The sequence below is a fragment of the Bos grunniens genome, chromosome 20, assembly GCF_055505025.1.
Source record: "Bos grunniens cultivar Pamir isolate PY7600 chromosome 20, Bosgru_T2T1.0, whole genome shotgun sequence".
In the NCBI taxonomy this organism is placed as follows: Eukaryota; Metazoa; Chordata; class Mammalia; order Artiodactyla; family Bovidae; genus Bos; species Bos grunniens.
The window spans coordinates 46,323,169-46,611,526 of NC_141184.1; the positions used below are offsets into that span (position 1 = coordinate 46,323,169).

At 39.1% G+C, this 288,358-nt stretch overlaps 1 protein-coding gene and 2 long non-coding RNA genes across 28 annotated transcripts; 1 reads left to right on the forward strand and 2 right to left on the reverse strand.

The window, feature by feature from the left end:
• Positions 1–2,250: 2,250 nt before the first annotated feature.
• On the reverse strand, positions 2,251–3,526 carry LOC147350341 (uncharacterized). The gene is made up of 3 exons (XR_015149255.1): positions 3,266–3,526; positions 3,053–3,180; positions 2,251–2,600 (listed from the first exon to the last, which is right to left on the reverse strand). It is a non-coding gene; the product is annotated as an uncharacterized LOC147350341 (long non-coding RNA).
• Positions 3,527–25,480: 21,954 nt separating this feature from the next.
• Positions 25,481–141,321, forward strand: NDUFS4 (NADH:ubiquinone oxidoreductase subunit S4). Of its 7 annotated transcripts, none has more exons than XM_086361682.1 (5): positions 25,481–25,602; positions 86,570–86,648; positions 118,128–118,300; positions 120,998–121,071; positions 141,099–141,321. In XM_086361682.1, the coding sequence occupies exons 1-5, from the start codon at positions 25,505–25,507 to the stop codon at positions 141,200–141,202; spliced, it is 528 nt and encodes a 175-aa protein (XP_086217808.1). In that variant the 5' UTR covers positions 25,481–25,504; the 3' UTR covers positions 141,203–141,321. The 7 variants fall into 7 exon arrangements, with proteins under 7 accessions (XP_086217808.1, XP_086217810.1, XP_086217811.1 ...); XM_086361684.1 differs by having other exon boundaries at positions 121,664–141,199; XM_086361686.1 differs by lacking the exon at positions 25,481–25,602 and adding an exon at positions 57,514–57,558.
• Positions 118,768–232,586, reverse strand: LOC147350343 (uncharacterized). Of its 20 annotated transcripts, none has more exons than XR_015148741.1 (7): positions 232,198–232,580; positions 202,455–202,540; positions 145,694–145,779; positions 133,904–134,062; positions 123,057–123,153; positions 120,233–120,384; positions 118,768–119,166 (listed from the first exon to the last, which is right to left on the reverse strand). It is a non-coding gene; the product is annotated as an uncharacterized LOC147350343 (long non-coding RNA). The 20 variants fall into 20 exon arrangements; XR_015148740.1 differs by having other exon boundaries at positions 118,768–119,169; XR_015148734.1 differs by lacking the exon at positions 145,694–145,779.
• Positions 232,587–288,358: the final 55,772 nt, after the last annotated feature.

A 288,358-nucleotide genomic window follows, 5' to 3' on the forward strand; every position in this document is an offset into this window, starting at 1 on the left:
GTTTAAATGTATTTATCCTAGAGTAAAAATGATGCTCCATGAAAAAACTGGTCAGGTTTTTTTTGCAGTTTTAGTGACTGGTGGGCTGAGGGGGTGGGATAACTCACCCCAGTAGAGAAGAAAGTCAGTCTAGAAAGTGTGCAGTTGCTAAAATCAGTATCACTGACCGACCAGCTGCCCTTGTGAAATAAGGCCTCCACTTTGCCCAGGTTGTCTCAGCGCCTGATGGAAATCACAGAACAGGAAAGAAAACACATGACGAGAATGTCATAGAATATATCGGCTTCTACCGTTACTTCAAAAATTGTGTTCATTTTACCAGTTGGCTTTAACATTCAAGTCCTAAAAACAAAAACAGTATTTAAAAAAGTAAAATATGAACTAGTAATAAAGTAAGACGTATTTACTGAGTACTCATTTTAGCACATCAAAAAATCAGGTAAGGCTGAAATAAAGTTTTTATTTCAAAAGACTTCATATATGTAATAATCTTTCTGATATTCTGACAATATTATACCTTTACTGCAAATGCTTCGTAAAATTTAAAATATTTACAAATGATTATTAGAAAATGAATAAGCCCCAGCTATTCATAAATCACTCACGATGTCAATTTTAATTTTAAATTAAAGTGTTTCTTTTTTTCCCTCCTCTTTCAGGACAACAAAACAAAATTTATAATACATATTTATCCTCTGGATAATAATGTTATCCTTTAAAGCATGATATTTTTCTCCTTTAAGAAAACTGTTCTGACAATCCTTGAACTTAAGAAAAACTTTTAGTAAGCACTTAATAGTTCCAAATTTATTTATCACTCTGCTTTTTACAAAGAAAAATATAATTATCCAGTGTAAGAGAGAAGCATGGAGTAATAAAGATACCAACTGATGAAATTAAAACCATGTGGAAACTTGGCAAGAAGGTCAGGACAACCAAATTACAATTTAACAATTAATCTGGGTAACTGAGAGATCAAGAAAAATAAATTCTGTTGTTGTAAACCAGTTACTGTTCAAAACTCTAAAATAATATCTTTTTTTTGCAAGAGAATGTTGCTGACAAAGTCTGGGAAGGTTTTCAGCGTTAAATGAAACCTTAAAAGGCTTCTTTTTCTTTTGCAATTATTCATTTCTTGGGTTCAGTGAAATGTGTTAGATCACAAAGAATGATCTTATTTTATTTTCCTTTTCCCCTCAAAACATTTAGTGTTATAAAATAAAAAATTATAGGAAAAAAACTAACCTACTTCTAACCAAAGTGGCATTTTTAAAAGAACAAGTAGTTTTTTTACATTACAAAGTAACACAGTGTAGTAAATTACTGTATCTGAATATCTTATTTTTGTATTACATTTAAATTATTGGAGCCAGGAAAAGTAAAAGCCGATGCTTGATTCAAAGAGATATTTATCACATTCTCTAAACTGATGGGAAGAATACACAGAAACAATAGGGATTACAACTCTCTTTGATGAAGTCTCCCTGATTTGAACCTGTTTTTACCTCTTTCATAGAACAAGAGATAATCTCTCTGAAATAAATATTTCCCCGATTTAAACAAAAGATAATTGGGCAAAATAAGGTACTAAACACATAGTTAATGTGGGAAATAATAAATAAATATAAACAGATAAAACACTAAGATTATATCTCTCTTTTTTTCCCAAAGAAAAAAGGTAATGAGCAGACAACCACTTGTAGTTTCAGAGCTGAAGTCTTCCTTTGACAGCCCACGGATCAATTAAATCCTCTTCAAATTAGTTTTGATGTGTTAATGTGTGAGTTCCCCATCCCCAAGTTTCCATGGACCATTACTAGGGTTTTACGCTGGCTTTCCACTGAATCGTTTCTAGTGTTTTGTTGCATGTTAATGCGAGGTCATTTAAAGCTATGTCATTTAAAGCTATGTAAATACAGAAAAAAACAACTCTAAAGCAGAGCATTCCCTACTTTGCTTATTTTCTCACACCGCCTTCTGTCTTCTGCTAGCTAAGAAAAGATAGAAAATATTTGAGTCTTGCTTAATTGTTCTCTTTGATGGCTGGATGTGTAATCTCTAGCAATACTTAGATTATCAAAATATAGCAGGTGGTCATATCCTGATTTCCATAACCTGTTCAAAAACACCTAGATTCTCAAAATTGTTAATCTGTCATAGATCCTTAACTCTAATACGGAGTGACTAACAGGTAGAGAAAGAATATTTTAAATTTATGACTGGGTAATTCCTTTCCCATATGATGGAATCCAAAACAATGCCTCAGTTTTATCTGACAGGGAATTACTGTCCCGTTTGCCTCCCCAGTGCTTCCTGTTGGGGGTGAGTGGTCTATTCTTGAGCATGACAAAGTCTGATTTCTGAATGGCTGGTAGTGTCAAAGGGCCATTAGTATGCTAAGCCTTTTAGTGGCATGGGATAGCTCCATCCTGCTTTCCTCAATTGTTGCAATTGGGCCACGTGACAAGCTGATGATTTCAAGGCAAGCTTTGGAATCTTGCTGTCTTCCAGAAATTAATATTCCTTCTGGTAATATCATCTATTGACGCTTCTTGCCTAATTCTTTAGTGCCTGCATGGACGTTCAGTCCTGGTGAAACTCTAGAGCAATGAGAAAAAAATAAAAAAAGACTCAGCAAACAAAATTGGTAAATTCCCTTATGATTAGATTTTAAGAGTTTTCCTAACAGTGTTTGGAAAAACTGTTGACAGTTTTTATCATCTCTATTTTAAAAAATTCTACAAATACTGGTGACATATGTTGAAAACAATTTTTCAAAACCAAATTTAATACAAAAATGTTTATAGGTCTTTTTATTTTGTTTAGTCAACTCAATTGCTCAGCACTGATACATTTTTTGCATTTCTTGAGAATATTCTTTTCATGCTTACTAACTGCTAGCACCCATAGCAGTAGAATAAACATAAAATAATCATTTGAAAATTAAAGGAAGTGGACCAGATGATATCTGTTTCCATACTGACTAGTTACTTATTATGTCTAATTCTGCAGTTAGCCAGCAGACCAATAAGAAAGTTTATTGAAATATTACCTTTAACTTCAAAGAAGATTTGAAAGATAGAACACTAGATTCGTCTTTCAGTTGTTCCAAAGGAAGAGCTGAGCAGAGGAGACCGGATAACAAAATTGATCAGTTTCTTGGCCTTGCAAGAATGAAATCTATATAATGCATTTTATTTGGTTAGAGGATTTTTCCAAGAATATCAGCCACATACATATTCAAATACAAAGAGAAAATACCTACCAAACTGCAATGCACAATGTGTTTTAGCTAATCCACAAATCTGCCTTTATTCCTAAAGGGTAAAAAACTGAAAATTATGAATATCTTGTCACTCTGAGACCCGGGATAGCAGAGACTGGCTGGCTTTTCAAAACAACTTATTTCTGGGAACTCCCCTGGTGGTCCAGTGATTAAGAATCCACCTTCCAATGAAGAGGTCGTGAGTTTGATCCTTGGTCGGGGAACTAAAGATCCCACATCCTGAGAGGCAACTGAACCCATGTGCCACAAATAATAAACAGCCAAAAATAAACAAGTAAAAGCAAACAAAACACCTTTTTTTTTTCTCTCTCTAGGGCACATAGATAGGCCACACATTCCTGCCTTCCTTGCAGTTAGCTGTAATTATTTGACTGTGTTTCAGCTGTAGGGTGTATTTACTTAACAGGTTGTGCTTTACCACCAGACCTGGCCCATAAAAGTCTCCCATGTGTACTCTTTCATGCCTTTTCTCCCTCTGCCAGCCTGACTCAGAGCATGCCGACTTTGAAAACTTATGATAAAGAGGGCAGACCCACAAGAATTCCAGAAACGCTACTTACAGTGCTGCTTTACTTACAGTTTTACTTACAGTAAAACTCCCACCAATCAAGAACACTTTCATTGGACTTTTGACTGAGAAATAAACTTTTATTATTTTTTAAGCCATTGCACATTCCATACTGGAAGTGGAGTGCAGCTGAAAATGACAACTCCACACTTGTGACATTGGTTTAGTGGTTGGGCATCAAGCAGTGAGGAAAGTGATATTGAAAGCTGGAAAGACAGAGACCCATGACGCCTAGAAGCAAAACAAACACCTACAATGTGTTTGGAGACAAACAAGCATATTGTGTGTCTCCAATGATAGCTTATTTTTTCTTTTTTAGGAGCTAGGGGAAGGATGAAGAGCAGTGCTGAGGCCAGGGAGTAGAAAACTCAGGGGAAACCTACCATTCCAATGATAGCTTAAAATGTTACTCAATCCGAGTTCCTACAACTCCCCACATGCACGGTAGGTCAGTAAATTGAGAGAACTGTTGGAATAGTGACTTTTCAGAAAGAGAGCAAATGGAGAAGATGGTGGACTTGTGCCCCAAAGAAACATCTTGTCTGAGTTAGAATTCAGGCTTAGTCAGGCTTCTTACTGTTTGTTTAATATTTGTTTGGCTGAGCTAGGTCTTAGTTGAGGCACACAGGCTCTTCAAATTTTGCTGCAGCACGTGGGATCTTCAGTTGCAGCATTCGAGATCTTCAGTTGCAGCATGCGAACTCTGAGTTGCAGCTTGTGGGATCTAGCTCCCTGACCTGGGATTGACCCTGGGCCCCCTACATTGGAAGTGCCGAGCCCTGGACCACCAGGGAAGTCCTCAGCCTGATTTATACTAAAAAGGGAAGAAGTGAATTCAAACATTTTCTAGTTCTGGGCCTGGTCAGCCTCTGGAGGGGATGTGGTAACTTCTTCCTGCCTGTAGTCATTCTCAGGTGGGGCTGGGCAGGATGTTTCCTGTGAATTAAACAAAGGCGGGTGGGTGTGTGCTACGTCGCTTCAGTCCTGTCCGACTCTTTGTGACCCTGTGGACTGTAGCCCGCCAGGCTCCTCTGTCCATGGGATTCTCCAGGCAAGAATACTGGAGTGGGTTGCCATGTCTTTCTCCAGGGGATCTTCTTGACCCAGGGATCTCCTATGTCTCCTGCCTTAGCAGGCAGATTCTTTACTATTAGCACTACCTGGGAAATCCTAAACAAAGGTATTTTAGCTTAATGCTCATGACGTGGGAGGCAGGGTTCCCAGACATAGGTTATTAGGTATAATTCAAGCTTATACGCAACATCCCTTTAGTGATTAACTTGTAATAGGATATAAAACGTTCTTCCCTATTACAAGAGAAAGACTAGTATAACCTCAAATCTGTAGTACTAGCGGAAGTGACTGGAAAAAGTAAGCATAAGTGCTTCCAGCAAGCTATCACAAGGAAACTGATGAACTCAGAAAAAAAGAATATCACAGTTTCCAAACAGAGATGAAAGGGAATGAAGAGAGTCCAGATATTTAGTTCCTCAAAGGACTGGAAAATTCAACTATTTCTAAACCCATTGAAAGAGGAAAAAAAAAGACTGAAAAAAAGGGCTATATGGTAACTATATGTTTTTGTTTGCCTGGGATATTCATGGTTCACGCCTCTTATTTCTGCTTAAGTATTAACTGTATTAATATGACTCATTCTGGTAAACATCAGATTATAGATGTAGTTTCCTAACCTAGACTTTGAAGGTAGCTGTCTAGATGAATGAGTTCTAAGTCACTTCAATCATATCAACTCTTTGCAACCCAATAGACTTGTAGCCCACCAGGTTCCTCTGTCCATGGGATTTTCCAGGTAAGAATACTGAAGTGGGTTGCTGTGTCCTCCTTCAGGGGATCTTCCCAACCCAGGGATCAAACCTGTGTCTCTTATGTCTCCTGCACTGGCAGGCAGATTCTTTACCTCTAGCAGCATTTGGAAAGCTGGCTAGTTAAGGGGGGTGTGGGGGGAAGTCATTGCATTATGTAGTTATCTATTGCTGTGAAACAATCCCAAATTTAGTAGATTAAAACACAACCATTTATCTACTCATGGTTGTGCAACTGTGAAATAGCTCAGAGGGATGAATGTCTTAACTCAGCACCACAAGAAATCAATTTGCATCACTGAGTAGCTGCATTCAACTGCATGGTATCTTTTCTCATCCACTTATTGAAGACAAAGTTCTTCAGGAACCTTGAGAAGGGTGGAGCCTGGGTCCCTAACCTGATGGAGAGCAATTGATTTTACTGTTATGTGATAAATAAACTTTTATTTTGACGAGGCACTTAGAATTTACAGTTTATTTGTTAAAGGAGTCAGCATTATTTTAACTAACACAAGGAAATTAAAGGTACCAGAGATAAATGTTATCTGATTCACAAATTGCTAGAGTCAGTCTTATTTATGATTAATAAACCCAGTTGTGTTCATTGTCAAATAATATTTTTAAGATTTTATTTTCTTTTATTGGTTCAGGAGAAAAATACAGTTTCTATTTCCTAGGTAAAAGTTGAAATAGCTACCTGCTCACACACTTTCCTTAGGATTTGTCTCTTCTGAAGGGAGGTCATAGTCTGAAGGGATGGTCATAGTCAGCCATATCTAGTCCATGTAGTAGGATGACCCAATCTAGCTGACTGGCAGGGGTAGAGATCTGACCCAATATGGACCAATATGATTCTTCTCTCATAGGAAGTTAAAACTAGCAAAACTACTAAGTAGGAACTGACCATAACTGAATTATTTTAATGGTGGGATTCTAGTGTGAACTCCATAAGCTTCTGTTGATTTATAAGTAAAATCAAACTGTGATGCTGGAGAATACTCTTGACAGTACCTTGGACTGTAAGATTAAACCAGACAATCTTAAAGGTAATCAACCCTGAATATGCTTTGGAAGGGCTGAAGCTCCAATACTTTGGCCACCCGATGCAAAGAGCCAACTCCTTGGAAAAGCCCCTGATGCTGAGTAATGCTGGGAAACACTGAAGGCAGGAGAAGGGGACGACAGAGGATGAAATGGTTGGATAGCATCACCAATTCAATGCACATGAGCTTGAGCAAACTCTGGGAGATAGTGAAGGACAGGGAAGCCTGGTGTGTTGCAGTTCATGGGATCATAAAGAGTCCGACACAACTTAGCCAATGAACAACAACAACTACAAAAGGTATGATGCAATGTCTAAGATTTGTTTTAAAATACTCCAGAAAAATGTCTTCCCTGGTGGTCCAGTCGTTAGGAATCCACCTTGTAATGCAGGGGAAAAGGGTTTGATCCCTGATCAGGGAACTAGGTCAGGGAACATCCACCTTCGGGGGCAACAGAGCTCACTTGTTGCAACTACTGAACACACACGCCGCAACTAGAGAGTCTGTGCAACGCAACGGAAGGTCCTACATGGTGAACTAAGAAGCGGGCCGACGCAGCCAAATGAGGAAGTAAAAAAAAAATAGAATACTCCAGAAAAAAATATTGAGTAGTACATGTATGTTTGCAGGTTTTAAATTTTTTTAATATGAGAAAAGTATAATAAATTCCCACTGAAGCCAGCTTCAACAATTATCAGCATTTTGCCACTCTTGGTTCTATGTGCACACACACACACACACACTTTTTAAAAGCACTATATCTCCTGAATAGTTAAAAACTTAGATTCTGGTATGGTAAAGACTCTGCATGCAATGCAGGAGACTGCCTGCAATGCCAGAGACCAGGGTTCGATCCCTGGGTCAGGAAGATCCCCTGGAGACGGAAATGGCAACCCACTTCAGATTCTCCATGCTGGAGAATCCCATGGACAGAGGAGCCTGGCAGGTTGTAGTCCACGGGGTTGCAAGAGTCAGACACAACTTAGTGACTAAAATACTGGGCTTCATATCTTGTTTTTGTCACTTTCTAGCAGTATCCATGTTTTGCAAGTTACTTTGTCCTCTGTAAATTGCAACATTCTCACGTGCAACACAGCAAAAACATTAGTACATTCTAGGGATGATTAACGGAGAAGACAATGGCACCCCGCTCCAGTACTCTTTGCCTGGAAAATCCCATGGATGGAGGAGCCTGGTAGGATGCAGTCCATGGGGTCGCTAAGAGTTGGACACAACTGAGCGACTTCTGTTTCACTTTTCACTTGCATGCATTGGAGAAGGAAATGGCAACCCACTCCAGTGTTCTTGCCTGGAGAATCCCAGGGACAGGGGAGCCTGGTGGGCTGCCGTCTATGGGGTCGTACAGAGTCGGACACAACTGAAGCGACTTAGCAGCAGCAGCAGCAGGGATGATTAAATGAAACTATAAAACATATTATCCAGCACATAGTAGGTATGTAAGATTTACTTTTTAATTTTTAATAGTGTCATAGTAGGGGCTTCTTCTGTGCTCAGTGATAATGAATCTACCTGCTAATGCAGGAGACACAGGAGACGTGGGTTTGATCCCTGATTTGGGAAGATCCCCTGGAGGAGGAAATGGCAAGGCACTTCAGTATTCTTGCCTGGAGAACTGCATGGACAGAGGAGACTGGCAGGCTGTAGTTCATGGGGTCACAAAGAGTTGGACACAACTGAACGACTGAATACGAATCCAGGCATTTGTACAAGTGGTGGTATAAAGAAAGCTTGATGGATACCCTTTGCAGGGTAGGGGAGGGGTGGCATAAAATGAAGAAAAAGAAACTGAAGTTGGATCCTGAAGGTGTATTAGACTTTTCTGAAAGAATAAAAGAGTGTAAAGGGAGTCCAAGATAGAAAAGTTACAGTTTGTTTGAATACATGCAAAGATGTTGTAAATGTTTGTTATTTTCTGGCCCAGCATGTAAGTCTCCTTTGTGTGTTTGTGAAATTATCACTTTCTGAATATTGATGAGTTGTGCAGACTGCCTCCCATCAAGAAATCTGAGAATATCTCCCATTCCCAGCCCTCCTTTGCAGCTAGGATATAAGTATGTGACTCAGACTCAGGCATTCAGACACATTTGCCCTGGATTCCAGATAGGAAGTCATTAATACCAAGGGCCCAGGGTAGTGGAGAAAGCATTATGGAGACAGGTGGCAGGCAGTAGTAACGGCAGTGACATCCAATTTTCACAAATAGCAGTAGCCATGGTTCCAGCAGTGGGATCTAGTCTCCACTGATACACAAAACTGCTGTGCATCTGTTTTTAACATGGCCATAATAGGGTCCTCGGTGGGCTAGTTTCTGTGGCATGTTTTGCTTTGGTCCCGCTTTCTGCCTAGCTTCCTGTGCTATTGCCCCCTTTTTAATTGAGCTCAGTTCTCCAGACCTCCTGTAATTCTATTTGCTACTCAATACATTTTCAACACAGCTTCCCTCGTGGCTCAGACGGTAAAGAATCCGCCTGCAATGCAGGAGATCTGAGTTTGATCACTGGGCCGGGAAGATCCCCTGGAGAACAGAATGGCTACTTACTCCTGTATTCTTGCCTGGAGAATCCCATGGACAGAGGAGTCCGGCAGGCTACAGTCCACGAGGTTGCAAAGAATCCAACATGACTGATGGACTAAGCACACACACTCTTCAACAATTTTGCTTTTCAGAAGTCACAATAGGTTTCTGATCCTTCCAACTAGTAATCCTGATAGATAAGAACACAGAGCAGGGTAAGAGGGACTGTATGGTAGATGTGGCATTTTGGATTTTGCAATTTTAGGTAGGGTGGTAGGCTGAATTTTTGCCAGTTTCTCTTAGATTCTTTCCTTAACTTCCCTGCTCTGCCATTTCATAAAGAACAACCTCTCCCAGGTTCTCTTGACTTCGAACTTTCAGGTGGGTTCAATTAATGGGAGGTACTGGCAGAGTGGAAGGCAAGTTGGGTATTTGTTGGCTTCCCCTCTCCCCTTGTGGGGTGATGTCTGACACTTTTCCCATCATCCTATTCCAGTTCCTATTGGATTATCTCTCCCTCCCTGATCCCAGCTCTGGCTCAGCCTCCTTTGCTAGGACTTCAGAGCCCATGGATCACCCCAGCTTTGGAATTCTATTCACACCACTTACTCCCTGTGGTGCTTAGCCCTAAGGGTGACAGCAACTCCTGCTGATTCTGATATCTGAGTTGCCTCTTAATCCTCCTTGTTTGGCTCCTCAGCAACTCCATCACCTGTGTAAACAATTCCCTGAATTAAATTTCCTCTGTAGGAAACAGTGGTTTCTGTTTTCCTGGCAGGACATTGACTGATATGTGTGTCGAGGAAAGCCTCCTTGAAAGGTGACATTTGATCAAAGACTTAAGAGAGGAGGGAGTTACCCCTGTTGATATGTGTGCGGAAGTGTATTCCAGGCAGCAGGAACAGCGCAAAGACCCTATGGTGAGAAAATGCCTGGTATGTTGAAGAAAACAGCAGAGTGAAAGAAAGAATAATAGCAGGTGAGATAGGAGAGGTCATGGAGCCTGATCATCTGATGGAAGGTTTTGATCAAGGGAGTATCATGAATTGTCTTATATTTTAAAAGGACCATTGTGGCAACTGTGTTGAGATTATATGATAGGGGACAAAGGCAAAAGAAGGAAGTCATGTTCAAAGACTCTAGCAGCATTCTAGGCAAGAGATGATGGTAGCTTGGACCTATGAGCTAGCAATAGAGGTAGTAAGAAGTGGTTCTATTATAGCTATAATTTGAAGGCAGAACCAAAGGAATTTACTGGGGTGGGAAAGAGTGGACTGAAGGAGGATTGTAGTGATGCTGTCGATGTCTAACTAGGGATACACAAAATGACCTTCAGGCATGGCAGTGAGAAGCCATGGGCATGTGCTTCTCTAATAGCTACAGTTTTTTCCCTTATGTTCTTCTGGACCTCTTCCAGGGCCAATGGTTGAAAATCATTAATGCAGTTTCTGGGAACTGTTTTTAGGTCTTTAACTGATTGTTCCTGAACCTCATGTAGAGGGACTTTGTGGTCACTTCTTAGTATAGAATCATTTTTCAGAAATATTCCAAGATGTTTCAGAACTAGTGTCCCAAAGAGAGAGAAGGGATTTAAGGATAACTCAAAAGTTTTTAGCTTGAACAACTGAAGGGTAAGGTTGCCATTGGTTAAAATGGGGAAGGCTGTAATTAAACAGACTTGGGGGAGATCAAGAATTCAGTTTTGGACATTTTTAAGTTGGTGATATCTATTAAATACCCAAATGAGAAAAATCAAGTACTAAGTGGAAATATAAATCTTTAATTCATGATAAAAGACTAAGCTGGAGATAAAGTTTTGGGAGCTATTGGTAAATAGATGATATTTAAAAGCTATATGTCTGAATGAGGTTGTCGAGGGAGAAAAAGGAAGGCCAAGGATTGAGTCCCAGAACACTCCAGCATTAACAAGTTTGGGAGAGAAGGAGGAATCAGGAAGTGGAGTTTGAGAAGGAGTATTTACATGAAATGGTAGGTGTTCAGTATGGTGTCCTGGAAACCAAGTGAAGCAACTATATTGAGGACTTAGCAATCAATTTTGTCAAATGACATAAAGTCTTAGAATTGATCACTGGCTTTAGCAACATAGAGGATATTCAGTTCAGTTCAGTCACTCAGTCGTGTCTGACTCTTTGCAACCCCATGGACTGCCTCATGCCAGGCTTCCCTGTCCATCACCAACTCCCGGAGCTTACTCAAACTTATGTCCATTGAGTTGGTGATGCCATCCAACCATGTCATTCTCTGTCATTCCCTTCTCCTCCTGCCTTCAATCTTTCCCAGCATCAGGGTCTTTTCAAATGAATCTGTTCTTCGAATCAAGTGGCCAAAGGATTGGAGTTTCAGCTTCAGCATCAGTCCTTCCAATGAATATTCAGGACTGATTTCTTTTAGGATTGACTGGTTGGATCTCCTTGCTGTCCAAGAGGATATTGATGATCTTGAAAGAACAGTTTAAGTGGAATCAAAGCATGACTGGGGTGGGTTGAAGTGAGAATAAAATTGTAGACTATGTATGGAGACAACTATTTAGAAAATTGTTATTGCAAAGAGATATGGCAGTAGTTCGGAGAAGGCAATGGCACCCCACTCCAGTACTCTTGCCTGGAAAATCCCATGGATGGAGGAGCCTGGTAGGATGCAGTCCATGGGGTCACTAAGAGTCGGATACGACTGAGCGACTTCACTTTCACGCATTGGAGAAGGAAATGGCAACCCACTCCAGTATTCTTGCGTGGAGAATCCCAGGGACAGGGGAGCCTGGTGGGCTGCCATCTATGGGGTCACACAGAGTCAGACATGACTGAAGTGACTTAGCAGCAGCATGTCAGTAGTTGGTGGGATAAATTGAGTCAAGAAAAGTGTTTTGTTTTTTTTTAATTAATTAATTTTGGCTGTGCTGGGTCTTCGTTGCTGTCTGGGCTTTTCTCTAGTTGCAGTAAGTGGGGCCTACTCTGTAGTTTCAGTGAGTAGGCTTCTCATTGCAGTGGCTTCTTCTGTTGAGGAACACGATCTAGGGCATGCGGGCTTCAGTAGTTGGGGCGCCCGGGTTCCAGAGCGCAGGCTCAATGGTTGTGGTGCACAGACTTAGCTGCTTTGTGGCATGTGGGATCTTCCCCATCCAGGGATGGAGCCCGTGTCTCCCGCATTGGCAGGAGGATTCTTTACCGTTGAGTCACCATGGAACCATCCAGTGTTGTTTTTCAAAATGGGAAAAAAGGCAGCATGTTTGTGAACTGAGGAGAATGTTCCAGGAAATAGTGAAAGATTTATGGTGCAGATGAGACAGAATTAACGGGGCAATGTTCTCAGGAAGGTGGTTCAGGATGGGATGGGATTTAGTGCACAAGTTGAGGGATCAGGTTTAGATAGGAGTGGGAATAGTTCATCCATGATAACCAAGGGAAGGCGGAGTATGTAGGTGCAGCTTCTGGTCAGTGAAACGCTGATGGGTGTCTGGAAAAGAGTTCTTCTTTTTATTTTTTCCCCAAAACTTGTAAATTTTATTTTATTTATTTTTTATTAATCATCACATTTATCCATCCAAGATGGACAAAAAACAAATTATTTCAACAGGTGTTTGAAAAAAGTTTAGAAATAATTCAATAACAAGGATGATTACATAATTAGTATATGAAAATCCCTATGTTTCTAATATCATTGGGAAGGGCTCTTTAAGCAGGATATAAACACAGATGATAAAAGAAAAACATAATAAACTTGATGACACAAAATATTTTAAAAAATTTTCTGCACTGAAAAAGAATTTAAACCAGCTCAAAAGACAATTTAAAACTGTTACAAAATGTTTGTGACATACAAAAACTCGTTATCTTATTTTCAATAAATGTTGTATAAAAAAAGGTAATATATTGCTTTCATGCAAATTAGAAAGAGAATGTCCTTCCTCAAGATATTTTAAACTATCACACTATTCTAATTTTTGTTAGGACAAGACACTTCACTGCCATCGGAAAGAAAATATCATAACAAATATTGAAATTAACAATTTATTTTTAATTAAAAAAATTTTATTGGCATATAGTTGACTTGCAATGTGTTAGTTTCAGGTGTATAGTAAAGTGAATCAGTTGTACATATATATCTCTTTTTTTCTTTTAAGATTGTTTTCCCATATAGGTCATTACAGAGTACTGAGTAGAGTTCCCTGTGCTATACAGCAGGATTGTTACCTATTTTATCTCATTAGAATTGTTACCTATTTTATCCAGATCTCACAGTTTATCCCCCTTGCCCTTTACCCACTTTTAACTATAAATTTGTTTTCTACATCCATGACTACTTCTTTTTGTAAATAAGTTCATTGGAACTCTTCTTTTTTAGATTCTATATATAAGCAATATCATGTATTTGTCTTTCTGTGTCTGACTCACTTCATTCAGTATGACAATCTCTAGGTACATCTGTGTTACTGCAAATGGCAGTATTTTGTTCTTTTTTATTGAGTAATACTCCATTGTATATATGTGGGCTTCTGTGGTGGCTCAGTGGTAAAGAATCCACCTGCCAATGCAGGACATGTGGGTTTGATCCCTGGGTTGGGAAGATCCCTTTGAGAAGGACATGGCAACCCACACCAGTGTTATTGTCTGGAAAATCCCATGGATAGTGGAGCCTAGCAGGCTACAGTCCATGGGGTTGCAAGAGTCAGACACAACTTAGTGACTAAACAACAATATTCAATTATATATATATATATATATATATATATATATATAACATCTTTTTAAATCTATTCCTCTGTTGATGGACATTTAGCTTACTTCCGTGTCTTGACTATTGAAAACAGTGCTGCAATGAACATTGGGGTGCATATATTTTTTTTAATTATTCTTTCCTCTGGGTATAAGCCCAGTAGTGGGATTTCTGGGTCATATGGTAATTCTATTTTTAGTTTTTTAAGAAACCTCCATTCAAATGGGTATCTTTCCTTTTCTCCTTTGCCTTTAGCTTCTCTTCTTTTCTCAGCTATTTGTAAGGCCTCCTCAGACAACTATTTTGAATCTTGGGGCATTTCTTTTTCTTGGGGATGGTCTTGATCCCTGTCTCCTGTACAATGTCATGAACCTCCGTCCATAGTTCTTCAGGCACTCTATCAAATCTAATCCCTTGAATCTATTTATTATCTCCACTGTATAATCATAAGGGATTTGATTTAGGTCATACCTGAATGGTCCATTGGTTTTCCCTACTTTCTTCAATTTCAGTCTGAATTTGGCAATAAGGAGTTCAAGATCTGAGCCACAGTCAGCTGCCAGTCTTGTTTTTGCTGACTGTACAGAGCTTTTTCATCTTTGGCTGCAAAGAATATAATCAGTCTGATTTCAGTATTGACCATCTGGTGATGTCTATGTGTAGAGTCTTCTCTTGTGTTGTTGGAAGAGGGTATTTGCTATGACCAGTGCCTAGAGAAGTTTGCATTCTCTTGGCAAAACTCTGTTAGCCTTTGACCTGCTTCGTTTTGTACTTCAAGGCCAAATTTGCATCTTAATCCAGTTATGTATTGAATTCCTACTTTTGCATTCTAGTCCCCTATAATGAAAAGGATATCTTTTTTGGGTGTTAGTTCTAGAAGGTCTTGTAGGTCTTCATAGACTGTTCAACTTCAGCTTCTTCAGCATTACTGGTGGGGGCATAGACTTGTATTACTATAATATTGAATGGTTTGCCTTGGAAACAAACAGAGATCATCCTATGGATGCGAGAGTTGGACTATAAAGAAAACTGAGAGCCAAAGAATTGATGCTTTTGAACTGTGGTGTTGGAGAAGACTCTTGAGAGTCCCTTGGACTGCAAGGAGATCCAACCAGTCCATCCTAAAGGAAATCAGTCCTGAATATTCATTGGAAGGACTGATGCTGAAGCTGCAACTATAACACTTTGGGCACTGATGCAAAGTAGTGACTCATTTGAAAAAACCCTGATCCTGGGAAAGATTGAAGGCAGGAGGAGAAGGGCATGACAGAGGATGAGATGGTTGGATGGCATCACTGACTCAATGGATGTGAGTTTGAGTAAACTCCAGGAATTGGTAATGGACAGGGAAGCCTGGCGTGAGGCAGTCCGTGGAGCCGCAAAGAGTCAGACACAACTGAACGACTGAACTGGACTGAAAGAAACCTCCATTCTGTTCTCCATAGTGGCTATACCAATTTACCTTCTCACCAATAGTGTAGGAGGATTTGAGAAAAATTCTTCTGATTAATGAAATTTCTCAATGAAGTAGAAGAGTTACCGCAAGGAGTAAGGATAGGAGAAGAGGAAACAGAAGTTTGAGGAGAAAGAAGAATGAGTAAAAAGGTAAATGGGTTAAGAATATATGAATATAGAACATAGGAAAGTTGGGCTTCCTAGATGGCACTAGTGGTAAAGAACCTGCCTGCCAATGCTGGAGACGCAACAGACACGGGTCCATTCCCTGGACCACGAAAATCCCCTAGAAGAGAGTAAGGCAACCCACTCCAGTATTCTTGCCTGGAGAATCCCATGGACAGAGGAGCCTGGCAGGCTACAGTCCATGGGATCGCAAAGAGTCGGACATGACTGAAGCAACTAAGCATGCACACAATATGTTTGGCAAGTAGCATTAAGGGCCAATTTGAGGGTTGTGGTAAAGTGAGACAAGTCAGTATAATTTGGTGCTTTTCCCCTGTTGTGTTTTGCTGCATAGGTGAAGATGCAGGATAGAAAGACAGGTGAATTTAACCTAGGTGGCAATTTCACCAAATACAAGAAAGAGAGAAGGACAAGGGAATCACAAGTGTAAGCAAGAAAATGATCATAATAACCAGCCATGGAATTTAATCTGGATCAGTGGGGAGTGACGGAGCACACACACACACACACACACACACACACACACACAGAGGCATCATCAAGAAAGTGAAGAACAGGGAAACTGTGGTACGATCAATACAGTGCTTATGGAATCAAAAGATGGTTGGAGTATCCAGTCTCCTTCACCTCATTATTTGCTCATCACAGAGCTCACGTTTCATGGTCTGAGCCTTCACATTTGCATCTTCATAGCAGGATGATAAAAGAAATAAAGAAAAAGCAGGGGGCAGGGCAAAGAGGTGCAATTACTGTCTATGTTTACAGGAGGTTTCCCAGAAAGTGTCACATGATACTTTTTTCTTATATTTCTTTGGTCAGAACTTGTTACATGGTTATTCCTAGCAATAAAATATTTATTCCAGAGACCAGTAAATAATGACTTCTATTCCTTACGATAAAGGGGAGGACATAGGTTAGGTAATTACTATGTTTCTTTGCTTCTAAAATGTGAATTTCCCCCACATTTTACCTCTTTGAAGGCAGGATATATAATAGAGTTGGTATTGTGTCATGGTTTAATTGCTGCATTTTTTATACTTATTAGTACAGAAAAACAATACATTTTACAGTTGATGACATCTTATATTGGAGGAAAGATGACAGCATTTTGCCAAGCCAGAGAGAGTGAATGTGAGGGACAGATTTGCTCTAGGTAATAGAAAGGGAAAAAATATAATTAATTTGTTTTTTCACTTGTCAAGTTTGAGAATGACCCATAAACATGAAAATTTAGAACTAGAACTCCAGGTTGTGATGGGACATGTGATCAAATTTATGTGGGAAAATTCTTTGAGCTTTTAGGAATTTTGATTGTTTGCACACTTTGATTTCCAAAAATAATTTCAAGTGGTATTTCTTCACTATCGGTAAAAATTATTTCGTTTGTTGCCAAAGCCTCAGCAACCCTGCCAGATGTCATAATAATTTTATAAGATGATAAGGTATTAATTCAAGGTTTTCAATTAAATTAACTGTGAAAAATAAGATGTGATTTAAAATATTAGTTTGTAGCCAATAAGTGATGGTGGAATTTTTTCATGTCTATAGCGATTGCATGTGAAACGTCTGATAGAAATGTCTGGTTTTAATTTATTTTCTTCTGGATGCTTTATTGAAGACCCATGTGCAAAGGGAAAAAATTAAAACCAGACAACTTCAAATCCACTGTAAATTTCACATGGCATTAGAAAAACTAAACTAAATGTTTCTTTTGGCCACCATGCTTGAAATGCAAGCAAGAAGCAGAAAAAAAAATTCATATTTTAATACTCGTATCTGAAATAAAATAGTATTTGGACCTAAACATTTATTAAACCTAGTGGTAGAAACTATAGTTTGGGTGAAATTGTTAAAAAAAATAAATGTACACAGCAAATTATTTGCATTCCATTTTCAGGCTTATATCCTATATTTGAAATGTGAGAAATAAGGAAATGAAAGGGGTTATTAAATTTTTTAAAAAATGCAGGCCTAGTAAAAGGTAGATTTATGGTTTCAGGTCTTTTGCCGGTAACATTGACCCCTATCCCCAGTATCCCACCAAGGTCTTCATGAAATGGTACTTGATCAAAGATGAAATATTAGAAACCAATAAGATCTGTAGACCTGAGGCAAAAATCACCTTAAAAACAATGTGTATCAACTTTTTATGAGCAAAAGTAGCAAAAAGAAAAGGCTCTTTCTCCTTATTTTTGATATTTTTAAAGTTCTAATAGCTTCATTCATTCATTCACTCATGGATTCTACACTTTCTTTGGGTCTTGCTATGTGTCAGATACAGGCAAAATGATCTGCAAAAACGGATATGATCTCTGTCCTTGGAGAACTTACTTTACATTCTGGAGAAAGAGATGACTACATTGCATTATTGAAACTGCAACATAGGAGGTGCTCTGAAAGGAAAGATATGCTAGATGGGTCTATAAAAAGAGGAATTGACATGGTCAGGGAGGTCAGAGAAGTAATTCTTGCATGTGAAACCTCTGATAAAAAGAATATCAGTAAAAACATTTCCTGATAGCTCAGTTGGTAAAGAATGCGCCTGCAATGCAGGAGACCCCGGTTTGATTCCTGGATTGGGAAGATCTGTTGGAGAAGAGATAGGCTGGCCACTTCAGTATTCTTGGGCTTCCCTGGTGGCTCAGCTGGTAAAGAATCTGCCTGCAGTGCAGGAGACCTGGGTTAGATCCCTGGGTTGGGAAGATCCTCCGGAGAAGGGAAAGGTTACCCACTCTGGTATTCTGGTCTGGAGAATTCCATGGACTGTGTAGTCCATGGGGTCTCAAAGAGTCAGACATTACTTAGCGACTTTCACTTTTAACAATCTTTTCAGCTACAGGGTATCTAACAAATGGAGGCTTCAACACTTAAGCCACTTATAATAAGTCTAGAGGTGTTTTGATCAGGGTTGATTCAGAAGCTCAACAATGCCATTAAAGCCCTAGGCTCTTACCCTCTCTCTGCTCTTCCAACCTTTCTTGTTGGCTAGGTTCTTATATTTGTCTCTCTTGCTGAGAAGATGTGACAGCTCAAGGCATTATTTCTTCACACAACTGTATAGGAAGCCAGAAAAAGAGACATTCTTACTTGTGTCTCTTTTTTCCAGAAACCTGTTTTCTCAGAAGGAACGTCAGATCTCTTGGCCTTGCCCATGTCCATATGCTAGCTGCAAGCTGATGGAAAAGCAAGAATACAACAGTTTTTAAATCCTCTATAGTAGGATTCAGGCTCTGTCATCAAGGAAGGGAGGAGGTGGGAAATACTAATAAGATACCTACATTTTCTACCACAGGGAGGGACTCTTATGCTGTGATCTGAAAGGCAAGGAGGGTGACTAGAGAAGAGGCAAAGAAGAGCACTGCAGTAGGTGACCGTTTGTGAAGGGTTCAGTGTAGGGCAGTCAGTAGGTAGACAGCAAAGAAGGTGGAAACAGACCGCATGGAGCCTGTCAGATCAGCTGAAGGGATTTTTGTCTTTATCCTGAGGACACTGGTAAGCCAGTGGAGGGATTTATACAGGTGACATGATCACGTGTTCCATTTATATCCAAAGTGGATATAAATGGGAGGCCAGAATAAGGGTGGTAATTGAATAGAGGCCACTGCAGATTTCCAGGTACAGGGAGAGTAGAATTATATAGTTCACTAATTGTTGTAACTAAGTAAAATATCTTCATTTGGTTAATTGCAGAAATAGAATAATTATTCCTGGCAACATTCCTGGTTAGAAAAAGTTTACATTCATAAGTAGAAAAAGATTGATCTTAACTACTGGACAGTTTTCTCCCTTCTTTTATAATTCACATTTATTATAGAAAGTTCATAAAGTGCTAAAACTTACAAAAATGCTAAGGGGGAAAATAAAGCAGGGAAGATGAATAGAAAGTGTTGTGGTGGGGTCAAAAGTTTAGACAGGGTAATCAGAAAGGACCTCATTGAAAATGTGATTTGTGAGAGAGAGAGACAGAAAGGTGAGAGATTATTCCAGACACAAGGAATAGCATTCTAGCCACAGAGAACAGCTAGCACAAAGGTCCTGATCAGATAAAGTTAGATAGTGAGTAATTGTTGGTAGTAAAATAAGTATTTTAGGTTGCTATTTTATTTAGCCATCATGAGTGGCTCAGGAGGAGTATTCTGGGAACCTTGCAATAAATGCAAGCAAAAGTTAAAGTCAACTCATATTTTAATACTCCTACTGAGATAATAGAATGGTATTTGGACCTAGACGTTCTATTAAGCTTAGTGGTAGAATCTATAGTTTAGGTGAAATTGCTGGGGGAAAAAAAAAGCACACAGCAAGTTATTTGTGTTTCATTCTTAGGCTTATATTGTGTATGTGAAGTCAGAAAGGAACTCATGTATGGGTGGGTGAGGAAATCCAGCTAAAGGTCAGGAGAACCAGAGATTCCACAGGAGTGTATTATTGGCAATGCTGGTTTGGGGTCATGAGCTGTGGGTATGGAGAAAAGGAAACCTTTGTGCACTGTTTGTGGGAGTGTAAATTAGAAAGCCATGATGGAAAACAGTATGCAGGTTCCTCAAGAAACTGAAAATGGAGCTACCTTATGATTCAGGCTTCCCAGGTGGCTCAGTGATAAAGCGTCCACCTGCCAACACAGAAGACACAGGTCAAGGCAAAAAAAAAAAAAAAACCAGAGAGTGAAGGTTTTGCTGGGGATTGCAAATTCATAGAAGGAAGGTACCACAGTAAGTGGTAGGTGGAAAGGTTGGGTTTAGGCTAATAGGACTAGAAACATGGCTATAGTAAGTTGCTCTTATGAATATTTTGACAGATCATATGTTACTCCTTAAAAAAGAAAACAAACATAAACATTTAATCTAAAATCAAAGTCTTAAAATTCTCCTGAAATAGAGAACCCAGAAATAGCCACACACAAGTACGGCTAACTGTTTTTTTGACAAAGGTACAAAACCAATTCAATGAGAGAAGGACAATCTTTTCAATGCATAGTGCTAAAACAATTGATATCCACAGGTAAGAAACCGAACTTCGACCTATACCTCACACCTTATTAACTTAAAACTTAACTCAAAAACTAACTCAGAGTGGATCATAGAATTAAATGTAAAAGGTGAGGCAAAAAAACCTTTACAAGAAAACAGAAAATCTTTAGGACCTAGGGTTGGTAAACAGTATTTGGACAAGATACCAAAAGCAACAGGATGGGGGTTCAAGAAATTAGAAATAGAACTACCACATGATCCAGCAAATCAACTTCTGGGTATGTATCCAAAGAAAATGAAAACACTGATTTGAAAAGATATATGCTCCACTGTGTTTATTACAGCAAGATTTAAAATAGACAAGACATGAAAGCAACCTAAGTATCCATCAATAGATGAATGAATAAAGAAGGTGTGGTCTATACATAAAATGGGATATTACTCAGCCACGAGTAATAATGAAGGCCATTTGCAACAACATAGATGGATCTGGAGGGTATTATGCTAAATGAAATAAGTCAAATGTAGAAAAACAGATACTGTACGATTTCACTTACATGTGGAATGTAAAACATAAAACAAATGGGCAAACAAAACCAAACAGAAACAGACTCATAGATACAGGGAACAAACTGGTGGTTGCCAGATGGGAGTGGGGTAGGGAGACGGACAAAATAGGTGAAAGGGATTAAGAGGCAGAAACTTCTAGCTATAAAATAAATAAGTCACGAGGATATAACGTACACATAGGGAATACAGTCAATAATGTCATAACAACTTTGTATGGTGACAGATGGCAAATGGTCTTACTGCCATAATCATTTAATAAAGTACAAAAATACTGAATTACTCTTAGACACTTGAAACTACTACAATATTGCATGTTAATTATAACGCAATAAAAATAAGTAAAACATGGAAGCAAAAGAAAGCATAATCCATAAATTTAAAAATGACTAAACTGGGCTTCATCAAAATTAAAAATATTTACTGAGCAACACATCCTGTTAAGAGGATGAAAGGACAAGCTACAGATAGGAGAAAATATTTGTGAACCACATATCTGATAAAAGACTCATATCTGGACTACATAAAACCTCTCAAATGTAAATAGCAAAAAACTAATAATGCAATTAGAAAATGGACAAAATATGAGACATTGAACTGAATGGAATACTCATAATGGCAAATAAGCACATGAAAAGATATTCCACATCATTAGTCATCATGGGAATATAAATTAAGATCTTGACGAACTATCATTACACATCTATTATTTATGTTAGCTGAACTGAAATTAAAAATACCAAATATTGGTGGGGACACAGAGAATCTGGATCTCATACAGTGTTGGTGGGAATGAAAAATGGTACAGGTTTTCTGGAAAATAGTTTAGCAGTTTTATTAAAGAAACTAAATAAAATTGCACATTTGAGCATTTATTCCAGAGAAATGAAAATTTATGTCCACACAAAAACCTGTACATGATTGTTCATTGCAGTTTTATCTGTAATCAGATCAGATCAGTCGCTCAGTCGTGTCTGACTCTTTGAGACCCCATGAATAGCAGCACACCAGGCCTCCCTGTCCATCACCAACTCCCGGAGTTCACTCAGACTCACGTCCATCAAGTCAGTGATGCCATCCAGCCATCTCTAGTCCTAACCAAACCAAATATTCTGCAACAGGTGAATGGTTAATCAAACTGTGGTAATCCAGATATATATATATCCTATTCATTTTGTTTTTCTGGAGAATCTAGACTAATGCACCACAGAATACTAATACCACCCAGCAATAAAAAGTGAAGAACTATTGTTAAATGCAATACCATGAATGGATCTCAGAGGCACTATGAAGAGTGAAAGAAGCCAATGTCAAAAAGTTATATATACTACGAGTCTATTTACACAACATTCTTGAAATATGAAATTATACAAGTGGAAACAGTAGTAGTGGCCAGGGGTTGGGAGGTGGGTATATAAAGGAGTAACACCAGGGGAAATCTTTGTGGTGATGAACAGTTCTGTATCTTGATTCTGCTAGGGGTTTCATGAATTGACACGTGATAGAATGACAAAGGAATGCATAAACACTTCATATCAATGTCAGTTTCCTGGCTTCCATCAGTTCAGTTCAGTTCAGTCGCTCACTCGTGTCCGACTCTTTGCGACCCCATAAATCGCAGCACGCCAGGCCTCCCTGTCCATCACCAACTCCTGGAGTTCACTCAGACTCACGTCCATCGAGTCAGTGATGCCATCCAGCCATCTCATCCTCTGTCGTCCCCTTCTCCTCCTGCCCCCAATCCCTCCCAGCATCAGGGTCTTTCCCAATGAGTCAACTCTTCGCATGAGGTGGCCAAAGTACTGGAGTTTCAGCTTTAGCATCATTCCTTCCAAAGAAATCCCAGGGCTGATCTCCTTCAGAATGGACTGGCTGGATCTCCTTTCAGTCCAAGGGACTCTCAAGAGTCTTATCCAACACCACAGTTCAAAAGCATCAATTCTTTGGCGCTCAGCCTTCTTCACAGTCCAACTCTCACATCCATACATGACTACAGGAAAAACCATAGCCTTGACTAGACGGACCTTTGTTGGCAAAGTAATGTCTCTGCTTTTGAATATGCTATCTAGGTTGGTCATAATTTACCTTCCAAGGAGTAAGCGTCTTTTAATTTCATGGCTGCAATCACCATCTGCAGTGATTTTGGAGCCCAGAAAAATAAAGTCTGCCACTGTTTCCACTGTTTCCCCATCTATTTCCCATGAAGTGATGGGACCGGATGCCACGATCTTCGTTTTCTGAATGTTGAGCTTTAAACCAACTTTTTCACTCTCCACTTTCACTTTCATCAAGAGGCTTTTTAGTTCCTCTTCACTTTCTGCCATAAGGGTGGTGTCATCTGCATATCTGAAGTTATTGATATTTCTCCTGGCAATCTTGATTCCAGCTTGTGTTTCTTCCAGTCCAGCGTTTCTCATGATGTACTCTGCATAGAAGTTAAATAAACAGGGTGACAATATACAGCCTTGACGTACTCCTTTTCCTATTTGGAACCAGTCTGTTGTTTCATGTCCAGTTCTAACTGTTGCTTCCTGATCTGCATACAAATTTCTCAAGAGGCAGATCAGGTGGTCTGCTATTCCCATCTCTTTCAGAATTTTCCACAGTTTATTGTGATCCACACAGTCAAAGGCTTTGGCATAGTCAATAAAGCAGAAATAGATGTTTTTCTGGAACTCTTTTGCTTTTTCCATGATCCAGCAGATGTTGGCAATTTGATCTCTGGTTCCTCTGCCTTTTCTAAAACCAGCTTGAACATCAGGAAGTTCACGGTTCACGTATTGCTGAAGCCTGGCTTGGAGAATTTTGAGCATAACTTTACTAGCGTGTGAGATGCGTGCAATTGTGCGGTAGTTTGAGCATTCTTTGGCATTGCGTTTCTTTGGGATTGGAATGAAAACTGACCTTTTCCAGTCCTGTGGCCACTGCTGAGTTTTCCAAATTTGCTGGCATATTGAGTGCAGCACTTTCACAGCATCATCTTTCAGGATTTGAAATACTGGCTTCCATACTGTACAACAATTATATAAGACGTAATCAACGGGAGAAACTGAGTTAAGTTTGTACAAGAGCTCTCGGTACTGTTTTTGCAACCTCCTGTGAAATCTATTTCAAAAATAAAAATTTAAAAGAAAATTCTCTGTGAGATATCTCTTCCTTCATCTTTCTGTGCATTTCCTCTTTCCCTGGACAAGGCTTTCTCTCTGGTACTAGGTGCTGTGGTGCTCAATCTTTTCTTTGAATTAATTTATTTTTAATTGAAGGATAACTGCTTTACAGCATTGTGTTGGTTTCTGCCTAACAGCAACATGAATCAGCCATAGGCATTCCTATGTCCCCTTCCCTCTTAAACACCCATCCCATTGCACTCCCCACTCAATCTCTTTCTTAACCCCTTTCCCTTATGTATTTCGTTTTCTTTTATTTGGCCTTAATGCAGAACCAAGGCATTCCCCATCCACCTGTTAATACTATTCTTTTAATAAAAAGTGTTTTCACCTGCTTAATTTTAAAAGCAGGGGCATTCTAACTTAAAAAAAGTTCTCTAAAATAGCACACCCCACCAACGAACCTACTTTTTATTTTATAATCCACAGTTAATCATTGTCCTTATGGTTAGTAGTCCACAATACAAACATATTACTAACAATTGCCTCAGAAGATAGTTTTTGTTTTGTATGTCTAATATCCATGGATTACGTTCAGGATTTACTGGGAAAAGACTGATATAAAATAGTATGTTTCATAAGTTTTTCATATGAATACACACGTCAAAAAAAAAAAAAAATCTTTTGCCAGGCCATGTGTCTAGATTTTTCATTTGGAAAATATGATCATTATAAGAATCAACTACAGAACATCAAACTGAATACAGCCCTTTCCTGAGGGCTTGCAAACTGAATCTGGCAACATTTTGGAAAAGCACTACTTTAGGTTCTCAATCACCAACAAGCCCTCTAGCTCTTCTAGTGGGCTCAGCCCCTTATATTGAGTCCTTTGAAAAAATTATGAGTTGCAGGTGTTGAAATTTTCAAGCATTTTCTTTCCGTCTCTTCATTAACCGGTATGTAAACCAGTCCTAACAGACAAGGATTATACTTTATGAGGCTTATATTTACACTTAATGCACTTCTTGCATTTTTCTTCCGTCCATTTTCCTTCTTATCTCTTGCAACCAAACGTTGCACCTCTTTTTAAAACTCCATTATTTAACAAAACACCTAACAATAATGAAATTAACCAAACCCTCCCTACTCTTTTGCGTTGCGGTTCCATGGGCTTGAAAACGAAGGAAGCTTGTCCCTTGCGGTGATCCGTCCTAGTGTCTGCCTGTAGCAAGATGGCGGCGGTCTCAATGTCAGTGGCGCTGAGGCAAGCGTTGTGGGGGAGAAGGGTAGCGACTGTAGCTGCCGTTTCCGTTTCCAAGGTTTCGACCAGGTAACAGGATTATGAGGCTTCTTCTTTAAGCTTCTCGGGTCTCTCCACCTTTGCGGAGGTCTCTCCTAGCTGGATCCCGGAGAAGGCCTCGGGAAAACGTCCTTTGCTGACCCTTTCCTCGGGAGAGGGCGGGTGGATTTGGGGCGATCTAGGGGAGCTTGGCCAGGCGAGTCGGGGCGTGCATGCGGGGAGAGGAGAGGAAGACCCCTGGTTTCTTGGAACCATGCATTGCTGCTATGGGAGAAGAAGGTCTGGGGTATGGGGTTGTCTCCGAAGCTATGAACCGAGCTTGAGCCCCCAGAGAGGAGGCGGAGTCTCATTTTTCTTCCCTTCTTTCTGAAACCGTCCATTTTTCACCTGTTTGCCCATCACTCCAGTTTTTACTGGAGGGTTGAATGTCTCTTTCCCTTACACGACTTTAAGTGGTATTGATTAGGTTTCTGAACTGAAACATTTTATTTGTCAGGCTGCTTGGGAGGAAAACTTGGTTGGAATTCAATGTTAGTAAAATTACTGCTCCTAGTAATACTGGAAAGTAATTTTTAAAAGGCTGGTGGTAATGCTGAGATTTTTCCCATGTAGAATTTTATTAAAGCCTCACTGTAATTCAGAGATTGTTGTTGTTCATTGTTTTTCATTGAAGCATTTTTGTGATGGTGTTTTCTTTTTTGACTGCATTACTTAATCCTCCATTTCCCTATTTTTCTGCATTTTCCTGGTTTTAGTATAACAACAGCTCACGCGCCCACACACATACTATCTAGCATTTCTATTTGCGAATAATTTATTATTTTGTTAAATTGTTGTTTTCACAGCTTGTTAGTACAAATATAAACTAGAGCTTTTGTTGATTGTCTTCTGCAGGAGTGCATAGAACAGCGATGCAAAGACTGGATGGACAGAACTGAAGGGGGTGTGAGGGATGGGAGTGTTAAAAATTGAAGAGAGAGTCTATTGAAATTAGTTTAGTGTTGTATTAAACATAAAGGGAATACAGAGAGTTGGAAAGAGTTAATTAGAAAGGATTTTGGGAGATAAGTTTTATTTAGGTTTTAAATAGTGGATGATGGATGGGAAAGATGCCCTAGGTAGGGTCAGTGGCTTATTAAAAGTCTTGAGGGCAATATATACATAATACTGTTATTGTTGTTGTTTAGTTGCCAAGTCGTGTCCGACTCTTGCGATCCCATGGACTGTAGCCCCCCAGCTCCTCTGTCCATGAAATTCTTCAGGCAAGAATACTGGAGTGGGTTGTCCTTTCCTTCTCTGGGGATCTTCCTGACCCAGAGATGGAACCCGCATCTCTTGTGTTTCTGCATTGGCAGGCGAATTCTTTACCTCTGAGCCATCAGAGAAGCTCATATACATAATATAGTGTCATTGAAAAGTATAAGTTTGTAATTAACTGTTCTACTTATGGGGAACTTGAATAATGTAAAGTATTTCTCTAAGATACTCCACTGGTTAACCTAGGTCTAGAATAGAGGTGACCCAGGTTAGCTATTCTCCTAGATACTATGGAGATTAATTTTGCATTTCCAAGTAATTCACAGTAGCCCTTGAACTGAGAGCAAATTTGAAGGGTCCATGGCCAATCAAAACGTGGCTGTAGGGAATTCCCTGGTGGTCTAGGGGTTAGAAGGACTTCCCTGTAGCTCAAATGGTAAAGAATCTGCCTGCAGTGCAGGAGACCAGGGTTTGATCCCTGGGTCAGGAAGATCCCCTGGCGAAGGGAACGGCAATCCACTCCAGTATTCTTGCCTGGAGAATCCCATAGACAGAGAAGCCTAGTGGGCTACTGTCCATGGGGGCAGAAAGAGTTGGATATGACTGGGCAGCTAACACACACTAGTGCTTAGATAAGCCAGTATGAAGCCCTTCCAGCTTCAATCCCAGGTGGGGAACTAGGATCCCACAAACTTCCGGGGCGTGGCCAAAAATAAACAAAACATGGCTGTGCTGTATGTCTAAGTCACAGCCATTTTGTTAGCAATTTATAGTAGTTGAAGTTAAGATACTAGATTTTGGAAACTCTGGTAATTAGTCTTATCCACATTTAAAGAGTTTCTGCTTGCAAATGTGTTAGAAGAGATTTGAAAATAAAACTTTAAACCATGTAAAGATGAACTGTTTCAGATATTGAGTGAAGTTGCTCAGTCGTGTCCAACTCTTTGTGACCCCATGGACTGTAGTCTACCAGGCTCCTCCATCCATGGGATTCTCCAGGCAAGAGTACTGGAGTGGGTTGCCATTTCCTTCTCCAGTTTCAGATATTAAAATTCTTAAAAGTCAAAGCAAATTTTAAACCCAAGTCAAATGATACACTTGTTTGCTTTCTTTACTATATATTTTTTTCTTTTTTTCCCTAAAGAGCTTATGTTGTTAATTTCATCTTGAGGGAAATGTATGGCACTTCTCTCTTACATAGTATTTGCTTTTTATCCTTAAAATCTCTTTACATTATGACTTGTGAGTAATGAGGATCTGGAAAGGTGGAGTGTGGAAAGAGAGCCATTAATGGGGAGATATACATCTTAAATTCATTGTATTTTATTACTTTATTTGCAAATGATGTGACATTTCAGATCACTTAAGTAAAATGAGAGGGGAGAATCAGTAAGGCCCTTGGTAAGGAAGGGAGTAGTGATCAAATACTAAAAAAAAAAAAAGAACTGTTAGCAGAAGGAAAGAAGCAGTTAACTGGTACATTAACTTATTAATGTATGAATTTAACTGCAGTATATCTGTAAAAAACCAAAGAGACTAAAAACCAGACAGCATGCACACACAAGACAGAAAAAACTAAATGGTGTCGTTGATTTCAGCTGGTCCAGTTACTGAGCACCTGCTCTAGAGTGAGTGTGTTTCCAGGTGCTTCTCATTTCCCTGGACTGAAGGAGAAGGGAGAAAACCCTGGATATATGGCTTACACTTTTCCTTACTTTCCCTGACATTCCTAAGGGATTGTCCAGAGTAAGTTTAACTATTTAGATATTAGTCTTCTCCAAGGGATCTTCCCAGCCCAGGGATTGAGCCCAGGTCTCTCGCATTGTGGGCAGATTCTTTACCAGCTGAGCCACCAGGGAAGCCCAAGATTACTGGAGTGGGTAGCCTATCCCTTCTCCAGTGGATCATCCCGACCCAGGAATCAAACCGGGGTCTCCTGCATTGCAGGCGGATTCTTTACCAGCTGAGCTATTAGGGAAGCCCAGAGAAAAATGGCATTTTATTTCAAAATAGCAGTATTTAGGACTCAGGACATTTGATACAGTGGTTTTGTTTTCTTTAACCTGTTCATGTATACTTATCTCACCTAGCCCTGTTCTATCACTTCTTTCGATTGGACTGTCTTGTGTTTATCTCAAATATAGCTCCTTAGGTTCTTCAGAGGGTGTGCTGTTAGTACTGGTGGGAGCTAAGTGTATGGGACCTTTTTGTGAGGCCTGTTTTGTATTGTATTCTCTTGCTCTATCTTATTTTTCAGACTTAGATAAGCCAGTATGAAATTATGAGTTTGCAGGAACCTTCAATGAGTAAGAGGTACTAAGTTTGATAAGAGTTCTCTGTATATTACACCTTGCTGAGAAACTGTCTCAGCCTAAATTTGAGAAACACTTGTTTTTCAGTTGCTGTCATATCTGACTCTTTGGAACCCCATGGACTGCAGAAGGCCAGGCTTCCTTGTCCTTCACTATCTCCTGGAGTTTGCACAAACTGATGTGCATTGAGTCGGTGATGCCATCCAACTGTCTTATCCTCTGCTGCCCCTTCTCCTCCTGCTTTCAGTCTTTCCCAGCATCTGGGTCTTTTCCAATGAGTCGCTTCTTCGAATCAGTTAGCCAAAGTATTGGAGCTTCAGTTATTAGGACATTTAAAGTCCGCAGATTGGCTTCTGCTGGATAAACAAATTCCTCTCTGAAGGGGAGCTACTTTTTGCTGTCTGGAATGTATCAAGACCAAGTTTTGTGAGCTTGCAGTGTTTATAATGTGCTTTCTAATAGGTTTCATTGTTTTGCTTATTTTCCTCATTAAAAATATCCATAATTAGTTGGTCTGTTTTCATCAGTAGCATACATATTTGTTGAATTCCTCTTAGGAGATTTAAAAACTAGTTAAATATTTTAACACTCTGAGCTCCTGCTTTAGAGTGAGTCTAGAGCACTCTCAGTTCAGTTCATTCGCTCAGTCATGTCCAACTCTTTGCGACCCCATGGACAACAGCACTCCAGGCTTCCCCATCCATCATCAGCTCCCAGAGCTTACTCAAACTTATGTCCATCGAGTTGGTGATGCCATCCAACCATCTCCTCTGTCATCCCCTTCTCCTCCTGCCTTCAATCTTTCCCAGCATCAGGGTCTTTTCCAGTGAATTAGTTCTTCACATCAGGTGGCCAAAGTATTGGAGTTTCAGCTTCAGCATCAGTCCTTCCAATGAACATTCAGGACTGATCTCCTTTAGGAGGGACTGGTTGGATCACCTTGCAGTCCAAGGGACTCTCAAGAGTCTTCTCCAACACCACAGTTCAAAAGATTCAATTCTTTGGTGCTCAGCTTTCTTTATAGTCCAACTCTCACATCCATACATGACCACTGGAAAAACCATAGCCTTGACTAGATGGACCTTTGTTGGCAAAGTAATGTCTCTGCTTTTTAATATGCTGTCTAGGTTAGTCATAACTTTCCTTCCAAGGAGTAAGCATCTTTTAATTTCATGGCTGCAGTCACCATCTGCAGTGATTTTGGAGTCTCCAAAAATGAAGTCTGCCACTTTTTCCACTGTTGCCCAGTCTATTTGCCATGAAGTGATGGGACTGGATGCCATCATCTTAGTTTTCTGAATGTTGAGTTTTAAGCCAGCTTTTTCACTCTCCTCTTTCACTTTCTTCAAGAGGCTCTTTAGTTCTGCCATAAGGGTGGTGTCGTCTGTGTATCTGAGGTTATTGATATTTCTCCCTGCAACCTTGATCCCAGTTTGTACTTCATCCAGCCTGGCATTTCGCATGATGTAGTCTGCATGTAAATTGAATAAGCAGGGTACCGATATACAGCCTTGATGTTCTCCTTTCCTAATTTGGATCCAGTTCATTGTTCCATGTCCAGTTTTAACTGTTGCTTCTTGACCTGCATACAGATTTCTCAGGAGGCAGGTAAGGTGGTCTGGTATTCCCATCTTTTTAGAATTTTCCACAGTTTGTTGTGATCCACACAAAGACTTTGGTGTAGTCAGTAAAGCAGAAGTATATGTTTTTCTGGAACTCTTTTGCTCTTTCGATGATCCAACAGATGTTGGCAATTTGATCTCTGGTTCTTCTGCCTTTTCTAAATCCAGCTGGAACATCTGGAAGTTCTTGGTTCATGTACTGTTGAAGCCTAGCTTGGAGAATTTTGAGCATTACTTTGCTAGCCTCTGAGATGAGTGCAATTGTGCAGAGACTAATTCTAATTAGTCTAATATTAGAATAATGTTTTGGCACATAGTAAATTTTACCTAAATATATGCTGATTTTATTATTGGTTTAAATAGGCTGAATATTTTATTTTTTTTAATCTTGTTGATGGATATCGTGGTAGATGATATTATTATTTATAACATTTACATTCCCTGTGACAGGATTATGCATCACTGCCCCATTTGCCAAATGATTTGTTTTGACCAATGAAATCTTAACCAGAAATGGCTGCTGCTGCTGCTGCTGCTAAGTCGCTTTAGTCGTGTCTGACTCTGTGCGACTCCATAGACGGCAGCCCACCAAGCTCCCGTCTCTGGGATTCTCCAGGCAAGAACACTGGAGTGGGTTGCCGTTTCCTTCTCCAATGCATGAAAGTAAAAAGTGAAAGTGAAGTTGCCCAGTCCTGTCCGACTCTTAGCGACCCCATGGACTACAACCTACCAGGCTCCTCGGCCCATGGGATTTTCCAGGCAAGAACACTAGAGTGGGTTGCCGTTTCCTTCTCCAATGCATGAAAGTGAAAAGTGAGGTGGATGAAACTGGAGCCTATTATACAGAGTGAAGTAAGCCAGAAGGAAAAACACCATACAGTATACTAACGCATATATATGGAATTTAGAAAGATGGTAACAATAACCCTGTGAACGAGACAGCAAAAGAGACAGTGATGTGTGGAACAGTCTTATGGACTCCGTGGGAGAGGGAGAGGGTGGGAAGATTTGGGAGAATGGCATTGAAATATGTAAAATATCATGTATGAAACGAGATGCCAGTCCAGGTTCGATGCACGATACTGGATGCTTGGGGCTGGTGCACTGGGACGACCCAGAGGGATGGTAGGGGAAGGAGGAGGGAGGAGGGTTCAGGATGGGGAACACATGTATACCTGTGGTGGATTCATTTTGATATTTGGCAAAACTAATACAATTATGTAAAGTTTAAAAATTAAATAAAAATTAAAAATAATAAAAAAAAAAGAAAAGAAAAGTGAAAGTGAAGTTGCTCGGTCGTGTCCGACTCTTAGCGACCCCACGGACTGCAGCCTACCAGGCTCCTCCGCGCATGGGATTTTCCAGGAAAGAGTACTGGAGTGGGGTGCCATTGCCTTCTCCAGAAATGGCTAGGTCACGTCAGACACTAGCTCCAGGAACTTTCCCATGTTTTGCCATGTTGTTTTTTCCTCTGCTGTCCCAGGTGAGCTTTTTTCTTTCAGCCTAGATCCTGGAACAAAGATAACATGGGGAAAAGCAGAGCTGATTATTATAGGTTATATAAAATATAAAGAGACTAAGAAATAAAATTTGTTATAAGCCACAAAGATGTTTGGATTGTCGACTACCTCAGAATAACAGCCTATACTGACCCTTACACATACACATGAAAATAAGCAGGTTTTGGTATATGCACTGATATATCAGTAATTAGGTCACAGGCTTTTGGAGGGATGAAAAGATTTTTAATTCATTTTTCTATACTTCATAGCACCTAGTGTAATGGGTCTTACAGTAACAACGCTTATCACATAGATGAGTAAATACATATTCAGAGATGGTAAGGAAAAATAGGAAGCCATAGGTAGTATTTCTGTTAATAGCCTCATCAGTGAAAACCAGGTAGGCAATAACCTACTAAATGTGGATATAAAATATCTACAACTCACATTCTTTTCTAATCATTTGCTTTGGTCTGAGTTGAGGATATTCACCTAAAACCCTGTTAACTTCTGGACTGAAGTTGTCTCATGAATAGATCTTTTTTGTATTCATACATTTCTTTGAGAAGTGTCCTGATTCCTCTTTTGTTTTCAAATTTAAAAAAGATACGGAAATGAAATTATTTGAGAAAGTGTACTCACGGAACATCTGAACTCTTTAGGAATAATAGTAACTAAAGGTAATTATTAGACTTGCTATCTGCAAGCTACTTGAAGTTTTTAAAAGTTAATAATAGTACATGGGACTTAGTGAAGACAAATGAGCCAACTTGGTTCCTGTATAATACATGTTAGAAGAGGTCTCTGTTTGGGGATAGGGTGAATACAGGATAAGACCATTTCAAATGAAATATATATCCTTTGGTGAACATTGAGAATCATTTTTGTGAAGTTTATTTTGAGTACAAATTAATAATAGCAGCTAACATTTCTCACTTACTGTGTATTAGCCACTGGGCCAAGGACTTTACCTTCGTTATCTCATTTCTCAAAGTAATCCTACGAACTTAGGTGTTTTTATTCTTATTTTTCAGATGAGGAAACATTTTTAAGTTTACGTTATTAGGAAATAGTCTGACTTAGCTAAAGGAATATGTGACTTTTGCAGGAAGAAATATTATGTCTGATAATAGTAACCTACAACTCGTGTGTTCTCTTTTTTTTTTTCCTTTTAGCAAGGTATATTTTTTATTTGAAAGACTATCTGATGCTCTTTACTTTCACTCCACTATTCCTTTTATACAATGAGAGTCTCCAGTGAGGAATTGGGGGTTTTTTTTGTGTGTGTGTGTATGGTAAGGGTCTTTCCCCTAAAGTTTGTCATTATTTCTGATAAGAGACTGTAGGTAACTTCATGATTATATTGTCTTTCCCTCTTAAACAAGATACATGTTATGTATATTGAACAAGCTATACTGAAGATATTTTTCTTCCTTACTCTCGTGATCATTGGGAAAAAGTTATTGTATTCTGTTGCCTTTAAAAACTATCAAGTGTCTGCTATGCTTTCTGAGTTCTTGTGTCTGCTTTTTAATAGTGTTTTTGTGTCCTTCCTTGACTTTTCTGCTCCCCTTTAGCATTTCCATTACTGCTTTTCATTTATAATGGATTTGAATACCAAGCAAATAAACCTACTAGAATTTTGTATAAGGAGAGGGAGAGGGTGGGGAGATTTGGGAGAATAGCATTGAAACATGTATAATATCATGTATGAAACGAGTCGCCAGTTCAGGTTCGATGCACGGTACTGGATGCTTGGGGCTGGTGCACTGGGACGACCCAGAGGGAGGGTAGGGGAAGGAGGAGGGAGGAGGGTTCAGGATGAGGAACATGGGTATACCTGTGGTGGATTCATTTCGATATTTGGCAAAACTAATACAATATTGTAAAGTTTAAAAATAAAATTAAAAAAATAAAATAAAATAGAATTAAAGTTTTGTTGGTGGCTGAAATTTACTTTATTGTGATTACAGCCTTGAACTTTTTAAAAGTTGACAGATAATACATATAATTGTTGTTTAGTCACTATGTTGTATCTGACTCTTTTGTGACCCTATGGACTGCAGCCCATCAGGCTCCTCTGTCCTACATGAGCTCTTTATTGTAACTTTTTTTTCAGTTTGCAGTATCCAGACACCCTGATGGAATCTTTGCAGAGATCATATTCTTCATAACAATTTTCATCCGAATCTTTGGATATTTTAGCAAACTATTTGAAGTCGTTTGTCCTTTAAGTAATGGCATGAGAACAATTCAGAATTTGTTTCAAATTCTGTTACTGAGCATTTTAATAGATTAAATATTAAATTATATTAAATATAAAAGTTACATTAAATATTTAATTAAAATTAAATTGTATTAAATATTAAATAGTATTTCATAGATTAAAATACTAAGGTTCTTTAGAACTAGTTGCTCAAATGTGACTTTTTTTTTGACTTTACTGTCTAGACTTAAATTTTTTCCTTTATGGGACCGTGCTCAAGTTCAGTTTTTAAACTCTTGCTGTACATCAAAATCACCTGTTGTGTGCATAAATAATTTAGATGTCTTGGTCCCAGTATATATTGGCTCACTAAGTTTAGGTTGAGATCTACCTCTGTAGTGATTCTGAAGGGAAGGGAAGGCTGAAAACTGCTGTTTTTGTTTAATAGTTTCCATGCTGTATCTTGAAGGATGTCAAAATACATTTTACCTTAGGTGGAGATTTTAAAAAACCAGCAAAAATGCTTCTATTTTTGTATATTTTCCTAATCTGAGTTTTATGTTTTTTACCCATGTATTTTATAGAGGCTTTTTCTAGGAGATACTTTCCTTTGAGGCAAAGCAGGCATTTTGATAATTTTGGAGAAAGCAGGCCATGTTACTCACTCTCCAGAGACTCTTGTTCTTCCTTTTGGAAGGGCTCAGGTTTAATATAGCACAGCTGTTGAACTCTGCCCTTCAGAGTTTTAAGAAGAAAGTGTTTTATCCTTTAAAATGGAAATGACTTTTTTAGGGAGGTGGTCTTTGGCTGGATATAGTTCTCTAAGAAAGCTTTTCTAGAGTTCTTTTGTTTCAGTGATTTCTTAGAATTGTTTCAGATGTTTGAGAGCACTATCTCTGAGAGTAAAGATCTGGCTGCTTTTGTAATGTGTTTTGCTGTATCCTTAACAAAGCTAGATGAAGGATTTAATTCTTTGTGTTTTCTAGGACTCAAAAATATGTTCTTTTCTTTATTCAGCCACTCCATACATAAGTAAATGGTCCTTGAATAGGTTTACTAGACAAAAGATCCTGTTCTAGATGACTGTTCAGCAAGCCATATGCTTCTCCTAAAAATGTCAGTCTGTCCTGATGAGCTTTAAAGTGAATACAGATGTTTTGGCTCTTTTGAGGACTACCACCCTTTGTGTGGAAAGAGTACTTTTTCAAGAAATTTCTTCAATATAGAAGTTTGCATGAAATTTATATTTGTAACTTTTGTCTTTTATGTCTAATGAAATTAGCTTTAATTAGTCATTAATAATTTAAATTTAATGTCCTTAGTACAAATGAAATTTAAAGAAATAAAATAGGTCTTAATAAGGCTTTTGTTAAGGTTTTGTATTTATTTGGTCTTTTTAAAATTGGAAACTTAGAGTGCTATTAAATATTTTTGTGCAATGAAAGGTGATATTTTGACACAAAGGGATACCTTTTTGATTTTCAGTGTCTTCTACTTTGGTAGGTTAACTGTAGAAGTTATAGTTCATAGATTCATAGAATGTTTGAGGTGAAAGAAAACTCTCGGATCATCCTGTCTGATCCTTTGTTTAATGCAGGAATCCCCAGAACTTTCTGCTTCTTGATTATCTAGCACTTGAGGAATATACGGTGAACTTCTAGCCTTAGAAAGCCCTCTGTACTTTATTTAAATTTACTGGTAAATGAAGTTTCTCTTTAATACTATATGGAAAAATTGTAACCCTTATACATATGTCAGCCCTTCAGTTAATTGAAGACATTTGTCATCAGTCATTCTCCCTCTGAGTTCTTGCTCCAGGCTTAGCATGTCTAGTTTGTTTACCCCTAATTAATGACCAAATTTCCTAATGCTTTACTACTTCTTGGTACTCCTTAGGATGTATTACATTTTTCCAGTATCTATCTTTGAACTATATACTGTATTTTTAACTAAATGAGGTGATCAAATGTGGTAGTTTAGCAAATTGAAATCATAAAAGAGTTGACTCTTGACTGGATTTAACATTTAAAATTTTTTTAAATTATTAAGAAAAATTCACTATCTTCCTTTGGTGAACAGTTTTTAGAATTTTAACACATGTATAGATTTGTGTGATTACCTCAGTCATCAGGGTACAGAATAACAAAATACCCCAAAAAACTCCTTCTCTTCCCCTGTAATCTCTGGCAACAAATAATCTTTTCTTCATCTCCTTAGTTTTGTGATTTTGAGACTGTAATATTAATGGAACCATATGGTATACAATCTTGTGAAAATTGGTTTCTTTCATTCACCATAATGCCTTCGAGAGTCTTCTAAGTTGTGTGTATCAATAACCCATTCTTCTTATTGCTAAATAATATTCCGTTGTTTGAATGTACCACAGTTTATCCATTTACCCCCGGAAGGTCTTTTGAATTATTTCTGGTTTTTGGCAGTTGTAAATAGAGCCACTTTTAAACATTTGTATACAAGATTGTGTGTAAACATTTCATTTCTGTAGCATATATATCTAGGAGGGAGATTCCTGGGCCATAGGTAATACACTTTTTGGGGGGCTGTTCTGGGTTCATTGCTGTGCATAGGCTTTTTTCTCACTGCAGTGAGTGGGGATTTCTAAGTTTGGTGTGTGAGCTTCTCATTGAGATGGCCTCTCTCATTGCAGAGCATGGGCTCTAGACTGCAAGGGGGCTTCAGTGGCTGCGGTGCACGGGCTCCGTAGTTGCAGTTCCTGGGCCTTAGAGCACAGGCTCCATAGTTGTGGCAGATGGGCTTAGTTACTCCTCGGCATGTGGGATCTTCCCAGACCAGGGATTGAACCGGCGTCTCCTGCATTGACAGGTGGATTCTCTACCACTGAGCCACTAGGGAAGGCTCAGGTAATATACTTTAACTTTATAAGATACTGCAAAACCATTTTCCAGAGTAGTTGTACCATTTTGCTTTTCCAGCAGCAGTGTATAAAATTTAGGTGCTTTGTATCCTTATTAACATTGGTATTGTCAATATTTTTAAATTCAACCATTTTAATTGGTGTATAATAATTCGTTGTCTTTTTTTTAAACAACTTTATTGAGACATAATTACCATATAATTCACTCATAGAAAATATATGATTTGATGGTTTCTAGCCATCTCTGGGGTCGCACAGAGTTGGACACGACTGAAGCGACTTAGCAGCAGCAGCAGCAGTATATTTACTTGGAGAAGGAAATAGCAACTCAGTCCAGTGTTCTTGCCTGGAGAATCCCAGGGACGGCGGAGCCTGGTGGGCTGCCGTCTACGGGGTCGCACAGAGTCGGACACGACTGAAGCGACTTAGCAGCAGCAGTATATTTACGGGCTTCCCATAGCTCAGTTGGTAAAGAATCTGCCTGCAGTGCAGGAGACCTGGGTTCGAGTCCTGGGTTGGGAAGATCCCCTGGAGAAGGAAATAGCAACCCACTCCAATATTCTTGCCAGGAGAACCCCGTGGACAAAGGAGCCTAGCAGGCTACAGTCCATGTGGACAAAGGAGCCTAGCAGGCTATAGTCCATGGATTTGCAAGAGTCAGATACAACTTAGCGGAGTTGTAAACTGCTACTGTTCACTGTCAGTTTTAGAACATCACTCCAAGAAGAAATCCTGTGCTCATTAGCCTTCACTATATGTTTTTCCCTTTCCCTAGCTCTAGCCAGCCACAGATCTGCTTTCTGTCTTTTGAGTTTGCCTACTCTGGGCATTTCATACCAAGAGAATTATATGTTACCTTTTGTGACTGGCTTCTTTTAATGTTTTTCAGGTTTATCTGAATTGTAGCATGTATCAGTACTTTATTCATTTTTATTGATCGATGATATTCTGTTGAATGGATATATCACACTGTTTATCCACAAGTTGATAAGACATTGGGAGTGTCTACCTTTTGGTTAGTATGAATAATGTTCTATGAACATTGACTTCCCAGGTGGCCCAGTGGTGAAGAATCTGCCTACCAATGCCAGAGACACCAGAGGCATGGGTTCAATCTTTGGATCAGAAAGATTCCCCTAGAGGAGGAAGTGGCAACAACCTCCAGCATTCTTACTGGGAAAATTACATGGATAGAGAAGCCTGGCGGGCTACAGTTCTTGGGGTTGCAAAGGCACACAGCAGTACTGTGAACATTTGTGTACAGGTTTTTGTGTGGCACAGGTTTTCATTCTTTTGGGTGTATCCAGATTAGTTGAATTGCTGGATAATATGATAACTTTGTGTTTAGCCCTCTGAGTAATTGCCAGACTCTTTCCAAACTGGCTGCACCGCTTTACATCCCCACCAGCAGTGAATGAGGGTCTTCACAACCTTGCCAACACTTATTACTGTTTTTGTTATAACTGTCCCAGTGAGTATGAAGTGGTATCCAATGGTTTTGATTTGCATTTCCATTATGGATAACTTGTTGTGGTTTTAATATGTATTTCCCGATAGCTGATAATATTGAGGCCAAGTGTCTGTTATATCTTTTGCCCATTTTTAAGTTGAGGTGTCTATTTTCTTATTGTTGAATTTTGGAGTTCTTAAAGTACTCTGGCTATAAGTCCGTTGTTGGACATGTGGTTTGCGAATATTTTCTGCTCATCTGTAGCTTTTCTTTTCATTCTTTTAACAGTATCTTTTCGAGAGTAAAAGTTCTTAATACTGATAGTCCAGTTCACCAGCCTTTTTCTCTTATTTATTGTACTTTTGTTGTCGTATTTAAGAACTCTTGGCCTAACCCTAGGGCATGAATATTTTTTACTCTGTTTTCTTACTGAGGCTTTGAAATATTTTTATTCAGATCTATGATCATATTGAGTGAATTTTTATATAAAATGTGAGATTTAAGTTGAGGTTAATTTTTTTGCATACAGATGTACCTTTGTTCCAACACCGTTTATTGTAAAGGCTATTCTTTTATAATTGAATTGTTTTTGGACCTTTGTCAGTGTTCAGTAATATTTGTCAGGGTTTATTCCATTGATCTAAATCCCTTTGCCATTACCACACAGACTTTGATTACTGTAGTTTTATGGTTAATGTATTGTAATTGAGGAGTTGTGATTCTTCCGGTTTCATTCTTCTTTTTCAATAACTTTTTAGCTATTTGAGTTCCTTTGCTTGTCCATCTAAAATTTAGAATCATTTTATCCATATTTCTGAAAATTCCAGCTGGGATTTTGATTGGTATTGCTTTAAATCTATAGATTAATTTGAGGAGAGTTGGACCATAAAGAAGGCTGAGCGCCAAATAATTGATATTTTTGAATTGTAGTGCTGGAGAAGACTCTTGAGAGTCCCTCAAGATCCCTCCAGCAAGGAGATCAAATCAGTCAATCCTAAAGGAAATCAGTCCTGAATATTCATTGGAAGGACTGATGTGGAAGTTGAAGCTCCAATTCTTTGGCCACCTGATGTGAAGACCTGATCTTGGGACAGATTGAAGGCAAAAGGAGAAGTGGGTGGCAGAGGATGAAATTGTTAGCATCATTGAGTCAATGGACATGAGTTTGAGCAAACTTTGGGAGATAGTGGAGGACAGGGAAGCCTGGTGTGCTACAGTCCATGGGGTTGCAAAGCATCAGACATGACTTAGCAACTGTACAACAACAACAAAATCAGAGCATAGTTGTCATTTCTAAAAATAAAATATTTATTTGGCTGCACTGGGTGTTGGTTGCATGCAAACTCTTAGTTGTGGTATCGGAGTCTTAAACACTGGGCTACCAGGGAAGTCCTGAGTTGTCATTTTTATTATGTTGACCCCTCCAATCCATATACATGGATGTGTCTTCATGTATTTATTGATTTCTTTCATTGGTATTTCATAGTTTTGAATGTGCAGATCCTATATGTTTTGTTCTATTTATGCCTACATATCTCAGTTTGGGGGAGCTATGGTAAATAGCCTTGTTTTTAAGATTTCAGTTTCTAATTGAATGTTGCCATGTATAGAAATAGGATTGTTTTTTTGTGTGTTTGACTTTGCAGGCAACCTTGCTAAGTTCATTCGTTAGTTCTCTATGTATTTTGTAGATTCCTTGGGATTTTTTAAAGTAGGTAATCATGCATTCTGTGAATAGGGACTGTTTATTTCTTCTGTCCAATCTCTGTACCTCATTGAGGTTGTCATTCTATTAATAAGAAGGTAGGACCAACACCTCAGTGAATGAAAAAAAAGATTTCCTTGCTTCTAGTTTTTGGCTCTTTTAGGTTTCCATGTATACCACTTGGTTCGTGAGAAAACAAATAGAAAAAAAAATGGATGATTTACACACTCACACATTTCTGTTACTTCTCTTTCTAGCTTCTTGGGATAGGATGCTTCTCTTGAAGTGCTCATTTCTAAGTTTGCAGTTCCATTAAGTTTAGGCAAGGGATCAATCAGTTCAGTTCATTCCCTCAGTCATGTCTGACTCTTTGTGACCCCATGGACTGCAGCACACAGGCTTCCCTGTCCATCACCAACTTCCAGAGCTTGCTCAAATTCGTGTCCATTGAATTGGTGATGCCATCCAACCATCTCATCCTCTGTTGTCCCCTTCTCCTGCCTTCAGTCTCTGCCAGCATCAGGGTCTTTTCCAATGAGTTCTTTGCATCAGGTGGCCAAATTATTGGAGCTTCAGCTTTCATATCAGTCCTTCCAATGAATATTCAGGACTGATTTCCTTTAGGATTGATTGGTTTGATCTTCTTGCAGTCCAAGGGATTCTCAAGAGAATCTTTATACTAGCTCTTCTTTTAGACTGTTCTCAGTGACAAGTGACAGTAGCCTAGAAACTCAAACAAGTAGCACAGTCAGGAAAAGGCAATTGACTTATATCATCAAGCAATGGAAGGGGCGGGGTAGCTAACTGGTCCCAGGGATCAGAGCTAGAAAGCCACCAGACTCTCTAATTTGTGTCATTTGTCAACTACTATGTCAGGTTGGTTTTTTTCAGTGTGGCAGATATAGCTGATGAAAGTGTTTTCAGGCTTATATCTCATAGTTTTATCATTAGAAAGGGACTAAAAATCCCTTTCTTTGGTACCAAATCTTGGGAATATTTGACAGAGTCAGATTAAACAGACTACAGTCATTGTTTGTAATTTTATTATTCCTGTTGTACCATACAACAGGATACATGTTAGTTATCCTACAGGTATCATGCATGTAGATTATAGGAACTCTGGAAGTCAGTTGTAATGAAAGCTGGGCCTCTTGAAGAAAAATTAAAAACCAGTAATATTTTATAGTATCCTTCAGTTCAGTTCAGTTCAGTTGCTCAGTCGTGTCCAGAGAACAAATAATGTCTGTATATATTGTGTAGACTGACCTCTTACCTTTTTCTTAAAGAACTCTGGCACTTTGCTTGTTAAAGTTTGTTCACTCATTCAGTAAATATTTGTAATTCTTTTCTAGTCTCCAAGATTGCATTTCTGCACTTTGCTAGAATGTGTACCCTTAGAACATCTGCTTTGAGGATGAACATAGTAGGATAGAAGTGTTCAAGCAGAGGCTGGATGATCATTTTTTAGGGCCTTATGGGTGAGCTTTGTCGTAGATTGGCATTTCCCAAAGAAGAGTATGAAACAAAAATATGGATATAGATGGTTTATTTGAAAACTGACCTAGGAACTAGAAGTGAGGAGCTCTGGAGTGAGACTGGGAAGGAGGAAAAAAGGGTGATAAATGAGATTGCTTGCAGTGAGCAGTAAGAGGTTTAATTTCAATGGAATCACCTAAGAATCATACAGAATGCCTTTCAGTATTATCCATTTTAAAGCTGGAAGGCTCGGACATTTACCCACTGGTTCTTGTTCGCTTTTGGTTGAAGGTGTTAGCTTTTTTTGTGCTTTTGAGTTATTATAGTGCTCCTTAAGACCCTGAGGCATAATGGGTTCACTTCAGTTGGAATACTGGATGATGACGTGAGTCTGAGCTGCTGGGGCTGAAATGAAAAATAGGTCAAGGGAATGTAATGTGAGCACCAAAGGTATTGGTTACTTTGAGGGTGCTAATAATAATAATTTTAATAGCTATAATTTATTGAACACTTAGCTGCTGCTGCTGCTGTTGCTAAGTCACTTCAGTCGTGTCCGACTCTGTGCGACCCCATAGAGGCAGCCCACCAGGCTCCCCCATCCCTGGGATTCTCCAGGCAAGAACACTGGTGTGGGTTTCCTTCTCTATTAGAACACTTAGACACTGTGGTAATTGCTTTATGTTATTTCATGGAAGTGAATGATCTCATTTTAGATGATCTAGTGATGATTATTTTATAGTTTAATCTATTCTTGGGCTTCCCTGGTAGCTCAGAAGATAAAGAATCTGCCTGCAGAGCTGGAGACCTGGGTTTGATCCCTGGATCGGGAACATCCCCTTGAGGAGGGCATGGCAACCCACTCCAGTATCCTTGCCTGGAGAATCCCCATGGACAGAGGAGCCTGGTGGGCTACAGTCCATAGGGTCGCAAAGAGTTGGACATGACTGAGTGACTAAGCACAGCACAATCTATTCCTAGGGTTGTGAATAACTCATATTTTTTAGAATTTGCTTTATTCACCAGTATTTTGAAGGACATAACAGAGGATCAGGAAACTGAAGTCTTACAACTCAGTTAACTGTAAATAATAATGGAAGTTCTCCAGAGGAGAGGACAGTGCCATGTTTAAGGAATTCACGATGGCACAATACTCCTGTATTATGTACCAGTTGACCAGTGCCTGTATAACACCCCAGCAGACAAAGATCAACCTATAGAATTTTCTTTGAATTTGAGAATGTAACACATCCAGCTAGTGACCAGTAACCTGGGTGAATGAGCATAGATTTTCCCTTCACTGATACTGCCTAAATGATTTAATGATAGTTTTGAGGACTTTTTCTGCTGCTGCCTTTTAGGCTCATGCTCCCGTTCCGCTGTTGTCTGTGACTGATCACTATGGTGACAGCTTGTTGTGCAGCTTATTAACATGTCCTAGCAGACCATAGTAGTGCACAGTTAGCTCTGGGATGCATACAGTGCATCAGGGGTTCTTTCACAAATTCCTCTTCCTTTTCCTTTAGTTGAGACTTAAAACATTGGTATTCTGCTGCTACTGAAGTTACTGGTTTAAGTATTCATGCCTCTTAATTACTGCTTGTAAATGGCCCCTTTTAGGACTCGAGTTTTTATTTTGGTCCCAAATTTAATCTTTTGGCTTTAAGTTCAAACTGTTGATGTGGCCAACTCTCTTAATAGTCTCTTTGCTAAGTGTCCTTGACTCTAGTTTTGGGAAAAACTGCTTTCTAGAGATTTTCTGTTAACTGCTGATAGTAGCCATGCTGCCAGGCCATATTTTTAGCTTTTTCGTTCTTGAACTACTCCATTGGAGCCATCACATCAGTTAATACAGTATTTAGAAGCACATGTTTTAGCGTCAACTCTACCTACATTTGAATTCCAGCTCTGACTATGCTTGGCTCTGTCTTTGTGCTTGTTTTCTGTTGTGTAAATTGGACGTAATACCCTCTGTTTCATAAAGTATATATGAAGTATTTAGGGCAGTGCCTGGCATATGCTGCTGCTGCTGCTGCTAAGTCACTTCAGTTGTGTCCGACTCTGCGACCCCATAGACGGCAGCCAACCAGGCTCCCCCATCGCTGGGATTCTCCAGGCAAGAACACTGGAGTGGGTTGCTATTTCCTTCTCCAATGCATGAAAGTGAAAAGTGAAAGTGAAGTCTCTCAGTCGTGTCTGACTCTTAGCGACCCCATGGACTGCAGCCTACCAGGCTCCTCCGCCCATGGGATTTTCCAGGCAAGAGAACTGGAGTGGGGTGCCATTACCTTCTCCACTAAATTGTAACAACAGAATCATTATTATCATTATTCTTGTAGCTTCTTTTAGTGTTTGTTCCTTTCTTCTCCTTTTCATCCCCTCCTTTTGTAAATCTTACCTAGATTCTGGTTCCTCTTCTTGGATTATTGGAGCATCTTGGATTTTGTGTTTATTTAGTTTTTTATTCACGAGTATCTAAAAGATGTATCTGCACCTGGCTTTTTCCAGATTGTGACCTCCCATGCACCCCTCAGCTCAGTGTAATCTATTTTTGGTATCCATCATTCCACTGAAATAGCTTTCATCAAGGTCGATAGTAAACCTGCTGCTAAATGAGGAGACCTTTCTCCGTCCTTATCTTACACGGCCTTTACAATCCAAAAGGATGGCTTTCTCATTCTTGAAAGAGTCTTCCTTTCACTTCTATTTTGGCTTTTCTCACTTTGAATGCCCATCATCTTTTGCCCTTTCCTTGAACTGGCAGTGTTTCTCAGAGTTTGATTTATAGTTCTTTACTCTTTTAAAAGTGTTTTATATTATATAATACTTTATATACACATGAATATATACATGTATATATATGTTTAGGAAGCACAGTCGCAAAATGAATTGATGTGAACTCACCATTCAACTTAAAAATTACCAATACCTTGTTTCTTTGCATACTCTGATAGGCTGAATAATACCCATTCACTCTAAAATGTCCATGTGTTAATCCCCAGAACATATGAATATTACCTTGAATGCAAAAGTGACTTTATAGGTATGATTAAATTGAGGCTTTTGAAATGGGAACGTATCCTTTTGGGCCTGATGTAATAAAAATGATTCTTATAAGAAGGACACAGGAAGAGTCAGAGGAGAAGGAAATGCCACCACAGAAGCAGAGACTAGAGTGATGTGACCACATGGTAAGGCAGACTATAAAAGCTGGGAAAGATAAGGAAGGGATTTTCCCTTGGTGCCTCCAGAAGGAACCAGCCTTGTGACACATTGATTATTATTAGCCTGTGAGACTCATTTTGGATTTCTGACCTCCAGAACTGTAAGAGTAAATTTATGTTGTTTTACTCCACCAACTTTGTGGTAGTTTGTTATGGCAGCAATAGGCAACTAGTATACTCTTCTTCTATCTCATTATCTGCTGTGACTTCAGTTACCATCTGTTTACACGAAAGCTTAAATGTGTATAGTTCATTTGTATCATATACACTTTTTACTCAAGGAATTCAGCCTATGTACATGGCAAATAAGAGTAGAAAATGTTTTAGTAACATTTAAAAATTCAAGTTGGATCTTTGATGTTTTACCTTAGTGATTATTTACTTTTCAACCAAAGAAACAGTAATTTGTACTACTGCTAGAGGACTGGCTTATTAAGATATATAACTGCATCTTTTTCTTGAATTTTAGACCCTTAGAACTACCCATTTGATTTTCCACAGGCATCTTAATCACAGTATGTCTGAAACAATTTGATAATGATCATCTCTTTCATTGCTCCTCTCATTTTTCCCTTAGTTATTGTTATCAGTACCCAGCCAGTTATCTGAGCCAGAAACCTAGGTATCATTCTTGTCTTCTCCCTCTTAGGCCTCCTATCAGTGTCATTCAGTTCTAGTATTCATTTTCCTAACTCTCATTCAATTTCCATACTCACTGCAACTGTAGTTACTTTCATCCTACCTCCTAACTGGTCTTCTTGTCTTTGGTCCTAATTTGTTCTCTGTGTTGCCTGTAGGATAAAGTCCAAACTTCTCAACATGTCAGAAAGCCTTTCATAGTCCCTGCCTGCATCTTCTTTTCATTCTTTGACGTTCATCCTCTTCTCAGTTCCATTCTGGCCCAGTCTCCAGCCATATGCAAACTGTATTTTGGCTGTGGTGAACTACTTGCTATCCCTGACTGCTGGCGTTTGTATGCTCTCGCTCCTATGTGATCAAGATTCTGTCTGCTTAGACGGTTTCGTCTGCTTTCCCCTCTGACCTTCCTGTCTCTTACTCCACCTCAACACTCTTTGCATATTTAAGTACTATTTATCCTTCAGGTGGCACATTACCATCACTTTCTCTAAGGAGCATTATTTGAATTCACAAGCTTAGGTTAAATACCAGTTCTATGTGGTCTTAGAGTGCCTTATTCTTATGTCTTACCTTTTCTGGTACTAGTTATACTTCATTGTAATTGCCTATTTCTTTGTCTATGTTTCCCATTAGTCATAAGTTCTTTCAGAGATGGAACTGTTTTCCTCACCTTTTGCCTTTCATAGCATAACACAGTACTTAACTACAGTAACATCTGTGAGCTCATATGATTATACAATAGTATGGAAAATTTAAAATATTTCATAGCAGCATCTCCTTAAGCAAGATAGCATTTGAGATTTTTGTTTTCCTTATGAAATAAATATTTGGGTTTTAAATGTGTCATGGACAATGATGTTATAGATTACTGGAAAATGACTTTTTTCCTTGTTAGGTTGTGTCCTGCTTCTTCCTTATATTGAATAATAGTATTGCATGTTGCAGACTTTATATTTTTTTAAAATTCTTTTTAAAAAATTGTAGTTGATTTACAGTGTTTCAGATGTACAGCAGAGTGAATCAGTGTTATATATATATTTTTTTTTCAGATTTTTTTTCATTGTTGTTTATCTATTTTATATATAGTAGTGCATATCTATTGATCCCAAATTCCTAATTTATTCCTCCTTCCTTTTCCCCTTTGGTGACCATAAGTTTATTTTCTGTGTTTATTTCTATTTTGTAAATAAGTTCATTTGTGTCATTTTTTTTTTTTTAGATTCTACATATAAGTGATGTCATGTGATATTTGTCTTTCTTTGTCTGATTTACTTAACGTGATAATATCTAGGTCCATCCATGTTGTATTATTTCTTTCTTGTTATGACAGTAATATTCCATAATATATATTCTGTAATAAATTAATAGTAATATTTCATATTTTTTATCCAGTCATCTGTTTGTGGACATTTAGATTGATTCCATTTTTTGCTGTTGTAAACAATGCTGCTGTGAACGTGAGAGTGCACATATCCTTTTGAATTAGAGTTTTCTTCAGATACATGCCCAGAAATGGGATTGCTGGATTGTATGGTAACTCTGTTTTCAGCTTTTTAAGGAACCTCCATACTGTTCTCCAGTTTAGGAAGTTTCTCTTTTCTCCACACCCTCTCCCGTGTTTATTATTTGTAGACTTTTTTTTTTTTTTTGCCATTTTATTTTTTTAATTGAAGGATAATTGCAGTATAGAATTTTGTGGTTTTCTGTCATACATCAACAAGAATCAGCCATAGGTACACCCATGTCCCATCCCTCCCAAAACTCCCTCCCATCTCCCTCCCCATCCCACCCTTCTAGATTGTCACAAGGCCCCTGTTTGAGCTCCTTCAGTCATATAGCAAATTCCCATTGGCTGTCTATTTTCCATAGGGTATTGTAAATTTCCATGTTACTCTCACCATACATCTCACCCTCTTCCTCCTTCCCTCCTTTTGTGTCCATAGGTCTGTTCTCTATGTTTCTCATTGATACCCTGAAAATAAATTCATCTTTTTAGTCCATATATATGCATCAGTGTACAATATTTATATTTTTTTCTGACTTACTTCACTCTGTATAATAAGCTCTAGGTTCGTCCACCTCATTAGAACTGACTCAAATGCATTCCTCTCATGACTGAGTAGTATTCCATTGTATATGTGTAACAGCTTCTTGCTGTTACGTATGTTCTTGCTATTGTAAATAGTGCTGCAGTGAACATTGGGGTACATGTGTCTTTCAGTTTTTGTTTCCTCAGGGTATATGCCAAGTAGTGGGATTGCTGGGTCATATGGTGGCTTTATTCCTAGTTTTTAAGGAATCTCCTTACCATCTTCCATAGTGTTGTATCAGTTTACATTCCCACCAGCAGTGCATGAGGGTTCCCTTTTCTCCACACCCTCCCCAGCATTTATTGTTTGTAGATTTTTTAATGATGGCCATTCTGACTGGTGTGAAGTGATATCTCATTGTAGTTTTGGTTTGCATTTCTCTAATAATTAGCAGTGTTGAACATCTTTTTATGTGCCTGGTGGCCATCTCTATGTCTTCTTTGGAAAAATATTTAGGTCTTCTGTCCATTTTGTGGATTGCTTTTTGTTTGTTTTTTATATTAAGCTGTATGAGCTATTTGTATATTTTGGAATTAGTCCCTTGTTGATGCATTGTTTGCAGATATTTTCTCACATTCTATAGGTTGTCTTTTCATTTTGTTTATGGTTTCCTTTGCAGTGCAAAAGCATTTAATTAGGTTTCATTTGTTTATTTTTGCTTTTGTTTCCATTACTCTAGGAGACCAATCCAAAAAAATATTGCTGTGGTTTATGTCAAAGAGTGTTCTGCCTATGTTTTCCCCTGTGAGTTTTATAATCTCCAGTCTTACATGTAGGTCTTTAACCCATTTTGAATTTTGTTTTTGTACTTACTGTTAGAGAATGCTCTTATTCTTTTACAAATAGCTGTCTGGTTTTCCCAGCACCACTTATTGAAGAGACTCTTTCCTTCATTGTGTATTCTTGCCTCCTCTGTTGTGGATTAATTGACCATGTGTGCATGGGTATATCTCTGGGCTTTCTATCTTATTCCATTAATCTATGTTTCTGTTTTTGTGCTGGTACCATACTGTTTTGATTACTGTAGGTTTGCATTGATAATATAGTCTGATGTCAGGGAGTGTGATTCCATTCTTCTTTCTCAAGATTGTTTTGGCTATTTGGGGTCTTTTGTATTTCCATACATATGTCATTGGTAATTTGATAGGAGTTGCACTGAATCTGTAGATTGTCTTGGGTAGCATGGTCATTTTAATGATACTGAGTCTTCCAGTCCAAGAATGCAGATGTATCTTTCCATCTGTCTGTCATTTTCAATTTCTTTCATCAGCGTCTTAAAGTTTTTGGAATACAAATCATTTGTCTCCTTAGGAAGGCTTATTGCTAGGTATTTTATTCTTTTTGATGCTATCGTAAATGAGATTGTTTCCTTAATTTCTCTTCTGATATTTTATTGTTAGTGTATAGAAATGCAACAGACTTATGTATTTTAATTTTGTGTTTAGCAACTTTTCACTGATGGGCTCTAGTAGTTTTCTGGTGGCATCTTTAGGATTTTCTCTGTATAGTATTTTTAGTCATTTGCAAACAGTGACAGTTTTACTTCTTCCTTTCCAATTAAGATTCCTTTTGTTTTTCTTCTGTGATTGCTGCTAGGATCCAAAACTGTGTTGAATAAAAGTGGCAAGATTAGGTATCCTTGTCTTGTTTCTGATTTTAGAGGAAATGCTTTCCGCTTTTCATCATTGGATGTGATGTTGGCTGCAGACTTGTCCTGTGTGCCCTTTATCATACTGAGGTATCTTCCCCTCTGTGCCCATATTTCTGGAGAGTGTTTATCATAGTAGATGTTGAATTTTATCAGAAACTTTTCCTGCATCTGTTGAGATGATCATAGGTTTTTTATTCTTCAGTTTGTTAATGTGGTGTATCACAACTGATTGATTTGCAGATATTGAAAAATCCTTGTATCTATGGGATGATTCCCACTTGATCAGGGTATATGAGCCTTTTAATGTATTGTTGAATTCAGTTTGCTAGTGTTTTGCTGATGATTTTATCATTGGTGATACTGACCTGTAATTTTCTTTTGTGTGTGTGCGGTATCCATGTTGTAAGCTTTATCTTATGGCAGTATTTACTAAAATGAATAGGTATAATTCTGTCAGCCAGCTTTTTTTCATGAATTGATTCTTCACTATGACTCCAAAGTTTTCCATCAAAGACAGAATGGATAAGATGGAAATGTATTGCAAATTTAAATAACTGCCATTTTTTCTATAATAAATAGCTCTGTAGCTATTATACTATAGATTTTGTAATTACAGAGTGCTCAATACACAGAATAAATCCTGATTTGAGACTGAGAATTACTTTCTGCTGTTACAGTCTGCATTAAGCAAACCATATGATTTTACTTAGTTCTTTTCACTCAGTTTTGTTTATTTTAGAAGTAAAAGCAAGTAACAGTGGAATTTTATTAGTTTTTAAAGGATTTTGGAGTATTGTAGATATTGTTAAATGTTACCATTTCATTCAATTTACTGGGAGGAAGTTGGGAGGAGGTAAAATGAAAAGCATTGGAGGAAAAATAAGCATTTTTTGGAAAATAAAGAATTCATGATCTTTCAACCACAATTTAAATTCCTGGCTTTGTGGGATTATACCTAATTTAAAAATAAATTATGAACTTATTTGTCAAGATTGTACGACACACAATAGCACTAGATGTGTGAATAAATTAAAGTAACATGCTAAACCTTTTGTAGTTCCTTTCCCAATCCTATAGCATTGGATGCTCAGTAAAAGCAAATGTATCTAGACAGCATGGGCAACATTGTTAAGTTTTTCCTGACAGTCCTGCCATATCCCACTATATCTTCTATTCCACAATGTATGGTTTTTCCTTCTATATCAAGAAAAGCACCTTGATATAGCTTTATTATAGAAATTACCACTAGCATTCAGAACAGTGACATTGAAATTACTGTTTATATGTTTGCTTTCCTACCAATAAAACCTTTAAAGCCAGTTACTGGATCTAGTATTGTGCATGAGACATAGTAGATGTTTTGGTATATGTTTGAATTGAGAATAAGAGTTAGAATTTTGGTACACTTTCTTAAGTATATACGGTCAATAGAGTTCAACTGAACACAGATACACTATTTTGTAGTTGACAAGTATTAACTCTCAGGTGATGGTTAAACTTCTCTTCAAAGTATTTTATTGTCTGGATATTGGTCAGCGCAACCAAAAATATTTAAAACCTCTTTGGGAATTCCCTGGCAGTCCAGTGGTTAGGACTCTGCACTTTCATTGCTAGGGGCCCAGGTTCAATCCAAGGTCAGGGAACTAAGATCCTGCAAGCCTTGGGCCATAGCAGTGTGACTATAGTCTATGACTATAGTTGATACTGTATTGCATATTTGAAAGCTAAGAGAGTAAAACTTAAAAAGTTACTATAAGAAAAAGAATTTGTAACTATGCTGATGGCATTGACTTATTTCTGCTGATCATTTTGTAGTATATGCAAATAGTGAATCATGTACATCTGAGACTAATACACGGTTCACTTCAATTAAAAAAATTTTAGGTGAATGTTTTTAAGAGATGTTATTGTTGTTCAATTGCTAAAATATGTGGAAGTGAAATCTATGTCAGCATTAACACCAAAGACTACAGTGACAGATGGAAGAAGCACTGTTTCAACAATCTTTTGTAAAATGATATATATATTATTACTTGCTGTTTTTCAGTTGCTAAGTCACGTCTGACTCTTTCCAACCCCGTGGACTACATGCATCACACTAGGCGCCCCTGTTCTTCACTATCTTCCACAGTTTGCTCAAATTCATGTTCACTGAGTTGGTGATGTTATCCTACGATCTCATCCTCTGGTGCTCCCTTCTCCTTTTGCCTTCGGTCTTTCCTAGCATCAGGGTCTTTTCCTTTGAATTGACTCTTTGCATCAGGTGGCCAAAGTATCGGAACCTCCTCTTCAGTCCTTCCGATGAATATTCAGGGTTGGTTTCCTTTAGGATTGACTGGTTTAATCTCCTTGCTGTCCAGGGGGTTCTCAAGAGTCTTCTCCAACACCACAGTTCAAAAGCATCAATTCCTCAGTGCTCAGCCTTCATTATGGTTCAACCCTCATATCCATACATAACTCCTGGAAAAACCATAGCTTTGACTAGACAGACCTCTGTTGGCAGAGTGATGTCTCTGTCTTTTAATATGCTGTCTAGGTTTGTCATAGCTTTCCTTCCAAAGAGCAAGTGTCTTTTTAATTTCATGGCTGCAGTCACCATCTGCAGTGATTTTGGAGCCCAAGAAAATAAAATATGTCATTGTTTCCACTTTTTCCTCATCTGTTTGCCATGAAGTGATGGGACCGAATGGCATGGTATTCGTTTTTGAATGTTGTTTTAAGCCAGCTTTTTCACCATCCTGTTTCACTCTCATCAAGAGGCTCTTTAGTTCCTCTTCACTTTCTGCAATTAGAGTGATACTATCTACCTATCTGAGGTTGTTGATATTTCTCCCTGGAATCTTGATTCCAGCTTGTGCTTCATCCAGCCCAGCATTTCATATGATGTACTCTGCATAGAAATTAAATAAGCAGGGTGACAACAAACAGCCTTGTCATACTCCTTTCCCAGTTTTGAACCAACCAGTTGTTCCATTTAAGGTTTAACTGTTGCTTCTTGACCTGCACACAAGTTTCTCAGGAGGCAGGAAAGATGATATGGTATTCCCATCCCTTGGCTTCCCTGGTGGCTCAGATAGTAGAGAATTTGCCTGCAATATGGGAGACCTGGGTTAGATTCCTGGGTTGGGAAGATCCCCTGGAGGAGGGCATGGCAACCCACTCCAGTATTCTTGCCTGGAGAATCCCCATGGACAGAGGAGCCTGGCGGGCTATAGTCTATGGGGTCACAAAAAGTCAGGGACGACCGAGTGACTAAGCGCAAAAATTTTCCATAGTTTGTTGTGATCCATAAAATCAAAGGCTTTAGCATAGTCAGTGAAGCAGAAATAGATGTTTTTCTGAAATTCCCTTGCTTTCTCTATTTAAAAGATAGACTGTTATTATGAAAAGTCAGTGGAAAAGTTCATGTCTCATTTTCTTACTATTATAGTTTTTTATTGAAATCAAATTGAAATCGAAATTTGAAAATACTTATTTAAAAGTCATAGACTTACGTATTTAGTTAAGTAATTTACTTAGGGAAGTCATTAAGAGTTCTAATTATTCAGGTCTAGTCAACAATTTTACTGGATTTGGATAAATTAAAAATCTTTTCTTTTTTTTAATTGAAGTATAATTGACTTAAAATATTTCAGATGTATAGCATGACACAATATTTTTATACATTACAAAATGGTTAGTACAGTAAATCTAATTATCTGTCACCATACAGAGTTATTACCGCATTACTGACTATACTCCCTAAACTGAACCTTATGTCCCTATGACTTGTTTATTTTATAACTGATCATTTGTACCTCTTAAATCTCCCTTACCTAATTAACTCATCCTCCCTATCCTTTCCCCTTTGGGAACCACTCTTTTGTTTTCTTTGTCTATTAATCTCTTTCTGTTACATTTGTTCATTTGTTTTGTTTTTTAGATTCTACATACAAGTAAAATCATACAGTATTTGTCTTTCTCTGCCTTAGCATCAGTTCAGTCGCTCAGTTGTGTCCGACTCTTTGCGACCCCATGAATCGCAGCATGCCAGGCCTCCCTGTCCATCACCAAATCCCGGAGTTCACTCAAACTCATTTCCGTCGAGTCAGTGATACCATCCAGCCAACTCATCCTCTGTCGTCCCCTTCTCCTCCTGCCCCCAATCCCTCCCAGCGTCAGAGTCATTTCCAATGAGTCAACTCTTGGCATGAGGTGGCCAAAGTACTGGAGTTTCAGCTTTAGCATCATTCCTTCCAAAGAAATCCCAGGACTGATCTCCTTCAGAATGGACTGGTTGGATCTCCTTGCAGTCCAAGGGACTCTCAGGAGTCTTCTCCAGCACCACAGTTCAAAAGCATCAATTCTTTGGCACTCAGCTTTCTTTATAGTCCAACTCTCACACGCGTACATGACCACTGGAAAAACCAGAGCCTTGAGTAGGCGGACCTTTGTTGGCAAAGTAATGTCTCTGTTTTTCAATATTCATTTGTATTGTCACAATGGCCAGATTTGATTCTTATTTATGGTTGAGTAATATTCCATATACCACATCTTTTACACACACACACCACATCTTTTTTTATTCACTCATCTATGAATGGATACTTAGTTTGGTTATATATTTCAGCTGTTGTAAATACTGCTGTGGTGAACATAGGAGTTTGTATATCCTTTTTGAATTAGTGGTTCTGTTTTCTTCAGAAAATTATCCAGAAGTGGAATTCCTGGATCATATGGTAGTTCTATTTTTTAAATTTGTGGGGGAACCTCCATACTGTTCTCCATAGTGACTAGCAGTTTACATTCCTCCTAACAGTGCACAAGCATTCCCTTTTCTCAACATCCTCCTGAACACTTGTTATTTATCTTTTTGATAATAGCTCATATATGCAGATGACATCACCCTTACGGCAGAAAGTGAAGAGGAACTAAAAAGCCTCTTGATGAAAGGGAAAGTGGAGAGTGAAAAAGTTGGCTTAAAGCTCAACATTCAGAAAATGAAGATCATGGCATCCAGTCCCATCACTTCATGGGAAATAGATGGGGAAACAGTGGAAACAGCATCAGACTTTATTTTTTTGTGCTCCAAAATCACTGCAGATGGTGACTGCAGCCATGAAATTCAAAGATGCTTACTCCTTGGAAGGAAAGTTATGACCAACCTAGATAGCATATTCAAAAGCAGAGACATTACTTTGCCAACAAAGGTTCGTCTAGTCAAGGCTATGGTTTTTCCTGTGGTCATGTATGGATGTGAGAGTTGGACTGTGAAGAAAGCTGAGAGCCGAAGAACTGATGCTTTCGAACTGTGGTGTTGGAGAAGACTTTTGGGAGTCCCTTGGACTGCAAGGAGATCCAACCAGTCCATTCTGAAGGAGATCAGCCCTGGGATTTCTTTGGAAGGAATGATGCCAAAGCTGAAACTCCAGTACTTTGGTCACCTCATGCCAAGAGTTGACTCATTGGAAAAGACTCTGATGCTGGGAGGGATTGGGGGCAGGAGGAGAAGGGGACGACAGAGGATGAGATGGCTGGATGGCATCACTGACTCGATGGACATGAGTCTGAGTGAACTCCAGGAGTTGGCAATGGACAGGGAGGCCTGGCGTGCTGCGATTCATGGGGTCGCAAAGAGTCGGACATGACTGAGCGACTGATCTGATCTGATTCTTAAATTTGTGAGGTGATTTCTCACTGTGGTTTTGATTTGCATTTCCCTGATGATTAGTGATATTGGAGCACGTTTCCATGTGTCATTTGACCATCTGTGTATCTTTAGAAAAACGCCTATTTAGGCCCTGAGTCCACTTTTTAATTGGGTTGTTTGTTTGATGTTGAGTTGTGTGAGTTCTTTGTATATAGTTGGATATTAACCCCTAATCAGATATGTTGTAGCAAATATCTTCTCCCATTCAGTAGGCTGCCTCCTCAGTTTGTTGACAGTATCCTTTTCTGTGCAGAAGCTTTTTGGTTTGATTTAATTCCATTTGTTTATTTTTGCTTTTGTTTTCCTTGCCTGAGGGGAGATACCCCCCCAAATATTGCTAAGACCAGTGTTAAACAACATACTGCTTACGTTTTCTTTGAGGATTTTTATGGTGTCTGGTTTTACATTTAAGCCTTTAATTTATTTTGAGTTTATTTTTGTATATGGTGTGAGAAAGTAGTCCAGTTTGATTATTTTGCATGTGGCTGTCCAGTTTTCCCAACATCATTTATTGAAGAGGCTGTCTTTCCTCCATTGTATATTCTTGCCTCTTTTTTTGTAGAATCCAATCTAATCCTTGTGCTCAGTGATGTCTGACTCTTTGCAGCCCCATGGACTGTAGGCTGCCAGGCTCCACTGTCCATGGGATTTTCCGGGCAATACTGGAGTGGGTTGCCATTTCCTACTCCAGGAGATTTTTCTAATCCATGGATCAAACCCGTGTCTCCCGTGTAGGCAGGCAGATGCTTTACTAATGTGCTTCCTGGCCATAAAAATGTCAGTTTCTTTCTGGGCCCTCTATTCTGTTCCATTGATCTGTTTTTATGCCAGTACCATACTGTTTTGATTACTATAGCTCTGTAACATGGTTGGTTAAAATCTAACTTTGTTCTTCTTTTTCAAGATTGTTTTGGACTTCTGAGGTATTTTATGTTTCCATATGAATTTTAGAATTATTTGTTCTAGTTCTGTGAAAAATGTCATTAGTATTTTGATAGAAATTGCATTGAATCTGTATTGTTTTTTAAATATCTCTTTCTGATTGCTTTTAGGGTGTAGAAACAGCAGATTACTATATATTAATTTTGTATCCTGCAATTTTATTCATTCATTTATTAGTTCTATTCAGTTCAGTTCAGTCGCTCAGTCGTGTCCGACTCTTTGCAACCCAATGAATCACAGCATGCCAGGCCTCCCTGTCCATCACCATCTCCCGGTGTTCACTCAAGCTCACGTCCATTGAGTCGGTGATGCCATCCAGCCATCTCATCCTCTGTCGTCCCCTTTTCCTCCTGCCCCCAATCCCTCCCAGCATCAGAGTCTTATCCAGTGAGTCAACTCTTCGCATGAGGTGGCCAAAGTACTCGAGTTTCAGCTTCAGCATCATTCCTTCCAAAGAAATCCCAGGGCTGATCTCCTTCAGAATGGACTGGTTGGATCTCCTTGCAGTCCAAGGGACTCTCAAGAGTCTTCTTCAACACCACAGTTCAAAAACATCAATTCTTTGGCGCTCAGCTTTCTTCACAGTCCAACTCTCGCACCCATACATGACCACTGGAAAAACCATAGCCTTAACTAGACAGACCTTTGTTGGCAAAGTAATGTCTCTGCTTTTCAATATGCTATATAGGTTGGTCATAACTTTTCTTCCATGGAGCAAGCGTCTTTTAATTTCATGGCTGCAGTCACCATCTGCAGTGATTTTGGAGCCCAGAAAAATAAAGCCTGACACTGTTTCCACTGTTTCCCCATGAAGTGATGGGACCAGATGCCATGATCTTCGTCTTCTGAATGTTGAGCTTTAAGCCAACTTTTTCACTCTCCTCTTTGGTATTATCTTTAGGATTGTCTATTTACAGTATCATGTCATTTTCAAAAAGTATCAGTTCTTCACTTCCTTTCTGATTTGGATTCATTTTATTCTTTTTGTTGCCCGATTGGTATAGCTAGGACTTCCAGAACTCTGTTGAATTATAGTGGCAAGAGTTGGCATCTTTTTCATGTTTCTGATTTTAGAGGAAGTGCTTTCAGGTTTTCACTGTTGAGTATGTTATGGGCAGAAGGTTTGTCATATATGGCTTTTATTATGTTGAGGAATGTTCCCTCTACACTGAATTTGTTGAGAATTCTTATCATAAACGGATGTTGATTTTGTCAAATGCTTTTTTCCTCCAGTTTTTCTTCTTCAGTTTGTTAATACGGTATATCGTGCTGATTGACTTTCAGATGCTGAACCATTCTTACATCCCTGGGATAAGTCCCACTTGATTATGGTATGTGATACTTCTAATGTATCATTGAATTCTGTTTGCTGATATTTTGCTGAGGATTTGGGCCAGTAGTTTTCCTTTTTTGTGATGTTTCTGTTGGTTTTGATAGTAGGGTGATTTTGCTTAATGAATGAGTTTGGCTGTATTCCCTTTTCAATTTTTAAAATAGTTTTAGAAGTTCGGGTGTTAACTTTAAACGTCTGGTAGGATTCACTTGTGAAGCTGTCTGGTCATGCACTTTTTTGAGAATGTGTTTACTGATTCAGTTCCATTATTGTTGTTTGGTTTGTCCATATTTCTCATTCAGTCTTGGAAGACTTGTATGTTTGCAGGAATTTATTCATTTCTTCCAAGTTATTCATTTATTGGAGTGCAGTTGTTCATAGTAATCTTTTATGATCCTTTTTAAATTTTTGTGTCAGTTGTAGCTTCTCTTTCATTTGATTTTCTTTATTTGTGCCTAGTCTTTTTTTTTGTTTTTTTTTTTGATGAGTCTAGCTATCCGTTCAGTTCAGTTGCTCAGTCGTGTCTGACGCTTTATGACCCCATGAATCGCAGCATGCCAGGCTTCCCTGTCCATCACCATCTCCCGGAGTTATAGGTTTATCAAATTTACTTACTTTTCAAAGAAGCAGATCTTAGTTTCAGTGATCTTTTCTATTTGTTTTTTAAAGTCTTTATTTCCTTTATTCTTGCCCTAATTTTTATTATTTCTTTCCTTCTACTAACTTTGGATTTTGTTTGGTTTGTTTTTTCTAGTTCATTTATGTGTAAAGTTAGATTGTTCATTTGAAGTTTTTTTTTTTTTTGTGATAGGTTTGTGTTGCTGTAAATTTCCCTCTTAGTATTGCTTTTGCTGCATTCCATAGACTTTGGATCATTGTGTTTCATTTTTCATATCTTTCTTGATTTCCTCTTTGATTCTTTCATGAACCTTTTGTTTAGTGACATGATTATTTGTCATCCATGTATTTCTGTGTTTTTGCAGGGTTTTTTTGCTGTAGTTGATTTCTAATCTCATAGCATTGTGGTCAGAAGTGATGCTTAATATGATTTATGTCTTCTTAAATTTATTGAGGTGGCAAGAATACAGAGGTCCAACAAAGGTCCGTCTAGTCAAATACAGATGTGAGAGTTGGACTATAAAGAAAGTTGAGCACCAAAGAATTGATGCTTTTGAACTGTGGTGTTAGAGAAGACTCTTGAGAGTCCTGTGGACTACAAGGAGAACCAACCGGTCAGTCCTAAAGGAAATTAGTCCCAAACAGTCATTGGAAGGACTGATGCTGAAGCTGAAACTCCAGTATGTTGGCTATCTGATGCAAAGAACTGACTCATTGGAAAAGACCCTGATGCTGGGAATGATTGAAGGCAGGAGGAGAGGGGAACGACAGATGAGATGGTTGGATGGCATCACCAACTCAATGGACATGAGTTTGAGCAAGCTTTGTGAGTTAGTGATGGACAGGGAAGCCTGGTGTGCTCCAGTCCATGGGGTCCCAAAGAGTTGGACATGACTGAACGCCTGAATAGAACTGAACTGAAATTTATTGAGACTTGTTTTGTGGCCTAGTATGTGAAAATTCCATGTGTACTTGAAAAGAATGTGTATAAGACCAGTGTTTCTTTATTGATTTTTCTATCTGGATTTTCTCTCCACTGATGTAAGTGAGGTGTTAAAGTCACCTACTACTATTGCATTACTGTCAGTTTCTTTATGTTTGTTAACATTTTCTTTATATATTTGTGTGTACCCGTCTTAGATGTATATATCTATTTACAATTGTTTTATCTTCTTGCTGCATTGATTCCTTGATCATTATACACAAATGTCCTTTTTTGTCTCTTGTAATGGTTTTTCTTTTAAAGTCTGTTTTGTCTGATGCAAGTATTGCTACCCTAGCTCTCTTTTCATTTTTGTTCACATGGAAAGGTGGATACCTTTCCATCCTTTAACACTTATTATGAATCGGTTTGTTGGTGCTGAAACCTTTAGCTTTTCTTCGTCTGTAAAACTGTGTCTCTTTCATAACAGAATGATAGCCTTGCTGTGTAGAGTATTCTTGGTTGTAGATTTTTTTTCTTTCATCAGTTTGAATGTATCATGCTGTTCTTTCTAGCCTATAAAGTTTCTGCTGAAAAGTTAGCTCATAGTCTTATGGGAATTCTATTGTACCTACCTGCTTTTCTCTTGCTGCTTTTAAGATTCCTTACTTTTAGTTTTTGCTATTCAACTATAAGGTGTTTTGGTGTGCATTTTGGGGGGTTTATCTTGTTTTGGACTTTTTGTGCTTCCTGGACCTGCACGTCTGTTTCCTTTTCCAGCTTAGGGAATGTTTCTTTTATTTCTTCAAATAAATTCTCAGCCTATTACTCTCTCTTCTTGCTCTGGGACCCCTATAATGTGAGGATGCTTGATATTGTCCCTGAGGTCTCAAACTATCTCTTTTTTAAAATTCTTATTTCCTGGTCAGCCTGGGTTAATTTTAATTCTCTTTCAGTTTCATGCTGTGTTCTTCTGTATCATCTGTTGATTCCTTCTAGTGACTTTTAATTTCAGGTACTGTATTCTTCAGCTCTGTTTGGTTCTTTATATTATCTCTTTATTAAGCTTCTCACTATTTTCTTTCATTCTTTTCATACATTTGTTGAACAGCTTTATGATCAATATCTTGAACTTGAGGTAGATTGCTGATCTCTACTTCATTTAGTTCTTCTGGGGTTTTGTTATTTGAAATGCATTCATCTTCCTCCTCATTTTGTCTAAAAATTTCTGTGTTTATTTCTATGTGATAGATAGGTTGAGTACATTTCCTGAGCTTTGAGAACTAAGACTATAGGACACATCCGATGGGGCCCAGCAGCACACCCTGCTCTGGTCATGAGACATGAACTCTAGGGCTGCCTTCTGTGTGGGTGGCTTGAGCCCTTCTGTTGTGGTAGGACCAACTACCATGCATGCACTGGTAGGTGGGGTTTGCCTCCAGCCTATTTGGCTGCCAGGTCCTGGCTTTTGTGGTGGCTATTGGCCTGCTGATGGGCTGGGCTGGGCTGTGCTGGATTACAGTATAGTTGGCTGTATGACTGACTGGGGGCTTCCAGAGCTGATGCTAGCAGCTCCCAGGACTAAATGGCTAGAGGGACAACTCCAAAATTTTACCTGAAGACATCAGTGTCCTCATGGTAGAATGAGCTTCTCAAAATGACTGCTGCCAGCCTCTCTGTTCTCCAGGGGGCAAATCTCAGTTGCTTCCTGCCTCTCTAGAAGGATCTCCAAAATTAGTAAACATGTCTGACCCATGCTTCTTTCAAATTATTGCCTCTATGCTTTGATTTGAAGTGTGTGGGATTTTCTTTGTGCCACTTAAAAAAAAAAATGGAATCTGTTTCCTAGAGCTCTCTGTCTCTCCTTTATGGAAGCCCTTGCGGCCTTCACAGCCTGCTGTTCTGGGAGCTCCAATTCCTGGTATAAAACCTCTGGGCTGGGGAGCGCCACATGAGACTTCGGCCCCTTGCTCCTTGGGGGAACCTCTGCAGTTGTGACTGTCCTCCGATTTGTAGGTTGCCTATCTGTGAGTGTAGGTCTTGACTATTCAGCATTTCTACCCTTCTTACCCATCTCATTGTGTTTTTAGCTGTGGAAAATCTTTTCTGCTAGTCTTCAACCATCAATAGATGGTTGCTGTGACCATGGGAGGAAGTGGTTCAACATCATCCTACTTTGCCATCTTGACCACACCAAAATTTATACTAGGTCTCTTGCATAAATATTTTAGTGAATGCTGAATTTTTCTTAAATGGTATGGAGACCTGTAAAACTATTAATTGAGTACTAAACAAAGCTTTTGGCTGTGTGGATCACAATAAGCTGTGGAAAATCCTGAAAGAAATGGGAATACCAGACCACCTGACCTGCCTCTTGAGAAACCTATATGCAGGCCAGGAAGCAACAGTTAGAACTGGACATGGACAACAGACTGGTTCCAAATAGGAAAAGGAGTATGTCAAGGCTGTATATTGTCGCCCTGTTTATTTAACTTATATGCAGAGTACATCATGAAGAATGCTGGGCTGGAAGAAGCACAAGCTGGAATCAAGATTGCCAGGAGAAATATCAATAACCTCAGATATGCAGATGACACTACCCTTATGGCAGAAAGTGAAGAGGAACTAAAAAGCCTGTTGATGAAAGTGAAAGTGGAGAGTGAAAAAGTTGGCTTAAAGCTCAACATTCAGAAAACGAAGATCATGGCATCTGGTCCCATCACTTCATGGGAAATAGATGGGGAAACAGTGGAAACAGTGGCAGACTTTATTTTTCTGGGCTCCAAAATCACTGCAGATGGCGATTGCAGCCATGAAATTAAAAGACGCTTACTCCTTAGAAGGAAAGTTATGACCAACCTAGATAGCATATTCAAAAGCAGAGATGTCACTTTGCCAACAAAGGTCCATCTAGTCAAGGCTATGGTTTTTCCAGTGGTCATGTATCGATGTGAGAGTTGAACTGTGAAGAAAACTGAGCACCGAAGAGTTGATGCTTTTGAACTGTGGTGTTGAAGGAGACTCTTGAGAGTCCCTTGGACTGCAAGGAGATCCAACCAGTCCATTTGGAAAGAGATCAGCCCTCGGTGTTCATTGGAAGGACTGATGCTGAAGCTGAAACTCCAATACTTAGGCTACTTCATGCAAAGAGTTGACTCATTGGAAAAGACCCTGATGCTGGGAGGGATTGGGGGCAGGAGGAGAAGGGGACAACAGAGGATGAGATGGCTGGATGGCATCACCGACTCGATGGATGTGAGTTTGGGTGAACTCCGGGAGTTGGTGATGGACAGGGAGGCCTGGCATGCTGCGATTCATGGGGTTACAAAGAGTCAGACATGACTGAGCGACTGAACTGAACTGAAACCAGCTATTTATTTTCATTAAGCTAACCACTATGAAGTTTAGTGTCTCTTTGTGTGTGTATCTTTTATGTGACCTTTTGTATTCTTGTGCATATATATTCTGTTGTGTTATGTTTATGAAGTGTTAAAGTCTAGATTATATAATATTTTTAAAAATTCTATTTGAATTTTTTAAACAAGTTAGGTCGATTAAAATTACAAACATGCATTATTTTAAAAATGTATGTGTGTTTCAAACTATTATGACTTTGTAAAAAGATATTTTCAGGTTTTCTTTTATTAACAACTCACCTTTTGTTATTAATACAATATTTTATTACTAAATTTTTCCTTGGTTTGTGCCTGATGTAAAAAAATGATTGCTCTGAAACAGGTCATGGGAAGCATGTAGCAGTTTAGGGCAATGTACTGTTGTTAATTGTAAACCTGAACTTTTTCAGTAGTTGAGTCTATATCTTAGAATTAGCCTGGATTTCAGGGTTGAGCTAATAAAAGCTTAAAACTTCTAACAGGAATTTAATTTTTAATTTAAAAACTTTAGTTCAAAATCAATAGTATTGATTGTGAATAGTTTTTCTTGGAATATATCAGTAACTACTGTGTTTATATCATTTATATCTTATTGAATCTTTTTAGTATCTCTGTGAGGTTATACCTTGGTTGACTTAAGGTAGATGATAACAAAGTCTTATAATAGGAATGGTCTGCAGTCCAGTCAGGTTAGGTAGTAGGATCATCCATCAAGAGGTAATCCACAGGCCTTATCATGAGAATCTTGGTTACTAAAGATAAGCAATAGCAAAAGTCTGATGGCAAGACTGGTCAGGGGCAGTAGTGGGGGATCCTAGACCCAGATGGAGCTCTAGATCTTGAGTGGTATTCTAAAATTCTAGACTACCAAGCTTGCTAAATTGCTATTCTTATTCAGTGGTATACATGCAATTTTTCTAGAGAGTCATATATTTCAAGTACCACTCATTTCATCAAGGAAAAATAAATTCAGTCTTGATTTATGCCCACCAAAAATTCCTGTTATGAATTTTGGTAATCATTTTTGAAATTCATGTCTGTAAGAAGATACTTCTGGAGAGTGTAACTAACCAAGCTTAGGGTGTAGATTATGAGCAAAATGCACACACACATATATTTTTATTACCTAAGCTGTTTGAAAGTAAATTATAAATATCATGGCACTCCGTCTCTAAATACGTCCGTTTTTAAAAGTAAACTCTTAGCAGTGGTAAGCTGGTAATAGTAAACTACGAGTGAGTGACAGGTTTTAAGTAAAGGACTGAAATGATAGGATGTAATTGACTATTGGGGAGATGCATTTAAGGAAGAAAAGACTAGTTATTTAAAATGTTACTTAATTCTGACGGTCATCCTGTGAGGTATCATTATCCTTATTTTCGCAGATGAGAAAATTGAAGTGCAGAGTTGTGAAGTAATTTGTTCAAGATTGTATTGCTCTTAAGTGGCTGAAGTCACTACATGACCATTTTCCAAATTGTTTCATGAAGTTAAAAAATTGAAGCAAATGTGAATGTTAGTGATTCTTTCCTTCTCATTGTATCGGTAATTATTCTTAATCATGTAATCATCAACCTTTAAGAAATAGTATTTCCAAGAATGCCAGATTTCCTGATGGACATATGCTTCATCTTTGAAAAATTGAAGAGTAAGCAATACCTACGAACTAGCTTTCTCTCTTTTTTTTTAATTTATTTATTTGGCTGTGCCAGGTTAGTTGCAGCATGCCAGATCTTTACTTGGGGCATGTGGGATCTAGTTTCTTGACCAGAGAGTGAATGTGGGCCCCCTGCACTGGGAGCATGAAGTCAGCCACTGGACTACCAGGGAAGTCCCCAACTAGCTTTTTTTGTTGTCAGATTACTAGATAATGAATGCTGTGTTGTTTAGCTGTTATATCTTATAATTTCAGCATATTTTCTCTGATTGAATTTATTTTATTTTAAATATGTTCTCTATCAAATAGAGTCCTGATGGTTTTATGGCAGTTAAAAGTTTTACAGTAAACGATTCTTAAATTGAAGCAAATAAGCAACAGGCTGCAGTAGTTAAAAGTGAAGATGAATGAAGATTAAATACATTGTTCTTCAGTTGCTCAGTTGTGTCCAGCTCTTTGCGACCCCATGGACTGCAGCACCCCAGGCTTCCCTGTCCTTCACCATCTCCCAAAGTTTGCTTAAACTCATGTCCATTGAGTCGATGATGCCATCCAACCATCTCATCCTCTGTCATCCCCTTTTTCTCCTGCCTTCAATCTTTCCCAGTATCAGGGTCTTTTCTAGTGAGTTAGTTCTTCACATCAGGTGGCCAAAGTGTTGGAGCTTCAGCATCAGTCCTTCCAATGAGTATTCAGGGTTTATTTCCTTTAGGATTGACTGGTTGGATCCCCTTGCAGTCCAAGGGACTCTCAAGAGTCTTGTCCAAAACCACAGTTCAGAACCATCACTACTTCGGTGCTCAGCATTCTTTATGGTCCAACTCTCACATCCCTACATGATTACTGGGAAAATTGTAGCCTTGACTAGACGGGCCTTTGTCAGCAAAGTAATGTCTCTGCTTTTTAATACATGGTCTAGGTTTGTCATAGTTTTTCTTCCAAGGAAGCAAGCATCTTTTAATTTCATGGCTGCAGTCACCATCTGCAGTGATTTTGGAGCCCAAGAAAATAGTCTGTCAGTTCCCATTGTTTCCCCATCTATTTGTCATGAAGTGATGGAACCGGATGCCATGATCTTTGTTTTTTGCATGTTGAGCTTTAAGCCATCTTTTTCACTCTCTTCTTTCACCCTCATCAAGAGGCTTTTTAGTTTCCTCTTCACTTTCTGCCATAAGGGTGGTATTATTTGCATATCTGAGGTTATTGATATATCTCCCAGCAATCTTGATTCCAGCTAGAGCTTTATCCAGCCTGGCATTTCTCATGATGTACTCTGCTATAAGTTAAATAAGTAGGGTGACAGTATACAGCCTTGACTCACTCCTTTTCCAATTTTGAATCAGTCTGTTTTTCCATGTCTGGTTCGAACTGTTGCTTCTTGACCTGCATTCAGGTTTCTCAGGAGGCAGGTAGGTGGTCTGGTATTCCCATCTCTAAGAATTTTTGATAGTTTCTTGTGATCCACACAGTTAAGGACTGGATGCCATGATCTTCGTTTTTTAAATGTTGAGTTTTAAGTCAGCTTTTTAATTCTCCTCTTTAACCTTCATCAAGAGACTCTTTAGTTCCTCTTCGCTTTCTGCCATTAGGGTGGTGTCATCTGCATACCTGAGGTTATTGATAAAATACATAGCCTTTTTTAAAATAAGGTGAACTGTTCATGATTAAACAGGATTAAAGCTGGTATGAAGCAAATCATATAATGATTTTTTTTTAACCCCTTCTGAGCTTTGGAGGCACAAGAAGATAAATCATGCTTCCCTGAAAGACCAAAAATGTAGTTTTTAAAGTGACATTTTGATTCAGTTGAACATAGTAAACTCTCCTTCTATAACACTTCTAACCTCAAACAGGCAATGTAAAAAGACACCCTATAACTTAAGTTCTCATATGGCATTCCTTAGGAAATTCCTTGACTAGAGAATTTCTTATCAAGCTGTCAATATCCTAAACCCCAACATTTCTGTGGCTGATAATGATAAAGATTGGTTTCTTATTCATGGTGCATGTCCCTAGTGGGACAGCTGGGAATTCTCTTCCTCCATTTGTCCTCACTTGGAGACCCAGACTCACCGTCATTCTGACAGAAAAGAGATAGGTAATAACACACCAATTTTTAAAGCTTCTGCTGGATACTGTCCCTTTCAGTCTCATGGCTAAAGTAAGTCACATGCCCACACCAAGTTCAGAGACGGCTGTGAAGTGTACTCTCACCATGTGTTTGGATGGAGGACTGGAATGTTGGTGCACTGCTGTGATAGCTAACACAGTCTTTAGAGGAACATTGAGAATTATGCATGGTTGATTCTTAGAATCCATTTTTTTTCCCCCCTCAAAGGATACTAAGTACCTTTGAAGTAATATTACTGTGATTAAGGATCTTGATTCTAAAAGAGAAGCTAGGTAAATAACTGAAAATATTCAGTAGTTTACTTACTTTGGTGGAGGAGTCAGGGAATTCATCTGGGCTTGCTTTTCCTTGTATTTTGTCCATTAAATTTTCATAAATATATTTTAGAACATTTGCTATTATTTGCTTATTTGTAACATAAATCTATTAATGAAATAATTCTAAACTACCAACTATTTTAATGGAAAACATGTTGAATAGTGCTGCCAGTGCAATGGTCTGAAAAATCACAAAGACGTAATTTGTATTCTATAGACACAAGCTAGAAGTTTTCAAAAACTTTAATTTTGGAAAATACATTATGTGAGGCAGTATCAATATTGACACTGAAGTTCAGCAGCTTCAATTTGGTCTTCTAAGCATTTGTGAAGACATGAGTAATTGTTATGTACAGAGTACTTTGGCATACATACACGGAGAGGCTTTCTTTCTCTGCTGCTGCTGCTGCTAAGTCGCTTCAGTCGTGTCCAACTGTGCGACCCCATAGACAGGCTCCCCGTCCCTGGGATTCTCCAGGCAAGAACACTGGAGTGGGTTGCCATTTCCTTCTCCAATGCATGAAAGTGAAAAATGAAAGTGAAGTCGCTCAGTTGTGTCCAACTCTTAGCGACCCCAGGGACTGCAGCCCACCAGGCTCCTCTGTCCATGAAATTTCTAGGCAAGAGTACTAGAGTGGGGTGCCATTGCCTTCTTTCTCTAGGCAAAGTTATAAATCTTTGGTGTTGACACACTTTTTGTGTTTCTCTTTATTGGTAGCATAAACCAGGGTTCACCAATTTCTTCACAAGGCATATATAGTTTTTTGATTATTAAAATACACAAAATTTACCATTTGAACCATTTTACAGTGTAGTTTGGTGGCATTACCTGGAGGAGGGCGTTACCAATACTGGAACCCATTCCAGTATTCTCATCTGGAAAATTCCATGGACAGAGGAGCCTGGTGGGCTACAGTCCATGGGGTCACAAAGTCAGACATGACTGAAGCACCTTAGCAGCAGCAGTGACATTAAGTACATTTATATTGTTGTGAAACCATCACCATCATAAAGTTCTAGAACTTTTTTTCATCTTACAAAACTGAAACTTTGTACCCATTGAATAATAACTCTCCATTATTCCTCCCACTAGGCCCTGGCACTCACCATTCTATTTTCTGTCTGTGCATTTGACTACTCGGATAATTTGTATCAATGGAACCATGCACCATTTGTCCTTCTCTGACTTATTTCACTTAGCATTTCTTCAGGTTTCATAATCCTGTTGTAGCGTATATCAGAACTTTCTTGCTTTTCAAGGCTGAATAGAAATTTTTTGTACATACATACCACATTACTTTTAATCCACCTATCCACCAGTGGACAGCTGATTTTTTTTTTACCCTTGTTGGCTACTGTCCATAATGCTTCTATTAACATTTGGTGAACAAATACCAAGTTGTGTACCTGCTTTCAGTTATTTTGGATAAATATCCAAAGTAGAATTGTTGGATGATCTGGGAATTCTGTTTTGAATTTATTGAGGAATTATCATACTGTTTTCCATAACACCTGCACCATTTTACATTCTAACCGGTGGTTCCAGTTTCTCTGTATCCTTGCATACCCTTGCTCCTTCCCTTCCTCTGCTTTGTCATCCTAATGAGTATGATGTAGTATCTTTTGATTTTAATTTACATTTCCCTAATAATTAGTGACGTTGAACATCTTTTCATGTGCTTATTGGCCATTCGTATACCTCCTTTGGAGAAATGTCTATTTAAATCTTCTGTTCATTTTTGGATTGAGTTGGTGGTGGTTTTGTTGAGTTTAAGTAGTTTTCTTTATGTTCTGCATAAAGGTTGTCATATAAGTGATTTGTAAACGTTTTCTCCAGCCCAGTTCTTTTTTTTCCCCCACTAAATTAAATTCCATTGTGTGGCTCCACCACAGTTTACCAATTTACCTATTTAAGGACATTTGGACATTTCCAATTTTTGGCAATTATGAATAAAGCTGTGATAAAAATTATTGTGCAGATTTTGTGTGGACACGTAGTTTCAGTTCATTTAGGTAAACCCTAGTAGCACAGTTGCTGACTGTATGTTGAGACTTTGTTTAGCTTTGTACAGATCTGCCAAACTATCTTCTAAAGTGATTATACCATTTTGCATTTCTAGCACTGTGAATGAGACTTCTTGCTCCACATGCTCATGGACTGTAACCCACCAGGCTCCTCTGTCCATGGAATTCTCTAAGCAATAATACAGGAATGGGTAGCCATTCCCTTCTTCCCAACCCAGAAATTGAACCTGGGTCTCCTGCCTTGCAGGCAGATTCTTTACCATTTGAGCCACCAGGGAAGCCCATTCCAATTCATGTATGTAGTAGCATCTCACTGTTACCTTAATTTTCAATTCCCAAATGAAATATGATTTTGAAACACCTTTCATATATCTTCTTTGGTGAGGTGTCTGTTCAGATCTTTTGTACACTTTAAAAAAAAAACTTTTTTTGGTTGCACTAGTCTTCGTTTCTGCAGGAACTTTCTCGTTGCAGCACGGGGGCTACTGCCTAATTGTATGTGGCTTTCTCATGGTGGCGGCTGCTCTTGTTGGGGAGCACGGGCTCTCAGGCACCAACCCAAAGTCACCTAGACTTCTATGTTATGTTCTAGAAGTTTGGTAGTTTTGTTTCTTACATTCAGAGCTATGATCTGTTTTTGAATTAATTTTTGTAAAAGGTGTAAGGTTAGTATGTAGATTCATTCTTTTGCAGGAGCTGTGTTCTAGTTCCTCATGTTAAGTAGATTTTCTTTTTTCCCTTGGATTGCCTTTGCTTCTTTCCCAAAGATCAGTTGACTCTATTTGAGTAGTATATTTCTTGGCTGTCAATTGTGTGTCACTGATCTATTTGTCTGTTCTTTTGTCAGTGCTACATTGTCTTAATTACTGATGTGTACCGCCACTGTTCTTGCCTGGAGAATCCCAGGGACGGGGGAGCCTGGTGGGCTGCCGTCTATGGGGTCGCACAGAGTCAGACACGACTGAAGCGACTTGGCGGCGGCAGCAGTGAGTCTGAAGTCAGTGTTAGTTCTCTGATTTTGTTATTCTTTCATCAGATCAGATCAGTCGCTCAGTCGTGTCCGACTCTTTGTGACCCCATGAATCGCAGCACACCAGGCCTCCCTGTCCATCACCAACTCCCGGAGTTCACTGAGACTCACATCCATCGAGTCAGTGATGCCATCCAGCCATCTCATCCTCTGTCGTCCCCTTCTCCTCCTGCCCCCAATCCCTCCCAGCATCAGAGTCTTTTCCAATGAGTCAACTCTTTGCATGAGGTGGCCAAAGTACTGGAGTTTCAGCTTCAGCATTATTCCTTCCAAAGAAATCCCAGGGCTGATCTCGTTGCAGTCCAAGGGACTCTCGAGAGTCTTCTCCAACACCACAGTTCAAAAGCATCAATTCTTCGGTGCTCAGCTTTCTTCACAGTCCAACTCTCACATCCATACGTGACCACAGGAAAAACCATAGCCTTGACTAGATGAACCTTTGTTGGCAAGTAATGTCTCTGCTTTTGAATGTGCTATCTAGGTTGCTTATAACTTTCCTTCCAAGGAGTGTCTTTGAATTTCATGGGTGCAGTCACCATCTGTAGTGATTTTGGAGCACAGAAAAATAAAGTCTGACACTGTTTCCACTGTTTCCCCATCTATTTCCCATGAAGTGATGGGACCGGATGCCACGATCTTTGTTTTCTGAATGTTGAGCTTTAAGCCAACTTTTTCACTCTCCACTTTCCCTTTCATCAAGAGGCTTTTTAGTTCCTCTTCACTTTCTGCCATAAGGGTGGTGTCATCTGCATATCTGAGGTTATTGATATTTCTCCCGGCAATCTTGATTCCAGCTTGTGCTTCTTCCAGTCCAGCGTTTCTCATGATGTACTCTGCATATAAGTTAAATAAATAGGGTGGCAATATACAGCCTTGACGAACTCCTTTTCCTATTTGGAACCAGTCTGTTGTTCTATGTCCAGTTCTAACTGTTGCCTCCTGACCTGCATACAAATTTCTCAAGAGGCAGATCAGGTGGTCTGCTATTCCCATCTCTTTCAGAATTTTCCACAGTTGATTGTGATCCACACAGTCAAAGGCTTTGGCATAGTCCATAAAGCAGAAATAGATCTTTTTCTGGAACTCTCTTGCTTTTTCTATGATCCAGCAGATGTTGGCAATTTGATCTCTGGTTCCTCTGCCTTTTCTAAAACCAGCTTGAAGATCAGGAAGTTCACGGTTCACATATTGCTGAAGCCTGGCTTGGAGAATTTTGAGCATTACTTTACTAGCGTGTGAGATGAGTGCAATTGTGCGGTAGTTTGAGCATTCTTTGGCATTGCGTTTCTTTGGGATTGGAATGAAAACTGACCTTTTCCAGTCCTGTGGCCACTGCTGAGTTTTCCAAATTTGTTGGCATATTGAGTGCAGCACTTTCACAGCATCATCTTTCAGGATTTGGAATAGCTCCACTGGAATTCCATCACCTCCACTAGCTTTGTCCATAGTGATGCTTTCTAAGGCCCACTTGACTTCATATTCCAGGATGTCTGGCTCTAGGTCAGTTATCACACCATCGTGATTATCTGGGTCGTGAAGATCTTTTTTGTACGGTTCTTCTGTGTATTCTTGCCATCTCTTCTTAATATCTTCTACTTCTCTTAGGTCCATGCCATTTCTGTCCTTTATCGAGCCCATCTTTGCATGAAATGTTCCTTTGGTATCTCTGATTTTCTTGAAGAGATCCCTAGTCTTTCCCATTCTGTTGTTTTCCTCTATTTCTTTGCATTGATTGCTGAAGAAGGCTTTCTTATCCCTTCTTGCTATTCTTTGGAACTCTGCATTCAGATGTTTATATCTTTCCTTTTCTCCTTTGCTTTTCGCTTCTCTTCTTTTCACAGCTATTTGTAAGGCCTTCCCAGACAGCCATTTTGCTTTTTTGCATTTCTTTTCTATGGGAATGGTCTTGATCCCTGTCTCCTGTACAGGGTCATGAACCTCATTCCATAGTTCATCAGGCACTCTGTCTAGGCCCTTAAATCTATTTCTCACTTCCACTGTATAATCATAAGGGATTTGATTTAGGTCATACCTGAATGGTCTAGTGGTTTTCCCTACTTTCTTCAATTTAAGTCTGAATTTGGCAATTTTGGATCTTTTGTCCTTCTATTTGAATTTGAAATCAGTTTGCTGATATCCACAAAATAACTTTTTGGAATCTTGATTTGGATGTGATGGTCTATAGAGTAACTTGGGGAGGGCTGGCACCTTAACAATATTAAGTCAGGACGAGCATGGGTGAACATGGAATAGCCCCTTCATTTTATTAGATGTTTGTGATTTCCTTCATCAGAGTTTTCTAGTATTCTTCATATAGATGCTTTCTTAGACTTACTCCTAAATATTATTTATTTTTTTGGTGATAATGTAAATGATACTGTATGTTTTGCTGGTTATATGGTGGGTATATCAGTTTACATTCCCACCAACAGTGTTCCCTTTTCTCCACACCCTCTCCAGAACTCATTGCTTGTAGATTTTTTTGATGATGGTCATTCTTATTGGTGTAAGTTATTTCTCTAATAATTACTGATGTTGAGCATCTTTTCATGTGTTTGTTGTCCATATTCATGTATTCTTTAGAGAAATGTCTATTTAGGTCTTCTGCCTATTTAGGTCCTGTGCCATTTGTTGATTGGATTGTTTTTTTGATATTGAGGTACATGAGCTTTTGTATATTTTGGAGATTAATCCTTACGCTAGTTGCTTCATTTGCAAATACTTTTCTTTCACATTCTCAGGGTTGTCTTTTCACCTGGTTTATGGTTTCCTTTAGTGTTCAAGAGCTTTTGAGTGTAAATAGGTTTCATTGGTTTAATTTTGGTTTTATTTTCATTACTCTAGGAGGTGAGATTTATGTCAAAGAGTGTTCTGCCTGTTTTCATCTGAGAGTTTTATAATGTCTAGCCTTACATTTAGGTCTTTAATGCATTTTGAGGTTTTGGGCTTTTTTTTTTTTTTGTATGTGGCATTAGGGGGTGTTGTAGTTTCATCCTTAAAGAGATTTTCTAGCACCACATATTGGAAAAAAATGTCTGCGCTCTATATTCTTGCCTCCTTTGTCATAGATTAGTTCATAGGTGCATGGGTGTATCACTGGGCTTTCTATTCTGCTTCATTGATATGTATTTCCTTTTTTGTTCCAGTACCGTAGTGCTTTGATGATTGTAGGTTTTTAGTATAGTCTGAAGTCAGGGAGCCTGATTCTTCCGTTTTTCTTTTTTAAGATTGCTTTGGATGTTTGAGCCACCAAGGAATCCCCTTTTAACATATTGTTGGATTCAGTTTGCTGGTATTTTGTTGATGACTTTCTGCATCTAGGTTCATTGGTGATACTGTCCTGTAATTTTCTTTTTTTGTGATACTTTTGTTTGGTTTTGGTATCAGAGTAATGGTGGCTTCATAGAATGAGCTTAGGAGTATTCCTCCCTCTAATTTTTGGGATGAGTTTGAAAAGTTTAGCTCTTACTTAAATGTTGGATAGAATTCACCTGTGAAGCCATCTGGTCTTGGACTTTTGTTTTTTGGAAGACTTATTAACACCAGAGTTTCAGTTTGATTACTGGTCATTGCTCTGTTCATATTTTGTATTTCTCCATGGTTCAGTCTTAGAAGGTTATACTTTTTAAAGAATTTGTCTATTTTTGCCAGATTGTCCATTTCATTGGCATATAGTTGTTTGTGATAGTCTGTTATGATCCTTTGTATTTCTGCATTGTCCATCATAACTTCTCCTTTTCCATTTCTAATTTTATTGGTTTGAATACTCTACCTTTTTTCCTTGATGGAAGCTAAATGTTTATCTGGTGGCTCAGATGGTAAAGAATCCTCCTGAAATGTATGAGACCTGGGTTCGATCCCTGGGTTCCAGATATTCCCCTGAAGATGGGAGCAGCTACCCATTCCAGTATTCTGGACTGGAGAATTCCATGGACAGAGAAACTCGGTGTGCTTGAGTCCATGGGTCACAGAGTTGGACATGACTGAGCAACTTTCATTTCACTTTGTTTATCTGGTTTATCTTCTCAAACAACCTGTTTTTAGTTTCACTGATCTTTGCTATTGTTTTCTTCATTTCTATTTCATGTATTTCTTGTCTAATCTATATGATTTCTTTTCCTTTAACTAACTTTGGTTTTATTTGTTCTTCTTTCTCTAGTTGCTTTAGGTGAAAAGTTAGGTTGTTTATTTGAGATTTTTCTTGTTTCTCGAGGAGGAATTGTATTGCTATAAATTTCCCTCTGAGATTTGCTTTTGCTGTGTCTCATAGGTTTTGGGTTGTTGTGTTTTCATTGTCATTTGTTTCTAAGTATTTTTAAAATTTCTTCTTTGATTTCTTCACTGTGATGTCTTTGTTATGTAGTAACGTATTGTTTAGCCTCCATGTTTGTGTTTTTTACAGTTTTTTTTTTCCCCTGTAATTAATTTCTAACCTCATAGCATTGTGGTCGCAAAAGATGCTTGATGAGATTGCAGTTTTCTATGTGATCTATCATGTGATAGATCTAAAATGTGATCTATCATAGAGAATGTTCCATGTGCACTTGAGAAAAAGTATATTTTGCTTTTCTTGGATGGAATGTCCTATAAATGTAAAGTCTGTTTAGTTTAATGTGTCGTTTAAGGGCTGTGTTTCCTTAGCAATTTTCTGTCTGGGTAATCTGTCTATTGGTACAAGTACACGAGTAGTGTTAGAGTGCCCTACTATTATTGTGTCACTGCTGACTCTCCCGTTCATGGCTGTTAGCATTTGCCTTATACACTGAAGTGCTGTGTTGGGCACATAAATATTTACGATTAATATCTTCTTGAAATGATCCTTAGATCATTATGTAGTGTCTTTCATTGTCTCTTGAAATAGTCTTTATTTTAAAGTCTATTTTGTCTGATATGAGTATTTCTACTCCAGCTTTCTTTTGATTTCTGTTTGCATAGAACATATTTTTCATCCCCTCACTTTCAGTATATATGTCTTCTTAGATCTGAAGTGGGTCTTCTCTAGAGAGCAACTATACAAGCGTTAGTTTTGTATCCATTCAGCCAGTCAGTGTTGTTTGGTTGGATCACTTAATGCATTTCCATCTAAGGTAATTATTGATAATGTGTGTTACCATTACCATTTTCTTAATTTTGTTTTGAGTTTCTTTTTGTATGTTTTTTTCTTTTGTGTGTCTGTCTTCTCGTGTTTCTCACCTAGAGAAGTTCTTGTAGCATTTGTTGTAAAGCTGGTTTGGTAGTGCTGAATTCTCTTAGCTTTTGCTTGTCTGTAAAACTTTTGATTTCTCAGTTGAATTTGATTGAGATCCTTGCTGGGTAGAGTTATCTTGGTTGTTGGTTTTTCCCTATCATCACTTTAAATATATCCTGCCACTGCCTCTGGCCTGCAGAGTTTCTGCTGAAAAATCAGCTAATATATTTATGGGAATTCCCTTGTATGTTATTCGTTGCTTTTCTCTTTCTGCTTTTAATATTTTTTCTTTGAATTTAATTTTTTTGCTTGGACAAATATGTGTTGTGCTGTGTTTCTCCTTGGGTTTATCCTGTATGGGACTCTCTGTCCTTCTTGGACTTGGGTGAGCTATTTCCTTTCCTATACTCTTGTTATTCAGTCACTTGTCTGACTCTTTCCAGCTTTATGAACTACAGCATGCCAGGCCTCCTTTCCTTCACCACCTCCCTGAGTTTGCTCAGACTCATGTCCGTTGAGTAAGTGATGCCATCCAACCATCTCATCCTCTGTCGTCCCCTCTCCTCCTGCCCTCAATCTTTCCCAGCATCAGGGTCTTTTCCAGTGAGTCAGCTCTTCATATCTGGTGGCCTAAGTATTGGAGCTTCAGCTCCAGTGAATGTTCAGGACTGATTTCCTTTAAGATTGACAGGTTGGATCTCCTTGCAGCCCAAGGGACTCTCAAGAGTCTTCTCCAGCACCACAGTTTGAAAACATCAGTTCTTCGGCACTCAGCCTTCTTTACTGTCCAACTGTCACTTTCGTACATGACTGCTGGTAACATGTTAGGGAAGTTTTCAACTAGAATGTCTTCAAATATTCTCTCAAACCCTTTCTTTTTTCATGGGACCTGTATAGTTTGACTGTTGTTACATTTCAGTCAGTTCAGTTCAGTTGCTCAGTCGTGTCCAACTCTTTGTGACCCCATGGACTGCAGAATGCCAGGCTTTCCTGTCCGTCACCAACTCCTGAAGCTTGCTTAAACTCATGTCCATCGAGTCAGTGATGCCGTCCAACCATCTTATTCTCTGTCGTCCCCTTCTCCTCCTACCTTCAGTCTTTCCCAGCATCAGAGTCTTTTCCAATGAGTCAACTCTTCGCATGAGATGGCCAAAGTACTGGAGTTTCAGCTTTAGCATCATTCCTTCCAAAGAACACCCAGGACTGATTTCCTTTAGGATGGACTGGTTGGATCTCCTTACAGTCCAAGGGACTCTCAAGAGCCTTCTCTAAAACCAGTTCAAAAGCATCAATTCTTTGACACTCAGCTTTCTTTATAGTCCAACTTTCACATCCATACATGACTACTGGAAGCACCATAGCTTTGACTAGATGGACCTTTGTTGCAAAGTAATGTCTCTGCTTTTTAATATGCTGTCTAGGTTTGTCAGAGCTTTTCTTCCAAGCAGCAAGCATCTTTTAATTTCATGGCTGCAGTCACTGTCTGCAGTGATTTAGGAGCCCAAGAAAATGAAGTCTGTCACTGTTTCCATTGGTATATTTAATGTTGTCCTAAAAGTTTCTGAGACTATCCTCATTTCTTTTTGTTCTTTATTCTGCTCCACAGCAGTTATTTTCACCATTTTATCTTCTAACTCACTTATCTGTTCTTCTTCCTCAGTTATTCTGTTGTTGATTCCATCTAGTGTGTTTTCCACTTCAGTTGTGTTTATCACTGATTGTTTTTTAGTTCTGCTAGGTCTTTGTTAAACATTTCTTGTATCTTCTCAGTCTGTGCCTCCATTCTGAGTCTTTGAGTCATCTTTACTGTCATTACTGTGAATTATTTTCAAGTAGATTGCCTATTTTATCTTCGTTTATTTGGTCTTGTGGGTTTTTACCTTGCTCCTTCATCTGCAGCATATTTCTCTTTTGTATCATTTTGTTTAACTTACTTTGTTTATGATCTCCTTTCTATCAACTGCAGGCTCCTTTCCACTTGCTTCTGTTGTTTGCCCCTTCGTTGGTGAGGCTGGCCCAGGGGATTGTGTAGGCTTCCTGGTGGGAGGGACAGTAGTCTACACACTGGTGGGTGATGCTGAGTGTTCACCCTCTTGTGGGAAGGACTGCATCAGGTGGTATGGCTTGAGGTGTCTGTGAGCTTAGTATGCCTATAGGCATCCTCTCTTGATGAGAGGGGCTGTGTTACTGTCTTGCTGGTTGTTTGGTATGAGGTGTCCAGCACTTGGGCCTGCAGGCAGTTGGGTGTACCCAGGTCTTAGTGTTGAGATGGTTACCTGCCCTGGGGATATAAGAGGAGAAGCCTTCTGCAGGGACTGTTTCAAGGTGTTTCATGTCCACAAGTTCGGAGCTACGATTGGGAGGAACAGCCAATCATTCAGGTGAGAAGTTTCTTCAGATGTGATCTGGGGGCTTTGGTCTAGTCCACACCATAGCAGGTCTTTGAGGGCTTGAATGGAGAATCTGACAGAAATGTGTGCTTTGTGACAGAAGCTGTTGTTTAAGTTCATGTTGCTGTGGGAATAGCCTGTGGCCCAAACCCAGAATATAGGACAGAGCCCCAGTGGAAATGCCTGAGGTTTCTATTCATTGCTCTCTTCTATAGTTTTTTATAGTGGAAACTTAGGTGGTTAAATTTTTCTTTTTTTCTAATATATACATTCAGTGTTATAAATTTCTAAACACTGCATTTGGTGTATCCCACAAAATTTTGAAAGGTATTTTCATTTTGTTCAAAATATTTTAAAATTTCTCTTGAGAATTCCTCTTTTGACCCATAAGTTATTTAGAAATATGTTGTTTAGTCTCCAAATACAATTATCTCTTGAGTATCATGGAGGTTAGGGGTGCTTCTCTGTGAATTTGAAAATTCATGTATAATTTTGACTCCCTCCAAACTTGATATCTTACAAATAGCATACTATTGGCCAAAAGCCTTACTGATAACATGAATAGTTGATTAAGTTATTTTGTATGTTGTATATATGATATACTATATTCTTACAATAAAGTAAGCTAGAGAAAAGTAAATGTTGAGGAAATCATAAGGAAGAGAAAATGCATTTATAGTACATGTATGTACTTTAAAAAAAAATCTATGTGTAAGTGGACCTGTACAGGTCAAATGCGTGTTGTTAGAGGGTCAGCTGTAATTAGGGATTTTCTAGTTTTCTGTTACTGATTTCTAGTTTAATTCCATTGTTGACTGAGCATATACATGGTGTGTTTTTTATTTTTTTTAAATTTGTTAATGTGTATTATGGCCAAGAAGATGGTCTGTCTTTGTGACTGTTTTATGTATATTCCATGTATATATATTAATGTATATTCTGTTGTTGGATGAAGCATTCCATAAATGTCCATTAAATTCAGTTGATTGAATGGGCTTTTCAGTTCAACTGTATCCTTACTGATATTCTGCCTAGTGTCTGTGTCAAATTACTATTAAAAGAGTATTGAAGTCTCCAGCTATTCTAATGGATTTCTTTGTTTCTCCTCGCAGTTCTTTTAGTTTTTTCCTCACATATTTTGACATGCTCTAAAGGTGGCATATACACCTTTAGAACTGTTAATGTTTTCTTGAAGAATTGACTCCTTTATGATGATGTAATGCCCTTCTTTATTTGTGATAATGTTCTTTTTGCTGAAATTTGCTTGGAGATTAATATAGCTACAGAAGTAAGATTTGATTTCTGTAAGCATGGTGTGCATTTCTCCATCTCTTTTCTTTTTTGTTGTTGTTCATCTCTCTTAACCTCTGTGTCTGTATTTAAAATGGGGTTCTTTCAGGAAACATCACTGGGTCCCGGCTTTTTGTTTTCATTGCTTGACACATTTTCTCTTCCCGTTGGTGTAGTCTATTCTCATTTAACACATTGACTGGGGCATTATTGCAGAAACTAATGCCTGTGGCTGGTGATTTATTATGTAAGTGAATACTGAAACATCTCTGGTTAGTAATGTTGGGGTAACAAAAGACGTATTAATATGTCTCTGGTCAATAAGTTGTTAAGGTGATTAGCAACATAGTTGGCATTAACGTCTACTGTGTTCATACCCTGTGCTTTATTCCTCCAATTTAGGGGGTAATTTTTTTCTTGATTCCTGAGTCCTTTATATATTCTAGGTATTAGCCTTTTATCTACTCTGTGTACCGTACTTATTATCTCTGATTTTTCCTTTAATTTAGTCTGCAGTACCTTCTATTGTTCAGAAGTTATTTTGCTTTGTAGATATTCTACAGTTCATGGATAGCCTTTTTAAAAATTAATTATTTATTTTTGTCTGTGCTGGGTCTTTGCTGCGCATGGGCTTCCTTTAGTTGGGCAGACGAGGTCTGCTCTTCATTGTAGTGCACGTCTCATTGCAGTGGCTTCTCTTATTGTGGAACACAGGCTCTAGGTGTGTGGCCTCAGCAGTTACAGTTCACAGGCTCTAGGGCACAGGCTTAGTAAATTGTGTACAAGCTTAGTTGCTCTGTGGCATGTGGGATCTTCCTGGACCAGGGATCGAATCCATGTCTTTTGCATTGGCAGGTGGATTCTTAACCACTGGACCACCAAGAAAGTCCAGTGGATATTGTATTTTGATTTTTAAAATTCTTACATTTTATCCCAGTAATTTATACAAACAATACAGTGTGTGTATATATTACTCTATCTGGAATTCCTTGGTATATGATGTAACTATTTTATAAGAGGATTTAAATATTTTTCTTCCATGGAGGGATAGCTAGTTGTCTCAGTATCATCTACTGAATATTCTAGCTTTTCACCACAGATTTGAAATAGCACTTTTATTATATAATAAATTTACAGATCTAAGTAATTTGTTTCTGTACTTTGAGCTGTTTATTTGATCTATATGTGTGTGCCTGTGCTAACACCATGATATTTTAATTGCTGTAGCATATTAATTGGTAAGGCAAATCCTGCCTTACACAGGCATACCTTATTTTATTGTGCTTCACAGATACAGTAATTGAAGGTTTGTGGAAACCCTGCATTGATCAAGTCTGTCAGCACCATTTCCCAACAGCATTTGGTCACTTGTGTCTGTCACATTTTGGGAACTCTCACTTTATTTCAAACTCTTTCATTATTATCACCACCTTTTTTTAAAACAGTGATCACTGATCCTTGATTTACTATTTCAGAAAGATTGTGACTTGTTGAAGTCTCAGTTGATGCTTTGCATTTTTTAGCAATAAAGTATTTTTAAATTAAATAACAGTTTTTTTAAAAAAGATACAATGCTATTGCACACTTAATAGATTATAGTATAGTATAAATATAACTATTATATTCTTCAGCAAACCAAAACATTCGTGACTTTCTTTATTGCTATATTTCCTTTATTGCAGTAGTTTGAAAGTGAACCTGCAACATCTCTGAAATATGCCTCTGATTGTTTTTCAAAATTTTCTTGGCTGTTTTTGTGAATTACTTTCCCTCATGAGAATCATCTAACTTTATAAAAATTCTGTTAGAGGTTTCATAATCATTATGTTTAATTTGTAGATTAATAACTGACATCTTTATGGTAAACTAGCTTCCGTTATTTACAAGACGTGCCAAAAGTACAGCAACTCAATTCCTTTCTTTAAGGCATTCCAAACCAGTAAAGTTATTGCTTAATAACCAGTATAGCTCAATGATTTGGCCTTCATAAATATGAACTTTTCATATATTTGTTGTGTTTTGTAATATTATTACTGTCATCACCACAACATCTATATTTCTTATTCCCTTTGTTAAACTCATACATATTTATTTTGATATCCTGTTGGTATAAACTTAAGCATATTTCTTTCTCCTTTATGATTTCCATTATGCCCTTCAGGTTCTTTGTTACTACCCTCCAAAATTACCCTTGCCCACATTCTCCTCCTTATACTCTTCAGTTCCATTCCAAAGTTTGGTATGTGAGCATAATTAGTCTTATCCCTCTTACACAGATCTTTCCTTAGTCCGTTGGATGACTCTCAAAGAATTAGTTTAAGGTTTTAGCTTGGGTTGTACCCCCTGGCACAACAGCTGTTAGTTCCTGCTACAAGTTCTACCTGGCTCAGAAAAGCATAAGATATCTACTAGCAGGGTATTATAATTTTTACTTGATCAGTTGAACATTTTAAGATAATATTAATTGCTTAGGTGAAGATTAGACATTATTGGAATAAATTTAAACTAGAATTAAATACTTTATTTGTGCATATATTATAAATTATATTCTCTGTTGTTTCCACTGAATTTAACCAAGTCTTTTGTAGATCTTTGTCTTTCCTTTTACTCTGCATATTTTCCCAGAATATTAAATGATCTCTTGACCGCTGGTGTTTATTTTTCCAGTTAATAATTAGGTCTTTCTTGCTTCTGTCAGGTGAGTGCAGTATGATGAAGACAGTTTAAATTTTCTCCATAAGCTTGCTTAGGTGCTCAGTCATGTCTGACTCTGTGACCCTTTGTTGCCCACCAGGCTCCTCTGTCCTTGGGATTTTTCAGGCAAAAAGATTGCCTTTTAAAACAAACTAGAACTATGATCTGTTCCACTTAATAGAATAACACAGACTCATCATTAGGGAAAAAAAACAGAGCAACCAGTCTTCATGTTACAGATATACAAAAATGAAATTGAGATGCAGAGGGGTTAAATGATTTGTTCATAGACACAACAATAAGTAGGAAAATCAGAGTTAGAAATAATATCTTTTAATATCCATTTCCAGGATACCTCATTTTCTTTCAGGAAATTTATACAAAAAACTAGAATTGATTGTATACTCTAATAATTGATAACATCACAGCTGTCACAGTTTATCCTTTGAGCTCAGAATTTAGATTGACACTTAAGAAACTTGGAAATGTAAACAGGTCAGTTAACAAAAGGCTTCCCTGGTGGCTGAGAGGATAAAGCATCTGCCTGCAATGCAAGAGACCCGGGTTCTATCCCTGGGTCGGGAAGATCCCCTGGGAGAAGGAAATGGCAACCCACTCCAGTATTCTTGCCTGGAGAATCTCATGGACAGAGGAGCCTGGCGGGCTACAGTCCACAGGGTCGCAAAGAGTCGGACATGACTGAGCAACTTCACACACGCACAGTTAACAAAAGAAATGGGTAGATAACAAGGCAAGTTCATGGAGCAAATTAAATTTCTAAGTTTCTCAAAAATAAGTACAATACCAAAATAAAATTCCCATTTATTTACTAATCATTGCATATTAGTTATTTCTACATGTATACTTAGCTTCCTAGTGTTATGATACATGGTCAACTAAAATATGATTATTAATATTTGACAGTTTTTGCTTTTTGATTTTGCTAATAATGCTACTATGAATATTTATGTACAAGTATCTATTTGAGTCTTTGTTTTCAGTTATTTTGTGAATGTACCCATAAGTGGAATTGCTGGACCATATATTAATTCCGAGTTTAATTTTTTTAGAACCTGCCATGCTGTTTTCCACAGCAACTGCATTTTACATTCTTACTAGTAGTGCACAAGGGTTCTTATTTCTCCATATTCTACCAATACTTATTATTTTTTTTGTAACTATCCTCATGAGTATGAGGGCTTCCCTGGTGACTCTAGGTTCGATCCTTGGGTTGGGAAGATCCTCTGGAGAAGGGAATGGCAACCCACTCTGGTATTCTTGCCTTGTGAATTCAGTGGACATTGAAACCTGGCAGGCTACAGTCCATGGGGTTGCAAAGAATCACTTGCCACTGAGTGACTAATACTTTCACTAATGGTTATAATCTGATAGAGTGCCTGAAGAAACCATGGATGGAGGTTCATAATATTTTACAGGAAGTGGTGATCAAAACCATCTCCAAGAAAAAGAAATGCAAAAAGACAAAATGGTTGTCTGAGGAGGCCTTACAAATAGCTGAGAAAAGAGAAGCAAAATGCAAAGGAGAAGAGGAATGTATACCCATTTGAAGGCAGAGTTCCAAAGAATATCAAGTAGAGATAAGAAAGCCTTCTTAAGTGAACACTGCAAAGAAATAGAGAAAGCAATAGAATGGGAAAGACTAGAGATCTCTTCAAGAAAATTAGAGATACCAAGGAACCATTTCATGCAAAGATAGGCACAATAAAGGACAGAAACTGTATAGACCTAACAGAAGCAGAAGATATTAAGAAGAGGTGGCAAGAACACACAGAAGAACTATACAAAAAAGATTTTAATGACTTTGGATAACTATGATGGTGTGATCACTCACCTAGAGCCAGACACCCTGGAGTGTGAAGTCAAGGGGGCCTTAGAAAGCATCACTATGAACAAAGCTAGTGGAGGTGATGGAATTCCAGCTGAGCTATTTCAAATCCTGAAAGTTGATGCTGTGAAAGTGCTGTACTCAATATGCCAGCAAATTTGGAAAACTCAGCAGTGGCCACAGGACTGGAAAAGGTCAGTTTTCATTCCAATCCCAAAGAAAGGCAATGCCAAAGAATATTCAAACTAGTGCACAATTGTACTCACACCCTAGCTAGCAAAGTAATGCTCAAAATTCTCCAAGCTAGGCTTCAACAGTACATGAACCATGAACTTCCAGATGTTCAAGCTGGTTTTAGAAAAGGCAGAGGAACCAGAGATCAAATTTCCAACATCTGTTGGATCATAAAAAAGGCAAGAAAGTTCCAGAAAAACATCTACTTCTGCTTCATTGACTATGCTAAAGCCGTTGATTGTGTGGATCACAACAAACTGTGGAAAATTCTTAGATAGAATACCAGACCACCTTACCTGCCTCCTGAGAAACCTGTTATGCAGATCAAGAAGCAACAGTTAGAACTGGACATGAAACAGCAAACTGGTTCAAAATTGGGAAATTGAAGTGGCTCAGTTGTTTCCAACTCTTTGCAACCCCATGGACTGTATCCTGCCAGGCCCCTCCATCCTTGGGATTTTCCAGGCAAGAATACTGGAGTGGGTTGCCATTTACTTCTCCAGAGAATCTTCCTAACCCGGGGATTGAACCTGGGTCTCCCACGCTGCAGGCAGATTCTTTGCTGTCTGAGCCACCAGGGAAGCCCTATACATCAAAGCTGTATATTGTCACCCTGCTTATTTAATTTGTATGCAGAGTACATCATGTGAAATGCTGAGCTGGATGAAGCACAATCTGGGATCCAGATTGCCAGGAGAAATATCAATAACCTCAGATATGCAGATAACACCACCCTGATGGCAGAAAGTGAAGAGGAACTAAGGAGCTTCTTGATGAAGGTGAAAGAGGAGAGTGGAAAAAGCTAGCTTAGAACTCAACATTCAAAAAACAAAGATTTTGGCATTCAGTCCTACCACTTCATGGCAAATAGATGGGAAACAATGGAAATAGTGACAGACTTTGTTTTCTTGGGCTTCAGAATCACTGCACACGATGACTATAGCCATGAAATTAAAAGATGCTTGCCCCTTGAAAGAAAAACTATGACAAAACCTAGATAGTGTATTAAAAAGCAGAGACATCACTTTGCCAAGAAAAGTCTGTCTAGTCAAAGCTATAGTTTTTCCAGTAGTCATGTAAAGGTGTGAGAGTTGGATCATAAGGAAGGCTTGAGTGTTAAAAGAATTGATGCTTTCAAACTGTGGTGTTGGAGAAAACTCTTGAGAGGCCCTTGGACTGCAAGGAGATCAAACCAGTCAGTCCTAAAGAAAATCCACCCTGAATATTCATTGGAAGGACTGATGCTAAAGCTGAAGCCCCAATATTTTGGCCACCTGGCACAAAGTTTCAACTCACTGGAAAAGGCACTGATGCTGGGAATGATTGAAAGCAAGAGGAGAAGGGGTCAATAGAAGATGAGTTGGTTGGATGGCATCACCAATTCAATGGACATGAATTTGAGCAAATCCGGGAGATAGTGAAGGACAGGGAAGCCTTGCATGCTGCAGTCCATAGGGTCGCAGAGTCAGACACGACTTAGCGACTAAACAACAAATCCTTAAAGTATATATACTTTAGAAGTTTTTAAAAATTTATTTTGTGTTTTGACTAATTTACAATAAGATTTTATCATACAATTTAAAATTCTTTAAATCAGTCAAATCTACTGCACAGTTTAAAATTGCACAGCTCATGGATTATAGTTTTAATCTATCTAATTTGCACTACTTTGGTCTAATACTTCTGTTCATTAGAGGAACTATGTACTTTCATTTCCTTGTAATATAGCTACGTTTTCTAATACTTCTAATATTTCAGGTTTTCCTGAGTACCCTTTTCATTGCCTCTTTTTTTTTTTTCTTGCAGTATATGGATTTGGTTAAAAGTATTCAAAATGTAGTTATTGATCTTAGTGATTGCCAGAGTAAATAGATTTCAAAGGTGGTTAATTATACTTTGTTAGTATATTCTTTTTTGTGGATATATTTCTGAGCAGGGTATTTACAGTGGTAATGAATGGTATTAATTTGGGAAAATAATGAACCCTTTTTAGAAAATATGTTCATGAAATAAAACCCTCTGTATTATGAGTCATCTTTATGTTGTTAGTAAGTAGATTTTTTTTATAAAACCATGTAGCTATTGAAAATTAAACATTGGTGTGAAATTTTGCATCAATTATTGGTGGTTAGGTTATATCTTAAAACAGTTGGATATGACTTAGTGGCTGAACAGCAACATCAAAATTATGATGATGATTATATTGCATTAAGTTAAAGAATTGAATTTGAATACTGTATATTCAGCTGGTTTGAGTCAATTGTATATATTAACTTACTTTCAAAAAAGAAATCTACATAGGATGGCTTAATATTTTGCAAAATTTAAAAAAGTAAATTGCACATTGATGGCTATTACATTCACTGGTATAAACTACAATGTGTACATGAGATTTAAAAATCTGTGAGTGCTAGTAGTGTTAGTCGTTCAGTCATGTTCAACTCTGTGATCGCATGGACTGTAGCCCGCCAGGCTCCTCTGTCCATAGAATTTTCCAGGCAAGAATACTAGAGCAGGCTGCTATTTCCTCCTCCAGAGGATCTTCCCAACCCATGGATGGAACACACATTTCTTACATCTTCTGCATTGGTAGACAGGTTCTTTACCACTAGCGCCAGGCTTCTTTGGGTTGAGGGTGCAACCATACTAATGTAAAAGAGTTAGATTCTGTCCTGATTTTATTGCTGACTTAATGTTTCTATTTTAACTATTCAGACTTTCTTCAATTCTGTGAATGGGATCCAGGATTAAAACAATAATATTAAATGATCATACAAATCATTCCTATTTAAACTACTTTTGATTTGAAATTAGAGCAAAGAAACTTATTAATCCTGTGTTAATTGCACAGCCTTTTCTTTATTCCACTAAGAATTTGATTGAGATATTTGTTTCTTTCTGATGGCATCCTTTAGGAATTGGCCTTCCAGAAGGGTTGATATAGCTCTGCATTTTTCCTCTTCATAATGACAAACTAGCCAGTGTACATTTATAGAGAGCAGAACAGTTCTTGTTACTGGGGGCCTTCTATGACTGAGAGCCTATAGACTGCCGTGAAGTACAGCCTTTTGTGAACTGTCTAGTGAGACTCTGCCAGAATCTCAGCAGACAGAACTAATTGTGGAGAAAAAGGATTTTTTGTGCCCTCTTTCTTTCTGTTCTTTTTGTTTTATAAGACTGATAGTGTTAAAGTAGCTGGTTTATGTAAGATTTGTCTGCCTCTCTTTTCTCATTGCACGGATCATTTTTTAACTTAAAGTCTCACACTGCAGGTCGTTGAGCACTTCCACATGGAGGCTGGCACAGGACCAAACTCGAGACACGCAACTCATAACAGTTGATGAAAAATTGGTAAGAATTTTCTACTATACACTGCTAGGATTCTGCCTTCAGGGTTATTTTTGTACAACAGATTTTTCAGTATGGTGGTCAGGGTTCTTCTAGGATAGTGATTTCTTGACTGCATATAAATTTTAAGAAGAAATAATCATTACAAAAAGATAATTTGTGTTAAGCATTTTACACAAATATTAAGTCATACACAAACATATAATTAAAATTACAGAAGGCTTCCATTTTTGTGATGTTTATAAGTAGACACCAGAATTTTTTTTGGTTTTGTAATGAATATATTATTTGTGATTTTCTCACTTAAATTGTAAGACACACTAGTACCATCTAAAATTAAGTATATTGGGTTTTTCTGGAACCAATGATTGGTACTGTTGCTGTGCATATATATGTGTGTATACACACATACACATCCTATTTCTGCCTTATGTATGAGTGATTACAACTATCAGCAAATGAATAATGTTCTTCTGTTGATCAGTAGCAGATTGAATTTTGGTACTCACATAAAATTTTTCTGTATGTGGTGTTACTTTAGAGGCAACTTGTTATGTTTATATCGTACAACAGTATACATTTTGTAAAAAGGTTCTAAAACTTCTAGTAAAAACATGCAATCGTATAGATATACTTTTCATTCTATATTCGGTTAGATCAGATATATGGGTATGTTTCTTAGCTACTCTCCTTCTGATTGTACATTCTTTTGCCACTCCATTGAACCTGTAAACATAATTTAAATAATAGGTCACATTTAAGTTTCTATTTGCACCTTAAAGATATAAACAGATAAAAAATAGAGAAGTAAATGGACAATTTGGAAGTCTGCTTATGCTTAAGACTGGTTGGTTTTGTCTTTAAATTCTGTCTTAGATCTGTGTACTGACCTTGCCATCATCCTAGTTAAAGCTGGATTGCTGTGGTGTTTCTTAATTGATCTCCATAGATACTTTAATCTTCTTCTAATTCATTTTCCACAGGATGACCAGAATAGTCTTTTTAAAATGCTGGTTGTATCATCCTCTTGTCTAAAATCCCTTGGTGTTTCTTACTGACCTGAGAGTAAACACTAAAATCTTATCATGGCCTTTGAAGTCTTTCGTGATTTAACTCCTACATTTCTAAGTTTATCTTGTATCTCTGTCTTTTATATAACTGTGCTTCAGCCTCACCAAGCCTGGCCCTTGCTGTTCTTTACTGCTTTAGGGCATTTAGATTTCAGTTAATTATGCCTAGCTGCTTTTTACCAATTCACTAGCTCTTCATTCAAGTACCATCTACCTATTCATCAAATGTTAATCAAATATCACTTGCTGGGAACTCTCTGATGGTCCAGTAGTAAAGACTTCAAGCTTCCACTGCAGGGGAGCCCAGGGTTCCATCCATAGTTTGGAGAACTAAGATCTTGCACACTGTGAGGCGTAGCAAAAAAACAAACAAAAACTCCCTAAATATCATTTGCTTAGTCAAGTATAAAAGCAACGAGGCAGATATGCGTGTGAGAGGAAGAGGATTTACACATGCCACGTGTTCATAAATTAATGAGGATACTATTATTTTACTTTTTCCAATGACTATCTCTTTTAAGCCTCAAGAGGTTACTCTCTCATTCCAGTATTATGAGGTTTACTGTCTACAGTAAAGTTTCAAATTTTAGAGTTTGTCAGTAGCATTTCTTACTAGTTCACAAAATGAGTACGTCCGACAACAATCTATTGCTCTAAAAAGGTGCTGTGAATCATACCAGAGGTATACAAACTACTCTGAGTTTTGTGTTTTTAATGATATTCCCTAAAGTCAGTTGTATACTTTTTAATGAGTTTTGTTCTTCTTTTTAGATTTTCCCCAGCTTTGTTACGTTTTTCTTAAAGTATAGTGGTCAATATATCAGTATGATATTCCAGTTGAAATCAGTTGAAGTCTAATGTATAATTATTCATAGTTCTTGAATTGATGCTTAATATGGAAAACTAAAACCCACAGGTAATTTTCAAACCAAAGTTTTACCCATTCATTTAGCTTTATATTAAAATGGAAGTATTAAGTGATCAAATAGGTAATGTAATGCCAATAGGGGTTTTATGTCTTCTTGTTCCTACACACTGTTGAGTGGCAGACATGATAAGTAGCAAAATGATAAGACCAGGGGCTGAAGAGTACATCCAGAAATACTGAGCAATTGAAGTTGATTATGTTTGCATTTTGAACAAAAATGATTCTAAAAATATATATCATTAATGATAAAAATATTTCAAAATGTGAAGTAAATCCTCATGAGTATCTTAAAAGATGTAGAAACAGCATTTTAATGTCACTGTTACATAAGGTAAACCCATTTATTAACTTAATATACCATTTTTATTACTCAACACTAGACTACTATTGTATTTGTATCTGAAATTAGATAGAAACTAGAATCTTAATTGGAAGGTAAGGGAAATAGCCATTATTATGATTTCTATTGAATATTGTTACATAATGTATTTTTTAAATTAATATAGGTGATGCTGTCTAAAGCCCAGTGATTAAGCATACAAACTAAACTTAGTTGGGGATCAATTTCAGTGGTTATTCTAGTTTTAGAAAATGGATCTTAGGAATTTAAAACCAAAGGATAACTTCAGATGTTACCTAGTTTTGTTACTGCATCAGGTTTTTTTTCATCTAAAAAATCATTTAACCTCTTATTCAAGAGAAATTGTATGTGAGAATTCAATTAATAATAAACGATGAAAGCTGAATTGTTGGAGGGTGAGGATTAAGTGCATGAGGGAAGAAGACCTGTAAGTCTTTCCTTAAGACATCCCCCTCTGGGGACTTCATAGAGGGAGCGTTGGAAAGGTAATTTGGACAGAACAGCTGATTCTTATTTCTTTTGATGCTGCTCTTTATGTTACTGATCAGTCATAATTATTAGAAGGCTTTTTCTTATTGAGAAAAATAGTCTTTAAATTAAGATAGAATAATTGTATATTAAAATGCAGGGGGGAAAAAAAAAAACATTCATTAACTCAAAGCCCTAGATGTAAACTCATAGTCCAAAATGTAAAACCAGAAATTGTTAAACTTTTAGAACAAAATGTAGGAGAAAATCTTGATAAGTTTGGATTGGATAAATATTTTTTAGCTATGACACTGAAGCATAATTCATTTTCTAAAAAAAAATTATAGTTAGACTTCCTCACAAATAAAATTTTCAAAGAAATTTGAAAGACATTGTTAAAAGAATGGAAATACAAGCCATAGTTTGGGAGAAAATATTTACAAAACACGTTTCTGATAAAGGAATTGTATCCAGAAAATAAAAACCACTTTAAATAATAAGATATTAACTCAAAAACAAGCAGGCAGTACCCAGAAGATATTCAGATGGAATATAAACACATGAAAAGATGCTTAACATCATGAGTGATTATGGAATTGCATATTAAAACTAGAGTGAGATACCACTAGACACGTATTTGAATGGCTTAAAAAAACTGACCATACCAGGGCTTCCCTGGTGGTACAGTGGGTAAGAATCCGCTTGCCAGTGCCAGGGACATGGGTTTGGTCCCTGGTTTGGGAAGATTGCACGTGTTCTGGAGCAACTAAGCTGGTGCACCACTACTGAGCCTGCTGTTCTAGGGCCCGTACGCTGCAACTCCTGAAGCCCATGTGCCTAGAAGCTGTGCTTTGTAACTAGAGAAAGCCCATGCATTGCAAGAAGACCTGGCACAACCAAAAATAAAATAAATAAGTTACTAAAAAAAAAAAAAAAACTAACCATACCAAATGCTAGTGAGGATACAGAGCTACTAGAACTCTTACAGGAGGAATCCAGAATGGTACAACTATTAGCTGTTTTGGAAAATAGTGTGGCAGTTTCTTATGAAGTTAAACATGTTTTTACCTTATAATCTGTAGTCTCACTTCTAAATATTTACCCAAGTGAAATGAAATCTATGTTTATACAAAATCCTGCATGTAAATGTTTTTAATAGCTTTATTAATAATTCTAAAAACTGGAAACAACCTGTCAGTCAATTTATACGCACTGATTAGGAACCACCGTGGATGAACCTCAAGTGCTTTATGCTGATAAACCAGACCCAAAGACTTTGTACATCCTGTGTGATTTCATTTATTTGACATTTGACATTTTAGAATAGGCAAAACTCTCAGGACAGAAAAACTGATCAGTGGTTTTCAGGGTTGGATGTAGGAGGAGCAGTTAACTATAAAGGGCATTAGAAAATTTTAGGGGGTGATCCAACTGTTCTGTAGTTTGACTCTGGTGTTCATTTTTTGGGGTCAGAACCAAGGTTGGATTTTAACTGTTCATAAAATATCAATTTTTTTAACAGAAAAGATTATTTCCAAATTTGATGCTAAGATACTTTAAAAAAAAAATAATTTTATTTTTTTGGCTGTGCTGTGTCTTTGCTGCTGCACAGGCTTCTCTCTCGTTGCAGCAAGCGGGGTCTACTCTAGTTCCCTAGGGCACCTGGGCTTCAGTAATGTTGACGTTCCTTGTTCCTGTGCTCTAGAGCGCAGCTTCAGTAGTTGAGGCCCACAGGCTTAGTTGCTCTGGGGCATGTGGGGTCCTCTGGGACCAGGCATCAAACTAGTGTCTCCTGCATTGGTAGGCGGTTTTTACCGCTGAGCCACTGAGGAAGCCCCAAGCTACTTCTTTATAAATAATATCCAGTGGTTCAAGAGCTGGCCTAATAGTATACGGGGCTTGCCATTTTCTACATGATCGCCTTCTGTATATTTGAAAACAGTTCTTTGGTCCTAAATCAATGGTTCTCAAAGAATACTGGGCTGGGGCTGAGGGAGCACGACTTTTATAGAAGGCCTACAAAGTCGAACTATTTTCATAATTATATGGAGACTTAATTTGCCCTTTCACTGTGTTGACATTGACACTTGTTATAAAAGCAACTGTGGCAAAACTGTTAGCACCGTAGCCTAAATCAAGGCAATGGCCCTGTGTATCCTGTCTTTGTACCCTTCACTTCCTTGCATTTGAGGCTTTAAAAAAAAGGAAAAAAGCTAGTTTCACTTAATGTCTTTGATAAAGCAGTGAAAATTATTAATTTTTTAAAAAATCTCAATTGTGCATATACTTTTTTAAATGTTCTATGTAGCAGAACAGAAGTATGCATAAAACTCTTCTGCATACAGAAGGACAGCTGTCTCAAGGAAAAGCACTTGTATGACTGAGTTGCTGTTGCAAACTGAATCTAGTCCTTTTTTCATGGAAGAACTTTTACTTGAAAAAACAGCACGCAAATTATGATTGTTATTCAGTTTTTGGTACATGGTAGCCAAGCCATTTTTTCAAAAATAAATTTGTCATTTCCAGGAAATGTTTTCTGTGATAAACTTTAAGCTTTCAAGTGAAAATGAAAATTTTTGTAGAACTTTGTCGCTGATCTGAATGAGCTTGACAGCTTCCCCGTACTTAAAGACTATTCTAATGGGATTGGTAGTGATATTAATGAATTGACTTTTAAAATATTATGTAATGAAATATTTTAACATTTGGAAGATCTTCATACTTGTGTGAACCACTGTTTTCCGTATGACTTAACATATGTTATAAAATCATGAATGGATATCGAAGTGCAGGAGCAAACAATAGATTTAATGTGAGAATGAGAATATTAAGTTATTGCTCTCTTTTCTAATTACATATCTGTGTAATCAATTCTCTTCACATATTGCAAGCAAAACAACTTGGCCAGTTTGAATGTAAGAACAGAAGTTAGAATTCAGCTGTCTTCTATTAAACTAGACATTAGAGATTTTCAAAAGTGCTACTCTTCTCAATTTTTTAGTTTTTGAAAATGTATTTTTATAATATTATTTATGTTAGTATATAATCATTTTATTATTATTTTAAGCTAAGTCTATATCTAAGTTTTTCTCCAGTTTAATTTCTTACATGATAAAATACCTATAGGTATATGAGATTTTGTAAAATCTCATAGGGGTCCCAAGAGAGTGTAAAGGAATCCTAAGACCAAAATCTTAAGAGAATTATTCTCCTAAGTCTTCTCTTTTCTGGTTTATATATCCCCAGGGCTTTGATTCATTTTATGAGTTTCAGTTAATTCATCATCTTAATTACCTTCTAGTTTGACTGAATTTGTTTTAAAACATTATTGCCAGGATTTCTCATGATGCTCCAGATGTATGGTGCAGGATAAGGTGGGGATTATTACCTCTGTTCCTTCTAATCTTAGCTGTCTAGTAAGGCAACTTAAAATTAGGTCCTCATACTTCTTCCTTATGTGGATTTCATGGAGAGGTAGAACCTCAGACCCTTTTTTATTTGTACTGTCCTGTTTCATTTCTTTCATCTTAGGTATATGCCGCTTATTATTTAAAACTGTTACTAGATTAGCTCAAAGGGCATGTCACCAAGTAAATTTCTTTTTTTTACTGTTACTTCTGACAGGCTGAATTTAATATGTGTAACAATTTAAAAAATTGAAGGAATTTTTATAGTGTTTTGTGGACATCAATACCATACAAAGAAAAATTGTTTTATTCCAGGCATCAGTCGTATATTGATAACTTGTATCCTATCCTTTTCTTTTTTAAGGTATAGAATGTACAGGGGTAAAGTCCACTTGGTGTTTTCTAGTGTAATGAATTCTTTTCTGTCATTTTAGAACTATACACAATGTTGACATTGTTAGAAAACAGATCTCCAGAGAATAAAGTTGTAGTCATTCCTGGATTACTGCTAATAATGAATTTTATATTCTGCACATGGCAAATTTTTAATCATTCTTAAAATCTTCTCTGTTGTGTATAAACTGCTATCGTTTTCATTTACTCTTGCAACTAATAAAATGTTAAATATTAAAAGAGTAGATGACAGTGTCTTAAAATAATCTTGTTGATATATGTAGAAGCACAGTGTTTAAAAAGAAAAAGCTTTTTGGGGTTGTACCATTATTATTTCCAAATATGTCCTACAGATAATCAGGAAACCTTACAAATGGTTGTTTGCTAGGCCCTTGTGCTTCTGTTGCAGGAGTTGCTGTACCATGGAGGTTGGGTGAAGAATGTCTTTGTCTTTGTGCTTTATTAAGAGAGTAACTTTTTTTCTTCATGCCACCCCACCCCAATCTCCTTTCAGTACATTTGATGAATACCCAAGTCCAGTGAACACATTGTCTTTTTATATTCACGTATTATACAAAAGAGAGAAGTTAAATTTTCAGTACTCTTTGAAGATTTTGAGTAAAGGCTCCCCACAAAACAAAGTGTAAAAATTAGACCTGCATAGGTGTATTTTTTATTTGCTTTTTAAGCATTTGTATTAAGTATTTTTAAAATACTGATTCCTTGTTTGTCACAATTACCTATTTAAGTATCAACTGCTATAGTTAATATTTTACACAAAAGATTAAAAAAATACCATGTTAAAATACAAGAATTATTTCAGTTTATTCATAAAAATAATGTGAAACAAGTCTCAGTGGTTTGACATTAGTATATTACTTCCATAAGATTATTATATGCCATTTTTCATTCTTCATTTATTTATTTAATATATACTTACTGAGCACTTAAGTGTGCCAGGCACTAGCCTTCAGTGTTTCTATTGATACTTTCAGTGGTTTTAGGTACTTACTTTGTCTAAAAACTATTAAGTACCACCTGTTTTATAAAGGTGTTATGCTTAGTAATACATGCATTCTCAACATTACATGTATGCGAGAAAGGAAACTTTCTCTTCTGCAATCTGTGAATCTCAAATCTGTGGCTTGGGTTGTGAAGGATAGCTTTAATTTCTAAGCTTTTTTTTTTTTTTTTGAAAAATTACTTGATAGTATATAGTATTAATCTAAAATCCTAATATTTTGGACATTTTAAGTAGTCTGTATTAATATCTTGATTTAAAAGTTAGGTGTGTGTGTAAAATAGAGTCAGTAATTTGAATGTTGCCTATTTGTGTTTTACTTGCAAATAGCAATAACACAGTAATTAAAGCTTTGTGACTTGATACTTACAATAAATAATTGCTATTTGATTAAGCACATGTTATTAACACATTCAGCCAATAGGGTGATAATACTGCTGTTTTAGAATGTCTGCAAGCAACAAGTTAATAGAAATTTATTGTCACTTATTATTAATAGGTTTTAAATTTCTTCCTTGCTTGAATTTGCTCTAACAACTTTATAAAATGAATGATTTTTGCAAGTCTTCAAAATAAAATCATATTTGCAACACCTGTATTTTATGCTATTTTTGCCTCCCACAATACTAAAAGTTTAGAGATGAAAACTTTTTGTTAAGTCTGCAAACTTGAATTAAAAATTGGTCATTAAGAGGTGACCTGCACAAAAAGATAAACCTAAGTTAAAGGCTTACATTTGCTTTGACTGCTTGCTTTTTTTGTTTTTTTTTTTTTAAGGGGTCAGTTTTCTTTTGGTGAGATTACTTTCTTTTGGTGTATGGCAGCGCTATCTCTGCTAGATTATTAGAAGGAGTAGTGTCTGCAATTGGGGTTATACAGCCTTCTAGCATCTCAAGTGTCTGTTTTGTCTGGACTTTGCTCATGCAGCATTCTTGTGCAAAAATTTCAAGGCTTTAGTCTGGAGCACTGGGTCAAAGGATATGTCTCTTTGAAGGGTAGACAGGAGTTTTTTATGTTTTATTCACTAAGTAGTATTTCATTTTACATCAAAGAATAGCAGCCTTTGAGAACCTTTCATGGTGGCAGTTTAGCATGAAAGTTTTTTTCTTAAAGAATCACTAAATATGGAATAATGTTTTTTACTTTGCAGTTGCTTATTTATATTCTTACATTTAGATGAGACTATTAAAAAGAGAGAAGTGTTGACTAAATGTAAATGTTAGGTTGCAATATAGTTTTAGGTTTTAAAAACAGCAATAGTTTTTTTTTTTTTTTTTAATAATTATTGCTCCCTGTTGGTTTTACATTGCCCATAAACTACTGAAAAAAATTGGTGAGTAGCTGTTAAGATTGTATAAAATTGTAGCAATACGATTGCTTAAAATTGTAAAGAAGTAATGACGGATAATTTTGGTAGTGTAAATTTTATACTGAAATGGCCATTCTTTAATTGGCCTTTTTTCAAGTACTTGGTGGGGGCAGGGTACAGGAGGCAGTGTGTTGATTTTGGAAAACAAAAAATCCAAGTAATGAAAAATGTTAAGACTTAGTATAGCTAGAAATAAATGTTCTTCTTTCTATACTTTTGTTATAGGTTAATCAGTAAATGTATTATGTACCAGTAGCATTAATCACAAAGTTAGTGATTGCTTATGTTTAGAAGATCATTCAATTGCATATAATATTCCTATTACATGATGTAATATATCTCAGCATATGAACTAATATTAACATAGCTTATTTTATGTTTATGGCAAAAACATGCCCTTAAGCTACTGATTTCTATTAAATTAATAGCATTAATTGATCATTTAAATAGAAATATTTCTCCTATTAATGACATGTCATTAGTTTTAACACAACTTCATTTAACTCTTACATATAACACTGATTTAAACAAGTTAAATCAATTATCATATAGTTATTTTAAATAAAATTGATAAATATTGAGCAGCGTGTTCTAAAATATACTCCCAATTAAAATAAATTATTTCACATACATTCGAACTATATAAAAACTTGTACTAAATACAGAGACAACGAATGTTATAATAGTTTTAATATGCAGACAAGAACCATTTAAACTTAAAATAGAGAATGATCTTTATTAAAATTGTTTAAGGAACAAAAGGTCTTTCCTCTACAGTATTCAGCCATCTCTATTTGTGATTCTTCAGCAATTAAAGCAGATTTATTTTCCTCTTTGTTCCTACTTGCAATACTTGAACAATGCTAGAGAATTGAACTGACTGGAATGTTTTATCTTTCAAAAGCTTTAAAGTTCTATGTACCAATTAGCAAAATACAGTAAAGGTTTAAACTGTTAATAGCCACAACATCTTTAATGCATAGATCTATAGTATGTTAGCGCTGTATAACAGTTCTCCATTGTATGTCTCTTTTAAGGAGAGTAACTGTGTCAGTTCTTTTCTTGCTTTACTACCTGCTGTGTATGGAAATTGTGTATAGTACTTGACACTTGCTTTCAAGAATTTAAAATTCTTGCATGTTATTATGTAGGCACTTTGGCTCTCAATAAAGTAGAATTGATAATATTTTATTTGTTTGGATTTTATATCAGGTTTTTTGGTCATATTTTAGAGATTATTTTGGTCATATTTTAGAGATTTATCTGTAAAAACGCATTATCTTTTTAATGAAATCAAAGTACATAAGCTGTATATTATCTCCTTGGAAATTGGTTGTCTAACTTTATTTAACTGAATATAATTATAAACTAATCATAAAGATTTATATCAGTATGTAGACATATAATGCTTCATTTTATACTGTATTTGAATGTAGGTGGGATTTTATTGTTATTTCTTTGGTAGTAGAAAGAGGATAATTTTGCTTTTAGAGTTAGATGGTTCTTTTGATTGGCCAGCTTGTCAGATAATTTCAAAAATTAATTCCAGATACCCACATTAAACTTGTTAAAAGCCTCATGTCCATCATCTGATAGTAAGTTCTTAATGAAGGTAGGGGTGAGAGGAAGTGAAGAAAACAGTAACATCTTTTGGTTACTATATATAGAAAGAAAATTTTCAGTTTTTCTTTATATCATGTATTTCTGGGACTAGAGTTGGAATAAAGGAAAGAAAAATGCAGACCTCAGAATTTGAGACTAGCAATCATCGAATCTGTTTCTGGGTTCAAGGTTTCTGATCTGATTTGACTTAGTCTGTACTCTGATGTTATTCTTCAGGATGCCACTTGCAAGCTTACAAGTATCACTTACGTTATACAAGATAAGGAGGCTTAAAACATAGGGCAGTGATATGGAAGCTTTGCTGCTTGCAGTGTACTATGTGTTCATAAAACTCTTTCTCTTTATAAGGCATACTTTTCAAGATATGTGTGAATAGGCATTTTGTTCAATTCCTGTTTCATATTAAATGTTTTATTTGTTTCAGCTTTGAATTTATTGCATATTATTTGGTGAAGGTCTTTTTTTTTTTAATTGTAATGCTTCCAATAAAATAGATATTAAAAATGATCTTGGCTTTCTTTAAGCAATATATAGGACACAAATAAACTGAAATGTTGGGCTGAGAATGCTAATTTAAATTCAAGAGCTGAGAATTCAATTAGGGTACTGATTTGCATCTGTTATTTACAGTGACTACTGAATATGTATTGTTAGTTAAAATTTATCAATTAAAAGACATTTAAGCATAGTTCACTAGTTAGAAATTTACATCCAAAAAATTAAAATAAAGTTCCTGTTTTAGTAATAAGCTTTATAATATATTAAACATTCACATGGTGACTGGAGCAGAATGTGCCTAGACTGAGGACTAAAGCTCCTTTCTGGCTAGGAGTTTTTGACTACAACAGTCTCTAACTACAACAGTCTGTAACTGTTGTAAAGATTCTGCAAGGAATTTTTATTAAGCTCATATTTTATTTATAATATAAAAATTATACTTTTCCATTTGTTTATTCAGTTATTTGAGCACCACTATGTACCATATTCTTGGCCCTGGAGATATACTAGTAAATAAAGAACAGCATTGTTGCCCTTGAACTTATATTTTCATGTGTAATCATATGGCAACTTTATTTCTAAATGATTAAGATACTTTCATAGATTAATGAATGTTAGAGAAAAAAATCAAGCAAGGTGATAGGCTAGAGAATAGCTGGGGGTTTAGGTAAAATAGGTGTTATTAATAGAGCAATCAAAGAAAGACACTTTGAGAAGATATGAAATATGAACTAAGGTTTGAATGATGAAGGAGCCAGCTGCGTGAGAAGCCAAGGTAACAGCATACCAGGTAGAGGAAAAAGGTAATGCCGTAAAGTGTGAACTAGCTGGTGACAGTAGTCACAGAAGAAAAGAAAAGCTATGACATGGTAAGAGGGAGAGTGATATAAAGCACAGTCAGACAGATAGGAAGGAGGTGGGTTAGGTAAGACCTTAGGTCCATGGTAACAAGTTTAAATTTTATCCTAATTTTAATGGGAAACCATTATAGGGTTTTAAGTAGGAAAGTGATTTGATCTGATCTACTTCTCAAAAAAGCTTGAGAATTACTTAGCTACTTATGGTTAAAGGTCATCCAAAGAAGTTCAAAGGAAGTGATCTGTTTCTTGGCATTTTTGTTAACTCATATTGCCTTTTTTTGACATTCCATGAAATTTTAATAGTTTTCATCAAGTTTTCTACAAGTGATTGAATTTTTAACAACTATTTTTTTTTAAGGACCACATTTTTTTTTTATCTTTGTATTTTAGATTTTACATATGGTATAACAATTCACTGATTCTTCTATTAAAGAATCTTCTAAATTTGAAATTGCTTTTTTAATAAAGATCTTATTGGGACCTGGAATAATAAATTCATCTTCCCTGAATTTTCTACTCTCTGTGGTACTGATCCTGCTCCACCCCCAAATCAACACCCCAACCCACCCCCCCCCCCCCAAAAAAAAAACACCAGAGGAAAATAGTGGAGATTTGTCCTCAGGGCAAAAGAAGGTAAGACTCTCTGAGGTGCTGTCCACCAGGTAGGTGCTGACAAAGCCCTGGATCCCAAATATGTTTGTATTGCCCACTGTTTGTATGTCTTTTCCCCCTCTGTCTTTGTGACTCTTCCTCTTTTGCTGACTGTGTAGCTGATAGTCATCTCTCTTTATCTTTCTGGCTACTTGTGTTTTCTCTTATCTCCTTTCAGTTTCCCTTTTCAAATGGCTAGCTATTTCTTTCTTGTCCTCTGCTCTTTCCGCCCCATCTCTGTCTGGTTTTGACTCTCTGGCCAATTCTTTGGCTAACGTTGTTCATTTCTTTTTTTCATTCTTCTGTGTCTCTTCTACCCTCTTTGTTGTTCTACCCGTCTTCACACTTTTGTTCCTTTTGCCCTTTTTCTTCAATCTTTGCTTCTTTTTTCCTCTTTTTTTCAAAACGATAGGAGAGCTGCATCAGATCCATAGAGGAGAGACAAAGATGACACAACCCTTTAATTACTTTTTCCCTCTCATTGTCTCATTTCTCCCTTTGGGAATATATGGGACTTGAAGACATTTACAAACTGTAAGAAGAACTATTGTAACTTGTACATGGTATTACTTGAAATTTTCAACCTAATGAGACACTTGTGATAGTAGAAAGACCATGAGCGTATTTATAGATATAGCATTAGGTCTTTAAATCCTTTCTTTTAGTTGTGTGACCTTGAGCATGTTATTTAACCTCTGTGAGTATCCTCTTAAAATGAAAACACTTTTTAGAGATGTTTTGAAACTTAATTTAGAATACCCACATTAAACAATAGGAGATAAATAATCTTATTTATTTCATCATTCAAGAAAAATCCTCTTTCCCTGCCCCATTGCACTTTTTTCCTATTTAGAGTTGTTAATCTGAAAAGAAAATCAAATGGATATTATAACCCTAGAATCTGAGTTAATTGAGACTGCCATTCTTAGTCAATTTGCTACTCAGATGTTGAGTTCCTTGGGGATCTTGGAGCAAAATATTGACCCTCACTTATATTTGTGAAGTGTATTCATTTGTGTATGTCAGTGTATGTCAAATTAGTATTCAGTGATTGTGTCATGTAACTTGCCTTTTCTTACAGCCTGTGGCACTTTACTAAATAATCTGTGATATTACTGCCTTTCTTTACATAGTTTCTGCCAATCAGTTGTGTAGATGTATTGCTATATAATTGTCATTCTCATGATAAATTTCTTTAGTCATTTATAACCTGTTTTTCATGGTGTGAATTTTAAACTGTATTACTCTGAAGAAGTTTTTGAAGGGCTTATTCCTGTTATTAAACTTAATATTTGGTCATTAAACTGTATATAACTTAAAACATTTTTGTTTTACTTATTTAGTAGTAAAACATATACATTGTTAGAAATATTAACTTGGAAATATTAAATCACCTTTAATGTCATAATCTTGGTGAATTTACTTCTTTTTTGTATGAATATTTAAAAATAGCAATATCTAACATACTTATATGCAACACAAATTATACTCTGTAGTTTGATGTCCTGTTTTGTTTTGTTTTTTTTTTCTTTATTTGCATGTTTTTTTACTTTATTTGCAGTAAAAATATTTGAAGAAGGCAATGGCACCCCACTCCAGTACTCTTGCCTGGAAAATCCCATGGACGGAGGAGCCTGGTGGGCTACAGTCCATGGGGTCGCTAAGAGTCGGACACAACTGAGCGACTTCACTTTCACTTTTCACTTTCATGCATTGGAGAAGGAAATGGCAACCCACTCCAGTGTTCTTGCCTGGAGAATCCCAGGGACGGGGGAGCCTGGTGGACTGCCGTCTCAGGGGTCACACAGAGTTGGACACAACTGAAGCGACTTAGCAGCAGCAGCAGCAAACATGATTAATAACCTTCTTGAGAGGTTTTTCTTTCTTTTACTTTTTTACTTTAACTATATAATTTTAGAGATATGGCTCTTCGTGGCCTGTATTTTTTTCTAGTATACATTATCCAGTTCTAAAGATGCCTTTCAGACTCTAACACATACGGTGTTACATGTTCTATCTAATGGGTAAATACTGTACATCTAAAAATTAGAAAACAATAAAAACACAGAGTAGTTAAATGATGTGGCATTGAGTTAGAAAGTACTTCAAAACTTAGTATATCCTGAGAATCAGCATTATGAACTTAGCTGTCATTGAACTATCAAGTTGTGTGTGTGTATGTTGATATAGTTACATCATAAATAAATGTAAAATATTAGGCCACTGCATAGCAATTAGTACTACTATTGCTATTACTATTCTTTTATAATGCATTGGAACAGAGTTTGTTATATAAAAAATGTATCTGAGTGATATTCTCCATATCTTATGTGTCAGTTTGTATTCTTTACTACAAAGCCTTTCCAGAACAATGCAAGGTGATCATCCACTAATATATCTATAGTACTTATCTTCACCATTTATTGGTGAACTACATTATTTTTAATTTCTAATTTAATTTTATTGTAATCAACAACATAGTATTTATGATTTCAGTTTTGAAATTTTCTTAGACTTTTTTATGGCTCAGAATATGGTATATTTTGATTAGTGTTTCATGTACTTTTGGAAAAAATGTGCATTTTTTTCTTTTGGGGTTTGGTGATCTATAAATTTCAATTAAGTTTTTGGTGGGTTAATAGCGTTGTTCAGATTTTCTTTATCCTTACTGCTATTTTTGTCTGTCTTCTGTCAGTTACTGAGAGAGAAGTGTTAACATCTCAGAAAACAATTTGTTTCTTCTGTCGGATCACTTTTTGCTTCAGTTATTTTGAAGCTCTACTTTTAGATGCATAGACATTGATTGAAGAGTGTTACGTGTTCATGATGAATTGATGTTTTTATCCTTATGAAACGTCTCTCTTTATCCTGGTGCTAATCCTTGTTCTGAAATCTACTTTGGTGATATTAATATAGCTTTCATTTTCTTATTCTTAGTTTTACGTGGTGCATCTTATTCTACCTTTTACTTTTAACCTATTTGTGAGCTTACATTTAAAGTTTGTACCTTGCACATATATTTTGCTCTTGCTTTATTTTATGTAGTTTGACAGTCTCTGCCTTTTAATTTCCATTTGATTTGTTTTCTCCTCCTTACCTTTCTCATTTTCATTTTGGATTGAGTACATTTTTGGAAACCAGTTTTTCTTCTCTATTAATGTCTTAGCTCTACCTCCTTTTTTTAATGGTTGCTTTATGGATTACAACATGCATTCTTAACTTTTTACAGTCTACTGTGAACTGTTAGGTTGATGCAAATATAATTGTGGTTCAGGCAATAAATTTTAAATCATTATAACAAGGGTCAAACACATCTTTATTAATCAAAGTAGGAACTATTACAATCCACACATTTTTGCCAACAAGAAATAAGTTTGTTTTTTCCTGTAGCGTAAAAATCCAAGCTTCAGGATTCAGTGAACTCTTGGAAAGCTTTTTCTGCCTCCTGCTGGTTGGAGAAGCATTTACCTTGCAAAAAGTTGTCGAGATGCTTGAAGAAGTGGTAGTTGGTTGGCGAGCGGTCAGGTGAATATGGTAGATGAGGCGTAACTTTGTAGCCCAATTTGTTCAACTTTTGAAGCTTTGGTTGTGTGACATTGTCAGGTGTTGTCATGGAGAAGAATTGGGTCCTTTCTGTTGAGCATTCTTGGCTGCAGGCATTGCAGTTTTTGGTGCATCTCATCAGTTTGCCAAGAATACTTCTCAGATGTATTGGTTTCACTGGGATTCAGAAAGCTGTAGAGGATCAGACAGGCAACAGACCACCAAACAGTGACCGTGACCTTTTTTTCATGCAAGTTTGGCTTTGGGAACTCCTTTGGAACTTCTTGATCTACCCACTGGGCTGGTTTCACCAGTTGTTTTCTAAAATCCACTTTTTTGTTGCACATCACAATCCATTGTTGTTGCTTAGAATAAGAGATGACACTTCATAATGTTAATTCTTTTTTGTTTGCGATCAGCTCACGAGGTCGGAGAAGGTAATGGTAACCCACTCCAGTACTCTTGCCTGGAAAATCCAATGGATGGAGGAGCCTGGTGGGCTGCAGTCCATGGGGTCGCTAGGAGTCGAACATGACTGAGCGACTTCACTTTCACTTTTCACTTTGATGCATTGGAGAAGGAAATGGCAACCCAGTCCAGTGTTCTTGCCTGGAGAATCCCAGGGACGGGGGAGTCTGGTAGGCTGCTGTCTCAGGGGTCACACAGAGTCGGACACTACTAAAGCGACTTAGCAGCAGCAGCAGCAGCAGCAGCACAAGATACCCACTTATTGAGTTTTTTCACCTTTTCACTTTGCTTCAAATGCCAAATGACTGTAGAATGGTCAACATTCAGTTCTTCAGCAACTTCTTGTGTAGTTGTAAGAGGATCAGCTTTAGTGATCCTCTCAGTTGGTCTTTGTCAACTTCTGAGGGCCAGCCATTATCATCTTCAAGGCTCTTTTCTCCTTTGCAAAACTTTTTGAACCACCACTGCACACTGTACTTTCATTAGAAGTTCCTGGGCCAAATGCAGTGTTGATGCTTTGGGCTCTCTCTGCTGCTTTGCAACCCATTTTGAACTCAAATAAGAAAATCATTCGAATTTGCTTTTTGTCTAACATCATTCCCCTAGTCTAAAATAAATATAAAATAAGTAGCAAGTGACGAGTCCTTAACAAAAACATAACATAAAGTGAGAAATGTGCATTAAAATGATGTAGAACATGACCACATTTATTCAAGACTATATTCCAGTATCAGATGGCAAAGTTCAACAGTGCAAAACTGCAGTTACTTTGCACCAACCAAGTGGTTGTCTGAGGAGGAGAAAAGGAAAGATATACCCAGATGAATGCAGCCTTCCAGAGAATAGCAGGGAGAGATAAGAAGGCCTTCTTCAAATGAGCAATGCAAAGAAGTAGAGGAAAACAATAAAATTGGAAAGACTAGAGATCTTTTCAAGAAAATTGGAGATTTCAAGGCAACATTTTCATGTAGGGATGTGCATGATAAAGAACAGAAATGGTAAGGACCTAACAGAGGCAGAAGAGATTAAGAAGTAGCAAAAATACATAAAAGAACTATACAAAAAAGGTCTTAATGACCCAGATAACCATGAAGGTGTGGTCACTCATCTAGAGTCAGAGATCCTGGAGTGTGAAGTCCAGTGGGTCTTGGGGAAAAATTACTACAAAGATAGCAGAGGTGATGGAATTCCAACTGAGCTATTTCAAATCCTAAAAGATGATGCTGTGAAAGTGCTACACTCAATACGCAAGTAAATTTGGAAAACTCAGCAGTGGCCACAGGGCTGGAAAAGGTTGGTTTTCATTCTAATCTCAAAGAAGGGCAGTGCCAAAGAATGTTCAAACTACCATACAATTGCACTCATTTCACATGGTAGTAAGGTAGTGCTCAAAATCCTTCAAGCTAGGCTTCTACAGTACATGAACTGAGAAATTCCAGATGTACAAGCTGAATTTAGAAAAGGCAGAGAACCAGAGATCAAATTTCCAACATCTGTTGGATCATAGTAAAAACAAGAGAATTCCAGAAAAACATGTACTTCTGCTTCATTGACTATGCTAAAGCCTTTGACTTTGTGGATCACAACAATCTGTGGAAAATTCTTAAAGGGATGAGAATACCAGACCCTCTTACCTGCTTCCTGAGAAGCCTGTATGCAGGTTAAGAAGCAACACTTAAAACCAGATATGAAACAATGGACTGGTTCCAGATTGGGGAAGGAGTACGTCAAGGCTATATATTGTCACCTTGCTTATTTAAGCAGAAAAAATTTTATATTTACTCAGAAATTTACCATTTCTGATGTTCTTTCCATCTGGTATCTTTCCTTCAGCCTGTAGAACTTCATTTAACATTGTATATTGTACAGATCTTTGGGGGCAAAATCTCAGCTTTTGTTTATTTGGAAGTGCCTTTATTTTGCCTCTGCTTTTGAAAGAGTTTTTTTTTGTTTTGTTTTTTGCTCAGGCTGCCATAACAAATAGCATAGACTGAATGGCTTAAACAACAGAAATTTATTTTCCCATAGTTCTAGAGGCTAGAAGTCCAAGATTCTGGTGCCTCTATGGTTAGTTTCTGATTAGGACTGTCTCTGGCTTGTAGGTGGCTGCATCTCACATGGCATGGAAAGAAAGCAAGCACCCTGCCGTCTCTTTTTACAAAGGCACTAATCCCATCATAAGGACCCCACATCATAACCCATCTAACCCTAATTACCTCCCAAAGGCCTTGTCTCCAAATATCTCATATTTGGGCTTAAGGGTTCAATCTATGAATTTAAGAGGGCAGGGGGACTCTGAATGTTATGGGTATTCAGTCCATAACCACCTCTTCATTGGATATAGAATTCTAGATTGAAAGTTTTTAGCACTTTAAAGATGTCATCCCACTTTCTTTTTTAAAAAAATTGTCAATATGCATAACAAAATCTACAATTTTAACCACTTTTAAGTGTATAATTCAGTGGCACTAAGCATTTTCACAGTATTGTGCAACCATTACCACTATCCATTTTTGGAACATTTTTGTGATCCTAGAGAGAAACTCTGAACCCTTTAAACGATAACTCCCCATTATCTCCTTTTAGTCTCTAGTAACCTTTTTTATGCCTTCTGGCTATATTAATTTGCCAAATAATATATGATATAAGCAGAAACCATATAATATTTGTCCTTTTGTGACTGGCTTATTTCATTTAGCATGATGTTTTCAAGGTTCATCCATGTTATATAGCATGTGTCAGAATTTCATTCCTTTTTGAGCTTATGTTGTATATATGTGCCGTATTGTTTATCCATTCATCTGTTGATGGACATTTGGATAGTTTCCACCTTTGCCTGTTGTAAATAATGCTGCTATGTGCATGGATGTGCAAATATCTGTTGTACAGTCCCTGCTTTAAGTGGAATTGTTTGGATTATACGCTAACTCTATGTTCAACAGTTTGAAGAACGACCAGACTGTGGCTGTACCATTTTCATGTTCCCACCAGCAACACACAAGGGTTCCAGTTTCTCTACATCCTTCCTCATCAGCACTTACTTTCCATGGTTTTAGATAATAGCCACCCTAATGGGTGTCAAAAGGTATCTCATTGTGGTTTTGATCTGCATTTTCTTAATGACTAGTGATATTGAGCATTTTTTCATGTGCTGGTTGGTCATTTGCATATCTTTGGAGAAAAGTCTATTCAAGTACTTTGTACATTTTTTAATATGGTTTGTTTTTTGTTGAGTTGTAGGAGTTCTTTATATATTCTGGGCTTCCCTGGTGGCTCAGCTGGTAGGGAAATCTACCTGCAATGTGGGAGACATTGTGAGTTCAGTCCCTGGGTTGGGAAGATCCCCTGGAGAAGGGACAGGCTACCCAGTCCAGTATTCTTGCCTGGAGGATTCCATGAATGGGGTTGCCTCCAGCGCTACAGACCATAGTGTCTCAAAGAGACAGACACAACTGAGCGACTTTCACTTCACTTTATGTATTCTGAATATTTATCTGTTATCACATATATGTCCTTTGGTGCACAAAACTTAGGAGATTTATAGTTTTAAGTATTTACATTTAGGTTTTTGATCCATTTTGAGCTAACTTTTGTGTATGATATTAGGTAAAGAATTCAGTTTTATTCTTTGGCATGTGGGTATGCATATACGTTTTCCCAGCACCATTTGTTGGTGCTTTCCCCATTGAAATGGTCTTGGCATTTTTTATCAGGCCTTTTTTATCATGATAAGTCTAGTTACTGTTTGTTGAAAAAAGTGATAAGTGAAAAAAATGTTAGTTGCTCAATTGTGTCTGACTCTTTGCAATCCCATGGACTGTAGCCCGCCAGGGTCCCATGTCCATGGAATTCTCCAGGAAAGAATACCAGAGTGAGTAACCATTCCCTTCTGCCGGGGATCGTCCCAACCCAGGGATTGAACCCAGGTCTCCTGCATTGCAGACAGATTCTTTACCATCTGAAGCCCTTAAAGTTATAACAATATTATTGATTATATTTCATATGGTGTATTAATACATTACATTCCCATGACCTATTTATTTTATATGTGGAAGTTTGTACCTCTTAATCCTCTTCATCTATTTTGTCCACCTTCCAACCACTCCTCCCACTGATAACTACCAGTTTATTTCCTGTATCTATAAGTCTGTTTTGTTTTTTAGATTCTACATGTAAGTGAAATCATAGGTTTGTCTTTTCTGACTTACTTCACTTTGCACTATACCCCCTAGGTCTGTTGTAAATGGCAAGATTTCTTTTTAGGGCCAAGTAATATTCCATTGTATTTATATGTACATCTTGTTTATCCATTCATCCATCAGTCGGTGCTTAGGTTGTTTTTATATCCTGGCTATTATAAATAATGCTGCAGTGAACATAGAGGTGCATATATCTTTTAAATTGGAATTTAAATCTTTGCATATTGTTCATTGTTAGTGTATAGAAACACAACTGGTATTTGTTGTGTGTTGAGGTGGTCCAGTGGTAAAGAATCTGTCTGCCAATGCAGGAGGCATGGGGGACGTAGGTTCTATCCATGGGTCAGCCCACTCCAGTATTCTTGCCAGGGAAACCCAATGGACAGCGGAGCATCCAATGGGGTCACAAAGAGTCAGATACGACTTAGTGATAGAGCATACATGATTTTTTTTTTTAACCCTGCCACTTTGTTGAACTTGTTCATTAGCTCTAATAGGTTTTGTGATTGTGTGTAGTATCCTATAAATCTGTGAGCAGAGATAATTTTACCACTTCCTTTTCAATTTGGATGCCTTAAATTTCTTTTTCTTGAGAACTCTGCCTCACAAATGTTATTAGCCCTGTGTTCTAATCACTATACTGTTTCTGCTCCTCAGGGCTGTGGTGGTCTGCTTGGGCTCTGTCATGGTCTGCAGTGTGCCTCCAGATAAAACTGGGACAACTGTAAGACTTCATCATGAATTTTCCTTCTTTCAGGGATAACAGTATGATGCTTCCTGTTATCCAGTTGTCTAATATCTGAAAAAAATTGCTTTCCCAATTTTATAGTTTTACAAGGCCACAATGGTAGTCTGATATGTGTTACTCTATCATGGATCCAAATAAAAATCCATATACTGCATCGTGACAACCTTTTACAATAATGGTTTTAATGAATCTTTAATTTTTTAAACCAGCCTTTTAACAATTTGCTCCATTATTGATGCTCTCAGTTATTTCTGTAAAACATCCTTACCAATGTACTGCATATTATGTCTTAATTTAAATACACTACCAGACTTCAGCTCTCAGTAATGAGTCATGTTTACCAAGACTCAGCTGTGCTCGTTTCCATACCTTTCTATGCCAGTTTACTTGCCATTGTAATTACATAATTTGATTGGATACTACAATCTGAATGCTGCTATATGGGGGACACAGAGTTCTTTATATGATTGTTCTTTTGAATACTTTGAACATATAATAAAGGTGAATTTCTGACATGATTTTTGTCAAATTAGGTGGTAGTGAGACAAAAGGAAATCTAGACTGATTTTGGACTTAATGTTTCACAAATCTCTTTGTATTCTTTGCATTTTTAAAAAACAAAACTGTAGATTGTAGATATGCATTTTCTTGGTAGTTCATGACAGAAGCAACACTTGGAATTCTAACCACCGGACCTACACTCAAAGGAAGGGTACTGGCCCTATATCCGAAGATTATTGAAAGAATGTTCATGTGTACCTTTTAAGTTATAATACAGTATTTAAAGTGTGGCTGTGTATGCATGAATGTGTGTACTCACTTAATGATCTATTTTCACCAATATTTTCAGTTAACAACTATCTGTTCCTAAGTCAGAAAAGAGACTTCTATCCATAGCTTTACTTTTATTTTTATGCTAAATTAATGAGGGATTGTCTTATACTTTTTTGTCTCCTTGAAGATTGACTTTCACACATTTGTCTTTTGAAGGTTGTTTTACTAAACTAGAAACATTCAGCTTTAGATTATTTTCAGTTCCTTTCCAGACATAACTAATTTCATTTATTGTTTAAACCACCACTTGTTTCTCAGTTGTTTATTCACCTTCTCTCCCTTTGCCCTGATGTTTGTTTATTCAACAGTTATTTCATATTTAGTTCTCTGCTGCTGTGGCTTTTGTTCTAGTAATTCTTAATTTACGTTGTGTGTACGTCAGCTTTTTAATTTATTACCAGGGTATGAGGAGGACTGTTTGATTATGAAATAACAGAGTGGCTCTTTTAAAAATGTAATATGTTATAGAAGTTCCAAGTGTTTTGTGGCCATTTTCCCTTTTATTTCAGCTTCTGAAAAAACTATTATGTGACCTACTGTAGCTACATGAATTAGTAATTTAAAAATCAAAAACATTCTGGATCATTGGATTAAAAAGTAAACAAGGAGGGGTTTAGGTATTAAGTTGATCATTATTAATATGCTGTATCTTACAAATATAAAACAATTAATAACTTTCAGATGCTTCATTGAAGCATACTGGTTTTCACTGAGGCAGTATTGACCAATTTATTTTGTAAGCATTTTTTTTTTTTTGTAAGTAACTTTCACTTCTTTCAAAGTTAATAGAAAATGATTGTTTCCAGTGTTTCCTTGTAAAAATGAAGTCTTCCAGTGGATTTTCCTGATTGGGAGAGAAAGTTTATTTCTATATTATTTAAAACAATTACAGCTTTCCAGGGGAGTTCCCTTGCTCCCTAGTGATAAGGATTCCAGCTGGGCTTTCACTGCTGTGGCCCAGGTTCAATCCCTGGTGAGGGAACTGAGAATTGCTCAAGCTGCAAAGTGTGGCCAAAAAAAAAAGTTACAGCATTCTGTCTTAAAATGTCTGTTTAGTAAACTTGATTTGGCTATGTCATATGTCAGATCATATACTATGATATAACTGTACAGTAAGAATCTGAACATAAATCCTTATACCATTACAAAAAAATTATGCATTGTAGTATGTTCCAGAGTTACATTTTGAATAGTCAATTAGATTTTAGGTAAGTGTTACCTTTTCCCACCTGTTTCTACTGGTAGCAGCTCCTATAAAATAATATCATTTGAGTCAATTTTGAGGAAATTTTGTTAATTTTTAAAAATATTCTTACAAGTCAAAAATCAAATTCATCTTCTCCTGTACAGGTTTGTAAGGAAGAATATACAGTAAGTAAATTCAGTCCAATTAATACATACTATTTCTCTGTGCCTTTCAAGCATAAATAGAAACTGACCCATATTGTGAGTGGTAATATAAAATTTTACCACTCTTTAAAAAGCAATTTGATAACATGTCTGAAACCATGGACATTTATCATAACCTTTGACCTAGTTAATATAACCCTCAGTTAAGTTCAGTAGCTCAATCGTGTCTGACTCTTTGCAACCCCATGAATTGCAGCATGTCACGCCTCCCTGTCCATCACCAACTTCCGGAGTTCACTCAAACTCACGTTCATCGAGTCGGTGATGCCGTCCAGTCATCTCATCCTCTGTCATCCCCTTCTACTCCTGCCCCCAGTCCCTCCCAGCATCAGAGTCTTTTCCAATGAGTCAACTCTTTGCATGAGGTGGCCAAAGTACTGGAGTTTCAGCTTTAGCATCATTCCCTCCAAAGAAATCCCAGGGCTGATCTCCTTCAGAATGGACTGGTTGGATCTCCTTGCAGTCCAAGGGACTCTCAAGAGTCTTCTCCAACACCACAGTTCCAAAGCATCAATTCTTCGGCACTCAGCTTTCTTCACAGTCCAACTCTCACATCCATACATGACTACTGGAAAAACCATAGCCTTGACTAGATGGACCTTTGTTGACAAAGTAATGTCTCTGCTTTTGAATATGCTATCTAGGTTGGTCATAACTTTCCTTCCAAGGAGTAAGTGTCTTTTAATTTCATGGCTGCAGTCACCATCTGCAGTAATTTTGGAGCCCAGAAAAATAAAGTCTGACACTGTTTCCACTGTTTCCCCATCTATTTCCCATGAAGTGATGGGACCAGATGCCATGATCTTCGTTTTCTGAATGTTCAGCTTTAAGCCAACTTTTTCACTCTCCTCTTTCACTTTCATCAAGAGGCTTTTTATTAGTTCCTCTTCACTTTCTGTCATAAGGGTGACTAACCTTAAAGAATTAGGATACTGAGATTTTCATTGCAGTAAACTATACTGTAAAAGAAAACAAAAATTTGATTTTTCAGTAATAAGGGATTGGCTAAGAAATTGTGGCATATCAACTTCATAGATTATTAATGAGGCCATTAAAACAAGAAATATCAAAACAGGGTAACTACATGGAAAAAAAAGTAAGTGATGTGATACTTGAAAATAGTGCAGAATAACTATTACCACTGTGTAAAGTAGATACGTATGTAGATCATTATTGTGTCATATACATAAGAAAAGCAGTTGCTAAGATTTTAAACATATGGATATATTTTTATTTTTCTATTTTTTGGTTGTACCAGGTCTTCATTGCTGCCCATGGGCTTTCGTTAGTTGCAGAGGGCAGGGGCTACTCTAGTTGTAGCTTGCAGGCTTCTTATTGCAGTGGCTTCTCTTGTTGATGAGCATAGGCTCTAGGGTGCACGGACTTCAGTAGCTGCAGAACATGGGCTCAGTAGTTGTGGCTTGCAGGTCTTAGAGCACAAGCTCAGTAGTTGTGGCCCACAGGCTCAGTTGCTCCTCAACATGTGGAGTGTTCCCAGACCAGGGATCAAACCCATGTCCCTTGCATCAGCAGGCTGATTCTTATCTCACTATACCACTAGGGAAGTCCAAATATATGAATATATTTTTAAATTTTTTCTGTAATTTTTTTATAATGTTTTAACAGTAACTTCTTAAAATCATAACTATCCTGAAAGAATCATCTTCTGTCTCCTTCTTCAGTTAGAAAAGGTAACTGAAGAAGGAGATAGATACTTCTGCCTTTAAAACCAAATGCAGTCTCTCTTTTATTTGACCCCATGGCATTTATCACATTTTACTTTGTATCCTGACTTAATCCTTCCAAACATTACTATGAGGTATGTTTTGTAGTACCTGGATGGGGGGCTCTTACCACACAGCTTACAGGATCTTACTTTCCTGACTAGGAATTGAACCTGTGCTCTCGGCAGTGAAAGCATGGAGTCCTAACCACTGAAATGCCAGGGAATTCTCTGTAGTACATTTTTTGAAGGAGGAAGCTGAAGGAATTTAAGTAACTTGTCAATATTGCACAGGTAGCAAATGGTGGGGCTTGGGTTCCTTGAGATTTATCTGAGTCTTAATTAATACTGTATTTTACAGTAATGATTATTTAGTTATCCCCCCTCCTTCTTATGGGTGCATAGATTATAGACTTTTTAAGTTCAGGAATAAAGTCTTATTTTTATTTTGACACATACAAAAATGGAATATCCAGCCTTTAAGAAGAAAACTAGGCTTTTCTCTAGACTTGAAGCAACTTAATTGACTTTAATTACAAAATCTTTTGTTGTATTTTATTTACTAACTCATATTATCCTATCCCAAGAAGATGGGAATTTTTTTGCATCTCACCAACAACCTCCCATTACTTGTTCACTCTGTCTTTTTAAAAGAGTCAGATGGTAATTTTCATGAGAATAGAGATCATGTCTTTACCTTTGAGCATTGTGTCTAGGTTCTAATACACAGTAGGCACTAAAAATACATGGGACCTTTTTTTATTGCCCAGGCACTTTACATACATTATTTAGTCCTCATTTTGCCTTGTTTAATTGATCCTTACACATAATATTTTAGGAGAAATCTATTAATTTGCCCAACAAAGGCGGGATTCTAACCCAGTTTTGACTCAGCCCTTACCTTTCAGCCATTGCTGTACCCTAACGTGCTCAGAAGGATCTAGGAGTAATGAAAATAGTTTGAGAATGAGACATAAATGTCCCTAATTCTTAAGATTTTTAAAAAAATCATTATATGATTAGGTGTATCATTTGCTTGATCTATTGTTAGTATTGTAACAACATTCCATTTAAAACTGAAATTTTGGTTTCCTGATGTGTGCCAAGTCTCTTCAGTCATGTTTGACTCTGCGACCCCATGAACTGTAGCCCGGCAGGCTCCTCTGTCCATAGGATTCTGCAGGCAAGAATACTGGAGTGGATTGCCACTTCCTTCTCCAGGGCATCTTCCCGACTCAGGGATTGAACCTGTGTTTCTTATGGCTTCTGCATTGGCAGGCAAGTTCTTTATCACTAGCGCCACCACCCAGGTTTGGTTTCATGATAGCTTTGCTTGATATGCAAGATAAAATGGATGATATGTTTCAACACTTGTTTCGTTACCTTGTTAGACTCCTACATCAATGTCTTGCTTTAACAAACAAAAATTGGTTCTACTGGCACACTTCTCGTTTATAGTTTTGATTGTATCTTGATTTTTAGAAGTGTTTCAAGTTCTTCCATGATAAGTACATATGGTTATGCTATCTGCCAAATCTATTATTTTTCAAACTAGTATTTATTTAGTATAGTGTCCTTCATTATTTATTAGACCACTTAATGAGTTTCTTATATTAAGTATCTGTAGAGTACTTCAAAGGAAGTTTTTATTATAGATCCAGGATTGTTTTCAACATCTTTCATTGTTGAAGTAGAATATAAACAGAATCATCAAATTTAGATGAATTTTAGTCCTAAAACAAACACATAATTGGTAACTAATAGCCTGCAGTAGAACAAGTTTCTGTAAGCAGTATTTGTACTTAATGTTCCAGTATGTACCCTATTAAAACTTTTCAACATTGATCCACAAATAACATACAGTGTAGTGAACTTATTACCAAAAAGCCTGTTAAGAATTTTGACTCTCCTGGGTATACTGGGAGATCTATCAGAAATTCATCCAAAGTGGTGAAAGCCTTTTTCATTAATTTCTCTTTATGACAGGTGTAAAGTATTAAGGTTAAGTGGGTGGGGCAACCGGAAGTAATTACTAAGGCCAGTGGCATTTTTGTGGTTTAATAAAGGCAGAAGCTAATTATTCAGTTTTTATTTAAGTGAAATGGTGCCAAAAAGGAGGTTCCTGCAGAGCAGCTGCACTCCTTCAGTGTTACCCTAATTTACCAAAGACACAACTGTCACAAACAAAACTTTTAAACTTGATATATAGCCACAAAAGTAAGGAGGCTTTTGTTTGGAGTGCATGCAGAAGAACTCCTTTATACAAATCAACCGGCAGATGACAGACAATGATGAAAATTTGATTCTTTGAAGTCATAATAGTCATTGAAACGTGTGAAATTCTGGTATTGAAAAGAGAGCGGCCAGCAAGACTCTAAATCCTGGGTGGTTGCAAGAGGCTTGCTGGGAGGTTTTTCTGCATTTTGACACCAACTTCCCATTGCTTGTTCCCTGCTTCCTTTGTTTAAAAAAAAGTTGAATTCACACAAGATAAATGGGGACAGTTGATAACCGAATCATACAGTTTTATATGGAAACTAATATTTTATAATGGAAATTGGTATTTGAAAGAGTAAAATTCATTTACATATACTGGCATATACTTTCTTAATGATTTTTTAAATTCCTCTTCAATTTAAACTAGACTTGTGAAATAGAAAGTCAGTATATCAGCTCTTATAAATTTAAAATTGTGAAAAAGATCATACTAAAAGAGTAGAACTTTGAAATTATGATATGCTTGTAGCAAAGTAGTAAATTTTTAAATCTATGAATCATGATTAGGTAACTAGTTACTATTTCTTAAATAGCATATTGTATACAAGTTCATATTTATGAAACTTTATGAAGATATTTAGTTTAATAATGTAAACAAAGGTGTCATGCTTGATCCAATTGTTAAAAATTAAAAAGTTTTAAAATTCAGTAAGTGCATATATTATGTATAGGGTTACTTGTTTCATTAGAATTTATAAATACTAACTGGTGAGTCTTGAGATTCTTCAGGTGCCAATTTGCAGCCTTCTCCTATTTTATGTGTTTTAACTTTTTTGTAGACATAGAAAATCTATGAATTATTATTTATAAATAACCTATTTTACCAATGAAATGAGAAATCTGTGAAAGGCAACATTGACATCTTTTATGTTTTTTAAAAATAATCACATATGATCCATACTGCAGTAGAAAAGTGGAAATCTAAAAACAGTATCATTAAAGTAGAAATCTAAAGAGTATCATTAGTTCAGTATAGTTTCAGTAGTCTGCAGATGATTGATTTATTTTCAAAAGTTGAGTCACAGATAGGTCAGTGAGAACTTTGAGGAAAAGCAAAGCATTGAAGACACGTAAAAAGTTCATAGTGCCTCATAGTTCTTTTCAAGTATTACATTGTTTTAATGGAATCTTGGAATGGGAGCTTTAGCCCATTGAAATGTCGCTTAAAGGACATGTTCTTCTGTCACTTGCTGAAGCTGTGTGGATGAAATGATAACAATAGAGTGTTGTGATGCGTTTTAAAAGTGTGAGAAATCAGTTTGTCTAGACTGAGTGTGTGCCTACAAGGACTAGGAATTTTAGAGCTTCTGTGCCCTTTAGGTGTCAAGTATGTGAGAGATGCCAAGCCTTTTTATTCTGTCTTTGGCAGCAGTTCAACTCTCCAGTACCTTACATGTCTTCTGCCGGCAAAGGGCTTCTATGTCAGAACAACTTGGACTTCAAATTCAGAAACTCATTTGTTTGAATGCCAGTTTTATTTGGAGAAGATACCAAATAATTGCCATAATTTGAGAAGGCATGGGAGCACTTGCAGCTAGGAGCTTAGCAACTTCTGTAGCCACTGGTTTTAAAGTGGTTTTCCATCCTTAAAAAATCATGCTGTGCCTTTCTGCTTTGATAGTACAAATCAAGAAATATTCTTTCCATTTTACTAAAGCTTTATTGGTTTTTAAATTACTTTGGCATATGCATACAATATAGACATTTATTAAGAAAAAGTAAGTCTGTTTCCTGAACTGGTATTGAAAAAGTGAGTCTGTTTCCTAAACTGGTATTAAGAGATTAATATGCTGTCTTTTCTGTAAGTCTTAATTAAAAGAATAGCCAACTTATAGCTTCAGCTTTTATGAGCTCAGCTTAGAATGGAGGTCTTGCTATGGAATCTGACAAGGATGCCTTATCCCATAATTCTGTAATATACTTACTGTTCGTTTATACTTTGCTTCAGCTATAACTAGATTTTTTTTAATGTGAAAATATATAATATTAAATACTAAGTTAATGTGAAAGATTACCAACACTGTAGTGAATTCAAAGGGGGAAATAAACATTAAGGACTTTCCAGGAGCTGAGTTTCTTTCAAGCTGTTGAGTAGAGGAATATTCTTTAGAAAGTTATTGAATGTAATAATAACCTGAAATTACTTTTCTTTGAGGATGAACATGACAATCTGTAATAACTTGACATATTGATGCCTTTAAAAATTATGTATCAGTTGTACTCGTTTAGCTTTTATTTTATCCTATAAACTTTAAAAACGTAGGCATATACTAGATGTACATTTTTGTGTAAATACTTATATGGATCATTTTTATAGTTTCTCCAAATAGACAAACTATGACAAAGTAACCACACCTAATTATTGGTATAGGTGAGAAGGTATAGTTGTCAGCTAAAATAACTTTAAGGAATTGTTTCTTTAATCTGTGGGTAGAAAGATCAGTTGAGTCAGATATACATTTAGTTTTTTCCCAGTATATATTGCAACTAAGAACTCCTAGTATTTCTTTGGTCTAAAACATTGATTAGAGTGAAAGATCAGTTGAGTCAGATATACATTTAGTTTTTTCCCAGTATATATTGCAACTAAGAACTCCTAGTATTTCTTTGGTCTAAAACATTGATTAGAGGGGAACTACAAATAAACATGAAATTAAAATTAACAAAATGTGTGAAGTTTTCTAGTTTTTCCAATTTTGATATAATCATTTACATGTTTAACCTGTTGTTTTTAACCAGTTTTTTTTAAAGTTTACCTTAATAAGGAACCATAATTTTAAAATGCTTTATGAGCATAATATAGTTGACCGTAATATGATTTTACATTGCTAGAATGAAGTATTTTACCATTACTAAATGGAGACTTAAACTCTAAATTACTTTGTTATTTTGTGTCCTGATTGCTACTACAGTTTGAAATATATTTAATCAGGGAGTCAAAATTGTATTTATTCATCAGTTGGCCTTTTGTTATTGGATAGAAATGTAGAAAAAGAGAGTCAAGTTATCATTGTTTTCCTCTAACATTTCTGCAAAAATTGTGCAGATTTTTTTATCTTTGCAGAATAAGTTTGACATCTATTTGATATCCTTTTCTCTTCAGTAGGTTTCATTAAAGAGAGATAAATCAAAATGGTAATTAAAGTTGTTAATTGATTTTAATTGTTTACAAAAAGGGTCAGGCCTTTCTCTGAAGAGAATGCCTTGTAAGCAGCATAACACAGAAACCACTGGTAATAGATATTTTTTTCTATTTAAAATTTAGTCACTTTTTATATTTGTTTACTTTTAATATCCCTTTACATTCTTTCTCTGCTAATTATACCAGCTCATGAAATCAGAGTCTACTCAGTACAGGCTTTTCTGCCAGCAGACGCTACAAAAATTACCAGTACCTTGTTGTACAAAATGGGCCTAAATTTTTTTATGAGCCCTTTCCCACTGTACCCTAACATTCCCCCAATATATCTTTTCCAAATATCAAAATAGTAGTTTACATGGTAAAATAACAAAGAAGTGAAATAAAGCTTAAAAATTATACATAAGTATGTATTGTAAGATACAGAAAGCAACAAAAATACATTAGGGTGTAAGTGGGCTGTTAGCAACACATTTGCTTGTTTTTCTGTAGGATATTACTACTATAACTGGTGTTCCAGAAGAGCATATCAAAACTAGAAAAGCCAGGATCTTTGTTCCTGCTCGCAATAACATGCAGTCTGGTGTAAACAACACAAAGAAATGGAAGATGGAGTTTGATACCAGAGAGAGATGGGAAAATCCTTTGATGGGTTGGGCGTCAACGTGAGTATTTTGGTTTAATGTGAATACTATTTTTGGCTCTTTTTCTGTGTAGATTTTCCTTTTAAATGCACTGATTTTCAGGCTCTTTTGTATACAGGATGCCTTATGACAATACTTTTTGAGACAGTTTTGCATAGATATCACCATGTTTAATGGTATAGACATATACATTCCACATAGATAACATATATATAAGTATTTATGTAAGTGTGGCCCAGCAAAATATATTGTAAGAACAATTTTTTTCAGAGTACTATTTATTGGATAAAAATGGCTGACATTGTGAGCACTCTTAACATGGTCCCTAAGCTGTAGATATTAGTTTAAAATGTACTGTGAATAGTGTTAGTAGGAGAAGGAAATGGCAACCCACTCCAGTTTTCTTGCCTGGAGAATCCCAGGGATGGGGGAGCCTGGTGGGCTGCCATCTATGGGGTCGCACAGAGTCGGACACGACTGAAACGACATTTATTTTTAAAGTAAAGTTTCTTTATAGTTTTTGTTTATTAGAAGAGATTATATGAGTTTAGAAATTTTGATAATTCATTGTTAGTGTATAGAAATGCAATAGATTTTTGTATATTAATCTTGTATCCTGTTACTTTACCAGATTCAGCTCTTACAGTTTTCTGGTGGTATCTTGAGGATTTTCTATAGACGGTATCATGTCATCTGCAAACAGTGACAGCTTTTCCTTTTCAATTTGAATTCCTTTTATTCCTTCTTCCAGACTGATTGCTGTAACTAGGAATTTCAGTACTATGTTGAATACAAGTGATGAGTGCTGGTGTCAGCCTCCTGGTATGTTGCCTGGATCCTGATAAGGCAGGCTGTGGGGCTGCAGTGGTCCTGGGATTGATGACTACCTGCTGGTGGAAGGGTCTGGTCATGGAGCATACTGAGGCTAATTCCTCCCACCCCTCCCAACTGTTGCATGAAGCCAAGTCTCATGGCCTCTTGCTTCAGGGCCCAGGGGTTCTAGAGCTGGTGTCTAACCACTGGTGGGTAGGGCCAAGGGGTTCTGGGCCTAGTGATGGTTCATTGCTCGGCAGAGGTAAATTGTGGGACCTCTGCCTCCAGAACCCCAGTAGTCCTTGAGCTGGTGTGTTGGCCCACTGACTGTGATGTCTGCAGTGTCTCAGAGCTGGTTTTGTCCAGCTGGTTGGCAGGGCCAGGGCCCACAGGGTCTTGGCTAGTGTTGCCAGGTGAGTTGGGTTCTCTGTGGCAGGCTAAGGGTCTGTTGGGGTCTTTGGCTGCAGGGCCCTCTGGTGGACAAGGCTGTTGTTTCCTGGGGCAGCCCATGGGCTCAGGAGTTCTTAAGGCAGCCTGCCATCTGGTGGGTAGAGCTGTGTTCCCATCCTGCTAATGGCTTAGCCTGAGATGTCTCAGGAATGGTGCTTACAACCTGGTTCAGTGGTTAGAAGCTATTGAGAAGATTCCAAAATGGCACCTCATGGTGGAATGAGCTCCCCCAAATGGCTCTTGCCAGTTTTCCACATCCCTGGGCTTCAGTTGTCTCCTGCCTTTCCTGGAGACTCTCAAAGATTAGGAGGTGGGTCTGACCCACGCTTCCTTCAAATTACTGCTTCTGCCCTGGGTCCTGAAGTATATGAGATTTCTTCTGAGCCTTTTACGAGATAGTCTCTGTTTCCCACAGCCCTCTGGGTCTCCTGAAACTAAGCCCCATTGGCCTTTAAAGCCAAATGTTCTAGGGGCTTGTCTTCCCAGTTCAGGATCCCCAGGCTTGGGAGCTCCATCTGGGGCTTGGACATATTGCTCCTTGGGGAGAACCTCTGCAGTTGTTGAAGAAGGAAATGGCAACCCACTCCACCTGCAGAATCCCATGGACAGGGGAGCCTGGTGGGCTACAGTCCCTGGGGTCTCAAGGAGTCAGACACGACTGAGCGACTGACTTTCTGCAGTTGTACTTACCTCCTGTTTGTGGGTTGCCCAACTCGGTATGGGTCTCTGCCTCCTGTCTCATTGTGGTTCCTTCTTTATACCTTTGATTACAGAAGATCTTTTCTGCTAGATTCTAGGTTTTCTCAGTTGTTGCTGTGTAAACAGTTGTAGTTTTGATGTGTCTGTGAGAAGAGGTGAGCTCAGGGTCTTCACAATTTTGGCCAAGCTCCTTCTAATTACGATGAATTTATAAGGTACATTTAAAGAATAAAACAAACCTAAGAGGATTCTCATTCATTTTCTTTTTTTTTTAAAGCTTAATAAATGATTTTTATTAGAGACTAAAGATTGCTGAATGTCTTTGTCATTTTAAAGTTTTTAATTTGACTTGTTAGAAAATTGCCCTAATTTAACACTGCCGTTGCTGCTAAGTCACTTCAGTCGTGTCCGACTCTGTGCAACCCCAGAGATGGCAGCCCACCAGGCTCCGCCATCCCTGGGATTCTCCAGGCAAGAACACTGGAGTGGGTTGCCATTTCCTTCTCCAATGCGTGAAAGTGGAGTCACTCAGCCATGTCCGACTCTTAGCGACCCCACGGACTGCAGCCCACCAGGCTCCTCCGTCCATGGGATTTTCCAGGCAAGAGTACTGGAGTGGGTTGCCATTGCCTTCTCTGTAATTTAACACAGAAAAACATATTCAGATAGTTAACAGTTTTAAAGAAATTATTCAAAATAAGTAATTTTCAGTTAAAGGTTAATGTTAAATCCTGGGAAAAAAATTGTTTCTTACAGGGCTGATCCCTTATCCAACCTGGTTCTGACTTTTAGTACTAAAGAAGATGCAGTTGCCTTTGCAGAAAAAAATGGTAGGTGTGATTTGCTTTTAACAAGTAAGATATGATTTTATGTTCTTAACAAATCAGTGTATCTAGTCCAATGGTTTTAGGTTATTTTTCTTTTTACACCATGAGAACATACCCCTCCAAAAAATAAAAAGTCTGAAAAATAAATGCACATGTAACATGTGAAAGTCAAACTGCTCTAAATTTGAAGTCGAGGCTTGGAATAAAACTACTTGTCTAACTCCTATCTTATTTATGAATGCCTCTGCAAAATCACTAACATTAAGTTTAAAACATTAAACATCTCATAAGGTAACCTATTCCAGTTTTGACATCTGTTTATTATTTTCTTACTTTGAAACAAAATCTCATGTCTGTTACTCTACCTAATAGCTTTTCAATTATTACAAATTGGTTATCATGTTTCCTCCAAAATGTCATGTGAACATAAATGTCTATGTTTACCACTTCTATTGATATGTTGGTTCTGTAATTACATTAATACAACCTAAGAGTATATTAGTAGCTACCTAAAACTCAACCTATGTTAGTTTTTCTTTGAACAGAAACACAGAATAGAATGTCTTTTTTTCCCCTCATTTTTCTGTTGTTGCAGGGTAGTGAAAGGCTTTGGAGGCAGATCATGATGAATTCTAATCCTTATTATGCCACTCAAAGCTACATGATTTTGGATTAATTTCATCATGGACTTAATGTTTCTTCATTGTTCAAATAATGGTGCTTATCTAAAGGTGTAGTTAGGCAAGTACTTGAAACACAATGGGCTTCCCAGGTGGCACAGTGGTGAAGAGTCCGCCTGCCAGCGCAAGAGGTGTGAGAGACTTAGGTTCAATCCCTGGGTTGGGAAATGGCAACCCACTGCAGTATTCTTGCTTGGGAAATTCCATGGACAGAGGAGCCCAGCGGACTACAGTCCATGGGGTTGTAAAGAGTCAGACACGACTGAACACGCTCGCACACACACACAGCTGGCCATTTGGAAACTATTGGTCCTTTCCCTTACCTCCTTCCATCTGTTATTTCTTGTTTCTCTCAGGTTTAAATGCAATACTGTGCATTTGTACCTGATGCATTCTATTGTTCTAGTTGATCAAATTGAATTTGAATCTAATTCAGCTGTCTATTTGAATGAGATCATGTCCATTTAAGTATGTTATTACTATAAGGCAATATAAGTGTAAAAGATTATTAGTGTTTTTTCAGTATATTTGACATAAATGTAAAAGTGCTATAAAGATTATTATCTGAAATATTTGCTTTTCATTCTAAGTTCACATTATATTATACCTTAAGAATCTGAAGCCAGACTGTCAGATTTGAGTCCATGTCAGATCCCTATTTGTCTGGGTTTGTACAAGGAGAAATTGCAAATACAGTGGGAATTGTTGTGAGGATTGAATAAGTTTATAAAAGTAAAGTAGTTAAGAAATAGCTAAGTATATAATAGTATTTCAGTTTATCTTATTAGTAGACTTTAAAAATAAAAAAATAAATAAAAATTAAAAAAATTTTAAAAAGTACTCTATATTACCAAATTTCCAAATTAAACATATTTGTTCTCAAAGTGGTCAGAGTCTTTAAAATATTATTTTGATGTAACATTTACATTGCTCTTTTTAAAATTAAACTGTAATGTAGCTCATCAACAACAGTTCTGTTAATGTTTTTCATCTTTGTAGCCTACCATATTTCATGTCTGACACCTCAAATAGTCTATCATGTGCATTTAATGACAGGAAGTCTAATTAAACTCTTAAGCCTGACTACTTCCTGAGTGGGCACAAGGACTGTATGACTGTAGTTGCCATGTGAATTGCAGATATATGAACTAACCACTGCTACAAGTGCCTTTCTGATCTGATTTCTACTCCCCGCACCAGAATGAAAATTGAGGAGCATTACCAAAGTCAACAGACAGTATACGTTGAAAAAGCTTAGAGAATGTTACGGTATAAAACTGTAAGCTAAGTGTGGATCTGGGGACTTACCTGGTGATCGAATAGTTAGGATTTGGCGCTTTCACTGCCATGGCCCGGATTCCTTCTCTGGTTGGGGAACTGAGATCTCAGAACCATCTGGCGCAGCCTAGATAAAACAACAAAAAAAGAAAAACAGTGAATCAGGAATTCTTACCTCTAAGTGCTTGCGTGCTGTCGCTTTAGTCGTGACCCTGTGGACTGTACTGTCAGGCTCCTCTGTCTGTGGGCTTCTCCAGGCAAGAAAACTGGAATGGGTTACCATGCTGCCCTCCAGGGGATCTTCCCAACCCAAGAATTGAACTCCCATCTCTCTCATCTCCTGCATTGGCAAGTGGGTTCTTTACCACTAGCATCAACTGGGAAGCCCAAAGGACTTATAAAAGTATGGACAAGGTATAGGAAAACCACAGGACATAGTGGGGCAGTGAGATGGTGTTACCAAACTTATGGAGCAAGACCTAGAGAGAGCTGCATGGGAAGGATAGTGTGTTAGGATGAAGTATGATTTACAGGGAGAGAACAAACTGACCAGAAAACCTAGGTTATCTATTGTGCCCAGGCTTCTTGGTTCATGGGATTCTCTAGGCAAGCATACTGGAGTGAGTTGCCCTTTCCTACTCCAGGGGATCCTCCCGACCCAGGGACCGAACTTGTCTCCTGCATTGGCACGTGAATTTTTTTTACTGTGGTGCCACCTGAGAAGCCCTGACAACCTTTAAGGTAGTAGGTATTCTGTTGATCTTATTCACTGCTTTGTTTCTGGTTGTTGTTCAGCCGCTAAGTTGTGTCCAACTCTTTTTGTTTCCAGTGCCTGACACAAAACCTATATAGTGGACTCTGGCTACCTGGTCAAATTATTGCCCTTCTAAAATATTTTCCCTACTCAGGAATTTGAAGGCACTTTCATCTCCTAGGGAAGAGGTTATTTCTCATTCTTCACTTATTTAACATTTAGTATTATATATCTTGGCTCCTTGGTGGCCCAGTGGTTAAGAATTCACCTTCCAATGCAGGAGACACAAGTTCAATCCCTGTATAGTCAGTGATAACTTTGCAGCTCTAACAGTAAAAGTAAATAGTTGTAATAGAGCCAATATGGCCCCCATAGTCTAAAAATATTTTGTATTTGGCCATTTACAGTAAATATTTATTGACCTCTCGTCTAAACAATTATGTACTCCGTCAATACTGAGACCCTTTCTCCTCTGACGTTTTTGTTAATCTGAAATACTCTTTATTCAAACACTTCAAAAGGCCTATGCTTAATATATTCCTCAGCTGATAATTCAAGCTCTTCACAATATAAGCACTAACTTATCACTCAAATAGTAACCTGTCACTCAAACAGTAACCTAACTTTATCTTACTGTGCCTCAGCATTTCTTCTTGCCCTTATCTCTGCTGTAGTTTCTTCCTTCTGCAATCTCTTCCTCGTTCTGTTCCCTTTCTCCTCTTTTTCCCTGCCTACAAACTCCAACCTATTCTTCAGAATACATTTTAAATGTTACCTCCTTCCTGATCGCTTTTCTTATTTCCCTTTCCAACCTCCAAATAGATGTGCTCTCTCTTCCTTTTAGCTTCCACATTGATTTATTCCTTTTTTATAACTCTTCTACTGTGGTATTTTATTTTTTTTGTTGCATTCAGTCATACATATGTTGAGCACCCTGTCATATGCCAGCACTCCTGGCTTAGGTTCATGGGGATCATTCTTTGAGTATAGAATAAATAGTCCTCTTACTCAAACTATAATACTTTATTTGCTGAATTATAAGCACCTCCCTGGTGGCTCTGGGTGGTGGCTCAGACGATAAAGAATCTGCCTGTGATGCAGGAGACCCAGCTTTGATGCCTGGGTAGGTAAGATGATCTGGAGAAGGGAATGGCTACCCACTCCAGTTTTTGTGCCTGGAGAACACCATCGATAGAGAAGGTTGGCAGGCTACAGCCCATGGGGTTGCAAAGAGTACCAAATGATTGAGTGACTAACACTTTGACTTTTTTCACTTTCACCTGGGAAACCACCCAGTCATCTTAATCTTTTTATATGCTCAATAAAAATTGGTAAATTCGAACAGTACATTTAGTGATGCTGTAAATTACTCTCCAGGTCATGTTTTAAACTTTTCCTTAAATCATTTTAAATTTATTTGGCTACTTGTTCTTTCTTTTAGAAGAACTGTTAACTCCTATAAGACCAGTGTCTATCACATAGCTCCCAGCTGATAGGGCCCAAGTTTCTAGGTTCCAAGTCCAGTGTTTTTTCCCATGATACTACTATGCTGATGTAGATGTTACATCCATCATCTCGATCTGCATGGTCCAGTATGGTAGGCACATGTGGCTGTGTAGCACTTGAAAGGTATTTAGTTAGAATTGGGGTGTGCTGTTAAGTGTAAAATATACACTGGGTTTCTGAGACTTAGTATTAAAAAAAAAGCATAAAATATCTCTAATAAATTTTATATTGATTACATATTAAAATGATAATATTTAAGATGTGTATTAGGCTAGGAATCTGAATGATTAAAGGCTTATTTTTTCGTTTTAGACATTTTTTAAAATGTTGGTCCTAAGTAATTTAAAATTATCTGGTTCACATTATGTTTGTTGGGTAGCACTAATCTAGAATACTTCAAGCTATATAGGACATACATTACATACATCTTCTAGATATATCATTTCTATATATTCTGTAATGAATATAAGAAATAGGAAAACCTTACCCAACTTTGAAAAGTTACATTACTTAAGAAATGCAGAGAGTTCCTGGATAGTCCAGTGGTTAGGACTCTGCACGTTCACTGCCAGGGGCCCCAAGTCAGTTCCTGGTTGGGGAACAGAGATCCCACAAGCTGCGTTGCATGGCAAAAAAAAATAATTTTTTTAAAAAAGAAATGTACTTCTGTTCTTCAAACACTTACCTAGGATCAAGGATAAGTGTAAATTTTTATATTACATACAGTAGTGAAATAAAATAGCTAAAAAATCGATGTGTGTGCTTAGTCGCTCAGTTGTGTCCAACTCTTTGTGACCCCATGAACTGTAGCCCACCAGGCTTATCTGCCCATGGGGATTCTCCAGGCAAGTATGTTGGAGTGGATTGCCATGCCCTTCTCCAGGGGATCTTTCCATCTCAGGGATCATTGCAGGCAGATTCTTTACCATCTGAACCACCAGGGAAGGGCAAAAGATCTACATTATATCACAAAATCCCTGTTAACACTTATTTTCAATTTCTTAAATAAGGCATTATGTAAATCAGTATATTTACATAAGAATGCCCTCATGTCTGAGATTAAACGTTTTCTTCTTCCTGCTATTGATGATTTTGCCTCTGGTTTCCCTTCTCACCATATCTCACTTCCTGTGGAAGCCTGGTTCTGTCACCTGCTGAGTGGGATAGAAGAAAGACTGAATGCTCTTCCTTGGCTTCTTTTTCCCCTGTTCACCTCTCACTTCTCCCTCCATTAGCATACAGTAAGTTATAAATACCCTTGTGTCTTTTTATCACCAGAGCCCCATCTTAAAGATCTCCCTTTGAACTCAGCATATATTCCAGAAGAACTCTTCAAAGATGCTATGTCTTTTTATAAAGAAAGTTTATCTGTGGTTTTTCTCAAATGTTGATGAACCTTACTTTTTTCTTTGTGTACAGAAAAAGCCACCTTTCTCACTCAAGTGGCTTTTGTCTTTTCTTGTAGTAGGCTAGGATCCCTACATTTACATGCTAATGAAACCAGAAATGGTTTTATCCCCTTTCCCTTTTGATCTGGTTTGAAACTTTGTGACTTCCCTTTCCTTTGTCATTTTACCCCTTGTGTTTTTCTCATTGCTGTTAGCTGTAACAACTTACTAAAATTCTCCAATAGAGGAGGGTTTTCTTCAGGAGTAAACAGGATGACAGAGAATAAGCAGTGAAACTGCTATCGTGATGTATTGGAGAGGAAAACCCACCTCTAAAGTTACAGAAGGTGGAAGCACTGATTCAGGAAAATATAGAGTTAATTTGGGAGTTGCAAACCAGAACTTAGAATTATCTCAGAAGTGGACACCATCAGCAAGGTCTGGATTTCCACCTATCTTTAACCTTCTCATGAGGGTCTCAACCTTACATCCATCTATCTATTAAAAAACAACTTTCAGAAACTAAAATGAACAAAGACAAATTTCAAAACAAAAGTATGTCATCACTCAATATATATAAAATTCTTCATAAAGGATTTATTTTACTCTGTAGGGGAGCAGAATTTTCCACCACAAAATGTTTCTTTGGCATATTAATTAAGCTGATTTTTTTTTTCCCCCTAAGAAACTGCAGACTTGGGGAAAACTCTCAAAACAAAGTAGGAGTTCCCCTTTTGTAAGAAGTATTTATATACATAAGGGAAATTTCCATTTGTAAGGGTATCTCTGGGAGTACCTAAAAGAGGAGGATGACTTTAGAAACTCTTATCAATTGAGAAGGAAGTGACTTAAATCTGCCTAATAATTTCACCCTTGTTTACTGTTCTTTTTCCTGGTAATCTCACAGAATTGACTCCCTATCCTCAGTGTTCTCTTTTGTTTTTAGCTAAGGATAGTATTGGATAGTATTTCAGAAGAGGGCTTTGGCAATTTTGGTGAATTACTTAGTTCTCCTGGGTCTCTTCCATGTATTTGGAGAAGGCAAAAATAAAAATCAGCCTCTTGGTGAAAGTGAAAGAGGAAAATGAAAAAGTTGGCTTAAAACTCAACCTTCAAAAAATGAAGATCATGGCATCCAGTCCCATCACTTCATGGCATATAGATGGGGAAACAATGGAAACACTGACTTTATTTTCTTGGGCTCCAAAATCACTGCAGATGGTGACTGCAGCCAAGCTACAACCAAGCTAGACAGCATGTTAAAAAGCAGAGACATTACTTTGCCAACAAGGGTCTGTCTAGTCAAAGCTATGGTTTTTCCAGTAGACTTGTGTGGATGTGAGAGTTGGACCATAAAGAAATCTGAACACCAAAGAATTGATGCTTTTGAACTGTGGTGTTGGAGAAAACTCTTGAGAGTTGCTTGGACTGCAGGGAGATCCAACCAGTCCATCCTAAAGGAAATCAATCCTGAGTATTCTTTGGAAGGAGTGATGCTGAAGCTGAAACTCCAATACTTTGGCCACCTGATGCGAAGAACTGACTCATTTGAAAAGACCCTGATGCTGGGAAAGATTGAAGGCAGGAGGAGAAGCAGACGACAGAGGATGAGATGGTTGGATGACATTACCGACTCAATGGACATGAGTTTGAGCAAGCTGTGGGAGTTGGTGATGGACAGGGAAGCCTGGCGTGCTGCAGTCCATGGGGTTGCAAAGAGTCAGAGACAACTGAACAACTGAACTGAACTTCCATGTATAACATTAGATAAATTTCAAAAGTGAAATATGATTGGGAGTTCATAACAAGAATAATGCAACTTAAAGACATTCCAACAAGTGTTACAAAATATCTGTACTCAATTTGTTAATAAGCCTATTTTCAAAGAAGATAGCAAATGTTCACCTAATTTATAAAAATAAACATACTCTTTACAGAGGAAAAAAATTTTTACAGTAATTCTGAGACATAATATACCATGAATATACCATATTGTTAAGAAGATACCAAAAAAAAAAAAATCAAGTTAAAAGATTCAGTTATTCTAGGGTAGGTCCTGTATGTCTATATATTAATAAACCTCCATAAATATGAATTTCTAGTTGACATGTACTAGCCTAGAAGATACAAGAAGTAAACTAAAGAATATACAAAGTAAAGAACTAAAGATGCAACCAAATTAATATTGTTTTAAAATAACTGAAATTCTGAAATATAACCTATACTTTTTCTGATATCAGGCACCAGAGCTCAGATAAATGAAACCTATCATAAACAGTGAAGGTATTGACAAATCTCTAAGCTTAGTATATAGCTTGTAATTTGAGAAATATCATTAACATTTATCCAAACAGAATTAACCTCATGGTTAAGCATCTATTCCGAATTGACAGCTCTTCCCATGCAGCTCATCAGGTGTAACACATCAAATAAATCTATTTCTAGCACTTATTTTTACAAAGTTGAAAGAATACATCTTTGAGATTTCCCAGAGGGCCTGTGGAATATCACAAAGTTTTAGTTTTAGGTGCACAGATACTCTGTTTTATTTTACATTTAAGATTTGATTTGGAGGAGGCAAAAATCAAAATTTTTCAAAAGATTTGAACATTTAGGAAAGAATAGGATCAGATAAACAGTATTTGACTGCTCAGCTTGGTGATACAATTTACAAACAAAGAACTTAGCCTAACTGTAAAGAACTTTAGCTCTTAGATAAGTTATGAAGTACTGAAAGTCAACACAAGCATATAAAGTTATTCTGGTAAGCCACAGAATCTTTGCAGTCTAGGCAGATTAGACGGAAAGTAGAACCCTTCTTATTGTAGGTGAAGGCAATAAACAGTAACCTAATGAAACAAGCCCATCAAAATGGAACAAACTTTGGTAAGATTTTAACACATTTCATAGCTTCTCAGATGATGCTGTTAAAGTGTTGCACTCAATATGCCAGCAATTGGAAAACTCATCAGTGGCAATAGGACTGGAAAAGGTCAGTTTTCATTCCAGTCCCAACAAAAGGCAGTGCCAAAGAATGCTCAAACTGCTGCACAATTGTACTCATTTCACATGCTAGCAAAGTAATGCTCAAAGTCCTTCAAGCTAGGCTTCTATAGTACATAACTGAGAACTTCCATGTGTATAAGCTGGATTTAGAAAGGGCAGAGGAACTAAAAATCAAATTGCCAGCATCCATTCCATCCTAGAAAAAGCAAAAGAATTCCAGAAAAACATCTTCTGCTTAATTGACTATGCTAAAGCCTTTGACTGTGTGGATCACAACAAACTGTGGAAAATTCTTAAACAGATGGGAATACCAGTCCACCCTAACCTACCTCCTGCGAAACCTGTATCAAGGAACAACAGTTAGAACTGGACATGGAACAATGGACTGGTTCCAAATTGGGAAAGGAGTACATCAAGGCTGTATATTGTCACCCTGCTTATTTAACTTATATGCAGAGTGCATCATGCAAAATGCCAGGCTGGATGAAGCACAGTTGTCAAGATTGAAAGGAGAATTATCAGTAACCTCAGATATGCAGATGATACCACCCTTATGGCAGAAAGTGAAGAGGAAGTAAAGAGCCTCTTGCTGAAAGTGAAGAGAGTGAAAAGGCTGGCTTAAAACTCAACATTCAAAACACTAAGATCATGGCATCCGGTCCCATCACTTCATGGCCAATAGATGGGGAAACAATGGAAACAGTGAGAGACTTTATTTTCTTGGGCTCCAAAATCACTGTGGACAATGACTGCAGCCATGAAATTAAAAGACGTTTGCTCCTTCAAAGAAAAGCAGTGACAGACCTTGACAACATATTAAAAAGCAGAGACATTACTTTGCCGACAAAGGTCTGTATAGTCAAGCTATGGTTTTTCCAGGAGCCATGTATCGGATGTGAGAGCTAGACTATAAAAAAGGCTAAGGACCGAAGAATTGATGGCTTTTGAATTGTGGTGCTAGAGAAGACCCTTGAGAGTCCCTTGAATGGCAAGTAGGTCAAACCAGTCAGTCCTAAAGGAAATCAACCCTAAATTGGAAGGACTGATGCTGAAGCTCCAATACTTTGGCCACCTGATGTGAAGAGCTGACTCCTTGGAAAAGACCCTGCTGCTTGGAAAGATCGAAGGCTGGAGGAGAAGGGGATGACAGAGGATGAAATGGTTGGATGGCTTCACCGACTCTATAGACATGAGTTTGAACAAACTCCGGGAGATGGTGAAGTATTGGGAAGCCTGGCATGTTGCAGTCAATGAGTCGCAAAGAGTCAGACACGACTGAGTCACTTTGAACAAGAGCAACATAGATTTTCAGACTTATTTTCCAGATACACTGTAATCTAAGATACATGAAATTTCCTTTTTATAAATCTTACATAACTTTCTGTACCCATTCAGGTTTGTCCTTCACCATTCCTTTCTCATTCTGGAACAGACTTTTTACTTTAGAACTATTATCTTTTCCCCTTCTTCTGAGTATGCTAAGTCGCTTCAGTCGTATTCAACTCTTTGTGAACCTATCAACTGTAGCCCACCAGGCTCCTCCGTCCATGGGATTTCTCAGGCAAGCATACTTGAGTGGGTTGCCATGCCCTCCTCCAGAGGATCTTCTTGGACTTAGGGATCTAACCCACAACTCTTATGTCTCCTGCATTAGCAGGCAGGTTCTTTACCACTGTCACCACCCTTAGTAAACCAAAAACACAACTCATTACTTTGTATACAAGGTTACACCCCTTTTCCACCATCACTCCCAGTAGTGTTTCATTTATGTACATTTAATTATATATTTTGGCCAAAGTTACTTTGATTTCATAGAAAAAGTAGAGATGAAAACTGTTGCACACCAGCATTTTAGTAGATCGGCACAGTTGATAAATACACATAACAAACTTTCCACAACTGTGTGCATTCTTTATAGTCCAGCTTATCCAAATGGCAAAAATGAACATGTCCATTAACAGACCCAAAGATGCAGCCTCCCTGTAGCATTAAAAAAAAAAGCAAAAGTAAATAAGTTTAAATTTTGCTTAGTAATCAATGGTTCAGTATTTTACTGTAAAAATTTTTTAGGTATTAATAAGTATCAACCCACTCCAGTGTTCTTGCCTGGAGAATCCCAGGGACGGGGGAGCCTGGTGGGCTTCCATCTATGGGGTCACACACAGTCGGACACGACTGAAGCGACTTAGCAGCAGCATTAATACCATTTAGGGTTTTAAGTTACCTAAAGATCATGGAAATTAATTTTCAAGGTGACATATTATAAAATGTAATTAATGTTGAAATAAAATTGTCAGAACAGGGAATCATTGTGGATAAACAAAAATTTGCATCTTGCAGGATTGTAAAACATTAAACAGAAGTAATGTTAGCTCATTTGATCAGAAAACATGCTAATTTAGAAAGAACACGGCCATGTAGAATAAAAATCTATGCTTGTGTTATATTTAACACTGATAAATTAGAGAAAACGTAATTGTTTTTGTTAAAAAAAAAATTAAATTTTCCATTTGTCAAACATTTACCTATACTACCTGAATTTAAATTCTTAAATCTTTGTTAGATCCTATAAGAATACTTTTTAAATTTAGCATATTCAAAGTATTAGAAATTCCATTTTCCTGTTTTAGGAATAGTCCACTTATACAAGCATGTATTTTCTCTGTAAGAGAATCAAAATAGAACCCATTCAAAGTATTTCATAATCTTAATTCATTAATTATACTTGGAGGTAGAAAAAACTACCTATACACAGAATGAGCAGTAAACACATTTCTGAATTAATAGGTATGTTGACAGAATCCCAGGGACAGGGGAGCCTGATGGGCTGCCGTCTATGGGGTAGCACAGAATCAGACACGACTGAAGCGACTTAGCAGCAGCAGACAGACATAATTGTCACAATGGTAAAGAATCTGTGTGCTTGTTTAGGGGAGACAAGCTATGCGAGTTCTATCTTTCGGTCGGGAAGGTCCCCTGGAGTAGGGCACGGCAACCCACTCCACTATTTCTTGCCTGCAAAATCCTATGGACAGAGGATCCTGGCGGGCCACAGTCCGTGGGGTCACAGTAAGTCGGATTTGACTGAGCATACATGCAGACAAAAGGAACTTATTTCACTTCTACAATTTAAGCCATGGGTTAATGGTCACAGAATTGTAATATTCACTGGCCCATACCATACTAGAGAGCTGTTTTCTACTCAGGAAGTACTTCATTAGACCTTAAATACAGAAAAGGACAAACTAGATTTTCTGTCTTTTTTCCTCTGAGAATGGATTTCTAAAACCATTAATCCATTTTAAAAGAATCTTAAATGATCAGACCTTAAGAAAATCAATTCCCCAGATTGGTGGAGAACAAAATTGAAATTTGATAAAAGATTCAGCAAAGTTCTGACATTCAGAAGCCAAGAAAAAATAATCTTGGGCTTAAAATAACATAAACCATTTCTAGTAAGGAAGTTTTCCTGACTTTGGTTGCTAAAGCTATTGGCCATCTCAGTAGCACCTCCAAAATTATTAAAAGAACATACTGAAAAAGATAAGATCATGACTTAATAGAGAGATAAATGAACACATGTTGAAGATATATTTTACTAAAGAAACAAGGGACCCATGCTGGTGTTACAACCAGTTCAAAGGAAAAGTTAGTACAGCCCAAAATTACATAAAGTGAAAGAATGTTGAGATGAATTGCAAACAGAGACAAACTGGTTTTTCTGAGGCTTGGGGAGTCACGAGGCAGGACAGAATTTCTATACCCCTCAAGTACAGTTGAGTCTCATTACTCATGGTAGTTATGTTCTGTAAAGTCACCACAAACACTAGTGAATACTGAAAAAATTGCTCCTAGGGAAAAAGATTCCTGTGGGCCTCTGATCACAAAATGTTGTCAGCTGATCAGTACATCATCTTGTTTTTTATGTGTGTTTCTGTTTAAAGTGCCTTATTTAATATATATTGTTGATTCATGAACATCAAACTCATGGCCAGCAGTGTTATACTTTATCCTGGATGATGCTCATCTAACCCAAGTTGGCATATCCCAGCCTTCTTGAACTTAGGAACACTAAACAGCACTAAACCACTACTCTTGGGGGTCATTTCAGACAGTGAAATTACCAAAAGGCAAAAAAATGAAAAAAAAATGTGCCGTTAATAGACTACAAAAAGGACACTTGTTTGCAGTGTGAGAGCTGAAACAAGAAGGCATAGCATTACCTTGTTTGACCTCAGCTGGAGCATGTGTGCTAGGTGACTCAGAACTCACGGCTCTGTGCGTGTCATGAATGACCATGGAAGCATCACCCACAGGCACCGTTGCGGCCCACAGGGAGTCTGGAAGAGATGCCAGCATCAGGGTTCCTAGGTCGAGGAGTCCTTGGAGGATTTTGGATTTACAAATGAATTTTAGTTAGTAGGCAAATCACAAATACAGAATCAGCAAATAAGATGATTTGTACATACAACTTTTGGAATTGCAAAATAACTCAAAGAAAACAAACAGGGCTGTGATCTGGTGTTCTGTAAATACTGCATAGTCTCTGTTGAAGCAGAAATTTTTTTTTTCCTACATAACTGTCTTTCCAATCCCCAGACCTGGAACTGTCTGTTTTTTGGCTGGGGAAATGTTCAACTTGACTACTAAGGAGACAGAGATGAATTCCTTAGATTCCCAGTCAGAAGTCTGAAATAATTTTTCTCGTAGTGTTATATATACATGGCGGCTTAGTAAGGTTCTAATGTATTATGGGTTACATAGGATTGTGGAAATCCCTATGCACAGACCACACCCAGATCAGTTATGTCAAAATCTCAGTGACTTTTGGATCTCTACCATTGCTGTATAGTTTCGTTTTCTAGAAAATGTTTTCCAAATTTCTAATGACTAATTTTCAATTGTACTTTTGGAACACAAACCAATTTGTTTTGTGGCAAATTCTGAATAATGTGGCTCCAAAATAGTAATACCATATAGCAACTATATTATTTGAACAGATAAAATTTATGGAGGCATTTGCTATCATAGCAAAGGTTCTTTTTTGTGGGGAGGGGGTGTTGCAGATGTGGCAGGTATAGGGTGTTACTAATCCATCTTATATAATTTTCGTGGAAAGAATTGCTTTGCCAGTGTTTCCAAAATACATCTACCCTCCATAATATTTCTATAAGACGATCTAAGATATTTTTAAATTATTCTGATCTGAACCTCTCCTCTCCCCCAAAACGAAATACATGAGAATTTCAAATAGAAGTACTTCTTAAAAATGAATGCTTATGAAGCTACTTTTCTTCCTCATTACCTTCCCTCCTTAAAATATAATTTATGTTTATTCTGTGTTTTCACCTAGGCATATTATGAGCACATAGCCTGGTGAGGAATCTTGAAACTTTGCAAGTGCTAACAAACATCAGTGTGGCCTCCCAAAGCCTTTGCTATCCTTAGCAGTGCCTGCCAGTTATGTCTGTCTGTGCCAGATTATGTGGTCGTTCTTGCTTTGTACATAAATGCACAGTAGGAAAAATCATTAAACCATTCACTTCTGAGTATTATCAGAACTTGCCATTAGGTTACTGGAGGGGACAGACCTTTAACAGGACTTGAACCAAGGTTACTAAAGGTAACATATTTCACAAGCAGTAAAAATACCGATGTTTCTCTGTATTTCAGCATTACTGAATGTAAGTGAAATGGTTCTGAAATTAAAATGAATGGGATTTTCTTATATCTCATACAATACTTGGAATTCATAAATTATTGGGATCTAGTTTTGTTCAGGGGCTTTTTGTATTTTAGTAGTATTTGAAGAGATTACACCAGACATTCATGTTATAGGAAGTAGAATATCCCAGTCACAAAATAAATGGGTGAATTTCGGAAAAAGAAATTGAGCATGGGATATTACAGATCACATTTTAACTTTATTGGCACATTTGCCAGAGGTATTTCTCTGATACTAGGACTTAAAATTCAAAATATCTTTGTGAAAGCATTCCAGTGTGTGAAACAGCCAAGGGAGTCAGCTTCTCATCATGTAGGTGCCGGTGGTTGGATTTGTAGCTAATCCATGCCATATGGCTGCTCTCCTCAGTGGGAAGTGACGGCAGCCCTAGGAGCTTTACCCCGTCCCTGGGGCAGCTGCCATGGGCTCAGTTGCTTTGATCATCTTCTGTTGTGCAGCTGGGAGGAGCACAGGCTGGTTTTCAGTGTCGCAGAAGACCACCACATGAAACCATTGTCATAGACTACACCTTGATTTTATACAAGCATTCTTCAGAGGATGCGTTTTCACTTTCCTAATCTCATTCAAAAACTCTCAAGTTTGAGTTATTTCTTTAAAAAAAAAAAAACTTTCAGGCTGAAAAAGAAATTCCTATGGAAATTTAAACATTTCACAAATAAGATTGCATTCTTAAATGTCTGTGTTTTATTCCCTGCAAGTTATATTATCTCTTTCTAAGAAGTTTCAAATAGGATATAGAAAAGATGAGTACAATTCATGTAACATGCTCATTAAGTACAAATGTTTGATGTCCTTTCAAGTGCTGTTACTCTAACAGTCATTTTGTCTTTTTAGCTAAAGCTCACCGCTTCTTCCAATGTCCTTTATATTGCCACAATATCACAAAAAATGTGAGGGAGACTATGGTAGGAAGTTTTTAGTGGGACCAGTAAATTTGTTCATCCAGGCACTATAGGGTAAACTCTTCGGAAAAGGATGATTGGAAATGTGGTCAGATTCTTAACAGGGTTCCAGAAAAGAGCAAATTTTCATTGTAACATCAGTCCTATATAGTAGAAAACTTTGCTAAAAAATCCAAAGGGAGATTTATGTAGGCCTGACTTGAGTTTCAGTCTCTATTATGAATTGTTATTAGACTTCCTCATACCTTTCTTTGCTTTTACTTAATCAGAGAAACACAGGTGCATGTCTAGTTTTGGGAACACAGTTGTTTTCCACAGAAAAATGTGAGGGAAAGAAACTTTCCCCCTAGACGTCCTTAAAATCATGGATGGCTGTGGTAAAGTAATACAGAGATGGGTACTATCTGTGTGTGTTTTTGTTTGCTTTCTCGGGGTGTTTTGCCCATCCACATTCCAATCCCCATAATGATACTTCTATTTATTGTTGTTATCACCATCAACAGCAACTATAATCTGGCTCACAATTCCCAAGTCAGCTCACTCCTTAGTTACCAGGAGAAAACTCAAACCAGTTGTTCTTTTATGTGTGCAAAACCCCAGTCTTCTCACATTGCAGTGACCCCGACAACATTTTTAGACTTTCGTAGACAGAAGAGATAATAGAGCTAATGTTTATGTTCTGATGCAGTTTAAAAAATTGCTTTTTCTCCCTTGTGATTGAAAGATTAACTGTGTAAATGAGTGATTACCAGGTATGTGTGTGTTATAATAGTAGTTCCTAAATATTTCTCATTTATTCTTCAGCTCCTCTTAAGATGTCTTTCTTGTCTAGAGAGTTTGGGGTGGGAGGCTGAGGGGGAGGGAAGATAAGTTCTCTCACCCATCATTTGGCAATAAAAGTTTACAGAGGTCTCAGAAAACTTCAGAGAAGGCGATGGCAAGCCACTCCAGTACTCTTGCCTTGAAAATCCCATGTGTGGAGGAGCCTGGTAGGCTGCAGTCCATGGGGTTGCTACGAGTTGGACGCGACTGAGCGACTTCACTTTCACTTTTCACTTTGACACAATGGAGAAGGCAATGTCAACCCACTCCAGTGTTCTTGCCTGGAGAATCCCAGGGACGGCAGAGCCTGGTGGGCTGCCGTCTATGGGGTCGCACGCACAGAGTCGGACACGACTGAATCGACTTAGCAGCAGCAGCAGCAGGTAACTTACCAGTAACCATTGTAGCCAGACATAGAATTGACACTAGAAACCATTTACCTGCTTCATAACTAGGGGAGGGATTCTTAAAACAGTCTTTTCAACTCATTTACAAAAATAAATAGGAAAAATGGTTAGGAAATCACGCAGATTGAAAGGACATGGGTGAAACAGATTTTAAAAAATTGCAGTTACAGGACTTTTAAAAATAAATACAGTTGTTTTATGATGTGGTTATGTGCATAGACTTAACCTGAGTTAAAATCCAAGCTTTGCCACTTATTAACAATGTGGCTTTAGGCTGCTTATCTCCTCTAATTTTTTCCTCATAATTAGATATAAAATAGATATTTATAATGCCTAATCCATAAACCAAGAAACCTGTGAGCTCAATTTTAAAACTCAGTGCAATTACACTTGAAGCACAGGACCTAGAATGTGGAATACCAGGCACATTCTTGACTGGAGGTCTTTGTACTTGTGTTCTCTGCCTGTAAGCTCTCTTTCCAGACATCCTCATGACTAACTCTGACCTTTACATCTTCACTCAAATGTGATCTTCTCAGATGCAAGGTGCCCCGTCTGCCCTCTCTTAAAATGTTTTCTCTTCAGTACTCATTAGTGTGTGTATATATATGTGTGTGTGTGTGTGTGTGTTTAATTGGATGTTTTACTATGTGTGGGTGCCAGGTCATTTCAGTCGTGTCTGACTCTGTGACCCTATGGACTGTAGGTTGCCAGGCTCCTCTGTCCATGGGATTCTCCAGGCAAGAATACTAGAGTGGATCTAGAATACTAGATCACCATGACCTCCTCCACGTGAGCTTCCGAAGTCAGGGATGGAACTCACATCTCTTATGTCTCCTGCATTGGAAGGCAGGTTCTTTACCACTAGCACCACCTGGGAAGCCCTGTTTTTCTATAGTAACACCTCATATACTATTCATTTACTAGTTAACTTCTCCTTCCCGTAAATACTTGAAGAAGCTTGGGGATTTTTTGTTTACCACTTCACCTCTGGTTTCCATAGAGTTCCTGACACAGAGAAAGCAATTGATAATATTTATTAAATGTATAACAAATGTACAGTAAATAGTTATATCTGCTTTATTGAATTGAGTATTTTTTATAATTATCAGCACCATTTGCTGATTAATATAGAAAATGCTTGAGAAGTTTATAGTGTTAAAATTATGCTCAGTTCATAGTATTAGTTTGCTGACTAAAACCTCTTTCTATAGTAAATAGACCAACTTATGCCTAACTATATTCAAAGCATCATAAATTCAAAACTAATGGGTTATAATGTGACAGAAATTTTATTTAAATTAATACTTTACTTCAATAGAAAGTAAGCTGCTAGTAAGTTGAAAATCAAACTTGAGGGAGAAATAATAGCTTTAACATTTATCAAGTGCTTACTATTAAACCACAAGAAACAATATAGTGTGTTTAAGGCACAGGCTCCAGAATTAGGCTGTGTGTATTTACATTCTGCTTGTGCCCTTTCCTAGCTGAGAAAGGAAAGTGACCTTGTGCTAGGTAGTTCCCTAATCATTCTGGGCCTGAGTTTCCTCAGTTATATAAAGGAACTAATATGAATTCATATAAAGGTTTTAGAAAAATACCTGTCTCACAGAACTTAAATACCAGGTGCTAAGCACTTTAATGAATTAATTTGTTTAATCTTCATGACAACCTATAAAGTAGGTACTATTCTTATGCTCTTTAGTATATTTTTTGAAATTCAAATATCTTATAATAAGTTCAGAGTCTGTGGAAGATATTTTAAGACATTTGTTTCATTTTCTTCCCTCCTCCATTTCCTTATAGCAGTGAAGTTATTAAATTGCTTTCCCTTTTAGAACACTGAAATAGGCACACTAGCAGTATACTTAGATTTGAGTTTCTTAAGTTTCACTTTTATGGCAAAATGAATTCTAACTAAGAGGCTTGTTGAAACGTAAGCTTTGTGGTAGCAAATACTATACTCACCTAGAAGCACTAGAATTCATGACAACTCCTAAGATCAAGATAGTTACTTAATTAGACTGTGATATTCAGTGTGGACATTTTATATATGACTACATGATTCAGCCATGAATCAAATGTCTCAAGATGAGTTGTTTGAAGAAAGTTCTGGGAGAGAAGAATGATAAATTACAGGGATGGAAAATGGATCTAATGAAGAAACGTGAGTTATATAGATAGGTTGCTTAGACTAGGGAATAGAAGGATGACATAATTATATTTTCGAGGAGGAGTGTTTATTTGGTTTAATAGAATAGGTATACTTCTGCTTTAAGTATAGTTCTTCAAAGATATGGAGAAAAACTCAAGGCAGAGGTATAGACATATATGGGGCTTCCCAGATGGCACTAGTAGTAAAGAACCCACCTGCCGATACAGGAGATGTAAGAGATGTTTGATCCCCATGGCAACCCACTGCAGTATTCTTGCCTGGAGAATCCCATGGACAGAGGAGCCTGGCAGGCTACAGTCCATAGGGTCACAAAGAGTTGTACATGGCTAAAGCCACTTAGCATAGCATAGACATATATAAATCCAGTTTTCAAAATTGTAAAACACTGAGAAGGACTTTGGAGAGAAGGTATGACTCTCAGAAGAGAATGAACAGATTAGACTAGTGGTAGGGCTTCCCAGGTGGCTCAGTGGTAAAGAATCCACCTGCCAGTGCAGGAGATGCATGTTCGATCCATGGGTCAGGTAGATCCCCTGGAGAAGGAAATGGCAACCCACTCCAGTACTCTTACCTGGGAAATCCCAGGACAAAGGAGCCTGGCAGACTGTGGTAGACGGGGGTCACTGAAGAGTTGGACACAATTTAGGGACTAAGCAGAAACAACTCAAATTTCTATGCATAAAAATCTCCTGGAATCAATCAAGTGCAGATTCCCAGGTCCCCTCAAGAGCTGATCCAGTGGACCTCTGGTCAGGCCTAAGAATTTGCATTGTTACCAGATACTTGAATGGGATTCTAATGTTGACAGCCCTTGAAACAAATGTTGAAAAACTTCTTGAGTTTAATCAGTAGCCTGTCATAGTCCAGGGAGCTGAACCAAGTAATCTCTTATGGTCTCCTCCAACTCTGATTTATATAGTTGTATACATGTTTTTCTATAATCACTTCAAGTGAGCTCCAAACTGTCGTAAAGGCACCAGCTCTTAGAAAGCAGTGAGATGGGTTATGTTGTTCAGTGCTCCTCATTTCAGTTACTGAAGTCACATATTAAACCACACGGAGGAATGTAAATTTTTACATAATATATAACCATCAATATTTGAACAATATTCAGCAGAGAGAAATTAAATCATGGCTTGCAGCTTTAAGAGATGGTAAATCATCTTCAGGCAATAGTTAAGACGCTCTGTCACATAGGATTAGAAAGGAACACATTACTAAGTAAGTATTTATACTTAAGATGTGTTGACACATACTCCTGATAAATGAACATTAAATTTATGAAAGTTAGCCTCTGCTTGCTGTGTTCTTCAGGGATCCTCTTTAATTGTGTTCTTTGGGTTTACTATTGTCTTTTTTTTCTAGGATGGAGCTATGATGTTGAGGAGAGAAAGGTTCCAAAGCCTAAGTCCAAGTCTTATGGCGCAAACTTTTCTTGGAATAAAAGAACAAGAGTATCCACAAAATAGGTTGGCACGGACTGTATCTCTATGCTTGACTGTGAATAAAGTCAGCTGTGCAGTATTTATAGTCTGTGTATAATACACCTCTTAATCTCCTAATAAATTTGACCTTTAAACTACAGAAACGTTTTTGTGGTGTCTATTTTAAATGTTTTTTGATGTCCCAAGTTAAACATGTTATAATTTCCTTTACAGGTAGGTGATCATACCTCTAGGAAATTTCAGCACTTAAAAAATCTATTAAAATAAATGTTTGAAATCAGCTGCAACATTGAAGTTTTACACTTTTTTTTTATGGCCATTCTCAAGTTAATAGTGTTTATAAACTACCAGCCATCATTATCAAAATACTGTCTTACAAATTTTCCTGTTATCATAGGTAAAGAAATTCATGATTACTGTGCAGTCTGATAAACCTAAGCCCAAATCTCCTTATTATTGAAATTTGCTTCTTTATTTAGAACTGTTTCTCTAAGCTTCTTTGAACCTAAATGAATTGTGTTCCATACTAAACTTTGCCCACTAATCAGTACTTCATGATTGTGATGGTTCAGGTAAAGATTTTATATTCTTGTGAATTAAAAGACTCAGAAAATAAAAACCAATTCTTTGTTAGATATGTCTAATGTTCACTGTTTTTAGAAAATGTAAGTAACTACATGTTTTTGTTATGTGCTAATCATTTAAATCACACAGTATGGGTTACCAAACACATACTCTTGTCAGGTATCTCAATAAACTATATACTAATCTTCATAATAATTCACTGTGTGGATCATAATAAACTGTGGAAAATTCTGAAAGAAATGGAAATACCAGACCACCTGACCTGCCTCTTGAGAAACCTGTATACAGGTCAGGAAGCAACAGTTAGAACCGGACATGGAACAACGGACTGGTTCCAAATAGGAAAAGGACTACGTCAAGGCTGTATATGGTCACCCTGCTTATTTAATTTATATGCAGAGTACATCTGAGAAATGCTGGGCTGGATGAAGCACAAGCTGGAATCAAGATTGCCGAGAGAAATATCAATAACCTCAGATATGCAGATGACACCACCCTATGGCAGAAAGTGAAGAAGAACTAAAAAGACTCTTGATGAAAGTGAAAGAGGAGAGTGAAAAAGTTGGCTTAAAGCTCAACATTCAGAAAACTAAAATCATGGCATCTGGTCCCATCACTTCATGGCAAATAGATGGGGAAACAGTGGCTGACTTTATTTTCTGGGCTCCAAAATCACTGTGGATGGTGATTGCAGCCATGAAATTAAAAGACGCTTGCTCCTTGGAAGGAAAGTTATGACCGACCTAGACAGCATATTAAAAAGCAGAGAAATCACTTTGCCAACAAAGGTCCATTTAGTCAAGGCTATGGTTTTTCCAGTAGTCATGTATGGATGTGAGAGTTGGACTATAAAGAAAGCTGAGCACCAAAGAATTGATGCTTTTGAACTGTGGTGTTGGAGAAGATTCTTGAGAGTCCCTCGGACTGCAAGGAGATCCAGCCAGTCCATTCTAAAGGAGATCGGTCCTGGGTGTTCATTGGAGGGCCTGATGTTGAAGCTGAAACTCCAAAACTTTGGCCACCTGATGGAAAGAACTGACTCATTTGAAAAGACCCTGATGCTGGGAAAGATTGAGGGCAGGAGGAGAAGGGGATGACAGAGGATGAGATGGCTGGATGGCACCACCAACACAAGGGACATGGGTTTGGATGTACTCTGGGAGTTGGTAATGGACAGAGAGGCTTGGCGTGCTGTGGTTCATGGGGTCGCAAAGAGTCGGACGTGACTGAGCGACTGAACTGAATAAGTCACTGTTTTCCCCATTTTGCAAACAAATTAAGGCTTAAAATGAGTAGATAATATGCTCAAATTCACACAAGTAAACAGCATTTGAACCCATTTCTGTCTGTCTTCAAAGCACATACTGTTAATTACTTTAGTTACAGAGAAATAGGTTCCATTAATGGCTGATAATTTCTTTGGATTGTTAATACATTCTTTGATGTTTCAAAAATTATATACTAAATATACAGTCTCTCACAATCTCACTTCATAAAAACGCTAATAGCACGCTGACCTAGCCCATCAAAGAAACCATGTCAGAGTATAAACTTTTATGATATTGCTTTGGAGAGCCTATTGGAAGTCTCTTTTCAAAATGTTAACTGCATATTCCATTTAATTCTAAAAATTATCTTCCAGACAAATAGCCTGTGGATGTACACAGAAGTGAATGTACCAAGGATATTACAGAATTGTTTCTAATAGCTAATAAGTGGAAATAATCTAAATGTCTATTAAAATGGAATAAAGTTAAATGGAGTGTTAATACAGCTATTGTAAAGAACAAGAAATAATCTGTATGAACTGTTTGTAATGATATTCAAGATATAGTGCTAAGTGAAAGAAAAGAGTAGTGAATAATATCTGGGGTTTGGTGGGCAGCATGTGCTATTATATATGCACCTAGAATATTTTGGGAAAAACATACAAGAAACTAGTAACTTGATTTTACTGGTTACCACTGGTTGTGGGGGAAGGGAGTCGTGCGTCTTTCACATTTAACTTTCAATATGCTTTTTAAATATACTACTGTAAGGATGTATTATTTGTATAAGTATACATAATTATAAATATCTTTTATACTACAGTTCATATCATGCCATCTTACCTTTACTTGAAAAAATATACATTTTAATTAGTACCAATTTAGGATTTTAAGTAAGTGGTAAACTCTACCAAATGGTAAAATATAGCTGTTAAGTTGCACAGATATTTCAGTGAGTATAAGGTTAAATTTCAGTTTTTAAAAAAACTACTTACACCCCATACAATAAGACAATCCAAGCAAGTATTCTTCAAAAAATGATTTAGTATTCTACCTTAAGTTTGGTTTTTAACAAAGTATAACACTTTTTATTTCTGTTGTTACTCTGGTAGAGCTTCATGGGCCACCTTGTGCATCTGCTGAAAATTCAATATACTTTTGTAATATCTGGTCCTTATTTACATAATAAGTCAATGTCCAACTCTTTCTGGGTTGTTTCCATCTTTCATCCTATAGGAACTGCTGGTGCAGTGATTGTATGTTCATATTTCATATAAATTATAACTTATTTAAGACTAGCATAAAGGAGTCCCCTTTTGTTTTGGGGGGTGTTAAGTATGACAAGTCCTAAAAGAAAGAAAATAAACTAGACAGCTCTCATTTTATACAATCTGTCTTATGCAATGCTAAGGGAGCCTGTGATGTAAATTTTCTAAGTCAAAAAGCAGGTACTTTGCCAATAATCCTGAAATAGATGCTTTAGTTACTTTTAACATCATTTATTAATCTTATTCTTTTACACTATTTTAATTTAAAAATTTTAGTACAATCATTTTGATTGCAGATACAAAGTTATTGTCTTTATTGACTGATTCTGAATGCCAGTTTTAAATTATCCCATTACCAATAAACCATAATGACAAGACTGACAAGGTCACCCTGCCCGTGTGTTACAGACCTACAGAGGGAGCTTATATTCTGCTGCTGCTGCTAAGTCGCTTCAGTCGTGTCCGACTCTGTGCGACCCCATAGATGGCAGCCCACCAGGCTCCCCCATCCCTGGGATTCTCCAGGCAAGAGTGGGTTGCCATTTCCTTCTCCAATGCATGAAAGTGAAAGTGAAGTCGCTCAGTCGTGTCTGACTCTTAGCGACCCCATGGACTGCAGCCCACCAGGCTCCTCCGTCCATGGGATGTTCCAGGCACGAGTTTAGCAATTGCCAATTTAGTATGAGTAAAGACTGAGTTAGACAACTTGGACTTGAATTCTGGTTCAGCCATTTACTAGCTCGGTGATCTTTACAAAGTCAATTAAATTTCTGTTTCCTCATCTCCAGAATGGGGGGGTTATCAACCTAACGGGGTAGGTGAAAGTTAATATAATCTGAGTGACTGTATTAAGCACTCACTCTGTCATGCACAGGGCACTGTCACACCTGTGTGGGCATTCTGTCTCTTCTAGGAGGATATCCTGGGGCACCCCAGCCCTATGAAGTTGATGTTGCAGAACTAACTTTTCAGGACAATTAGGTGCTTATAGTGTATATTACTTTATATTTTTAATGATGTCTTTAAATTGTTTCTTTAAAATATTAGTACTTTGGTTATAAAAGTGTTGCAAAAATATTTGATATAGAAATCAAAGAATCATAAATTACACCACTCTTAAGATAACCATAGTTATATACCTGGTGTGTGTGTTTCTGGTATTATTTTTCTTCATAATACATGTTGCTTTTATAAAACAAAAGCATTTATAACATGCTTTTGTTAAAACTGCACTGTTATCACACTTTCCACTGACTATATTGTGTTTTCCCATGACATTTTTTATAATATGGTATGTCATACACAATTTAAACATCTGAAAAACAGAAGTCTAAATTGTGTATTGATTTGATTTTCTGGTTTTTTGTTTTCATATTTAAAAACATAACTCTTACCTCCCCAGCCAGACTGCAAATGACTAGAAGCGTAAGTTCTGAAATTTCTTTCTCAATGTCTTCTTCAAAGCCTCATCATGGGAGAGCTGGATAAACAATGGTTAGTTTGATTGTTTAAATGATTCTGAATACAAACCAAACCTAATCTGTCCCAATCTCTTCTGGCTTTCAGTTGATATCTCTTTGAAACTGTTAGTGGATATTTACTGGAACTCTATTCAATAGCTCCTCAAGTGTTGACTTCATTTATACTCACCTAAGAATTATACTGACCACTCAAGAGTTAATTTTATTTTAAATGGATTTTTAAAATTTTAGGTCTCAAAAGTTTTTTTTAATTTTATAAATCTTGTTTTATCTTAATGTTAAAATGATAGAAAAGTTAATGTATAGTTGTTACATTGCGTTTCATTACAGTGGGTTTCTTTGGAAAATAAATATTAATCCTACATGGGTAATGAAGATTAAATCACGAAATTGGGACAAAATAGATTTGGGATTGTGATTTAACTGATTACCTATAGATACAGACATGATTACACCTGTGCTTTGGACTCTGGGAACCTCATGAGGAGCTTCAGTGTCTCTCCAGTATAACAAGAATAAGTCCAGGAGATTTCATTACTTACTGCAGGAAACTCATGATGTTGATTTTTGCAACCAAAGCCTGCCAGCAATGGTATGTGATGATAATTATCATAATGTAATAGATTTTCTCCTAAAGATCAGTGATTATATTTTTAAGCTTTTTTTTTTCTTTTCACTGGGATTTTCTGTAAATTTTTATTATAAGAAAAAAAAATACTCATATGCCCTTCACTTAAGTTTACTAGTTAATATTTTGTCACATGTATTTTCCTTCCTCCCTGCAGCCTTCATTTAAAAGCAAGGTTCAGGCACCATATCGCTACATACTTTAACAATTGTCCATATTCAGACTTCACCAGATTGCTCCAATATTGTTCTTTACACTGATTTATTTCAACCCCATATCCAGTCAGTAATTGTATATTACATTTAGTCTTTTATTTTGCACAGTTTACCTGCTTTTTTGTTTCTTCCGTAGCATTTGGGTGTTTTTGAAGAATTCAGGCTGTCCTCAAAAAACTGTTCCACAATTTGGGTTTCTCCCAATGTTTTCTCATGTTGAGATTTGAGTTAAATATTTCCTGTAGTAATCCAAAGAATGCTAACACAATGGTGAAATTTTGTTGGGAAACAGATTTAGGCAATCTCAAAAGTACCAACCCATACATTATGTACTAACAGAGATAAAAGTACTTATGATGGAGAAATTGGGCATGCACCACCTCAACCAAGTGTTCAAACTTAAAATCACCAATGAATAGTAATTTTATGTTTTTCTCAAAGAGTCAGTCCTGGCAGCACAAAAGTCACTGTCCAGTTATTGGTGATGTCAGTGTGATCACTTGGTTAAGGTGGTACATGCCAGGGTTTCCATCATAAAGTACTTTTATCTCTTACTTAGTAATCTATGGGTTGATACTTTGAGATTGCATAAATCCTGTTTCCCAAGAAAATTTTACCAAATTGTGTAAGGATTTTTGGACTATGCTTACCCAAATCAGGTACTATACCAGAGATTGCAAATGGTAATTTTTCAGTTCTTTCAATTCCTCCATTTACTAGATTACCCCCACCAACTTATTATTGACTTTCAGATTCTTTTTTATTTAGTATTCATTATTGTCCTATGGGACTTCCCTATAGCTCAGATGGTAAAGAATAAAGAATCTGCAATAAAGAATAAAGAATCTGGAACAATATATGTTAGGTTTACCTTGTACATTCGCCCCTTAGACCTGGAATCAGTCATTTCTTTAAGAAGTTCTGTTTCCTTTAGTAGAAAGTAATATTTTGAAATCAATGTTAGGGTGTTATTCCTGTGTCCATAGCACTATTTATGATAGACAAGACATGGAAACAACCTAAATGTCCATCAATAGATGAATGGATAAAGAAGATGTGGGTGTAAAATGGAATATTACTCAGCCATAAAAAGAATGAGATAATGCCATTTGCAGCAGTATGGATGAAACTAGAGATTATCACACTAAGCAAAGTAAGTCAGAAGGAGACAAATACCATATGATATCACTTACATGTGGAAGCTAAAATATGACACAAATGAACATATTTATGAAACAGAAACCGACTCAGAGAGAACAAACTTCTAGTTGCCAAAGGGGAGGGAAGGACTGAGAGTTTGGGATTAACAGATGCAAACTAGAATATATAGCATAGAATAGATAAACAAGGTCTTACTGAATAGCACAGGGAACTATATTCAATATGCTGTGATAAATCATAATGGGAAAGAATTTGAAATATATATATATATGTATAACTGAATCATTTTGCTATGTAGTAAAAAGTAACACAAGATTATAAATCAACTATAAAATTTTTTTTTGTTTAATTGGGGTGCTATATAGGCCCATGTAAGTGGGCAAAGTTTACACATGTACACACATTTTATAATATCTTGATAACCCTATTCCAGTCCAATGGCTCAGAGTTCTTCCTCTGCACCTTCCCCTTCCACTCCTCCCACCCCCATTTAATATTTTAATGCCCTTCTCTCACAATGAGAATCCTGGTTCCTAATATCAGTGTATTACTCTTTTAAAATACACACAGAATGGTTTTAAAATCACTGATAGCACTGGTAACGAGGTAAAGTACAAGATTTCTTCAACAATTTCTTCAGAAAAACTGTTTGCTGGGTTAATGAATTAACTCTGTTATCTATTTTCATATCCAGCTAGGTTCATTTGTTCTTTGTATTCATCTATAGGATTTTTTCTTTCTTGTTGATTTATGTTTAAACATCTAAAATTTTAACATGGTCAAAAGTCAAAATTGTACTAAAAAGTTGAAGGAGCCCCATTCTTACCCACCCTGTATGGTGGAACCAATTTTATTGCTGATTTGTATTTCATTTTGCAAATTAAGGAGATGTACATATTCATATCCTTTCATATGCAGACTATGTATACTCTTGTACTTTGCTGTGTTTTTTTCTTAGTATATATCATATCAGTTCTATGCTTAAATTTTGTACATCCTAATGAATGGGGTCGCAAAGAGTCGGACATGACTGAACGACTGAACTGAACCGAACTTAATGAATGTAAAACCCCAATAAATTTGACAGACATAAAAACAAACCTCAGTGTGGATGTCAGAGCAACACTTAAAATATTCACGATCTATGAGCATTTGTTATGGCTTATAATGGTTAAACACGAAAACAACTATATGTAATGTTTTTGATACTTGATTGACAAGATCAAAGTGTTAAAATCCTCATACAGAATAATCTAAAAGTCAGATTTTCCATTCCTGCAGCATTTGCACCATGACTAGGATGGTCCATGTGGAACAAAGCAACATGAAGAAATATCGGAAGAAATATTACTCAAAACTGACATCTGCAAAAACCAAAAAATTAGATACTTCTCTAGTTTTCCATCATTGTGTAAAACAAAACAAAATTCTTAACATTCCTTATTTGGTGAAACATTCATTGTTGGTGTGATTTGGTTTTCTGTTTATAAATCTACATGTGGGAAGATGAATTCAATTTTAGTTATAGTGACTGCAGGATGCCTATGAGCTATCAGTTAAAGATGCATAGCCCTCCATTGGAAATGTGAGTCTGGAGCTTAGCATATAGACCAAGAGCATTAGCTGTACTGTAATAATGAAAGCTCTGGCGATGAATAGAGTAGTGACTAGAAGAATACAAAAAACAGGAGGGTCCATGACATCTCTTAGGGAAATTACTATCAGTAAACAAAGAGGAAGAGGTGGTAAGTAAGGAATGCATGCATGCACGCTAAGTCATTTTAGTCGTGTCAGGCTCTGTGCGACCCTATGGACTATAGCCCACCAGGCTCCTCTGCCTGGGATTTCCCAGGCAAGAATACTGGAGTGGATTGCCACGTCGTCCTCCAGGGAATCTTCTTAGCCCAGAAACACTGCATTCTTTAAACTGTTAAGTTTGTTTGGCAGGACATAGTTATGGGTATTTACAAGAAAGATTAGTTTAGAAGAGCCTTCAAAGATAATAGTAGATATAATTGAAGTTGTGGAACAAGGAGTAACTTACACAAGTTGTCAAAACCAATCTTGATCACAATGAGGATTCATAACTGTCTCTCCTTTTGAATAGTTCCCTAGAACAGTCACGTGCAGACTATGACCTATGAATAAAATCAGGCCTGCCTGAGCTAAGAAAAGTTTAAGTAAATAAAACTTGTAATAAGTAAATAAACATTGATTCAATACCTCCTTTGAAAGAGAAACTAAAGCACAGTATTCGTTAGTAAGACAGCTATTAGGTCAAATGTCAGATATGCCACTTGCACTTGACCTCGCTAATGCCTTAGTGCCCTTATCAAGTGTCACTGAATCAATCAGCACTTAGTAGATACTTGGTAAATATTAAATACTTTTCCTTCATGAAAATTCACATCATTTATTAAATATTATTTGTGACCAGGCATTTGGCTAAATTGATGTGTATTTGCTAGGATCTCTACTTAAGTAATTTTTTAAAACCTTAATCATAATGTAAGATAGATAAAGCAGGATGCCTACAGATAAAAATAGAACTTATAATGTACAGTTTCATTTTTAAAGTTGTATTTATAATCGAGAATAAACAGGACTTAGCAGTCCTGTTGTGAATACTTGAACTAATTAATGGTTTTATGAGTAAGCAATGGAAATAATGTATTTGAATACAGAGTGATTAAGCATATATTACTGTCTAACTTGAATATACTCTTTAATGAATATTTCAAGAGAAAATCAATAATGGTTATACCGTAATATCTGCTGATATTTTTCTTTATGAATACACATACCATGATCATTATCAGTAACCCTGCCCTTGAACCACTGCTGTAAAACTCCTCACCAAACCCTCTTAGGTTGTGATACCCAGTTTTTGAGACATGAGCCTGCTGTGTCCTGCTTTGTCTTGTAAAGCAACAAAACTATTCTTTTCTATTTCACCCAAAACTCCTTCTCTAAGGTTCAATTCAGCATCGGTGCACAGAGGCTGGGTTTTCAGCATTAATACAAATTTACAATTCTTAAAATGAAGGAAATATTTTGGACATCATAGGATTTTTACAAAGGGATTTCTATGTGAGTCTAAAGTAATATACACCACAATTAAAGCATGCTTTACTCTTTTAAAAAATGGCAGTTCACCTAAGGGGACACAGTGTAGTACACTTGTGAAATATAGATTATAAATTTGCAAGACACATAATAATTGATCTTTAAATTAAAAAATTACTAACAATGAGAAGGAGATGAATGATTATAGAGAACCATAAGATGAAGAGGAATCAGGAAGTATGAGAGTGAAAGACAGGGAAGCCTGGCAGGCTGCAGTCCATGGGGTCGCTAAGAGTTGGACACAACTGAGTGACTGAACAACAAAGTATGTAAAAATGTGGAAGGACCCAGGATGGACATACTGCAATTTTGCTGTGTGTTAAAGGATCACTGACCTAGAGCCAGACATCCTGGAATGTGAAGTCAAGTGGGCCTTAGGAAGCATCACTATGAACAAAGCTAGTGGAGGTGAATTCCATCACCATCATCATCCATCAGTTGAGCTATTTCAAATCCTAGAAGATGATGCTGTGAAAGGGATGCACTCAATATGCCAAGCAAATTCGGAAAACTCAGCAGTGACCACGGGACTGGAAGAGGTCAGTTTTCATTCCAATCCCAAAGAAAGGCAATGCCGAAGAATGTTCAAACTACCACACAATTGCACTCATCTCATATGCTAGCAAAGGAATGCTCAAAATTCTATAAGCCAGGCTTCAACAGTACATGAACCATGAAATTCCAGATGTTCAAGCTGGATTTAGAAAAGGCAGAGGAACCAGAGATCAAATTGCCAACATCCATCAGAACATCAAAAAGCAAGAGAGTTCCAGAAAAACATCTGCTTTATTGACTATGCCAAAGACTTTGATTGTGTGGATCACAACAAACTGTGGAAAATTCCTAAAGAGATGGGAATACCAGACCACCTTACCTGCCTCATGAGAAATCTGTGTGCATGTCAAGAAGCAACAGTTAGAACTGAATATTCAACAACACACTGATTCCAAATCTGGAAAGGAGTATGTCAAGGCTGTATATCATTACCCTGCTTGTTTAACTTAAATGCAGAGTACATCATGTGAAATGCCGGGCTGGATGAAGCACAAGCTGGAATCAAGACTGCAGGGAGAAATATCAATGACCACAGATATGCAGATGACACCAACCATATGGCAGAAAGCGAAAAGGAACTGAAGAGCCTCTTGATGAAAGTGAAAGAGGAGAGTGAAATAGGAGAGTGAAAAAGCTGGCATAAAACTCAACATTCAGAAAACTAAGATCATTCAAAAAACTAACGTCATCTAGTCCCATCACTTCATGGCAAATAGATGGGGAAACTATGGAAACAGTGACAGACTTTATTTTCTTGGGCTCCAAAATCACTGCAGATGGTGACTGCAGATATGAAATTAAAAGATGCTTGCTCCTTGGAAAAAAAGCTATGACAAACCTAGACAGCATATTAAAAAGCAGAAACATTACTTTGCCAGTAAAGGTCTGTCTAATCAAAGCTATGATTTTTCCAGTAGTCACGTATGGATGTGAGAGTTGAACTATAGAGCAAGCTGAGCGCCGAAGAATTGATGCTTCTGAACTGTGGTGTTGGAAAAGACTCTTGAGAGTCCCTTGGACAGCAAGGAGATCCAACCGGTCCATCCTAAAGGAAATCAGTCCTGAATATTCATTGGAAGGATTGATACTGAAGCTAAAACTCCAATACTTTGGCCACCTGATGCGAAGAACTGACTCATTTGAAAAGACCTTGATGCTGGGAAAGATTGAAGGCAGGAGGAGAAAGGGATGACAGAGGGTGAAATGGTTGGATGGCATCACCGACTCAATGAACAGGAGTTTGAGTAAGCTCTGGGAGTTGGTGATGGACAGAGAAGCCTGACATGTTGCAGTCTATGGGGTCGCAGACTCTGACAGAACTGAGTGACTGAACTGAACTGAAGCAAAGGATAAACTGAGATAAGTGAAGAATTGTTTCAGTTAAATTTCCAAAGGATCAAGTACACAATCCATTTTGCTTTAGGACTTCCCTGGTGGCTCAGACGGTAAAGCGTCTGCCTACAATGCAGGAGACCTGGGTTTGATCGCTGGGTTGGGAAGATCCCCTGGAGGAGGAAATGGCAACCCACTCCAGTACTCTTGCCTGGAAAATCCCATGGATGGAGGAGTGTGGTAGGCTACAGTCCATGGGGTCGCAAAGAGTCGGACACGACTGAGCGACTTCACTTCACTTACACCACTTAAAGAAATATATGGAGAGAATTCCAGAGAAGGAAACAACATCCAAATGTCAAAAGGTGGATCATATTAAAAAACAAAAAGTCTTAGCACATGTCAATTACTGGGAACCCTTCAAAATAAAATAGTCAGCTTGGACAATCACAAAGGTTTCAGAGACAACCAAGAGCTGAGGCAAGGTTAAACAATGAGATTAATCTACTACACGAGGTCACTTCCTTCAAGACTAGGAGAGGTGGTTATTTTATTTAATGCATAAAAATCAACACAGAAAATGAAGAAATAGAGGGTATATTACAAACAAAAGAACAAGATTAAACCTTAGAAAAAGTCCTTAATAAAACAGAGATAAGTGATTTACCAGATAAAAGAGTTCAGAATAATGGCTATAAAGATAATGAACAAACTTGGGAAAAGAACAAATAAACACAGTGAGAACTTCTACAAAGAAATGCAAAATATTTTAAAAGTTCCAATAGAAGTAACAGACATGAAATATAACTGAAAATTACAGTAGAGGGGTTCAACAGCAGACTACATAAAACAGAAAAAAGGATCCATAACCTCCAGGCCAGGGTAAAAGAAATTTACACAGTCAGTGCAGCAGAAAGGGAAAAAAAAAGAATGAAAAAAATAGAAGACAGCTTAAGGGACTTACAGGGCAACATTAAGCAAAATAATATTCACATTAAGTTCTACAAGGAGAAGATAGAAAAGGGCAAAAAGCTTACATGAAAAAAATAATGGCTGAAAATTTCTCCAACCTGGGGAAGAAACAAACATCCAGGTCCAGGAAACCTAGTGAGTTACAAATAAGATGAACCCAAAGAGACTTCCATCAAGACACATAATTAAAATGTCAAAAGTTTAAGACAGGCGAGAGAACAAGATGGCAGAGGAATAGGTGGACGTGGAGTACATCTCTCTCCACGGATACATCAGGAATACACCTTGAGACATAGAAGTGCCTGCAGAACACCAGCTGGGAGCAGACAGGAGGACCTGACCAGAGGAAAAGAATATATAGAACCATGCAAAACTCAGTAGGGGGACTAGGGGGAAAAACAGGAGTGTTAGTAAGACTGGACCCACCCTCAGCGGGTGGGGGGACTGAGGCAGGGGTCCAGTGCCCACATCAAGGCAACAGTCTGAGTCAGAGGAGAAACATTTAAGGCTGAGAGTGAAACAGCTGATCTGTGGCAGCCTAAATGGAACGAGAATCAGACAGTCCTTCCCACAATCATACATACTGGGGACAGAGACAAGGGTCCCCTGGAAGGTGCAGGGGCTGGGAGGTAGAGTTTGGGGAGTGTGGAGGTGAGGGCTGCTATTGACTGCAGAGAGACGGGTCGAGGGAGGTAAGGGAGGAGATTGTGATGGGAAATGCCTGTGGAAAAAGCTGGGCAGCCATGGAAGCAAGGCAGCACTGCTGAGTCACCCATAGTGAGTGGAGTCATCACCATAGCCTCTCTCTCCCCACACACCAACCAGCATTGGCAGCTGAACAATAGAGATGCTGGCCCATCAAATGCCTGATGCACTGAACTACACAGTAGGACCCCACCCAGGGTGCCCCTTTAAGTGCCTGACACACTGATCTACAGAGTAGGACCCCAGCCAGGGGGGGGCCCCTCTATGTGCCTGACGCACCAAACACAGAGGACCCCAGGCAAGAGAGCCCTCTAAGCCTCTAACTCGGCAGAGCGATGGAGAAAGACCGGCCAAAGAGGTCTTCTGATCACCAGCTACAAGAGGCTCAAAAAAAGACTGATAGGTCCGTAACATCTGTGGCGGAGGCAGTCTGTGTCACTGCACAGACTTGTCACTTGCACACTTGGTGCCGCCAGGGTCCCTGCAAGTCAAGCAGCTGCGCCACCTTCACGCTCAACTCTCACTGGGGCAGAGCTGCCACAGGCAAAAAAAGTCTGGCCTCTACACGTGCAGGGTCACTTCGGTAGCGTCTGACTGCGACCCTGTAGACTGTGGCCTGTGGGTTTCTCTGTCAGGGAGGGGGGTTCTCCAGGCAAGAATACTGGAGCGTATTGCCCAATACTGGTTGCCATACCCTTCTAGAGTGCTATATTTCCTACTGCCTTAGCCGCCAACTCCCCTGAATACTTGATGCTATCAGAACCCCTGTGACCCAAGCAAATACACCTCCATACCTGGCCCTCACAGGGGCAAACCCAAGTGCTCCAAGGCACCTCAGGAGCAAACCCCAGTGGACAATCCACATGCAGAGGTGGAAATAAAACCACAATTGAAACCCAGGAGCAGTGTGGCTAAGGAAGAAGACCCAAAACCTTCCCAGCAGCGTACAAGCTGAAGATGAAATCTACACGATCAACTAGGCAGACTCTGTGTCTATGGAATATATAAAAGGTCACTGAGACCTCCCACAAGAGAAAGCACACTAGTTCTGATAGCTTTGGACATCGGAGGCAAGAACACATAGGAGTAGGACCAGGTTAGAATCTGAGCTGCCCCCACAGCAGGTCCAGAGATCAGCACAGTGCTGGAGGGCATCCTAGGGAGGTGAGGTGGACTGTGACTCCCAGCGAGGGAAAGGACTCTGACAGCAGTGACTTAAGAAGAACATTTATTATTCTTATGTTTTGACTTGCTCTGTAGATTCTTTTGGATTTTGTTTCTTTTCTCCCCCATCTGTTGTCAGTTCAGTCGCTCAGTTATGTCCAACTATTTGTGACCCCATGAACCACAGCACGCCAGGCCTCCCTGTCCATCACCAACTCCCGGAGTGCACCCAAACCCATGTCCTTTGAGTCAGTGATGCCATCCAACCATCTCATCCTCTGTTGTCCCCCTTCTCCTCCTGCCCTCAATGTTTCCCAGCATCAGGGTCTTTTCAAATGAGTCAGCTCTTCGCATCAGGTGGCCAAAGTATTGGAGTTTCAACTTCAAAATCAGTCCTACCAATGAATACCCAGGACTGATCTCCTTTAAGATGGACTGGTTGGATCTCCTTGCAGTCCAAGGGACTCTCAAGAGTCTTCTCCAACACCACAGTTCAAAAGCATCAATTCTTCAGTGCTCAGCCTTCTTCGCAGTCCAACTCTCACATCCATACATGACCACTGGAAAAACCATAGCCTTGACTAGACGGACCTTTGTTGGCAAAGTAATGTCTCTGCTTTTTAATATGCTGTCTAGGTTGGTCATAACTTTCCTTCCAAAAAGTAAGCATCTTTTAATTTCATGGCTACAGTCACCATCTGCAATGATTTTGGAGCCCAGAAAAATAAAGTCAGCCACTGTTTCCACTGTTTCCCCATCTATCTGCCATGAAATGATGCCAAAGCCTTTGACTGTGTGGATCACAATAAACTGTGGGAAATTCTGAAAGAGATGGGAATACCAGACCACCTGATCTGCCTCTTGAGAAATTTGTATGCAGGTCAGGAAGCAACAGTTAGAACTGGACATGGAACAACAGACTGGGTCTAAATAGGAAAAGAAGTACATCAAGGCTTTATATTGTCACCCTGCTTATTTAACTTATATGCAGAGTGCATCATGAGAAACACTGGGCTGGAGGAAGCACAAGCTGGAATCAAGATTGCCAGAATAATTATCAATAATCTCAGATATGCAGATGACACCACCCTTATGGCAGAAAGTGAAGAACTAAAGAGCCTCTTGATGAAAGTTAAAGAGGAGAGTGAAAAAGTTGGCTTAAAGCTCTACATTCAGAAAAATAAGATCATGGCATCCAGTCCCTCTGTTGTAGTTGTCAATTTTATTGGCACTATGATATCTAATTAAGCTTCTAAACTTTTTTTTTCCTCAGTCACATTTTTTATTGCTGTTATAAACCTCTGCCTCTGTGTTGGGCTTTTGCAGTTCTGTGAAGTTTTCCTTTTTTTTTTATAACTTTAATTTTTAAGTGTTTAAAAACATCTAATATAGTTTTTCTACATTTCTTCCTTTGTTTGCCTTTCCTACTGTTCTTTCCCCCTTGCAGTTAATTTTTAATATATGTAAATCTTCATCTACTTCTATTTACTTTGCATATCTATTCTTTCTTTATTTTCCTTCTTTCCTTTCCGCTGAACATATTTGTTAGTTTTGTTTTCATTGCTTTATTCCCCACTTGACACCTTGCTTTAGTTTTGTTTTCCAGTTTGTGCTTTAGTTTTGTTGTTAACTGGTAAATATAATTTTTGACATACTTTGTTTGCCAGGTCAATCTGAACTTTTTTTTGTTGGACTTTTCACTTTGCTCATGGGTGTATATGTATATGTGTATATTCCATTATTTTAATTATTATTTGCCTGATTTTGTAACTGCCATTTGTCTGGGGTTCATCTTTGGTTTCTCGTTTTTGGATATTTTTCTTTTTTAATTTTATTTTTAAACTTTACATAATTGTATTAGTTTTGCCAAATATCAAAATGAATCCACCACAGGTATACATGTGTTCCCCATCCTGAATTTGTTTTAATCTCACTTAATGCTATAACAAACCACTTGTGGGATCTTTGTTCCTGACAAGAGATCAAGCCCTGAGCTTTTGGAGTGGAAGCACTGACTCCAAGACCCTAGACTACCAGAGAACTAACCCTAGGGAGCATCAAATAGTGAGAACTCACACAAAGGAAACCACTTGAATACAAGACCCAGCATCACCCAACCACCAGTAGCACCCTGTGCAGGATGCCTCATCTAAACAACAAACAAAACAAAAATACAAACCCAATCATCAGCAGACAGGATTATCACCTCACTCAGCCTTGCACATCAGAGGAAAAACAAACAAAAACTCAGCACAAATCTCACCCTATAGGAAGCTTACACAAACCACTGGACCAATCTTAGGAGGGCAGAAACCCAAAAGAAGAAAGAATTCAACCTTGAAGCCTGGAAAAAGGAGACCTCAAACACAGTAATTAAAAAAATAATAATGAAAAAGCAGAGAAATAATACACAAATGAAGGAACAAACTAGAAACACAGAAGTCCAAATAAATGAAGAGGAACTAGGCAAACTACCTGAAAAATAATTCAGAATGATAGGAAAGACGATCAAAAACCTTGAAAACAAAATGAAGAAAATGAAAGACTCAATTAACAAAGACCTAGAAGAATTAAAAAATGAACATACAGAGACAACACAATTATTGAAATTAAAAATACTCTAGAAGGAATCAATAGCAGAATATATGAAACAGAAGAACAAATCAGTGAGCTGGAAGATAAAATGGTGGAAATAACTTCTGAAGAGCAGAATAAAGTAAAAAGAATGAAAAGAACTGAGGATAGTCTCAGAGACCTTTAGGACAATATCAAACACACCAACATTCTAATTATAGGGGTCCCAGAAGAAGAGAAAAAGGGTATGAGAAAATTTTTGAAGAGATTATAGTTGAAAATTTCCCCAACATGGAAAAAGAAATAGTCATTCAAGTCCAAGAGGCACGAAGAGTCCCATACAGGATAAACCCAAGGAGAAACATGGCAAGACACATACTAGTCAAACTAACAAAGACTAAACACAAAGAAAGAATATGAAAAGCAGCAAGGGAAAAGCAACAAGTAACATACAAGGGAAACCCCATACGTTTAATGGCTGATTTTTTCAGCAGAAACTCTGCAGGCCAGAAGGGAATGGCAGGATAAATTTAAATTACTGAAAGGGAAAAAATCTACAACCAAGATTACTGTACCCACCAAGGATCTCATTCAAAATTGATGCAGAAATAAAAAGCTTTTCAGACAAGCAAAAGTTAAGAGAATTCAGTACCATCAAGCTAGCTTTACAACAAATGTTAAAGGGACTTATATAGTCCAGAAATACAATAGAAGAAAAAAGATCTACAAAATCAACCCCAAACAATTAAGAAAAAGACAACAGGAACATATATATCAATAATTACTTTAAATGTAAATAGATTAAATGCTCCAACCAAAAGATACATACTGGCTGCAAGGATACAAAAACAAGACCCATATATATGCTGTCTACAAGAAACCCACTTCAGACCTCAGTACACCTATAGACTGAAATTGAGAGGATGGAAAAATATATTCCATGCAAATGGGATGCAAAAGAGAGCTGGAGTAGCAATCCTCATATCAGACAAAATAGACCTTAAAATAAAGAATATTGCAATAGATAAGGAAGGACACTACATAATGATCAAGGGATCAATCCAAGAGGAAGACATAACAATTGTAAATATCTATGCACCCAACATAGGAGCACCTCAATACATAAGACAAACACTAACAGACATAAAAGGAGAAATGGACTGTAATACAATAATAGTAGGAGACTTTAACACCCCACCACACCAATGAACAGATCATCAAAACAGAAAATTAATAAGGAAACACAAGTCTTACATGATACATTAGATGAGATGGATCTCATTGATATCTTTAGGACATTCCATCCAAATGCAGAATACACGTTCTTCTCAAGTGCACATGGAATACTCTTCAAGATAGACCACATCTTGGTTCATAAATCAAACCTCAGTAAATTTAAGAAAATTGAAATTGTATCAAGAATCTTCTCCAACGACAATGCTATGAAACTAGATATCAATTACAAGGAAAAAACTGTAAGAAACACAAACACATGGAGCTTAAACAACATGTTTCTAAATAACCAACAGGTTACTGAAGAAATCAAAAGGGAAATAAAAAATTTCTAGAAACAAATGACAATGAAAACAACAACTCAAAACCTATGGGATGCAGCAAAAGCAGTTCTAAGAGGAAGTTTATAGCAATACAATCCTACCTGAAGAAACAAAAACATCAAACAGACAACCTAACTTTACACCTAAAACAACTGAAAAAGAAGAGCGAAAAACCCCAAAATTAGTAGAAGGAAGGAAATCATAAAGATCTGAGCAGAAACAAATGAGAAAGAAATGAAATAAACAATAGTAAAGATTAATAAAACTAAATCTGGTTCTTCGAGAAGATAAATAAAATTGACAAGTTTTAGCCAGACTCATCAAGAAAAAGAGAGAGAAGAATCAAATCAACAAAATTAGAAATGAAAAAGGATAGGTTGCAACAGACAATGCAGAAATATAAGATTCTATAAGAGACTATTATGAACAACTATATGGCAATAAAATGGATAACCTGGAAGAAATGGACAGATTCTTAGAAAAGTTCAATCTTCCATGACTGAACCAGCAAGAAATAGAAATTATGAACAGCCCAGTTACAAGTACTGAAATTGAAGCCGTGACCAAAAATCTCCCAAAAAACAAAAGCCCAGGACCAGATGGGCTTCACAGGAGAATTCTATCAAATATTTAGAGAAGAGCTAACGCCTATCCTTCTAAAACTCTTTCAAAAACTTGTAGAGGAAGGAACACTTCCAAACTCATTCAATGAGGCCACCATCACCCTGATACCAAAACCAGACAAAGACAACACAAGAAAAGAAAACTACAGGCCAATATCACTGATAAACATAGATGCAAAAATCCTCAACAAAATTTTAGCGAACATATTTCAGCAACATATCAAAAAGCTCATACATGATCAAGTTGGGTTTATTCCAGGGAATGCAAGGATTCTTCAATATACAGAAATCAATCAATGTGACACACTATATTAACAAATTGAAAGATAAAAAGTATATGATCATCTCAATAGATGCAGAAAAAGCCTTTGACAAAATTCAGCACCCATTTATGATTAAAACTCTTCAAAAATGGGCATAGAAGGAACCTACTTCAACATAGTAAAGGCCATATATGATAAGCCTACAGCAAACATTATTCTCAATGGTGAAAAACTGAAAGCATTCCTCCTAAGATCAGGAACAAGACAAGGGTGTCCACTTTTTCCACTGTTATTCAACATAGTTCTGGAAGTCCCAGCTACAGCAATCAGAGAAGAGAAAGAAATAAAGGGAATCCAGATCCGAAAAGAAGAAGTAAAGCTCTAACTGTTGGCAGATGACATGATACTGTACATAGAAAACCCTACAGATAGTATCAGAAAATTACTAGAGCTAATCAGTGAATTTAGCAAAGTTGCAAGATACAAAATCAATACACAGAAATCACTTGCATTCTATATACTAACTATGAAAAATAAGAAAGAGCAATTAAGGAATCAATCCCATTCACCATTGCAACAAAAATAATTAAATATCTAGGAATAAACTTACCTAAGGAGACAAAGGAACTGCACACAGAAAATTAAAAGACACTAATGAAAGAAATCAAAGACTACATAAACAGATGGAGAGAGATTCCAAGTTCCTGGGTAGGAAGAATCAATATTGTAAAAATGATTATACTACCAAATGCAATCTACAAATTCAATACAATCCCTATCAAATTACCAATGACATTTTTCACAGAACTAGAACAAAAAATTTCACAATTCATATGGAAACACAAAAAACCCCGAATAGCCAAAACAGTCCTGAGAAAGAAGAATGGAGCTGAAGGAATTGAGCTTCCTGACTTCAGATTATACTACAAAGCTACAGTCATCAAGACAGTATGATACTGGCACAAAAACAGAAATATAGACAAATGGAACAAGATAGAAAGCCCAGAAATAAAAGCATGCACCTATGGGTACCTCAATTTTGACAAAGGAGGCAAGAATATACAATGGGGCAAAGATAGCCTCTTCAATAAATGGTGCTGGGAAAACTGGACAACTATATGTAAAAGAATGAAATTAGAACACTTCCTAACACCATACACAAAGATAAACTCAAAGTGGATTAAAGACCTTAACGTAAGACCAGAAACTATAAAACTCTTAGAGGAAAACATAGGCAGAACACTCGATGACATAAATCAAAGCAAGATCCTCATGACCCACTTTCTAGAGTAATGAAAATAAAAACAAAAGTAAACAAGTGGGACCTGATTAAACTTAAAAGCTTTTGCACAGCAAAGGAAACTATAAGCCAGGTGGAAATACAACCCTCAGAATGGGAGAAAATAATAGCAAATGAAACAACTGACAAAGGATTCATTTATAAGCAGCTTATACAACTCAATGCAAGAAAAACAAACAACCCAATCAAAAAGTGGGAAAAAGACTTAAACAGACATGTCTCCAAAGAAAACATACAGATGGCTAACATATACATGAAAAGATGCTCAACATCGCTCATTATTAGAGAAATGCAAATCAAAACTACAATGCAATACCACCTCACACTGGTCAGAATGGCCCTCATCAAAAAGTCTACAAACAATAAATGCTGGAGAGGGTGTGGAGAAAAGGGAACACTCTTGCACTGTTGGTAGGAAGGTAAATTGATACAGCCACTATGGAAGACATTATGGAGATTCCTTAAAAAACTAGGAATAAAACCACCTTATGACCCAGCAATCCCACTCCTAGGCATATACCCTGAGGAAACCAAAATTGAAAAAGACACATGTATCCCATTGTTAATTGCAGCACTATTTACAATAGCTAGAACATGGAAGCAACCTAGATGTCCATCGACAGATGAATGGATAAAGAAGTTGTGGTACATATACACAATGGAATATTACTGAGCCATAAAAAGAAATGCATTTGAGTCAGTTCTGATGAGGTGGATGAACCTAGAACCTATTATACAGAGTGAAGTGAGTCAGAAAGAGAAAGATAAATATCATGTTCTAATGCATATATACAGAGTCTAGAAAAATGGTACTGAAGAATTTATTAATAGGGCGGCAATGGAGAAGCAGACATAGAGAACAGACTTATGGACATGGGGAGAGGAGAGGAGAGGGTGAGATGTATGGAAAGAGTAATATGGAAATTTACATTACCATACGTAAAATAGATAGCCAAAGGGAATTTGCTGTATGGCCCAGGAAACTCAAACAGGAGCTCTGTATCAATCTAGAGGAGTGGGATGTGGTGGGAGATGGGAGGGAGGTTCAAAAGGGAGGGGATATATGTATACCTATGGCTGATTCATGTTGAGGTTGGACAGAAAACAACAAAATTTTGAAAAGCTATTATACTTCAATAAAAATAAATTTAAAAAAAGTTTAAGACAGAGAAAGCAACAAGAGAAAAACAATGATGTGTTACATTCAAGGGAACCCCCATAAAATTAGCAGCAGGTTTTTCAGCAGAAATTTTGCAAGTCAGAAGGAAGTGCATGATATATTCATAGTGCTGAGAGAAAAACAAAAACTTCCAACCAAGTCATCCAGAATTGAAACAGAGATAAAGAGTTTTTCACACAAGCAAAACTCAATTGAGTTTATCACTACTAAATAAGTCTTAAAAGAAATGATAAGAAAAACTTCTTTAAGCTGAAATAAAGGGTGCTAATTAGTAACAGGAAAAGATATGAAAGTGTAAATTCCACTGGTAAAAGTAAATGTATAGTAAAGGTGGTAGATTAATCACTTATGAGCTAGTATGAAGGTCAAAAGGCAAAGCAGTAAAAATAAGTGTAATTACAATAATTAAGGAATAAAAAAGATAAAAAGATGTAAAATGTGATATCAAACATATAGTATGAAGGAGGAAGAGTAAAAATGTACCATTTAGAATGCAATCAAACTTAAGTTGTTATCAACTTAAAATAGGCTTTATAAGTTATTATATATAAGTCTGATGGTAACCATAAAACAAACTCATAATAGATACACAATAGAGAAAGGAATCTAAGCATTCCACTAAAGAAAGTGATTAAATACCACAAAGGAAGAAAGCAACAGGAAAGAGCAGAGGAAATACAAAACACAGTAGGAAGATAATGAACAAAATGGTAATAGTTCATCAGATCAGATCAGTTGCTCAGTCGTGTCCGACTCTTTGCGATCCCATGAATTGCAGCACGCCAGGCCTCCCTGTCCATCACCAACTCCCGGAGTTCACTCAGACTCACATCCATCAAGTCAGTGATGCCATCCAGCTATCTCATCCTCTGTCGTCCCCTTCTCCTCTTGCCCCCAATCCCTCCCAGCATCAGAGTCTTTTCCAATGAGTCAACTCTTCACATGAGGTGGCCAAAGTACTGGAGCTTCAGCTTTAGCATCATTCCTTCCAAAGAAATCCCAGGGCTGATCTTCAGAATGGACTGGTTGGATCCCCTTGCAGTCCAAGGGACTCTCAAGAATCTTCTCCAACACCACAGTTCAAAAGCATCAATTCTTCAGCACTCAGCCTTCTTCACAGTCCAACTCTCACATCCATACATGACCACAGGAAAAACCATAGCCTTGACTAGATGAACCTTTGTTGGCAAAGTAATGTCTCTGCTTTTGAATATGCTATCTAGGTTGGTCATAAGTTTCCTTCCAAGGAGTAAGCGTCTTTTAATTTCATGGCTGCAGTCACCATCTGTGGTGATTTTGGAGCCCAGAAAAATAGTTCATACCTGCCAATAATTATTTTAAATGTGAATGGACTAAACTCTCCAACCAAAAGACAGATGAAAATCATATATCTTTCCTGAACACAATGGTATGAGAATAGAAATTAATTACAAGAAGAAAACTAGAAAATTCACAAATGTGTGGAGACTGAACATTCTACTGAAAGTAAATGCGTCAAAAAGAAATCAAATGATAATTAGAAAATACTTTGAGACAAGTGAAAATGGGAATACAATCTGTCAAAACTTATGAAATGGAACAAAAGCAACTCTAAGAGGGAAGTTCATGGTGATAAATGTCAACATTAAGAAACACACACAAAAGAGAAATAAACAGTGGAAACTGACACACCCTTGTAAAGCAATTATACCCTAATGAGAAAAGAGAAACAAAAAGGAATCTCAAAAACCAACCTAACTTTATACCTCAAGCAATAAGAAAAAAAAAAGAATCCAATAGTCATTAGAATGAAAAGAAATAAAGATCAGAATAGAAATGAATGAAATAGAGATTAAGAAGACACAGAAAAGAATAATGAAACTAAGAGCTAGATAAATTTGATAAACCTTTAGTTAGATTCACCAACAAAAAAAGAGAGAAGACTCAAATAATAAAATTAAAAAGAGGAGATGGTATAATTGATGTCACAGAAATGCAAAGGGTCATGAGACTACTATGAACAATTATATGTCAAGAAATTGGACAACCTTGAAGAAATGGATACATTCCTAGAATCATACCACCAACCAAGACAGAATCATTGAGAAATACAAAATCTGAGTGGACTGATTCCTACTAAGGAGATTGAATCAGCAATCAGGAACCTCCAAACTAACTCCAGGACTAGACAGTTTCTGGTGAGCTCTACTAGACACTCAAAGAAACGTGAATACCAATCCTTCTCAAACTTCTCCACAAATATAAAAAATGTGTAAACACTTCCCAATTCATTTTACAATCTACAATTACCCTGATACCAAAACCAGACAGCGATGACATAAGACAAGAAAATTATAGGCCAATATCTCTGATGAACATAGATGCAAAAATCCTCAACAGAACATCAGCAAACTGAACTCAACAATACATTAAAAGGATCAAATTCATAATAAAGAGCAATATATTTTAGGGGTATAGGGACAGTTCAACATCCACAAATCATTAACATAACAAAGAATAAAAATCATGTGATCATTTTAATAAATGCAGTAAAAGCATTTGTTAGAATTCAACAGCCATTCATGATTAAAAGCTCTCAAAAAAATGGGTATAGAGAGAATGCACCTCAATATTAAAAAGTAGCCAAAAGTAGACAAGTACACAGCTAGCATTATACTCAACATTGAAAGCTGAAATCGTTTCCTCTAAGATCAGGAAAAAACAAGCATTATAGTTTATTCAACATTGTTTTGTAAGTTCTAGCCAGAGTAATTAGGCAAGAAAGAGAAATAAAGGCATCCATATCCAGAATGAAAGAAGCAAACTATCACTATTTGCAGATAACATGGTGTTATACCGAGAAAACCCTAAGTATGTTAGTTATTCAGTCATGTCCGACTCTTGTGACCCCATGGTCTGTAGCCTGCCAGGCTCCTCTGTCCATGGAATTCTCCAGGCAAGAATACTGGAGTGGGTAGCCATTTTCTTCTCCAGGGGATCTTCCTGACCCAGGGATAGAACCTGGGTCTCCTGCATTGCAGGCAGATTATTTATCATCTGAGCCACGAGGGAAAACCCTAAAGACTACCAAAAAAACCTGTTAGAACTAATAAATTCAGTTAAGCAAAACCAAGAAAAGCAAAAAATAAACAAGTGAGATTATATCAAGCTAAAATACTTTTCCATAGCAAAGGAAACCATCAACAAAATGAAAAGACAAGCTACCAAATGGGAGAAAATATGTGCAAATCATGTATCTGATAAGGGATTGCATGCATTCGTGCACACTAAGTCACTTCAGTTGTGTCCAATTCTTTGAGACCCTCTGGACTGTAGCTCTCCAGGCTCCTCTGTCCATGGGATTCTTTAGGCAAGAAGACTGGAGTGGACTGCCATGCCCCTTCCAGGGAATCTTTACACCCGGGTATTGAACCCAAGTCTCCTATTTCTCCTGCATTGGCAGGTGAGTTCCTTACCCCTGCTGCTGCTGCTAAGTTGCTTCAGTCATGTCCGACTCTGTGCGACCCCATAGATGGCAGTCCACTAGGCTCCCCCGTCCCTAGGATTCTCCAGGCAAGAACACTGGAGTGGGTTGCCATGTCCTTCTCCAATGCATGAAAGTGAAAAGTGAAAGTGAAGTCGCTCAGTCATGTCCGACTCTGTGCGACCCCATGGACTGCAGCCCACCAGGCTCCTCTGTCCATGGGATTTTCCAGGCAAGAGTACTGGCTTACCCCTAGTGCCACCTAAATATTTAAACAACTGATACAACACAATACGAAAAAAAAGAAAAAACTTATAAAAACGGGCACAAGATCTGAATAACCATTTTCCCAAAGGAACATACAGATGGCCAAAAGGGACATGAAAGGATAATCAACTTCACTAATAGTTAAAATGTAAATTAAAAAAACAGTGAGATATCACCTCACACCTGTTAGAATGGCTATTATCAAACCGTCAAGAAATAATAAGTGTTAATGATAATATGGAGAAAAGGGAACCATTGCATACTCCTAGTTGGAATGCTAATTGGTGCATCCACTGTTGAAAACAGTGGTGTTTCCTCAAAAAGTTAAAAAAAAGAAAAAAATAGGACTTTATATGATCTAGCTATTCCATTGTTCGTATTTATCCAAAGGATACAAAAACACAAACTGGAAATGACATGCACCCTCATGCTCATTGAAGCATAATTAACAATAGCCAAGATATAGAAACAACATTTGTCCATCTATAGATAAATGGGTTAAAAAATGTGGTATATAAAAAATGTGGTTTTATATATATATATATATATATAATGGAATATAATTTAGCCATTAAAAGAAGGAAATTTTACCATTTGTGACAACATGAATTGACCTTATAACCAACAGCACTTATATACATAAATAATAACCAGTTATAAGTTATAATAGTTGAGAGAATTCCATTTATAATAGCAATAAAGGAGCTATAAGATAAAGTACTTAGGAATAATGTTAGTAAGAATTGACCAAAATTTCTATGCTTAATCACTCAATCATGTCTGACTCTTTGTGACTCCATGGACTGTAGCATGCCAGGCCCCTCTGTCCATGGGATTCTCCAGGCAAGAATACTGGAGTGGGTAGCCATTGCCTTCTCCAGGGGAGAGCTTCCTGACCCAGAGATCAGATCCGGGTCTCCTCCATTGTAGGCAGATTCTTTACCATCTGAGCCACCTGGGAAGCCCAAAGAGTGATTTTGTTCTTTTTCTTTTTATAAATTTCTATAAAGAAATTTCTATAAGAGAAACTTATAAAACATTCCTGAAAGACACAAAACCACACTTGAACAAATGAGGAAATATACTTTGTTCTAAGAGGATATCTCAGCATAATGAAAATGCCAGTTTTGCTTAATTTATACATTTAATGCAATTCCCATATAAATTCCTATAAATTCTTATACAGATCTAGGTAACTTCACCCTGGTGGCTCAGATGGTAAAGAACCTGCCTGCAATGCAGGAGACCTGAGTTTGACACCCGGGTCAGGAAGATCCCCTTGAAAACGGAATGGGAGTCCACACCAGCAATCTTGCCTGAAGAAGTCCATGGACAGAGGAGCTATGGCAAGCTACAGTACATGGGGTCACAGAGTCAGACACGACTTAATGACTAAGACTTTCAATATAAATTCCAGTCCCAAAAAGGATGTTCAACCTACCACACAATTGCACTCATTTCACACGCTAGCAAGTTCAGTTCAGTCACTCAGTTGTATCTGACTCTTTGAGACCTCATGGACTGCAGCATGCCAGGCTTCCCTATCCTTCACCATCCCAGAGCTTGCTCAAACTCATGTCCATCAACTTGGTGATGCCATCTCATACTCTACATCCCCTTCTTTTCCTGCCTTCAATCTTTCCCAGCATCTGACTTCCAAGGAGTCAGACCTTCACATCAGGTGGCCAAAGTATTGGAGCTTCAGCTTCCGCATCTGTCCTTTCAATGAATATTCAGGACTGATTTCCTTTAGGATGGACTGGTTGGATCTCCTTGCTGTCCAAGGGACTTTCAAGAGTCTTCTTCAACATGACAATTCAAAAGCATAAATTCTTCAGTGCTCAACTTTATGGTCCAACTCTCACATCCATACATGACCACTGGAAAAATCATAGCTTTGACTAGACAGACCTTCATTGGCAAAGTAATGTCTCTGCTTTTTAACATGCTGTCTAGGTTGGTCATAGCTTTTCTTCCAAGGAGCAATCATCTTTTAATATTATGGCTGCAGTCACCATCTGCAGTGATTTTGGAGCTCAAAAAATAAAGTCTCTCACTGTTTCCACTGTTTCCCCATCTATTTCCCATGAAGTGATGGGACCAGATGCCATGATGTTAGTTTTCTGAATGTTGAGTTTTAAGCCAGTTTTTTCACTCTCCTCTTTCACTTTCATTAAGAGGCTCTTTAAGTTCCTCTTCACTTTCTGCCATAAGGGTGGTGTCATCTGCATATCTGAAGTTATTGATATTTACTATCTAGCAAAGTAATTCAAAATTCTCCAAGCCAGGCTTCAATAGTATGTGAACTGAGAACTTCCAGATGTTCAAGCTAGATTAAGAAAAGTCAGAGGAACCAAAGATCAAATTGCAGGCATCACTGAGTCATAGAAAAAGAGAATTCCAGAAAAACATCTACTTCTGCTTCATTGACTATGCTAAAGCCTTTGACTGTGTGGATCACAAAAAACTGTGGAAAATTCTTAAAGAGATGGGAATAGCAGACCACCTTACCTGTCTCCTAAGAAACTTGTATGCAGGTCAAGAGCAACAGTTAGAATTGGACATGGAACAATAGACTGAATCAGAATAGGGAAAGGAGTATGTCAAGGCTATATATTGTCACCCTACTTATTTAACTTATACACAGAGTACATCATCCAAAATACCAGGTTGGATGAAGCACAAGCTGAAATCAATATTGCAGGGAGAAATATCAAAAACCTCAGATATGCAGAGGATACCACCTTATGGCAGAAAGTAAAGAGGAACTAAAGAACCTCTTGATGAAGGTCAAAGAGGAGAGTGAAAAAGCTGGCTTAAAACTCAACACTCAGAAAACTAAGATCATGGCATCCAGTCCCATCACTTCATGGCAAACAGATGGGGAAACAATGGAAACAATGAGAGACTTTATTTTCTTGGGCTCCAAAATCACTGCAAATGGTGACTACAGCCATGAAATTAAAAGATGCTTGCTCCTTGGAAGAAAAGTGAAAGTGAAGTCGCTCAGTCGTGTCCGACTCTTGGCGACCCCATGGACTGTGGCCTACCAGGATCCTCTGTCCATGGGATTTTCCAGGCAAGAATACTGGAGTGGGTTGCCATTTCCTTCTCCAGGGGATCTTCCAGATCCAGGGATTGAACTTGGGTCTCCTGCATTGCAGGCAGACACTTTACCATCTGGGCCATCAGGGAAGGCTTAGAAGAAAAGCTATGACCAACCTAGATAGCATATTAAAAAGCAAAGACATCACTTTGCCAACAAAGGTCCGTCTAGTCAAAACTATGGTTTTTCCAGTAGTCATGTATGGATGTGAGAGTTGGACCATAAAGAACACTGAGCACCAAAGGATTCATGCTTTTGAACTGTGGTGTTGGAGAAGACTCTCAAGAGTTCATTGGACAGCAAGGAGATCCAACCAGTCCATCCTAAAGGAAATCAGTCCTGAATATTCATTGGAAGAACTGATGCTGAAGCTGAAACTCCAATACTCTGGCCACCTGATGCGAAGAACTGACTTATCTGAAAAGACCCTGAAGCTGGGAAGATTGAAGGCAGGAGGGGAAGGGGATGACAGAGGATGAGGTGGTAGGATGGCATCACTGACACAATGGACATGAGTTTGAGCAAGCTCCAGGAGATGATAAAGGACAGGGAAGCCTGGCATGCTGTACTCCATGGGGTCACAAAGAGTCAGACACAACTGAGCGACTGAACAATGAACAATAAATTCCAATAAATTTGTACATGGATCTAGGTAAATTCATCCTAAAGTTTATGCATGAAATCAAACACAAGAGAATAGCTAGGAAAACACTGAAAACAGAACAAGACTCTGAGTGGCATCTACCCCTTCCAGATACCTAAACATAGGAGAAAGTCTCTACTAAAACAATTTGGTACTGAGCATGACATGCCAGTGGGCACGATAAAGCTGATGCCTCATGTCAACTGGGACAAAGATGATGTTTTTAATAAATGGTATTGGGAGAATTGAAGAAAAGAAAACTTGATCCATTCTTTATTTCATACTCAAGAATAAACTGCAAATAGATCAGAGATCTGGAAAGAAGGAAAGGAGGGAGAAAGGGAATTATATAAGTTCTAGAAGAAAACATGAGTGAATTTCTCTATAGCTCCAGCAGAAAAGTTTTTTAACTATGATTCAGTTCTTATTATAACTCAAAATCCAAGTGAAAGAAATGGTTGATGTATTTGACTACATAAAAATACAAATCTTTGGAATGATAAGAAACCATAAGGAAAATTTAAGGCAAATAAATTGGGAGAAGAGAAGATACTAGCAAACCTGTCCCAGTTAAAGGGCTCCTCCCAATTATTCTAAGGACTTTTAAGAATTGAGGGGGAAAAAGGACCAAAAATCCTATAGAAAATGGGCAAAAATCATGAACAGACAATTCAGAGAGACAAAAATGGCCTTGAAACATATGTAAAAATGTAATTTCAAGTATAGTACAGGGAAATATTGGTACTAAATAAAAGCACACTGTGATAGCATGTTCCATGCATCTGATAGGCAAAAGTCAGAGCTTGCTAATTGACTTTGCTATTAAGGCTGTGCAGAAACAGGCACTGCTTACAGTGCTGAGGGGATGCTACATGGATAACCCCCATGAGGAGGAACTCAGCAATATCTGACAAACTACTTAAGGGTTCAAGGACCCAGGAATCATATTTCTGAAAATTTACCTTGAAGATCCACTGAAACAAATATAAAAATACATATGCCCAAGGTTATTAACCTCAGCCCTAACTGTAATTTTAAAATGTTAGAAACTTCATAAATATCTAGGTACAAGAAATTGAGCAAAGTATAGAATATTCTCACTATTAGGTATAGTCCAGTTGTTGAGTGAGGAAAATTTGTATGAACTGATATGGAGTGATGTCTAGGAGATATTGTTTACTGAAACAATAAGTACAAAATATTTTTATAGTTAAGGCCGTAATTAATAATCTATATATGTATACACACACATATCCATTTGTGTAAAAAGAAGAGAAAACTGGAGAACAATGAAGTGCTTTACCTACAAGGGGTAAATGAAAACCATAGCCACACTAAAGGGGGAAAAAAGAACTTATCTAAGCTACTCTGAACACACTATTTGACCATTCTTGGATGGGTGGAATGGTGGGAACAAACTGCAAGCAAATCTTTAATTAAATCTTTTTCTTTTTTGTATAGTTGTTTTAACAGTGGGGTATGGCCATTGAAATTCTGAAACAAATTTTGATGTATTAGAAGACTGAACAAATGAACAAATACACTTAACGTTAGTTTCACTGAAGAACAAAGGATATACAAATATGGAATGAGGAAGGGCAAGAAACAACTTTGTAGGATGAACAGGAGATATCAGTGCAAACTTATGACTTCTAAAATATGTATATGTTTATGCATGTATGCATATGTGTGTGTATATTTACATGTACAGAAATTTCATTGTTTTGCCCATTGAAGGACAAGAAGCAAAGACACTCCCATATCAGGGAGTACATTCAGCATCAAGATTTTGGTCTGTAATAACATTTAATAATGAAATATATTAGGGCTTCTCAGAAAAATGACTGAGTCCAGGACTGGAACAGGGTAAGTGAATCAGGAATACCTTGCTATCCCAGACAGTGGGAAAACATTATGACCAAATAATGCACAAAATGCAGAATCCAGCTTGAAGGGATTCCCACTGGTCAAATCTGGACAAAGTGAGCAGTAAGATTACTTATTAAGTACAGTAATAAAGTATAAACCATTACAGAAAAGAATAGCAATTCAAAAAAAAACAAGAATAGCAATTTATGACTCCATACTGATAATAAATACAGATAAATAAAGGGAAGAGACCAAAGGGTCTTACTTAACAGAATGCCAAGTGGTAAATTTGGAGAGAATGCTGCTGGAGTTGGAAGATCAGCAGATTGCAACCATTATAGTCAAGATTTGATTAGACAGTGGGACTTCTGAAGTGTCTACATGAAAAGCTTGACAGATTTTCTTCTCAGAGAAGCAGTGATGAAGCTAAATAAACAAATAAATAAATATTTATTAAATGTCTCTAGAATTTGACCAAAGGACATATAACCAATTGAAAAGTGTTTGCCTCTGAAAATCCATGCATCTTTGTAAGTCTCTGTAATTTCAGCCAGGAGATGCTCCCCTTTTCTTCATCTTTATGGTTTAGAAATTCTGTACTATGCAGTTAGGGCAGCCCATGAGGATCGGTAGCTCCATCTCTCCTCACCAGTTCCCAATTTGGGACACAGATTCCACTCCAGGAAAGGGTGGAGCAGCTTGGGAGAACCAGTGGCTCCTATCCCCACCCCCAGGCTCTGGTCTTGTGTTGTGGAGGTTCAGCTCAGAGTTGTCATAGCACGTCATTGGGCTGGTAGCTGCTTGCCCCTTCCTTCAGGGACTAACTTTATTTGGAGGTGAACATGGAAAAAGCCATACCCAGGAAATTGTTAAAAACAGAGATCAGTGACAAACAATCAACGGTTAGTATCTAATCTCTGTGCTACTAGTAAGGTAAACAAAATGGTATTGTCAGAAATTTAAAAGGGATATTGAGGGAAAGAGATAGCAAAAAAAAAAAAAAAAAAGCCTTGCTAAGACCGCATACATCCCCCGTCATTTGAAAATCTATATACATGAGCAAGACTGCATCCAAGTAACCAGAGAAGTTGCTACTTCTTGGCTGAACAGGGGGGTCAGACTTGTAATTTTGACTACTGAACTTTAAAAGCATTCCCAACACTACATACAGATCCACCAACATGAAGTGGAGGGATTACTGGCTCAGGAGGCTTAAAACAACCTCTGATCAATCATCGAACACTAAGCTATGCTGACCCAGGGGTGATGCCTAGGAAGCCTAAAAATAAAAAAGGAAAACAAATGAGAAGTGACATACGTCAGAGACGGCACACTGCAGAGGAAACAGACTTCACTAAGCTTGTTCCATCAAAGCACTAAAGAAAGAAACAAAAAACAGCAACAAGCCTGGAGTGGGGACACAGATTAAGAGCTGAGAGTTGCTATATTATATTGTCTAAAATATCCAATGATCAACAAAAAGCAACAACTATGAGACATGAAAAGAAACAGAGAAGTGTTCCCCATACATAGGGGGAAAAATCAGTCAACAGACATTGCTTTTGAATATACCAAGATGTTGGGGTTAATAAAGACTTCAAAGCAATGAATATAAATATGTCCCAAGAATAAGAGGAATCCATCTAAATGATCTAAATGATTAGCACACAGAAGGAATCCATACTGAGCTTATTAAATGAAGGTATGATAATAATGACTCATCAAATAGAGAATATTAGTAGAGACCAAATTATTTTTTTTAAACCAAGCAGAAATACTAGAATTAAAAAGTACAATAACAAATGAAAATTCAGTAGAGGGGCTCAAAACTAGATTTTAGCTGGCAGAAGAGATCAGTGAACTGAAAGATAGATTAATAGAGATTATCAGGGGATAAGATGCTTGGATGGCATCACCGACTCGATGGACGTGAGTTTGAGTGAACTCCAGGAGTTGGTGATGGACAGGGAGGCCTGGCGTGCTGCGATTCATGGGGTCACAAAGAGTCAGACACGACTCAGCAACTGAACTGAACTGATCCAGTTTGAAGAGCAGAAATTTAAAGGAAGGAAAAACTATCAGATATCTATGAGGCACCATTAAGCACAGCAATATATGCATAATGGAAGTAGCATAAGAAGAGAAAGGATCAGTATTGGTTTACTATTGATGTCACAACAAATTACCACAAACAGAGGCTTAAGACAACACAGACGTTTATTCATTATTTTACAATTCTGTAGGTTGTTACATCTAACATGGGTCTCAATGGGTTAATCAAGGTGTTGGCAGGGCTGCATTCCTTTCTGGAGAACCTAGGTGAAAATCTGTTTCCTTTTCTTTCCCGTTTTCTTTCCTTGTCTTTCTACAGGATGCTCACTTTTCTCAACTGATGAGAAATTATAGCCAACAATATTGCACCTCTCTGATCATTTTTTGTAGTTCCATCTCATTCCATCTCAGCCAGGAAAGGTTCTTTTTAGGACTTGTGATTAGATTGGCCTATGTGAATAATGTAAAATAATCTTCCCATCTCAAGGTCTTTAATTTTAATTATATCTGGAGTGTCTCCTTTTCCACGTGAGGTAATATATTTACAGGTTCCATAGATTATGACATGGATGTCTGTGGGGCAGTTAGTTCAGTTCTGTCACTAAGTCGTGTCCAACTCTTTGTGACCCATGGACTGCAGCATGCCAGGTTTCCCTGTCCATCACCAAGTCCCGGAGCTTGCTCAAACTCATGTCCATCGACTCAGTGATGCCATCCAGCCACCTCATCCTCTGTCGTCCCCTTCTTCTCCTGCCTTTAATCTTCCCAGGATCAGGATCTTTTCCAATGAGTCAGTTCTTTGCATCAGGTGGCCAAAGTACTGGAGTTTCAGCTTCAGCATCAGTCCTTCCAAAGAATATTCAGGACTGATTTCCTTTAGGATTGACTGGTTTGATCAGTTATGGAGTGCATTATTATACCTATCACCATAGCAGAGAAAAATATTCAAAACAGTAATGGCTGATCACTTTTAAAATTTTATTAAAAACCAATCTAAAAAACAATTTAAACAAGAAGAAGCTCAATAAACTCCAAGCAAGACAGAAAGGGAAAAAAAGTAAAACACCACCAAACTTAGATACATCATAGGCCAACTGTTGAAAGACAAAAAGGGAAACCATGAGAGCAAAATACGTCAGATATTAATACAAAAAGATCACAAAAAGATTAACAGCTGGTTTCTTATTTTTTTAAAAAAAACCTTATAGAGGCCCGAATACAGTGGAGTGATATATTTAATGTGGTGAGAGAAAAAAATTCCAATATACAGCATAACCATCCTTCAAATATGAAAACAGACATTCCCAGATAAAGACACAGAATCCATTGCTATCAGATGTGCTTTAAAAGAAATATTAGAGGAAGTTATGTCACAATGATGGAGGCATAGGTTATTCTTGATGTTGCTTTCCTTCACAAGAAAAACTAACAAATATTCATGGACAAGACACCACTGAGAAATCCTAGAACCCCGGGCAGAGGCTGAAGTGCACCGTGCACCACAGAGAACAAAAGGGACTACATTAGGAAGGGAATAGGAGGGTTACACGCGGACCACATTGCTTCTCCCCCAGGCTGGTGCAGAACCACCCTAAGAGGTCTCCCAAGAACCTATGGTTCCTCCAGCGGGAAAAGAGAGTATTGGGTGGATATCCATCTTTCCTAGCATTGTGGGTCACTTCTTGGGCACCCTCACTCCACTCTTGTCTCATAAAGTTTGCAAGGGAATCTGCAGGAATTGACCACTGGGACTCGACCACTGGGACTCTGAGATGGAGAAGGCGTGAGGGGCTCGTAGCAATCAGCACTTAGATCTTGGCAGATCAAGTTTTCACTTGCAGCCCCCAGGTAGTTGTCCCAATGAATAAAGTCATCTGTAGAACCAAGCCTGACCAGGGAACTCAGCAGGGTGCTAGTCTGCTTATTTGGGTCTCCCAAAAGACAAAGAGATTGCTAGCCCTGGAGCTTGGTCTGCTGCCACCCAGCCAGGGGAGCTAAATTATAAACTTGATAACTGCTGAGTACAGATCCTTGCCCAATCTGACTAAAAAGACTGGCAAGAATATCTGGATACTACATAGCCCAGTAACACTCAAGCAGAGAGTCTGGCAGGCAGAGCTGATTAACTGTGGAGCAAAGCCAGTGCTGGGCTTAGAGGGTTCCCTTCATTCACCCACGCAAGGCAGCTAATTCATGGGGCCACTCACTCTGAGTAAAGCTCCTAGACCTGGCCAACCAGAAAATATGTCCAGAACAGCTAGAAAACTGTGTAGTCCAGTAATGCTCAAGCAGAGACTTCAGCAAGCAGAGCTAATAGTCTGCAGAGCCAAACTAGTACCCTTGTTTGGCCAGGTTACTTGGGGCACTGGTCAGCTTGAATCAAGACCACAAGCAAAGGGATTTCCTGGTGGTCCAGTGGCTAAGACTATGCACTCCCAACATAGGGGACCTGGGTTCAATCTCTGGTCAGGGAACTAGATCCCACATGCCTCATATAAGACCTTGCACAGCCAAATTAAAAAAAATTTTTTTTTTTGCTTTTAAAGACCACAAGTGAAAAAACCTTTGTAACTTGGAGCTGTTTCCCCTGACTTGCCTGGGCTACGAAACTAATGTGTAGCACCACCCATTGCTAAATACAGCTTTCGGCTCGCTCAAGCAGCTTGCTTGAGCAGGGAACCTAACCAGAGCACATGGAAAGCTATGTAGTACATCCAACACCCTTGCTTACAGTGCCAAAATGTTTTTAACAAGAGAACACATGAATTTCCCTGTCTACATAGCAAAACTAGGGGTCCTGTTTGGCCAGAGAACTCAGCACAAACAATGGGCTCAATAGATTCTGGGGCCCATCTTGCTTCTCCACCAGGACAGAAAAGCTAATTCGTATTACTATACTGCTGAATGTAGTACCCGGTCCTGACCATCTAGTGAGCCTGACCCAAGAACCCAGGCAACTGCAGAGACCATCCTACAGCCTCGTTTAGCCAAGGAAATAAACCAGCAGTCCTATCCAACTTTTCTCAGCTTGTGGCACCTTCTTCCCAACTCAGAGCTTCAGCAGTGACCTCACCTCCAAACAGACCCTGATAGCAAGTCCCACTGCCAAGGACATTACCAACAGACACGTCAAGAAATGCAAACTGAGCTGACTGGTGAATAACTGTCATTGCCAATGTGAATTTATAAAGTCTGGAAGAAGAGACCCCCCTCACTGAAATTTGAAATACCAATGTAAAAAATCAAGAATCACACACACACAAAATTTGGTAAGCATGACACCAAAGAAATCAAATAAAGCTCCAATAACTGACCCTGAAGAAATGGAAATCTATAAACTGTCAGAAAAAGAACTCAAAATAATCCTCTTGAAGAATTTTAATGAACTACAATAACACAGTCTACAAAATAAAATTAGGAAAACAATACATGAACAAAATGAATTCAAAAAGAAATAGAAACCATTAAAGCAAAACAAATCCTAGAGCTGGAAAATATAATGATTGAACTGAAGAATTCAATAAAGCACTTCAAAATCAGACTCAGCCATGCAGTCAGAGGACCACACAGAAAGAAGAATGAAAAAGAGTGAATAAAGCCTATAGGACTTATGGAACATAATCAAAAGAAATAATATCCACATTATGGGAATTCCAGAAGACAGACAGAACAAGACAGAAAGTATATTCAGAGCAAAAATGGCTGAAAATATCTCAAACTTGGGAAGAGAAATAGACATCCAGATCCATGAAGCCCAAAGAATTCCAAACAGATTCAACCCAAATAAAACTACACTGAGGCACATTAAATTATCAAAAGTCAAAAAACAAAGAATTTTGAAAGCAGAAAAAGTGAAAATTAATACAAGAGGCCCTCCATAAGACTATGGTTACTTTCTAAACAGAAATGATGCAGGCCATGAGAGAACAGGATGACATATTCAAAATGCTAGAAAAAGCAAGTCAACCAAGAATTCTATTCCTTGCAAAACTGTCTTTGGAAATAAAGGAGAGAAAGACTTTCCAAACTATAACTGAGGGAGTTCATCACCACTAGACCTGCCTTACAAGAAAAGCTTAACAGTGTTGAGTGGAAGTAAAAGGACATTAATTAAAATCACAAAAATATTAAACATTAAAAGTAATATAAAATTCACTGGCTATAGTAAATATATAGTCAGAGTTAGATTCTCTAATAACGTAATAGTTGTGTGTAATTCACTTACACTAGAGTTTAGATTTAAAAAAGAAACATAACCATAATACAATAATCTGATATTAGTTAGATAATATAAAAATATTAATATGTAAACTGTAACATTAATAACCTAACATGTGAGAAGGAGAAGAAATTATAGTTTAGGAATTCTATTGAAGTCAAAGATTGTTATCAGGTTAGAATAGGGTGTTATAATTTTAAAATATTTTATGTAAATTTATGATAATCACAAAAGAATAATTTGTAGGAAATACAGAAAAGAATATGATAAAGAATTCAAATCATACTGATACCAAAATATATCACAACACAAAAGAGATAGAAAGATAAGCAATAAAGAATAATGAATCTACAAAATGACCAGAAAATATTATCAAAATGGAAACAGTAAGTCCTTGGGCATGGGTGTGAAGTCGCTTTAGTCGTGTCTGACTCTATGTATGGACTGTAGCCTCCAGGCTCCTTTGTCTATGGGGAGTCCCCAGGCAACAATACTGGAGTGGGTTGCCATGCCCTCCTCCAGGAGATCTTCCCAACTCAGGGATTGAACCTTAGTCTCTTAGGTCTCCTGCATTGGCAGGCAGGTTCTTTATGATTAGTGCCACCTGTCTCCTATATTGGCACATCAGTTCTTTGCCACTAACTCCACCAGGGAAGCCCAATAAGTCACCACCTATCAATAATTACATTAAATATAAAATGATAAAATTCTCCAAAGGGCAAAAATGGTTGAAAGAATTAAACAAAAAGATCTAATGATATGCTGCCTACATGGGACTCACTTTATCTTTAGAGTCTTTTAAGACAGAGTGAAGGGATGGATCATGGCATCTGGTCCCATCACTTGATGGCAAATAGATGGGGAAACAATGGAAACAGTAACAGACTTTATTTTTTGGGGGGGCTCCAAAATCACTTCAGATGGTGACTGCAGCCATGAAAGTCACTTCAGTCGTGTCCGATTCTCTGCGACCCCATAGATGGTAGCCCACCACGCTTCCCCATCCCTGGGATTCTCCGGGAGTTGGTGATGGACACAGAGGCCTGGTGTGCTGCGGTCCATGGGGTTGCAAAGAGTCAGACATTGACTGAGTGACTGAACTGAACTGAACAGATGGAGAAAAAATATTTTAAAACATTTTAACCTAAAAAAAATCAAGAGTAGTTACACTTAGACAAAACAGATTTTAAAAATGGTAAAAATAGACAAAGAAGGTCACTATATAATGACACTATATAATGACAATCTATCAAAAATAGATTTCAATTTCAAATATTTATGCACCCAATTTAGGGCCATTTAAATATACATTTGGCCCTTCAACAACATTGGGGTTAGAGGTGTTGACCTGCCATACAGTTGAAAATCCATATACAACTCATAGATGGCCCTCTATATATGTTCAGTTCAGTCACTCAAGTCATGTCTGACTATTTGCGACCCCATGGACTGCAGCATGCCAGGATCCCTTTCCATCTCCAGCCCCCAGAGCTTGCTCAAACTCATGATTATTGACTCGGTGATGCCATCCAACCATCTCATCCTGTGCCTTCCCCTTCTCCTCCTGCCTTCAATCTTCCCAGCATCAGGGTCTTTTCTAATGAGTCAGTTCTTTGCATCAGGTGGCCAAAGTATTGGAGCTTCAGCTTAGGCATCAGTCCTTCCAATGAATATTCAGGACTGATTTCCTTTAGGATGGACTGGTTGGATCTCCTTGCAGTCCAAGGGACTCTCAAGTGTCTTCTCCAACACCACAGTTCAAAAGCATCAATTCTTTGGTGCTCAACATTCTTGGTCCAACTCTCACATCCATACATGACTACTGGGAAAACCATAGCTTTGACTAGACGGACCTTTGTTGGCAAAGTGATGATTTTGCTTTTTAATATGCTGTCTAGGTTTTTCATAGTTTTTCTTTCAAGGAGCAAGCATCTTTTAATTTCATGACTACAGTCACCATCTGCAGTGATTTTGGAGCCCAAGAAAATAAAGTCTGTCACTGTTTCCACTGTTTCCCCATCCATTTGCCATGAAGTGATAGGACCGAACGTCATGATTTTCATTTTTGGAGTGTTGATTTTTAAGCCAGCTTTTTCACTCTCCTCTTTGACCTTCTTCAAGAGGTTCTTTAGTTCCTCTTCACTTTCTGCCATAAAGGTTTCTTATGCATATATCTTATCTGCATATCTGAGGTTATTGATATTTCACCCAGCAGTCTTGATTTCAGCTTCTGCTTCATCCACCCTGGCATTTTGCATGATGTACTCTGCATGTTAGTTAAATAAGCAGGGTGACAATATACAGCCTTGATGTGCTACTTTCCCAATTCTGACCCAGTCTGTTGTTCTATGTCCAGTTTGAACTGTTGCTTCATGATCTGCATACAGCTTTCTCAGGAGGCAGGTAAGGTGGTCTGGTATTTCCATCTCTTTAAGAATTTCTACGGCCCACTTGACTTCTCACTGCAGGATGTGTGGCTCTAGGTGAGTGATCACACATTGTAGTTATCTGGGTCATTAAGATCTTTTTTGTAGAGTTCTTCTGTGTATTCTTGCCACGTCTTCTTAATATCTTCTGCTTCTGTTAGGTCCATACCATTTCTGTCTTTTATTGTGTCTATCTTTGCATGAAATATTCCCGTAGTATCTGGTTCTCTTGAAGAGATCTCTAGTCTTTCCCATTCTATTGTTTTCCTCTATTACTTTGCATTGATCTCTTAGGAAGGCTTTCTTATCTCTGCTTGCTATTCTTTGAAACTCAGCATTCAGATGGATATATATTTCCTTTTCTCCTTTGCCTTTTGCTTCTATTCTTTCCTCAGCTAGTTCCTTTATACCCGTGTTCCTTCATATCATCATTCTGCATGCATGTATTCTACTAGCTGCCATCACGTGAAGTGAAAGTCACTCAGTCGTGGCTGACTCTTTGCAACCCCAGGGACTGTATCCTGCCAGGCTCTTCTGTCCATGGGATTTTCCAGGTAAGAATACTGCAGAGGGTTGCCATTCCTTCTCCAGGGAATCTTCCTAACACAGGGATCGAACCCAGGTCTCCTGCATTGCAGGCAGATTCTTTACCACTGGAGATGCTAGGGAAGTTCTGCAGGTCATGTAGCACTACAGTATTTACTATTTTAAAAACCTGTGTATGGGGAGGGAGGAGGGAGGAGGGTTCAGGATGGGGAACACATGAGAAATAAAGGAATAAAAAAAAAAACAAAAAAAAACCTGTGTATAAGTAGACCCTCACAGTTCAAATCCATGTTGCTCAAGGGGCAGCTGTATTAAACAAAAGCTAACATAGCTAAGGAGAAGGCAGTGGCATCCCACTCCAGTGCTCTTGCCTGGAAAATCCCATGGACGGAGGAGCCTGGTAGGCTGCAGTCCATGGGGTCGCTAAGAGTCGGACACGACTGAGCGACTTCACTTTCCCTTTTCACTTTCATGCGTTGGAGAAGGAAATGGCAACCCACTCCTGTGTCCTTGCCTGGAGGATCCCAGGGACAGGGAAGCCTGGTGGGCTGCCTGGTGGGAGTCCATGGGGTCACATAGAGTTGGACATGACTGAAGCGACTTAGCAGCAGCAGCAGCAACATAGGTAAAGGGCTTCCCTGGTGGCTCAGCTGGTAAAGAATCTGTCTGCAATGCGGAAGACCTAAGTTTGATCCCTGAGTTGGGAAGAGGTATAGTTCATGGGGTCGTGAAGAGTCGAACACGACTGAGTAACTTTCACTTCACTTCAACATAGCTAAAAGAAGAAATAAGCAGCAATAGTTGGGGACTTTAATATCCCACTCTCAACAATGAATAGATTATTCAAGTAGATATGCAATCAGTTAGGAAACAGCAAATATAAACACTAAAGGTTACACAGATCTAAAGGATATATACAGAATATTCCATCCAACAATAGCAGAACACACATTCTTCTCAGTTTCTCTTTTCTTTTCTCTTAGAAAAGGTACAGTTTCTAAGATAGACTGTATGTTAAGCCACGAAATGTGTCTTCGTAAATTCAAGGAGACTGAAATCTTACCAAGTATGCTCTCAGACCATAATGATACGAGACAAGAAATCATTAATAGAAGGAAAATGGGAATATTAGGAATATGCGGAAATTAAGATTCTCCTGAACAAACAATAAATTTTTTTAAAAATCAAACGGGGGGAAAAAAATTATCTTGAGACAAATGAAAGTAGAAATACAACATACCAAAACTCTGGGGATGCAGCAAAAACAGTCGTAAGAGGGAAGTCCATAGCAATAAATGTCTCCATTAAGAAACAAGGAAGATCTCAAATAAACAACCTAAGTCTGGCTTAGGAACTAGAACAGCCTGAACCCAAGATTAGCAGAAGAGATAATAAATTTTAGGACAGAAATAAATGAAACAGAAAACAGGAGAAACAATAGAAAATATTAACAAGACTAAGAGTTGGTTCCTTGAAGAGATAAAATTGGCAAACTGTTAGCTAGGCTAATCAAGGGGAAAAGAGAGGATGCAAATCAGCAACAGTATAAATGAAAAAGGAGGCATTACAACTGATACTGCAGATATACAAAAGCAGCATCTGTGATATACAAAAGAGGCACATATGTCTACAAACTAGACAACCCAGAAGAAATGGAAAAATCCTTAGAAATATCCACTCTACTGAAAGTGAAGCAGGAAGAAATAGAAAATCTGGATAGACCAATTATTAGTAAGGGGATTGAATCAGTAATCAAAAATCTGCCAAGGAAAGAAGCCTAGGATCAAAAGACTCCATTGGTGAATTTTACAAAAGATTAGAGAAGAATTAAAGCCAATACTTCTCAAACTCTTCCAAAATGCCTAAGAGGAGGGAACACTCCCAAACTAATTTTATGAGGCCAGCATTACCTCGACACCAAAAGCCAGATAAGGAAACTACCAGAAAAACTACAGGCCGATATCTCTGGCGAATGTAGGTGTGAAAATTTAAGAATCTCAATTAAAATTTCAGCAAACCAAATTCGGCAACTCCTGAAAAGGGTCATTCACCATGATCAAATAGAATTTGATCAAATCCCTGGGATGCTGGGACAAATGATCAAATAGAATTTGATCAAATAGAATTTGTCCCTGGGATGATGTTCAGTATATACAAATCAATCAATGTGATACATCACCTTGATACAATGAAAGAAAAAAAATCATATGATCACTTCAATAGACACAGAAAAAGTATTTGACAAAATACATTTGTTCATGATTTAAAAAAAAAAAAAACTCAACTTCCACCAAATTACAAATGAGAAGAATACTTAAACATAAATAAGGGCCATATGTGACAAGCCCACACCTAACATCATACTCAGTGGTGAAAAGTGAAGGCAATTTCCTCTAACATCAGAAACAAGTAAAGGGTGCCCTCTCTCATGACATCTATTCAACATAATACTGGAAGTCCTAGCTAGAGCAATCAGCAAGAAACAGAAATAAAAGACATCAGAATTGAAAGGGAAATAGTAATATTGTCTCTATTTCCAGAGGACATGAATATATACATATATATATGTATGTGTATATATATATATAACCCTAAAGATACCATCAAAGATTGTTGGGTCTAACAAATGAATTTAGTAAAGTTACAGGATATAAAATTAACATGAAAAAATTGTAGCATTTCTATACACTAACAACAAATTACCCAAAAAAGAAGTAAAATAATCCCTTTTACAATAGCATCAAAAACAATAAAATACTTTCAGATGAAAGATCTGTACACTGAACACTACAAGATATTGAAATAAATTGAAGAAGAGGAAAATAAATGGAAAGATATCCCGTATTCATGGACTGAAAGATTAATACTGTGAAAATGTTAATCAATACAACCAAAAGCCATCTATAGATTCAATAAAATTTCTATCAAGATTCCAATGGTATTTTTTACAGATGTAGAAAAACAATTCTAAAATTTATATAGAATCACAGAAGATCCTCAATAGTCAAAGCAATCTTGAGAAAGAAAACAAAAAGGGAGGCATCACTCTTCCTGATTTCACTCTGGCTATACTGTAAATCTTGAGTAATCAAAACACTATGGTATTGGCATAAAAACAAACAAACCAACGGAACAGAATTTAAAACCCAGAAATAAACTCAGTTATATATGGCCAACCAATTTTTGACAAGGGAGCCAAGCATACTCAATGGAGAAAAGATAGTCTCTTCAATAAATGGTACTGGGAAAATTGGATATTCACATGTAAAAGAATAAAATAATATACCTATCTTACACTCCTTACAAAACCATGAGCCATAAAACTTTAAGAAGAAAACATAAAGGAAAAGCTCCTTAACATGGATCTTGGCAACAAATTTTTGCATATGATACCAAATCGCAAGCAACAATATCTAAAATAAGTACTATATCAAGCTAAAAAGCTTCTGCAGAACAGAAGAAATGATCATAAAAATAAAAAGTCAACTTAAAGAATGGGAGAAAAATATTTGCAAACTATGTGTCTGAAAGGTTAATATCCAAAATATACAAAGAACTCATACAACTCAATAGCAACAAAACAAACAACCTGCCCCTAATAATCCAATTTTAAAATGACAAAAGACCCTGAATAGGCATTTTCATATAGACAAAGATATATGAATGGCTGACAAGTGTATAAAAAGATGCCCAATAACACTAGTCATGAGGGAAATGAAGATCAAAACCACAATGAGGTAACAACTCATGCTTGTTGGAATGGTTAGCATCAGAGATAATAAATTCTGGCAAGGATGTGGAGAAAAGCAAACACTTGTGCACTGTTAGTGGGATTGTAAATTGGCACAGTGACTATGAAAAAATAGCATGGAGGCTCCTTAATAAACCAAAAATAGAGTTTCCATATGATCCTGCAATCCCACTCCTGAGCATATATCCAGAAAATTCTAATTCAAAAAAATACATGCACTCTATGTTCATATCAGCACTATTTACAATAGTCAAGACATGGAAACAACTTAGGTACCTATAGATGGATGAATGGATAAAGAATTTGTGGGATATATACACAATGGAATATTATTCAGCCATAAAAAGGGGGGAATCCCGCCATTTGTGACAAGAAATAACCTTGAGGAGATTGTGCTCAGTGAAATCAGTCAGACAGAGAAAGACATATACTTTATGAGCTCTCTTATATGTGGAATCTTAAAAAACAAACAAAAAGAAACTCAAAGGAAAAAAAAATTAGATTTCTGGTTACCAGAAGCAGGGCAGGGAGTATTGAGGAAATTGCTGAAAGTTGTCCAAAGGTACAAACTTCCAGTTATAAGATAAATAAGTACTATGGATGTAAAATATATCATTTTGATCATAGTTAATTTGACACTGTTGCGTGACACACATATAAATTGTTGACAGTTAATCCTGAGTCCTCATAAGGAAAAAAAATGTTTTTTTTTCCTTTTATGTATCCATATGAGATGATGGATGTTAGCTAAACTTATCGTCGTAATCATTTCACAATATATGTAAGTCAAATCATTATGCTAGACACTTTAAAGTTATATAGTGCTTGTGCTGAGTTCCTCAAGTCATGCCTGACTTTTTGTGACCCTGTGGACAGTAGCCCACCAGGCTCCTCTGTCTATGGGATTATCTCAACAAGAATACTGGAGTGGTAAGGGGCTTCCCTGGTGGCTCAGATGGTAAAGTGTCTGCCTGCAATATGGGAGACATGGGTTCAGTCCCTGGGTTGGGAAGATCCCCTGGAGAAGGAAATGGCAACTCACTCCAGGATTCTTGCCTGGAAAATCCCATGGATGGAGGACCATGGGGTCGCAAAGAGTCAGACACGATTAAGCGACTTCACTTTTGCCATTTCCTCCTCCAGGGGACCTTCCCAACCCAAGAACTGAACCCACATCTCCTGCACTGCAGGAAGATTTTTTACCACTGAGCCACCTAGGAAGCCCAAAGTTATATAGTGCTATATGTCAATTAAATCTCAATAAAACTGAAAACACAAAACTAAACTCAACTCTGAAGCTGACAAATATTTTTTGCCTCAAAAAAAGAAAAAGAGGAAGAAATATTAAAGATAGTTCTCCAGGCTGAAAGGAAGTGATACCAGATAGTGGTTCAAACCTATACAAAGTAACAAAGAGCACCATTAAAGGTAATTTAAAAGTAATTACAAAAAGCAGTATAATTATGTGTTTTCCTCCTCTTTTTCTCCTAAATGATTTTAAATATCAAGACAAAATTGTAAGTTATAAAATTGTATTTTTGTCATTAAAGATTAAATAATATATATGCTGCGATTCATGGGGTCGCAAAGAGTCGGACACAACTGAGCGACTGATCTGATCTGATGACAAAATATCACAAAGGAAGGGACAGAGAATGAAGTTACATTGGCACAAGGAAATGACACTGGTCAGTTACTTCGATCTATGCAAAGAAATGAAGAGTACCTGAATGATAAATAAGTATATTGTAAATAAAGTATATCGCAGAGCCGTAGAGCAACCACTAAGAAAATGAATCAGAATATCTTTTTTAAGTGAATAAATGACTTAAAATGCTACCCTGGAAAATAACCACATGATGTAAAAGAAAGCAGTAGAGGAACAAAACAATGAAACTACCCAAAGCAAATAGCAAAACAGTATACAGAAATTCAACTATATCAATAATAGCATTAAATGTGAATGAGTTAAATACTCCAAAGAAAAGGCAGAGATTATCAGACTGAATAAAAAACAGGTCCAACTAGATGATGTTATAAGAGACACACCACAGATTAAAAAATATACGACTGTGAAAGCAAAGAAATGAAAAAAGAAATTTCAAGTAAACAATAAGTGTAAGTGAACTGGATTGGTTATCCTACTATCAAACAAACTAGACTTTAAGATGAAAACTATTTCCAGAAAAAAACAAAAACATCTTATAAAGGGTCACTTTGTTGGGAAGATATAACAACAAATATATATTACTTGTCTGACAACAAAGCTCTATAATACACAAAGCAAAAGCTGACAGAATCAAAGGGGAAAATAGATAATTAAACAATAATAGATGGAGACTTCAATACTTCAATCTGGCTAATGGGTAAAACAACTAGACAGAAATGTAGAAAGACTGAACAACACTATTAACCTATCAGAGCTAACAACATCTGTATCACACTTTACCAACAATAGAATCCAAATTATTCTCAAGTGAAGATGGGACATTTTCCATGATAGACCATATGTTAGTCCATAAAATAAGACTTGATTTAAAAGAACTGAAACCATATCAAGAATGTTCTTTGATCACAGTGAAATTAAATTACAAATCAACAACACAATAAAAATTGGGAAACCCACATATATGTGGAAATTAAACAACACATATTTTAATTATGGGTTTCCCTGATAGTTCAGTTGCAACGCAGGAGACCCCAGTTTGATACCTAGGCCAGGAAGATCTGCTGGAGAAGGGATAGGCTACCCACTCCAGTATTCTAGGATTTCCCTTGTGGCTCAGCTGGTAAAGAATCCGCCTGCAATGAGGGAGACCTAGGTTCAATCCCTGGGTTGGGAAGATCCCCTGGAGAAAGGGAAAGGCTACTCATTCCAGTATTTGGCCTGGAGAATTCCATGGACTGTGTAGTCCTTGGGGTCACAAAGGGTCAGACACAATTGAGCGGCTTTCACTACATTTAAATTACCCGTGGATCAAAATAGAAATGACAAGAGGAATTAGAATGTATTTGAAACTGAATAAAAGTAAAAATACAATGTGCCAAATGTATGGGATGCAGCTAACACAGTGTTCAAGGGGAAATTTATAGCTCTAAGTGTCTACATTACAAATTAGAAAGATCTCAAATTAATAACCTTTCTATCTTAAGGAGTTAGAAAATGTGAAAAATGTTATAAAATGTTACCAAATATAAATTTTATAAAATCATAATAAAGACATTAAATAGATTAGGTAAAATATTTTAATTAAGATTAAATTTATTAATGTTTATATGTGGTTCTATGGTAAAGAAAGAGAATATTCCTATTTATTGGGAGTACAGATTGAACTATTTAGGAATGAAAGTTCAGAAACAGAAACAGTCAGTCAATCTCTCTCTTCCTCTTTCACCAGCCCTTACATATACACAACTGTGTGTGTGGGTGTGTGGGTCTGTGTGTCTGTGGGTCTGTGTGTCTGGGTGTCTGTGCATGTGTAGGGAGAAGGAGGAAGTAGTAAACCAATTGGGATAAAATGTCAATAAGTTGAATTTATATAATGAATGAATGGATATAGTCTAATAATGTTATTCTTACAGCTTTCAGTAAGTTTAAAATTATTGAAAAAATTTTAAAAAGCAATAGAAAAAAATCAACGAAACTAAAAGCTGGCAAAGGACCTATACTCTGAAAACTGTAAGATGCTGATGAAAGAAATGAAAAGGATAAACAAAACTGATAAACCTTTAGCTAGACTAACCCAGAAAAAGAGGGAAAGGCCTGAAATCAATAAAATCAGGGAAAAAAAGTTACAATCAACACCACAGAAATACAAAGTATCATAAGAGACTACCAGGAGCAACTACACAGTCATAAAATGAACAAACAGCCTAGAAGAAACAGACAAATTCTTAGAAAGGCACAATCTACAAAGACTGAATGAGGAAGAAATAGAAAATATGAACAGGCCAATTACTAGTCCTGAAATTGAATCAGTAATTAAAAATTCCCCCAAAACTAAAGTCCAGGCTTCACAGGTGAATTCTACCAAACATTTGGAGAAGAGCTAACACCTATCCTTCTGAAACTATTCCAAAAAACTGCAGAGGAAAGAACATTTCAGAACTTTAGTCTATGAAGTCACCATCACCTTGATACCAGAACCAGACAAAGATGTCACAAAAAAAGAAAATTACAGGTCAGTATCACTGATGTACATAGATGCAAAAATCCTTAACAAAGTACCAGGAAACTGAATCCCACAATACAATAAAAGGATTATGCATCATGATCAAGTGGAATTTATCCCAAGGATCCAAGGAATTTTCAGTGTCCACAATTCAATGTAATATACCACATCGACAAATGGCAGAAGAAAGACCATATGATCATCTGAATAGATGCAGAAAAACTTTTGATGAAATTGAACATCCATTTATGATAAAAAGTCTCCTGAAAGCAGGCACAGAGGGAACCTACCTCAACATAATAAAGGTCATATATGAGAAACCCATACCTAATATCATACTCAATGGTGAAGAGTTGAAAGGGTATCCTGTAAGATCAGGCATAAGACAAGGATGTGCTTTTTGTCACATTCATTGAGCATAGTTTTAAAAGTCCTAGCCATGGCAATCAGAAAAGAAAAACAAAAGGAATTCAAATTATAAAGAGAAAAGTAAATCTGTCACTGTATGCTGCTGCTGCTGCTAAGTCACTTCAGTCCTGTCCAACTCTGTGCGACCCCAGAGACGGCAGCCTACCAGGCTCCCCGTCCCTGGGATTCTCCAGGCAAGAACACTGGAGTGGGTTGCCAGCAGATGACATGATACTGTATATCCTGAAGACATTATCAGGAAACTGCTAAAGATCATCAAAGAATTTGGTAAAGTCATAGTATACAAAATTAATATATAGAAATCTGTTGTATTTCTAAACACTAACAACAAAATATCAGAAAGAGAAATTAAGAAAACAATTCCATTCACTGTCTCATCAAAAAGAATAAAATACACAGGAATAAACCTACCTAAGGAGGCAAAAGACCTATACTCTGAAAACTGTAAGATGCTAATGAAAGAAACTGAAGGCAACACAAACAGATGGGAAAACAAATATTATATGGCATCACTTATATGTGAAATCTAAAAAAAATGATACAAATGAACTCACAAAACAGAAACAGACCCACAGGCATAGAAAACAAATTTTTGGTTACCAAAGGGGAAGGGGAGGGAATAAGTTGGGAATTTGGGATTAACAGATACATTCTACTATATATAAAAGTTATCCAACAAGGACCCAGTGAATAGTACAGGGATATTCAGTATCTTGTGTATGTGTGTGCTCAGTTGTGTCCAGCTCTTTGCAACCCCATGGACTGTATAGCCCACCAGGCTCCTCTGCCCATGGAATTTTCCAGGCAAGAATACTGGAGTGGGTTGCCATTTCCTTCTCCAGGGGTCAGTATCTTGTAATAACCTATAATAGAAAAGAACCTGAAAAAGATTATGCATGTAAAACTGGACCACTGTGCTATACATCTGAAGCTAACATGAGATGATAAAGCAACTATACTTCAATTAAATTTAAAAAAAATAAAAAAAGAACTATCCTATGATCCAGCAATTCTACTTCTGAGTATTTATCAAATGAAAATGAACACACTAATTAGAAAAGACGTATCCCCACGTTCACTGTAACATTATTTACAATAGCCGAAATATGAAAACACCCTAAATATCTATCAACGGATGAACAGAGAAATTGTCTCACACACACACACACACACACACACAGAAATACTACTTGGTCATCAAAAAGAAAGAAATCATGCCATTGACAACATGGTTGGATCTCAAGGGTGTTATGCCAAATAAAATAAGCCAGACAGACAAAAACAAATACTATATGATATCTCTTATATATGGAAGCTAAAAACAAAAACAAAACCCAAAGATACAGAAAAGAAATTACTTGTTGCAAGAGGTGGGGGGAAGAGGTAGGAGGAGTCAATAAACTTTATATAAACTGAATAAAAGTTAAAAAAAAAGAAAAACCATAACTAAACTGATATTATTTGATGCATAATTAGACTAATTCTTTTGCCAATCATTCTGTCTTTTCTTGAAAAAAAAAAGTTGCCATACAAATTGACGTCACAATTTTCTTTTATCACTGTTTATCATTGTGTCTTCATTAGTTTTTTGACAATGAATCTAGCAGATTAGAATTTCTTTTCTATTTTATTTTTTCGTAATTTTAAGAATACATGCTTACTTTAAAAATGGAAAATATATAATTTTATTTACAAATGGTACAATAAGTGATTTTTTTTTAATTGCTAACTGTGACATCTGAATATGCTTCACTAACACTTTGTCAAACAGTAATTTCAAGGAAATCCAGGGGTCTATGGACCACTTGTTTCAAGAACCACAAGTTATAAGAGGACTTGCTCTATATTTAAATGGGAAGCAGGATAAAATGTAATGAGCATAAAATTTAGGTTATATGTATTATAAACCATTAAAAAAGTCCAAGTCCATTTTCAAATAGACTATCCACATTCTGGATTTGTCTCATAGCTGCCAAATGGTGTGACTTCCTTTCTCGGTTTTTAATATTTCTTAGAAATTAAGATTTGACCTTAAGATTTGGTAATGTTCAAATTCAACATTTTTAGCAAGAATACATCACGGTGGTACCATCATAAAGACTTTTACAAAAGAAAGGAAACATCCAGTACAAGTAGGATTGCACAGATTTTCTTCTTCAGGATCTATACAGCCCAATCATAGAGGTAAAATGATATAAAAGAGTACCACAGCCCCATGGCTGCCTGTTAGAACTAGAAAACACTTTCAATAGAAATCTAAGCTAACTGGCTTTCCCAAAGGCATGCAATTGTTTAGAGGAATTTTATTAGCAGCTTTGCCCAGCTGTGGCCATTAAAAAAAAGAGCAAACAATGATTTTCAAAATCAGAGTTACTGTTTTCTTAAAACCACTACCCCACCCAAGCATCCTAAAACAATGGTAACTGATGATTTCCCACTTTATTAGGAAATGTCTTTCAGTGATGGATAAACTGAGGAACTTCAAAATTTGGTAATTTATTTATAGAGCATTTTAGTATCACTGCATGAAAGATTCTTTACCTATGTTGTGACTGTGGTTTTTTGTGAGTAGAGTGTTCAGAAGGCTCTGAATTAATGATCTTGGTTAAAATAAATATAAAGCAAAACCAACAAAGTGACAAATAGAAAGCAGGATCAAAGACTATTTATGGCATTTCCTGGTAGCATCAGTGTAATTAAGATTGTTTAGTTTTAAGGTTTAGTTTAAGATTCTAATAGTTTTCTCAGAGGTTAATAATTTTCAGTGAAAATATGCTCACAGCTGAAAATTGGCATACAAATATTCCCTGAGCCACCAGGCAAGCTCATGCACAAATATTTAGCCGAGAGCAATTCTTTTTTAAGGAAAATCTAATTAAGTTAGTCAGTAAAGGAGGGTTAAAAGTGGTTGATCTGAAATCACAGAAAGAATTTTTTCTATTTTAGAAGTCTTGTCATGTCTGGCAGTGGTGACAAGGTAAGCGAATTCTTTAGAATTTACTATTAGAAAGAAAAGAAAACCATCATTTCAGTCTCCCCTTCCTGTACCAATTTTCATTCCCCTGATAGAATGTAGCCATTCATGAATAGTACTTTTCATGATAAATTTGAAAGATGTCAGCAAATGTTAACTGGGACCTCGGTGATAGGAGCAAAGCTTTTGACTGTATTGTAAACATCTGACACTGTGGTGGTTACAAATAATTTAACTTGAGAACTGCACTTTGTAGGGGACAAAAAAATAAACAAGGACTTCATCACAGAAGTATCAAAGTGAAAAGAAACACCATCTCAATGAGACTGAAAAATTGTCTAACATTTCTGTGCCACTCATAGTTTTCGCTTGTCTCGGAGTTCTGGTTTAGAGCTGAGTTAGCCGGCTTTAGAGTTTCAATTCTAGAAGCAGTGATGTGCTTCTGTGAGCACACTGAGTCACAGCCTAGTTTAGGATCAGGAGGAGGGCAAACTTGCGGCCAAAAGTCTTTCAATATCATAAGCAGAATTTCCTGGGCTGTAGGGAAGATGAGTGAGTTCATAGAAACTAAGTGCTTCTGTTTCATTCTGGAATCGTTGAATCTGGATTCACTGGCAACAGACACATATTGGGTTGGCCAAAAAGTTCATTTGGATTTTTCCGAACTATTAGGCAGCAGTTAGCCCTGAGCAACCAGAGGTTGCTCAAAGTCCTGGCTGAAAGTCCAATAGCCATCTACTCCCGCCAAGCTATTTACCAACCCCAAACACGCTCCCATCAGTACTACAAAATGGTCAAGGGATTGGAAAAATCCCCATTGGCCCACTGGAGGGACTTTCTCCACTCCAGCACAAGTGCACACCTCACGCTGTTTTGTCCTTAGATAACTTCTGGTGGCCATTGGGCTCAATAAATGTTCATAAATATTCTATGAATGTGTGTGTGCATGTTAGTTGCTCAGTCATTTCTGGCTCTTTGCGACCCCAAGGACTGTAGCCCACCAGACTCCTCTGTCCAGGGATTCTCCAGGCAATAATACTGGAGTGGGTTGCCATTCCCTTCTCCAGGGGGATTTTCCCAACCAGGGAGCGGACCTGAGTCTCCCACATTGCAGGCAGATTCATACAACTAATTATAACAGACTGAATTATGGGAAGGACGAGGGCAGCAGAGTCTCTTGTTATATAACCTGCAGCTGTCAGTTAAGTCTGTCAACCAAGGATACCCTGGATTATGCAAAAAATTTGCCTGAAAAATTCTGCACCCCACCCCTCTGGGGCCACCGCTTTCCTTGGTAAGGCCCACCTCCTTTGAGGTGTTCTGTCTGTTCTTTCATCTTCAGTAAACTCTCTTGCAATGGGTAAGACCTCAGATTCTTCTTTGTGAAGAACCAAGGCCCGTGGGAGGAGGGGCTCCAGACTCTTCCACTAACACATACTGTCTTATGGAAAAACCTGAATGAACTTTCTGGCCAACCCAATACTGTAAGTACAAAGAGAGGTCGTCCCAGGTCCCTGCTTTGCTTAACCTTTCTTGGTAACCCATACAGGCTGAAGTTAGGGACAAAAATAAATTTACCATTCCAGAAAATAAGAATTCCTTTTCTGAAAAACTCGATCTGCTTTTATTTACACAATTTTATCAGCAGGTGGAATGACATTCCTAGTTTTTTATATAGAGACATTCAAGCACAGAGAGAGAGCGGAGGGAGGAGAGATGGAATATTAGGCCTGGATCAGGACTGGGGCACAAGCCCTAGGGTGAAAACAGTCTGGCCAGTACCCTCTGCCAAATCCTAACCTTTCATTCTCTATACCTCTCCTCACCAGCTCCACCCCCACACAGAAAGAGACAAGCAAAACAGGGAAATTCACACCATTCAAGGACAATGAAAACTGACCTCTGTTGACTATGATGTGTCAAACATTGTTCTAGATGCCTAAAATGTAACAAATTATTTCATTCTTGCCACCACTCAATGATTTACAGGTAAGGGAAGTGAGGCATGAAGAGGTTAATTAATTTGCCCAGATTCAGAGGTAACCAGCTCAGGGCCAGGCTTGTGAGTTTAAGCCTCGATGTCATCTTCTTTGCCACAACGCACCATGCGCCCTGGTGAAGTGCTTCAGCAGCGCCCACTTGGCCTCTGGAATCCTCTTCTGTACCTTCTCTAAGATCGAAGATGTTTTATACACTATTCACACATTTTGCTTCAGGGATAATGAACGTGTTACATTTCAGGGTACTGCCCCAGACCCTGCGGAAGGCACTATGTGATGTATTATATATGTATTACATTTCAAGGACTTCCCTGGTGGCTCAGACGGTAAAGTATCTACCTACAATGCAGGAGACCCGGGTTCAATCCCCGGGTCAGGAAGATCCCCTGGAGAAGGAAATGGTAACCCACTCCAGTACTCTTGCCTCGAAAATCCCATAGACGAAGGGGCCTGGTAGGCTACAGCCCATGGGGTCGCAAAGAGCTGGACATAACTGAGCGACTTCTCTTTCCTTCTTTCTTTTTATTACATTTCAAAACAACAACAAATTCTGAATTTAAAACCTATTTGGCCCCAGGAGTTTCTGAATTGTGGACCCCATAGAATGTGTTTTTTTCACCCTCATAACTTATGAAAAAGAGATGGTTAAGACAAGGTCTGGAAGATATATTCTGACTTATGCCTTCATCAAACACATAAGAAGACTTGTCCAGAAAGAAATTTAAGCATTTAACTAGCTAGTTAGTGGCAGAACTGGAAACAGAGGCCCAGATCAGGAAACTGTTCTCCAGAGCTCCTGCTAACACACCTTTGTCAAGGGCTCCATGCTCCCCTTGGGGCGAAACATTCAATGGCTACAGTGGGTTGACCAGACACCGGGGCAGGCCATGCCAGACGTGACCCCCAGAGCAGAAGCTTAGGGCTCTCTCATTTGGAGCTCTCTTTAGGGGCAGAAGGGAACCAGCAGATAGTAACTTCACCTAAAGGTAGTTAGCATGTTTTGCCAGTATGCTTAAGAATTAACTGTAATACTTATTTTTTAATAGAAACCCCAGCTCTCTGGTCCCTCTACCCTGTCTCATACTGTATGAATTTGCATTTTAACAAGTGATTCCAGGCAGAGTCCTCTGGCCAAGCTTTGTTTAACACAGTCATTCTCCATCGGGGCCTGCTTCCCAGAGGTGCCAAGTTGCAAAGCTCCACAGGCAGCCACTCTCGTCATAGCCTCTTGGTGACTGTGGTTGTGTGGTGCACAGCCTGCGCAGCTGTATTCTGTGGCCCTTCACATCAGCAGACACTGCCCTTCAAGAATGTCAACCAGCAGACCCAGTCCCACACAGGGCATGAGCCAGGGAGGACCAGGCAAAATGAGGTAAGCTCTAATGAGCTTCTCCAGAATGTTGCAATCAGGATATACAGAAATACTAATTTTATATAAAATACATAGAAATATAGAAATACACAGAATTTAAAATTTATGTATACATATGTTTGTGTTTTAGGGCCAAATGTTGGTTTTACTCTTATTTCCAGTCCTTAAGCCTCTGAAAGATCATAATCTAGTCCTGGTGATACACTTTCATTTTCTGTCAACTTTTCCTTACTCTTTACCACTTACCTACCTATCTACTTTCTCCCCAAGCTAAACTTACTCCAACCCCACCCACCAAAATGTGAACAACCAAATCAAAACAAACTTGAACACAACTGTTCAGCCACTTTCTGATCGATCTTGACAACTTTAAACACCCAACCCTAGGCTGGCTTCCAACAGTCCAGTTTGTTTTCTAAGCTAACAACTCAGTGGAGTTTCAGGCACTGAGGAGGTAAGTGGAATGGCAAGTTTAGGAGTTTAGGCAATTGGATTTTTAAAACACTTTTCAAGTCATACCGCATATCTGCCTCATTATTCATGAATATTGATGGAAAAATCTAGTTTCCACTTATTACATAGGACTGGTGCTTATGTTCAACATAAGCACCCCCACCGCCACCAAAAGTGGTGGGTTACAAAGCCAAGTAAAGTTGGTGTTGGTTGCCCTGTGAATTACAATTCACAAGAGGCAGATCATGTTAATGGACTGACTACTCAGTGCCCTGAAAAGGAGAAACTCTTCAAAAGGTCAGCAATGTCACTCTTTCTCTAGTCGACTCGGGCCTCATTGATCATTCAGTTCAGTTCAGTTGCTCAGTCGTGTCCAACTCTTCATGACCCCATGGACTGCAGCACGCCAGGCCCCCTTGTCCATCACCAACTCCCGGAGTTTACTCAAACTCATCCCCATTGAGTCGGTGATGCCATCCAACCATCTCATCCTCTGTCGTCCCTCTCTCCTCCTGCCCTCAATCTTTCCCAGCAACAGGGTCTTTTCAAATGAGTCAGCTCTTCGCATCAGGTGGCCAAAGTATTGGAGTTTCAGCTTCAACATCAGTCCTTCCAATGAACACTCAGGACTGGTCTCCTTTAGGATGGACTGGTTGGATCTCAGTCCAAGGGACTCTCAAGAGTCTTCTCTAACACCACAGTTCAAAAGCATCAATTTTTCAGCACTCAGCTTTCTTTACAATCCAACTCTCACATCCATACATGACCACTGGAAAAACCATAGCCTTGATGAGACAGACCTTTGTTGGCAAAGTAATGTCTCTGCTTTTTAATATGCTGTCTAGGTTGGTCATAACTTTCCTTCCAAGGAGTAAGCGTCTTTTAATTTCATGGCTGCAGTCACCATCTGCAGTGATTTTGGAGCCAAATAAATTAAAGTCAACCACTGTTTCCCCATCTATTTGCCATGAAATGATGGGACCAAATGCCATGATCTTAGTTTTCTGAATGTTGAGCTTTAAGCCAACTTTTTCACTCTCCTCTTTCACTTTCATCAAGAGGCTCTTTAGTTCTTCTTCACTTTCTGCTATAAGGGTGGTATCATCTGCATATCTGAGATTATTGATATTTCTCCCACCAATCTTGATTCCAACTTGTGCTTCATCCAGCCAAGTGTTTCTCTTATATAAATGCTTATATAAGTTTATATGCTTATATAAGTTAAATAAGCAGGGTGACAATATACAGCCTTGACATACTCCTTTTCCTATTTGGAACCAGTCTGTTGTTCCATGTCCAGTTCTAACTGTTGCTTCCTGACCTGCATACAGACCCATCAGCCCTTGGATTATATCCATTGGTCTTGTGAGTTCTTGATCCAGAAGCATCTTGTAGGTGTCAGAAAAAATAAAGAGAACTATGACAGAGTTACTGAGAGCCAGACTCAAGGAGAAACCAAGGCACAACCAGATGGGTGAGGAGGTAAAGTGTAAATGAGGGGATGCAGGGACATGGTTTCCTGCCACAGGGCACAGAGAGCTGATGGGAAAAAACAAACCCGAGCTGCAGACAATTTCTGATTAAGATGGAATCTTTCTATTCTTCACAAAAAGGAAAACATTCCCTCCTTCATGAAAATGTGGTATTCCCACACAGAAGTACAGGACTCCCCTGTAGCTTAAATGGTAAAGAATCTGCCTGCAATGTAGGAGACCAGGGTTCAATCCCTGGGTTGGGAAGATCCTCTGGAGAAGGGAATGGCAGGCCACTCCAGTACGCTTGCCTGGAGAATCCCATGGACAGAGGAGCCTGGCGGGCTATAGTCTGTGGGGTTGCAAAGAGTCAGACACGACTGAGCGACCAACACATGGATGTACATCTCCTCTCACAGAGTGGGCGGTGTGTTATTAATAACACAATTATTAATATGAGCTGTTGGCATGTACTCAATTCTAGTGACAAAAGAACCAGCACCAAGTCGCATTCTGACCTCAGGACAAAGAGACTAGAGATTTTATTTTCCTGGCTATGCTCCATCAGAAGCAATTCATATTGCCTGGGGTGGGGAGTGGGAATGACTCATCATTCTGAAGAATAGACAAGTGTTGTTCTGTGGTGAAAAATGTTCCTTAGTGGTAAGCTGAATGGACAGAATCTATACACCTCTGATTTGAGAGGGGAAATACAAATGTCTGTACATATGTTAGGTCTGATGTCCATGACCAAGGACAGGTTAGAAGTCGTCAGATTCTTGCTCAAATCGTTGCTATTCAAATATACACACTAGAAAGCAGCTGTCCTCATTGGTCCTCTGCACTCTTCACGGGGACTCTTCATGAGTCCCTACATGAAGAAAAGAACACCCACCTGTTGTTATAAAATTTTGAATGTGTTAAATGGTTCTCAGTGACAATTATTTTCATTTCTACAAATGTTGAAAATTGCTTAAATTTATTGTTTCAACCCTTTAGAATAATTATTGCTCAGTGAAGAAGGTTTTCCATGTGATTTTTAAAATAGAGAAATAATTGAAATGCTTTTAAACATATCTGGCTAGCATGTGGATACATTCCACCTCAAAAGCAAATCTGCTTACAATATATATGGAGAGTTCAGGCTGATTAGTAAGGCAGTTCCTTTCTGGTGTTTATTTGCTTGTATTGTACTTTGATTACCGAGATAAAACAGTATGGGAAGATTCCCTGGAAGAGGGAATGGCTACCCACTCCAGTATTCTTCCCTGGAGAATTCCACAGCCAGAGGAGCCTGGAGGGCTATTGTCCATGGGGTGGCAAAGAGTCAGACATGACTGAGCAACTAACATTTTCACACTTTTCACATTAACTGATAAAATATTTGGGGAAAAAAGAAAAGGGAGTTGTATTAGTCAGCTAGGGATGCTACAACGAAACACCACAGACTGGATGGCACGATAGAAATGTATCATCTGTCAGTTCTGAATACTGGGATTCTAACATCAAGGTGCTTGTGGAATTACTTCTGGTGCGATCTCTCTCCTTGGCTTGCAGATAGCTACCTTGTCACTATGTCCTCACACGACCTTTTCTCTGTGCATGGACTAATGGTGTCTTTTTCTCTTCTTAGGAGAACATCAGTCCCATCAGGGCCAACCCTTATGACCTCATTTTATTCTTAATTACCTCCTTAAAGGCCCTATCTATAAATGCAGTCACATTGAGAATTAGGGGTCAACATGTGAATTTGGGGGAAGGGAACACAATTTGGTTCACAACAGAGCTATAATAACAAGTGTATCTAGATGTAAGATTATCAAATGCTTGAAGACCTGCCTGCTATGTTTCTATGAAACTAAACCTTGATCTCAGTTGTAACGTCTTAGGCTTAAACCAAAGACAAAAAATTATGTCCATTTTCCAGGGAAAAGGAAAGAAAAGGTTCCTTAGTAATAGGAAAGGACAATACCTATGGTATTGGAAAGAATAAGTAGTGTTTATTCTCTCTCAAAGCCATAGTAATATTTTTGTAATATTTTATTTGCTGCATGTTATCACTACCAGCTGCTATACACAGAAAATCTTCTTGTTTTCTACGGTCCATGCACACTGTCAATTTAGACTGAATCTCACAAAGTAGACAGCTACACATGCTTCATTTAGTTCCTCAAAACATACCTTATGAAGGGCCCAAATTAGGAGCCAACTGAATAAAAGGAGAGCTTGGCACAAATCAACCTATCTACACAACAGAAACAGACTCACATGACACAGAGAACAGACGTGTGCTGGTCATGGAGGACGGGGAGGGAGAGGGATGGATTGGGACTTTGGGGTAAGTCAGCCAGTCAGTCCAGTCGCTCAGTCGTGTCCGACTCTTTGCGACCCCATGAACCGCAGCACGCCAGGCCTCCCTGTCCATCACCAACTCCCAGAGTCCACCCAAACCCATGTCCATTAAGTCAGTGATGCCATCCAACCATCTCATCCTCTGTCGTCCCCTTCTCCTCCTGCCCTCAATCTTTCCCAGCATCAGGGTCTTTTCAAATGAGTCAGCTCTTCGCATCAGGTGGCCAAAGTATTGGAGTTTCAGCTTCAACATCAGTCCCTCCAATGAACACCCAGGACTGATCTCCTTTAGGATGGACTTGTTGGATCTCCTTGCAGTCCAAGGGACTCTCAAGAGTCTTCTCCAACACCACAGTTGGAGATTCAAACTATTACGTTTAGAATGAATAAACAACAGAGTCCTAATGTATTAATATGCACAAGGAAATATATTCAATATTCTTTAATAAATCATAATGGAAAAGAATATATAAAAGAATGTATGTGTATAATTGAGTCACTTTGCTGTACAGCAGAGACTGGCACAGCATTATAAATCGACTACACTTCAATTAAAAAAAAGAGTTTAGTGTCTAGTGGATAGGTGGTATGATGATTAATACACAAAAAATAATTTCTAAATTATTTCCTCATAAACCTAGTATTTCCCAAGGCTTTCCAAGCTGCCTTCTCTGTTATGCCTAAACACTTTCTGGGGACAAGTGCTTGGATAAGGGCATATGCTCTTTGAAGTTTCTTCTATTCTCATCTTCATCTTTAACCTCACCCATAAAGAGTATCCAACTTTGCTTAGAACTTTATGGACGGATGTGGATTGAATGAAGTGGAACTGAAGCTGAAGTCCTTATTTATCTCGTCATTAGGCTTGCAGTGTTGCTCAGCCATAGATATGTTCTCATGAGTGCAGGGCTTTCCAGCTTTTCCCTGTCATCCCAGCACCTCACAAGTTTACAATCCAAGAAGCAAAAAAAATGAAAAACAAAGCAATCACACTAAGGACAAGGGGGAAAGTTTTTAAGTAAGCAAGAAGATGAATAATAAGCTACAGTACAGATTGTTGGAGTCTGAGTTGGAAAGTACCTTAAAGACCATGTCTAATTTTCTCTTTTTTTTTCCCCTAGTTTTGGCCATGCCATATGGCATGTGGGATCTAAGTTTTCCAACCAGCAATCAAACCCATACCCCCTGTAGTGGAAGCACAGCGTCAAACTGGACCGCCAGGGAAGTCCCTTTCATTTTTTTTTCAATGAGAAAAAAACAAACACAAAAGCACACTAAGACTCTCCTCTGTGGAGATCAGAGAGTGGAGCAATGATCATAGAGGACATAGGATCATAGGTAGAGCAACAGAGCCACGTGGTTACGATCACAAGCTCTGGCATCAGGGCATCCCTCGTGGCTCAGTGGTAAAAAATCTGCCTGCCAATGCAGGAGACATAAGTTTGATCCCTGATCAGGGAAGATCCCACAGACTGCAGAGCAACTAAGCCCATACAACACAACTGTTAAGCCTGCACTCTAGAGCCTGGGAGCCACGACTCCTGAGCCCACATGCTGCAACCGCTAAAGTCAGTGCATCCCAGAGCCTGTGCTCCACGAGAGAAACCACTGCAAGGAGAAGCCCATGCTCTGCAACTGGAGAGAGCAGGGCAACTCTCTCCACCTAGAGAAAGCCTGCACAGCAATGAAGACCCAGCACAGCCAAAAATTTACAAATTAAATTAGATTTAAAAACAATCTGGCATCAGACAGACCTGGATTTGAATCCCAGCCACCATCACTGAGTAGCTGTGTGATCCTGGAAAAGTTGTTTGTCCTCCCATTGACTCACCATCTTCCTCTGAAAAACAAGAATAACAACAGTATGAATTAACAGAATTTTTAATTCTCTGGTAGAATTTTTTTACATGTACTATGTATAACACTTAGACTAAGGCCTAGTCCGTAGCACTCACTCAATATTAGTGACTTATTAATTTCCTCTTTGAATAACCTAGAAATATTTCATAGTTATTTGGGGATTTCAGGAATAGTTTGAAAAATAGGTATGAGAAAGAGGTAAGAATCGTACAAACTCAACTGCGGAAATTCTAGTTTCTACAACATGTGGACTGAGGTCATATAAACTCCTCTTCAGCTACAGACATACAATTAGGCCCTCCTGCCCCACCCCCCCAAAAAAAAACCCAACTACATAGTTGACTGAAAGGAGCAAAGTAAATTCTGAGCCAGAAACGAAAGAGGAACTTAGCCAGAGTTGATGGTCATGGCTGGGATGCTCAACATGGGGTGCTGGAAGGGAGGAGGTGTTTGTTATTACCCACATGGGAATACCTGGGACCGTGAACTTCAGGTGACACAGGTCTAGAACTGAAACCCTTTGACCTGGAAAGACTGCCTTATCTGGGAAAGACCAGAAGAGGTCTGCCCAGTAACCTAGAGAAATAGCAATAAATCTGCTTGAGGCTCTAGGGGAAAACTTCCATGAGAAACTACTGTTAAAAGGAGTCCTAAAACCCAGAACTCCTGTTATGGCAATATTTCTACGACCCAGGCATGAATTTCTATACACACATGCATGCATACCACAGACCACTGATACAGATGTGCTCATAATGAGAAACTAGGAGCCAGGAGACAGTGTAATATCTTTAAAATGCTGATGAAATACATTTATTCTAAACATTCTATACTTATCACTCAAGACTGAAGTGAAATGAAAATACTTTGAAGCAAAGTTTGAGAAATGTTTTCCAAAAGAACCACTAGTAGATACCTTTCTTTGTGTGTGTGTGTGTGTTGTGTGTTTTAAATTTTATTTTTGGAGTGTAAAGTTGGAGTGCTTTACAACAGTGTGTTAGTTTCTGCTGTGCAACACACTGGATCAGCCATATGTAAGCATATATCCTTCCCTCTCGAGTTTCCCTCACACTGCCTCCTATCCCACTCCTTTAGGGCATCACAGAGCCCTGAGCTGAGATCCCTGTGCTATACAGCAGCTTCCACTTGCTAGCTATTTTACACATGGTAATGTATATGTCTCTCTCTCAATGCTACTCTCCTAATGGATGCCTTTCTCTAAGAAAGGAACTGAACCAAGGAGGAAGGAGCAGGTAGTAAAAATGAACAAATTTATAAACCTAAGTATATGTGCCGGAGAAGGCAATGGCACCCCACTCCAGTACTCTTGCCTGGAAAATCCCATGGACGGAAGAGCCTGGAAGTCTGCAGTGCATGGGGTCTCTGAGGGTCAGATACAACTGAGCAACTTCACTTTCACTTTTCACTTTCATTCATTGGAGAAGGAAATGGCAACCCACTCCAGTGTTCTTGCCTGGAGAATCCCAGGGATGGTAGAGCCTGGTGGGCTGCTGTCTATGGGGTCACACAGAATTGGACATGACTGAAGCGACTTAGCAGCAGCAGCAAGTATATGTGAACAAGCATTGATTGTTAAACACAAACAACAACAATTCCTTTCTCTCCTGCAGGAAGAAGTGTGTGTGTGTGTGGGTGGGGAGGTGGGTGTGGGGGACAGGAGTGGATCTTGCTGGTCCTGAGGACATAACTGGAGAAGGCAACGGCACCCCATTCCAGTACTCTTGCCTGGAAAATCCCATGGATGGAGGAGCCTAGTAGGCTGCAGTCCATGGGGTCGCTAAGAGTCAGACACGACTGAGAGACTTCACTTTCACTTTTCACTTTCATGCATTGGAGAAGGAAATGGCAACCCACTCTAGTGTTCTTGCCTGGAGAATCCCAGGGACAGGGGAGCCTGGTGGGCTGCCGTCTATGGGATCGCACAGAGTCGGACATGACTGAAGTGACTTAGCAGCAAGGACATAACTTATGTTAATACTAATAAGATCATAATTTCTATCACTGGACAGGCAATGCAGCCAAACTATAATGAAAGCTACTGCAAAAACATAACCAGGTGAACACAAACAGTCAAAGTAACCCAGAGGTCAACACTGTCCAGGAGCAAGGAAGTGGAGATGGACAACTAAATACTTCAGGGTATTTGGCTTCGAAAAAAATTCTACCAGCATGTGTTTATACCACTATGTTAAATGAAGACAGTATCTCTGGAGCTCTTCACTGGATAAGAAAATGCTTACATACATCTGCTGTTTCATAGCATCATTTACTCCACTTAAGAACACTGAAGGAGTACAATTTGCATGTTTTCATCCATTTTGAGAGGGGAAAAGATGTCCAGGTAGACGTGAAGCCAAATGGGCAAATCCTTATAAGCTGGTGAAGTATGACTCCAGTTTGGTGAAGATGACTCTATGAATCATCTCCACACAGCCCCACTTCTTCTTTTACCCAGAAGTGCCCAAGAATGTCATGTGACTTTTCAGGAACACAAAACCATCCATACTACTTCCTGATGACCAAGGAAGTCTATGCTGCTGCTGCTACTGCTGCTAAGTCGCTTCAGTCGTGTCCGACTCTGTGCGACCCCATAGACAGCAGCCCACCAGGCTTCCCCGTCCCTGGGATTCCCCAGGCAAGAACACTGGAGTGGGTTGCCATTTCCTTCTCCAATGCATGAAAGAGAAAAGTGAAAGTGAAGTCGCTCAGTTGTGTCCGACTCTAGTGACCTCATGGACTGCAGCCTACCAGGCTCCTCCATCCATGGGATTTTCTAGGCAAAAGTATTGGAGTGGGGTGCCATTGCCTTATTTTTCCATCAGTCTCACTCCTCCATGTTTGTGAGGCAGAGATCTCCCACAAAGATGCACTGACAGTGCCAGCCAAGTTATGCTTCTTGATATCCTCTATCTGAGCAAACTGCTTCTGCTTCCTTATCTGTAAAATGGAGATAGCCAATGTACCCATCTCCAGGTGATAAGTGGGTTAAATGAGAAAATTACCTCAATTATCACAGTGAGAAAGGCCCAGGCACAGTGCCTGGCATGTGACATGTTTAATAAATATATATTTTTAACAAGAAGATTGCCAGGAGAAATATCAATAACCTCAGATATGCATATGACACCACCCTTATGGCAGAAAGTGAAGAGGAACTAAAAAGCCTCTTGATGAAAGTGAAAGAGGAGAGTGAAAAAGTTGGCTTAAAGCTCAACATTCAGATATATGGCAAAACCAATACAATATTGTAAAGTTAAAAAATAAAATAAATTTTAAAAAATAAAAAAATAAAAAATGAAGATCATGGCATCTGGTCCCATCACTTCATGGGAAAATAGATGGAGAAACAGTGGAAACAGTGTCAGACTTTATTTTGGGGGGCTCCAAAATCACTGCAGATGGTGATTGCAGCCATCAAATTAAAAGACGCTTACTCTTTGGAAGAAAAGTTATGACCAACCTAGATAGCATATTGAAAAGCAGAGACGTTACTTTGCCAGCAAAGGTCCATCTAGTCAAGGCTATGGTTTTTCCAGTGGTCATGTATGGATGTGAGAATTGGACTGTGAAGAAAGCTGAGTGCCAAAGAATTGATGCTTTGAACTGTGGTGTTGGAGAAGACTCTTGAGAGTCCCTTGGACTGCAAGGAGATCCAACCAGTCCATTCTGAAGGAGATCAGCCCTGAGATTTCTTTGGAAGGAATGATACTAAAGCTGAAACTCCAGTACTTTGGCCACCTCATGCGAAGAGTTGATTCACTGGAAAAGACTTTGATGCTGGAAGGGAAGGAGAAGGGGACAACAGAGGATGAGATGGCTGGACGGCATCACCAACTCAATGGACATGAGTTTGAGTGGACTCCAGAGTTGGTGATGGACAGGTAGGCCTGGTGTGCTGCAATTCATGGGGTCACAAAGAGTCAGACACGATTGAGCGACTGGACTGAACTGAACTGAACAAGTAGATGAATGGAGAAAGGGATCCTCTAGAAAAGCTCTAGGTCCCTGTCAAGCTCTCCCTATTGCCTGGGCCATCTTCTTAATACTGAAGGACTGAATAGAGAGCTAGAGGATTCATTCAAGCTCTTGCATAGCCAAAGCCAAGTGCCCTTTTTTTTTTTTTTTTTAAGTTGCTTGGTCATGTCCAACTCTTTGCGACACTATCGACTGTAGCCTGGCAGGCTCCTCTGTCCATGGGGATTCTCCAGGCAAGAGTACTGGAGTGGGTAGTCATTCCCTTCTCCAGGGGATCTTCCTGACCCAGGGATTGAACTCAGGTCTCCTGCATTGCAAGCAGATTCTTTACCACCTGAGCCACCAGGGAAGCCCAGCTAAGCGCCCACCCCCAGTCTAAAACCAAACTCCCAAATGTAGCTCAGCCTGCAGGTTGCATCATAATTTGGGCCAGTTCTGAATGCAAACAAAATCCTGCCTCCTTTGCTCCCTACAATGCCAGAGAACTTTCCTGACTTTTAACCCCAGCTAGAATGGAATAGCTTTGCAGAAATGTCTGATTCACCTGTCTCTCTGGGAGCCATCTGGTGCTATTAGATTGTTTAGGTCCCAGCGTGTGTGCACAGGTAGCTCTGGATTGAAGGAAAGTTGGGTAGGTTCTCTCAATGCGGGGGTTGCATGACTTCTGTTTTAATGTGCTAGGTCCCAGTTACCAATTTTTACCCCTTAAGAGTAGGGAAGAAGAGAATGCTATTTTATAGAGTTTTGGCTTTTCCACTAGGATGGGAGGGATTTTACCACATTTCTTTCTTCATCTAGAAAAGTGGTCTGCTTTCCTCTATTAACTTGTTCAACTAATCTGGGCCTCCAGTCTGGATGAGAGTAAATTCCTCCTCCCAGTTTCCTGAATCTGATAGTCAGGAACTTGCTCCCCAGCCCCACCCACTCCAACATTCTCGAGCCCTCCCTGGGTTTGAACCGAGTAGTCCTGCCACTTGCTTGTTCCCTGACCAGATGGTGTGTTCCTGCCTCCACCCACCCCTCTGCTTTGCCCCTCTCTCTTTCCTTTCATGGAGTCCCCTTCTGTAAACACACCAGGCTGGACCTCTAGCCCTCAGAGCTGGTTTGTATGCATCAAGAGCCCAATGTTGTAAATGTGAATTTGATTGAAACCCCTTGGTATGTGGAGTAAGGGGTGAGGGAGCTTTGATATCACTTCACCCAAAGTCTCACTTCACCCAAAGCCTCACTTTTGCAAACAACAGCAACTACCACTGACCTAATCAGAAAAGAAACTGTTTTCAAAGGATATGAGATAACTGATACATTCTGCAAGAAACTGAACTCAGAACCAGCAGGAGCCTAGACTTGGTCCAGCAAGGATGCCTGCCACTCCCACGGAACCCAGGAGGCTGGATGTTGACTCTCTGGCTACCGTCATCACCAAACGGTGTCTCTGATGCTTCTGCTTCTTGGTGCCTCTGGTTTACTGTCCAAAGGTTCGGATGACGTATCTGACGGACCCACCCTGTCACGTGTCTGAACTCTAGCTATAGGGAGGGCTAGCCAAGGGGATTTCCCAATCTTTAGGAAGGGAATTTCTCAAACACAAAAAGGTAGTTCATGTCCAAGATGGCAAAAAAAATGATAAACATCAATCACATGCATCTCACCATTCCCTGTTCTGTTCCTCATTCTTGCTTTCTGCCAACAAGCACTACCAAAACGCCCTCTCTGCCCACCCCCATTTGCAGAATGTCTTGAGATTACAGGCTCTGAGCTCCTACTCCAGCTACTATATAGCTTCCCCAGCCCAGAATCTGCAATGTAGGTTTCAGTTTTCCCTCCAAAATTTTCCTTGCCCCAGTTTTTTAAAGAAAGGAATGTCATTGGTCTCAGTTCATCTGACAGACAGGTTAGGAAGGCTTAAGTTGTCACTTTCTCGGCTTTCCACATGCCTTATGATGGAGCTTAACAGGTGCCTCAAACTGTCTGCATTGTCGATTTCAGCTTCTTTGCTTACTCAGTTCTACAATCACTGTTTTTGGAATATCTAGGGTCTGGGTGCAGGCTGCCAGGGACCACAGGCTTATAAGGTTAGTAAGAACATTTCGGAGTCTGCAAACAGACCTTTGAAAAAAACAGGTGCCTTTAGAGGACACTGCCACACAAGTTTCCCTGATGGTGAAGCACTCACAGAGACTGAGAATTAAAAGGTCATCCATGGAGGGAGAAGATGCTCCTCTCGTCCATCCTTGATGGTCACTAGCTAAGGGCTCTGTATTGATGGCATTCCCCTGCCAAAATTTGGTTTCCAAGCTTGTTCTCTTCATCAGTCTACCCAGTTCTGGAATGCTGCCAGCCTACAGACACTGAAAGGATGGATGCTCACTGCAAAGAGACTGCTTGTCTGGCTGGGTACGGCGAAGATGACAGCAGACACCAGAACAGCTGCTGAAGGAAAGCGGACGTGGGCAGCCACAAGCAGGGTGGCCAGAAGAAGGGCCTCGGAGATGTCCTGAGATGCAACAAATCACAAAGCCTTACATCTTTCAACAGTCGAGCAGGCAGAGCAGCCTGTTGGGAAGCAAGAGGGAATAAGGGATTCCTTTCTGAACAGAAGTCTGGGTCAGGAAGTGAGTCAGACAAGCAGAAGTGCCAAAGGAGGTGAGGCCCATCATCGGCTGTCAGCAGTTCTGAGACCAAACCTCGGGGCCTCCTGCATGTGCCCCCTCATCCACCTCTGACTCCCCCCACCACCATGGAAGGTTGTCTGGGCTCCCTAGTGCACACAGGGGAGGGTCATGTTGTTTTAGACTCTTTGGATTTAAAGCAAAAGAAGTGGTTTCAATGTGTTTCCATTTTCCTCCAAATACTTCCTGTACATTCACTGCACATGCATGTGTGCTAAGTCACTTCAGTCGCGTCCAGCTCTCTGCGACCCTGCGGACTGTAGCCTGCCAGACTCCTCTGTCCTTGAGATGTTCCAGGTAAGAACACTGGAGTGGGTTGCCATGCCCTCCTCCAGGGGATCTTCCCCATCTAGAGATTAAACCTGGTCACTCGTGTCACCTGGGAAGCCCTACTTCACACACACGAGAGAGCAAGACATCTGTTGGTGAGGTCAGATGCCCGACTCGGCATCAGGACCCGCCAAGGAATCGTGTAAATATGTCCTTTGAGAACCTTCCATAATTTCCCACTGAGGCCTTAATACCTTTTCCCATCCTTGCCCCATTAAGTTGGTATATAAATCCTTACCCCTTACAGTGGGCTCCTGAATACACGTGTAATAGTCTTTGCTCCTATTTATCTGTTCATTCACAAGCCCCCAACTACTTCAACCTAAGTTGATAAGGAAAAAGATTTTCCATCTGCCTGCCAATGCAGGAGATGTGGGTTCAATCCCAGAGTTGGGAAGATCCCTTAGAAGAGGAAATGGCAACCCACTCTAGTATTCTTGCCTGGAAAATCTCATGGACAGAGGAGCCTGGCGGGCTACAGCCCATGGGGTCACAAAGAGTCAGACATGACTGAGTGACTGAGCACAAGGTCACTTCAAGCATTGGAGCAAATATGTCTGTACCTGGGCATGACTTTTGTGCCCACAGCAAAATGATATCAAACTACTTCATATACTTTTTAACTTCATCTACTTCCTGAAGGATTTGAGATTGCATAAGATAAAAGTTTAGATGCAGGTTTAAAGGGGGAAAAATATACCAGCAGCAGGTTTAAAGGGGGGGAAATGTCATACCAAGAAGCTCTAGCCAAAAAAAAGAAAGAAAGAAAACAGTCATGGAACCCTTGGATATTAATGGGCTCAAATCTAAAGGAAAAACCAGGAGGTTACAGAATTCTTGTTGGCTAGGAGGATCATAGCAATCAGTTTATGAGACTGCTGCTTGTGTCCGACTTTGTGCGGCCCCATAGATGGCAGCCCACCAGGCTCCCCCGTCCCTGGGATTCTCCAGGCAAGAACACAGGAGTGGGTTGCCATTTCCTTCTCCAATGCATGAAAGTGAAAAGTGAAAGTGAAGTCACTCAGTCGTGTCCGACCCTCAGCGACCCCATGGACTGCAGCCTTCCAGGCTCCTCCATCCATGGAATTTTCCAGGCAAGACTACTGGAATGGGTTGCCATTGCCTTCTCCAGTTTATGAGACTAGATAAACTTTTCTTGCCCCTGAACTAAACCTGAAATTTATCACCAGTCTGTGTGTGACAGAGGCAGTGAGCATATCATCACAAAAGTTCTGAATATGTGTGCACACACATACGTGTATTAGGAGAGAGGGTGATGGCCTTCTTGTATCACCTCTCTTCCACACCAGCAGCCTAGCTGAAGTTTGTTTAAAGCCTGTTTCTGTAAAGGGATTCTCTGAGAAAAACATAATCTTTTGGTGATCCAGATGCTTAGATCCAGATGCAAGAAATGGTGCTTGCAGATGCACAGTTGGCCTGTTTCAGATTGGGCCTCTCAAGCTGTTCACCACTCAAAACCCCTTTTATTAACTTTTCCGGATCCCAATTGAGTCAGTTATTTTGAAAGATTTCTGAAAATTAAATATACTTTTATTGGGTAATGGTCTAGACAGCCTTATCATGAATGTTTCATTTCCAACACACTTTTTGGAATGCTGAAAACAGCCTTCACTGCATTAAATCAATTCTCAACAACAATCTGTTCCTCATCCTGAGTTTTGGCAGAAGCCCTTTTGGCAGATGTAAATTTGAGGTACCTAACAAACACTGAGATGCACTTGGGTTCTTGATTAGAGATTCACTATTGCAGACACAGGTGTGTGGCTACAAAGGTGGTGTTTCATGTGAGCCATGAAGAATCTAATTTATGTAATCACTATCACAGAGGACCTTAGCCTCCAGGGTGCTTAGAGCCTTTTTTCCTGAAAGTCTTGCCTAATCTGTTCCTGTTTCAACAAGTCATCAGTTGAAACTCTCAACTTACATATGATAAATCATGGAAGTCAAAAGCTGGTCTGGAAGATGCTGAGGGCAGGGATGGTTCCCAAATGCTCCCAATACATTTTATTCCAGGTGATACTATTAGGTGATGAGCCCACCAGTAAAGCTGAGTGTCAAATAAGCCCACTTATAGTAGAGATTTATTGAGTCTTGTCCAACTGGATGTTATTGCATGTTTCAAAGTAATTAAAATGTAGGGGCTCTTCCTAACAATGATAGTCTTGTGACTAGAATGAAGAAAAGGTGGAAAGGGTATATGTATGAAATAACATACAGAATGAAGACAGCAAATGAAGGATCAAGGTGACTCTGGATCTGCCAAAATGGGCCTCTATCCATACAACATAGACTATAGGAAGGGTGTAAGGTATAATCAAGAAAGAAAGAAAAATTGGAAAATAGCCCCATTTACAACTGCTTTTCAAAAAGGATAAAATTAATTTAACCAAGGAGGTGAAAGAACAATACCATGAAAACTATAAGACACTGATGAAAGAAGCTGAAGACACAAATAAATGGAAAGATATTCCATGCTCATGGGTTGGAACAATTAATACTGTTAAAATGTTCATATTATCCAAGGCAATCTATAGATTCATTGCGATCCCTTTAAATATTCCAATGGCATTTTTTTTTTTTTTTTACAGAAATAGAATGAACAATGCTAAAACTTGTATGGAATCACAAAGACTCTAAGATCCTGAAGAGCCATGTAATCTTGAGAAAGAAGACCTGGAAGCATCATGCTTCCTGATTTCAAACTATATTACAAAACTGTAGTAACCAAAACAAAATGGTATTGGCATAAAAACAAACAGACCAATGACACAGAATAGAAAGCCTAGAAATAAACCCACACATACATAGACAACTGACTTACAACAAAGGAGCCGGGATACATGATGGGGAAAGGACAGTCTTTTTAATAAACAGTGTTAGGAAAAGTGGACAGTCATATGCAAAAAAAATGAAACTGGGCCACTATCTTACATCACACACAAAAATTAACCCAAAATGGATTAAAGACTTGAATGCAAGACCCGAAACCATATAAATCCTACTCGAAAATGTAGGCATTAAGCTCCTTGACATCAGTGTTGGTGATGACTTTTTTTATCTGACAGCAAAAGCAAAGTAAAGAAAAGCAAAATTAAGTGGAGCTTCATCCAACTAAAATTTCTTCTGCACAGCAAAAGAAACCATCAGAAAAATGAAAAGGCAACCTATCATTATGGGAGAAAATATATGCAGATCATACATCTGATTTGGGATTAATATTCAAAAAATGTAAAGAATATTACAACTCAATAGCACACACACACACACACACACACAAATCAATCTGATTAAAAAATGGCCAGGGAAACTGAATAGACATTTACCCAAAGACAAACAGATGGCCAAAAGGTACACAAAGGTGCTCAACATCACTAGTCATCAGGGAAATGCAAATCAAAACGTCGATGAGATACCTCCTCGTACATAGAATGGTTATTTTCAAAAGTTCGAGAAGATGTGGAGGAAAGGGAACTCTCAGGTACTGTTGAAGAGAATGAAAATTGGTACAAGCACTGTGGAACTCAGTATGTAGGTGCTTCCAGAAATTAACAGCAAAACCACCATATGATCCAGCAATTCCACTTCTGGGTATTTATCCAAAGAAAACAAAAACACTAACTCAGAAAGATACAGGCACCCCTCTGTTCACTGCAGCCTTAGTTACGATAGCCAAGATATGGAAACAACGTAAGGTCCATCAACAGATGAACAGCTAAAGAAGCTGAGGTAGATGCACACAGTGGAATATTATTTGGCCGTAAAAAAGAGACCGTGCCAATTGTGACAACATGGATGCATTTTCAGGGCATTACATTAAGTGAAATAACCAGAGAAAGACAAATATTGTATGATCTGTCTTACATGTGGACTCTAAGAAAAAGAAGAATGGAATCTAAGAAGAAAAGAAAGACAGCAGACTGATGGTTGCCTGAGGCCAGAAGTGCAGGGGGGCCAAATAAGTGAAGGCTGTCAAAAGGGACAAACTTCTGTTATAAAATAGGTCAGTCCTGGAGATGGAATGAACAGCACTGTGGCTGTAGTTATAGTATACCATATTGTATATTTGAAAGTTGCTAAGAGTAGATCTTAAAAGTTCTCATTACAAGAGAAAGAAGAAAAAGAATGTTAACTATGTATGGAAATAGACATTAACTAGCCTTACGTTGTGATCATTTTTCAATGTGTATAGGTATCAAATTGTTATACTGTACAGCTGAAACTAACATCTTATATATTGCTACTCAATTGAAAAAAAAGAAAAGAAAGAACAATAAAACAAGGTAGGAGGAAGAGTAGGAAGTTAACATCCAGAAAAGTCTGGATTCTTCACAATCCCAGACAGAGTTTTAAATGCTGGGCTGCTGGTTTTTCCCCTACCACTTTATTTCCAAGCCTAACTTGCTTACAGCTTTTTTCTCTTCAATAATATAAAGTTAAATTACAAATCTGTAATTCATTAAGAAATCAAAACACTGATTTAAATACTCATGAGTCCAGACAATGTACAAATTCTCTACTAAGCGATTAAAGAAAAGTGATACAAATTTCTTATTCTTTGTAAAGTACGACTGCACTAATGTTCAATTCTGGTTTTGCTCCAGAAATCTCTGTGGGAAAGAAGAGAGGAGGTGCTCAAGTTCAAAGGTGAGAATTATTTTCATTTGTCAAAGAAAATCTACCTTTGATGAAAGGAAGACATAGGTGTTTTTACCTAGACCTAGTTAGTCCTACATTGAGTGCAGCACTTTCACAGCATCATCTTTCAGGATTTGAAATAGCTCAACTGGAATTCCATCACCTCCACTAGCTTTGTTCTTTGTGGCCACTCAGCAGTGGCCACAGGACTGGAAAAGATCAGTTTTCATTCCAATCCCAAAAAAAGGCAATGCCAAAGAATGCTCAAACTACCGCACAATTGCACTCATCTCACATGCTAGTAAAGTAATGCTCAAAATTCTCCAAGCCAGGCTTCAGCAATACGTGAACTGTGAACTTCCAGATGTTCAAGCTGGTTTTAGAAAAGGCAGAGGAACCAGAGATCAAATTGCCAACATCCGCTGGATCATCAAAAAAGCAAGAGAGTTCCAGAAAAACATCTATTTCTGCTTTATGGACTATGCCAAAGCCTTTGACTGTGTGGATCACAATAAACTGTGGAAAATTCTGAAAGAGATGAGAATACCAGACCACCTGACCTGCCTCTTGAGAAACCTATATGCAGGTCAGGAAGCAACAGTTAGAACTGGACATGGAACAACAGACTGGTTCCAAATAGGAAAAGGAGTACGTCAAGGCTGTATATCGTCACCCTGCTTATTTAACTTCTATGCAGAGTACATCATGAGAAATGCTGGGCTGGAAGAAGCACAAGCTGGAATCAAGATTGCTGGGAGAAATATCAATAACCTCAGATATGCAGATGACACCACCCTTATGGCAGAAAGTGAAGAGGAACTCAAAAGCCTCTTGATGAAAGTGAAAGAGGAGAGTGAAAAAGTTGGCTTAAAGCTCAACATTCAGAAAACGAAGATCATGGCATCTGGTCCCATCACTTCATGGGAAATAGTTGAGGAAACAGTGTCAGACGTTATTTTTCTGGGCTCCAAAATCACTGCAGATGGTGATTGCAGCCATCAAATTAAAAGACACTTACTCCTTAGAAGGAAAGTTATGACCAACCTAGATAGCATATTCAAAAGCAGAGACATTACTTTGCCAACAAAGGTCCGTCTAGTCAAGGCTATGGTTTTTCCAGTGGTCATGTATGGATGTGAGAGTTGGACTGTGAAGAAAGCTGAGCGCCGAAGAATTGGTGCTTTTGAATTGTGGTATTGGAGAAGACTCTTGAGAGTCCCTTGGACTGCAAGGAGATCCAACCAGTCCATTCTAAAGGAGATCAGCCCTGGGTGTTCTTTGGAAGGACTGATGCTGAAGCTGAAACTCCAGTATTTTGGCCACTTCATGCGAAGAGTTGACTCACTGGAAAAGACCTTGATGCTGGGAGGGATTGGGGGCAGGAGGAGAAGGGGATGACAGAGGATGAGATGGGTGGATGGCATCACCGACTCGATGGACCTGAGTTTGAGTGGACTCCAGGAGTCGGTGATGGACAGGGAGGCCTGACATGCTGCAATTCATGGGGTCGCAAAGAGTCAGACACGACTGAGCGACTGAACTGAACTGAGTTAGTCCTAATAGCAGATTTAAAATAATATAGAAACACCAGCTAAACAGTCCTTGACACTAAGATTCCAAGGTAAAGCTGGTGTTCTTCCAGTTTCTATCCTAAGGGTCTGACGATGTTCATGGGACCCGTAGTGGATGGTGTGGGGGAGGCTCACACACCATCAGCTGCTCTAAGGGCTCTGAGTCTCATAAGTGACACCTCAGCCTCTCCAGGTGGGCCTGTAAGGAGGGAAGACTGTAGAAGGGAGTGCTGGATTCTCTCTTTCCTCTCTACGTTTAGGAAGTAATTGTCCTCACTCACCACGTGCACGGGGCCCTGGGGCTAGGAACTGTACACAATGCAAACTCCAGGCCCCCTATTTCCCCCAGGGACGAGCAACCAAGGGGTCTTCTCCTCCTCCTCTCCTCAAACTGCACACCCAATCTGGAATTTCCGTAGGAGTGCAAAGGCATACTGACAATTTAAAAGAAGCAGAAAGCAGTGGACATCACTCAAAAACACCTATCTTGCTGGCCATCTGTAGGGAGAAGCCATCAGCTTCCCAGGCTCTCATGGGAAGCTGAGAGTCTCATGAGAGCCACTTCATCACCAGTTCTCTGTTTAGGACCTCCTCAGCCTCAGAGTTTGGCAGGGGCTAGGGAGGAACAGCGAGAGGCACGAGCTGCTGTCCCAGCCACCCAGGCCAGACCCTGGACAGACAGGGTGATTACAATCTTGAGGGCTGGCCCTTCCTTGAGAGACTCTGATCACACAAAGCCTCTGTTTGTTAAATTCCTAGACAAAACACTTGCCCTCAGGGGCTTAAGTTCCCGTCATGGGAGTCCTTATCTTTTTCTTAACTGTAATATTAGAGGTTGGATCATGCTGGTGCTAGAAATTTGCATTCCATACAAAATACCTAAATTTGCTTTGTATACCAAATGCATTAGTTAGAACATGCACATAATAAATTTACAAATTACTGGTCCTATGCTGGGCACCCTTTATTGGTGGCTGTTTCTTTGTCAAAGTATTTAATCATGGTCAATTAGGATAAATGTATCTGCATGCTACCGACAAAGGTAGTGTTCAATATGCATGCTATTCTGTGTAGATATAATTACACCCATGGTTTGTTTCCTTGGAGGTTAATATCCCTTTGAGAAGAGATATTAATATACACAACAATGGCACATCTGTTCTCTCCAGTTGAGGTGAGACTGATAACAACAAAAGTATACCTTAGCATAGTTTGATGCTCATTAACATTTTAATCTAATTAAGAAGTGCTATTAACTCTGGGTGACAGTCTGGTTCGCCAGGACTGATGTGGAGGGTGACTTCTCTGATGTAACAGAAGTTATTTAAAAGCATCCAGGGATTGCACGGAAAGTTGCCCCAAAGCCAGTCATCTGGAGGTCTATTTTCTAACCCCCACAGCTGGGAACAAGGCTGAGCCCTTGCTGCCAGCAGCATCTGGGGCGGGGTGGGAGCTATGGGAACAAGAGGACCCATCCACAGCGTGAGCCACGCTGCTCAAGAATGGGGTTTCTGTGACCAAGACTGCGTGAGTGTTAAAACTGTATGGGCTGTGAAAGATCTTAGACAAGGCCAGAATTCCGTCTCTGAGAGAAATCAGTCTATACCTGCAGGCATAAAGCACCCCCAGCTGAAGGGACTGGGCCCACCACTTTCTCAGACACCTATTCTTGTTCGGGGCAGACTGGGGCCGATGGTGAGATAAACACTACAGAAGAGGCTCTGTGATAACCCATGTGAGAAAGGAATCTGAAAAAGAATGAATATATGTGTATGTAGAACTGAATCGCTCTGCTGTACACCTGAAACAAACTGTAAATCACCTATACTCCAATTTAAAACAAAAAGGGACCCAGGCCCCCTCCAGCCAGTGGTTCTCTGAGTTCCATCTTCAAAGGCAAGGGCTGGTCTTCTGAAGCCACAGGCATCACTCAGGGATCTCCTCCTTTGTCTGGGTCTCATCGCCTCATGGCCTCTGTACCAGCCCCCAGCCCTCCCCAGCCGGCAGCTCTGGAAACCCCGAATCAGCTTCTGCTTCAGTGTGGTGGACAGGTCCCTTTGCTCCTTGTGAATGACCTCTTGCCCAGGTCATCACCTGCTTCCAAAGGGGTCTGAAGTGAGGCGTGAGGGAAGGAGCATTACAAATGCAGACCTTGCTTCCCTTTATTTGCACTTTCTTCTTTCATCTTCCCCTGCATTCGCTCCCTCTGGCCTCCCCTCTTCACCTTCCATGACCTTCATGTCCAACAGACCAGGCATCCAGACGACTAACATCCTCTCGCAGTTGCCTCGAACCCCAAGTCCTGTGAGGATGGCACAGCCTGTGTGTCACAGCATCCGAGGAACAGACGGGCTGTGCATGCTCAAGGAAGATGGACCCACCATGGCTTCCAGCTCCCCATAGAGCTGTAGGCGATGGGGCTGCGAGGATCCCTTCCTGACTCGGAAGAGAAAGCTCCTGATGGACCAGTTCAGCAGTGAAGGGGTTACTCTTCTGGGTGCCGGACACTCTTCCCAGCTTGTCTGATGGAGATGCGACCTGGCACCACTGAAAAGCTTCAAGATTAATGGAGAAAAGGAGAAATCTGACAGCTTTTCCGCTGGCTTCAGTCCTCCTGGGTGGGCCGACTGGTCTTGAATGTCACTAGCTACTTAATCTTGTGTATCTGAAACAGACTGGCGTGTTTGAGGAGCCCTGCTTGCTCTGTATAGACATCAATTGGAGAGGCAGATAAAAGGGAACTGCATTGAATTTCTCCTTTAAGCCTTTTACCGGGAACTTTCTGACTGCAAAATAATCAGTGGCTGGTCCCGCCACACCCAGGGCAGCTAGGACTTCCTGGCCAGACTGCCCTGTTCTGCTCAACTCGGTGCAGACATGCATCGCCCTCATGTTCTTCACTATTTTTTTTCTACACGGTCTTGCTTACTAATCATAAACCATGGGTGTCTGCTTGATCTGATGGCTAAGCTAATGGATCCCCAGAGATATAGTTCTATCAGCACAGATATGCACAGGGAAAAGGAAGGGGGCTAATAATCCCTAAATGTACCAAATGACCTGCTTACATGTCTCAAGCAAATACGGTTTAACCGATATTCTAGATCTAAAGTCTCTAGCCAGGAAAAGAGATTTAAAAATCAAACGATGCTTTCTACTTCCTGTTTTGTCAAACTGAACACGTGGGGGAAAAAAAAAACCATTCAGGTTAAATGCCTAGCATCAAAGGAGAATGAATAAATAAAATGACTGTGTTTGCAGATGAGGTTACAATAGGTTGACTCTGTACATTTAAAAGGCAGGAATGTTTTTGTGGTTATTGCATGAAGTAACTGTGTCTGGTCTGGTTGGGTCTGGTGCAAGAAGCTTCTGATGGGACTTATACACATTAAACTCCAAACATAATGGTTTATAAGGAGCTTGTCATAAACCTAAACAATAGCTCCAATCGGCCCTGGGCTTCTGTTGGTGTATTTCATATAATTTGCCCTTACCCTTTCATCACTTTCTGATTTCTCTAAACCCATGAGCATGGCTGAGTGTATCGTCAAGACTAAGTGATAAATAGCCCAGGGTTGACTGAAGCCAACAGACTATATATTAATTGTCCTCAGCCTGGCATCTGGGAACAAATGAAACTCCCATGTCTGAAATTTGCCACATTATAAGCACACACAGGTCTATGCAGAGTGTCTTCCCTGCAATGTGCATTTGGCTAGGGTGAAAGGTCTCTCTAAAGCAGAACATTTTCCAATAAACATACACAAAACTCATCATAAACCAGACTAATTCTTCTGTCTGCCTGAGGAAGATGGAAGACATAAACTGAGCCCAACACCACAGCATGTGTCACAGCCCTCCATTATGCCTTTGAAATATCACCAGATATCTGGCTATTTTTAAGTTACCAGCTTCTCCTCTCTGGCCAAGGGTGTCTGCTTTAAAAAACGCTACAGGAAGTTACTGATGAGACCTAAAATGGAAAATGAAGTGGAAAATGTCTTCAGTATACTAAAGCAACCTCATTTCAACAATCATTTCAAAGATGAGGTCACATTTTATTTTATTTGTGAGTTTCTCTTTTAAAGACACAGCCTCACACAGTGTCAAAGAATAAGGCAAAAGCTGACTGAAATGATGCCAAGATCGAAGGCCAGTGAGAGGAGATAGGAGACCAGTGTTTCTTTATCCCTCCCAAATGTGGATGTACTCTCAGGGGACTGGAAAGTAGTTGGCCAGAGAAAACAGAAGGGTATTGGGTGCAGGTTTCAAAAATCTCAGGGAGGGCTTCCATGGTGGGTCCAGTGGTTAGGAATCTGCCTTCCTGGGGACATGGGTTTGATCTCTGCTCCAGGAAGATCCCACATGCTGGGGGGGGGCAACTAAGCCTGTGCACCACAACTACAGAGCCAGCACTCTAGAACTTGTGAGGAACAGCTATTGAAGCCCATGCACCTAGTGCCTGTGCTCTGCGACAAGAGAAGCCACTGCAACGAGAAGCCCGTGTGCCACAATGATGAGTAGACCCTGCCTGCAGCAACTAGAGAAAAACTCACGTGCAGCGATGAAGACCCATCCCAACCAAAAATAAATCAAATCTTTAAAAATAAACCTCGAAGCAAAAAGGGAGGAAATTCATATGTAAACACAAGGAGCCAAAATGGGAGCAAAAACTAGACAGAAAATGTCATTTTTCTGGAGATAGGTTGTGAACATTTTTCAATCTTCATGTTTGAGATATCTATAAGAGGAAACGCCTCTCCTCTTCTGAGGGATAGCCAAAGAAAGGTGTGTAGCTATGGACAAGAACCAGGTGAATCAACCAAACAGGAAACCCAAGTTCTAAGTCACAGTTTGAATGAAAGGTGAAGGTTTCCACACTCGTGAAGAGTCAAGAGATCCAAAAGGGAAAAATCAATGAAGGTGCTCCATGGCAGTAATTGCTGGTGGACTTGGAGAGGTTTCTCTACGGCAGTATTTCTGCCACATTGTTTTATTTTTAATTGGCCCTATAGCTGGCAAATACAAAAATGGTTGAAATTATGAGCTCCCCTAGAACCTTCTCAAGAGGATGAATTCAGGAATCTCGAGACAAATCTGAGAAATAAATATCATGGGACATATAACTGGGAAGTGATGGTTCAAAATGTGTGCTTGGTGGCCTATAAGACTCTCAGTTCCCCAACATGATGTGTCTGGTAGGAATATGGAAAAGTCTGTCTGTAAATACCTTTACCAACTAGCCTACTTGGGTGCTTTGAAGTTAAGGTTCTGTGTTATCCAAGGTCCTCAGGCAAAGACAAATAACCCTAAGAAGGGTGCCATGTATACTTATTGAATCAACAAATAATTTTTAGCATCTACTGAATCCCAGATACTGTACTGGGGATACAGCAATGGTCAGAACAGACATGGTGCCTGCCCTCGTGGATCTTGAAATCTACTGAGGGTGTCAGATGTTGGACTAGGAGTTAAAGTCTGAAGAACATTAGAAAGGGGGTGTTACAGGGTGCAGTGGGAGTTTAAGCCACTGGGGTCAGAGAAGGTCTCCTTGGTTACACTGAGTGATCCTGCTGGTGATGTTCCAGGAAGAAGCAACAGAAAACTTAGAGGCAGAGAAGAGCATAGCACACATGAGGAACTGAGAGAAGACAAATTCCTAGAACACAGAAAGCCAAAGAAGAGTGGTGAGGTTCAAAGGAGGGGAAAAGAAGCAAGACTGGGCCCTAAAGGACCTCAAGGGAACTGGTAAAAAGTTTGTCTCCATTAGAAGAGAATGGGGAGCCACTGGAGGACTGTAAAAGGAGAGTGATCTGATCATATTTGTGCTTCAGGAAGACCCACTGTGACTGCTTTGTGAAGACAATGTTGGACTGAGTCAGAGAGGACTCTAAGAAACAGGTAGGAAGCTATTGCAGAAGTCCAAATGGGACACAGTGGCAGATTGGACCAAGGTGGTGGTGAGATTGGAAAAAGAGGCCAGCATATCCTCATACCTGTACACAAATTTATAGTGAAGATACTTAGGACCCTGAGACAGAGCAGATGCAGGAGGAGGATTCTGCGAAGACCACATTCTATCTGCTTGGCAACTCCATCTGAATCAGGTCTGACCAGTAGGGGCAGTGGGAGATGAGGGGGCTACTTAGGAAGACATAAACTGAAGATAACTTTGGCTGACTTCATAATTTTGCCTGGAATTAGTTCTAGGTATTTTTTTCAGAAAATCCATATGTAAAATTTCTTCTCATTATGCTACAAGAAATTTAGTTATAGTAGAAAAGAATTCTCCAAAGCCTTCCTTTAAAAGGAGATCTTGTATATACTTCAAACAAAAAATGATTTGTGAATTTTGATTTATATGTACCCATTCGTAAACTGATTACATAGCTCCATAGAGTAGCGGTACATACATATAAAAGTCAAAGCTCTATATAAGACACTATTATATATATATGTATGTGTGTGTGTGTGTGTGTGCGTGCATGCACATGCATGCTAAGTTGCTTCAGTTGTGTCTGACTCTTTGTAACCCTAAGAACTGTAGCCCACCAAGCTCCTCTGTCCATGGGATTCTCCAGGCAAGGATACTGGAGTAGGTTGCCATGTCCTCCTCTGAGAGATCTTCCTGACCCAGGGATCGAACCCACATCTCTTATGTCTCCTGCACTGACAGGTGGGCTCTTTATCGCTAGTGCCACCTGGAAGGCCCCCATGTACGTGTGTTTCTATAAGCACATATTTGAAACAAATATATTATATTCCATTCCTTTTTTAACACCAACAGCTAGTAGTCCTTTATCACATTTTTACTTCCGAGTGTACCAATTGAACTGTAGGCTTACTAAGAGTCCACTTTTTAAACTAGTTCTTTATCTTGTCTTTGTTACTGTAACATTATAATTTATGTGAATATTATGCAGGTGAACTATCAGAGCAAAATGAGAGTAGTTTCTGTGAAAATCAGGTTGGAATCTTGGAAGTCTTTAACAAAAGTACGTTTGTAAAGAAAAAATTCTCAAATTATGGGCAACAGTTATATGGGGAAGACAAAGGATTGGAGGGGCAAAAAAACTAGAAATATATTCTATACTCAGATTCCAGAGAATTGCTTTCAAATTTTGGTCTATTTCAATAAGATTAAAATTAGATAAGGTAAAAATTGTAGGTGATACATGATAGATGTAGCTGATGCAAGAAAAATAATTTTGGAACCCTGATCAGAAGTTCAGTTCAGTTACTCAGTTGTGTCCAACTCTGCAACCACATAGACACACCAGGCCTCCCTGTCCATCACCAACTCCCCGAGTTTACTCAAACTCATGTCCATTGAGTTGGTGATGCTATCCAACCATCTCATCCTCTATCGTCCCCTTCTCTTCCCACCTTCAATCTTTCCCAGCATCAGGTTTTTTTTCCAGTAAGTCAGTTCTTCGCATCAGGTGGCCAAAGTATTGGAGTTTCAGCTTCAGCATCAGACCTTCCAATGAACATTCAGGACTGATTTCCTTTAGGATGGACTGGTTGGATTTCCTTGCAGTCCAAGGGACTCTCAAGAATCTTCTCCAACACCACAGTTCAAAAGCATCAATTCTTTGGCACTCAGCTTTCTTCATAGTCCAACTCTCACATGATCAGAAGACATGTATTTAAATGAATACCTATTTTAAGTTGTATCTTATGAAAACATGATTTTAAAGGTCAGAAATAATTAAATAGCAGTAATTTCATATTCTTATCTTATGTCAACCAAAGATAACCAATATAATGTCAAAGAGATAACTTAAGCACATTTTAAAAAGTTACCTGACAAGCTCTCATCCTAATTATTGGATAAGTAAGCTTTCTGCATGGTACCAAGGACCCTGACTAAAGGAAGCCACACTCCACATGCAGATTGATGGGCTATGAATACAGCATGGGGAACCAAAAAGATCATCACAATCCCAGCTTGTCCAGAAAAGAGACTATTTTTTGGCCATGCTTGGAAAGATTTCACCAGTAACTAGCAGGGAGGAATTGGAAACTCTTACCAGAACCCTCTGTATATCATTGACAGCCTATTATATAAACATACTGTACATGTTTAAGCTTACTATATAGTAAACTGCACATAGGTCTTATTTCATACACAGTTCAGTCATTCTCCTTTAGTCTTTTTGTATCTTCATAAAGTACTGAAAGAAAGAATTTCTGCAGCTGTTGTTAGTGGTGGTGGCGTGTACCCAGGGAGCCTACTTGATTACTACTGTTATACCATGCTTGGAGTAGGTTCCCAGGAAAGTTGTCTCCTTATGGAATCCTGATTGAATAGGGCCTATTTTGGTCAGAGTAACATACACAGAAGGACAGCCCATTGCAAAGAAGTGCCATTTACCACATATTGTATGATTCCATTTATATGACTGTCCAGAATAGGCAAACACACAAAATCAGAAAGCAAATCAGTGGTTGGCAGGGACTACAGAGTGAGGGGAAAGGGAGTGATGGTTGAAAGGTATGGAATTTATTTCTGGAGTAATTAAAATATTCTGAAACAAGTGGTGATGGTTCAAATCTTGTAAATATATTTTAAAAAAACATAGAATTGTATGCTTCAAATATGTGAATTTTGCTATATGTTTATTATATCTTAAAAAGCCAATCAATGTAATCTATCATACCAACAGTCTAAATAAGAAAAATATTATCCTATCAACTGATGCAGAAAAAGCATAATTACAAAATCCAATGCTCATTTATGATAAAACTCTCAGAAAATGATCAATAGAGGGGAACTTCCTCACCTTGATAAAAATCTACAAAAAACCCTTTTAGCTAAATTAATGGTAAAAGACTGAATACTTTCCCCCTAAAATCAATACAAAGGAAAAGATGTCCACTCTTACCACTCTTATTCGACATAACACTAGGAGTTTTAACCAGAGAAATATAGCAAGAAGAGATAAAAGATAGACAGATTTAACAAAGAGTAGAAGGCAATCTCAGTAAAAAAATTTCAAGTTTCAAAGTAAAAGGACAAAGAGTAGCAGAAGTGACCCCCCAAATTATATGGATCTGATTCTAAAAGGCTCAATACAAAAAAGAGTAGTTATCACAAATAAGTACAGTCAAGAAAAGCAACATATAGGTACCCAAAAGTTGAGAAAGGTAGGAAAAGTCTAACTGGCTACATAGAGTTAAGCCCATTGAAATAGAACGATATTTCAATGTTATGACGTATACCAAGTTTCAAGTTATGACATATACCAAATAAAATAAACAGAACAATAAAAATTGATTAAAGAATAAAACTAGAAAAACTAAAGAAGAAAATGAAGTGCAGGTTATAGAAAACAAGGAAATCAATTCAAGAGGAAAACTGGAAAATTCACAAATACATGGAGATTAAACAACAAACTATTGAAGAACCAATGGGGTAAAGAAGAAATCAAAATAAAATTAGAAAAAACTACCTTGGCACAAATAAAAATGGAAATATAACATATCAAAACTTCTAGATGTAGCAAAAGCAGTTCTAAAAGGGAAATTCATAGTGATAAATGCCTATATGAAAAAATTTTAAAAATCTCAAACAACCTAACTTTACATCACAATGAAGTAGAAATAAAAGAACAAATGAAGCCCTAAGTTAGTAGAAAGAAAATAACAAATATTATTGTCCAAATAAATGAAATAGAAACTAAAAGTAGGAAAGATCAATGAAACTATGAGCTGATTCTTTAAAAAGATACAGAAAATGGGCACGCCTTCAGCTAGACTAACCAAGATAAAGAGTGCATTCAAATAAATAAAAACAGAAATCAAAGGAGACATTACAAGTGATATCACAGAGATATAGAGGATCATAAGAGACTATATGAACACTTTGCTGTTCTCCTAAGTCACTAAGTTGTGTCCAACTCTTTGCAACCCTATTGACTGTAGCACACTAGGGTCCTCTGTCCACGGAAATCTCCAGGCAAGAATAGTGGAGTGTAGGGTGCTGTTTCCTTCTCCATGGGATCTTCCCAGACCAGTAATCAAATCCTTGTCTCCTGCATTTTAGGCGGATTCTTTACCACTGATCCACCAGGGAAGCCACATGAACACATATATAGCAAATTAGATAACCAGGAAGAAGTAGATAAATTTCTTGAAACATACAACCTACCAAGACTGAATCATGAACAGAAAATCTGAACAGACTAATTACTAGTAAGGAGACTGAATCAGTAACTTTCCAATATACAAAAGTCCAGGACCAGATGACTTCACTGGTGAGTTTTACCCAAACACTGAAAGAATAAAAATCCTTCTCAAACTCTTCTAAAAAAATACAAGAGAAGGGAGCACTTCCAAATTCACTTTTTGGTACTACCCAGATACCAAAACCAGACAAAGATGCCACAGGAAAATTACAGGCCAATGTCCCTGATTAATATAGATGCAAAAGTCCTTAACAAACTATCAGCAAATCAAATTCAACAAAACATCAAAAGGATCACACACAATGGTCAAGCGGGATTGATCCCAGGGATGCACATATGGTTCAATATCTACATATCAATGTGTTATTTCACATTAACAAAATGAAGAATAAAAATCATATGATCATCACAAAAGATTCAGAAAACTTTGACAAAACTCAATATCCATTTATGATAAAACTCTCAACCATGTGGGTACTGTTGAGAATAAATAGGGAGTGTAACAACATAATAAAGACCATATACAACAAGCTCACGGTTAACATCATACTCAATGGCGAAAAGCTGAAAAGATTTTCCTCTAAGATCAGGGTGAGGACAGAAATGCTTACTCTCACCACTTTTATACAACATTTTATTGGAAGTCCTAACCAAGGCAATTAGGCAAGAAAACATATAATTTGGTAAGGAAGAAATTAAAATGTCAGCCTTTGAAAATGATGTGATTGAATCCAGGTCTCCCACACTGAAGGTGGATTCTTTACCAACTGAGCACCCAGGGAAGCCCAAGAATATTGGAGTGGGTAGCCTGTCCCTTCTCCAGGGGATCTTCCCAACCCAGGAATCGAACCAGGGTCCTCTGTATTGCAAGCGGATTCTTTAACAACAGGGCTACCACGAAAGCCCGATATAGAAAATACTAAATCACCACCAAAAAGCTGTTTAGAATAAATGAATTCAGTGAAGTTGCAGTGTCCCTTTCATGGATCACAGCCTTGTCGTGGTGAAGGGGCTTGTGCAACTCAATGAAGCTATGAGCCATGCTGTGCAGGGCCACCCAAGATGGACGGGTCACAGTGGAGCGTTCTGACAAAATGTGGTCCACCAGGAGGGAATGGCAAACCACTCCAGTACTCTTGCCACAAGAACCTCATAAACAGTACGAAAAGACAAAAAGATATGACACGAGATGAGCTCCCCAGGCTGCAAGGTGTCCAATATGCTACCAGGGAAGAGCAGAGGGTGATTACTAACAGCTCCAGAATGACAAAAGAACTTACAAAACAGTAAGGACCTAACACACGCAGAAGAGATCAAGAAGAGGTGGAAAGAATATACAGAAAAACTATACAAAATAGGTCTTAATGATCTGGACAGCCATGATGGGGTGATCACTCACCTAGAGCCAGACATCCTGAAGTATGAAGTCAAGTGGGCCTTAGGTAGCATTACTATGAACAAAGCTAGTGGAGGTGATGAAATTCCAGCTGAGCTATTTAAAATCCTAAAAGATGATGCTGTGAAAGTGCTGCACTCAATATGTCAGCAAATTGGGAAAACTCAGCAGTGGCCACAGGACTGGAAAAGGTCAGTTTTCATTCCAATCCCATAGAAGAGCAAGGACAAAGAATGTTTAAACTACTGTGTACAAATGCACTAATTTCACATGCTAGTAAGGTAATGCTTAAAATCCTGCAAGCTAGGCTTCAACAGTATGTGAACTGAGAACTTCCAGATGTCCAAGCTGGGTTTAGAAAAGACAGAGGAACCAAAAATCAAATTGTCAACATTTGTTGGATCATAGAGAAAGCAAGTGGAATTCCAGAAAAACAACTACCTCATTGACTATGCTAAAGCCTTTGACTGCATGGATCACAACAAACTGTGGAAAATTCTTCAAGAGATGGGAATACCAGACCATCTTACCTGTCTCCTGAGAAGTCTGTATGCAGGTCAAGAAGCAATAGTTAGAAATGGACATGGAACAATGAACTGGTTCAAATACTGGGAAAGGAGTAGGTCAATGCTGTATATTGTCACCCTACTTATTTAACTTATATGCAGAGTACATCATGAGAAATGCTGGGCTGGATAGATGAATCAGAAGCTGGAATCAAGATTACCAAGAGAAATATTAATAACCTCAGATATGCAGATGACACCATCCTTATGGGAGAAAGTGAAGAGGAACTAAAGAGCCTCTTGATGAAAGTGAAAGAGGAGAGTGAAAAAGCTGGCTTAAAACTCAACATTCTAAAAGCTAAGATCATGGCATCTGGTCCCATCACTTCATGGCAATTAGATGGGGAAACAATGGAAACAGTGACAGGCTTTATTTTCTTGGGCTCCAAAATCACTGCAGATGGTGGCGGCAGCCATGAAATTAAAAGACGCTTGTTCCTTGGAAGAAAAGCCATGACAAACAAATTGAGGGCAGGAGGAGAAGTGGGTGACAGAGGATGAGATGGTTGGATGGCATCACGAACTCAATGGACATGAGTTTGAGCAAACTCTAGAAGCTAGTGAGGAGCAAGGAAGCCTGGTGCGCTGCAGTCCATAGGGCTGCAGAGAGTCTAATAGGCTTAATGACTGAACAACAACAACAAAGTCACAGTACACAAAAAATATAAAAATCTGCTGCATTCTATACACCTCTGATGCCACTGTGCTGCTACCGGTGCCTAGTGACAGGACAGGGTGAGAAGGGCATGGACTTACTGTCCTGCATTCAAATCTCCACTAGAACACTTGCAGATCTTACACCTTTGTACAGGCCACTTAATCTTACTGTTCTGCCCTTACTCTTCTGTTATGAAATAGAATATCATCATCCTCCTGAGGGTACTATTGGAAGGAGTTTGTGAGACACAGTATATAAAGCAACTAACCCCATGCCTGGCACATGGCAAATGCTCAACTAGTGGCAACTATTATGATCCATGATTTGATAGTATGTGACAAAACATCCTTGTTGAAGCAAAGAAGGTAACATATTAATTCATATCACTAGGAAATCCATCTAGTCCAGGATCAGTTATGGCTGGGGACTCAAGTGAACTCTCAGGACTGTGGCCTTCTTTTCCTGCCTTCATCTTTAGGCTGAATTTAAACACATGTAGACAAAGTTGCTAAAACAGATTCAGGCTCTCATTCTACCATGTCAGTAGCACAGGCAGAAGAACATCTCTTTCCATACAGTGCCAACCTAAGCCCTGGGGAGGACACTCAATGGCCTGTGTGGGACCAGTGCCTCTCTGAGGCAATCACTATGAAATTGCAATGACTGGTCTGATCTGAACCATGTGCCCAGTTTGTATGTGGAGGATGCGTCAGTCTCCCTGAAACTGATACACTGGCTCCTCTGCTATGTATCCACAAACACTTAGTCTCTCTCCCAGGCTTGCGATATACTTTCAGGCTGAATGGTGAGGCAAAGAAATTTTACATCTCAATTCTGCAATTATACCTTCAATGATCATTTACTCCTCGTGGGGCACTTGTCTGTCTACTGATCCCACTTTCCACACTCCGTGTGTGTGCTCACACACATGTGTCTCATGAACCCTGGGACACATAGGGAGCCTGCCAGATGCCAAGACTAATGAGACTCTCATATAATCAATTGTTTACATATTTCATAACAACAGTAATCCCTTCCTGATGGTGCCCACTAATCCTTAAAGTCTGGAGGAGACAACCTTTGTAAGAAATGTGGATGAAATTATATGCCATGGGTAATTTTACTTATTGAATATTTTCTTGGTTGTGAGTTTAGAAAAGAGAACACAAATTAATGTTTCGGGAACCCCCTGCAGTGCCAGGCAGTTACAGATGGGAAGAGGACAGTGGTGGGTTTGCATTTACAAATGCCCAAATCCTGCCCAGGGGATCCTGGGTCTAGCTGAGGGTCAGCCCCCTAGGGGAGCTGGGGTCGGTGTAAATCAGACGCATGCCATTGCTCATTCTTCAGGCTGTTTTGTCAGAAGTTTGCATTTAATTTGTGGGTATCTTTCTCTTTTCCCAAAGCAGAGTTTAGACCATAGAGGGAATTGAAGGCTCCAGAATACACAGCTGAGTTGTGGCCTCCTCTGGGGCCTGTTTCCCATCTTTAAGTATTTCCATGGATGATTCTCATTATCTTAAAGACATTACCCATCTATGCCTCCCCTGCCTCAAGAAGGGTTTGGACCTAGCTATTTATTATCACTAATGAAAACAGCGTCTTTGTAGATTTCCCATGGCCAAAAAACTACCATAGAAAACTATTACAAAGAAGTGGTTAAAAGTCTAGGCCTTGAATTTCTGTCTGGCTTTGAATCCTTACCTTCCTTTTATCACCATATCACACAAGACAATCTATTATGTCTATGGGTCACATCTGTCTTCCTCAGTTAGACTATAAGCTCCAGGAGGGCAGACATCTGTTTTGTTTAATGGGTATGAAGCACCCAGAACAGTACCAGGCCTTTCTTAGGCACCCAATAAATGTATGCTGGGGATTTTCCTGGTGGCCCAGTGGTTAAGAATCTGCCTTGCAATGCAGGGGATGCAGGTTTGAGCTCTGGTCAGGGAACTAAGATCCCACAAACTGTGGAGCAAGTAAGCCACAAGCATGCCACAGCCAGAGAGTCCTTGCACTGCAGGGAAGGATCCCACATGACACAAGGAAGATCCTTCATGCTGCAACTAAGGCCTGACACAACCAAATAAATAAATATTAAAATGTATGTCATTTAGAAATAGAAAAATGTATGTTGAGTGAATGACTCTAGTATTTGCCATGGTTTCTACTGTTACTGCCAGGGCTTCATCCCGGGGTGTGCTGAATCAAATGGTTGATGGGGAGAAGGGCTAAGCACCAGCGTGTAAACTTTCCTTTTTCCAAGCTTTCCACACTCCTTCCTCCGACCTGAGAGGGGTTTTATCCTCTTTTTGTATAAGCCAGACACCCGTACTCCAGCATGTCTGCATGCATTCTTCCCTACTCCATGTTTAACGTATGAACTCGGTGAGGTCAGTTCTTTACCTTGGATCTTGATATATCGAAAAAATATTTAAAAGTTAGACTTTGGAATGCTGGGAGAAATTCTGTCCCGACAAGGCTGCCTCTTGAAAATCAAACATCAAAAGCACTTTGGCTTTTAGACTATTATCTCCTCTGTAGACTTTAGAGCTCCATGTATTTTGAAACTCAGCACCTACCAGTGACTTCTTTGTCTTGAACCTTCTCTGCTCTCCCGCTGAACAGGACAAATGAAAAGCTACCAATGCTGCCCAGAAACCAGTGACCTCTCAGGGCTGGCCTTGCTCCCTAGCATATCCACCTCCACCCTCTGAGAGACTCTTCTTCACTCTGCCTTGTAGCACCGTCCTGTGATTACTGACCTGGGGACTCCCTTGGCCACGTTGGATGCCCTTTACATACGTGTCTTTGCTTGCTGCGTGATATGCTGATTTCATTCTCCACGTTTAGGAAGGACCTCTCTAACCTCAGGCGCAGAAACCAACCCCCTCACAGGAATTGCTGCTGTCCTCATGTTGCAGAGCATGACACCTAAAGCCTGGTTCTGACCTGGTGTTTAGTTGGCTCTCATTCAACCAAGATTCACCTGGGAAGGCCAGTTGACTCACCCCATTTGCAACTAATAAATGGCCCTGAAAAGTGCAGTATACGGCGAAGGGACAATAGAGTCGTTAGAATGAAAATTTTAAACACGCCGAGACGAATCTAAAGGAAATTTGACAGAGAGCAAAAGAAAAAAGGTATTTCTCCCCACAGAGAGCTCCCTCATCCATGTAAAGTTGCTGCTGGCAGTATGGGGCACGGAGAACCACTGTGGATCTGGGGTGGGGAGGGGGTTCTCCAGGGCCCCTCTGAATGCCTTCCCACCTGCCAGTCCTTCCCTCCTCCCCACCCCGCTGTGCGGAGAGCTGGGAGGACAGATCTGTGGGAACCCAGACCATAGCAGCCACTGGACAAGGAGCGACTCCCCAACAGATTGTGGTTTTAAAAGCCTAAGAGAAATGACTGCATTTCCCAGGCTTAAATCCACCTCAAAAGACTCCTCAGTCTCCACAAGTGGAGTTGGAATTTGGCAGCCTTCACCTCACAGAGTTCAGAGAAAGAACAGCTTCCGGGGGCACTCGGCTGTCTGGTCCCCAGAGAGAAATGGATGCTCAGTCGCGGGACTGTTCTCCGTTTAAAGAATTCAGTGGACTCACCTCGCTTTGAGTTCTTGCACCCTTGGCCACCTTCTGATCAGAGTGGGCTTTCTCGCCTTCAGTTTTTCAGCTGTTTGTAACAAAAGACTTGACCAAAACTGGCTTCCACAGTAAGGGTATTATTACTATTTTCTCAAAGAAGGAGCAGTCTGAGGAGCTTCAAGTCCAGGGTTGGTTGATTTAGTGTCGCCACACAGACAGCAAAGACTGGATTCCTTTCGTAATTCTGCTCTGCCATTCTTGGGGTGCCGGCTCTGATCCTCTAGCCCATCTCCTGCTGGTTAAAAGAGGCTGGCAGCAGCTCTAACCCTAACATCCTCACATCAGAAAACGTGAAGACCGCAGCGACCCCGACCGGACTTTGTTTAAAAAAAAAAGCAAACATTCTCAAGTCTCACCCCACGTTTCTCAAAAAACCTTTCCTTTGTATCTGATTGGCTATCGTTGTTACCATGACCTTTTCGAAACCAATAGGCAAAGAGAATGGAACTAATCAACTTAAACTGATCAAGACTGAGGGTGGTTCCAGCTTTCTTAACATGTGAACCTATTCGAAGTCTATTGACAAGAAAAACCTGCAGCAAGTCTGGGCACGTATGCAATACAATCAGAAATATTGTATTCTGACTTTACTGGTGGTCCAGTGGTTAAGACTTGTGCTTCCAATGTAAGGAGCACCAGTTCAATCCCTGTTGAGGGAAATGAGATTCCTGCATGGAGTGGCCCCCAAATTAAATAAAATATCTGTCACACTATAAACATTTCCTTCACTGGAAGATGCACGGATAAAGAATTCAATGGTTCCATCCCTTTGCCAGTTGTTTGTCTTGTTTTTTTAAAAAAGGATAGTCTTGCTTGAAAGTGAAAGTGTCAGTCGCTCAGTCCTGTCCAACTCTTTGTGACCCCATGGACTGTAGCCTGCCAGGTTCCTCTGTCCATGGGATTCTCCAGGCAAGAATACTGGAGTGAGTTGCCATTGTCTTCTCCAGGGGTTCTTCCTGACCCCTGTCTCCTGCATTGCAGGCAGATTTTTTTACCATCTGAGCCACCAGGGAAATCTTGCTTACTTAAACATTTTTATTGCTCTTCAGAAACAACAACAAGCTGCTAGGAGGAAGAGGTGATGTATTAAACTTCAGAGTATCGGTGACTTAACAAATCTGTTTCCGAATCATGCAGATGGAGAGATGTCTTACAATCCCAAAGGGCTATGTGAGTGGACAGGAGAAACAGAAGAGCCCCAGAAACCTTAGTTAGTTAAAGGTTCAGCAAATCCCTAGTAAGGGTTCTTGATGGTATAGGCACTGTGCCAAGCAGGATACCAAGTGAAAGTGAAAGTCGCTCAGTCCTGTCTGACTCTGTGACCCCGTGGACTACACAATCCATGGAGTTCTCCAGGCTAGAATACTGGAGTGGGTATCTGTTACCTTCTCCAGGGGATCTTCCCAACCCAGGGATTGAACCCAGGTCTCCCATATTGCAGGCAGATTCATTACCAGCTGAGCCACACCAGGGAAGCCCTGTGGGATACCAAGGGCCCCTGGGAATCCAGTCAGCCTGGTGACTTTGGCTGGGGATGCTGTTGTGAGAGGCAGACCTATCCAATCAGAATCCAAGCCTGTCCAGATGGTCTGGGCTTCTGGCTGCCAAGTTGTTGAGTACGGCCAGTCTGCCACCACTGAGGCCGGAGATAGAAGGTAGTCTTAGAGCAGTCCCTTTAGCTGACTGGGCCCTGATTGGAGGCTGGGAGTATGCATGTACCTTGTTTCAATTCCCTAGGTCTGTGGTTCTTTTCTGTTCTTCTGCTATTAGTTGTGTCCAAATCTCTGCTCTCCAACAAAGCACTGGTAGCATTTCTTTGGGATAATCTCCATATAAGAAAGCCCTAAAGGAGGGCAGGAAACAAGCTGGGTAAGTGGTTGAAAGGGAGTGAGAAGAGTTCTAAGAAGGAATGAACGATATAAGAAAGCACAGGATGGGAGCATGGCATGTAATGAAAAGACTTGCACTGATTTCCCTTGTAAGACAAGGGCAACGTATGAAAAATGAATTCCAAGACTTCAAGCCCTTTGAGAGGCAATGTGCCAACATCACGAGTCCTTATTTAATAGACATTTTGGGCCTTGTGGGTACATTAGATTCAGCAGACAGGGTAGAATTTTGTTATTGTCACCATAAGGAAAAGTCAGTCAGTTGTATTCGACTCTTTGTGACCCCATGGACTATACAGTCCATGGAATTCTCCAGGCCAGAATACTGGAGTGGGTAGCTGTTCCCTTCTCCAGGGAATCTTCCCAACCTAGGGATCAAACTCAAGTCTCCTGCATTACAGGCAGATTCTTTACCAGCTGAGCCACCAGGGAAGCTCATTTGGTTAAAAGTAATTTGAAGAAGTGAGAAATACTAAAGGGAAAAATAAAACAAATTCCCAGAAAAAAATAACTGCATCTGTTATTAATGCCTGGTGCATGAATTATTTTAGCAATTTACTGCTGCCCATATAAATACAAGTATTTACCCATATAATGATAATTAATAGCACTGTCCGGAGAAATTTACTTCTGCAGATGTAAACGATGGGAATTTACCAAGGCTTCCAGGCAGTCACAAATCATCATTTCACCATATTCTTTGTTATATATATATATATTTTTTTTAATTGGGAGATAATTGCTTTACAATATTGTGTTGGCTTCAGCCATACAACAACATGTATCAGTCACAAGTATACATATGTCCCCTCCCGCTTGAACCTCCCCGCCACCCCCACCTGCCCCTGTAAGTTGTCAAAGGGTGCTGCGTTGAGTTCCCTGTGTTATAAGCAACTTCTTATTAGTTATCTGTTTAATGTATGGTAATGTATATGTTTCAATGCTGCTCTCTCACTTCATCCCACCCTCTGCCCCCCTGGCTGTGTCCGAAGTCTGTTCTCTATGTCTGCATCCCTATTCCTGCCCTGCAAGGTTCATCAGTGCAATTGTTATAGATTCCATATATATGCGTTAACCTACAATATCTGTTTTTCTGACTTCACTCTGTGGCTCTTTATATTCATCCACTTCACTAGAACTGACTCACATTCACTCCTTTTTATGCTGTCATTTCAGTCCTGTCAGACCTTACAACCCGATGGACTGTTGCCAGGCTCCTCTGTCCAGAGGATTCTCCAGACAATAATACTGGAGTGGGTTGCCATGCCCTCCTCAAGGGGATCTTCTGGATCCAAGGATGGAACCTGCATCTCTTACATATCTGCATTGCCAGATGGGTTCTTTACCGCTAGTATCACCTGGGAAGCCCTTCTTATGGCTGAGTAATATTTCATTGTACACATATACCACAGCTTCTTTATCCATTCGTCTGTCAGTGGACATCTAGGTCGCTTACATGTCCTAGATATTGTAAATAGTGCTGCAGTGAACATTGCGATGCATGTGTCACTTTCAATTATGGCTTTCCTAGCGTATATGCCCAGTAGTGGGATTCCTGTGTCATATGGTAGTTCTACCTTTAGTTTTTTAAGGAATCTCCATACTGTTCTCCATAGTGGCTATATCAATTTGCATTCCCACCAACAGTGTAAGAGGGTTCCCTTTTCTCCACACCCTCTCCAGCATTTGTTTGTAGATTTTTTGATGATGGCAATTCTGATGGTATGAGGTGATATCTCATTGTAGTTTTGATTTCAGTTCAGTTCAGTTGCTCAGTCATGTCCAACTCTTTGTTACCCCATGGACTGCAGCACGCCAGGCCTCCCTGTCCATATCCAACTTCCAGAGTTTACTCAAACTCATGTCCATTGAGTTGGTGATGCCATCCAACCATCTCATCCTCTATCGTCCCCTTCTCCTCCTGCCTTCAATCTTTCACAGCATCAGGGTCTTTTCCAATGAGTCAGCTCTTCACATCAGGTGGCCAAAGTACTGGAGTTTTGATTTACATTTCTCTAATAATGAGTGATGTTGAGCATCTTTTCATATGTTTGTTGGCCATCTGTACATCTTCTTTGGAGCAAGCTCTGTTTAGACTTTCTGCTTGCTTTTTGATTCCGGTGTTTTTCTGGTACTGAGCTTCATGAACTGCTTGTATATTTTGGAGATTAATTCTTTGTCAATTGTTTCATTCACAATTTTTGCCATTCTGAGGGTTGTCTTTTCATCTTGCTTATAGTTTCCTTTGCTGTGCCAAGGCTTTTAACTAGGTCCCACTTGCTTATTTTTGTTTTTATTTCCATTACCCTAAGGAGTAGGACAAAGAGGATATTGCTGTGATTTATGTCAAAGAGTGTTTTGCCTATGTTTTCCTCTAAAGTCTTTATAGTTTCTCACCTTACATTTAAGTATTTAATCCATTTTCCATCCTAAAAGATGATGCTGTGAAAGTGCTGCACTCAATATGCCAGCAAGTTTGGAAAACGCAGCAGTGGCCACAGGACTGGAAAATGTCAGTTTTCATTCCAACCCCAAAGGAAGGCAATGCCAAAGAATGCTCAAACTACTGCGCAATTGCACTCATCTCACATGCTAGCAAAGTAGTGCTCAAAATTCTCCAAGCCAAGCTTCAAAAGTACGTGAACCTTGAACTTCCAGATGTTCAAGTTGGATTTAGAAAAGGCAGAGGAACCAGAGATCAAATTGCCAACATCCGTTGGATCATTGAAAAATCAAGAGAGTGCCAGAAAAACATCTAATTCTGCTTTATTGACTATGCCAAAGCCTTTGACTGTTTGGATCACAACAAACTGTGGAAAATTCTGAAAGAGATGGGAATACCAGACCATTTGACCTGCCCCTTGAGAAATCTGTATGCAGGTCAGGAAGCAACAGTTAGAACTGGACATGGAACAATGGACTGGTTCAAAATTGGGAAAGGATTACATCAAAGTTGTATATTGTCACCCTGCTTATTTAACTTATATGCAGAGTACATCATGAGAAATGCTGAGCTAGATGAAGCACAAGCTGGAATCAAGATTGCTGGGAGAAATATCAATAACCTCAGATATGCAGATGACACCACCCTTATGGCAGAAAATGAAGAGGAACTAAAGAGCCTCTTGATGAAAGTGAAAGTGGAGAGTGAAAAAGTTGGTTTAAAGCTCAACATTCAAAAAACTAAGATCATGGCATTCAGTCCCATCACTTGATGGCAAATAGATGGGGAAACAATAGAAACAGTGAGAGACTTTATTTTGGGGGGCTCCAAAATCACTGCAGATGGTGATTGCAGCCATAAAATTAAAAGACGCTTACTCCTTGGAAGAAAAGCTATGACCAACCTAGATAGCATATTAAAAAGCAAAGACGTTACTTTGCCAACAAAGGTCTGTCTAGTCAAAGCTATGGTTTTCCCAGTAGTCATGTATGGATGTGAGAGTTGGACTATAAAGAAAGCTGAGTGCCGAAGAATCGATGCTTTTGAACTGTGGTATTGGAGAAGACTCTTGAGAGTCCCTTGGACTGCAAGGAGATCCAACCAGTCCATCCTAAAGGAAATCAGTCCTGACTATTCATTGGAAGGACTGATGCTGAAGCTGACACTCCAATACTTTGGCCACCTGATGCAAGAAACTGACCCTGCATCATGGAAAAGACCCTGATGCTGGGAAAGATTGCAGGTGGGAGGAGAAGGGCACAACAGAGGGTAAGATGGTTGGATGGCATCACGGACTCAATGGCCATGAGTTTGAGTAAACTCCAGGAGTTGGTGATGGACAGGGAGGCCTGGCGTGCTGCAGTCCATGGGGTCACAAAGAGCTGGACACAACTGAGCGACTGAACTGAACTGAGTTTATTTTTGTGTATGGTGTTAGGAAGTGTTCTAATTTCATTCTTTTACATGTAGCTGTCCAGTTTTCCCAGCACCACTTACTGAAGAAGCTGTCTTTTCTCCAGTGTATATTCTTGCCTTCTTTGTCAAAGATAAGGTACCCATAGGTACATGGGTTTATCTCTAGATTTTCTATCTTATTCCATTGGTATTTTTGCCAGTACCATACTATATTGATTATTGTAGCTTTATATTTTATAATATATATAATAAAGCTTTATAATATGGCCTTTTAACTGTGGTGTTGAAGACTCTTGAGGGTCCCTTGGACTGCAAGGAGATCCAACCAGTCCATCCTGAAGGAAATCAGTCCTGAATGTTCATTGGAAGGATTGATGTTGAAGCTGAAACTCCAGTGCTTTGGCCACCTGATGCAAAGAGCTGACTCATTTGAAAAGACCCTGATATTGGGAAAGATTGAAGGCAGGAGAAGGGGACAACAGAGGATGAGATGGTTGGATGGCATAATGAACTCAATGGACATGAGTTTGAGTAAACTCCAGGAGTTGGCGATGGACAGAAAGGCCTGGTATGCTGCAGTCCATGGAGTCACAAAGAGTCAGACATGACTGAGCGACTGAACTGAACTAAACTGATAATATAGTCTGAAGGTTGATTCTTCCAGCTCCATTTTTCTTTCTCAAGATTGCTTTGGCTCTTCTTTTGTGTTTCCATACACATTGTGAAATTTTTTGTTCTAGTTCTATGAAAAATGCCACTGGTAATTTGATAGGGATTGCATTGAATCTGTAGATTGCTTGGGCAGTATAGTTGTTTTCACAATATTGATTTCTCCAATCCAAGAACGTGATATATCTCTCTATCTGTTTGTGTCATCTTTAATTTCTTTCATGAGCTTCTTCTAGTTAGTTTTCTGTATATAGGTCTTTTGTTTCCTTAGGTAGGTTTATTCCTAGGTATTTTATTCTTTTTGTTGTAGTGATGAATGGGACTGTTTCTTTCATTTCTCTTTCTGATTTTTTTGTTTTTATTGTATAGGAAGGCAAAGGGTTTCTGTGTATCCATTTTATATCCTACAACTTTACTGAATTCATTGATTAGCTCTAGTAGTTTTCTGGTGGCATCTTTAGGATTTTCTATGTATAGTATCATGTCATTTGCAAACAGTGAAAGTTTTATTTCTTCTTTTCCAATCTGGATTTTTTCTTTTTTTCTCTGATTGCTGTGGCTAAGACTTCAAAACTATATTGAATAATAGTGGCGAAAGTGGACACCCTTGTCTTTTTCCTGATCTTAAAGGAAATACTTTCAGTTTTTCACCATTGAGAGTAATGTTTGCCATGGGTTTGTCATATATGGCTTTCATTATTTTGAGGTAGTTTCCTTCTACGCCCATTTTCTGGAGAGGTTTTTTTTTTTAAATTACAAACGTGTTGAATTTTGTCAAAAGCTTTTTTTGCATCTATTGAGATTATCATATTGTTATTTTTTACTTTGTTTATATGGTGTATCACATTGATTGGTTGGCATATATTGAAGAATTCTTGCATCTCTGGAGTAAACCCCACTTGATTATGGTATATTATCCCTTTAATGTGGTGTTGAATTTTGTTTGCTAGTATCTTGTTTAGGATTTTTGCATCTGTGTTCATCAGTGATATTGGCCTGTAATTTTCTTATTTTGTGATATCTTTGTCTGGTTTTAGTATTAGGGTGATGGTGGGCCTCAGAGAATGAATTTGGGAGTGTTCCTTCCTGCTCAGTTTTTTAGAACAGTTTGAGGATAGGTGTTAGTTCTTCTCTAGACATTTGATAGAATTTGCCTGTGAAGTCATCTGGCCCTGGGCTTTTGTTTGTAAGGAGATTTTTGATCACAGTTTTGATTTTGGTGCTTCTGAATGGTCAGTTCATGTTTTTATTTTTTCCTGATTCAGTTTTGGAAGGTTTCACTTTTTAAAGAACTTGTCCATTTCTTCTAGGTTGTCCATTTTATTGGTATATTGTTACTTGTAGTAGTCTCTTATGATCCTTTGTATTTCTGTGTTGTTTGTTGTAACTTCTTGTTTCTAATTTTATTGATTTGAGTCTTCTCCCTGTTTTTCTTGATGCATCTGGCTAATGGTTTGTCAATTTTGTTTATCTTCTCAAAGAATCAGCTTTCAGTTTTAGTGATCTTTGCTATTGCTTCCTTCATTTCTTTTTCACTTATTTCTGCTTTGACTTTTTACAATTTCTTTCCTTCTACTAATTTGGGTGATCTTTTTGTTTGTTTGTTGTTTTTTCTAGTTGCTTTAATTGAAAGGTTTAGGTTTATTTGGTGTCTTATTTGATATTTTTTGCTTGTTTTCTGAGGTAGGCTTGTATTGCTATACACTTCCCATTTAGAACTGCTTTTGCTGCATCCCATAGGTTTTGAGTTGTTGTGTTTTTGCTGTCATTTGTTTCTAGGTATTTTTTTGATTTCCCTTTTGATTTCTTTGTGACTTCTTGGTTATTTAGAAGCTTGTTGTTTAGCCTCCATGCATTTGTATTCTTTACAGTTTTTTCCCTGTAATTGATATCTAGTCTCGTATCATTGTGGTCAGAAAAGTAGGTTGATATGATTTCATCCACATTCTTTCTGATAAAGAAAATAAACCAAAGATTCTATCACAAACATTCTTGTGGGATCTACAACTGTCTTTTTCAACAGGCTAAAGAGCTTATGTATTTGTGATGAAGTTATTACCTACTGAATGAAAATATGCTTGAATATGTCAATGAAATGAGACCTCAACCAAGAGAAGGTTCAAAGACTAAAGAGAAGCACTTCTACTCCACGAAAATTTCAGAGTTAAATTTAAAAATTATAGAGGGTGAAGACTTGGAATGAGACACCTAACAACAGTTTCACTCAAGGTGATGGAGACAGGACTGTACACTCTTTGATACAATCCAACTTCCCTGGGTCTACAATCTGAAACAAATGCTGATCATAGTAGATCACAGTAGACTCTTACGATGCCAATGACGGTATTTATGCCTCTGAATTTCCCAAGCACCTAAAAATGATCAAAGTCTGTCAGGCTCCCTAGATGCAGTATGATTTATGTGAATGTGATGCAAGATGTGAATATGTTGTGATGATATGGTTTTAAAATATAACAAATAGGGAAAAATAGGCTGTTGACTGGGATTAGAAATGGGAGGCAGGGATGGAAGATGTATGATGTGGAAAATGGTGTTACCTCTGTGTGGGCAGGAATGAATTTGGTCTAGCTCACTACTGTATTCTTAGCCTCTAGAGCTGTGCCTGGAACATTGTTGGTGTTCAGTTGCTAAGTTGTGTCCATCTCTTTGTGACCCCATGGATTGCCGTGCACCATGCTTCCCTGTCCTTCACTATCTCCCTGAGTTTGTTCAGATTCATGTCCACTGAGTTGGTGGTGCTATCTAACCATCTCATCCTCTGCTGCCCTCTTCTTTTGCCTTCAATCTTTACCAGCATCAGCATCTTTTCCAATGAGCTGGTTCTTTGCCTCAAGTGGCCAAAGACTGATGGAGCTTCAGCATCAGTCCTTCCAATGAATATTCAGGGTTGATTTCCTTCAGGATTGACTGGTTTGATCTCTTTGCTGTTTAAGGGACTCTCAAGAGTCTTCTCTACCACAACAATTTGAAGGCATCAGTTCTTCGGTGCTCAGCCTTCTTTATGGTCCAACTCTCACATCCATATATGACTACTGGATAAATCATAGTTTTGACTACATGGGTCTTTGTTGGCAAAGTGATGTCTCTGCTTTTTAATACACTGTCTAGGTTTGTCAAAGTTTTCCTTCCAAGGAGCAAGCATCTTTTAATTTCATGGCTGCAGTCTCTGTCCACAGTGATTTTGGACCCCAAGAAAATAAAGTCTGTCCCTGTTTTCACTTTTCCCCTTCTATTTGCCATGAAGTGATAGGATTACATACCATGATCTTAGTTGTGGTGCTAGGTAAGTGTCTACTGAAGAACACAAGAATGCGTGGTGCGTGAGAGCTACCTGGCTGGCTCAGCCATCCCTACGTCCTCTCTGCTTGAGAGGATGTGCTCTGCAGCATGTTTCCCTCCAATCCTCTTTTCACCCAGGGCAGGTAGTCACCTCCCCTTTCCCATGTCTCTCCCTCCTATTTACTTTCTTGTCTAGCCGATTTATGGGGTTGCTCAGCAAATGTTTTGACTCCAGTTGGGAACACAAGTCCTTGGTGCCATCATTGTCACCTGGCCCAGACTCCCCAAACAAGCCTGGTGTTGAAGGAAATGTCAACGGGGATGTTTTGGTCCGCCCCTCTAGCAGATTTCACAGGGCTTAAAAAACACTTAACATGTCTGGAGATTGAATCTGAGCCTCTTCATTGCCTTTCCAGAGAAATCTCTCCTGGCCCCCCTCAGAGCCATTTCCACCTGCAGTGACTCTAGAACTCTCTAAGACAGCAGATCCCTACTTCCTAAAACAAAACAAAACAAAATGCAAGTGGGAAATTAAGATGATGTTTAAAATGGAGTTGCTTTGTCCTGGAGCTTGAGGACAAGTAAGCCAGACTCGATTCCTTTACCTGTAACATGAAAGGGTGTGGTTAGGATTTGTGGTGTCTCATGAGTATAGTGTGTTGTGCTTCGCAGGTAGGAAGAAAAAAATCTAACATGTATTAGTTGCCAGCACTTAACAATCAGGAGATATAATGTCAAAATCTACATTCCCATCTTCTCTTGAAAAATTGGAAGGTCTGGCAACATGGTGCGTGCATTTTCACAGAGCGATGCAGCTGGAGCCAAGTCACCCCTGGGGCAGAAACACTGTGCTGTGAGCTCTGAGCTCTTCCCCTCAGTCCCCACAGAGCCCTGTTGTCCCCTCCCTTGTTTAGATCGTCAAGGCCTGCGTGATCTCTTGGGGTAGTAAACCTTCCTGACTCTTTCACCTTTCTTCCTGGCACCTGGAGGGAGATTGGGCTCTCTGAACTAAGTGACTAAGATCTCTTCTAGCTCTCTGACTCTTTGGCTCTGTGAACAGGTCACAGCTGAGAACTTGCATGGTTTGTTCCCACAATCAGCAATTTCAAACTTAAAGCGCCCACACACGCTCTGAAGATCTTACTAAGATACAGATTCTGATCCCACATGTCTGGGGTGGGGCCTGAGATGCTGTGTTTCCAACCAGCTTCCAGTGTGCAAATGCCACACTTTTGTAGCAAGGTCCCAACTTGCCTCCAAATTCCTTTCCATTAGGTTAGTAGGGATTAGAATCAGCGGAGGTGAGTTTTAAACCTATACCAATGCCCAGCCTGCATACAAAAACTCCTCATTTCATTGGTCTTGGGTGGGCCCTGGCTTTGTGTTTTGTTTGTTTTCTTTTTAATGTTCCATATTATTCTAATGTGCCTCCAGGGTTGAACTACTGTACTAAATAGCATTAGTGTTTTTTTCTCTCTTTTTTAGATTCCACGTATGAATGATATCATATGCTATTTTTCTGTCTGATTTACTCAGCATGATAATCTCTAGGTTCATCCATGTTGTTGCAAATAGCATTCTTGCATTCTTTTTATGACTGAATAAAGCACTGCTTGCGTGTGTGCTAAGTCACTTCAGTCGTGTCCGACTCTTTGTGACCCTATAGACTGTAGCCCGCCAGGCTCCTCTGTCCATGGGATTCTCCAGGCAAGAATACTGGAGTGGGTTGCTGTGCCCTCCTCCAGGGGATCTTCCTGACCCAGAGATTGAACCTGTGTCTCTTACATCTCCAGCATTGGCAGGCAGGTTCTTTACCACTAGCGCCGCCTGGGAAGTCCAAACAGTGTACTAAATAGCATTAATTCTCAACATCAAGTCTGTTTCTAGGTTGCAGCTCAGCTCTAACAAGGATGTCAAACCTGTGTTACTTTAAAAGGATAGATAGCAGTGGTCACTGGGAGGATTAGAGTGTGCGGAGTGGGCCCCTTGGTACCTCAGTTGTGCCCAGCTTTCATACCGTTCTAAGCTCCTTCCAGTGCTCAGATTTCTCTCAGTTTTCTACATGACCTAATCTGCTGAGTCCCCAGAGGCCAAACGTGATTACATCCCACGCCCTGACCCACCCGCCCAGGTTTCACAGCTCTAGAGTGATCACTGTCTAACTCCTTCCACGTACCTTTCTCCCCGTCCCCCATGCCCACTTCCAGGGCCTCCTCAGGTCAGACACACCTTGTCAAGTTTATTCCCTTCCATGCATACTTGTGCTTCTAGGAGGCTGCTTGTCCTAACCAGGTGTGCCCTTAGGGAGACAAGACGAACCAGTGGGGAGCTGGCTGTCCCCTCTCCTGTGCTCTGGCATCAGCCCACTTCCTTTAGCGCACTGAGCTTCCTGGGCTCTTGGCGCTGCTGCTTCTTTCCTAGATGGGGAAAGAAGAGAGCAAGGTGACTTGGCTCAGTTGGTAAGTTTGCTCCCATTCACTGAAAGTTTATATTCAACATCTTCCATCTCTCAGCCAGAATGCTAGAATTCATAAGCCTATATGTTAAGAAAAGGTTAAATGAATGAATAAATTTTAAAAAGTAAATAAATATATACAGTCAAAAGGATGACAACAATTTCAATGCATAGCCTTCCAGAAAGTCCAATACATGTTCATTGAGCATCACTACAAGCTAGGACTGGCCACAAAGTGGTGAGTAAGCTGGCGTAGCCTTTCATCTCTCCCAGGGTGCATCCTTTAGTTAACCAGAGCCTTTGCACTGAAAATCAGCATTGGGTGGAGTGGAGCTGACCAATAGGGTTCAACTCAAAGGTCACTGTCAATGAAGGGAGAGTACGAGGATGACATTTCTGTTACTGCCTCTGGGCTTCTTGGTCCAGAGTGATGCTATATGGGTAGGTGGTGGAGGCAGAGGGTAGTGGTGGTACAGTTACTGTTATCCCAATGTATTTGAAGCACCATCAGAGCAGGAATTGTAAGATCTGTGCTCTAAACCTGGCTTCATTAATTCCTAGGCATCTGTACTTGGGCAATCACTTTTTGTTTTTTGGAAGGACTACTCAATATAGACTTACTTCCTCATTTTAGTAGACCACATTCTTTTACAGAGGCTTCCTGAGAAAGGATCTAGAGAGATGGCTTTTTTGACTTGCAGGATCTTTGAAAATAGCATTCATCTACTTTCAGTCCAAGAATAAATGAGTAGGGCTTCCCTGGTGACTCAGTGGTAAAGAATCTGCTTGTCGATGCCAGAGACATAGGTTTGATCACTGGTCCAGGAAGATCCCATATGCCGTAGAGCAACTAAGCCCATACACCACAACTACAGAGCCCGTGCTCTAGAGTCTGGGAGCTGCAACTCCTGAAGCCCAGATCCCTTAGAACCTATGTTCCACAACAAAAGAAGATACTGCAATGAGAAGCCCGCCCACTGCATCTAGACAGAAACCCCGTTTGCCACATCTAGAGAAAGCCTGTGCAGCACTGAACAGTCAAAAATAATAAATACAAATTCTTTAAAAAGAATAAATACATAAATTTGATATAAAAGACTCGCATGGAGATTAAAAATGGTGATGCCAAGAATTAAATCTAAATACTCATAAATATCTAACTGGATATGTGTCAACAATAATTCTTAGCAATTCTTAAGTTGCTATAGAGCTGAGATGGGTGTGGGGGCCTTCTATTGCTGTGTTTCATTTAAAACAAAACACAGATATTACAACAGGGAGGGATGGAAACTCAGAGGAAGCAAAAATTGGGCAGAGAATCATAGGGTGAAATTATACCTCCTTCACATTATAAAGAATGCTTCCTTTTTGCTCAGTTTCCAATGTTACTTCTGGCATATTCTGATACCACTCTTACTCTCATTCTGGTATTGAACCTGGTTTTTGCTCTCTGGTAGGTCTTAGGATTGGAGAAGGCAATGGCACCCCACTCCAGTACTCGTGCCTGGAAAATCCCATGGGCGGAGGAGTCTGGTAGGCTGCAGTCCATGGGGTCGCTAAGAGTCGGACACGACTGAGCGACTTCACTTTCACTTTTCACTTTCATGCATTGGAGAAGGAAATGACAACCCACTCCAGTGTTCTTGCCTGGAGAATCCCAGGGACGGGGGAGCCTGGTGGGCTGCTGTCTTATGGGGTCGCACAGAGTCAGACACGACTGAAGCGACTTAGCAGCAGCAGCAGCAGCAGGTCTTAGGATAACTTCTTTAGCCCTACTGTTCTGAAATTTCACTGTGATTGCCCTAGTGTGGAGTTTTTTGTTTGTTTATTTACTACATGAGCCCCTTAATCTGGAGACTTGTATCTTTCATTTCTGGGAACATTTCTTACTTTAGGTCTTTGGATATTTTATCCCTGTACTTTCAGTATTAAAAAAAAATATTTCTGGAACTCCTATTAGTTATAAATCAAATTCTCAGAAGTTGTTAGCTTTTTCTATTTTCTACCTCTCTTTTTGAGTCTACTTTCTGGAAGTTTTCATTAATTTTATTCACTCCTTCTATTGAATTTTTCATTTCATCTACCCTTTTTAATTTCCAGGAGCTTTCCCTATTTTTATAACACCCTATTATACTCAGAATATTTTATCTTTCTGTGCAAATTAATCACAGCACTTGAGAATTTATACAATAGTTTTCTTTTCCTCCCTGATTTTTGTTCTGTCCGAGTTCCCTCTTGTCATTGTTCATCTCTCTCATTGTAATTATCTGTGTTTGATCTTGAGGATTTGGAAATTGTTAAAAATCATTGTTGACATTAATATCCAAGTATACATTTATAATTATTTAGGTTTAACCCTTTGACCTTTAAAGTCTTCCTGTCAATGTTCTACACTGGAATTTATTTCTTTGTTCTTGGGATCTTCATTTGGAGTTATTGTTTACAGCCAGAGTCCATCTTCAAATAAATTTCTGAAGCTGCAATACATAGGAAGTATATTTTTGGAATCTGTCTATGTATAGAGATGCATTTCTGTTGTTTTCACAGATGAAAAGCAATTTGAGTATAATATCCCTGGTTTATAAATTTTCACTTCACAATCTTGTAAACACAGCACCGTCGGTTTTTTGGCATTTTTAGTTGCAGAAGCAAGTTGAAAGCTTGGCGGTTTCGTTTATTTGTGGGTTTATTTTTCTGGCTAGCTGCATGCACGTCTATCCACTTATCTTTATAATTCAGGGTTTTGCTAGAATAGTTTTTAGAATACTTTTTGGCTGAACTAAGAAGCCTTTTCCATCTGCAAATTCAGGACTTTTTTCTTCTCTGAAAGATTTTCTTTTTCATCATGATGTGGCTTATCCCTTCTATACTAGCTCCTGTAGTTTTTTTTCAGGAAATATGTGGTTCTTAGGTTGGTTCTCTGTCCTCCAAATAATAACACCTTCTTGTTCACATCTTTTGTCTCATTTAAAAGTATTTTTCTTTTTCTTTTCTTTTTTCTCTATCTTCTGGAGGAGTCGCTGATTTAAATTCTACCCTGTCAGGTCTGCTATTTACAGCGCTGATGTAGATTTTAATTGTGCTATTGCAAGTATCGCTTCCTTGCAGGGCTTTTCTTTTTTTTTTTTTAACCACTCGCAACTCCCTTTTCTTCTCAACATTTTTATTTTACATTGTGTGTGATACGGTGCTTGTATCCAGAAAGCCCTTCACTTTAGAATGGTCTCATCTATGGTTTTCTGATATTATTTCATTAAGGCCAATTGTTATGGAGGATGTTAACAATGTCTAAAATGTTTTTCTTCTTGCAAGTCATTTCTATTATTATGCAGTCCGTCTAAATCATTAGTTCTCAAAGCATCAGAATCATCTAGGGAAGTTGTGAAGTTAGCTTCTGGCTGCATCTTGAGATTCAGCAGGCTATGCTGGTCCATGCTGTGTCCAGCCTCAAGAGGGTCCTTAGGCCTTTGGCCAGAAGTGAGACAGATGTGGACAGCATACAGCACAATTCCTGGTCACTCACAGACATTTGTCATGTTGGTTTTCCCAGAAAGAGGTGTAAAGTTTTTCCCCTACTTCCAAGATCTTCCTCTCCGACATGTTGAAATAATTAAATGCATTAAAAACTCTGGCCCCCTGCAAGGCTGCTACCTGAGCTTTTCTGTTTCTGCCCAACTACAGTCTCTTTGTGAGGGACCTAAGTCAGCCATGCTCAGCAATACTCTAGCAGCAGTCCCCAGCAGGCCCTACCTGAATGAACACAGGACACAGTAAGGAGCCCACATCTGTGGAAGGAATGTGGGTTTCTTGCTCAGCAAGGTGCACGCACCTTGTGTCTCTGAAAGAAGAGGACTGGGCAGGTGGAGGACAATGCATGGGATCTTCTTCTTTGCTCTCAGATGTGGAGCTGCTCTGTGTTACAAGGGGAAATGCAGTTAGCTCACGGATATGCTGCTGAATTATTTTTCCTTCCAACTTGGATCCGTAAGCTATATTAAAAAACCCTCTCAGCTTCCAGCAGCACAGTTTGTTTGCTTGTTAAAGAAGAATCTTATTTTGTGCATTTTTGTTCTTGAGCCTTCACAGATATCCTGGTTAAGTTGGGAACTTAAGGGGCAGTTGCTTAGAGGAGCAGTTGCTACTTAGAGGGGCAGTTGCTTAGAGGAGCAGTTGCCACTTAGAGGGGCAGTTGCTACTGTCTCGAGAGCATTTCCAACAGGAACCAAACATTTTGTCATGAACCATCTGAAATGGAACATAGGATGCTTTGGAAAGGGGGAGAAACGGAAGGTGAGGAATCGAACACGTTTTACCAACTGTTCTCACAATTGTGCTCTAGGATCTGCACATGTCCGCCTGATCCTTTTGCTAGTCTTTTCCTTTCTTTTGGTATGTTACAGGGCTGCTGCTGCTGCTAAGTCGCATCAGTCGTGTCCGACTCTGTGCGACCCCATAGACAGCAGCCCACCAGGCTCCCCCGTCCCTGGGCTTCTCCAGGCAAGAACACTGGAGTGGGTTGCCATTTCCTTCTCCAATGCATGAAAGTGAAAAGTGAAAGTGAAGTCGCTCAGTGTCTGACTCTTCAAGACCCCATGGACTGCAGCCTACCAGGCTCCTCCGTCCATGGGATTTTTCCAGGCACGAGTACTGGAGTGGGTGCCATTGCCTTCTCTGATGTTACAGGGGAGTTTTCTTGTATTCCTCCTCTTCCCTTTACAACCAGATTTGCCTGGGAGAATTTCATGCTCAATTTTCTCTAGTCCTAGGAGCTTGGGGTCTTTTGGAGGGCTCTGTCTTGGCCATGGTGAGTGTTCTTAACTCCACCTTAGCAGGAGTGCCTCTCTGGGGTTGATGCTCATGCCCAGGCTTTCTATCAATTTGCTTTTGACCCACACACTTTTCCAATTACCTCCAAGCCTTCTTCTCTCTTCCCTGCTGCCTGGTTTCTCACACAGCTGTCATCACTTAGGTATATATTTTGTGCTTAAGTTACTTGTGTTAGATCCTTTATAATTGTCCTATTTCCACAAAGATACTCTCCCTTGACCAGGGGGACTCGGTCTTCTATTTCCTTTGCAGTTTCCCAGTCTATTGAGTGGGCTCTGCACATGGAGGCCCCTCAGATGGAGAGAATTATAGGTTTCTTTTTGCACACACACACCCAGCTATAATGACATATTTTTCCCCTGTAGTTTCTGTTTCATAATCACGTCTTGTTTCCCTCCCCATTAACTTCACATCCACAAAGCTTTGGATAGTGTTTGGGTCCTTGAGACACTCTGTTCTCCTCCACCCATATCTACCACCTTGTAACTCCCTGCACGTCATTTACCATCAGTGAGCCGCGGGCTCCAGGGGACCTCTCAAGGGGGGAATGAGAGTGGCTTCCCCAAGGGGCTCCTGATTATTGCCGCTAGTAACATGCTCACATTGTGCACCTACCCCTGATAAGCTGTCAGAGCTCCTTGTCAGTGATTTTTGTTCAATGTGCCCCTGCCCCTGGTACCTACTTACTGAGATGTCATCTTGCCCTGACAACAAGTGGGCACAGCTCTTCAAAGAGGAGGTCCCTAGGCTTGACATGAGTTACAAGGAACATTGTTTATAGGCTCTTTGAGAATTCCAGAGGCCAGCCACACCTCCTCCGAGCATGCTGGTTCAAAGGGCGGGACTGGAAGAGACCTCCCAGATGACACAGGCAAAGCCTTTTGATGTGGGGAGGAGGGCAGCAACCCAGGGTTCAGCTCTCACTTATATTCTCTGCCCAGAACTGAACCCTTTCCAAACTCTCACATTGGTTCTAGTATTGCAGCCCCAGTGCAGTCATACAATATCTTCCGTGGCTGCCACTTCCTTCCCAAATGTTGTGTACTTAGCCTTTATCCTAGAGCAGCTCAGTGGTGTCCAATTCCTTCCAGTAATAGCGTTGGCTTTTCCATTGCCTGATTCCAAATGAATCATATATAGTCTTATTTCTGAAATTGACATCAATTGATGTTAGGCCTGGGATTTCTATAATAGCTGAGATGTTTATGGGCACCATCCCAGCATAACTTGCTTCTCTCGGGGCCACGGTGTCCTCTCCAATGAGGGCTGGGTTGCAATGCTGGGTCTCTATAGTTGGCTGGAGCCCCGCTCTGTTTCTAGATTTCCAAACTGAAGTCTTAGCACGGTGCCTGCTACAAAGTAGGAGCTCAATAAATACTTGTGGTAAAAAGGAATACTTAAGCCCCATGAGGAATCCCAATGAGAAACTCTCATTTTCTAATTTCAGAGAGAAGTATATGGAAAAACTGGTTCTCTCCTCCAGATAGCAAGTGATAAAAATGGCCAGCATCCTCATTCTCAAGTGTGACTTGGGCTGGGATGCGAAGAGAGTTCCAATTTGCTAAGTGATCTTGTTGATTTGACTCTTTCCCTTGTAGTTTCCTTTGGTGCCAGTTCCAATAGGAAGTTCCTGGAAGTTCCCAGCAATGGCCTCTCCTGATGGTGGCAGTTACCCAGTGGCTGCCCTAGGAATGACAGCCATGACTGTAAATTCCCCCATGTCTCTTATATCCCTGGAGATGTTCCATGCAACTTTGTCAGCACCGTTTGTACAGAGCAGTCTAAAGCTAGAGCACTGCTCTTGGAGCAACTTCCATCTGCTGCTGCTCCAAGTCCTCTATTGTCTTGCTACCCAAAGTGTGATCCATGGATCAGCAGCATTGGAATCACTTGGGAGCTTGTTAGAAAGGCAGGATCTTGGATTGTACCCCAGACCTACTAAAACAGATTCTCTATTTTAACCAGATTCCAGGTGTTTCCTCTGCACATTTAAGTTGAAGAAACACTTACCCACTACAATTCTGACTCCATGGGTCTAGAGCAAGTGTGGGGTCTAAAATTCTGCCTTTCTGAATAAGGTCCCAGGTAATGCTGATGCAGCTGGTCCAGAGGCCACCCTTAGAGGAACAAAACTTTAGATTAAATAGGGAAGAATGAGTATGTAAAGCCCACCCCAGCCAATCACTTGTGGTTGTTCCAAAGGCAGAGCACAGGCCACTGGTGTTCCCTTAGCCTTGAATACTGTTTCGCAGCCCCAGCTGCATATCAGAGTTATCCGGGAAGTCTTGAGTAATATATCCCCAGAATATCTGATTTAAATCACATGGGATTTAAATGTTGAGATTGTTTGGGAGTTCCCTAGGTGATTCCAATGGGTCAAGATCTACTGGCTGCGGATGAGCTCTGAGAATGAATGAGTGCTCCCTGCCCCCACTTACCACCAAATTCTCTTCCTTCTCCAACAGATGTAATCTTTTACATCAAGAAGACTTTAAATTACAAATTCTACCTCAAGGACCTCCTAAGAAATCTCTAATGATGACTCGAGGGTGCACTGACTGAGGTTCTTCCCAACCTTTGCTGTGAAACAAATCTGGATTCTTTTAAATACTCCAAGAAGGCCTGGTCACAACTTCTTGGTCAAGGTTTTTCGGCTTCACTCTTTGAGTGGAATTCCCTAAGAGAAAATCTGAGTTGACTTTCTGGTATCCTTTGGTGTCCCTTTCTTGGCCCTAACGCTTGTCATCCGCTCGGTTTCCCACATCACTTCAAGGTCTCTTAGGTGCTACTGGTCTCTGCAGGGAATTTCCATAGGATTCCCCTAGCTCCTCTTCTTCTCACTCCTGAGGCCAATGCTGGAGTGTGCGAGTGGCCATTACTTACTTACACCCCTTCTTTTCCATGCCAAGTTCTAAGCAGTTGAGACATAGACAAAGGAGGCCTGGAGCTGGAGATGAGTCCACCCAGTTGCTGAAGAAGCTTGTCTAGACTGGACAGCACAGTTAGGAGGAGGCCTCAGTGGGCTCTGAAGACACCTTCCTGATCCCTGCCTGACATTTCTCACCCGGAACTGCAGGTCTCACCTCTGCGAAGCGAAGTCCAGCCCCAGGAAGCTTCTGGAAAATAGACCAAGCCTGAGTCTTGAAGAGGCTTTTCAAGAAGGTGAGAGAGGAAGTGGTTGCAATATATGTGTCCTGTCCACCCCCGCTCACCAACCAGAGAAAGGGGATGGGAAGACAGGTTTATTCTCAGCATGCAAAATGTCCTACTTTGGGGCCAAGATGGCGACCACAGGAGAGACTCCACTGGGGCCGCAGCTCGAGGCTCAGAGTTCCTCAGAGTAACTCTCAGGGCTGCCAACCCTCACTGGCCATCGGCAAAAGCCAATAATCAAACAACCAGCACACCAAGCTCCCCCACTGCTGTGGTTCTTTCTCCGCCTGGGGCTCCAGCCCAGCAGAGTTGGAATCCCTCGTGAAGTCAACAGGATCGTCCCATCGGCCCATTCTGACAGGATCATCAGCAGATGTGATGGGCTTGGGAAGAACTCTGCTGGTTCCTATTTGCAGTAGAAATCTGGAGTGTTTTAAAAGAAATCTCTTCCCCTCACACTCACACTCAGCCGGCGACATTCTGTATGGGCCAATGGGGACTTGAAGCTGCCCTAACCGAAAGAAGAGACGTTTGGTGCCAAGCAGTTTTCCAGTAAAATGGTTTAAAATTTAATGGGAGAAAAGACAATAATGACCAGAAGAAGGAACAGGTTTTAAGGAGTCACTAGAGAAGACTGCTGAGCCTAATTCCAGAGAAACAGTGTGAATCAGAGGCCGTCTTTGCTTTCCTGACTGGAAATGTGGCTGAGGACAGAGGGGAGGCGGGGCTGGGGATTCACAGTGGAATCACTGCTGACATTTAGCCAAGAGCCAGCTAATTGCTCATGATTGTTTTCTCTTTTCACATTTACTCATCTAAGCTGGGGATGTCTCCCAGGCACCACAGATATAATTAGACTTGGGTTTCTGTCTCTCTCAGACTTGGGCTCCTCTTTGGAAAGTTAGCCCAAGTATAGTCATCTCTCTGTTTTTTTAAATTTTTAAACAAGTTCCTAGAAGCATCCTCAAAGTCAATAGGTATACATTTCATAGGAATTCATTTTCTCAAAATGAAAACTAAAAAGTACAAAGTTGGTACCATGAATGGTGCAGAAAAATGGAGGCTGGATAACTGCTGTGTATAATTGATTACAGGAAATAACGCTGTTTTTATTATCAAGCTGACTTAGAGCCCCTTTAAGGTAATTGATCCAGTTATAAGCAGTCAGGGATGTAGTAAAAGGAATAAGACTGGCCCAAACCATGCCTGTAAACAGTTCCTATGTTAGGTCTTATGTGTTTGTTTTCTTTTCTTTTATCCCTCTGAACACAAATACTTAAATGGTAAGTGGGGACTTTTCACAGCAAACATCTTGCATCATATGTTTAAAAGCTGTGGCAAAATCATCTTTTGGCAGAAGCTGTGTAGCTTTAGACAGGCTGTGCCCTGGTGTGTGTCCTTCAGGAGATGGATGGTTTTCAGAGAGATTTTCCACGTGGTCCATCCCATCAGTTCACTGACTCACTTTGGACTTGGCATTGGGATCTGGACCAGGGTTCAGAAGGGAATAGAGTGTGAAAGTGGCCTTGCTGATGGGGGCTCACTGCTCCCTGGTGTGCGGCGCTGCACCTGCCCACAGATGTGTATGGACTGCTGTTTTCCAAACACAGAACACCTATGATGCTTTCACCTCTAAAAACTTCTGAACACTCAGCAGTTCACCTCAGTTATCTAAGACTTAAACTTTCTCTTAAGGTATGTCACTAAGTTTCACATCTGTCTCTTAATTTGTAATGACTTTCTCAAATGTGCTTGAGAGGAGATAAAACTAGGAGGATGTCACATACAAACTGAATGGGCTTCATCTAACTCACAGATATTAGCGCCCGATGATTGGGTGCATGCTCAGTTGCTCAGCCGAATCCAATTCTGCAACCCTATAGCCCACCAGGCTTCTCTTTCCATGGGATTTTCCAGGTAAGAACACTTGAGTGGGTTGCTGTTTCCTCCTCCAGGGGATCTTCCTAACCCAAGGATCGAACCTGCATCTTCTATGTCTCCTGTATTGGCAGGCAGGTTCTTTACCACCTGGGAAGTCTACCAGATGATTGAAAGGACCCTAAAGGTCAACGAAAACAAAACCCTCATTGTAGATCCATCACAGATAATGGAAACACACATGGGCATGCAACCCATTCTTAAATAGGTCTGAAATCACCCAACTTTGCTGAGAATCATTCAAAGCACTGATGCAAATTGGGGGGAGGGGTGTGGACAGGGGAGTCTCTTGGTTAACTAGCAATACTAAAGAAAAGTGAAATTTCCCATGATTGGAGAAAATAATATTCACATTCTTATCAGAGCAGAAATCTGCTTTTCTCTTCCAAGAATAACATTTGGCCTGAAGCCAGTAAATGTACCATATAAGTCCTGGTTTATAAACCCTTTGATATATCTGAAACACACACACATGTACAGAGAGAAAGGAGGCGGAGCCAGGGGAGGATAAGAGACTTATTTCCCGTGAATCCTACTGGGTTGTCCTCAGGACCCAAACTTCTAAGCTGCAGATCTATGAAGTTGTATGGTTTAACGTCAAGAACTTATCAGAGTTGGGCTGGTTAGGGACCATAAACTCCCTAACCCTGTTTGATTTTGCTAATATATATAATGATAGCTCGGAGAAGGCAATGGCACCCCACTCCAGTACTCTTGCCTGGAAAATCCCATGGATGGAGGAGCCTGGTGGGCTACAGTCCATGGGGTCGCTAAGAGTCGGACATGACTGAGCGACTTTACTTTCAATTTTCACTCTCAAGCATTGGAGAAGGAAATGGCAACCCACTCCAGTGTTCTTGCCTGGAGAATCCCAGGGACGGCGGAGCCTGGTGGGCTGCCATCTATGGGGTCGCACAGAGTCGGACACGACTGAAGCGACTTAGCAGCAGCAGCAGCATAATGATACCTTCAGGCTCCTACCTCAGGTATGTCTACTGCTGGGGTTCTGGTACACAGTTAGGGCAGCCTAACCAAACCCACATGCATAGGGACTGTAGATCCTCCTGGGTGTGTAAAGAGGACAAGGATCTGGAGGAGCTGGCCTCTGTCAGAAAACCTTAGTTGTTGTAAAGGAGGGATATGGGGCCACTTATGTAGAAAGGCAATGCCAAAGAATGCTCAAACTACTGCACAATTGCACTCATCTCACACGCTAGTAAAGTAATGCTCAAAATTCTCCAAGCCAGGCTTCAGCAATATGTGAACCGTGAACTTCCTGATGTTCAAGCTGGTTTTCGAAAAGGCAGAGGAACCAGAGATCAAGTTGCCAACATCCGCTGGATCATCAAAAAAGCAAAAGAGTTCCAGAAAAACATCTATTTCTGCTTTATTGACTATGCCAAAGCCTTTGACTGTGTGGATCACAATAAACTGTGGAAAATCCTGAAAGAGATGGGAATACCAGACCACCTGATCTGCCTCTTGAGAAATCTGTATGCAGATCAGGAAGCAACAGTTAGAACTGGACATGGAACAACAGACTGGTTCCAAATAGGAAAAGGAGTTCGTCAAGGCTGTATACTGTCACCCTGTTTATTTAACTTCTATGCAGAGTACATCATGAGAAATGCTGGACTGGAAGAAACACAAGCTGGAATCAAGATTGCCGGGAGAAATATCAATAACCTCAGATATGCAGATGACACCACCTTTATGGCAGAAAGTGAAGAGGAACTAAAAAGCCTCTTGATGAAAGTGAAAGTGGGGAGTGAAAAAGTTGGCTTAAAGCTCAACATTCAGAAAACGAAGGTCATGGCATCCGGTCCCACCACTTCATGGGAAATAGATGGGGAAACAGTGGAAACTGTGTCAGACTTTATTTTTCTGGGCTCCAAAATTACTGCAGATGGTGACTGCAGCCATGAAATTAAAAGACACTTACTCCTTGGAAGGAAAGTTATGACCAACCTAGATAGCATATTCAAAAGCAGAGACATTACTTTGCCAACAAAGGTCTGTCTAGTCAAGGCTATGGTTTTTCCTGTGGTCATGTATGGATGTGAGAGTTGGACTGTGAAGAAGGCTGAGTGCCGAAGAATTGATGCTTTTGAACTGTGGTGTTGGAGAAGACTCTTGAGAGTCCCTTGGACTGCAAGGAGATCCAACCAGTCCATTCTGAAGGAGATCAGCCCTGGGATTTCTTTGGAAGGAATGATGCTAAAGCTGAAACTCCAGTACTTTGGCCACCTCATGAGAAGAGTTGACTCATTGGAAAAGACTCTGATGCTGGGAGGGATTGGGGGCAGGAGGAGAAGGGGACGACAGAGGATGAGATGGCTGGATGGCATCACTGACTCAATGGACGTGAGTCTCGGTGAACTCCGGGAGTTGGTGATGGACAAGGAGGCCTGGCGTGCTGCGATTCATGGGGTCGCAAAGAGTCGGACACGACTGAGCGACTGATCTGATCTGATGTTTATTTCCTTTGTGGCTCATATGGTAAAGCATCTGCTGTAATGCAGGAGACCTGGGCTTGATCCCTGGGTTGGGATGATCCCCTGGAGAAGAGAATGGCAACCCAGTTCAGTATTCTTGCCTGGAGAATCCCACGGACAGAGGAGTCTGGTAGGCCACATTCCATGGGGTTGCAGAGTCAGATATGACTGGACAACTAACACATGTTTATTTCATGGCCTGCCCACACTGGACTCAAGTCTCAGATCTGGTAAAAGTAGGCTGGTTTGAAGCACTGATCTGTGGATGGGCATTGCTTATTTTGCCTGCTGGGGACAGCATTCCCATCCTTTTAGTAAGCTTCTGGTGGGGCGGCCAACCACATTTGCTCACCTTTTGGCTATGGTGACTGGTTCAGTGATGGGCATGTGACCCAACCATAGTTAAAGACTTTCCCAGGATGTTCTCAGTAAGAGCTCTCTGTGGTTGTGACGCTTTGAAGACATAAGCCCAGAGTGGATGACAGTGCCCAAATTTTCAACCTCTTTGGGAAACTCTGAGGAAATAAAGTTAACACATCAAAAGAATTAGAGACGAGAAATGGCAAGAGAAGGAATGAATTCTCTGGTGTCTGGGGTTCTGAATGTAGTGGCTGCTGAGGCAAACTCTACTCCCTGCCCTTTCCCTGATTTGGTTATATTGGTCAATAAACACCCCCTCTCTTTAGTTAATTTAGGTCAAATTGGGTTTCTCTTTCACTGTTTGAAAGCTTCTCTAACAGAATATTCACAAAGGCCATCTTTCCTTGGAGCTTTGTAAAGCTTGTACATTAGGGAATAGGTAAGACATAAAATTGATCATACAAACTGGGACACTTTCAAGAATAAAAGGGTGTCCTAGTAACTGTGACACCAGGGCAATAGCCATAAGCTAGAGATGTATGGGAATCCCAATGAAGGATGCAGTCTGGTGCATGTGTTGAGGTCACGTGCCCAGCAGGCGGCAATAGAGACCATATGCCTGGTGGAGAACTGGGGTGTCCAGAGGGCGGGAGTGGGGGCGGCAAGCAGGAGTGGGCCCTTTGGGACCTCAGACGAACACTCAGGAAAACTATTGGGAACCCTCGTGTAAGTTTGAAGTCCTATACTTGGTGCTGTGAACACGACTCCTATTTGTGTCCATAGCGGACGAGACCTGAGGAACTTCTGATTACAAACAGGAAACCCAGGAAATCTGCTTTTTTTTCTCTTTGGAATAGGGACTGACTGCTCAGGATGTGTGCCACGATCCTCGTCCTATGAAAGTAACCCTCATGCCCAGGGTGAGCCCCAGCAGCTGCGTTCACAGTCTGTGACCCTGTCCCTTTATCCGAGTTCAGTGGACCATGGTAGTCCCTGATTCAAGTTGGACCAGTCAGGGTCTCCCTCCTTACAACTGGAGTGGAATTAATAGTTAGGATGTGGTTGGGAAGATGATACGTTGATCGGAAGATTTGGGCCAGCCATACTGCAATGTGGCTGGAGAACCAGAGGAATCTGGTCTGCAGTGAGAGAGGAAAGGAGAAGCAGATGTTCAGAAGGCAGCAGAAATGAGAGGCAGAGTTTGTTCCTGGGTTGCTGACAAGCTTCCCAGGCCTCAGTTCCTCAGGCTAGGCTACATTCCTGCCCTCGGGCTCCATGAGACACCCCTTATCCTCAAGCCACCCCCCCCACACTCCACATTGTGCTTCAGCTAGCTCAATTTGATTTCTAGTTGTTTCATCCAAAAGTATCTTAACTAACACCAGGAAATTTCTATTTGATGACTTCAGAGCTCATATAGTCCCTCCTCACTTTACAGCCCAAACAATTCTCTCTCAGTACCTTACCTCCAAATCCAAATATTGATTTGTTCCCTCTCTAATTGAGGCAGCACACTAAAGGAAAATATAAAGCAAAACAATCTTGGAAACGTGGTCTTCATACTCTGAAGTCACATGGGATCCACATGGACTTAATTAGGACAAGAGACAAACAGATAAACATTCGGGGATGCCTCCCTCCCATACAATATTTCATAACATGGTACCAGCATGTAAAATTGAGATGTCAGAAATGATTTGGCTAACTTGCTCACTCCATTTTTCCTAAGGTGGACAAATGCTGAAACACAAAGATTCATGAAATTTTGGCTCAAAACATACACAGAACTGATACTGGGAAAAATTGGGAAATAAATGAAATTCACGAATGTTTCCCCAACTCTACTTTCTGTGTTTTTTCCCATTCCTGCCTCCCCCACATCCCCTAGAGGAAAGCCATCTGACAGACTAAATTATAGTAAAGTGTTAGTGACAATTTGTTACTCCTATTAGGCATATTTGCATTTTTTAAAAGTCTAGTGAGAGCAATACAAACCAAAGAAATGATTCTTTTGCTCCAATACAACTTGGTAGAGAAGCTATTTTGGTGGGGTTTCTAATTATTCTGAAATCTTCTCTACTTACGTATAAAGCCTGCAGTGACTGTGATAAATAAGGTGAATACAAAACAGAATGACAAAATTTGGAACACTTTTTTAGTCTTCATTCTGAAGGAATGTTACCTTTTACTTCATTTTTGGAGGCCAAAACTTCAAGTTCGAAGCTGAGAATGGAACACAAAATGATTAGAATTGGGAACCATAGGCTGGAGTGGCCAGGAATGCTTGATGCTCTGTGTGTGCACATGTGTATATGCATGTGTGGGTGTGTTTGTTAGGGTTGGGTAAAGGACCACTCTTACAGTTTCCCTGCCGGTCTTCCTGCCTCTCTGAAGTATGACAGTGATGAGCTCCTCTTGCAGAAGATCAAAGCTCCTCAGGCTGGGTGGGCAGCCAAACCACTGTCCCTCCTCCACTGCCAGCCTGTCTAGCAGAAGCGACCAAGCGGTGCTTAATGAGTCACCACCCTGTAGGGAAGAGAGTCCGCCTGACTTTAACATAAGCATGAGGATGGGGAGCTGGGATCAGTCCAGAATGACAGTGACTGTCTAGAGAGCAGGGGAACCTTGGCCTTCATGATGGGGCATGCTAGAGATGCTAGAAAGACCTGTGAGGGTGGCAGGTAGTTGAGCTAAGTGAGGGTCTGCATCTGACTATTGATGATAAGAACCCAACTGGGCCATCAGAGACTGAAAATGAAAAGTCCTCATTCTTTGACTTGGGATTGGAGCAAAAGCCAGCCCCAGCTTGTTCTTTGCCCAGTGGGATTGATTTGGGGGAAAAAGAACATTCTACAACTTACCGCTGTGGAAGGGATGTGGGAATATAAAGAGTGCATCTGAGGGCAGGAGCCTGAAACCTTTGATCTGGCAACCCCACTTCTGGGTGTACATGTGAAAGAATTGAAAGCAGGATTTTACAGAGATATCTGCACCCTCATGTTGATTGCAGCATTGTTCACAATGGCCAAAAGTGGAAGTAACTGAGACACCAATTGACAGCTGAATGGATAAGCAAATGGAATATTATTAAGCTTTGAAAAAGAAGGAAACCCCGTCACATGCTGCATGGATAAAACTTGAAGACATTTTAATAAGTAAAATTAACTAGTCACAAAAAGACAAATAGTGTATGTTTCTACTTACATAAGATATCTAAAGTTGATAAACTCAGAGGAGGTAGAATGATGGCTTCCAGAGGCTGGAGGGAGGGGAAAACAGAGAGGTGTTCAATGAGGAGAGTTTCATTTGGAGATGAAAGAGTCCTAGAGGTCTGGTACACACTATGTGAGTATTTTTGCAACCCCATGAACTGTAGTCCTCCAAAATCCTCTGTCCATGGGGATGCTCCAGGCAAGAATACTGGAGAGGGTTGCCATGCCCTCCTCCAGGGGCTCTTCCTGACCCAAGGGTCAAACCCAGGTCTCCCACATTGCAGGCAGATTCTTCACTGTCTGAGCCACCAAGGAAGCCCCATGTGAGTACAGTTAACACCACTGAACTGTACAATTAAACATGATTAGGATGGTAAATTGTACCCTCAGTTCAGTTCAGCTCAGTCGCTCAGTTGTGTCCGACTCTTTGTGACCCCATGAACCACAGCATGCCAGGCCTCCCTGTCCATCACCAACTCCCGGAGTCCACCCAAACCCATGTCCATTGTACCCTATGTGGGTTTTTTTTTAAACCACAAATGAAAAAACAAAATATCCCAAACAGGTGGTCCTTGAGAAGTAAGGCGTTTTCTTTGTCTGTGAGAGGAGCGGCAGGGGGACCCCTGGAAGCAGTTTTCCCAGGGAGTGGAGGGGGCAAGTGTTGGCAGGTGTCTACCTGATGTGGGAGAATTGATCCAGTTAGTAAAACCAAGGCCGAATCTGGGGCTGTTTCTGTTTCAGGAGCAGCCCCAGCAGGCGCCCCGTTCTTGGGCCTCCTCCTTCACTCACAGGAAAGTAAACAGAGATGGGAGGGTCCCTGTTCTGGGAAAAAGCTAATCAAATGATCCAACTGTTCCTCCTTCACAACCCCGAGAGAGGTACCAGGAAATACAGTTTTGGCTGAGAGAAAGACGGTCGTGAATAAGGGAGGCTGTCATGGAAAGCTGTCCCCCTCCTCCCAGCCCCACGCAGACCTGAGCCTCGCGCGCCGACCTGGTGTAGGTATCGGCCAGGGAGCTGGCCAGGCTCAGGGAATACATTCATCCGGCCTGCCGCCTCTGCTGTTTGGAAGAGAAGCTCTCTTCTCTCCCCATCCCACTATTTAGTGTTTGGGAAAGGACCCAGAGGGAGCGAGGAGGCAGGAGCTGGGAGTCTCTGTCAATATGGGTTGTGGCACTCACAGAACAGTTAGGAGCCTGTCAAGTGCAACCCTCCATGAAGAGTTTCCTGAGGGATTCCCCAGTGACACATGGCTGAGATGGAAGGGAGGAGAAAGGGGCTGCAGAGAGATACCCTTCTCACTCGCTGGGAGGCAATGTTCCTGAGACCCGATTTCAATCGCTGGTAATGAACCATTTCAGAAGAACTGAAGTCACTGGAGCCACCGATAATTACATAAATTTTCTTTTCCTTTTTCACTTGAAACTCCTAAGTCTCCATCCACAAAGACCCATTTTTAGTAACACGTTGAATCCTGCCAACATCCTGGGGCTGATTTTGTCTTTACACTTCTAGGAATTTCTGAGGACGTGGGGGTTCAGGCTGCCAAGACGGATGTGAACGTGTGTGACCAGCAAGGAGCTTCTAAGGTCTAAAGATTGAGAAGGTCAAGGGTCAATTCTCCCAAGTCCCAAAGAGCACACCGCCCCCTATTGGGCCCTTTCCCCTGAGTTCTCCTCCAACCTCTTGAAAACAAGATCCCTGTTTCACCTCGGCCACAAGGTGATCCAGTGCCAGGAGTGTTTTTAGTCACTCTAACCAGTCCCCAGGGTCACATCAACTCGAGATCCAAAAAGGCAAGCGTTTGGAACTCTGAGACCCCGGGAGACAGCAACAGGACTCTGCGATGATGTGGTTTATGGAGTCTCATTTTTAAAAATCTGACATACTTACAATGAAAGATGCTGTGGAAAAAAATAATTGGATTTACCCCAACTCCTCTGCTATTTATTGCTTTGGGTGGCACTGAGGTTATATCAGAACACAGCCATAAGGGGAAGAGGCTTTGGAACAACTAAAGCACAAGTAAATCTGTGGTTAACCCTTTGCAGAGCGTAAGCAATGACTCTGGTGTTAGTGCTTGCAAAATACTGAGATGAGACGAACAAATAAAAGGAATTTTATGGACTGAATTGTGGCTCTGCTTATGTTTCATAGACAACAGGTCTCCAACAGCCAAGCCCTCCTTTTTGTTGTACTCCAGGTCTTAAGATGCAGACCTTTCTTACTCTCCAGTGGCTAAAGGCCCACCATGCAGAGGTTGGACTGTCTTCCTTTTAACTTTGATTCTCTGCAGGAAGCCAGCCCAGGGAGGCAGGTTGTACTAAGCCTTGTTTGACCATGGCTGACTTTACTGTGGGCTTGTGTTCCAGGACCTCAACATTTGCAGCTCTTAAACTGCTGTCTTTAATATATTACAGCTTGTGGGTGAAGCTAATAAAACTACTCGAAAATAAAGACAGTTGACCTCAGCAGGACAAAATCTGGCAGCCACTTCACAGGCAAGATTCTGCAATTAGAGCTCTTCTTCCCACTGACCACTGGTGGACACACAACTAGCACTTCCAAAGCTCTTTTGAGAAGTCTGCAGAGCTCCCAATGCCAGCGAATCATGGCTCAGTCAATGGTATCAGATGCACAGTTGCTCTACTGGCTATCTATAGTTAAACCAGAGGCTGATTGTGCCAATAATGTGCTCAATTTTGCACAGCCATGTTTAAGGATGCAATAAGAAATCTGCTTTCAGATCTCTGTGGAACATTCAAATCAAAGACAGCAGAGATCAAAAGTCCTTGAAAAAGCCATCTGGGAACTCTTGTGTTCCCAGTGCTGACAAGTTTGTTCTTAAAGCTCACACAAACACTTGCAAGATGACAAGCAGATACCACACATTTCTGGGAAAATTCTGCACCACACTGTGGCCTGATGGGAAGCTCTCCCAGGTATGTATCATCCACCCAATGCAATACCTGCACCCACTCCCAACCTCATGGTCCATGGCTTTCATGGAAAGTACTACTGACAGCTCCCTGATGTTGGTCCAGAAATGTGCTGGTTAACAAAGAAGTAAGTGAAAGTGAAGTCATTCAGTCGTGTCCGACTCTTTGCGACCCCATAAACTGTAGCCTACCAGGCTCCTCTGTCCATGGGATTTTCCAGGCAATAGTACTGGAGTGGATTGCCATTTCCTTCTTCAGGGGATCTTCCCAACCCAGGGCTCGAACCCAGGTCTCCCTCCCACATTGTAGACAGATGCTTTACCATCTGAGCCACCAGGGAAGTCCTAAGAAAGAAGTAAACTAGGCAACAAGTATAAAAATAGTCACATATTTGGTTATGTACAATGAATGTATGATTTTGCTGAGCTATTAGCATACACTATGTAATTGATCAAAATAATTTTATGAGGCAGGTATTAATATTTCCACATTGTAGACATGAAATAACTTGTCCCAAGACATACTCTGAGGAGGCATAACACCGATTTGAAAGCAGGTAGGTCAGGCATGTCTATAACACTGCCCCTAAGAAAAATTGATGACTCTAAAAAATATCACTCTGCTCCATTAGAAGTTAAAATCTGTTGGTTGTTTTTAATGTCCTTTTCAGCAGTACTGACAAACTTCTATTCCTTGCTTACACCCAATCAGACCTTCTCTTCTGTGTGAAGACTTTCCTATCTTCTCTAGGCTCACATGAATGTCCTTGTCTGAATATTCCCAAGGCACTTTATGCAGAACTTCTGGATTGCAATAATCTTATTTTAATTGTAATTATTTGTATACTTATTGTCTATCTCCTATTGAAAACTGAGAATTTTGGGGGGGAAGATTCATGTGACATAGTGTTTGGCATGGTTAACCCTCAATAATTACTGCTTCTGCATGGACAAACAGGTCTGAGCCCTAAGAAATATCATCTTTTCAATAGTGTCTAAAGTTATTAGATTGAACCAATTGAAATTCAGCAGTTGTTTCTAATCAAAGAGTCAACTCTAGATACTTTTGTATATTTCAACCTAATAAATCTATCACAGTGGGTATGATTATGAAGAAATGTGGTTGATTTTCAATCAGATGTATTAAAATTCACATATCTAATGCTTTGAAAGCCTGTTGTCACACTTCATTAAGAACCTCATTTATTTTTGTAATTTTGAAATATTTAGTCCTTCGTATTTACTCAAAATCATCTGGTCTTAAGGAATTCTTTCATTACATAAGACATTTCTCACCAGATGTTTGGTATGCTTAGGAAGGCAGATATTATATAATGGTTAAGAATGACATTCTAGGTTTCATCTCAGGCAAGTTAACATCTCTGCTCCTTCCTAATATGCAAGAGCAAGATCAGTATCAGCCCCATAAGGTTGTTGTAGGAACTAAATGAAGTACTATATACTGCTTAGAACAATGTCTAGGACATATTCAGAGCTCAGTGAGTGCTTGCTGTTACTAGAACTACTATAGGATTGGTCTATGTGGAAGGCACATGTGTTGGGATAGCAATAGAGTGCATGAGTAGCCAGTAACAAAAATTAAAGGGATGAGAAAAGCCATCACAGCAAAGACTGTATTTCTACCTAGATAATTCCTTGATAGAGTATGTAAATCAGGAAATTTTCCTATAGAAAATAAATTTAGCACACACATTTTACAGTGTTCTGGGTGTCTGAAGCCTTGTCATGTATTCCTTCACCAGCATTTAGATTCCTGCTGGTATCCTTTACAACACCATGGCCCTTACTGTACAAATCCAAGTTCAGTTGTGGTATTTGAAAATAATCAAACTGGCGTCACCAACTCACTCCTTCCTTTCTTTCCCCTCAAAATCCCTTTCTTTCAAATAGTTCTGAAATTCTATTACTAAATTTCATCTTGCCTTTTAAATATATTACACATTGTGTTACGTATTTGTGGTTGAGATAATCACATGGATCCATTTGTTTTAAATTAAATCAGTTTAAGCTACAAAACTCTCCAAGGGTCCTGGTAAAGGCCTGCTCTGCATGCAACATGGGCAGAGCCTGGAACCAAATAATTAGGAACTAATGTGTCAGAAGTGTAACATGTTCTCAACTTTTGTACACTATCTGTCTAAATTCCTACCTAGAGATAAGGCTCAGCTTCCTGGAAGTTCAACACAACCCAGTAGCAAGGGGTATGTTAAAGTTAATGGGACCATTTCTAAATTATAACCAGACATAGGAGACTTTGTGTTCCGTGTTGAGGACTGCCTGGCATTGTTCCTAAACCAACTGCAAGTTTGGGGACAATTAAAGGAGGAAATTAGGTCCAATGTATCCTCTATTGCAAGTCATGAAATGAAGGAGAAAGGACAAGCTCTACAGAGATATAAGACAGGAACCAATTATCAGGAGCAGAATAGCAAGAGTAGCCTAACAACAACCCCTGCCCCAACTGTATTCAAACCCAGGTGAAAACAAAGAATCTATTTACATGTTTATATGTATTTTATATAAAATGCATATAACATTCTATAGTGCAGAGAGTTGTTCAATCCAGTATTTGAAGTTTAATTTTTTTTAAATGCTTCATGTAGGAATTCAGGTAAGAGAATGGGTGGTAGGTATGTGCTGACTGTTATGTCACTTTCTGGTTGCTTTTTTAAAATTATATTTTAAATACATTATAATTAAACACTTAAAGATATGCAAAAATAAACATATGAAGCCAAATGTGCAGTCCATTTGGCAGAACTCACCTGCCAAGGAAAAGAGGGAAATGTACACTATTATGCTGTTTCCTTTGTATGATGAACAGTTACTATGCCTACAGCCTGTAAGTCTATAAAAATGAGAGAAATCCAGCATTATCTACAAAACTTTGAAAGTCTCTCCCAGATACTTGTAAGACCTGAAGAGTTTGTTTTATTCTGCGGGGCGGGGCGGGGGGGGGGGGGCGCGGGGGGGAAGCCCTGGAGAAAGCTACAATTAGTTTCCAAGAAGAAGAATGTTCGTTGAAGAAAACGTCTCTCTCTTCTCGTGGCAGTGGCCTAAGAGGGAAACACATTTGTCAGCCACATTTTGCACTGTCTGAGGCCCCTCAGCTTCATCCAGAGCTTTCCTGCTCTTGGGATCCTCCCCCATGTCCACACCATCACAATATCGCTTTCATCAATCCAAGTCCACAGGAGCTCTGTGAAGAAAAGAGATTCTAAGAAGAGGGAGAGTTCCTCGGAAATCTATAGTTTATCAGGTAATAACTGCATTAAGATAATGAGGAATGCGGACATCAGTGGTGCTGAGAGGAATCATTAGGTTGAAGTCTCTGGACATTCAGCCAGTGATTTCTTTGGACTTGGACTGCTCAGATCAGGGTTCTTTCTTAATTGCTCCTATGCTGCTGCTTGGTTCAGAAATAAGATCTAGAGAATTGACTATAAAAACTGAAAATCAAAATTTTTGCATGGGAAAAGAAAATTCCATGAGCACAGTAAAAAGACAAGTGTTAGTCTGGGGGAAAATTGCAATTTTAAACTACAGACAAAAATTTCAATATTCTAATATACAAAATATTCTAAAAACAGAAAAAATGTTTGACTACTTTTTAGATAAATAGGCTAGAGATATAAACAGGGTGTTCATAAAGAGAGATGTGCAAATAGCTCTTAGCCATGTGAAAAGATGCTTAAACTCATAATGAAATGAATGCAAATTACTACTTATTATCTACCAGAATGGCTAAAATAAACAAATAAAAACACTTTGTTGATAAAGCTGTGCAGACTCACTCTCCTTTTAAACAAAATGTGGTAATTCCCTGGTGGTCCAGAGGGACTCTGCACTCTCATGGTCAAGGGCCCGAGTTTGGTCCCTTGTTGAGGAACTAAGATTCTACAAGCCATGTAATGTGGAAAAAAAGAAAAAGTGAAATCATTTAAGCTCTAAGAAAAAGAATTTTGGCAATATCTGGCAAAGTTCACACGTACCTACTTGACTCATCAGTCTTACTTCTGAGGACATATGCCGTATGCAAAGACGTATTACTAGAGTACTTCAGTGCCATGTGAGTTGTAATAGCAACGGACTGAAAATAATTCAGGTGTTTACCAATAAGAAGCTTGTAAAAACATTGGTATACCCACTCAGTGGACTATAACAAAGGTATAAAAAGTAATGAGAACAAATAAAAAATAAGCATATATTTTTATATAGTTAAAAATAAACCACTATTCCAAAAAATTAGAAGGAACACTTCTCGACTCATTCTGTGATATGAAAACCATACAAAGACATAAGAAAAGAACATTGCAGATAAATAGCTCTTATGAATATAGACACAAAAACCTTCAACAAATAGTAACAAACCAACCCAACAACATATAAAAAGAATTATTCACCACAGCCAAGTGGAATTTACCCCAGGAATACAAGGTTGGTCTAATATCTGAAAACCAATTAATGTAATACACCATATAAATAGAAGAAAAAGCAAACAAAAAACATCAAAATGATCATCTCGATAGATGCAGAAAAGCATTTGACAAAATCCAACACTATTTCATGATAAAAAACATTCAACAAACTAGAAAGAGACAGGAACTTCCTCAACCTGATAAACAGCATCTATGAAAAACTTTCAGCTAGCATCATACTAATAGTCAAAGAATGAAGGTTTTCCCCTAAAATGAGGACCAAGACAAGGATGACCTATCTTGCCACTTTTATTCAACATTGTACTGGAGATTCCAGCCAGAGCAATTAGGTAATAAACAGAAACAAAAAGCATCCAGATTGGAAAAAAAAATAAAGAAAACTGTTTTTACAGATGGCATGATGTTATACCTAGAAAATCCTAATGAATCTACTAAAAAACGATTAGAACTAATAAATGAGTTCAACAAGATTGCAAAATACAACATGCAAAAATGCAAGGATAAAAACATTTAAATGACTACTTTTGAAGGAGGAGGAGACAAGGTGGTGAGAACTGGCACAGAAGTAGATTTCTACAATTATACTTTGCACTGTAGATTAGACTTTGAAGCTCCGAAAATATTCTATAATATTCTATATATTTATAATAACAAAATTTAAATTAAAAAGACAATTCTTAAGCACTGAAAATAAATGGATATAAATGAACCTAACTGTGCACCATGTTGGTGACATAACTACCACAGAAAAACGATTTCCCATGACATTTTTTTTTTTAATTTTATTTTATTTTTAAACTTTACATAATTGTATTAGTTTTGCCAATGCAGTAAATTCACTGACCATCCTGAGCGGAATGTACTCAGAGGACAAAAAGAATTACAAGAATAATTTTAAAGACCATAAACTGTTTTAAGTAATCACATTGTTAATGGCAGTGTTAGTTTTATTTTGAGACAATTGTGTGTGTATTATGTGATAAAGTAAAGAATAATTATACTGTGTCATTGAAAATGAGAACTTTCCCATGGGAGAAAGCACTGGTAGGGGATAGTTTGATGAGGGGAAGTCTTGGCATCTTGAATTTGGATTGGAAGTGAGACTTATAAATTTATAATATGTTTTATTCTTAAAAATATGAAAGCATTTCCAAGTCTATCTTTTGAAAAGGTCTAAAACCAATGACTAACTCAGTAAAAATGAACAACCCCAATTCTCAGATTGTAGTCCGTAAATATCATCTCCAACTTAAAGGAGTGAGTCAATTCTGCACCCGCAGCAGGAAATGTAAAAAAATGAGTCTGCTACATTTTGTTTTGCCAGAAAGCAATAAAGTTATCAAAACTACTGGTGTTGTTGGATGTTGAATTTTGTCGCTCAAAAGATATGTTCAAAGTCTAACTTCTGGTATCTGTGAATATGACCTTATTTGGAAATAGAGCCTTTGCAGATATAATCAAGTTAAAATGAGGTGATACTGGATTATGGTGACCCCTAATCCAGTGAGATATGCAGATGACACCACCCTTATGGCAGAAAGCGAAGAGGAACTAAAAAGCCTCTTGATGAAAGTGAAAGAGGAGAGTGAAAAAGTTGGCTTAAAGCTCAACATTCAGAAAACGAAGATCATGGCATCTGGTCCCATCACTTCATGGGAAATAGATGGGGAAACAGTGTCAGACTTTATTTTTGGGGGCTCCAAAATCACTGTAGATGGTCGATTGCAGCCATGAAATTAAAAGACACTTACTCCTTGGAAGGAAAGTTATGACCAACCTAGACAGCATATTCAAAAGCAGAGACATTACTTTGCCAACAAAGGTCTGTCTAGTCAAGGCTATGGTATTTCCTGTGGTCATGTATGGATGTGAGAGTTGGACTGTGAAGAAAGCTGAGCGCCGAAGAATTGATGCTTTTGAACTGTGGTGTTGGAGAAGACTCTTGAGAGTCCCTTGGACTGCAAGGAGATCCAACCAGTCCATTCTGAAGGAGATCAGCCCTGGGTGTTCTATGGAAGGACTGATGCTAAAGCTGAAACTCCAGTACTTTGGCCACCTCATGAGAAGAGTTGACTCATTGGAAAAGACTCTGATGCTGGGAAGGACTGGGGACAGGAGGAGAAGGGGACAACAGAGGATGAGATGGCTGGACGGCATCACCGACTCGATGGACATGAGTTTGAGTGGACTCCAGGAGTTGGTGATGGACAGGGAGGCCTGGCGTGCTGGGATTCATGGGGTCGCAAAGAGTTGGACACGCCTGAGCGACTGAACTGAACTGAATCCAGTGAGTGGTATGTGTATAGAAGAGGGAAGTCTAGACACTAAGAATTGCTGGCAAGTGCCAAAAGCTGGGAGAGAAGTGTGGAACAGATTCTTCTCAGTATCTTCAGAAGAAACCAACCCTGCCAACATCTTTATTTCAGACTTCTAGCTTTCAGAACTATATAATAAGTTTCTGTTGCTTTGAAGTGAAGTGAAGTCGCTCAGTCGTGTCTGACTCTTTGCGACCCTGTGGACTGTAGCCCACCAGGCTCCTCCGTCCATGGCATTCTCCAGGCAAGAATACTGGAGTGGGTTGCCATCTGTTGTTTTAAAGCCACACACTTTGTGATACTTTGTGACAGCAGCCCTAGAAAACAATACAAGAGCCATGTCAGAAAGTATCAGACGTCAGCGTGAAGGGGCTGCCATTTCTCAAATATGGGCCGTTTTGAGCATCCACAATGATAATAGATCCAATAAAGTAAAACAAACATTTACACATGTTTAGAGCCATGCAATCACACTGAAATTCAGAATATTAAAAAACTTAACTATAAAACTTGGGAAGCAATTAGAGAACTAACTCAATATTTTGATAATCTATAAGGAAAATCAAGCATTCATTCTGCCTTTCCTATATCAACTGTATCACTGCATAACCAAAAAAGTAAGTGAGGGGAACTTTTTCTTTATGGAAGTGTTCCAGCTACTATGTGATAGAAGATCACCATTTTGAAACTCCTAATGAATGAACGGGTCCAGACAACAATCATCAGTGGTTACCACTGAAAAGAGAGGCAATCATGAGCATTTTGATTGAAATATACAGCCCTATGATGTACTCTTAGCAAAAAATTCACACCTAATCTGTCAAATCTCGATTTGACCACCGTTTTCCGACAATATAAGAACAAATGAAGTTATTTTTAAAAACACTATGGGGATGCAATCAACAAAAATGCAAGATAAAATCCCACAAGAGAAATGGTTTCATCTCTTAAATAAATAAACAACAAGAAAAAAGCAAAAGCAGTTTGGAAACAGTCAGGAAACCCCTAGATTAAAAGATGCTTGAGAGACATCAACCAATTGTAGCTTGTGGAATTTAATTTGAATTCTGGTTCTAATAAAGAAACTAAAGAAAAAATATTTATGAGATAGTTGGGAAAACTGACTGACTTTAAAGGAATTGTTAATAATTTCTTTTAGGTGTTATAACTTATGACTTAGAAGAAAATCTTTATCTTTTAGAGACAGGTATCAAAGTATTTACAGATCTGGAACAGATCTGGAATTTGCTGTAAAATAATTCAGCAAGGTGGGGTGAAAGGGGTAGGAGGTAGGTAAAATTAGATGGGTCATGACTTTATAATTGTTGAAGATGAAGTCATGGAAGTTTATTATGCATCTCTCTCTACTTTTGAATGTTTTTAATACTAAAAAGTTAAGGGCAAAAAACTTAACTCAAAGGGCAAGGGTTTCAAACCCCTGAAAAACTCATAATTCAAAATGTTATCAAAGACTAGCTGAAAAAGCCCAGCAGACAGGGAAGCCCTGATTACCTCCTCCTGGGCGGCTGTTTTTTCCTATTTTCCCTGTGAGAGTCCTGTCCTAACTCATAGGGCTGCAGTGGAGAGTAAGTAAAGGTTGAAAGCATGTCACATAGAAAGTGCTGTTTAACAATAGTTGTTGGAAGGCAGTTCTCTTTATCTTTTTGCTGAGTTCAGGCTCCGGGCCACATCTCTCCTTTCCTTTAGACTTGTGTATTTATTGCCATTGCCCTGGGCCTTCAGACACAAAGATAGATCCAGACCCCTGACTGCCAGGCCCTTAGTCTGATATCCAGACCACCCACCCACTTCCCATGGCAACTTCCATTTCAGAAAAATATTTACGGGAAGGCACCTGCTCCCAGGGTAAGGGGTAAAAAAAAAAAAAAAAAACACAAAACAGTGGTTAAACTGAAATCATTTTCTCCTACTCCAGTTTTAAACCATTATACCATGTGTTAACGGCAAAATGATTTGAGGTTGTCTTCCATGAAAGAAGAGTCAGAAATCCCACAAAATAATGACATTTCATCACAGGAGGGCCTTGGTCTGTAACACAGACTCATCACTGCCAGAATACTTTGAAATAATGAATCATTAATGGAACAAACACCTATGGAGTTAGACGTTGCAGCTGCCAAAGCAATAATTACAATTAATATGCTCACAACACATGCAAGTCAATGGACCCCTTATTAGTGATGTCATGGGCAAACTTTCTGGCAGCAGTTTTCATTGAGAATTAGTATAATTAGCAATAATCACAATTAAATTTGGGATCCCTGAGGACCCTCTACACAGCTTCTGACTCACACTGTGCAAGCCTATAAAGTAACTTCACGTTACGTATGATCATACCCATTTCACGTCTAATAAAACAGGTTTGGAATTTTTTCAACATCCAGGAGGTTAATCATAAATATCCAGAGGGTTGTACTCATCCGCCAGTCCACTTGAGGATTTTGCTCTAGATAGCATCCATGAGCTGGAATTTCAAAGTTTATTGAAACACAAACCTTTAAATAGCAAAATTTTGCTAATTTAAAAAGCATATACAATGTTCTTATTCAGGGTCTTTAAGAAACAATTCCAAGCTTTCTGACCGGGCCCTGGTCTTCATTCTATGACCTGTGTCTTTTTTCTCCTGAGTTAGATTCTCAATGGTCAAATTCTGGGCAACAGAGCTACACATCAAGTAATAAGTGTTCTGTTCAAAATAACTAGAAGCAGATCACAGATCTAAATGCTAGAGTTAACATTATAAACTTTCTAGAAGAAAATATAGGAGAAAAATCATTATGGCCTTGTGTTAGGCAACGGTTTCTTGAATAAGTAAAAGAAAGCATGATTCAGAAAAGAAAATGATAAACTGGACTTCATCAAAATGTAAAAATTATATATAAATATATATATATATATAACACACACATGTGGGTGCTAAGTTGCTTCAGTCATGTCTGACTCTGTGCAACCCTATGGACTGTAGACTGCCAGGCTTCTCTGTCCATGGGATTCTCCAGGCAAGAATACTGGAGTGGGTGGCCTTGCCCTCCTCTAGGGGATCTTCCTGACCCAGGGATCAAACCCAGGTCTCTTATGTCTCCTGCACTGACAAGTGGGTTCTTTACCACTAGTGCCACCTGGGAAGACAGTGTATATCATACACATACATACAAATACACACATACATACTCAATAATAAGAAAAACCCAATATTTTAAAAATAGGTAAAAGAATGGGACAGTTTACCAATGAAGACATTCCCATGCCAAATAAGCACAGTAAGAGATGCTTAATGCTTGTGGGAAGAGAAATGCAAATTTAAACCACAATGAGATACCACAACATACCTACTTGAATAGCTAAGTTAAATTAAAAAGACTGACAATACCAAGTTCTAGCAAGGATGCAGAGCAACTGAAAATCTAGTTTGTTGTTGAGGATGCCAAAAATGACATAACTACTTTGAAAAACAGTTAAGCAGTTTCTCATAAAGTTAAACATACTCTCACCATACAACCCAGCAATCCTACTCCTGGGCAAATCCAAGAGAAATGAAAGCATGTGTTCACATAATCTGTATGTTAATGTTTATAGCAAAGACCTATTCATGAATACTTCTACCAACCTGGTTCATAATAGCTCCAAACTTGAAATGCCTAAATGCCCATCAACTAGTAAATGGATAAATAAATTGTGGTACATCCATTCAATGGAAACACATTACTGATACATATAACAATATGGATGAATTTTACATTATGCTAAGTGAAAGAAGCCAGACACAAAAGGCTATATATACTGTTTGATTTCATTTAGATGACATTCTGGAAAAGGCAAAACTGTAAGAACAGAAATCAGACCAGCAGTTGCCAGGAGTGAGGGGTAGGGCAAGAGATGAACTGTAGGACTTCCCTGGTGGCCCAGTGGTTAGGAGTCCACCTGCCAACGCAGAGGACACGGGATCGATCCCTGGCTGGGGAAGACCTCACATGCTTTGGGGCAACTAAGACAGCAAGCCTAGAGACTGTGTCCCACGACCAGAGAAGCCACCGTAGTGAGAAGTAGCCCCTGCTTGCTGCAACTAGAGAAATCCCACATGCAACAAGGAAGACCCAGCAAAGCCAAAAATTAATACATTTTAAACAAGGGAGAAAGAAATGAACTGTAAAGGGGCACAAAGGAACCTTCTCAGGTGAAGGCAATGTTCTAGATCCTTATTGTGGTGGCAGTTGTACAACCGCATGCACTTAACAACTCACTGAACTGTACATTTAAGAGAGGGAACATTAAACTATGTAAGTTATACCTCGATAAGCCTAACGAATAAAAAGCATTTGCTGAGCATCAAGTGCAGTGTGTTCTGTAAGGTAGTATTTGTTGTTTAGTCATTAAGTCATGTCCAACTCTTTTGTGACTCCATGGACTGTAGCCTGCTAGGCTCCCCTATCCATGGGATATCCCAGATAAGAATACTGGGAATGTCCTTTTTTCAAAGTCTTTTAAAGTTCTTTACTCTTCAGTGAGCTCAATGTAGAGCTCGGTAATATGCACATATTTCAGTGGTGAAATGTATGCATATTAAAAAATGAAATAAAAAAGGTGAGTTAGCTTTGTGCAGTTTCCACAGTTCTGGTGAGAATGAAATGTGAATGCATGGGAGAGCTATGGAAATTGAAATGTAATTTTTGGCCATTCTGCTTACAAGTTAAATGGTCTTCTTTTTGCATTTAAAACTGGCATTGCACTGGATAAAATTCATGGCCATATTTTAATTTGTACCTTTTCTTTACTTAGTATCACTTAATGGAGAAGGAAATGGCAACCCACTCCAGTACTCTTGCCTGGAGAATCCCAGGGACAGAGGAGCCTGGTGGGCTGGTGTCTGCGGGGTCGCACAGAGTCGGACACGACTGATGTGACTTAGCAGCAGCAGTATCACTTAATATGAGAGCAGCAGCAGTATCACTTAATCACAAAAAAACTCAGCAAACAAAAAAACAAAACAAACAATCCTATGATACCTTAAAGTCCAAGAAGAAACAAAACGCTTTACATTTTGAAAGTGAAAGTGTTAGGCACTCAAACCTGTCTGACTCTGGGCTACCCCATGGACTGTCAGGCTCCTCTGTCCATGGGATTCTCCAAGCAAGAACACTGGAGTGGGTTGTCAATTCCTTCTCCAGGAGATGTTCTGGACCCTGGGATTGAACCCCAGGCATCTCAGGTCCCCCACTGGACCACCAGGGAAATCCCAAAGTGTCATATTTTAATACCATTTTTGGAACAACTTTTTGAACAACAAGGCCTGCATTTTCATTTTCCACTAGGCTCTGTACATTATGTAGCCAGCCCTAGCCAGAGGACGTAGCGTATGAAGAACCAGTAGGATGTTGACTGTATATAATAAGCAACTTAGCGTCAGATAGTACATCCTCCTACATTTCCAGACCACAGTGTCATCACATCAGATGACAGCATAACAAAAGCCTCTGTGCAGAAAAAAGAAACTCATCTTTACTGTATATGCTTTCTTTTTTAAAAAAATCATGGTAAAATACACATAACATAAAATTTACCTTCTTAACTATTTTTAAATGTGCAGTTCATTAGTGGTAAGCATATGCATATTGTTGTGCCACCAATCTCCAGAACGTTTTCATCTTGCAAAACTGAAACTCTGGACCCATCATGCAATGACTTCCACCCACTCCCCTGGGCCCACGTGCTTTTGGCAACCACCATGCTACTTCCTGTCTCTGTGACTTTATTCAGATATGTCATATAAGTGGGCTCTTGCAATATTTGTCTCTTTATAACTGGCTTATTTCACTGAATGTAACATCCTCAATGTTCACCCAAGTTGTAGCATGTGACAGGATTCCCCTCTGTTTTAAGGCTGAATACTCTCCCATTATGTGTGTTAGCCCATTTTGTTTCTCTACTCATGTCAGTGGACACTTGGGTTGCTTCCATCTAGAGAAGCTCATTTTAATTGTGATCAGAGCTTGTCTCAGTGGTTTTTGACTCTTTTAGTTAATTCATCTGTTTATCCACCTATAAAACATCTACCTTTGCTTTATTGACTTTGCCAAAGCCTTTGACTGTGTAGATCACAATAAACTGTGGGAAATTCTGAAAGAGATGGGAATACCAGACCACCTGACCTGCCTCTTGAGAAACCTACATGCAGGTCAGGAAGCAACAGTTAGAACTGGATATGGAACAACAGACTGATTCCAAATAGGAAAAGGAGTCCGCCAAGGCTGTATATTGTCACCCTGCTAATTTAACTTCTATGCAGAGTACATCATGAGAAACGCTGGGCTGGAAGAAGCACAAGCTGGAATCAAGATTGCCGGGAGAAATATCAATAACCTCAGATATACAGATGACACCACCCTTATGGCAGAAAGTGAAGAGGAACTAAAAAGCCTCTTGATGAAAGTGAAAGAGGAGAGTAAAAAAGTTGGCTGAAAGCTCAACATTCAGAAAACGAAGATCACGGCATCTGGTCCCATTACTTGATGGGGAAACAGTGGAAACAGTGTCAGAGTTTATTTTTGGGGGCTCCAAAATCACTGCAGATGGTGACTGCAGCCATGAAATTAAAAGACGCTTACTCCTTGGAAGGAAAGTTATGACCAACCTAGATAGCATATTCAAAAGTAGAGATATTACTTTGCCAACAAAGGTCTGTCTAGTCAAGGCTATGGTTTTTCCAGCGGTCATGTATGGATGTGAGAGTTGGACTGTGAAGAAAGCTGAGCGCCGAAGAATTGATGCTTTTGAATTGTGATGTTGGAGAAGACTCTTGAGAGTCCCTTGGACTGCAAGGAGATCCAACCAGTCCATTCTAAAGATCAGCCCTGGGTGTTCTTTGGAAGAATGATGCTAAAGCTGAAACTCCAGTACTTTGGCCACCTCATGAGAAGAGTTGACTCATTGGAAAAGATTCTGATGTTGGGAGGGATTGGGGGCAGGAGGAGAAGGGGACGACAGAGGATGAGATGGCTGGATGGCATCACCGACTCGATGGACGTGAGTCTGGGTGAACTCCGGGAGTTGGTGATGGACAGGGAGGCCTGGCGTGCTGCAATTCGTGGGGTCACAAAGAGTCGGATACGACTGAAAGACTAAACTGAACTGAACTGAACTGATCCACCTATTCTTTGACTTATTTCACAATGGACTTAAGGTAATTCACAGACATTATCAACTAAAGAAAAGAAAAGAGAGATATTCAGGACAAATGGAAAAGGTGGGTGACAAAATAGTAAAGCAGGTCCTAGGAGAAATTTGGCTGACAAAGTTTTCTAAAAGCTATGTGCTCACAATGCGCCTAGATTGACCTGGATTCTCACCTGGGGTTTCTCCAACTTTTTGGTGTCCTGGCACATACAGAAAGCAACCATATTGAATAGTAATGGTGAAAGTGGGCACCCTTGTCTTGTTCCTGACTTTAGAGGAAATGCTTTCAATTTTTCACCATTGAGGATAATGTTTGCTGTGGGTTTGTCATATATAGTTTTTATTATGTTGAGGTATGTTCCTTCTATTCCTGCTTTCTGGAGAGTTTTTATCATAAATGGGTGTTGAATTTTGTCAAAGGCTTTCTCTCATCTATTGAGATAATCATATGGTTTTCATTTTTCAATTTGTTAATGTGGTGGAAGTTTTGGCCACAGCAATCAGAGCAGAAAAAGAAATAAAAGGAATCCAAATTGGAAAAGAAGAAGTAAAACTCTCACTATTTGCAGATGACATGATCCTCTACATAGAAAACCCTAAAGACTCCACCAGAAAATTACTAGAACTAATCAATGACTATAGTAAAGTTGCAGGATATAAAATCAACACACAGAAATCCCTTGCATTCCTATACACTAATAATGAGAAAACAGAAAGAGAAATTAAGGAAACAATTCCATTCACCATTGCAACGGAAAGAATAAAATACTTAGGAATATATCTACCTAAAGAAACTAAAGACCTATATGTAGAAAACTATAAAACACTGGTGAAAGAAATCAAAGAGGACACTAATAGATGGAGAAATATACCATGTTCATGGATTGGAAGAATCAATATAGTGAAAATGAGTATACTACCCAAAGCAATTTATAGATTCAATGCAATCCCTATCAAGCTACCAACAGTATTCTTCACAGAGCTAGAACAAATAATTTCACAATTTGTATGGAAATACAAAAAACCTCGAATAGCCAAAGCTATCTTGAGAAAGAAGAATGGAACTGGAGGAATCAACCTACCTGACTTCAGGCTCTACTACAAAGCCACAGTTATCAAGACAGTATGGTACTGGCACAAAGACAGAAATATAGATCAATGGAACAAAATAGAAAGCCCAGAGATAAATCCACGCACATATGGACACCTTATCTTTGACAAAGGAGGCAAGAATATACAATGGAGAAAAGACAATCTCTTTAACAAGAGGTGCTGGGAAATCTGGCCAACCACTTGTAAAAGAATGAAACTAGAACACTTTCTAACACCACACACAAAAATAAACTCAAAATGGATTAAAGATCTAAACGTAAGACCAGAAACTATAAAACTCCTAGAGGAGAACATAGGCAAAACACTCTCTGACATACATCACAGCAGGATCCTCTATGACCTACCTCCCAGAATATTGGAAATAAAAGCAAAAATAAACAAATGGGACCTAATTAACCTTAAAAGCTTCTGCACATCAAAGGAAACTATTAGCAAGGTGAAAAGACAGCCTTCAGAATGGGAGAAAATAATAGCAAATGAAGCAACTGACAAACAACTAATCTCAAAAATATACAAGCAACTCCTGCAGCTCAACTCCAGAAAAATAAATGACCCAATCAAAAAATGGGCCAAAGAACTAAATAGACATTTCTCCAAAGAAGACATACAGATGGCTAACAAACACATGAAAAGATGCTCAACATCACTCATTATCAGAGAAATGCAAATCAAAACCACTATGAGGTACCATTTCACACCAGTCAGAATGGCTGCGATCCAAAAGTCTACAAATAATAAATGCTGGAGAGGGTGTGGAGAAAAGGGAACCCTCTTACACTGTTGGTGGGAATGCAAACTAGTACAGCCACTATGGAGAACAGTGTGGAGATTCCTTAAAAAACTGGAAATAGAACTGCCTTATGATCCAGCAATCCCACTGCTAGGCATACACACTGAGGAAACCAGAAGGGAAAGAGACACGTGTACCCCAATGTTCATCGCAGCACTGTTTATAATAGCCAGGACATGGAAGCAACCTAGATGCCCATCAGCAGATGAATGGATAAGAAAGCTGTGGTACATATACACAATGGAGTATTACTCAGCCATTAAAAAGAATACATTTGAATCAGTTCTAATGAGGTGGATGAAACTGGAGCCTATTATACAGAGTGAAGTAAGCCAGAAGGAAAAACACCAATACAGTATACTAACGCATATATATGGAATTTAGAAAGATGGTAACAATAACCCTGTGAACGAGACAGCAAAAGAGACAGTGATGTATAGAACAGTCTTATGGACTCTGTGGGAGAGGGAGAGGGTGGGAAGATTTGGGAGAATGGCATTGAAACATGTAAAATATCATGTATGAAACGAGATGCCAGTCCAGGTTCGATGCACGATACTGGACGCTTGGGGCTAGTGCACTGGGACGACCCAGAGGGATGGTATGGGGAGGGAGGAGGGAGGAGGGTTCAGGATGGGGAACACATGTATACCTGTGGTGGATTCATTTTGATATTTGGCAAAACTAATACAAATATGTAAAGTTTAAAAATTAAATAAAATTAAAAAAAAAAATGAAAGCAACCATATTTGCATGGACTACAGGGTAAAATGATGAGGCTGTCCTCCACCCAAAGTGGGCTGGTCCCAGACCACATACCATCTCTGTTCTCTGAGGATTGGGGGAACCAGCATTTCAAGCCCCTGTGTGACCTCTCCTGGCAGGCCAGGGGCTGCCACACACTGTATGAGGCGCTCTGCCAGTGTACCCTCTGGCAAGAGCCCTGCTTTAACACAATCTGCGTATTTCAGTTGTCTATAAATGACCCAAATAATAATTTCTATCTCCAGCAAAGAAACCTGTGAAGCAATGGAAAGCACCAAGGCTCTGGAGTTAGAGTGAATGGAGTTGTTTCTGTTTCTGTCACTAGTTCTGTGGCTGTACTTAATCACTCTGTGCCTCAGTTTAGTTATCTATTAATGAGACTAAAAATACCTGCCTGATAGTAATGCGTGATAACTAGAGGTAATGCTTTTGAACATGTTCTATACAAAAGGCCCTCAGTTGGCATGCCCAAATGCTTGGTATTGATAGTAATGCTTTGGCCACTTCATGTGAAGAGCCAACTCATTGGAAAAGACCCTGATGCTGGGAAAGACTGAGAGCAGGAGGAGAAGGGGACGACAGAGGATGAGATGGCTGGATGGCATCACCTGAGTCGGTGAACATGAGTTTGAGCACACTCTGGGAGAGGGTGAAGGAAAGGGAAGCCTGACGTGCAGAGTCAGACATGACTGAGAGACTGAACAACAGCGACAAGTACTGAACTAGATACTGTTCCACCTAGAATAGCAGTTCAACAGAACTTTCAGTTATTTCCTTCCTTCCTTCCTTGATTCCTTTATATGGACAAAAACTTACAGCGTACTTACTTTGTGCCAAACACTACCAGGTGCTGGGGATACACCTGGTAAGTAAGGGGAGTAAAATGTTCTGAGTCAGAAGGCTTGTGTTCTAGTCTGGCTGTGTAATGAAGTGTCTGTGTGATTTTGACTGAATCACTTCAACCTCCTGGGCCATTGTAAGTCAGCTCTCACACGGTTATGCTACAAAACAAGCAACCCTAACATCTCAGAGGTTTAGTCAAACATTTACTTGCCCATATTACATAGAGATGTAGACTGGCAACAGCTCTGCTTTGTTCCAAAGCCTAAAGGTGTAGTCAGGAGACGTTGTTCTCATGGGACGAACTGAAATAAGAGGACCACAGCTGAGCCACACAATTGCATCTAACATGTCTGCTCTGAAGCAAATGCCACGTCTGCCCACATTCTACTGGCCAATGCAGGTCACATGGCCAAACCTCCTGGCAGTGGGGTAGGGTGAGTGCAGGGAGGAAACAAACAATGATGAACAATGAACACAGTCTCTGACTGTCAGTTTCCTAAAGTATAAAATGAAGCTGTTAGACCAGAGTTCTCTATTCCCTCCCAACTCTACATCTGGCAATTCTATGAATTAAGGGAGAGAGGCATAATTGTGAACTACTGTTACCTGATTGAAGAAGCTGGGAGGCACACAGCCAGAGCACCACGTTAAACACAAAATGCTCTGGACAAAGACCTACATCGTCTCCTAAGCCCAGTGACTCCTCTGCTGGGAAACACAAGCACAAAAGTGATATTACTTACACATGCTTCTGAAACTTTTTTCCCACTTTGACCCTTTAGGTCTTTATGAACTTTGTCCAGTCACGGCTTTCTAAGATGACAGGTGTGTCCTAAGAACTGTGTGGACCCCTCGATGTTCCCCGAATAATATTAAAATTGTAATGCACTTTGGGGAGGAAACTGTCATTTAAAATCCTAACTCTGAAAAAAACAAAACAAAACAAAACTCCAACCCTGTAGTGAATCCTTTAAAAAGATACAAAATTGTTTTCAACAGTTGAGCTTCCATAATCAATTGTTTGCAAATACAGATTTTAATTTGCTGTCAATCTTAGAAAAGGATTGACACAGGATAATCTTCCTTAAAAATGTTGGTCACTAGACCTTTCAAATTCTGTGTTAAGCCTGTCATCACCCTCCAAATGTAACTTCTAAGTGTTCAGGCTCCTATGGGCTCATCAATTATCAGCTTTATGTACTGTGTACTAGAATAATAATGATTTCCACCGTTTTGATTCAAATGGTTATGAATACTGAAACCTATGATGTGGCAAGTATTATGCTGTGGTCTTACATTTGTGGTCTTTGCTCTTGCCATATTTCTGCAAGGTATTACCTCAATTTTTCAGATAAGCAAACCAAATTTCCTAGAGGTTCAATAACTTGCTGAAATACTTCAAAACAGAGCATATTTTAAACCAGTGCTACTGTGATACCAAAGTTCAGTCCATCCTGCTGAAGAAGGAAACCAGAAAGTTCTTTTACTACTTTTAGTACTTTTACGTACTACTAAAAGTACTTTTAGTACTTTTACTACCTCTAGCTGCCACAAGGTTGGAAGACAGCTTTTTTTCTTCTTTATATTTCCAATCATAATTTTCCTCCCTGGAGGACAAGAGCTATTATACCATGAAATTTCTATATGCAGGATGGGAAAGGATGAACTATCTGACAGTAAGGGATATGGGTGCCTTTTTGTGTGTGCTTGGGCTGAAAACTTAATTAAACAGGTTAATTGCAACCCTTTCCCTATATATATATATATGGACACCATATCTGGTGAAAGAACAGCCTACAGATCTCCTTGGCATAAGTTTTATTTTGACTCCCTCGGGGCTGCTGGCTACACACTCAGTGGGTTAGAATGAGAGCCCCAGATCCCGGTTGAGAGTTGATGTACGCTAATTATACGGTTTCCTTGAGGTGGAATAAACTGAGGACTCAACAGAAGAAAATGGCTTTTCCTTCTGGCTAATAGATGAGAAGAGTCACCCCATCACATCAAAGGTGCCCATGTTCATCCGCCTACAGTGGACTGTGGCCATTCATCGTCAGTGTCACCAACTCGGCAGCCTGTCCAGCCACATCTGGAAAAGTTAAGCGAGCTGCAGAGACGACACATGTTGGTGAATGCTTTCAGCACAGCATACTGACAACAGGCTAACACGGTTTTCCCCCTTGTTTGTATCAAGCCTAATACGTTATTTAAAAGTTAGAGCTTCCAGGTTTAGATAAGTTAATGAAAACATGTCCAGACAGATATGTATTAAGGCCATTGGTGACACTTTAAGTAAGATGTGACAGGCCCAGGAGGGTTAATGAGACCCATAAAAAGGGTGACGAGCCCAGGGGAAAACTAGGGGGTTCCAGTGTGAGTACCCTAAGAGGACAGATGCTGGTACCCCTAACACACCCCACAACTCTCTATCTCTTTACCAGAGTCTGAATATCTTCTGAAGAACAGACCATGTGACCTGTCTGAATGACAGCACAGCTACCCTAGGGACTGATCAGTAGTTTTTCTGACTGCCCTGGAAGGTTTCAGTTTTCTATGTCTAAATTCCCAAAAAGCCTCTCAAGTCAGGAACTATGTCTTTGGATTTTATTTATTTCTGTAGCACTGACAGCCTTGTGCACGGTCCCACATGGAAGGCACTTTGTAGCAAATCCTTTGTTCTAATTCGGCATGAGATATGACAGCCCAGTAAAGGACAACAGAAGTAGAATGATAATCCGGTGATTACTCTAATCATTCTCTTCAACAAGCTCCTCAGCTAAGAAGACTGTAATTCAAAAGCCTTCTCAAATGTCGTTCTACTCACCATCCATCCATAGGTGCTTCCTATTGAACTACTTATTTTCGTAAAAGTACCCTTTCTCCATGGAATCCCAAAGTTCATATTATTCCTTTCCTGGTATAGTCTCATGAGAATATGAGGAAAGACATGGAGGTGTGTGGCTGGGGAGGGGAGCAGAAGAAATTCCTGTGCTTTTTTGCTACAAGAGCTTTGGACGGCATGCAGCTCCATGGTGCATCTGGCTCATGTCCAGGTCCCTCTTAAATCTCTAAGATTCTTGCTCAACCTCTGATTTCCCCAGTCTCTTCCTGCTGCTCTGAGCCTCCCCTCAGGAAAGAGTCATTTAGAGAACCTTTGCCATGGCCTACCTCATCCCCACGGGGGACTGGTGAGGCCACTTTCAGAGGTGAAAGCTCAATTTGGGGTTTGGCTCTTCACACCAACTCAAGAAAGGGCGGTGTGGTGAGAAGCCTGGGAGGCAAGACCTTCCCTTCTGCCCCCACAGAGAGCAGATTCTTATTAGGAAAGCTCCATCTGATCAACTTTCCTTTTCTGGAGAATTGTAGGGAGGCGCAGCTACCTCTTGGGAGCAACAATCATCCAGAGGCTCAGCCAAGGTCACAGGAATAGAAAGAGGCCAACACTAGAATTCCAGTCTGGATCTCCCAACCTGGCTCACCAGTGGTTCCACACTGCTCTGCACATCTAACAGGCTGTGTGGGCACCCTGGGACCATACTGTACACTCCAGACGGATGAGCTTGTAGAGGTCCAAGCAGATCCCCCTGTATTGCTGTTTTAAAATTTAATCTAAGGATAGGATTTTATTTGCAGACTTTCACAGTGAAAGAAGAGTCATCTTGTCTACACCATGTTATCTCCAATTTTGGAAGATTTTAGTACAGTAAAATCTGGAAGCTATTCTCAGGTAGCTCTGTGTGAACTAAATTTTTACCAGAGATCTTTTTATCCAAAAAGCATCATGGTGATAGAAAGCATTTATACTGAGGTCATTGACCCACACACATGTTCCCAGCCCCCTGAATATCTGGAGTTCTGATTCATCATTTTGCTATTTCCTAAGGATGCTACTGAGATTTTAATATTTATTCTCCACAAGAATAGCAGAGTGATTCTGAGTATGGGCTGTTGTCAAAGAGACTGGGTCTAACACTTCCTGTGTAACCTCAGGCAACTTAAAAAACCAAAGACCCCAGAACAAAATGAAAAATCTTTTATGTCACATCGGGCTGAAGATTGGGTGATCTACCATATTTAGGGCACATAGTAAGTGCTCAATAAATATTTGCTGCTATTATTATTGTTGCTGCTGCTGTTGCTGTTATTTGAGGGATGCATGCCAAGGTCTGGCAACAACCTCTGAACAAAACAAATGGAATCAGCCTCATAATCCAAAAGCTTTAAATTCTTGGCTTAGATTAGTAAATTATTATCTAAAATAATGGTGTTTAGGACAGAGCTGTACCCTCAGTAGAACAAACCCAGTGGACTCAGTATATGAGTAATTCGCCACTGGTAAAGAGGAATTCACCACTTACCCAAACTGGTGGTGGAGCTAGTGATGTGAGCCAGAAACACTGTTCTCTTACCATCAGGCAACTGCAGTCTTCGGATCTGTCGTAGTTGGCTCAGCTAAAACCCACATTTCCAATTTTCACACTATCTGTAAACGTTTAATTCAAAGCCTTTCCTATTTAATATCAAACAAGTGAGAGAAACTCTCATCAGCTCATTAGTGCTGTGCCAGACTTCCATTGGGATATGGCGGCGACTGGAACTCAGCTGTGCGGAGACCTCAGTAGGATTTCTCAAATGGCTGAATAGAGAGCAATACATCAGCCTACTAAAATCTCACATGCCATTTGGTTTAAATTTAAAGTTCCTTTGAGGTTAAGTAAGTATTAGAACCAGAAGGAAGGCAGGTTTACAATCTGTTAGCCTGGGCTCCACATGCTGCAATTGTCACAAACATACCTCTTTTCGGCAAGAGGGGTCAGTGCCAGTCCAAAATCTCCCCAACTCCACTTACCATTCAGAACTGGACTTTCAGATTCCTATCAACCTCCACCCAAGGCTGCTGAATCCACAGTCTAGACGGGCAGACTGTTTGATGGAAATATAATGCAAGTCACAAATGTGAGGCACATGTGTCATTTATAATTTTCTGGTAGTCACGCTAAATAAACAGGGGAAGAAAGAAAGAAAGAGAAGGAAAGAAAAAGAGAGAGAGAGAAAGGGAAACAGGTGAAATGAACTTTAATAATGTTTTAACCTGGTATATCCCCCAAATTATCATTTCAACATGTTATCAATAAAAAATTATCAATGATATTCTACATTTTGGGGGTACTAAGTCTTTGAAGTCTGGTGTGTATTTTATACTTACAGCACACCTAGGTAGGAACCAGCCACTTTTCAAGTGCTCAACTGCTACTGTATTGGGCAGGGCAGGTCTAGACTTTAGATGAGGGTAATTCCACACAGTGCACTATAACTTAAAGCAGCAGACCAGTGGCTCAAACACCCAGCAGAGTCTGAGGAAGGGTCTCAGGAGGCTGAGAGGAATGGGAGGCCCCTGTGAAACAGAATCTGTCACCACAGTTCCTTTTGAAGTGCATTTGTTTGCAATAACTTCTATAAACATCAACGGCTCTCTCCCCTTTGTTTCACAGTTTGGGAACACAATTTATCTCTGACGGAGGAGAGTATTATTTTCTCAGCTGCAAATCATGTTAATTGGGCAGCAACTAGATAGGAATGTGGAGTAAACACCCCTCATACCTTTAATGCTTTTGATGACTTTTCCAGCCCCATACTGTAGGTACTGTATTGAAAGGAGGTAGCAGCGCCTGCCCCTGCTACGGAGACAGGCATCTGCAGAGTGGGGCTGGGGGGTGGAGAGGGGAGGCACGGATGCATTCTAAAGGGAATTCACTTCAAAGTTCTGATCCTTGGTTCTTTTCTTTTATTTGATGATCAGACAATATGGATCATTTGGCCAGAGTAAGTGCAAAAGGATGTTTACCAGGGGTCTTCCAAGACAAGTTTGGGAGGTTACTGCAGTGCATCACGGCATTTGGTTAAAACACTGATTTCTTTTCATGGCAGACATTGTGCCAGTTGCTTTTCCTTCTCTACCTGTGCCCACCTTTCAGCTCTTGGGTCTCTGGATGCCTCACCAACTGCCTCAGGTGCTGAGACATCTGCCTTTCTTTTCTCAGGTGGGAGGAGGGGTGCTGTGAAAAGGAGGGGAAGGTGAAGCAGCAGAAGCTGATGTAATCTCAGGCAGACCAATTTCGGGAACAGACACCTATGTAAGATGAGGATCTGGATGGTTTCCATAGAACTACCCTGCCTCGTACCTGCTGGAACATCATCTTATAACCCAAGGGTAGGAGTAAATGTAGTTTGATGCCTGCTGACACCGAGCATATAAAAGACTTTCCCTCACAAGTCTTCAAATGGTTTTCTTCAGAGTCCTCAGTTATGGCCCTGCTCCTCTTTCTTCATCCAGATCCTCATCCCACTTCTAGAAGGCTCCTTTATATCTGAACAGAGAAGGACATAGTAAACTCAGCACCACCTGACTACAGAGAACCTGTAAGCTCATATTCCAGGATAATGGCCAACCACAATGTCAGGAAGAATGTGCCTGATATAGGCCGAGTTTAGCAGCTCCTGGACAAATAAATGTCCTTATTTCTAATCCACTTTTATCATTGTTCACCCTCTTCTGCCCTCTGCTGCCCACAAACACTCAAAGGCAGATGGTTAGAGTCACCTGGGGGCCCTATTAAAATACAGATTCATGAGTTTCCCTCTTGAATTCTGATTTTAGTGGACTTAGGAGCAAGGCCCAGGAATTTGCATTTGTAGGACTATTTTGTTTTTAGCCCAGTCTGTAGAACACACTCTTGGAAGCCCCGTTGGATGTCTGCTGGAGTAATGTTTTCCATGTTAAGAACATCCTGTCAATATCAGCATATAATTTTTTCCTGTGCTTTCAAAGGTAGGGCTATGATTTCAGGGTTGTGTTCTGTCAAAAGAAATGTACATGTGCATCTTTCTGATTCCTAGCAGATAACCAAATCATCAAAAAGTTCCATTTTTTAAAATTTTCAAATATTTCAAATACCATGTTAGAGGGCAGCCAGGCCTTTTCCTGGATGAGCAACTTGAGGTGCCTACTCATTACACTGCCCCCTCCTTAGCAGTGTCAAAGAGACTGTTGCACCCCATGGCTTCCTTCTAGGGGTTCCATATGCTTTGTAGCATGTAGCCCTGCTATCCTGGCTACAGTTAATGGGACTAAGGATGGAAGCCCTAACTGGTGTCAGCAATCCATAACATGGCAGCAATTCACGAGCAACTAGCCAAGAGTGATTGGCAATAACCTTCCTTGGGACGTTTGCATGTGCCAGAGAGAGAGGGTCAGCTAAGCAGTAGCAGGTCACTCAGTAAGTCTCCATCAGAATCACCACGTGGAGCACAGAGAGACTGCAGTAACTAACAGTCTACCCTGTAAGAGCTAACTGATGGAGCTTCTGTTCTGTGGCTGGTATCCCTGTGGCTCAGTGGTAAAGAATCTGCCAATGCAGGAGACTTGGCTTCAAATCTTGGGCTGGGAAGATCCCCTGGAGAAGGAAATGGCAATCCACTCTGGTATTCTTGCCTGGAGAATCTCATGGACACAGAAGCCTGGGGGCTGCAGTCCATGGGGCCCCCAA

Coding starts and splice junctions, on each gene's coding strand:
- NDUFS4 (XM_086361680.1), top strand. CDS start 77,013: ATGAGAGGGGCTGTGTTACTGTCTTGCTGGTTGTTTGGTATGAGGTGT. Junction 86,649..118,127: donor TAACAGTTGATGAAAAATTG/GTAAGAATTTTC, acceptor GTTTTTCTGTAG/GATATTACTACTATAACTGG. Junction 121,072..141,098: donor TGCCTTTGCAGAAAAAAATG/GTAGGTGTGATT, acceptor TTTTTTTTCTAG/GATGGAGCTATGATGTTGAG.